This window comes from Tachypleus tridentatus, chromosome 13 (genome assembly GCF_004210375.1).
Source record: "Tachypleus tridentatus isolate NWPU-2018 chromosome 13, ASM421037v1, whole genome shotgun sequence".
In the NCBI taxonomy this organism is placed as follows: domain Eukaryota; kingdom Metazoa; phylum Arthropoda; class Merostomata; order Xiphosura; family Limulidae; genus Tachypleus; species Tachypleus tridentatus.
In genome coordinates, this window is record NC_134837.1 from 175186913 (window position 1) to 175440702 (window position 253790).

The following is a 253790-nucleotide window of genomic DNA, read 5'->3' on the forward strand; positions in this document are numbered from 1 at the left end:
TTACTTTATTACAGAAGGGATATTAAACAACTTACATTATTTATTACAGATATATTTTTAAACTAGTTACTTTATTTGTTACAAAATGATTTTAAACTATAACTTTGTTTGTTAGAAAGGGATTTTAAACTACTTACTTGATTTATTAGATAATGATTGTAAATTACTTATTTATTGCATAATGATATTAAACTACTCACTTCGTTTATTATATAATGATTGTCAACTACTTATTTTATTTATTGCATAATGATTTTAAACAACTTACTTTATTTATTACAGAAGGGATTTTAAATTATTTACTTTATTTATTACTTAATGGTTTTAAACTACTTACATTATTTACTGAAGAAGGGAGTTTAAACTATTTATTTTATTTTACAAAAAGGATTTTCAACAACTTACTTTATTTATTACAGAAGAATTTTAAACTACTTACTTTATTACAGAAGGGATATTAAACAACTTACATTATTTATTACAGATATATTTTTAAACTAGTTACTTTATTTGTTACAAAATGATTTTAAACTATAACTTTGTTTGTTAGAAAGGGATTTTAAACTACTTACTTGATTTATTAGATAATGATTGTAAATTACTTATTTTATTTATTGCATAATGACTTTAAACTACTTACTTCATTTATTACATAATCATTTTAAACTACTTACTTTATTTATTACAAAAAATAATAATTTTAGACTACTTACTTAATTTTTTACAGAAGGAATTTTAAAATAGCTACTTCATTTATTACAAAGTATTTTAAACTACTTTATTTATTATAAAGGGATTTTAAACTACTTACTTTATTTATTACAGAGGGATTTAAAACTACTTACTTTATTTATTACAGAGGGATTTAAAACTACTTACTTTATTTCTGAAGGAATATTAAGCTACTTACTTTATTTATTACAGAAATAATTTTCAACTAATTACTTTATTTGTGACATAATGATTTTAACTACTTTATTTATTACGAAATTTATAATTGTAAATTTCTCACTTTATTTAGTAAATCATGATTTGAAACTACTTACTTTATATATTACATAATGACTGTAAATTACCTATTTTATTTTTTGCATAATGATTTTAAACTACTTTATTCATTACAGAAATAATTTTAGACTATTTACTTTATTTATTTTAAAAGGGATTTTAAACTACTTTATTTATTTATCACAGAGAGATTTTAAACTCCCTACTTTATTACAGAAGGGATATTAAACCGCTTATTTTATTTAATACAGAAGTTATTTTAAACTAATTAATTTATTTGTTACATAATGATTTTAACTACTTTATTTATTACAAAATTAATAATTTGAAACTTCTCACTTTATTTATTGCATAATGATTTTAAACTACTTACTTTATATATTTCATAATAATTTAAAAACGCATATTTTATTTATTGCATAATGATTTTGAACTATTTACATTATTTATTACAGAAAGAAATTTAAACCACTTACTTTATTACTTACTGATTTTAAACTGCTTACTTTATTTACTAAAAAGTGATTTTAAACTACTTTATATTTTTATTACAGAGGCATTTTAAATTACTTACGTTATTTATTACAGAGGGATATAAACTACTTATTTTATTTATTGCAGATATAATTTAGACTAATTAATTTATTTGTTACGTAATGATTTTACACTACTTACTTTATTTATTACAATTTTAATATCGTTTGCAACCCTAAGCTTTCTATATCTCATTCTTTTTCTTTGATTCCACAGCCAACTGTAACTGGTTTACTTTTGCACGTTCAGTTTGAAGAGCTTGTACTAAAAGTTCAGAGTAAAATTTATTTCTTTCACAAACTTCTCTGTTGGTAAGACAAAGACTGAAGATTACTTTTTGATATTATTAGAATGCTTTACTGGTTTGCAACAAAGGTTAAACAGCCTTTCAACTAATTTAAACATTTAAAAGTCTCTTACAGAAAGCCCTTAATAATAATACTAAAAAGATATAAAATATATATATCATACAAAAATAAAAATAATTAAGTAATAACAGATACAAATTATTATTTCAATAATAAAGGAATTCATTTTCATTTATTTATATGTTTATTATCATAGATTTAACTTCTTGTATTTATTATTAATATTTCAATCTTCTATTTGCTCTACTACCATTAAATTCTTTTATTTATAAATCTTCCAATATTGTTAGTGTAAGTTATTCTTTTTCTGTTTTCAATCATTTACACAAATACATACACAATGTTATTTCACAATTTGTATCATATTCTTAGAAAAGTGTACCAATTCACTTCTTGTATACTGGATTATAGTCTATATGTAGAACAGACACGGTAGTGATAGCAGAAGAGCAGACAGACTTATCTGCGGTGTCAGTGAGTTCATTCCAGTAAATACCAACATGGCCTGATATCCAGAAAAACTGGATAGAAATGGAAGATGAAGAGAAATGGGCCAGTCAGGTTTGAATATTGATGAAAACATGGTGAGAACTAACATGAAGTGATTCCAGCACCAGTAGAGAGCTAAGAGAGTCAGTATAAATAGTACTGTGTGGCTTTAAAAAAAAACAAAACAACTCAGAGCTGTTCTCCGAGCCGCTATGCCTTATAAATGGAATGGAAAGATTGTTCCAAAGATGTTCAGCAAACAGAAGACAGAACTTCCAGTCAGGAGTAACTACTTTCCTCAGATGGCTCAAAGAAAGGTCACAGATGAGGATGGTGATAAGCCATGGTGGGACTAACTGACCAGTGGAGACAGCAATGTTTTCTAAGGACAGGCTCAATTCAGCCAGCTGTGCTTGGACAGGAAGACCAAAAGGAAGAATGGCAAACCATCTATTCTGAAAAAAACCCTGCACACCAAGGAAGAAAGACACACCCCCAGAGAGGATACTGTGGTGTGGATCAAAGTTTTGAAGTAAAGAAAGTTGAAAACAACAGAGATGAAGAGGAGGTGTGTGAGACTCAGTGTACAAACTCTGGACTGGAGAAGTGTGGAAAATCTCCCTGCAGAGCTGAAGCCACAGATGGTGAATGGGGTCCAATAATTTTAAAGCTAAGGACCTGGCAGAACCTTAGACCACTATGTAATGAATGAGGGATAGCTTCAAAAACAAACCACCTCCAAGATCTGTGATAGCCAGCCCTTATGATGGGGAAAAAAAACAAAGAAAGGTTTAACATTTTCCTTACTTGAAAATGTATTTCCAACAGATATACCTCTACACATACAATAGTTATTTCCCATGCACCCACTGTTGGGAACTTGCACACACAATTAATCTTGAACTATGTTCCACCTAAATCACATTATTAAAGTTGCTTGAGGATCATAGACAAAACCTGGAGAGAAGTGTCTTTGAGGACCATGAACTCAGCCTGGAAAAAATTGTGGCCAGACTCAGTAGCAAATAGAGACTTTGAAGGCTTTGAGGCTGAGCCTGTTGTCGAGGATATTGTCTCACTAGGCAAGTGTATGGGCTTGAATGTGAGTGGTGATGATGTGGAGAAGTTGGTGGAAGACCACAACACAGCTCACCACTGAAGAACTCCAAGACCTTCAGAAGGAGCAGCAACAGAAGGCAACTGAGGAAGTGTCTTCAGATGAGGAGGAGGGAAGGGAGGATGTTCCTAGTTCACTAATCAAGGAAATGTGTGGAAATATGGGAGAGTTACAAAGTTTTGTGGAAAAATTTCACCCTGACAAAGCTGTGGGAAACCGCAGCATAAACCTTTTCAATGACAATGCCATGTCTTACTTCAGAAACATTTTAAAATGCAGGCAGAAACAAACCTCATTAGACAAGATTTTAGTCAGAAATAGGTCCAGTAAGTCTCAAGCAGGTTGCAGCTGTGCAAAGAGACTGAAAAGAGAAAGAACCCCATAAGGTGAGTTACCTGACGTTTTTATGGAAGGTGACTCCCCTTCCAAACAATAATAACCCTCTTACTCTCTACGTTCCTCACTACCTTTCACTTACGCCATCAGCTCTCCTCAGCACAGGTAAAGTGCAGTTAAATTTTATTGTTTATAGTTTTTGTGGTTGACTTTATACATGTAAGTATTATTATACAGGCATAAATAAGCAATATTTTTATTTAAAATGCTTCATAATGCGTAATTTTTGGAGGTCTGTAACGGATTAATTTAATTTACAGTATTTCTTATGAGAAAAAATGATTCGGTTTTCGAACAGCCTTCTGGAACGGATTATGTTCGAGAACCGAGGTGCCAATGTATATCACATATCAAGAATACCTTAGTGTATCAAATATCAAGAATACCTTAGTGTATCAGAAAAGGTAAAAATACACTATTCTCTGAGTTAGTGCGATGAGGTGTTATCCTCAAATACTTCACTGGTACAGTTCCAGATTCTTGAGTGTTTCTCATGTATTAGGTTTACTCACTATTTTCTAAATAAAAATTTGTTTCCATTACACAGAAAGTATTCTCTAATGAAGTACAAACACGAGTCTAATAAATTATATTCACAAATTATCAGTGGTTTCCACTGAACTATCTCAGATAAGTGCTTCAAGCTGAAAAATTTTGCGAACTTTTTTTTTTCTCACCTCCTGCTCCGATTATTAACGTAAGAAAAAGAAAATAAATCCTTCTGCAGCTTCGCTTTAACAGATGCTACACAGAAAATCGACGATGCTGTTTTTAGTAAGTAGTTTGTGAATGTAATTCAGAAACCTCATGATTGGGGGAACTGGTTGTGTAAACGTTATACAAAGAAAAGAAACGGATGTTTAGATCTTCCTGTCTTCCTCGGTGAACAAATTATCCGGAGATCGCTGAACATTTGTCAGGTGAAAGTTGTTATTAATAACTGAAAAAGGCTTAGCTGAGGTTTAATATAGAACGCCGAGTCGCGCCAAACATGCTCGCCCTCCTAGCCGTGGGGGCGTTATTATGTTACGGTCAATCCCACTATTCATTGGTAAAAGAGTAGCCCAAGAGTTGGCGGTGGGTGGTGATGACTAGCTGCCTTCCCTCTACCCTTACACTGCTAAATTAGGGACGGCTAGCACAGATAGCCCTCGAGCAGCTTTGTGCGAAATTCCAAAACAAACAAACAAGCAATAATATAGAACGAAGTAAATATATGTACAGGTCACAAAACAAGCAACATTTCCATATCAATGTATAAATGTACAAAATAAAATTTAAAAAACAACATGGCACAAACCAGTAAAGTTCCTGGAATAAAATTATTCAAAGTAGTTAACTTTCAGTGACGTACAAGCCACATAAATTATGTTTGTCTCTACAATTTAAAACTTTTTTTTAACAAAAACATTAGTTATACGTTCATATAACAACAACAACACTGTCGGATTGATGGAAATATTGGATTCTGTCCCTTGAAAACAACCCCAGCTCTGTACTAAGATATAATAAACTAATAAAAATTAACTCGGATAAAAGGCGTCTATTCATATATATATATATCAACTACACATAATTTTAGAAGACGTATGTAATACAGTTTAACGACAGCAAACAGTACAGCCAAATTAATTAATTAGTTCTTTTTCCTTTTTTTGAACCATAATTCATCGTATAACATAAAGTTCATGCTATTTCTAGTATCTCTACCATAACACTATTGGTTTAAATTTCAAGGTCTGTTATTATAAAAACACAAGAAATTAAGGATCGCTACGAGTTTTAACTAAAGTAACTTAAAAAATTTCTTGATAATCAGATCTAACTCATAAAAATGTTATATAAAACTGTCTGTATTCTAACTACACATAATTGTCGCATATTATTTTTATAAAGGAAGGAAGCTTGTTTCACGAAAATTGGTAATGATAGAGAACTTGACTCACGAAAGTTGGTATTAAAGAAAAAATTCCGATATTTGAAGAAACTAGTTTTAAAAAATTTCACAGGACGTAATATCTACTAAAAAATTGGTTTAAGGGTTTTTGTCGTCATATTGCAGTACATACACGTGTGATCACATATTTTCAGCTTCATTATCCATATAAAAATAACGTTCTAACAAACATAGAAGTTAATTAAAAGTCATTTACAAATGTCACGTTTCTTTTTGTGCATGTGATTTAAGTCTTAGTGAATTCTACAGCTTCTGAGTAGATGATATTATCTGAATAGTTCGTATCTGGAATACTGAAAGTTCTATTTTCTGAACATGACTCCACAAAGTCATCTTTTTCACAAGAAGTATGTTGAATATTTGACATATGATCAGAAATTTCCATGTTTATGCTATTATTTGAAATCGTTTTTTCATTTATAAATATTTAATGAATTAATTCTTTCTGTTTGTCCAAACTATGAAAGGTGGAGATCCTTCTATAAAAATCAAATATTTTACACAAAAAACCTTGAAAGTCGTTGAGTGTATACCTTAATATCTGTATAATACTTCGTGTGGTAATTTCTTCATGAACTTGTAACATAAGCACCAAATAATACAAGATTGTTTTTTCTCCCTGTAAATAATAAAAAACGCAACGGTTAATACATTTTATTTTTAATTTTACTAGATACATAAATTATTTATATACATTCGCATGAACGAGGTTTATGTGAACTTGTATGAAGTAACACTCTCGTAAAGTTAATTTTAAACGGCAAATTATTTTGTTCCAACAGTCTGAACATATTATAAAATTTATTTCATTTCTAAATTATTTCATGTTATATCTCTGAAATCATTATCGACATTAAAAACTACGGAATTTTAACACTAACTTTCCGAAAAATAGGCTACTCTAATGTCTGTAATACAATGGAATATTTACGATTGAAGTTAATACAGATACCGAAACATATGTGAAATCTCTTTTTATGGCTAGTCCTATTTTTAATAACTATTTATTGTCCGTGATAACGAAAACCCCACTTGAAGTAAAAAATGTATTATCAAGATGGCTGGTATGGGTATTGAAACTTTAAGTAAATTAAAGTGAAGAACGACATTTCGACATTCTTATGTTATTTTCATGTCAACAAAGAGAAGTTGCAATGATTTTAATGTTGTATTCTTTTTATTGTAAATAAATGCTTATACAAAAATGACGCTTTTAGATTATTTAAAGGTAGGGTAATATTGCAGGTATCATTCTCGAACTGACAACTCATTTTCAAGGTTATAACTGCAATGAAAAGCCTGTTCTACAACTTACACTCAGAGTTATAACTGCAAACAAAGGCCTATTCTAAAATATTCTAATAATTAGCTCTCCAAAGTGGTATCTAATGGTCAGTGATACCATGAAATATATTCTGAAATTATTGTAGGTTTTTCTAGTAATGGCAAAAGATAAATATTATGAAGGCAAGAACCCTCTGTGATGCCCCCAGTAGCACAGTGGTATGTTGGCGAACTTATACCACAAGAAACCGGGTTTTGATACCCATGGTGGGCACAACACAGATAGCCCTTTGTGAATTTTTGTGTTTAATAACAAACAACAATGGCAACCCTTTGTAATAACCCAACATTTATTTTCGAATTGATGAACTGGAAATTGTAGGAGAAGCAGGAATCCGTTTCCAGAAATACAGTATTAACCTAGTACGCTACTAATAACTTACTGCGTTATTGAACTGCTCCGAAACTTTTAAAATTAAAGGTTACTAAAATAAATAAGAAGGAATCCTTAATATCCACAACACTTAGAACACTTTTAGGCAGGGATAATCTACTAGTCTATTTATTAGCTATATTTTTCTGTATAGGCAATACCAAGCATACAACCCGATTCAACTTTATTACTTAGCACGTTATCTACCAGCCTACCCTCAAATAGAAATTCTTTTAGGCACGATTAGAGTAGATCCATCTATGAGACTTTGGACGTGACCAAATACGTCAGTCGAAAGGGTTTGACCTTCTGAGTTAAATCTCAAATACATCAAGAAATGACGGAGCTGTGAGCTAAACGTGTGGCTTTAAAAAAACAACAACAACTCAGAGCTGTTCTCCGAGCCGCTATGCCACGGCTAAAAATAACAGTAAGAGCTAGTTAGTATTGACCCTACAATACTGATAAACAGTATGTTTTCAAGGTGATATCGGTACAAAGATATAAGAAAATAGTATTACGATTTTAAACTTAAATACCTTGATTATATGACATTCGAATTTACAGCTCCCAGCCAAGTTTACAAAATTCTCTCGAAGATGTATATTACATTACGTGAATAGTTAGTTGCACGTGGTGAAGGCTTATATTAGCATCAGTCTTCAAGTTCTTACACTGTCCACTAGAATGGGGGGCTCTCGCTAACATAGAAGTAATCTTACAGGCTCATCAAGATAAAAATCAGAGTTCGATGAGCGGTGGGCACAGTCAAATATAGTCCGTTATATAGCTTTGCATTTAACAAGAGACAAGTGAGCACAACCGTTAGTCCAACTAATTTTATCATATTGAGCAATTATATATTTCTGCCTAAAACCAGCGAGTAAAATCAGTTACTTTTCATGTTTATTATAGTGTCGTTAAACAAACCGTTTGTACAACGATGAACTGACGAGCAAACGAAATTCACCTACGGCAATCACATAACCTGGATCGACCTGGAAATAACGGCTTTGAAGACCTACGGGGCTGTGGAAGTATTTTGGATTTCTTTTAAAGGACCCTTCACGCGAAGCATCAAGTTTAATAGTGTAACCAGCTTTCTTTAGCATTGGCTGTTTTATCAATTTCAGCCCTTATAGATGCCATCTTTAAAACTTTACTGACAGGAGCTACGTGTAAGATTTTTAACCCAAGATAACAAAAAGTAGTACCTGAAAAGTACAGTTAACACATTTAACACCTAATCGCTGCTTCAACTTATTTTGTACAACCTCACACATGCCATTCTTTAGAAACTGTACTGGCAGGAGCTAGGTGTAAGAATGTTTAACCAAGATAACAAAAAGTAGTACCTGAAAAGTACAGTTAAGACCTAATCGCTGCCTATATTTACTTTGTACAACCTCTCGACTGGCCTGAACGAATCCGAAACACTTAGACTCTTAGAGAGACCAAAGTACGACGAAAATAAAAAGAAATTCAACGAATGAAGACATGCTTGATTGATTTTAATCCATTAATTTTAAACAATTATGTTATAACTTTTTTACGGTTTGTTTTACGTAATCAATTCCAGGGTAAAAATATTTCTTCCAATCTCAAAAATCCTGACTACTGTTAACACGCTACTAATAACCTACAATGTAAAATAAGACTTGTAACCATATAATAACAAAGTAATATTTGATTGGTGTTCCATGTAAACAGCTATACTGGAGAAACTTGTTACTAAAGGAATTTGAACTTAAAACAAATAAAAAAGTCTCATAAAAGTAAAAACTATTATGAAATATATGTCGCCAAGAGACAACAGTTAAACTGTACTAGTTTTGTCTCAGTAATCTTGGTAATAGAAATATTTCGTGCATACTTGTTCAAACAGACGCTATTGAAAACTATATAAACAATTTGACACGTGAAGACTGCTTTTATGAAAGTCTTTTAAAACCCGACAAGTACAAGCGATTTATCTCCCATCAAGACTTAACCCAAGGGCATAGGGATCAGTGAAATCTCATAGTCAAAAGGCGACGGGGTCTCAGCTCAGTGAGGGTCAAAGCTCATAATCCATTCCACAACCAGACAGCCACTAAAAGAAATAATTTTGTTTGTTTCGGATATTTACAAGGGCTATCTGGGTTAGTAGTCCCAAATTTTAAAGTGGCTACAACAGCGCTGACATCCAGGCCTTTAACCACTCTAATAATGTAATTTTAATGTCGCTCTTTTAACACAGACCCAAAGTGCGAAGCGCGATTTTAAGGCAACATGCCGCGAATCATAAGACCTCCGATTCACAGTCCAGAATGCTGACCACTGTCCAGTCAAGTCACGTGATAAAGTACTTTTGTTTTTTTCACATATTACATCTAAAGATTTAATTGCTTGCTTGTTTGAAATTAAACACAAAGCTACACAATGGGTATCGAAACCCGGTTTGTAGCGGTGCGAGTCCGCAGACATACCTGTGTTACACTGGGAGGGACGTGTAAAGAGAAACAAAACTAAGACAGCACGTTTTCAGCAAAAGCTCGTTTCTCAAACACAACAAAAGTAACCAACTTAAGTAGAATGTATCTTTTATTGATTTCAATGCTGCAAGTGATAACAATTCTGATAGCACATATAAGGTAACATTCGAATTTTAAAAACTTTCGACAGCATACAAATAGCCCTTCACGAAACATCGCGTTTAACAACAAACAAACAACTGACTCCATTCACTTTATAAAAAGATCCACAATGGGACAGAGATAAGTGTACCGACTTTCAACACGGTGGACACCCACGCTGAATATGCTCTACAATAAACATATAAATCATAATAAACAAACACTTCATAATATCGAAGATGTAAAACACTCCTTAATAAGTGGCCTTGACGTTCAGCTTTAACCTTTAGGTAGAAAAATAGAAAACTTCAACGAAATATTGGTTTTTGTTTTCTTTTTCGAATTTCGCGCACAGCTACACGAGAGCTAACTGTTCTAGCCGTCAGTAATTTAGCAGTGTAAGAATAGAAGGAAGGCAGCTTGTTATCACCAGTGACCGTCAACTCTTGGGCTACTCTTTTACCAACGAATAGTGGGATTGCTCGGAACACTATAATGCCTCCACGGCTGAAAGGGCGAGCTTGTTTGATGAGACGGAAATTCGAACCCACGACCCTCGCATTACGAGTCGAGTGCCTTCACCACCTGGCCATGCAGCGCCAGAAGAATAGTAAACTTCAAGAAAATATTGTTTTTTTAATTTCATACACAGCTACACGAGGGCTATTTGTTCTAGCCGTCCCTAATTTAATAGTGTAAGACTAAAAGGAAGACAGCTAGTCATCACCACCCACCACCAATTCTTGGGCTACTCTTTTAACAACAAATAGTCTGATTGACCGTCACATTATAACGCTCCCACGACTAAAAGGGCGAGCATGTTTGGTGCGACGGGTATTCGAACCCGCAAGTCTCAGATTACGATTCGAGCGCTTTAACCACCTGGCCATGCTGGGTCCGAAACATTGGACAATGTGAAAACCTTTAACAACAAGATCAAAATGTGATTGTTTTATTAGTTTCTGAAACCGAATGTTAGCAACAGATTTGAACTTCGATTAGCATCATTTCTCTTTACTGACGAGTTTATTTTATTTGTTTGAAGTTAAGGACAAATCTACATAACGGGCTACCTGTGCCCCCCCACACACACATACATACAAACAGATTTGTCGCTGTGCCGCTGAGGAACGGAAACTTTTGACGAGAGAAAATAAATCTGAAGAATTCTGTGTTGATAGTAACGCATATGTAGGCTTAACGGTAAATTGTTGTGGTGATATATCAGTATACTTTGTTATTCATTATGTTCACTGATAGGTACTCTATTTTATTTTCACATGGTAAAATAAAATACCAGTTTCTTGACATCTCTTTAATATTCTTGCTTAGATAGCACTTGGGGGTTTAGGCACAACCGTTCCTGATTTTAAGCTACAGACAAACATTTAAAACCAGCCAGCCAATCAATTTACGGTACTCTTCGTCACAAGGGTGTTGTCCGTTTTTGTTTTCAAACGAAATAACAAGATTGACTATCAACTTTATAACTCACCTATATCTCAAAGCTCAAAGCATATTCAGTGGAATCACGTCTCGAACCCTGGCTCCTACGATACGCAACCCAATATGTTAATCACTGTGCCACGCCTGACACATATTCTTTAATATTTAATTAATAGCTTCAAGTTAAAGAAAAAGACATAAAAAGGTTAATCATAGATAACTATTCATGTATAACTTATGAATAATTTTCATTATTTCTTGTGATGGTTTTATATTATTCAGAAATAATCCAAACTAATTTAACATTTTACGTACATAAACCCGCGAATATGCTTATTTTATAGATTCATTTGTTTCTTGTAATTTCTGATTTATTTTTAACTAAATAGTTTTGTATTAAACAAATATTTTCAACAGCTACTTCCTTTGTTTTCATTTTAAAAACATGTTTGGTTAAATAGTGAATTTAATTTAAATAGTTGAACCAAACACGTCAGAAAACCGGAACTTTATCAGAAAATAGCGACACAAGTAGAATGACAGTAGAAAATGAAATATATTTTCTTTCGATTGTTTGTGTTGAAGTTCGCGAAAAGCTACACGAGGGCTATCTGCGCTAACCGTCCCTAATTTAGCAGTGTAAGACTAGAGGTGAAGGAAGCTAGTCATCACCACCCACCATCAACTCTTGAGCTACTCTTTTGCCAACGAATAGTGGGATTGACCGTCACATTATAACGCTCCCACGGCTGAAAGGGCGAGCATGTTTGGTGTGAAGGAGATTCGAACCTGCTACCTGCAGACTGGGAGCCGAGCGACCCTAATCACCAGACTACGGACGATAAACATATAAAACGAGGAAGTGAAAACAAATTAAAAATTAAAGTAAAAGAAATCGTTGGTTTATGATCTGAGGTGTAAATGAATCATGGATATAAAAACATACGTGCACCAGACACGAGAAATTATTGAAGACTTGACAAAAATATTAAACAAAAATGGGAAAAAAAGAATGTTTTCCACAAGAATATTGAATGATCATAATGTGTAGAATTCTTAAAAACAATAATAATAGCAGAATTAAGGTGGAATATATTTGCTGAGTATGAGTTACGAGATGTATGCTTCAGTATTAGAATAAATGATTCAGAATTACATGTTAAGTATTATTCTGGTGAGATTAAAGATATATCAAACAATAAGAAAATCCACCATGATGTATGGGGTGTTTTAAACAGGAGTGAGGTGATAAATTACAGATCAAATATATGTAATGATATTAAGGTTAAACAAAATAGCATCTATTTATACATAACATGAAGAAACAGGAAGAGAACATATATGAAAAGAAATGTGGAAATGATCATACAAAAATAGAGAGAACGCGGAAAAGATTAACAAAGCGGGAAAGAAATTGTTAAGACTATTTTTGAATTATTCTAAGACTGTTCTCGGGTATAATTCTAGAATACGAAATAGGTGTTTGGACAGTAGCTAGTGAAATACCAGAGTAACTACAAATGCAGCAAATAGAAAATAAGATAAAAGATTACAATTACAATGGAGTTTATGAAGACATTCGAAAGTAAGAGGTAAATCCATTTTATCTAAACCAGTTACATTATAAAAGATTTAATAGGGTTGCAGTATTAAAATATAATATTAAAAACCTCAAAGGAATTAAATACTGATTAAGTGAATAAGTTAAGATTTGTAGTTTATATCAAGATAATTTATAAACAATGAAAGAGTCGACTAGAAAAGGTGGAATAGAAAACACAGTGAGATAAGAGAAAAATAAACACTGAAGATCATATTCCAAGAAACAACTGAGTTGTTAAAGATTTGTGTGTTTTTATTACGTCGCATGAAAACTAAAGAATAAATATTAAAAAAATATTAAACTTTATGTTGAAATTCTTCATTTTCCCCAAATCTCAAAATAAGGAAAGACGAAACCTGTAAACGTACGGCCTGGTACCAATACAGAGGTTGGATTTTTCCAATACTTGCGTTAGCTCGTCGAGTGTTGTTGAGTTGGAATATTTTCACCTTTATTCTGTTCCTGCAAAGGTGTAGGAGCCAAAACAAAGGTTTATTGGACCGAGTGAAGGTGCCACAAACTCACCCTTTACACCTTAGAATCCTGGAAGCTCTTGGCTTGTGGATTAAATATTATACACTCTTCTGTTTCTACAGACAATGATTTTCTTAATTTTGATACATTTTTACTGGGATAAATGGAGTAGCTCGTGCTTCGCGCTTCCTACGTCACTACTGTGATAATTTAAATCTCAGTGTAAAAATTTTATTTGCGTCGTTTACATAGAAATTAAGGCTTGTTTCTTTTATATCATAGCCATAGTGGACTACTTTCTGCTGTGCTCACCGCGGGAAATGAACCTCCGGATTTGAGTGTGTTGTAATCCTTAAACTTACCATTGTCCCATCAGAAAATGAAATGATAAAATATCTTCGTGGTAGGTTGGGGTTATTTAACAACAACAACAAAAAAAACTTTTAGAATGTTTTATTTAATTAAAATAATGAACATTAAATGTGGTCTCTTAAACCACACAGTTATCACATTATGTTTAGCAACATACAGTTATCGCATTATGTTTAGCAACCTAAAGGTGTCTTGATTAGAATGAAAAATATCTAATAGACAACATGAACAAATGAAATTAATTTTGTATTCACAAAAATGAAGGAAAGAAAAAAGTAAAGCTTAGATCGCTGACCTGGCAATCCGAGTTCGAATCTGTGTAATACTATGAAAAAACATCCCCCGAACTCTAAGCTGTGAATATGTTATAAGTTTGACGGTAAATAAACGGTGAATGATAAGGTGCTATGATTGGTTGTTTCGTCTCTGGTCGAGTCGATATTTCCAAATTTGGTACAACGTAAAATAGCCTTGCTATAACTTCGTAATTATAAATATAAATTATTCACAACGACAACAAAAACGAAAGTTAACAAAAATGATATCCTACAGATCGTGTTAGCTGTTTTATCAATATATTGTTTATTACCAGCATTTTCCATGTTTATTATTTAACAAATTGGAGCTTCAACAAAAAAACGTACATGTATTTACTTTATATGACTTACATATTATCATTAACTTCATTAATCTGGCACTCCATATTCAGATTTATCTTCTCAAATACCGTGGTTTTGGTGGAATTTTGTTTAAAGAATCATGCTTTTTATTGCATATGTATATTATGCAAATTATGATAATAAACTGCATTTTTCTTGTTCTACAAACGTTAACCGCATAATTATAAGAACAGTTTTGATTCACTCTATTCATATATTGCATTTATGTAGAAACAATAACTTACTTCTGCATTTTTCCACCACATTTATTGATGTACAAGAATAATCTTAAAAATGTTAGTACATCCACTTTCAACAGTTTGAGTGCAGCCCAGTAGATGGCACTCTCATATAGATTTCTGCATTTTGTCAAGTCTAATGCGTTATAAGAGTGGAAGTCAAACACACTATTCGGAGTGATAAGAGTAGCCTATTGGTGAGTGGTGTTGACTAGCTGCCTTCCCTCTATTATTTCAAAATTAATGACATTAGTGCAGGTAACACTCGTGTAACATTGCGTGAAATTTAAGACACAAAAACTGTTAACGTGATATAATATTAAATTTTGTTTTTCACAGTTTTCATACCAGTTTTTTCGCGACAGTTCTGTGTTACATAACGACCGTAACGTAACTGATAACTATCAAACACTCTGTTCTGGCATGGCCAGATGGTCAGGGCACTCAACTTGCAATCTGCGGGACGAGGACTCGAATCACTTCCCACTGAACATGCTCCCCCTTTCAACAGTGGGGGAAATATGATGTAACGGTCAATTCCATTATTCATTATCGGTAAAAAAAGTTGCACAACAGTTGGCGGTGGGCACTGATAACTACTTACCTTCTATCTAACCCTACACTGCTAAATTAGGAACAGCTAGTGCATAGCTAGTGCAAGCCCTCGTGTAGCTTGGCACGAAATTCCAAGACAACTAAACCAAACATTGTACGGTTTTCCTTCCTAAGCGACATCTGCCGACAATACAAATTTTCCTACTGTCTTAATTGTTATTTTCTCGGACTCTTACTAAACAGAACCTTTACCGACAAAATTAACATTTTATAAACTATACGAAAGTCATACTGATAACAACTACTGAGGACACGTTCGCCATAAAATAATTAATACAAAAAAAAAAGATTGTGTGTTTTTCTCTAGGGTTCAATTGTAGTCGAAAGATACGTAAATAACAAATCTTAAGATTTAATGCAAAATCATATTTGTCATCTTTAAAATTAATTTAAAATCTTTTGTTTTTCTTCTCACGCATTATTGACATGAGACTTCTTATTTATTTATAGCGTTGCTAAGCTCAACGACAGTAAAATTATAAAATATTTATTTTTACCTAGAACTAGAGATTTTTAATTAGTCAACAGATAGCGACACTCTAAAATTATCTGATAACCTCATAACAATGTGAGGGTCTGATTTTTACTAGTGTAAAGCCTAATTTTTAGTTGTAGATGAATATAATTTGGGTTTACGTTGTTCGATTCTGGAATGGATTTGTTTGATTTTTTTGTGTATTAATTACGAAGCTTCACTGCCCTTGACGTTGCATGCATCCTGTTGGATTCTCGTTATTTAAAGGGTTAGAATGGTTCGATGAGGGATGGTAACGTTAAAGGTGATTCAGCTAATGACAGAATATTTACGAGTTTTATTGAGACCCCTTTAACTTCATCACTTATTAACCTAAATAAATTTAGCTGCGTGGGAAATATTATTATTATTCGACATTATGCTGCGGATCTACTAGTTAACGATTATATTATAAATTATTTTAGGCCTGGCGTGTCCAGGTAGTTAGGGAGTTTGACTCGTAATCTGAAGAGTCGCGGGTTCAAATCCCCTTTCCGTCAAATATGCTTGCCGTTTCAACCGTGGGGGCGTTATAATGTTACGATCAATCCCATTATTGGTTGGTAAAAGAGTAGCCCATGAGTAGACGGTGAGAATGGATTACTAGTTGTCTTCCCTTTAGTCTTACACTGCTAAATGGATGGCTGGCGCTGAAAGCCCTCGTGTGGCTTTGTGCGGAATAAAAAACAACAAAAACTAATTACTTTTCATTTTCACTAAAGGTAAAATGAGAAATACAATTTGTCCCGTTCATATCCACATATAGTCAGCTTTGTTAACAGCGCTTCCCATAATGTTGTCAATAACCTTGCCACACTCTTAAAACTTTGACTCAACGACAGCAACTGCAATATAAAATCATTAAAGTTTGTAAAAAAAAAAGGATAAGAACTAGCACCGGGTCTTATTAGTTTCTGGATTTTATATAATACATAACCATCATATATATATACTGATTTTACATAATACCATAACCATCATATATATATATACTGATTTTATATAATACATAATCATCATATATATATACTGATTTTATATAATACATAATCATATATATATATATACTGATTTTATATAATACATAATCATCATATATATATACTGATTTTATATAATACATAATCATCATATATATATATACTGATTTTATATAATACATAATCATCATATATATATACTGATTTTATATAATACATAATCATCATATATATATACTGATTTTATATAATACATAATCATCATATATATATACTGATTTTATATACATAATCATCATATATATATATATACTGATTTTATATAATACATAATCATCATATATATATATACTGATTTTATATAATACATAATCATATATATATATACTGATTTTATATAATACATAATCATCATATATATATATACTGATTTTATATAATACATAATCATCATATATATATACTGATTTTATATATACATATCATCATATATATATCATCATATATATATATATATATATGATTTTATATAATACATAATCATCATATATATATACTGATTTTATATAATACATAATCATCATACTGATATATATATACTGATTTTATATAATACATACATATCATCATATATATATATATATACTGATTTTATATATATACATAATCATCATATATATATATACTGATTTTATATAATACATAATATATATATATATACTGATAATTATATATATATACTGATTTTATATAATACATAATCATATATATATATACTGATTTTATATAATACATAATCATCATATATATATACTGATTTTATATAATACATAATCATATATATATATACTGATTTTATATAATACATAATCATCATATATATATACTGATTTTATATAATACATAATCATCATATATATATACTGATTTTATATAATACATAATCATCATATATATATACTGATTTTATATAATATATATATACTGATTTTATATAATACATAATCATCATATATATATATATATATATACTGATTTTATATAATACATAATCATATTTTATATATATACATATCATATATATGATTTTATATATACATAATCATAATCATCATATATCTATGCTGATTTTATATAATACATGATCATCATATATATATACTGATTTTATATAATACATAATCATCATATATATATACTGATTTTATATAATACATAATCATATATATATATATATATATACATACATAATATATATGATTTTTTATATACATATAATATATATATACTGATTTTATATAATCATCATCATATATATATATACTGATTTTATATAATACATAATCATATCATATATATATATACTGATTTTATATAATACATAATCATATATATATATATACTGATTTTATATAATACATAATCATCATATATATATATATACTGATTTTATATAATACATAATCATCATATATATATACATACAATCATATATATATATACTGATTTTATATAATACATAATCATCATATATATATACTGATTTTATATAATACATAATCATCATATATATATACTGATATATATATATAATGATTTTATATAATACATAATCATATATATATATACTGATTTTATATAATACATAATACATCATATATATATATATATACTGATTTTATATAATACATAATCATATATATATATATACTGATTTTATATAATACATAATCATCATATATATATACTGATTTTATATAATACATTAATCATATATATATATATACTGATTTTATATAATACATATATATATATATATATACTGATTTTATATAATACATAATCATCATATATATATACTGATTTTATATAATACATAATCATTATATATATATATATATATATACTGATTTTATATAATACATAACCATCATATATATATATACTGATTTTATATATTTTATATATATATAATCATCATATATATATACTGATTTTATATAATCATTATATATATATATATACTGATTTTATATAATACATAATCATCATATATATATACTGATTTTATATAACACATAATCATATATATATATACTGATTTTATATAATACATAATCATCATATATATATACTGATTTTATATAATACATAATCATATATATATATATATATATATATACTGATTTTATATAATACATAATCATCATATATATATACTGATTTTATATAATACATAATCATCATATATATATACTGATTTTATATATATATATATATCATATATATATATACTGATTTTATATAATACATAATCATCATATATATATATACTGATTTTATATAATACATAATCATCATATATATATACTGATTTTATATTACATAATATATATATACTGATTTTATATAATCACATAATATATATATATACTGATTTTATATAATACATAATCATATATATATACTGATTTTATATAATACATAATCATATATATATATACTGATTTTATATAATACATAATCATATATATATATACTGATTTTATATAATACATAATCATCATATATATATACTGATTTTATATAATACATAATCATATATATATATACTGATTTTATATAATATATAATCATCATATATATATATACTGATTTTATATAATACATAATCATCATATATATACTGATTTTATATAATACATAATCATATATATATATACTGATTTTTTATATAATACATAATCATATATATATATATATGATATATAATACATATCATGATATATATATATACTGATTTTTATAATACATAATCATCATATATATATATACTGATTTTATATAATATAATCATCATATATATATATACTGATTTTATATAATACATAATCATCATATATATATACTGATTTTATATAATACATAATCATATATATATATATACTGATTTTATATAATACATAATCATCATATATATATATATACTGATTTTATATAATACATAATATCATATATATATATATACTGATTTTATATAATACATAATCATCATATATATATACTGATTTTATATAATACATAATCATCATATATATATATATATACTGATTTTATATAATACATAATCATCATATATATATACTGATTTTATATAATACATCATCATTTTTATATATATATATACTGATTTTTTATATAATAATAATCATATATATATATACTGATTTTTATAATATTCATCATATATATATATATAATCATATATATATACTGATTTTATATAATACATAATCATCATATATATATACTGATTTTATATAATACATAATCATCATATATATATACTGATTTTTATATATAATCACATATATATATACTGATTTTATATAATACATAATATATATATATACTGATATTTACTGATTTTATATAATACATAATCATCATATATATATACTGATTTTATATAATACATAATCATCATATATATATATATACTGATTTTATATAATACATAATCATCATATATATATACTGATTTTATATAATACATAATCATCATATATATATATATACTGATTTTATATAATACATAATCATCATATATATATACTGATTTTATATAATACATAATCATCATATATATATACTGATTTTATATAATACATAATCATTTATATATATATACTGATTTTATATTTTAATACATAATCATATATATATATACTGATTTTATATAATACATAACATCATATATATATACTGATTTTATATAATACATCATATATATATACTGATTTTATATAATACATAATCATATATATATACTATATATATATATACATACATAATCATCATATATATATATATACTGATTTTATATATATAATACATCATATATATATATACTGATTTTATATAATACATAATCATCATATATATATATACTGATTTTATATAATACATAATCATCATATATATATACTGATTTTATATAATACATAATCATATATATATATACTGATTTTATATAATACATAATCATATATATATATATATATGATTTTATATGATTTTATATAATACATATAATCATAATCATCATATATATATATACTGATTTTATATAATACATAATCATCATATATATATACTGATTTTATATAATACATAATCATCATATATATATATATATATATATACTGATTTTATATAATACATAATCATCATATATATATATATATATATACTGATAATACATAATCATATATATACTGATTTTATATAATACATAATCATCATATATATATACTGATTTTATATAATACATAATCATCATATATATATACTGATTTTATATAATACATAATCATATATATATATATACTGATTTTATATATATACATAATCATATATATATACTGATTTATATATATATACTGATTTTTATATAATACATAATCATATATATATATAATACATCATATATATATATACTGATTTTATATAATACATAATCATCATATATATATATATATACATAATCATATATATATATATACTGATTTTATATAATACATAATCATCATATATATATATATATATACTGATTTTATATAATACATAATCATCATATATATATATATACTGATATAATACATAATCATCATATATATATACTGATTTTATATAATACATATCATCATATATATATACTGATTTTATATAATACATAATCATATATATATATATACTGATTTTTATATACATACATAATACATCATATATATACTGATTTTTTAATATATATCATATATATATATACTGATTTTATATAATCATCATCATATATATATTACATAATCATATATATTATTATATAATACATAATCATCATATATATATACTGACTGATTTTTATATACATAATCATCATATATATATATACTGATTTTATATAATATAATCATCATATATATATATATGATTTTATATATATACTGATTTTTTATATAATACATCATATATATATACTGATTTTATATAATACATAATCATCATATATATATATACTGATTTATATATATATACTGATTTTATATGATATATATTATATACATAATATATATATATAATACATAAATCATATATATATATACTGATTTTATATAATACATAATCATCATATATATATACTGATTTTATATAATACATAATATATATACTGATATATACATCATATATATATATATACTGATTTTATATAATACATAATCATCATATATACTGATTTTATATAATACATAATCATCATATATATATACTGATTTTATATATATAATACATCATATATATATACTGATTTTATATAATACATACACATATATATATATACTGATTTTATATAATACATAATCATCATATATATATACTGATTTTATATAATACATAATATATATATATATGATAATCATTTATATATATACTGATTTTATATAATACATAATCATATATATATACTGATTTTATATAATACATAATCATATATATATATACTGATTTTATATAATACATTATCATCACATATTTATACTGATTTTATATAATACATAATCATCATATATATATATACTGATTTTATATAATACATAATCATATATATATATATATACTGATTTTATATAATACATAATCATTATATATATATACTGATTTTATATAATACATAATCATATATATATATACTGATTTTATATAATACATAATCATCATATATATATATACTGATTTTATATAATACATAATCATCATATATATATACTGATTTTATATAATACATAATCATATATATATATATACTGATTTTATATATATAATCATCATATATATATACTGATTTTATATAATACATAATCATCATATATATATACTGATTTTATATAATACATAATCATATATATATATACTGATTTTATATAATACATAATCATCATATATATATACTGATTTTATATAATACATAATCATCATATATATATACTGATTTTATATAATACATAATCAATCATATATATATATACTGATTTTATATATTTTATATAATACATAATCATCATATATATACTGATTTTATATAATACATAATCATCATATATATATATATACTGATTTTTATAATATAATACATATATACTGATTTTATATAATACATAATCATATATATATATATATACTGACTTTATATAATCTTTTTTTTCTCATTTTTTATTTATACTTTGCTTGATACTGCGTGATTTTTTAATTATATATTTTACTGTTATTGACAAACCAGCTAGGGCATTATTTTGTAACAGTGACCAAGCTGTGCATCCAAGAGTTCGTGACTCGCGAAGTGCCTAAAATAAACAAATGGTTCACAACTACAAGGCCCGGCATGGGTATGTGGTTGGGGCATTTAACTCATAATACGAGGGTAGCGGGTTCGAATCTCCCTCACACCACATATGCTCGCCCTGTCAGCCGTGAAGGCGTTATAATGTCACCGTCAGTCCCATCATTCGTTAGTGAAAGAGTAGCCCAAGAATTGGAAGTGAGTAGTGATGACTAGTTGACTTACAATGCTGAATTAGAGAGAGCTATCGCAAATAGCTGTCGTGTAGCTTCGCGTGAAATTCAAAAACAAACAAACACAACTGCACTTTCACATGAGATAACGACAGACATATGGTTGTGTTAAGAATCACTATACAAATGTTTCATCTACTCTTTCTCACAAGCTAAACTTTCGCTTTAAAATAAACACGTGCTTCGACTAAGTTTTGTTAGGAGCTAAGGTAGAGACTTGTGGGTGTGTCTGTTTGTTTTAATTTTGCGCAAAGCTACACGAGGGCTATCTGCGCTAGCCTTCCCTAATTTTGCAGAGTAAGTCTAGAGGGAAGGTAGCTTGTCATCACTACCCACCGCCAACTCTTGAGCTACTCTTTTTACCAAAAAATAGTGGGATGGACCGTCACATTGTAACGCTCCCAAAGGGCGTGTTGCAAAACATTAGTTGAGAAACATTAACGAAAGGCGAATGTTGAACACACGTGTCAGGAACAACTTATATTATAATAAGCATCGTCTGTATATCAGTGAGAAGTGAGGAAATCGTCACGTAAAGTTATTCAAACTAGACAGTTGTGAAAGTCTGAACAAGCGTGTTCAGTGATGTGAAACTCTCCATAAAGTACAAACAATGTAACAACAAACTTCATCTGTCGGAAAGATGTTCACACAACTCAGAACAGAGAGAATGAGAAAATGTATACATAGGTAACCTTTCAGGTCATTTGACATCTAGTCCAGGGTCACTTGCCCCCATCACTAAAATAAGAAACGAGTCCTCTCTAATTGCTGGACCATTCTTCTCAAAGTCTGCCCTAGTGAGTTTGAATGGATTACACTGCAACATCACATAGAAATTAATTTATCTGTACCATAACTAGGTGTGTATCCCTGACATTACCACGGCCAGGTGGTTAAGGCAATTGACTCGTAATCCGAGGGTTGCGAGTTCGAATCCCCGTCACACCAAACATGCTCGCTCTTTCAGCCGTGGGGGCTTTAGAATGTGACGCTCAATCCCACTATTCGTTGGTAAAAGAGTAGCCCAAGAGTTGGCGGTGGGTTGTGATGAATAGCTGCCATCCCTCTAGTCTTACACCCCTAAATTAGCGACGGATAGTGCAGATAGCCCTCGTGTAACGTGTAGCTTTGCGCGAAATTCAAAGCAAACCAAAACCAAACCTTGACATCAAAGTGGCTCAGCCTCGAAGTTGCTCCAGAGGGTTTTAGGTTTTCCTGTTGCTCCAATTCATTTAGCTAAGTTTCCAAAAAAAAAAAAAATATATACAGAAAATGACATCCTATCTTTACATACCAGACTTGTACCACACTAACTCCAAGTAAGTTATAATTGCTACTCACCTTTCACTATTAATATTGCCAGGTGGAAATAAAATGTGTAATGCAAAAGTTCTTAAAGTAATATAATAATAATAATTAACGCTGATAAGGTTAGAAACACAATAGATATAATATAATTTACCGATAGTGTAAACATTTATATAATGGATGTTATTGTTTTTCATTCATTATAAAGCGGCCTGGCATGGCCAAGCGCGTAAGGCGTGCGACTCGTAATCCGAGGGTCGCGGGTTCGCGCCTGCGTCGCGCTAAACATGCTCGCCCTAGCCGTGGGGTGCATAATGTGACGGTCAATCCCACTATTTGTTGGTAAAAGAGTAGCCCAAGAGTTGGCGGTGGGTGGTGATGACTAGCTGCCTTCCCTCTAGTCTTACACTACTAAATTAGGGACGGCTAGCACAGATAGCCCTCGAGTAGCTTTGTGCGAAATTCCAAAAACACACACATTATAAAGCTTCATATGTTAGTCATTGTTAATAAAGTGTATATCTTCTGGAGTTGAGTTGGACTCGGTAGCATTTCTTTATTGCTCTAATTATAAATTTCCTCCAACTGGTTGACTTATGTTATCGCTCGCAACTGCAATCCTGGGGTCTTAAACACAAATTTTGTAATTTGTGTCTTGTTGTTCCACATAACACTCTCTATACATACAGCTGCTTATTACATTTAAAACGCATTGCTGTAGATCAGCGCTTCATACTGTTGAATGTCTGGCATGGCCACGTGATTAGGGCGCTTGACTCGTAGTCTGAGGGTGATGACTAGCTGTCTTCCCTTTAGTCATACACTGCTAAATTAGGGGCGAATAGAACATATAGCCCTCGTGTAGCTTTGCGTGAAATTAAAACAAACAAACCATACTTTGGGGCTGTGGATACACTATAAAAGTGATAACAAAATCCCACTATCAACAAAGGAGATTGTTAGTGGTGCTGTTTACCAGATATGTTTTCCCTGTCATTTATCAATTCTGAATTCGGGGGAAGGGGGGAGCTATACGTAGGTTCCCATTGTTTAATTTGGTATACAATTCTGAAACAAAAAACTTAATACGGAATAATATCCTTTGATATTAATAGTCTGCGTGTTCGAAGTTAAACACAAAGGTACACAACGGGCTACCTGCCTGCCCACCAATGGTATCGAAACCCGGTTTCTAACGTTGGAAGTCCGTTGTGCCATTGCGGAGCAGTTCATAGTCGGGTCCCCTCTAGTACAGGGGTATGTCTACGGAGTTACAACGCTAAAATAACGGGTTAAATCCCCTAGGTGGGCTCAGCAAATAGCCCGATGTGGCTTTGCTATAAGAAAACGCACAAACGCAAACGTAACGCTCATAGTCGGACGTTATCAGTGTTAAAATAAATAGGGTCGTGACTAAAATGTATGAGGTTATTTTATTACTTATATCACTAAATGAAACAGACGTCAGTAGTGTTATCATGTGTAGCTTACATCATATACGTACGTATTATACATAATTGCGCGTATGCGCAATCATGAATACAAACTATAAAACACTGAAATTGTTGTAAAAACACATCAAATGAAATTTTATGTCGTGGTGGCGGTTCTTAGTTCAGAAGAAATTATTTCTTGTAATAAACCCTTATTTTACATGGTGAAAGTGTTTTATTACTCCAAGCGTCTCGTTTTCCATCTTCTAAAACTGGAATGAGTTCATAAAAATAAAGACAAACTTGTAAACATGTCTGGAGTTAATTATTAGTAACCAACTACATTATGCACAAGAACAGTATAATGTTTCTTCATTGGTTTAGGTGGGATGCAAGTAAAGTTATATGTTTGCTATTTTATCTGCTTCAAGTTTCCTTATTTGTACTCAGTTTTCAAACGGAACACTTTGAAACAAGAAACAAAACAACAATAAATTATAACATTAATTCCATAATTTAAACTTGCGTGAAGTTATTGATTTTAAACATTTACTTAAAATGTGTTTAAATATTAAGGAACTAGGCTATTAATTATGAAGAAAAGTACTAATAGATGAAGGCATAGTCTATTTGAAACTGTTCTAAAACTCGGTCTGCTAACAACTAGTATATATTCTCTAGAACATCCAGTTTATTTAACGTTTAGCTATTTCTCTGTTTACAAAGTACACCATTCAAGTATACCGCAAGCTATGTATATTTAATGTTTTTCACTGATGACCAGAATGATAAAAGCGGTTTTCTTATTAGCACGATTACATTTTTAATGTAGATTCGAGAGAATATGAGTTTCTCGATTATCTTGTTGGACATCTGAAATATTTTAGAATGTCTACAGTGTACACCAGTCTATAAATAGTTAAAGCCTGCGTTGTACAAAAAACGATAGTAATCTATAAATTCTGTTCCTCACGTTTTGAATATTTCTAAATATGGAAGGAAAATTGCTCTTACTTGAACCGAAAAATATTTTATCTCATCGATACGTAGCAAGATCAATCTAATTTGTTTTACGAAGACTCTTATGAGATACAATACGAGAAAACCGCAGCACTATAGGCAGAAAGAACAGATCAATAAGAAAAGCACAGAACTATAAGCAGAAAAAACAGATATATGAGCTTAAAATCATTACGTACTAAATAAAGTAAGTAGTTTAAAATTCTTTTTGTAATAAATAAAGTAGTTTAAAATCATTACGTCAAAAATCAAATAAGTGATTTAAAAATCCCTTCTGTAATAAATAAAGTAAGTAGTTTAAAATTATTTCTGTAATAAATAAAGTAAGTCGTTTAATATCCCTACTGTGATAAATAAATTAAGTGATTTAAAATTCTTCCTGTAATAAAAAAGTAAGTAGTTTAAATTTTTTTTCTAACAAATAAAGTAAACAGTTTAAAATCATTTTTTAATAAAGTGAGTAGTTTAAAATTATTAGGCCTGGTATGGCCAAGCGCGTAAGGCGTGCGACTCGTAATCCGAGGGTCGCGGGTTCCCGCCCGCGTCGCGCTAAACATGCTCGCCCTCTCAGCTGTGGGGGTGTATAATGTGACGGTCAATCCCACTATTCGTTGGTAAAAGAGTAGCCCAAGAGTTGGCGGTGGGTGGTGATGACTAGCTGCCTTCTCTCTAGTCTTACACTGCTAAATTAGGGACGGCTAGCACAGATAGCCCTCGAGTAGCTTTGTGCGAAATTCCAAAACAAATTAAAATTATTAATTTTAAAATTAACAAAATAGTTTAAAATATTTTGTAATAAATAAAGTAAGTTCTTTAATATCATTATGTAACAAAAAGTAATTAGTTTAAAAATATTTCTGCAATAAATAAAATAAGTAGTTTAATATCCCTTCTATAATAAAATAAGTAGTTTAAAATCCCTTTTTAATAAATAAAGTAGATAGTTTAAAATTTCTTCTTTAATAAATAAAGCAAGTAGTTTAAAATCCCTACTGTAATAAATAAAGTAAGTAATTTAAAGTTATTTCTATAATAAATAAAAAAATTGAAAATCCTCTTTTAATAAATAAAGTAAGTACTTTAAAATCATTACTTAATAAATAAAGAAATTTAAAATTATTTGTAATAAATAAAGTAGTTTAAAATCCCTTTCTAATAAATAAATTAAGAAGTTTAAAATCATTATGTAACAAATAAAGTAACTAGTTTAAAATTCCTCTCTAATAAATAAAGTAGTTAAAAATCCCTTTGTAATAAATCAAGTAAGTAGTTTAAAATACCTCTCTAATAAACAAAGTAAATAGTTTAAATCCCTTCTGCAATAAATAAAGTAAATAGTTTAAAATCATTATTTAATAATTAAAGTGAGTAGTTTAAAATTATTAATTTTGTAATAAATAAAGTAGTTAATATCCCTTTCTAATAAATAAAGTAAGAAGTTTAAAATTTCTTCTCTAATAAATAAAGTAAGTGGTTTAAAATAATTCCTGTAATAAATAAAGTAAATAGTTTAAAATCTTTTCTGTAATAAATAAAGTGAGTAGTTTAAAATTATTATGTAAAAAAATAAAGTAATTAGTTTTAAATTACTCGTGTAATAAATAAAATAAGTAGTTAATATCCCTTCTGGAATAAAATAAGTAGTTTCAAAACCCTCTGTAATAAATAAAGTAAGTAGTTTAAAATCTCTTTGTAATAAATAAAGTAGTTTGAAATCCCTCTGTAATAAATAAAGTAAATAGTTTAAAATCCCTCTGTAATAAATAAAGAAGTAGTTTAAAATCCCTTTGTAATAAATAAAGTAAGTAGTTTAAAATAATTACTTAAATAATAAAGTAAGAAGTTTATAAAATTATTTGTTACAAATAAAGTAACTTAAAATCCCTTTGTAATAAATAAAATAGTTTAAAATAAAATTATTTCTGTAAAAATAAAGTAAGTAGTTTGAAATACCTCTGTAATAAATAAAGTAAGTAGTTTAAAATACCTTCCAATAAATAAAGTAAGTAATTCAAAATCCCTTTCTATTAAGTAAAGTAAATAGTTTAAAATCCCTTCTGCAATAAATAAATTAAGTAATTTAAAATTATTACGTAATAAATAAAGTAAATAGTTTAAAATCCCTTCTGTAATAAATCAAATAAGTAGTTTAAAAATATTAACTAATAAATAAAGTTAGTGTTTTAAAATTCTTTCTGTAATAAATAAAGTAAGTAGTTTAAAATCATTATTTAATAAATAAAGTGAATTGTTTAAAATTATTAATTTTGTAATAAATAAAGTAATTTAGAATTCCTTTTTAATGAATAAAGTAAGTAGTTTTAAATCCCTTTGTAATAAATAATGTAAGTAATTTAAAATACCTCTGAGTTAAATAAGGTAAATACTTTAGAATTCCTTCTGTAATAAATAATGTAAGTAGTTTAAAATTATTTCTGTTATAAATAAAGTAAGTAGTTTGAAATTCCTCTGTAAAAAGTAAAGTAAGTAGTTTAAAATCATTATGTAACAAATGAAGTAACTAGTTTAAAAATATATCTGTAATAAATAAAGTAAGTTGTTTAAAATCCCTGTGTAATAAATACAAGAAGCCTCTCACTGCAGTTATTTCAGCCAAAGAGGGTAACACTAGCTATTAGGGGGTAGGGTGCCCTAACTTTTTCCTCAGTTAGAATATGCATTTTTGTAGAATTACATTTACAGAAGATCTTGAAAAGTCCTTTCTTCAGTTTTAATTGTTTAGTTATATTCCTATGTTCTCTCAGTATTGTTTAAATTGAGATTAAATATCTATATATCCAAAAATGTTCAAAAATACACAGGCTTCCATAGGGTGTCCTAACTTTTTCAAATGACTGTATATGTATATATATATATATATATATATATGCATAATTTTTGTTTTCATTCTCTAAAATGTATTAGGAAACAAAATTATTACATTTACATATAAAATGTTGCACTTACTGATATTTTTAGAAATAAGAATGAAAGTACATTTATACAACTGTCATTTTCTTAGTGAATTGACAGTGTATTTTATTTACTTTATAGAACTGTAGAAGGTGCAATTCACTTGAAATTGAAATGGCTAGTTTGGTCAAAGAGCAATCCAATATCCTGAAATCCCTTCATCAATCTGAGAGTGAAGTCATCAGACTCAAAAAGCTACTTCAGACCACAGAAAATAAAAATAATGAAATTGTTGTAGTTAATAAAAACAAGAAGGTATATTGTATCACATATGTATTTTCTTTTACAATATAATAACTTTGTATTTACATCCCTGAGAATGTCAAAAATGATTATCTCTTTAATGATTTGTGGGGAAGATTTTTGGAAACTGTTCAGAATAACTTTCTTCACCAATTAGTCAAGGAACTGACCAGAAAAAATGTTATTTTAGATTTATTGTTGACTTCAAATATAGAAATAATTGAAAGGGTAGAAACTGGGGAATATCTGAATACAAGTGATTATTTCTCTTGTTAATTTTAATGTTTTGTTGCATATGGAGATAAGAAATAATGTTATTTTAGTTACAAATTTCAAAAAAATCAAAATTCGAAGGCATGCAACAAGAATTATTTGTTGTGAATTAAGCAACTGAGTTGTATGAGTTATGTGGAAAATTTTTAAAGATAAGTTTTAAATATTCAAGGTAAATATTTCTTATAAAAAGAAAAGGGTAGTTGCAAGTAAAAAAACAGGTTAGCTCAAATGAGTTAAAATTAAAGAATAACATCATGAATATAAGAAATTTAAATTGACTAGCATGACAGGAAACTTGGAAGATCATAGAATATCAAGAAAGTTAGTATAACAGGATTTTAGGACATCAAAAAGATGTATGAGAAAATATAAAAATTAATAGTTAAGATTTCTTTAAATACATTAAAGGTAAGCAAAATGTCAGAATGAAGGGAGAACCCTTGAGGGATGGTAAAGGAAGGCTAGTATCTGATAATTGTGAGATGGCTGGGTTATTAAATTTTCCTTTTTCTTTAGTTTTTACTAATGGAAGTTTAAACAGTATTCCACATCTCAAACAGTTGATGAGTTGAAATGAAATCAAACAAGATGACTGTATTAAATCTGAGCTGGTTAATTAAAAATTGATATGTTTAGAAAAATGATGAGGCTCCTTGGCCAGATAATATTTCCCCAAAGATATTAAAGGTTAGATATGTGAGCCAATTTCTACTATTTTTGTTAGTTCTTGAATAGTGAGCAGGTTCCAAAGGATTAGAAGTTGGCTAACGTAAACTCCTCTTTTCAGGGAAGGTGATAAAAATGATTCCAGTAATTGTAGACCAAAGAGTCTTACATCAGTTTTGGGAAAGATTTTGGAAAGTCTGTTAAAAGATGCTTTACAAAGTCATTTAACAAGTTTAGAATTTTATTGGATAGTCTACATGATTTCATTAAAGCAAATTCTTGCCTTACATATCTTTTGTAGAATTTGTAGAAGATTCTTGAGAGTAAGAATCAACAATATCTGTATTATGAAAATATTGTTGTATTTGAACTTTGTGAAATTCTCTATTATGTAGTGTGATTCATTTTAAAACAACTATCTGAGAGACAGTAATAGAATATTATTAGTTAGCTACAGTCAGCGTGCTATAGGCCTCAGAAGCTATAATTGTGATTAACACCTATTAATTGGAAAACTACAGAATTGGATCACAAACATTCATAGATTTCAAACATTACAAACTATTCAACTTCAGTGAATTAACTTCAAACGTTAGTATTTCTAAAAGGACATTAAATATCTTCCTGAGTAAAGTCAGAGGGATAAAGCCAATCTAGCTAGCTAGCTTAAGCAAGGTGTGACAGTACCAATTCAGAATTAATTTGCTCATTATTTTCCTGAATCACTAATAAAATATTCAGTTCTAGACTAAGTACAAGACTCAGTAGTGTCTGTAAGTTTGTAAAACTGTTGTATGTAAGCCATAATTTGTAATAACTATGAGTAACAACCATGATTATAAGTTGTATTGTTATATTCATTTTTTTATTTTAAAATATATTTGTGTTAAGAAAGAAAATTTTGTATCAATCTTGTTAGCAAATATCATAAATGTAATATGTATTAACACTTAACTTCAATTTAGATCTAAGTGACATTTTTTGTGTATTACTGATCATGTATCTGTGCTTTCTAACTGAAGAACTGTAAATTGTATATGTAGAAGCATATTAGTTAATTTACAATTGTTACAGTGTCACTGTAACATTATGTAAGAAAACTTCAAAATATTTACATGATATAATTTGATAAATTAGTTTTTTTCTGAATAAACCTTTACTTGTTTTTTGTTATGTAACTTGAATCTTTTAATGTTAAAAACTGTTTTAGTCCATTATCCTACATCTTTTCTTCAAGTATCTTAGAAAACTGATATTTTTGCTTCTACAATTTATGTTGATATTATAAGAACTTTTCCCTGGGCTTTCTACCTAGCAAATATATATGCAAAATGTGCATGAAAATTAGAAAATGTTACCCGAATATGTCTGAATAAAGATATATTCTACTCTAGTTGGGAAAGGGTGAAATTTTCACTTATTCTAGCTATTACATTTATTAAAGTACAGGTATGTAAAATTTTGTATATGCAATGTAAAGGCTCAACCACACGTTTTACTGAAATTTTTATTCCTGTAGTTATCCAATCATTCTTAATATATATATTTTCTTGTTTTCCTTTTATTATGGTATAATGTAAAGTCCTGTTAGTTTAGTTTATTTTTATTGAACTTTCTTAATTAAGAAAAATGGGTTATTGTACAACATACTGATACATTTATACTTACATGTATTCTTTTATAAAATCACTTCAAAATGAATTTGAACTTTTTCTAATGGCAAATGCCGTTTTATTTCATAACTGCCCAAGCTCACTTTTATGTACTTACCTTCACCCTGAATAGTAACACAGATTATATTAATATCCACTTTAAAATACTACTATTACACGTAATTATAATGTGATATTGCAACTATCAAGTAAAAGCTTTATTCATGTGGTTAATGCATGATAGAGTAAGTTCAGTACAGTAAGTCCATACCACGTTTTTTTTTATTCACGTGTATGTACAGTGAAATACAAAACTGACAATACAGTGAAATATAAAACTAACAGTACAGTGAAATATAAAACTAACAGTACAGTGAAATATAAAACTAACAATACAGTGAAATACAAAACTAACAGTACAGTGAAATATAAAACTACCAGAATTTGTCAACAAATGTTTCATTCAATGAAAATCTAAGGGGAGAAAATAATAAGCTTAAAAGAAACAAATCATTAGTAAAACAGAAATTTAGATATTTAATAAACCTTTGAAACAACATTACAACATTAATAAATAACTTATTTTTAATTAATATGTATGTTACAGCAGTAGTTGTGTAGTGTGAAAATGCATCATATCTAACTCTTCCATAGTGTGTTTGTGTGTTTATATATCTTACTTTAGAAAAATTCTTCCAAGTACTGATTTTGGAAAACTTCATATATTAACTGGTAAAGAAACTTGCCCACTCTTTCATAAGGTTGTTGAATTCTAAACTTCTTGCCCTTGTGTTAGGGGGATACCTAGCAGCTGTCATGTGTAGCAAAGAAATTTCAACACCCCAGTTCCCTTTTCTCATTGTTCATCTGCAACTAAAATGAGTATTGTGAATGTAATTTGGTCCCTTTAAAGGAAATTGAGCTCTCATCCTAATGGAGTCGAAATGTGCTGTTATAGTTTTGTTTTAATACATAAAACACTTTAGACTACTGATTCTGTATGTTTCATCATCTTAGGTGTACTTGTGACTCACTTTTCCATTCTACTTGTGTTTAAGTGAGTGAAGAATTTTTATTTTATTTTGACTCCAATATCATATTTTGTCTTTTATTCCAATTGTCAAAAATTGCTGTACGTTAGATTATCAAACCCCTCATTTTGTGTAGATTAGGTGTGTACATGTATAATGTTGAATTAGCACAGTTACAATTAAAATTGTTAAACTTTTTCTTTCTACATTTGAAAATATTATCAACAAAATAACTGTGTATAATAACCACCTGACATTTCTTTTTATATTAGTTTTTATATATTTTACATAAACTGTATTACTAGGTTTGTTTTAGCAAGTATTTAGTTCCAAAACATTAAATATTTCAGGCTTATAGAATAATGCTTTAAAAGTAGTATGAAAATGATTTTTAACTAGCTTGCAATTTCCAAGTACTGAATGTGTTTTTAAATATGAAAATGTTATGTTTGCCTAAGTGAGAAGAAACCAAAGAAATCAGAACTTCAATTATTAAAGAATAAATGTTTAGATTTTTTTTTCTACCTAAGAATATGTGTTTCAATGATATTTCACTTCCTTCATTTCAACAGTTTTGCAAGGCTAATTTCAAATACCTACGTGCTGACAATTACAGGCAGTCATTGGTCTTCCAGAAGAAGTATTTGTTAAAACTAATAAATGGATATCACACTACAGATGTTATGACTATAACCACGCTTGCTAAAATTACTGATGAACCCATTGATTACCACCAAACTAGTTTGTCTCCCTTGTCATTACTTTGGTCTGTGACATATGCTATTATAGCACTTCGTCGTATGCTATATCTGGTGAACCAATGGAAAAAAGCTGTACATAGCTATTCATGTAACTCTATTCAACCAGCGACAGAGAATGTGCAACAGAAAAGACCACCATATTCTGTCACTGAACAAAGGGTAATTTGTATTATTTGTATGTCCTTGTTCCATATATCTTTTTATATTTGTGTTTTAAGAAATAAAAGGAACAGTATACATACATTTATATTGTATTATCTCTAATCATTGAGGAATTTATTTCTGTACACTAGCCAAAACCCTGATTGTATCATCTAATTGATTGTTTGTAACTTTTCATGTTACTATTTCATTTAGACAATTTATCATGAATTTCAATTAATTCTAAGCCCTCTAAATGCTTTAAATTTTGCTCTAACACACATAACATAATGACAAAATTATATGCAAATAACATATTTACCCAAAACAAGTAAAGGATTTTTTAAAAAAAGAGTGTTTTAGTTTACAATTCTTTCAGATGTGCCACAAAATGTAGAGGCAGGCATGGCATAGTGGCTAGTATATCATTCCTTGAATCTGTTGATTTACAATTCATATCCTGCTCCACACTTTGGAGCTGTGAGTGTATTGTAAGAATGATGGATAGATCCTACTATTTGATTAGAATAGCCCTAAACTTGGCTATGAGTGCTGTTCACTGGCAACCTTCTCTCCAGTTAACCATTTCCAAATTAGGTACAACTAACATTTAGTGTAGATAACCCTTAGGTAACTTTGTGTAACTTTAGACAAACAAAATGAAAAAGTAATAAATATGACAGAATGCCTTATAATTAAATAATATTTAATCCATTTTCTATTAATAATAAGAAAATTTAATGTTAAATGTTTAAACAAGGACAGTGATTTCTAAATGTGAACTGATCTATGAACAAGCTTCTGAATATTCACACACAGCTGGAGATCATTGCAGTCAAGAGAATAACTCTTATGACCACTTTATTAAGCATGTACATAATGTGTATACAAAGTAGAATACCAGACTGGGGTTAGTTATTTTATAGTAAAAACAAAATAGGTCAACTGGTGGGCCAAGTTTTAACAAACGCTTTTTAAAGCATAAAGTCTTACGTAAAATAGTTACAAGTTAGAAAATAATGATAACACTACAGTAGATATTAAACTAGAAAATGATTTATTTAACAAACGTTCAGCCTGAGCACTTAATAAGATAATACAACATTTGATAATGAATGCACTTTCATTAGTGACTGTTTAAATATCAATTAATGAAAGTTTTTTTTCAGTTTTGTCAAACATTGTCAACTGCAGTATAACAATTTCTATTGCACCTAAAATTATTTACATTTTTTTATGAAGTTTGTGAGGGATTTTATAGCCATCTTTCTGTGATTACAATATGTTATTTAAAAACAGAATATAACTATCTTTTTTTTATCATACTTTCAAGTTCAGTTGCAAGCACAGTAAAACTATATGTCTGTATTTTTTCTTTAAATATTCTAATTAGATCCATGGTCACTACAGGTCCTTGAGTCAGGATTAGTCGTTCATATAACATCTTCACCACCACTGTCCACTCAACCTGTATTGTTTCTGTCTCCCACAGATCCATAGATTTCAAGACTTAGATTTAGGGCTATCAAAGTTTTTTTTTTTTTTTTGATCTGGGGTTAGAGAGAGAGAGAGAGAGTCATACCAATTATTTTCAGGTTTTTTGTCCCCTTGGATTTTTGGGTCTGAAAAGACAGGACTCTGGCATCTAGGAATCAATATAGATGAAAAAGATAGATGATCTTCACAAATGAATCATTTCTAAATCTTAGTTGCCATTTTTAATAAGATTGAATATGTCCAGTTTCAATTTTGTCAGCTTCTTTCTGCACATCCCACCAGTATCAGTGTTTTTGTGCACAAGGGTCTGGTACAGTTTAGGGTTCTTACCTTCAAACTATCATTGGTATTACATGGGTTTTGATGAATTGTACCTTTTTGTTTATCACTTTCACTCTTTAGCCCTCTGAACACATTATTCCCTAGATGACTGGTTACTGTTGAAGCAATCTCATCAATTGATTCAGAACATCAGCCCAGATTCTACTTTCAGAAACAACCAAGGCAGGCTTCATTTTTAGAGTTCAGACATCTGTTTTTGTTCCAATGCAAAATGTTGCAGTTTGGGTATTTTTATCATTATGTTTACCAGTCTGGCTCAGCTGACTCCCAACTGGCTCCATACTATGGAACAAGAAGCCTGTCTCTTTCTCACCTGTCCTTCTCTCACTGCCTGGATGGTTCTTTTGCTTTTGGCAATATTAGCATCATTTGAATTCCTCATGCCTTTGGGACAACTATACAAGAGATCTTTTCAATGGCCATTGTGCAACCACTGGATCATGAGCAACAACTCATTGGATTCCCCAGTTTCCTTATTCAGGATCATTCTCTTTTATCTTGAGAAGCATTTAGATTGGAACAATACCAAGATATAGATTCCTTTGCTGCCACCTTGTCCAATGATATATGTCTTCACAAATGCCTTTCTTTAGTAATGAGGTGCATATCTCAACAGGCAGAAATTTTGTGGTCTACGAATGGACGGTGAGGCTTCCCTACACAACATTTTGGGTCTTCTTGATTTCTAAAAGGCATTATCTCATGATTTGGGCTTCATAAGGGAAAATGTTTTAGGATTCACTCTAACATTTAAGTGGCTATCAGAGTAGCATCACTTTATTATATAACTTAAGTAACTTCTCTGGGACTTACTGTTGCTTAAGTACTCAAAAAGTATTTTATTTGTTGATAAAACTTTGCAGAATGAACAGCAACAAAGTTATCAAATATTTTATTTTGTACTTTTAGATAAGTAAAATCAAGAAAAAATTATCTACTTTTACATTACATTTCTTTTATAAGACTGTCATTACATTTTTACAAACATTGGATATAATTACACTGGTTGCCACGGTTATAGTTTTTATTTACATCAATCAAAGCATGCCTATTCTTTCAAATAAGACAGTCACAAGCAATGCTGCTGAGCAGGAAAAAAATTATATCTACTATTGACTGTAATACCTTCATCCCTCTGTGACCATATGACACAGATATTCATACAAGGCCTTATTTGACTGACATACTTTCACAGAAAATTTACTGAAGTTGCAGCATACAGGTATTTGCTTAATTCAGCAGGGCTCTTGTTCACATTGAGACGAACTAATTTGTCTACTAGGTGTGTTAAAAATCAGATACTGCTGAAGGTAAATAATAAGTAGAGTGTGTGAGAAGAACTATACCATAGACAGTAATACTGATTGTTTTAATAAAAGTAAAGTTTGTTGAGTTAATATTGGGTAGTGCTTTTTATGTGGGAATTTAAGTTGAACATAGACTGTTTTCAATAATGTATTTATTCCTTATTTTTCCTAATACTTTTCACTATATTGTTACTTGAGTACTGTATATATTCTGTACTTTTACTTTTTTACTTGAGTAAATATTTTCTAAAATAATAGAACTTTTACTGTTGTAAATATTATCAGTGCTTTACCCACTTCCTAGGTGGTGTCTTGCATTTCCATTCAAAGGGGCACTTGGTTTAGGGTTCTTTGTCTTTTAACCTTGGATCTCCTTTCTCAGGACTACTACTGTCATGTCACCCTACTAGCTTGTCATGTTCCATGGGTGAGGACTTCAGTAGCAGATCAAATTATTTCAACCCAAACAGATTTTCTCAACAAAATAGATTCTGCATTACAAGTTTGTTCTCTTGGACAGACACTCTAGCCCTTCCCTGCAATTTGTATGTTACCCATGGTCTTTGCTATTATTCATTACAATCCATAGTTGGGTACTTTTAATAGCACCAGATACACAACTAAACCCTGGTTTCTGTTTGTGCAGTACTTTCATGAGTACCCACCTCGTATACTTCCTCTTTGGCCATCACTCTGAAGGCAACCATCATCTGATGTTGTACACCTAACTATCCGTAAGCTCAAGCTTCAGGCATGTAGCTTATGCACTCCTTTACACATTACAGTGTTTAATTTCTAAGATTGCTATATATCTGGATCAACCTTTGCTTAGTCCCTCAATGATGGACATGCATCAATGGAAATGTCATACATGTTACCATTGATGTATTGAGACGAGGTTGAATCTGCTTTAATCAGAAGTGCCAATCATAACTCATTTTTAGCCTGGCTTTATGTCAAGAATTTTACATCTTTCAAAGTTTCCCTTCATAAGGCAGCCTTATTTAACACCTTTCAGTTACAGAGACAAAATATTCTTTGAGTCCCTAGAACTCTCTGGACTGCCTGTTATTTTGGGTTCTCTCTCCCAAATGACCATTGCATTTACCTAACTGGTATGTAAAAGTGGCATTACATTCCATTTATCAACATCCATTTGAGCCCTTGGCCTTGCATGCCATGTATTACTTGTCCCTAAAGGTTTATTTTTTGTTGCTGCTGACCTACAGACATTGCCAGTTGGAGTAGTTTGCACTGATTATGCACAAGATGCTTTATCTTTCTACCCACATTCTCTGACCAATTCTTCTTACCCAGTACACTGTCAGCAGGAAGGGAGATAATTCCTTTTCACCAGTTTATCTGACCAATATTTCTTACTTCATGATCAATCAAATCTTGATATGTTATATCCAGTGATGGTCTTGAAGATTTTGTTGCCTGCATTAATACCTTTAGATATACTAGACAACAGCTTTTTATAAATTGGAAGCATTCAGTTTTCCAGGATTTATACCCAGTTATGTTGACTAGGTGGGTATGAAATTGAGCCATATTGCTTATTCTGGGCTCCCTTTGAAAGTGAGGAAACTTCTGTGAGTCATGTATAATCAGTACTATGCTACATATTACAATTGTAAATAGCATAAAACTTAATTAAATTGCAATTTAAATTTAGAAGTTACATAAATGTTGATGTTTATCCAATTTATGATACTTACCAACAAGGTTGATACACAAACTTTATTTTTACAAATATATTTTAATATACAAATAGTAACACAATTCATAATAATGGTTATTATAAATGATGATCTGTACAAAAAAGTTTTACAAACTTACAAACAATATTTAGTCTTCCATCTTCTCTGGAACTTCCTTGATACTTTATCAAGGGTTCAAACTGAGTAAGTTAATTTCGAGTTACTGTAGATACAAATAATTTAACAGGGAGCCAGCTAACTCTGTATTCTTCTTTTTTGTTTTTACTGGCAACATGCCAAACTTTCTCCCTCAGAAATCTTCATAAAAATACTAATGTCCAATGTGAATCTACTAATCATAAATGATTTGTAATGTTCAAAATCTATTGACATTCCTGGTCAAACATCTTAAGTTTACCAGTTAATAAGCATTAATCCCAATTATAGCTTCCAAAGCTTATAGTACCCCAACTATAATAAATGAATAATATATACTGTCTCTTTGTACATCTTGTTGGTTACATTTATAGATATGAGGAGAATTTCTAGAATTTTCAGCCTGTACAACAATATTGGCAATACATTGGTGTTTAAGTACACATATATTTTGGTTAAAAAATCTGCAATTTTAGTGAATAAGTGAATTTCACAATACAGATTTAACAGTAGAACTTATGTAAATTTCTAAATATAAGTTTAATTTAAACAAACATTGATATTAAAGTAGATGTTATAAATTAATGCATGTCGTCAGATTCCTCACTGTTTATGTCCTTAGTAACCTAGTTGAATTGTCTGCTTGTGCATATTTTGCAGACTTGTATATAGACCTCCCTCAATACTTATATCTCACATTATTTGTATAATCTAACATTATTTTCATCTGAGGGTTTTAGACTACCCCTGTAGCTGTCTCAACCACTTCTGGTAGATCACACAGTGGGGTGAGTATTTTTATTACTATGCTTATCTCTTCTTTATTTTTCAGGATCCCACTCTGTGGTTAGTGTTGCCAAGCAGATATGCTCTTGTCAAACTGATTCTGCATTAGCAACTACTATTTGAATATATATTCTATCTAAGTTGGAACAGGCTTTGCATAAATTAGGTGTTATATAAGACCACCTAGAGGCTGACCAGATAGTATTACTGTACTATGCTGGACCACTCATAGACTACTGTTATGTGTAAAGCATAAAGGGATCCTGCCCATCCCTGCTGATCATCAGTTGAATAAATTAGGATTGGCTTACTTTTAAAAATATAGGGATTTAATTCACCTCTTGCACTGTTCCTCAGGACATTCCAGTGTGCATTACCCACCAGATTCTGCTAGCGGGACTAGGGAGTCCTTGCCACACCATGTCTGCAGTCAATGGGATAGTGGACAGAGGCTTTTCCTCCAGAGTATTAGATTGAAAAATCCTTCACCCTTGAAGAAGAGGGCAATAGTGGTGGGCCCTTTTACTCTGGTCCCTGGATGATTTTTGCCCCAAACATCAATATGAGGCACCAGCCTACATGGGGCTTACTCGTGATACCAGTTCAGGTTTTACACTCAGCTATCTAGAATTGGTTCAGTACATTGTTCATGGGAAAGGGTCCATTGTCTCCTTGAAGCAGAGTGGTTCCATCTTGGGTCTGTGGTTGAGCACAGTTTTTCCACATCCTTCCCATAATTCCAGAGACAAGATGAATTTTCCTTCCCTTTCAGTTGGGAATTGAAGATAGGTGTTCATAATTCCAGTTTAATGTTAAATATCATGATGGCTGCCATCAGTGTTACAATTGACAATATAAATATTTTTACAAGTGTAGTGGCTGATTATGATTACAATCTAACTGAACTCCCTCTATAGAATAATTCTTTATAAATTTAATTATAGGAACTTGAAATAAATCTCTCATAGATTGAGTTTATGTATATACATATTTGGTAATTATGGCTACTTGCTTCTTAAGTGGTTTTAACATAAAGCTTTTTTAGACAGACATAAAGGAATTCTTAAATTGTGACTGGCATTGGATTTGTAGTTAAGTGTAAATATAATTTTTGTTTTTTACAGGGTATCACAAATGCTTATTCTCCTTTTTTTAATTTATTAGCTTCAATTGGAATCTACCAATTTTCTCCTCTTCAAATTTATCAGATATATCTCAAGCTAACACTTCTGTAGAAATATTATATATTTATACCATTCAAGAATTCAGTTGATTTTTTATTTCTGTGTGCAGAGGTTATCATTTCCAAAAACCATAATCTTCACAAAAAAAAAAAGAAACAGGAGAACCTGTCCAGATAGACAAAAGCAAGCCAGGAGGTTATCTTTCACAATCTCAAGTTGAAAAAAAATCTAGAACTTGACACAAATATCAATTGAAAGTATGAATATGGTATGTTATACATATGTCAGAGAGAGAGTTGACTTTGTAAAACAATATCTTCATTTATTCTAATGTAGGGTGAATAAACCCTCATCAAACAAAATTTTAAATCGTTTTATTTAAAAAACAATTAACCCTGCTTTATGGCTACGTTTTATACCTTCGAATTTATGGGGCATATTCGTGGCTGAAATTAGATGTTTTTCACCAAAATTTGAAAGAATTATTAAGTAATTTAAAATTTTTAGATTTGTGGCGCCCTCTCGTAGCATTGTTACTTTTTTTTTCTAAACCGTGTTTCACCAATTTATGTATTTTAGTAAAATTAATAAAAATGCACATTCATTTTTTTCTGTTAAAAACGTATTCTGTTAAAAAGTTTGGAACTTATAGTATTCTGTCAAAATGTTACATTTTTATTTCAAACTAGTACTATAGTGAACATTACTAAATACAGCAACAACGAGAACGGCTGTGGACTATACATGTCTGATGATTTGTCATTATTTAGAAATAATACATTAATTACTTTATAGATAGCGTTGATTATTCTCCTTAGTAACTTCCCAGTAAAATGGAGTAATGCGTTACCTTTTCCTTTGACGAATATTTTGAATTTGTATCTGGAGAAGCATAAAACTTATCGCATCTGTATACAACTTAATCAGAGGGAAGATAAATATATTTCTGGTTTTCTCATAAGAATAATAACTGCTATAACAAAAGCTTCAGCTGAGACTGAATCAGAAAATTTAAAGTAAATTCTGACCTGGCTGAATAGAAATAAAGTCCAGCAGTAAAACAAAACACTTTCGTCAGTTTCGTAAATAATGTTCATTTCATTAAGGCTCGGTCCCAAGAATCGACCTCGTAACCATTTTGTGCTTGTTATGATTTTTGTACAATGTGAATATCTTCACGATATTTGTTAGATTACTGTTAAACATAAGGCTTTTGTACACAAGATACGAGTTTTTTAATTGAAGGTTTCTCGTACATTTTCTTTATTTTCGTACGTTAACTGTCCCACGTGCAAAGTAATTTTGATTTTAAGATTTAAAAATACCTTTTTATGCATTTTATGTTTTCAAATTTAATTTGTGAAAACTTCATAATTTAATTAAAAATTCAGATAATTGTCAAACATTTTTATAGAAAACTTTATATTTTGTCTGTTATTTTCTTTACTTTATTTCTTTACGAATTAGGTCGAATTGACTGACCTCATAATATCATAAATATATTAGAAAATAAGATTTAACTTACGCTTTTTCGTTCTAGACCACTTAAGACCGTAACATGAAAACATATATGTTTATTCTAAACAGCTTAAATGTTTTTATTAATTATTTTTAGTTTATTTGACCTTTCAGCTGAGCCTGACTCTGATTACAGAGGTTGGAATCACAGTGTACGTACATTTCATGTTACTTTATCCAATATCATAATATCGGCATTTACAAAATGATCTGTCTTGACATTGTTCTGTTGGCCCAGTAATTTATGAAAAACAGTCAAATTTCGGTTATAATACATTACATATTTTTAATATTTCGAAATAAATTTTAAAATTTCAGTTACTTTTTATAAAACGTAGAACAGCGAATAAAGATATAGAAAACAATGGTTTCTACTATTTACGATCGTAAAGAAGTTTGTACCCGCTTGCTGTACCTTGTATGCTAAGCCTTTCTGAATTTTGCACATGGAGAGTTTAAGGCAAAGTAACGTTTTAGGTTTTATATATGCATTTTGAAATAAGAAAGATTATAAATTATTCTACCAATATAACAGCATCCCACTGTAATTTATTAGAGTTACTAACTGAACTTTATTTTAGTCTAAAGAGTATTATTTTTCGAACACCATTTTATCTCACTCTGTCGTTCCGAGATTGGATACAAAAAGATTAATCTTGGGAAATAAACACTTTGAATAGGCTGATAATGGGGAAGGGAGGATTCTAAGTTTTTGCTTGGTTGTCAACATATGATAGAGTGAAACAGAAGTATGCAAGCAATCATTTCGAAAAATGGAAGTTCTGATCGGGACCACTGTGTTTGATTCACTGAATATGGTCATATCTCAGTTTACAGAGAATACTTATTTCATACAGACTCTTATTTCATATTCTACTTTATCAATGCAGTACTTTTTGTTTCTAATTTGTAATTATCTTTAAACATTTTATTTTAATGTAACAAATACGTCCTGTTATATCTAAAACTTGACGCGGTTAATTATTGTTTCAGATCTTTTTAAACCTCTAACAAATGATCTGATTATACAGCTCATTATTACAAGGCTAAAAAAATTCTCAAGTGACACATTCACTGGGAAAATCCCGAAATACAAAGATGAAATTACCCCTCACAATGTGTGGCCAGCATGTTAATAATATCAAAGCTATCTAAAGTCAGTTATCTACGTGGTGTATGTTAACGTAAGGACCAACGCTTGTATGCGCTATTTAAAAGATATTTTACCTTTCCAAACTAAAGAAAAAACAACGTTTGATTGTTTCACATAACACACTTATTAAAGAAAACATGGTTACTATACAGAAGTTATGTACGTTATACTAAAACTATTTTGGAGCCTCACCACATCATTACAGACCATGTCACTACGTCTAGTCATGATCTATCTGATAAGTGTATAAATTTACTATATGTTGCTAAAGGCTCCATCTTATGGATGTCTAATGGAAAATACATTACACCTTCCTGAATGCTTTTACTGCTCCATCTAATGTGGAAGGACAATAATTTCTTATGACGAACTTCAACAACTCGATCTCACAGAAATCACTAGGTGTTATGTCCAGCAACTTGACCACTATTTCTTCATATGGAATAGTATGAATACTTATTTCACTCTCGAACTGTTTGAGGTTGAACGTTTATTTCACGCAGGCAGTTTGTTTCACACATGACCTATATTACTTTCTGAGGCAGAGATACCTTTTATTTAAGTACAATCATGGTTTTGCCATTGAATTTTGTGTTTATGGATTTATCACTTTATTTTTATCTACAACTTGTTGCAGGTCTCTTTCTCAATGTTCCTGGTGCCCCAAATTGATCCATATTCCGTTGTTTTCCAGAGTTAAGTATAAGAACTAGCTCCTTAAATAATTTAAATTCATGATCTGAACGTATCATTATGGTCTGAGTGTAAGAATATTTTGCTTTGGAAAGTTACACATCTTTCTGAAAAGCGATCGGATTTTGGTGGCATCACGTTATATAAATGTTAGACAATGTTAGAATGTTACACAACGACTTTATACAGGCTGTGCTTGTTACGTAAATTTCCAATGTTCATATTAAAATTTTTAATATAATGAAGTCAGTACTCCATAGCTATTGTAAACACAGTCATTGGACCTGAAATGACGTTTAAATTAATAGGTGCTGTTTTACTGAAGTAATATACGTGTCCAATCATTGACAGGTCCATAAACATATTAAAGTTGTTTAGTTGTAATCAGAGGGTCGAGGGTTCGAATTCCCGTTAAACCAAACATGCTCGGCTCTTCAGCCGTAGGGGCGTTATAATGTAATAGTCAATCCCACTATTCGTTGGTAAGAGTTACCCAAGAGTTGGCGGTTGGTGGTGATGACTAACTACTTTCCCTCTAGTCTTTCACTGCTAAATTAGGGACGGCTAGCGCAAATAGCCCTCGTTTGGCTCTGTGCGAAATTCAAAAACAAACAAAAAACAGCATGCAAAAAAAAATTAGAGCATTGAAAATCAATATGTTAAATGCCGTATGAAAACCAGTATAAAATTACTAAGTAAAAGTGAAAATTAATTAAACTATATTTGCAGTTAGTAACACGTAGATACATTCAATTGTTATCAGATAAAATACGAAATCACTTTTTCATTGCTTTAGTCTGTAATTTGCATCTTAGTAAATCTAAACCTTTCCATGACTTTTCGCTTAAGCATTTCTTCAGTAGTTGCCATGCCCGCACTGTGAGCCCGAGGATTCATGGTTCGTGATACGCTAAAAACATTCTAATCTCTGGGCTGTGTGTGATAGGAGTGGTAGTAAAATTTTACTTTTCGATCGCACAAGAGTAACCAAAGTGTTGCCGGTTATGTCTGCTGTTGACTAGCTGCTTTCCTCTTATTATATCAGCTAAAAACTGGAATGGATATGTGTCGATAATCATATGTGTAGCTTTGCTTGAGATTGTGAAACAAAAACATTAAAATTCCCCACACATCTTCTCTGTTACAAATTCATTGCAGAAGGTTCCTTCAGAAAATGATTGCTTTTTCTTTCACCATCATTCACGCACAACTTTGATTAGGAATGTCTTTACCGTATTATTTCGGTATCCGTATTATTCCTGAAAAAGTATGCATTGGAAGTAAGCGGCTGCGGAGTGGGTTTTTAGCACGTGTGGATTTTCGAAAAAGTGAAATTAGCGTTTCAGCGGAGTATTCGTGGGAACCAGCTAAAACTAGATGCAGCGGTTCTCTTAAAGATCAAACTTGAGGGGAAATGAGAAATATTTTGATGCCCCTCTTCCCAGTGGACTCTTCACACGAAAAGTCAAAATAATAAATAATGCCCATAACCACTTCTTGTTCCTGTCGCTACCCCTTAAGGTACAATTTAACGACGAAATGTCTTTAATCTTTATTTGGCAGGAAAATGGTCGTCTTCAGCTAAAACAGTTTTATTTTTACAAGATGATTGGCTTTTGGAATGGGTTACCTTAAGATATGGTGGATAAAGTTAAGAGAAAACATAATAAATATTTGAATGATAAGAATTAGCTTTAAGTGGATTTTTAACTTTCAACTAAAAGTGTAATTTAGTGGATAGATTGGTCTTTCAGGTCCCTTGTTGCCCTTAACTTTTATGTATAGTTCTCCCACCTTCCAATTCACTTATTGCTGTTGTATAAGGAGGGTGTATAGAATTTTCGCTCTCTTGTATATTTCAAATTTTCTTGATGAAAGTCCTGCTAGTATTTTCACACAATGAACTTGGAAGTCAACATTAATTCTGATGCAAATACTTACAACAACAACATAACTTCTACAAGATCATTAGAAGCCTTACTCACATAGTATGCCTACAGCATGCAGCTTATCCCATGGCTGCACTATCAGCTCTTACGGATCAATATACTTAGGCCTTTTAATGTTTAATTATCTACTAGTGTCCCTAATGGATTTCACAACTATGTGGATGGTCAAGTCATGCAACACTGACTATTTTCTCATGATTTTGAACAAAATTGATCTTTTGTTAAGGCCTATTCACCTTCAACATCTGTAGAACAGGAGTTGTCATTCACTCTGTATCTCAGGATGGCTAGTATGGGTATTAAAACTTTTATTAAAATAAAGTAGAGAACAAGAAGGTTGAAATGGTGGCCTATTTTATTTTAATAAATGTTTTAACACCTATACCAGCCGTACTGAGATACATTTTTTACTTCAAATGGGTTTCTCATCATTACAAATGTCTTCCACTCTCTTTAAGTTACTGCTACAGACATCCTTTCTGCTTTGGGGACAATGGCCTTGCTTCATAAAGTTCAGAGATGTTGTAGAGAATCACCCTGGTGTTGATCACATAAATTATTTGTTAATTAAAGTTGTCCTCAGTGCCAATAGTTGTGCAATTTAGGAAATTTGTAAGAAGGAAGATTTTGGTTATAAGTGATTGGTATTTGCATTATTCTTTATAGATCATTTATTTTTAAGTAGTATGAAGATATATTGATATTCTACAGAAAGTTACAACTGTTATAAAAGTATGATTTCAAGAAATGCAGAGAAATATTTTGAACACTGATAACAAATGAAATATAAATGCTGATGTACAGTCAGAACAAAATTCTTTGTTTTTACACAGTGTGGTTGTTTGCTTTATTAACACTACTACTTGTTGCTAGGGCAAGAGTAGTAGTTAGGAATTTAAATGTCTACACAATAATAAGGCATGGACAAGAATAATGAAATGGCATGTTATCAAATCTGACCAAGGACTTATTGCAGTGACCCAAAATCCTTATATTATTTACTACAAAGATAATTTCTCTTACACATTTAAAGGAGTTAAACTCAAATAATCAGTACAAATATCTGTACAAGTCCTAATCAGCTTATTCACATTTGAGAAAGGCATGTACAAAAATAGGGCCAAGTGTCTGTAAGTTATGAAATAATCAGAGTAGTATGTAATCCACATTCAAGCAAGACATGTAATTCAAGTTTATAACTTTCCTACATCTGGTTTACCAGGATTCCACTTACTATTTGCATAACATCTACATGAAATTTTAAAGAATTATCTGATTGGAACTGACAGGGAAAATATTATGATATTTCCAGTCAAAGTACCCCCTTTCCTTACTTTATGGCCCTCCTAGTCCTAAAAGCTTGACATTAAATGTTAAAAGTTTGATATTCTCATAATTGTCTCCTTAGATGACAAAAGTTATGGACACAAAAAAAGGATAACCAAACATAAGATAAACACACCAACAACCAGTTCTAAATCAAAAGCTCAGTATGAACTAAAGTTAAAGGCTAAACCATAATAAAATAAAATATAATGCTAGCCAGACTATTGAACCTAATGTACATAGCAATGTTTAAATGAACTACCTGGTAACACCTAAAATACATAACATAATAAAATATAGTGTAAACCAATACAGTCAAACCAAAATATGAAATAACTAAAGGAGAGAGAGATGCATCAAACTGAAATTGTATAGATGTTTACAGCTTGATCTTGCAGTATGTTTGACATGTTGAAATGCTAGGATGCCTTGTTTGGAAGTGTTCTTTATCCAGAATTTAATTATTATTTGTTATTGTCCATAATGACCAGGATAGGTGCATCAAAACCCATCAGTAGTTGGGAAGATTAATACTTGAAAGATGCATCAATGATTGCTTTGGCTGCTAGAATATTGCCATTGACCATCATGCTGATTGTCAAGTGCAACACAACACACCAGGCAATAGTTTTTTGACCTATTGGCATATGCAGTAAGCCTCCTAATCACAACACAGTAGTCCAATCACCTACAGAATCAGCTAATTTTAAGATTATTCTTTAATAAAAGATATCTGTGGCCTGTTGATTAGCATACCAGACTGTGAATCCAAAGGTCCATAGTTCATGTCCTGTTGCTGCAAAATTACAATTTAATTACCATAATATTTTTATGGTACTCAGAATTGCATAAAATTTATAATCATTAGTCCCAGATGAATGACAGAAAGAAAAGCAACTGCATGGTAAGGCTTTCACCTCTATTATACACTAGGTCATACAGACATAAACCTAATTGAAGAAGGGACAAGTTTACAAGAAAAGCCCTTTTATCAAATCCAGCACCAGCTCCATTGGCAGGACACCTACTTATCTACTAGTGAGCTGAAAGTTGTAACCATGGAATATCTTCCTGACATTCAGAGAGGTGACCCAGCATGGCCAGGTGGTTAAGGCACTCAACTCGTAATCAGGTGGTCACAGGTTTCAATCCACTTCATATGCTCACACTTTCAGCTGTGAGGGCATTATGATGTGATGGACAATACCACTATTCATTGATAAAAGAGTAGCCCAAGAGTTGGCAGCAGGTGGTAATGACTAGCTGCCTTCCCTCTAGTCTTATATTGCTGAATTAGGGATGGCTAGCACAGATAGGCCTTGTGTAGCTTTGCACAAAATTCAAACCAAACAGATTTAGAGAGGATGGGACTGCTGAAAAAAATAATATGATATAGAAAGTAAAAGCAAAAGAAAGGTAATCAATAAGACAGTATGCTGTCAAAATGTCATTAGTAACAATAGTAAAGGAACATTTCTATCTTCAGAAAGACAGCTTGTCTCCATATGAGGAGTCAGCGCATGTTCGTACAAACCTAGGAATTGTTAACTCAGTAAACTACAGTTATGCTGAGATCATCTACAATAGTTTTGTGGTAGGTTATTTATATTTGCATCTAGCTTCTTAAAAGTAGTTGAAAACAAGCTGTGGTGGGCAGGCAGTGTTTGTTAACCCAACCATTCTCATTTCACAATCACTCTCCATATGTGGTAAACTACACTGGATCAACCAATATCGTTCTTGTGAAAAGTGAAAATGCTAATACAATGCATTCCTCAAGTTAACACAAGGAGTTTGACACTTGGTAAAATTCTCACATCAGTAGTTCTTTTCAAATTGGACAATACCTCTGTTTTGGGGTATTCATTGCCTTGTGATAATAACCAGTTATATGATATATTTTGTACTGTACTTGTGATAAAACTGTTACCCTGTATAATCAATGGTATGTGTATCTAAAATGATGAGATCTTCCCGAGTTTGGTATGCTAATACAGGAGTAGTGGTTCTGTTCTTCAGTTTGTTGACTGCTTGTTTACAATCAACAAACCTTATTTGACTTTTCAAATAAATTGTGTAGAGGATGAACTATGTCAGACAGTTATTTGTCCTCTTTTAATCTATTTGTAAATTTTCTTGATGTTTTTCAAAATTTGTGTCTAATTTCTATTTTTTCCTTGATCTTCTTCTAATAATTTCATCATTTCCAGTAATGCTAGGACTACATTTCTTAATAATGTGGTCACTATCTTAGTTACGTTTAACTGCAAGTGTACTTAAAGTTGAATATTTAATACTCATCAAAATAATCCTACTTCTGAAATTCAAAGGCCAGTCCACGCAATAATAACAAAATTAGTTTAGTCCTTCCTCAACGTTTAGCCCCCCTAAGTGGCACAGCTGTATATTTGCAGACTTACTGCTAAAAACCGGGTTTCGATACCTTTGGTGGGCAGAGCACAGATAACATGTGCAGTCTTGTGCTTAATAACAACAACATAACGTTTATTTAATTACCAACTGGAATTTACTTCTGCTCTTTGGCAGTGGACCCTCGACGTCCAGGAACCAAATCTCTGCTTGTTTCTTCACTGACGATCGCCTCTCTACCTTCGCTTTGCCAACCTTACCTCAACCTACTAGACTCTCTTGTATCTCAAAAGTGGACTACAATAATTTTAATTAATACCTTTGAGCTTTAAAAAAAAAAAACAAACAAATCGCGAGCAGGGTGAAAGGAAATATTCCTGAACACTCCAGTTGTGAAGTATCTGCATATTTCATTTTGGAATTCTATTGACCTTTTATTCAAACTGAACTCTTCTTATAGTTTAAACAAATAAGATAAAGCCTGTATGCTGTTGTAAATCATACTAGGTTTTAGTCTTAACATTACAAACTAGTTTCAAATGGAAATACCCTGCTAACAACACCACAATTATTGTAAAAATAAAATGAAAGGCAATCGATAAAGTAACTGAATACATAATAATCAACACTGATCCAAATAGTTCAATCAAACTAAATACTCCCTGGCGCTCTATAACTAAAAATTAAACAATAACTTACTGATAAATTACTAACTGACTGGTCCACAAATATTAAAAATTTGATGTCCATTTTTAGATATTTATCAAAGTACTAGAATTCTATGACGTCATTTATAATATTCTAGGTATACTTTTATGAACTTATTTGATCCAATTGGTAAAAAGTTATTTTTAATCTATGATGTATTTTTGAAATCAAAAACAAAGATAAATGCCTTGTTTCATAAAATGGAAAACTTTAGATAAAAATGTTAGAAGAATGTAAGAAGGCACAAAAACAATTAAAATCTGTAATAAATGTAAACGTCTTAATTGTTTCTTCAGAACCAAATATCACAATGAAATATTTTCGAAGTTGTAAAGCTGCAAATCCATAAAAATATCACGTAAAAAAATTTGATTAATAGAAGCTACATTACTGAATAAATCTCACATGAAAATCTCATCCAGTAGTTTAGTTCTTGCAATAAAAACAAACATATAATAAGTGCTTACGAAAGTGCCCAGGTATCTGAGAAATATTGTCCCCCTTCATCTTTCATTAATGAAATAATAGAAAACTATGAACTTGGAGACGACAGCCTATGTCAATTATCATGGTAGCTGGAAGTGCACTTGCAACAAGAAACGTAATAGCTTCACAATTGCTATGACAATAAGCCTAGAATATACTTGAAAATTAAATTTAACCTTAAAATTTTAGAGCAAAAAGTGAAAACAATGTTGTAGTTTTTGGTCAAGCAAGAATGGTTAATTTGACCATTTTCTGTTTCTAAGTTCAATAGGTAAGAGAAATGAGCTTGGCATTGGTCAATTTATTCTGAGATCGGTAAACAGTTCACGTTGTTGTTATTTTCAAAATGTAGCAGAAAATAAGATGATTTCTATTCCGGGACATTTAGCAGACATCTGTTCAATTTAGAATATCTATATGTAGAGCACAATGTTGTGACTACTTACAGTTACGACAGAAAGTGTTCGTACCCCTGCGTCGTGAGTAGTTTTCCCTCATAACATAAAAAGTGTCACGATTAGGATAATGAAAGTACAGTATATTATAAATATTATAATAACACACATCTACATAATTTTTTATGTAAGTTGAACGACAAATAAACTGTTTATAAACAAATAACCAAACATAGGAAGGGCAGAAAGTGTTCGTGCGTCTACTTTAATGATCAGTTGTGTAGCCTTTCAGGTGAATTACTTGGCGCATAACCTCCTCATAGCCCTACATGATCGTTTGGTAGTACTCAACTGGTATTTTCTTCTATTCTTCTTTGCAGAAGGCCTCCAACTCTTGCAAGTTTTTCGGATAACGCTGGTGAACCATGGTCTTCAATTCATGCCAAACGTTTTTAATTGGGTTGAGATCGGGTGACTGCGATGGCGACTACAGAACGCTTATGTGGTTCCTCTGCAACCAGGAATGCACATATTTCGATGTGTGCTTATGGTCATTGTCGTGCTGGAAGATCCAACGACGCCCAAGACGCAAGTTCCGAGCATCATTCTTGATATAAGTGCCTCATATATCAACGTACTCTTCTTTTTTAAGGATTCCGTTGACGCGATTAAGGCTGCCTACACCAGAAGAGCTGAAGGAACCCCATAGCATGATCAAACCACCTTCGTGTTTAACTGTAGGGACGGGGCTTTTTGGAAGATTTCGTTCCCCCTTCTTACGGAAAATATAGCGAACATCATTGTGGTCGAAAAGCTCGATTTTAGTCTCGTCTGACCAAAGAATACTCTTCCAATAGGTAAAAAGTTTATCTACATGCTTTCTTGCATACCTCAATCGTGCTTCTAAATGAACAGGTTTTAAATATGGAGTTTTACGAGGACGGCATGCTTTGAACCCAGAAAAGCGTAACATATTCGTAACTGTAGAGGTGCTTACTTCAACCCCAGTTTCTCTTACCGGTTACTGTATGTCATCACGTGTTAAACGAGGGTTCCTACTAACTTCTCTGAGAACCTTCCTCTTGGTTCTCTCTGGAATTTTGATGGTGCGTCCGGAACGAGGGAAGTTAGCAGTTGATCCTGTAAACTTAAACTTGACAATAATAGTTTGAACAGTAGATTTTGGCACATTTAAGTTGTGTAGCAAACAAGAAAGAGACACACGAGACTTGTATTTTACAATAATTCGGTTTTTTAAATCATTGAACAGTTGTTTCCTGTTCGCCATGATGACCAAGCAGATAATGAAGGAGACGGCGCTAAATTGCCAGAAGTACAAGTTTTGCTGGATAAATTCCAATAATTATGAACCCAGTGTCTAGTTCTGGAATGGTGTAATGTAGTTTATTCGCCAAGTTAAACAAATTTTTTACGGGAATACAGTTTTTTCACACATTCTGGACTGTACGAACACTTTCTTCTCCTCCTAATTTTGGTTATTTGTTTATAAACAGTTTATTTGTCGTTTAATTTACATAAAAATTCATGTAGATGTTTGTTAGCATGATATTTAAAATACACCGTACGTCTATTAGCCTAATCGTGATACTTTTTAAGTTATGAGCAAAAAACAACTCGGAACGCAGGGGTATGAACACTTTCTGTCGTAACTGTAGTTCTCAGGTTTTGGTGAAAAATATCATTCCATATGAAACTATTGGGTCGTTCGAAAAATAATGGTGTGTTTTAAATTTTAACTTTAATCAAAAGAAAAAATTCAAAAGCAACTTTAGTAGTTAAAATAGAAACCTAGTAAATCTACACATTTTGTCAAAAAGAAACAAGATTATTTATTACGTGATGATAAAACTATAAAGTCCTAGATCTAAAAAAAGTATTTAAAGCCATTCTCTGTTACTGCTCTTTTGTTCTGTTAGTCCTGGATTAACCATTAAGCAAAATAGGCACGTGCTTAGGGAACCAAAGGAAGGGGGCACCACAGAGTTTTCCCCCTAGCTATCATTCCCTTAACTTTTTCACTGCTACACTAACTTTAGTCGATTTTTTTGTAATTGTTCTTATCTACCGTGTTTGACTTTACTCTGCATTGTTAATTTTTTCTTTGGCTCTGTGAGTGACAAAACTTTCGAGAAACTACTAAACTATGTATCTAAAGTAAGAAGTCATTGATTTGCGAAATATTACTGTAAATAGCAGTACAAAATGATAAAACGTCAGGTAAAAGATGATCGTATGTTATGATGTCTGATCTTGAAAATGAATTTTTTTCTCAATCATTCATTTTGTTGTGACTATTTGTAATAGATTACACAGCACAACAATGTTTTGAAAAGTCTTGCTTCCTGAAAAGTTTTTCCTGATTGTGACAGGTACCTGGTGGGTACGCATATATATAGTTTTGTTTTTGCTTCATCACATAGGAACTCTGATAAATAGACAGTTAACTCTTTGACGGCAATAACGTATTTAATTGCGTTTACACCCTTGTGCAAACTAATTGAAACAAGACGGAAAATTACGATTTTTGTCAATTTTTTTTGCGTTTTATTTCTGAGTATCCAAAAATTACTCACAAATTAATACATGATATGATCGCCTTTATTTTCAGAAGATCATTAATCCGCATTGGCATCGAGTCTGCGAGTTGACTGCAATCTTTACTAATTTTTGAATCGCGGTACCACACCTCAATTATGGCCTCAATTAGCTTATTTTTCGTAGTACAGTCTTTTCCCCGAAGTCTTTCTTTACAAATTGCCCAAAGATTTTCAATAGGATTTAGGTCCGGAAAGTTTCCAGGCTAGTCCAGCACCTTTATTCGCGTTGTAGTCATAAAATTCTTCACAAGTTTCGCTGTGTGGCACAGAGCCAAATCTTGCTGAAAAATGCCAGATCCACCTGGAAATCTTTTTCAATTCTGGAACGACTCTTCTCTGCAAAACTTCGATGTACTGTGGTTCTGCATTATACCTTCTATGATATATAAGCCTCCGACACCATAGTAGCTTAAAAGTCCCAAAACATCTTTTTCAAGGGATGTTTTACGAACTGATTGATGTGAGATTCTCAAAGTTTCTCACCTGGAGAACTGCAAACATGCAGACTTCTTTGACTTTGTACGAAGAAATGAGTCTCGTCATTGAATAACACCTTCCTCCATTGTTCTTGTGTCCAGTTCTTGTATTTCAAACCACATTGATACCGTTTTTCTTCATTGAGTTAGTAAGAAGTTGTTGTTTTGACTGGTCCCCTTGCCCTTCTAACGCAATTTCGAATGACGTAATATTCCTCAAAATTTCGTCATGTATCCACAAAATAGATCGACCGTACTGCAAAACACAGCTATTGACGCTGTCTGTGTGAAAAAATGACTATTAAAGGAAATCGGGAGGTCCAGCGAGCCTACACCGGCCGCCATTCTGAAAATATTGTAAAATGACCATTTCTTTCAATTAATTTGCACAAGGGTGTATGTTTCTGATAAGCTATTAAGATCAACATAATTAAAAGTGTTTTGCTCTTGATTTTCGTTTGTATTCAATGTCCGGTGCACCACGTTGAAGTGTCCAACAGTAATCAGCAAGCATTGATGGATTCCAGTTGCCCTGATATCGTTTTTCATTGTTGCAATGTCCTAGTGAAACTGAAGATTTCGATGAAACGGTACGTGATGGGCAAATTTGGAAGTGATTTTCATGATCAACAGCCAAAAATCTATAAGGAACACCCAACAGTGTTCAAGAAGCAAAAATAAGCTTTATGTTTTGTTTTACCTTTTACTGCTTTACTCGGTCACATCTACAGAAAAATAAGAGTATAATACCACAGAAACACAAGTCAGACAAAATTATAACAGATGTGTACAGAGACGTGGCTAGTTTTATGTTTTTTCGGCTTCTGTTTTCGTACATTATATTTTGGTTATTGTCTCGTTTGTTTTAGTTTTATTTGCGTTAGTATTGCATTATTCATATGTTTTGTAATATTTTTATAAGTGAAGCTTTTCTGAGCGGTAATTTTTTTGGCTTCAAACAATTTGCTGTAAAAAAAAAAAAAACTGCTTTGTGTGTTAGTACATGTTTTGAAATTTGTGATTCCAAGAAAACATTTAAAAGGAATGCCACCGTTCATAGATTACATGCAGCCAACAAGAGTATTTGGGCACTTACGTATTTCCTTGTGATTACGTAATAATATAAAGAAATCTGAAGCTAAAATTTACTTAGGGGATAAATACAAGGGTGCCCGGTCTTAAATGTGATTTAATTCGTAAATAGCCAACAACATTTTATCAAATATGCCATTTCTAGACCCAAAAATGGAGATCACAATTATATTCTCCTTACTTCTTCCTTGATCCTATCCTGACATCATAATGTTCCGACCCGGCCTTCTGGTGATATTTTTTATGAGACTAACGAACAATCCGAGACAGAAACGCAGAGACAATGACAATAAACTTTTGGGTGTAATTCGACTATTTTGCGACTATAAATTTAGATCAGTATATGTTCTATCACATTTCTGAAAAGCTGGGAAAACAGCTGACTGATCGGAGCAGTCTAAAAGCGATAATTCGACGTTTCAGGTGAAATTGCGTAAGACTTCGACATGTACGACAACATGATTTTTAACGTTGTGTATACACTATACTACTAGTAGTAGTACAGTATTGTGGCACCGTTGTCATAAAAAGATAGTGTGAAGAATCGACAAATCAACAAAATTAGTTTAGGATTGTCTGAAAAGTGTATGAATTGAAGAAGTTCATGTGAGCAAGGTTAGTACCGAGTACTAGGCTTAACGTTAGTGGCCTCAGTTGCAATGTGTTAGCATTAGGCCTAACGTTAGTGTTGTTACCTGAAAACTGAGTGACAATAACGTTAGGCCTAAATACCGTAACTAGTTTAGTGCATGTACACTGGAAATGCTACTGTAGCCTGGAGTAATGAAGTAGACTATTCCTAATTTAAGGCCATAGTTTTGAATTTGCCTTTGCATCCAGGCATGCAGATAAAGTTTCAGACATATGCCTATTTTGTTGATGTATGGTTTGTTGGCAAATCTAAAGTCCTCATGTCAAAACTAAGCTCAAAGTGGAGGTTACAACTCATTCTTCAGATATTTGATAAAGTTTAAGGTACACTAGCCTAGGCCTAACCCAGTATTTAGTAGTTGAATATGCAGTACAGTTTACAATTGATTATATGTTATGTATGTGTACCAGTACAGAATGATCATTGTGTATATAGGCTACTACAGTATGTGTTGTTGATCATAAATTGTTTTGGAATACCTTTTGGCTCACAATGGATTTGCATATTACCATTGATATTGCTTCTTGCATACAGCTACCATAGCAACAACCTAAGTGAAACTTTTGCAATGACTAATAACTAATTCTCCTAAAATGGATTGAGGCCAGTCTCGAATGGCTTTCAACCAATCAGAATGCAGAAAATCAGTAAAGGTATTTATGAATTCATATTTATGTGTTGATGGGCCTAGGTCCAAGGATAACTTTCTAACAATCTTTGTCTAAATGTAGACTTAGAGTTTAGTATGGTTGACTGTCTTACCAACATTTTTCTTTATGGATTTTAGTGTTTTTTCTAATCATTATCACTATGTATGATCCATATTCTTTTGTGTTTTATTATTTTTGTTTCTGTATTTTTCAGACTGCAAGATGAAACATGTTCTATTAAGTGGTACACAAAAGAGAAAACTGGCAAAAAAGAACCTTTGGATTTAGTGACCAAGACTGGAAAGCTGACTGATTTTTCACTCAACTTACACATCATCATCTTCCAAATCAAAACCCCTTTCCGCCATCAGAACTCACTTGTACTGCATCTGACTCTGAGAAGATTGAAGTTGAACCAAGCTCCACACCTACAAGTACCACTTTGTCCACTTCTAGATCAGAACATCATGATGACGTTGAGGTGTCACAGGCTAGCTGAACTGGCACATGTCTCACAACTGATCTCACGTTGCCTGTAAATTCTCCTGATATCACTAGTGTTAATGTTAATGCATGTTGCTCTACAAGACAGTCTGAAGTTGAAATAATTGTTGAAAATAAAAATATATTGGATAAAATGCTTCAGTCTACAAAAGATGAAAAAATAAACAAAAGATCCATGGTTTTGGCTCGATTTCTCTGCTGCTGATGATGGACCCACTGACTGTCAACACCACATTTGGCAAATCTTGCCGAACTTTCAGTAGTGACAAATCAACGAGATACTGTTCGCAAAAAGTTTTCTTTGGGGTAAAACCAATGGTGAGCAATACAAGAGAGAGTGATTATTGTATTTACCATCAACAGGGTCAGTTTACTGATTTGTTTGTAAACTTTTTGCTCCTAAATTTTCCTCGCTTTTTGTTGAAAGAGAAGGATTCAGTGACTGGTGAAATACTATTGTAATTGATCATCATGAAAGAAGCACAACTTACCGAGACTCTATGATAACATACTTTACTTGCAGACAAGGTTCAGGCTTGCGACAAGAGTTGGAAAAACAAATTAAAGAAGAGTGCAGTTACTGGGAACATGTTTTTGAGCGTGTAATAGCTGTTATTCTTATGTTAGCTGAAAGTGACCTGGCTTTTCGAGGAACAGATGAAAAAAAAATTAACTGCAGAATGGGAAAGTTTTACGGCTGCTTAAGCTCATAATTCAGTTTGATCCATTTTTAGCAGGGCACATTTCGAAATATGGAAATCCTGGAAAAGAAATCATTCTTACTTGTCCAAAACCACCTGAGACAAGAAAATAAAAGACAATTATAAGCAATAACTAATAGTTTACGACGTAATTACTACTGCAAAAGCCTTACTAAAGTGACCGTACATGGAATATATCATTACTTATTCTATTAATTGACTTGCTAGTGTTTGTATTTTTTAGAAGTTTTATGTCAATAAAGCAAGGACTGTTTGTGCATAACCTACCCTAATTTTGAACTGGTAAACAAAAGGGCTAATCTGTGAACTCTGGGGCTACTATTGTCTGATCGAATAATAGGACTTGACAATTACTGTTATAGCATATCAATAATGCTAAAGTGTAGATCATAGTTTTGCAACAATGGACAATGAACCTCATTAGCCCTCGTGTAGCTTTGCGCGAAATTCAAAACAAACCAATACACTGCTAAATTAGGGACGACAAGCGCAGATAGCCCTCGTATAGTTTTGTGCTAAATTCAAAACAAATAAGTTATTAGACTCTTCAATCTCTTATCTACTATATTAGTTTTAATGTGATTTTTATCCGTTTTAGCTTACTGAAGCTGCTTTCACTGCCGGATGTGGTCACTAGGTGAGTCATTGCTATCTTTATAACCTTGTAAAGTTCAGTAAAAGCTATAAACAAGGTTTGAGATGTTCTGCAAAGTCCTTGACTGCTCCAAATGTCATACGTGAACGCTCATTAATTTTCTTAGCTTGCCTCATTTATGTTTCAATGTCTTCAAGGTTCTGCCTATAATGGACTGCAGGAGGTTTAATAGTCTCAAAATCGAGGCAGTTTCTTTTTAAATGTGGGGACAATTGCCAACAAAGAGTGGAACATTTGGAGATTTTCCCCACTAAATTATTTGTTTAGTTCTTCAAAAACTATCAATGGTTAGAAACAATGTGAGTCATTTTATATGAGAAAAATCTCGTATGGCGCTCCTCTTCCTGTATAGGCTACCACAAAGTCGTCCATATTTGAGGGCTTTGAGTTCTGTCACTGACACCAATGGCAACATTTCAAGTCATTTCTGGTAGCAATGTCATAATAATATTGAAAATAATGTGCAGTTTTCTCTTCACATTTCTAGGTTTGTAACTCTGCTAGAAGACGCTTAATGAGAGCTACTACTTTCAAGTAATTTAAATTGGAACTTTCTATCATAACTTACGCTTCGTTTGTTTTATGTAAGATGTCATTCAGAAACAGCATACAGTTTGTGAATGTGTGGTGAAGTTTTACCAAAATGGATTAAGTATTTAATTCACAGTCTCGTTTGCTGTCACTTATGTCAACATGCTGCAGACATTTAATAAAACAGTCAAACCTTGCGTTGATTACTTACAGCATGCACCTGACAAACACATCGTGTTTTCAACATTGTTTTAAATTTTATATGTTTTTTTATATGGGTGTATGTCTTTTCTTCGTTGGAAATCAATCCATGCTGTGTGAATATTAAAACTGCTTCAAAACTTGTGGCAAATCTAAAGCATCGAGTAACGGTCTTCCACAATGGAAAAAGATTTTACACTTTTTAAGATGATCAACTTAAGAATATAAGAAAAATAATATAGGTGACTTGATGTACCTTTTGTCTTATTTTCTGTTGAACCCCCAGAGAATTTGTCGCTCCTGGCAACGGTGCTATCATATCCTTGACCAATCAGATTTGTAACAGGTCCGTTGTTCTTTAACTCCTCCAGAATACTTGGCAACGATTCTGCGTCGACCTCATCAGGTATTTTAAAACCAATAAATTCTTCAGGAACTTTGGAATCATTAAACTACCAAAGTACCAAACTCATCTGCTATGTTTTGCATATATTTTTAGTTTCATCGATTAAGAGTGAAAAGTACTGAGCTTTTCTTATTTCGTCCAAAATATTGGTCTCTAAGGGTATCCGATCTTGTATACCATTTCGTATATAGTTTTTGGCATTTTAGCTTTTTTACAGAGTTGTTCATTTAGAATCTAGGAATAAGAAATTTAATATTTCCAAAACGTTTCCTTTATTTTCAGCTGTCTCTCTTTCACGATTAGCCCTCTGATCCATGTTTTGAACAGATAGTTCTGGGTCTCAACATATCTGCAAGTATTTTACGTATTTCCTGTTTTTCCCACAATCAGTCATTGAGCTTCACTGACATAGTCAAGTGCCGTTTCCTCAAAGCTTTGATTCTAACTAAGCATTTTACTTGCATGCGATTTACAAACGTGCATCGGGCTGTTTATGTTTGAAAGGTTTATTGTTTTTTGGAGGTTTACCTCTTTACTTTCTCCATGTATGGAATCCTTCAGACGAAAGAATGTTAAACTTGGTATTTAGAATTTGTACTAAAATGACGACAAAAACAAAAACAAAACAGTAAACTTTGCCAGTAGATAAAGAATATCTGAACGAAGAATATGCTTTACATCATTCAAGTATGAATATTCGTCCCTGAGTCTTTGGAAGCAGAAGAATTCATTAAAAATAGGTCGAACTGTTCCATTGCCAGATGTTTGGGATATTTCATCGGGACTACGTATTCCAACAGTCAGCCTATGCAGAGTTGAATCTGGTTCATCCATTATATCTTCATTTTCTAGGTCAGAAGTATCAACACTGCCTCTTTGGTTCAATAATCTATCCTCTGTCAGTCTTCAGGTATGAATATTTCTTCTCCAGTCCTTCAACACTTCTCGCTTGATCCATCTGTGTCTTTGGTAGATTCATTTTTCAGTGATTTACACAGGATTTTGCAACATTCTCTGATGCACATTTTCTCAATAGTAAGGATTGATGTGTATACACATATATCCAGAACGCCAATTTCATGTAACAATTAACAACAGTAAAATATATTGTTTAAAGGCCCCGCAATCTCTTGACCTAAAAACTTGAAGAACAACTTCTGAACAAGTACTGAAGAGCAAAGTAAAAGGGCCGAAGATAGCTTGGTAGGTAATAAGCACTTGCTTATCACAACTGCTTATCGTAAAACCGACTTGAAGACCTTATTTCTCAACCTTTTCAAGAAAGACAAGCCTAGGGCTATTTTTAATTCTTTTGCGGGTTTAGTATGATATTGTCATCACTCAGGTAAAGCGTATTTATGCCCTTGAATGTTAACTAGTTACAGATTTCTCAAACAGAAAATGAGCCTCCTCTTGCCACACCCACTTGTCAATTCTCCCTTTCAAAACTTTTCAGTTGTTTTTTTCTGACTTTTAATCCTATATTATGTATAGTCAACTGATAATGAAAGGTTTCAACTCTGAAATGGCATATTATTCTACTTTCTTTGTTTCTGAATAGACAATGTGTAGCTTCGGTTTCAATTTTACGTTTGTTCCCACGGGAGACGTACCGACCAGCTTTGCTCACTTTCTAACGACGTTTGTGACATAGTTAGAAATCCATAAAAACTGTAATTATTATGTAACATATTATGCTTTTTGCGTGACATTATTCTGTGTTCTTTCGAGCATTGTATAATTAAATAAATAATTAGTTAGTGCAACAGTTTCATTAGATTGTTTGTCTACATTTCGCGCAAAGCTACACGAGGGATATCTGCGCTAGCTGTTCCTAATTTAGCAGTGTAAGACTAGATGGAAGGCAGCTAGTCATCACCACCAACCGCCAACTCTTGGGCTACTCTTTTACCAACGAATAGTGGGATTGATCGTACCATTATAACGCCACTACGGCTGAAAGGACGAGCATGTTTAGTGTGACAGGGATTGGAATCCGTGACTCTGAGATTACGAGCCGAGTGCCTTAACCATTTGGCCCTACTAGGCAGTACCATTAGTATAAAAAGTAGAGTTAAAGGGAATAGTTATTATTGTAGGATATATCTGGTTGGCTTCTAGCGTACAAGGAAAAAATATACCGTAAAATGGAAGTATGCGTGCAAACGTGTTTCTTATTAAACACATTATGTTTTCTCTATGTATGTAGAATTAAATTAGGGTGGGTGGGGGAAGCTAAGTGTTTCGTTCGGCATATGCCTCCCTGTAGCGCCACCACTTCTCGTATTTTTAATTCAATAAACAACTATCGTAGTTTTTTGTGCACACGTGAAACATTCACTGATCTGCTGCGGTTACACTTTATTTTGCGGCACAACAAGTAACATCAAGCTGCACTTGAATCATATACCTGTTCTTCTCACAACTTCTCATTCATCATATAGGTATCCATTCATCACTGGAACTTTTAATATTTCCATGGTTCATCATCACAGCTGAGATTTTATAAAAATATAACGGCATTAAATTAAGACTACATGCGCTGTACAAGCTTTCACCTGCTAGCGGAAAGTCCGTCTGTGGCCCGGCATAGCCAGGTGGTTAAGGCAATCGACTCGTAATCCGAAGGTCGCGGTTTCGAATCCCCATCACATCAAATATGCTCACCTTTTCAGCCGTGGGGGCGTTATAATTTGACGATCAATCCCACTATTCTTTGGTAAAAGAGTAGCCCACGAGTTGGCGGTGGTTGGTGATGACTAGCTGCCTTCCCTCTAGTCTTACACTGATAAATTAGGGACGACTAGCGAAGATAGCCTTCGTTTAGCTCTGCGCGAATGTCAAAAACCAACCAACAAACAAAACCCTATCTGTTAATAATCACGTTTAGTCCCAGCTATATTGATTAGGATGTGGTTAGCGGTAGTTTAGCTGACAGTTGAAGTTGTTAGTCTCCTCTGTCTCTGGCATTTCTTCATCTACCTCGTTGCAAACAGCCAGATAAGTATTTTCAACCTTCTATCCTCATTCCTATGGTTTGAGAGAGATAAAAGTACTCTCGTCCTCCTCTACCTCTTTGGTTCCTTCCTCTACTCTTTGGTCAATCCACTGCACTAGAAGTTCCTCGATAATATGCAGACACAGCTGAATAACATGTTTTAGACACTTTTTGGTGTACTCGACTGCTTATTGAAGCACAATAAAACGTCCTGTCCAGCGAAAACTGAGCTGTTTATTTATTGTTGGCATATGCCAAAGCTACACCCAGTCTCCGTACTGAAAAGTCTTTCACTGTTTTATCAAAGTACCTTTTATTGTATGTGATAGCCTTGACTAGCTGTTGACACTTATACCCATGCACTTCAACTAGTACAGACCTTAATCACTTAACAAATTATTGCAAACAACGTAGGACATGCACTTAAGGAAGAGAACCTTACATCACAAGCCATGTAAAGAAATAGGAGTTCCCACCCTAACGTGAGTATTTTCACTGAATTGTCAGTTAATCTCAGTTTATCTGCCTTGCTCATCCTAAACACTTTGATTTGAATTAACAAACTTTGCGAACATATACCTTAAAAATCTGTATGATACATCCTGCCAAACCTTTAGACTGGTTGAAATGCATTTCTTCACTACACCCAACACATTGACAGGTAAGACTATATACTGATTACCTCATTCTGTATCCAGAATATCCTCGAAGTGCGAAATTTCTAAAGTTTTAGCAACCTGCTACATGCAGCGATCGAGTAAAAACATCGTAACCAGAAAAGGTAAATTGTTTGCTTTAACTGTATATTTATTGTTCTACATTTTAAGAAAAATAAATTTAAAATTGATTTGTAAATAGTAACTATATATATATATACATATATACACACACACACATATATAATGTCTTATAATTGGAGTATGACTGTACTTTAGAAAATACTAGTCCACTAAAACATCGCCAAGACAGGTCACTTTGCAAAGATCAGTTTTATAATATTGTATACGGTAATATGAGTGAACGTGCGCCGTGTCATTAAAGCTTCTGCGACGCTAGTCAGTGATTGCTGATAGATCAATATAAGAAAAATAATAATTATGTATAAATGCATGATATCATGATATTTAAGCTATTTAGTTGTTGTTTGTTTTTTGGAATTTCGCACAAAGCTACTCGAGGGCTATCTGTGCTAGCCGTCCCTAATTTAGCAGTGTAAGACTAGAGGGAAGGCAGCTAGTCATCACCACCCACCGCCAACTCTTGGGCTACTCTTTTACTAACGAATAGTGGGATTGACCGTCACATTATACGCCCCCACGGCTGGGAGGGCGAGCATGTTTAGCGCGACGCGGGCGCGAACCCGCGACCCTCGGATTACAAGTCGCACGCCTTACGCGCTTGGCCATGCCAGGCCCAAGCTATTTAGACTAAATAGACTAAATTGTGTTTTCGAGGTATAATTACATTACTTCTGGGAAAAGTTTTTGAAAATCTGATAAAAGATGCTCTACAAAGTCATTTAACAAAACTTAAATTTATTTTTGAATAGTCAGGATGATTCCACTAGGGAAACTTCTGCCTCACTAATCTTCTGACATCCTTTTAAGAGGTTATTGCTTATGTATATCAGGGTAAGGTGATAGATTTGGTGTATCTGGATTTTCAAAAAGTACTTGACGAGATGCTACATAAAATAATAGTTGAAACCTTATTTCTTTAGGTGCGTGGAATGGTTTTGCTCATTGGGAAGAAAACTGATAAGATGGAAGAAAGCAGAGAATTGTTCTAAATGGAGTTCAGTCAAACTGGGCTAATGTTACGAATGAGGTAGCTCAGGATATGATGTTAGGACCTTTGCTCATTTTGATTTAAATCAGTGACAGAGACGAAGGAGTGGCCAATAAACCAATTAAAGTTGCCAAGGACATTAACGTTTTAAGAGTTGCTGTCTGTGAGAAAAATGCTACTGCCTTAAAAAAAAGGATTTGGATTATTTGATGAATTGAATAAATAAATGGCAGAATAGTTTTAATTATAATAAAAGTAATATAATACATTTGTGTTAGCATAATTTGAATCATGAGAAAACATTTGATAGACATAGCTTTAACAGTGTTATTAAAGAAAAAGATCTTGATATCCTAGCTGATCAGCTTCTAAAACCATCCAGTTTATGTTGCATTTGCAAAAATCTGAATACAAGTCTAAAGTAATAATAATATCATTTTACAGGTCATTGGTTAAGACACACATGAAGCATTATGTTCATTTTTGGGCACTGTGCTTTAAAAAGGACAATAAATTGTTGGAAGGGTTCAGGAGAACGGCATTAGGATGATACTTATGATGAAAAAATTATCATATGAGGACATGCTCAAATTTCTTAGCTTGTTTTAACTTGAAAAATAATAGTTTAAGGGGATCTGATTTAGGTGTTTATGACTGTTAATGGAATTAATAACGTTGATACATCGTTTTTCTTTGTTTTTAACAGTAAGATGCGAAGACTAGAGAACACAAATATAAATTATATCAGGAAAGAAGTCATCGTCAGGTAATACAGTTTTATTTTTTTGACAGGGTGTTTAGCCTCTGGAACAGAATGCCTTCAGATGTGGTTGATGCAGTTAGTTTAAGGGAGTTTGAGAAAAAGCTAACTGCTTAAAGGATTTCCTTAACTTTAATGGATAGGACAAACTAAATTGACCAAAAGGTCATCCTCTATCCTTTAAAGTTGTGTCAATAATATATTGCTCTCAACATCTTGTCAATTGGTCCTATCAACCACAGTTTGTTTGTTTTGGAATTTCGCATAAAGTTACTCGAGGGCTATCTGTGCTAGCCGTCCCTAATTTAGCAGTGTAAGACTAGAGGGAAGGCAGCTAGTCATCACCACCCACCGCCAACTCTTGGGCTACTCTTTTACCAACGAATAGTGGGATTGACCGTCACATTATAACGCCCCCACGGCTGGGAAGGCGAGCATGTTTTGGCGCGAACCCGCGACCCTCAGATTACGAAGCGCACGCCTTAACGCGCTAGGCCATGCCAGGCCCTATCAACCACAGGCTTTTCTATGATCCACGATTTTGTAGCAGAACTCCGAGCTCGGAGAACTCACAACTGCCTCATGGATCACCTTTTTTTTTTCTCTAGCATTTTCCATCTTGTCTACAAGTTAGGTATTTTCTGTTGGTGTACTGTGTCTTCAACTTCACTTACAATCAATTGTTTCTCAACTATACTATCATGGCTTCGAATAAAACTGGAGGTGGAGTTACTTTTGTTGGCAAAGACCTGGGAGCTCTATTAAAGACACGTTATTCAGTCTCAGATTGGCCAGGCACTATACTATCACAATGACTCTCACCTATTCATAATTCCTCACATTTATGTCAGTCTTCAGGATGAGAGCTTAAGTGAGTGATTTTGATGCATCAAATATTTTCACATCTCTTTTCTGGATCATTGATCACATTAAGGAAACAGTAACGGACCTTTGCCACATCAGAAAATGTACTATATGCGAAATAATTTTTTCTCCAAACAACAATCTCTATTCAGGCATCACCACAAATTTTTTAAATCTAAGTATACAAAATTTTAAATGATGGTGACACACACGCCAGAAACAAACACGGAAAACTGTGCAGTAGGATATCGTGTGGCTACAACACTAAAACTTTCTTCTGCTTATACATTCTATAGTGTTTTCAGCCAAAACAGCTTCTCTTATGAGTTACAAGACAAGCCTGAAAAATAACAGGAGATTCGTCGAGAAATCTATCGCAGCATCCTCTTTGCAGCTAGTAACACCCAGGACTTTAATATCATACAGGGTGTTCAGAAAGCACTGTGCACTTATATATTTATTAACAGACAAAACTGCACAGTGACTTTCCGAACACCCTGTACTTGCAAATTTCAAAAATTACTATATTAATATAAAGAAGTAAAAAACAAACTACATTTATATACCACAGGACAGATAAAAGTTAAATTTTCTTCAAGTATTTTGAATAAAGCAAATTTCGATGAAATACTGCAGAAATATTGAGTTACAAGCACTATATACTGAAGTGCTATAATACTATTCCAAGGAAAAACCTATCTGATAGTTTTGCCTAAACTTCGTATTAATTGAAAGTTCGTAGACTTACTATGACGGACAGGAGTAGCGAGCTATTTATGCGATAAATTTTCGTTGGCAGAAGTGAAAGCCATAATTTTTGAAGAGTTTAAGAGGATAACTGAAGGTCTCCTGGAAAGTAAAGGATAGATTTAATTTTTTTACTTGTCCCAAGAGTAGATGTGAAAGAACAGTCTGAAAGTACAAAATGGTTTGTAGTTGTCATAGGTTATGCTAAGTACCGATATTCTAGATTTATCATTGAAACACCACTGCAATCGACTGAACCCCTATTTCCCTAAAACCTAGCTTTCCATACAGTGTTACAAGAGGATGATGATTTGTTGACTTTTCATCGGATGTTTGTGGATTTTATGTGAAGAGCCATGAAATTCTTTAAAATATATTTCATGTCAAATTCCTTCTAGATTTAATCCCACAGGTTTGTTTGTTTGTTTTTTGAATTTCGCGCAAAGCTGTACGAGGGCTATCTGCGCTAGTCGTCCCTAATTTAGCAGTGTAAGACTAGAGGGAAGGCAGCTAGTCACACCACCCACCGTCAACTCATGGGCTACTGTTTTACCAACGAATAGTAGGATTGACCGTCACATTATAACGCCCCACAGCTGAAAGGGTAAACATGTTTGGTGCTACGGAGATTCGAACCCACGACTCTCAAATTACGAGTCGTGCGCCTTAACCACCTGGCCGTGCCGGGCCTAATCTCATATTACCTATTTTTTACAATTGTTCTGGGGGCACTCTCCAAGACTCCCATCGCATTAGCGTGCTTTGTAATAGTTTTTGATTTCAGATATTAGAACATCTTTCAAATATTCTGCGTACGGTCCTGATAAGTTCATCAAATTTTATCTTTATTTATATTATAAGAAAAATTGACTTTTATTCGTTGAATAATTTAATTTATCACTATGGGTTTTGAACTTAATACTCCATGATGGGCAGAGCACAGATAGTCCATTGTGTAGTTTTGTGCTTGATTCAAAACAACAATAACAACTTAAGGCTAAAAGTATTAAATGAAAAGGGCAATAGTTTGCTAAAAGGTTTTGGTTTGAATTTCGCGCAAAGCAACGCGAGGGCTGTTTGCAGTAGCCGTTCCTAGTTTAGCAGTGTAAGACTAGAGAGAAGGCAGCTAGTCATCACCACCCACCGCCAACTCTTTTACCAACGAATAGTAGGATTTACCGTACAATTATAACGCCCCTACGGCTGAAGGAGCGAGCTGTTTGGTGTGACGGGGATTTGAACCCGCAACCCTCGGTCATGCCGGGCGTGATAACAGGTAATATATTCAGTATAATGACAATGATTTTTTAATAATAGATTTTTTTCTAATACAGCTGTATCACAATAACAAATTAAGTAAGTTAACTTTCTCTTAGAATTTAAATTATTTAAATAATTTCTTAGTTTAAAAGAAAAAGAGAATAAGATAGATAATAAAGAGCAGGAAATACAGTGGTTTTCAACAGCTGGAGGACCTCGTTATTTACGATAATATTCGAGAAGTCAGCGTGAAGGGGCATTGAAAGAACAGCCGGTATGTTTCAGGTAAAGCTGAAGTTAGTTTAGGGTTCTTTTCTTAAACGTAAAAAATATTGCATTGTAATTGTTACATTTTAAATGTTATTTAAGTATTTTAAAACATATTTATTTATCTATTGCCCCACCTTCGGTTCTCTGTAACTTATAAGCCCCTCATTTCATGTGTCGCCAAACATTGTGTGGGTCAGTAGCTTGTTTGAGTACACGAGTGCTGCCTGAAAGGCATATGAACAGAACTAGGTGTCGCTACTGAAGTGGTATAGGGAAAGAATTTTCACTTGCGATGGTAAGCTTATTTACCAGGCCAACACCGCAATTATTTAAATATTAGACAAAATTTTTGTCATTGCCTAAGAGCTATTACCAAGTTATTATAAAAAAGTGAATTTCGGTTGTTAAATACGTATTAGTAGTTTTCATTGTAGTAGTGTTGCTTAAGGTTGGGTTTAACTTGAACTTAATTAGGCTATATTTAAGCCTTGTTGTTAAAGCCAAATTTGTAATAGTATTAGCGTTTAAAATGAGTGATACTAATGTAAAACAAACAAACAAAAAAAAAAAAACATATTGTTACGTTTGAATTGAATGTTTTTATTCTGTACTGAAATATTACAGGTGTATATTAGAATGGCCTTAGAAGTATTTAAATGAGAACGAACGTGATGTTTTATCTGTGACTGATAATATGATAATAATTTGTGTGAGTGTAAAGAAAGACACAAACTTAAACTTAAGAGAAAGTTAAAATATGTGGATTTCCTTTCTTAGTTTTCTAATAAGTTTAAGTTTGTTAACAAAGTAAAAAGTAATTATTAGTTGTAATTTTAGGGACTAAATTTACTTAATGTTTTGGGACAAAAAGGGAATTGTTGGTACATTTCACCTACCTGTTTTGTAAACTAAAACTATTAAAGAAAATTTTTTTAAAATCTTAGTCAGCCCTTATCAGTCATATAGTTATCAAACATTCTCTTAAATTTGCTTAAATATACTACCTCCACAATGTCCAAAGGCAACTCATTCTAAAGGCCAGCTACTCTGTTAAAAAAATAATGCTGTCTTTGCTAAAGATTGCTTCTTCCCTGACAAAATTTATATTTGTGTCCCCTACTCCTATTAATTGTAAGTATGAAAAAGGTGATACATCAAGACTATCAATTCCATTTACAGTCTTAAATACTTCCATCAGATTTCCTCTAATTCTTTGTGGCCTCCCCTTTTATGACAATTCCTCCATTCCAGGCACCTTTTTAGTAACTCTGCTCTAAACCTTTTCCAACAATTCAGTGCCTTTCATTAGGTAAGGAGTCCAACACTGAACATAATTGGCCTCACCAATGACCTATACAAATGAAATAACCTCTTTAGACTTGTATCTAATATTTCTGTAGGAACAATCTAAAATTCTCTTGGGCTTACTGTTAGCAACATTGCACTGCTTGGATGGCTTAAAAGATTGATCAACTATTACACCAAGACCCATTTCTTATATGACACTTTTAAGGTTATTCCCATCTAAATTATAATTCAAATTATGGTAACTCTTATGCACCATTGTTTGGTTTTTATGGGGGCCAAATTCTTTACAGTATATATCTGTGACTTATTAGCAATACATTTGGACAATAAACAAATAACACACAATTCACTTGTTTTAGAAATAAAATAAAACAAGTCAAATGTTTGCTCAAAAATTTGTTACACTATTAGTTATCACAGTTGTATCGAGAACTTTGAATAACTGTCTTTTTTCTTTTTTGTCAAAGTTCACAAAAATGGTTTCAATTAACTTAAATACCCTTTGACAAGACAGGTTATTCTCTTTCACTCTGTTACCACAATATATAATTAGTGAAAAATTCACTCACTTTACCCTATGGATTACTAAAGTTGCATACAGGGCTTTAAATATTTCTTTTACATCAAAAGATCACATGAACTAGTTCAGTAAGTGTAGAATCTAATTGAAAAAAACAAATTCTCCTGTACTTTGTTTATTACAGTACATTCTGTAATTATAACCCTTTAGAAGCTGCCACTGTATACTCTATATAGCTAACATTATAAATACAGACCAGACTTATCTCTTTCCCAAACTTTGCCTTACTTTCACTAACTTGTGAGAATGTGGTTGCCTGTATATACAGTTTTTGGTCTGTTTATTCAAGAAAGGATATTGACTGTTGACTTAGTGGAGAGGGTTCAGAGAAGGACTACTGTGATGATTCTGAGAGGGTGGAAGGTTATTTCATAGGGATAGGTTAAGATCTTAACTTCCTTTGATATTAAAGTTTACTACATTCTCTAAGGAACGGATAGGGTACAAGTAAGTCTGATTTCAGAGTACTGTAAACTGAAGATAGTAGGAGAAGAAGTAACAAGTTTAAGATTTGTAAAAGATGAGTTGGTTGCAGTTTAGACCATTTTATTTTATTTAACAGGTTTATTGGCTTATGAAATAAGTTTTCAGCAGTATTGGAGTCCAACACTGAACATGAGTTTGAGAGATAAATTGACAAGTTCCTGCAAGATAAAGGGTGGGTTTAAAGTTTCACTAAAGGACAAATGTGCAAAAAATACTTTGAAGGACCAAACAGCTTATTGCTGCTGTTATGTTATTGATAATGAGCATCTATAGTTCTATATTAACAGTGTGCAAAAACTCAAGCATTTAAACAGTAGGAATATTTACAGGCCTTTTTCTGTAAAAAATTACTGCATTCATGCAAGTTGTATTCAATGAGCTAGGCAAGTGTTAAGTATTTTGAGTTGAAGTTTTTAAAAATGTTTTTTAAAAAGAAACCTAAAAATTAGTTTTATAGGAACATTTTAATTTCAGATCACCTTTTGTAGGCCTCTATGTGTGTGTGTGAATGATAAAACATAATCCTGTATGCAAATTGTATAAGAATTTCAAAATGTTAACAAATCTGAAAATATTGGAATCATTCCTGAATGTTAACTGACACATGTAGAAAAGAATTTTACTCAAATTTAATCAGTTAGAATAACCACTGGCTGAATTTTTAATTTGCAGAAATCATAAGATTTACTAGAGGCAGTGAAATAAAGATAAATGATTAATTTTGGATATTGCCACTTTTAGTAAATTTTAAGCATTAATAAGGTGTGAAGATATATTATTGTACTGTTCATTGCTGTTAGTGTGAAGTTTTAAGGTATAATAAATATATATCATTCATTATTTTCTGATATTCAACATGGTTTCACTGAGGAAAATTTTGCCTTAAAAATATTTTGACATTCTTTGAAAAGGTTACTGTCTATGTAGCTGAGGGTAGGGTTGTAGATTTGGTATATCTGGATTTTCAGAAAGCTGTTGACAAGGTGCCACTAAAGAGGCTTGTTAAAATATGATCTCCATAGGTGTAGGGGATAAGTTAATTAATCAGATATAAGAATGGATGGATGGAACAAAGCAGAATAAAGGGTTGTTATGGAGTTCAGTCAAACTGGATTAATGTTACAAGTGGGGCATCTCAGTCTTAGGACCTATTCTCTTTTTAGTTTACATCAATGACACAGATGAAGGAATAGTCAATAAATTATTTAAATTTGTAGATATTAAGGTCTTGGGTGTTTCTAGCTGTGAAGAGGATGCTGCTGATTTACAAAAGGATTTAGATCATTTACTGAGTTGAGCATGGATAGTAGATGGGTTTTAATTATGTAAATGCAAGGTAAATGTTAGATATGTAGGAGCATTCATTTTAAGTTTAATGCAAGTTTTTGAGTGAGGCCTAATTAGTGGCTTATATAGAATTACCTCTTTTTGATTGTGCTGCATACATCTAAATATACTCTTAAAAGTATAATCATTTTATTACTAGCAAGATAGCACTGTTTTAATAGTTTGAATGACTTATCCATCATTATTCAAAAACATTTTTCTTCATTATGTTGTTGAATAAGTTTCTATCTGTATTTAAATGTGTAGCACTGGATTTGACATTTGGATTATTGGAAACCTCAACAATAAAATCTAGGTATTGTGTTTCAATATCACCATAAAAAATACCAATTCTTTCTTTGCAGCTCTTGTAACTGTCTGTTGTGCATGTGGTAAAGTATGTTTGTAGTTTGGTAATTTAAAAACTAAAGATTTATGTGGAGATAGGTTCCACATTGTTTTTAACTTTTGTTAGTGAATACAATTTTCCAAAAATTACAAGATTGCATTTAATACCAAAAGTAAAAATTTTAAGAGTAATAGCAAAATTTGATACTATAATGACAAAATGTGAATTATCTGTAAAATGAATAATAATTTTAAAAGAAAGTATTAACCATTTGTTCAGGATATGCATTGTAAAGTCTCAATATAGTAATGCAGTAAAACCTGTCTAGGCCAGAAACTGCATAGGGCAGAAACCTGTAGAAGCTGGAAATATCAATATTTTGCAGCATTATCTTAAGATTTCTCTTATAAAAGGCCCTCTATATGGCAGAACCTGTGTAAAGCACATGGAAAACTATCTTTCACCTACCTTATCTATCAACATGGAGGATTAGAACTTGAGTAAGGTGGAAAAAACGTTTTTGATTAAATATTAATTTTTTATGCAATTAATTTCTTTAAATATTAATAAATTCTTGTTTATATATTAATAAATTCTCAAACATTTTGTTACAGTAAGTTTTGGTTAAATATATTCTGTTCTTTTCTTTGTCATTGTTGTTCCAGAGGTGGCTATTCAAAAGAATGATTGACTGTACTTTTGGTTGCATTTGCTGATGGAAAAACTAGAGAAACCATGGGTAACAGGTAAAAGTGGAAATCTGCACTGTTTCAAAAATTTAAGAAGGAATCAACTTCCTGTGGAATGGAAATCAAATAATAAAGTGTGGATGACAGGTGCTATATTTGAGGAATTTTTGAACAAATTAAACAAAAGAATGGAACATGAATATAGGAATATTCTACTTTTCCTAGATAATGCAACTTGTCACCCAAAAGCTCAACTTTCAAATGTTTGTTTAGTCTTTCTACCTCCATGTACAACATTAGTTCTACAACTACTAGGTAAAATGGAATTATACAGTGTATAAAATTGAAATAGAGAAAACTGATGCTTCAGCCTGTTATTACAAATATGGATGACTGTAAGAGAGCATCTGAAGTAACCATGAAAATTGATGTATCGGATGCAATTGCATTTTTAAGTCATTCAATCAAATACGTAATAAAGTGCTTTCGAAACTGTGGATTTATTCTTGATAATGGCAGAGATTGTGGAGAAGTTGTTTGTTATGACGATTCTAGTGAAGTCCAAACTCTGATTGAGAAAATTGATGCAGATGATTCTTTGAACGTGGAAAGTATTGCAAATGTTGACAAAAATGTTTTAATAGAAACAGGTGAAATTGATTTAAAATCTATAATAGAAACAAGATGGTAACAGTGTGAGAAATTCAGAAGATGAACAAAATGGAAAAGATAGTGAGGAAATAGAAATTCTTACTTCCTTGCAAGTGTTAAGTTGTATCAATGCTCTACAATTGTATGCAAAAATGAAGGGGTAAAATGAACTTCATGAAAAGGCTGTTGAATTGGCATTCTATTTTAACTGCATGAGAAAGCCCATTAGAAAAAAAGAAACAATTGAAATTGGACACTTTCTTCAAATAAATTTGAATGTCTCACTTCCCTTGAGTCAAGCAAGTATAACATTTTGCTCAAAAAGTATATATAATTAAGGAAATGCATGTTTTTTACTCAGTCCTGTGTGATTCTGCCTTAGACAGGTTTTACTGTATTAGGTTTGAGCCCATTATTTATAAATAATGGAATTAGAAATTCCATTCAATTCAAGTGCAGGTACAGATGCTCAAACTGACAGCTTTTCACTTCTTAACAGAACAGTATATATTTAGTTGGACAAAGTGTCTTGGTGATCTACCTTTTCACATATATTTTACTTTTTGAACACTTACTGTTTATAGTCTAGTTTTATTTTGGCTGTAGGTGTTTTAGTTCTCTTTTTCCCTGTTGTTGTGTGAATGAAATACATTAAATATATATTCTCCAAATAGTTAATAATTCAGTGCATTTAGCTTCAATTAAAACAGCTACTTTTGGACATCTTTTCTAAGCAGCTTAACATTATAAATAAATATAAAATAATTTATGCCTATGCCACATGTGTGTTTAATTATTTAATTGGTGCATGAATTACTAGTGGCTAAGTTTTAAAGCATCAGTTTCATGTGATTTGGATGAACCAGATATACATGTACAAGTTTTGGTCTGTTCCAGAGTCTGAAGCATGTACTCAGGTCAAAACTGAGCATTCTGTATATTTTTGATAATTTGTGGAATTGTTTAAAAGATAATGCAAATAATTATATAACTTTTAAAATCTAAAGTTTATATTGCTAAGTAATTACATTTATACATACATGTGTGTGTGTGTGTGTGTATATATATATATATATATATATATATATATATATATATATATATATATATATACATATATACATGCATCTGTAACTGTATATCACATTTCATTCTTGCTGTTCAAAGTATTCAAAACTTTTAATACAAATGAAGTTTGTGATATGTAATAAATTACATATTAATTATAAGATAGCACAGGACAACTTTTTGAGTATTTAACTTTGTGAAAAGAAAAGTAATTAGGTGGTTCTGAAGAAATAGTAAATTTTCCATTTTGTTCATTAGGAATTTATCCTTTCTATCAAAAGGAACACCATAAGGTTTTTTAAGCACCTGTAGGAAACCACAAAGCAATTTCTGTTACATTGTAATTACAGAATATTTAAACCAATGTATGATAGTTAATTTAATTGAACCATTATGTAATGAATATGGGTGTTATGGTATGAATTTATTTCTCAGAAACCCATTCTTTATTATTGTCTTTGTTTGTGTTCTCGAGGATGTTCTGTTGTTGTTAGACACATTTGGCTCTCAGTTACCAGTCTGGATTAAGAGTGTGAAAGGTTTCATAAAAAAATTGTTCTCCATTTGGAAAGTTTATCCATGCAAATGCTAAATTAGTGCTAATAGCCTTGTTAGATTTGTTTTACCATTACATTTTCTGAAAGTAGACTGATTACAGATTTAATATATGTGGTGTTTGAGAGAGATTGACTGTAGTGCCTCCATTAACATTTTTTCATTGCTGAAGTTAGGTTCTATAAATTCTTCAGTCTAGGTTTCTCTGGAGGGATATATTCAGTTTAAGTGTTACTGTCTTACTGATAAATGTATGTTTTTATAAATCATGCTACTTTTATTGCATGCTGACAAATATGCTGTGATAAGACTGTACACAACTGGACAGAGGAGAGCATGGGCTAAAAACACCCTTGGAGTGAAATCATAACCTTAATTATTAGTTTTAAACTTTAACTTTGAAGCCAAATCCTTTGTTCATTGTTCTATGATCTTTATATTTACATATATGCATAATTTTTATTCAGCTTCGATAAAATAGTTTTTTTTTTATTCCCCTAAGAATTAAAGCAGAAATGCTTTTATTATACAAGCTTTTTAAAACAAAAAGCTATGATAATAAATCAAACATGTTTTGTAATGGATTACATTCTTAGATGTTTTTGTGAGATCCTAGTTTATGAAAAGTTAACTGAGAAACAGGATATTTTGCTTAATATATGTGAACAACATAAAGCAAATGTTATTCATAAATTGTAATATGAGATGTGAATAAGTGTAAAAATTCCATATTATTTTACGTAAAATACAGAACTTGTCCTGCACACTCATATGTAGAAACACAATACTTTAGAGGTATATCTTGATATAGATTAATTTTGTTCGCTTTAAACAAACTGTCTAGAATGTAAACACAGAAGTTAATATTGTAGGCTAAATAAATACAGTGGTAAGAGTTTATTTACATTTTTGCAGGGGATAAGTGAGGTAATGAAACTGGTGCAGAATGAACTGGCATTTCATAAAAAATTCTTTAAATGCTTGTGTTAACTAGTAACCTTATTTGTTTGTTGCTTAGATCATTACACGTACAAGAAATAAATTCATTATGTATTATTAATACTGTGTAATAAGTAATTTTATATAAATATTTGTTATATGTATGCTGAACCTATCTTGAAACCCAAAACCCAAAATGTGTTTGTTTATTTTTAGCCTCATCTGTCTTTATTGAAAGTAGTGCTATTTCTTGGATCTTTTGTACATGTTTCACATTCAACTGCCTGAATTTCTTCTCTGACAACAACTTATAAATTTGCCTAAATTATAAATTAGCATGACCCTAGTCATGAAAGAGGACCAAGGAGGTTGGGGAGATTCTCCTCAAGATAATAATCCCATTCAGTTACCCCAGACTACTGCAGAATCCAATTCCAATCCAGTGAGTATTTTCAATATGTGATGTAATGTTTTTTTCACTTATACATAAGAATGCATGAACCTTGACTGCATACTTTGCTAATGCTAAAAAATAAAATGTTGGTATTTAGTTACAATGTGCATGAATACTGGTTCCAATGAAGATAAGTTTATTACTTTATGGTTTAAAACTTGCTTAAATAAGATACGTTAATAAAAATAGGTTATTAACAACACAGGTTTTTAATATTTAATTTTTTTAAAAAATACACATGAGCTAATCAAGTAAAATGTATATATCAATATTACTGTTTTGGAAGACAAAAGATATTGATAGTGTGTATTTTAATCAAGTACTTGCACAACCTCTAAATGAAAAGTTTGGAAAAGTACATGTAAGTGATAAAAATCATGAAAATTTGTTTTTGTTAACTCTTTGTTTGGTTTAAGTTAGATCTATATTGCAAGTTTTTTTAAATGTTTCTTTTAAAATATCACAAATAGGTTTTAAAATCTTTGAAATGTGTGTGTGGGAATACTATGCAACACTTTATAAAGTAGAATCATAATTACAAGAAAAATGAAAATATGTGAAGTTTTTGTAAGCTTATTAGAAATGTGAAATATTAATTTTGCAAATAGTTTTCTGTGCTATCTTATGAAATTTTCTAAATTTATTTCTAAACAGTATCAACAAGACTAGATAAAACAATGACCAAAGTCACATTTAGAGGACATCTATTTTATTCTGTTTAATCTGTCTGTAGCCACCAGATGAAAATGAATTGAATAAAGAACGAGATGTAGACAACCAAAAACAGTCTGAAGGTCAGGAACCAGATTTTCCCCATGCTGAGTTAGCTAGACTGGATGAGATGATAAATAGGCCTCGATGGGTTGTTCCTGTGTTACCAAAAGGAGAATTAGAAATACTTTTAGATGCTTCAATTGAACTCTGTAAAAAAGGTAAGTAAACAAGAAACATGTAACAAGTTTTGTTAAAAGTATATTTTTATTGCAATTAAATATTTAATTGTACTTAAAACATTTACCACAGGAATCAATGTGAAATAAGATTTTTGGTGAACCCAGTGGTTGGATTGTACATTTTTAAAAATAATATCCATATTTATCTCAAGTCTTCATATCATATGTATCTTTAAAAAATTGCAGTTTAAGTGAGCATATACCATAAAGCTGGGAGTGTGTGTGTGTGTTATAGTCTGTTTATACATTACTATGACATGTGCAAATTAATTAGCATTAATTTGCACTGACTAGTAACTTTATTAGGATCTTCACTTAATGAGTTGGACCAGTGTTTCCATTGATAATAACTTGGCATACAGCATGTCATAGAATGTGTAAGATGTACCTAAATTACATTCAGTTTTGTAATCGGTGACTTTAGGTAGCATCAGTATGCACATATACAAATGCACATGTATTCTGCTCTTGAAAAAACTTCATAACATTGTATGATGAATGTAATTACTAAAGCTTCAAAAAACAATTGTAAAAATAATTATACCAAAGATATTTTGGCTAAGCCAGCAGTTTGAGAAACTATTAATACTAGTAGGCTTATGAAGAAAAATAACAGATTTAATATTTAAATTTACACAGATGTTGACAAAGAATCAAACCAACATAAAAGTGCAATTCTTCAGAATGTACATAAGCAGATCTCAGCAATTAATTTTTATCAATATAATTAATTATCCATCAGCATAAATTACCGTGATCATTGCTACATGAAATACTGATTAATTAGATTTACAACTAAATATTTTAATGTATTGTAACTAATAAACTGATTGAAATTAGTATTTCTGATTATTACTGTTTTTGACCATTTAAACTGTACAATTCTTGTGTGATGATAATCAATTAATTAAATGTAATAAGCCTGACAATTAATCAATTATTAAATTTCAGTGATAGGCCAACTTTATACTTCAACCACTGTAATTGTGGTATTATGTAACTATTATTGGATGCATACAAATGTTGTGTGTGGAAAGAAGGGCTCAAACTTTGAATTTCTGATAATTTTCAATAATTTTATTAAAGTTATTTTGCAGTTTAAGTTTTGGTGGAAAAAATTACACATGACAAATGAAAATCGAAGTTTTAAAGGGTTTAAAAATTGAGGCTGTTTATGTAGGGTAAGAAAATAGTACATAAACCTAAAACATTAATGTAAAGCCTAATCTATTTGATTTACCACGTGTTACTAAGTTGTATTGATTTTGAGAATTCCACTCCTCTTCAGTAACCCTGCACAAGGACAAAGTGAATAAGATAAGGCTTCATATAATGGTGGAGTGTATATGTTTTAAAATGTCTTTTACATTGTTACTTGACACATGCAAGTTGTTTGATGGTATGATAACATTGCATTTATACATTTACACTTACTGTTGTTTTGTTAATTCTGCTTCAGTTTAAGTGGGATCTGTATTGCAAACTGGTTTCAGTATAATTCTAATAATGTTTTGAATATGTGAATTCTGAAATTCTGAAGAAATTGTGGCAATACAAACACAAGAGTTCAGTGTGATAATGAAATTAATATTAGTGTACAAAATAATTTTTAATAAGAACTTAGCTTTAAATACATCTGAAAAAGCAAGTGGCCTCTTTTGATTTTACAGTAGAACTTTGATTAGTGGGCACTGTGCATTAAGGGCAGATCTTTTCAGTCTGCCTTTTTTTTTTCTACTATTTGTAACCAAAACAAGTATTGCAATAAGTTATGTTGATATTCTGAATTAAGGGCAGTGTCTTTAGTCCTGTTCTTTTTACAGGCATTTGATAAATTATGTTTATACAGTATACTGCCAAACTTCAAACATTCCAGAAAGATAACCAATACTCAAACATGCTCTGAACCATATATTGTAATAAATGTTTTCACAGATTCGGAGTGCAGTCTTATTACTCTCATTGTAAACATTATAGGATACATAAGCTGATACATTTCACATTGTGTTCTTGGAGCAGAAGCCAGCATGTTTCTGTGCATGTGCTTTGTTACCCTCAACAGTATTATATTACAGTATCACATAAACAGTCATGACACAAGCAGTGATTTGTTGCTTTATCTTTACTAGATTTCTACTTCAGTCATTAACAGTAAAATAAACACAGAAAATAAATATGAAATGTTTAACAGTGTAAACTCTGAAGAGAAGTACTTTGAAATTTAATGACCAATGAAAGAGAACAAAATGAGCACAACTAATCCACCTTCTGAGTCTTCCTGTTGACAATGCTGCATATTGTTGCAATGTGCAATTCGCAAACATCCATGTCTTGCATGCACAGAAAACAAAAAGGTTTCATGGAATTCTGCATTATTTTGTAGTGGGCTTTAGCACCATATATTTTCTGGTTTGTATTATGAGCCTTAACCTACATCTTAATCCCTGGGGATTTGTGCTTTCACTTTGGCACAGGTGACTGGCTTTTTCTCACTACTGCCAAATAGTAGTTGGCTTGCCTTACCTGCCAGGTCCTTCTTGAAGCTGCTTGAGTTGACTGGTTGTTTATGTCAGAGAAGTCCTTCCTTCATTTTACCCAGTACCTCATATGTTTGGGTGTTTTCTTCCGATACCAATCTCAGTATGGTCTAACCTTTTTCTCTCCTGCTCTGTTCTGTTGTACTCTTTACTTTTTGCTAATGAGGTTCTATCACTTTTGTGGATGTGGTTTCCAATGATTTCTCTCATACTCCTCAGTTGGGCTCATGATCCCTTCAATGAGTTTCCATGACAAACAGACCCTTGCTCAGATCCTATGGTTTTTCCCATCACCCTGGCTTGCTTTCTTTAGGATTTCCCATTACCATCTATTTATTCCCTGGCATCCCTCTTCTCCCAGGGATTCTGCTCCCTTTGCACTTATCAGTTGAGCTCATCATTTAATTTAGTAGGCTTATTCCCCTTTGTTACCTTCCCAACATATGTTATTTCATGTTACCTCTCATCCAATCCACCATCTCATCTTTTGTCTTGATCAGAGTTTGGAGGAGATTCTGCAGTTGGGCAGGTGGACAATCACTCAAATGTTCATTTTCATCATGCCACTGTTTTTGCATCATCTACCACCTGTGGCTGTACATCACACATTGGTGTGGCCCATGACACTAGGTAAGGCTTTATTGATACTTTCTTTTCTTTCCTGGGGCATTTGTGTTGAGTTTAGTCTCTTGGATCCCATTCTAAGCATGTGGTGTCTTACAAAGTATTCTCTCTTATATGCTGTATTGATTTATGTTCTTTTCATACCTATAAAAGCTTTCCTTTTGATAGGGGTTTCACAAGGTCACTGAAGGGTCAATAACCTTGTGATTTCTACTTCATAAATAAATGGATGACATGGGTAAAGCAGAAGAGGGTAACTGCCCATCCCTTCCTTGGCTTTATTGAAAAAATATGTATTGTTTGCTCTTCAAAATAGGGATTTGTGATCACCCATTGCATTGTTTTAGGTGTATCAATTTCTCCAGATTATATGCTGTGTGTGGTAATATGTGAAGGGGGGGAAAGAATCCTGGTGGTTAAAGGGTCCAACTCCAACACATCACTTTGGCCTTGAATTCCTGTAAACGGGTGGTCTTGGGGTGACCCCCCCCCCCCAAGGATCAATTGATTAGTCCATTTGGGCCAGGGTCAACTGAGTACCAGCGTAGGACGTCCACAACGGGTGTTGTGGATATTGTGTCTGACACTGGTTTTCGGGTATATTGCTCACGAAACCCTGGTGTTGCTGCAGTACCCTTAAGGCACTATAGTGCATCCCCTTGTAGGGCTCCATGGTGGGTGTGGTCTGTGGGCACCGAAAAGTTTTCTATTTATTATGATTACTCCTAAAACAAAAATATAACACAACTTGAAACCATCAAGAAAAACCCGACTACTGGAAAATGATCATGCATTGATGAATCTGTACAGCCTAACTCACCACTTGAATTTGTCCCGTGATTCCTAATTTTGCATTCCTTAAATGACAAACCTCTAGGGCAGATGTCCCCATTTTTTATTCAAAAGGGCTTAGAAGGGCTTGCTGGCTACCCTAAATTGGTAAAAAAGCTAAGTTTGGGTGACATCTTAGTGGAAACATCTTCATCACAGCATTCCAAACTACTCCTGGCATCAAAGGCCTTGGGGGACATACCATTGAAGTTACTCCTCATTCCACTTTGAATACTTCCAGAGGAGTCATAGTTGAAAGTTATTTAAGAACTCTTCCTGAATCAGAGATCCTTGCAGGTGTTGCCAGCCAAGGTGTCACAGCAGTATGCGGAATCTTCACTTGAAAAGATGGAATTCTGGAACCAACAAATGTTCTAATACTAACATTTACTGTATCATGTCCTCCCACCACAATAAAAGCAGGTTATCTGAATTGTAAGGTGCAACCTTATATTCCAGATCCTGTACAATGTTTCCATTGTCAATGGTTTGGTCATTCAAAACAATCTTGCCTTGGTTCCTTGACCTGTGACTGTTGTGGTGGTGAAGACCATAATGCCACCAAATGCCAACTTGAACCACATTGTATAAACTGTTATGGTATGCATCCTTCTTATTTTACCTCTTGCCCTAAATGGGTAGAAGAAAAAGAAGTACAACGTCTCAAGACAGTTAACAATCTCACTTACACAGAGGCTTGAAAATTATTATTACCAATTCTGACCATAACTTATACTGCTGTAACCCATTCTACTACTACAGTAGGAGTCCAAACAGACCTTACCCTATCCCCTACATAATCTTCACCAGCAAATCTTAATGAAACACTTCCCAAAATCAACACAGTTCATGAATAGTGTCTACTTCCATCTCTGTCCTGACAGCACCTTCCAGTCATTGCTGAACTTCACCTACTTCAAGTCAAAATGTTTCCATGGGGTTTCCTCCTCTTGATACCCCAAAACTTAAACAACTCGTCTGTACCCTCAATCATTAGCACATGTCGTTGACCACACTCTTGGAGGCTGTAGCCATCCGTGTCTCTTTGAGTCGTACCATCACTATTTGCTCTCTATACCTTACACCTGAAATGAATTATAATCATTCAGAACTCGATACCATAATTGAGCAATTGCCTACCCCCATTTTAATCTTGGGAGATTTCTATGGGCATAATCCCCTCTGGGGTGGCTCCCGTATTGATATGAGAGGGCGCGTCATAGAGCATTTGCTCCTGAACCACAACCTGGTTGTATTCAATACTGGCTCTTACACATATTTTCATGCACCTAGTCAGTCATTTACAGCTACAGATCTTTCTGTTCCCCTTTGCTACTCACTCACTTTTCCTGGGAGGTTGATATTAATACGCAAGGTAGTGATCATTTTCCCATAATCTTACGAGAGATTGGCCATGATCAGTACCACCCAACCCATAAACCTTGGTGGAAGTTGGTTCAGGCCAACTGGCCTTCTTTCACTACTCTCTCAGAACTTGATCCTGCCATCTTATGTAAATCATCCACAGATGGTTGTATAGCAGCAGTAACCAACAGTATTATACAAGCTGCTACTCAATGCATCCCCAAAACCTTGACATGTTCCCTACTGCATCCCTGCCCTTGGTAGAATTCTGCCTGTTCTATAACACGGAAAACTCAGAAGTGTGCTTGGGATAAATTTCGAAGATACCCCGTGCCCTCAAACTGCATTGCATTTCAGCAAGCCCGTGCACACGCGCTCGGCAAGTTAGATGTCAAAGCCAGAAGGAATCTTGGATTAAATACACCTCCAACATTTCTTCAACTACCAGCACAAAAGTTATATGAGATAAGATCCAGAGGGTGAGTGGAAGATGTACTTCTGCCCCCCTGTCTATCTTAATATCTGATAGCCATGAAGTTGCAGATGCACAGAGCATTGTCAATACTCTTTGGGACTTCTTCTCTCATGTATCTAGTCTTTCAAACTTATCCCATTCCTTTTTAGCCATTAAAACACAGGTGGAGCATCTGCCTCTTGCCTTTTCAACTAACCATTCCTATGACTACAATCACCCTCTTACACTGATGGAACTCAAACTTGCTATTCATTGGTCTGGCAATACATCAGTCGGACCTGATGATATACATTATGAGATGTTACGCCACCTCTCCCAGAACTCTTACTATTCTCCTAGCTGTCTTTAATCGGATATAGCAGGAAAATGTCTATCCAAATGCTTGGCAACAAGCTATCGTTCTCCCTATTCTGAAACCTGGGAAGGATCCAACGATTCCTTCAAATTACTATCCCATTGCTTTGACAAGTTGTCTCAGTAAGATCTTAGAGAGGATGATCAATGCCCGCCTCATTTGGTTTCTTGAATCTAATAACCTCCTCTCACCTATTTGGTGTGGGTTCTGAAGAGAACACTCTACGATAGACCACTTAATTTGCCTTGAAACATCAGTCAGAGACGTCTTTTTAAGGCGACAACATCTTGTTACTGTTTTTTGTTTTTTGTTTAAAGAAAGCTTACGATACAACATGGAGATATGGCATCTTACGAGACCTTCACTCGTATGGATTGAGTGGAAACTTAACTCTTTTCATCCAGCAAATCTTAATGAAGTGCCGATTTCAAGTCGGTGTGGGCTCAACACTTTCTCATTTTTTCCCACAGGAACTTGGAGTCCCTCAGGGCTGTATTCTAAGTGTCACTCTTTTCATTATAAAGATTAATGCCATCAGTGAACAGCTACCCCCTACAGTTGCAAATGGTCTTTTTTGTTGATGACTTTCACATCTCATGTCAGTCATCAAACATGAGGTTTACTGAATGGCAGCTACAAACTGCAATCAATCAAATACTGAAGTGGACCCATGGCAAATGGTTTTAAACTTTCTCTCTCTAAAACCATGTGTATACATTCCTGCTGCAAACGGGGAATCCACTCAGATCCAGAACTCCGTCTTGATGATGTTGTACTTCCTGTCATCCCTGAGGCAAAATTCTTAGGTCTTATATTTGATTGTAAATTAAATTTTATATCGCACATCAAGCAACTTCGTATCAAATGTCTAAAATTATTGAACATTCTCTGTGTCCTCTCTTCTATTTTGGGAGCAGATCGATACTCCATGCTCAAAATGTATCGTGCCCTCGTCCGATCCAAACTCGACTATGGGTCTGTGGTTTATGGTTCTTCCAGAACCTTAGCACTAAAAATGTTGGATCCTGTCCATCACCAGGGGCATTGGCTTTGCATTGGAGCTTTTCATACTTCTCCCGTGCAAATTCTGTATGTGGAATCTCATGAAACCCTCTATGTATTTGTCATTTGCAACTGTCTCTAATGTATGCTTCCAAACTTCGATCCTTACCACAGCATCCTGCCTGGAGTAGTGTTTTCCAACCACAATAGACCACACTTTCTAAAAACAGAAAATCTGCCATTGTTCTTTTATATCTCCGCATCTAGGCACAATTAGAAGATTTGGATTTATCCTTGAATAACATTGCAGTTTTTTCAAATCAACCTATTCCACTATGGCAAATTACTGTCCCCAATTGTAACCTATCTTTGAGTCATCTGAGGAAAGCAGATACACCCAATTGGAAATATTGCTCTTTCTTTGCTAAACATCTTTCATATGATCCATCCATTCCTATATATACAGATGGTTCCCAATCGGGTGACTCGGTTGGCTCAGCCATGGTCTGTGACAGTTTGATTGTGGTACACAGACTCTGCCCTACATTTTCTGTTTTTACTGGCGAATTGTATGCCATCTCTCTTGCCCCAAAACATATTGAAATAATTCAATATACAAATTGTACAATATATACGGACTCACTCAACTGTCTATTAGCCCTGGAATCATTCCATGTTAGTCACCACCCTCTTCTCATCAATATCGAAAACAAACTGGCCCATTTTTCTCTCTCATCTGTCTCTGTCCAATTCTTTTGGTGATTTTGGTGACTCAGGTGATGTTGGTATTTGTGGGAATGAGCTGGCCGACAGAGCAGCAAAGTCTGTCTGCTCTGAATCTATCATCCCTGTACCCATTCCATACTGGGACTGTGGTCCAGTTTTCAAATCCAGACTGTACATCAGATGGTAGGGAAGCTGGAATGAGCAACACAATAACAAGCTTTTTCAAATCAAACCTTCTCTTGGTCTTTGGCCCTCTTGCTTCTGTAAGGATCAAGAGAGATTTTTTTGTCAAGGCTACTCATTAGTCACAGTTTTTTAACCCACCACTATCTTTTATCTGGAACTGCTGCATCAATATGTGGTATTCAGATCACAATCATTTACATCTTATTATCATGTCGTCGTTACAACCTAGAATGATGACACCATTTTAAAGATATTTGTAAGGTGGGTTTATCCTTGACTTTGGCCTATGTTATAGGTGATACTGCCCATCTCACTCATGTTTTTACATTTTTAAGGGCTATTGGCCTTTACACTTAATTTAAGGTTTTTTATCGGACTATATAGTGTTTTAGCATGATTTATTTTCCACATTTTAATGTTTTAACATGATTTCTTTTACACATTTCAGTTGTTATTTTGACTTGAACCCAGGACTGGAAAGGCCAACTTCAGGTGACTGACTGCAATTTCGATCTTCATGCTTCAGTCTTCCTGGCAAGTCTTAATTTTACACATTTTAGTTTTCATTTTTCTTTTGAACTGTACCCAGGGCTGGAAAGGCTAGCTTCAGGTGACTGTCAGCAAGGGTACACTTCTTGCTTCAGTCTTCCTGGCAGTTCCTAATTTTACATATTTTACTTTTTGTCTTAATTGCCCTGTACCTATACTGTACCACATCTTGTCTGGCACAGATAGCCTTGTAGCTTTGTGCTAATAAACATTGAATACCTACTTTCCTTCAGATTATTATGCCCCCTATCTTTCTTCCAGTGGAGTATGAGAGTCCTTACCACTTCCCAGTTACAAGTTGCTGGGGTTTTTGACAATGAATGCATTCTGTTGGATGGCTATAATAATTCAGTTCAGAGTATGGCAATGGTGTTCTGCTGGTAAAGATGTACTATCTTCTGAACTTGATGATGCATACAACAGAGTGAGATGTCTCAATGTAATTCACCTCTTCAATTGGGTATCTTCATCCTACCTTCATTTATATGTTGGTACCCCATGAGTTTGTTTTTGGATATTGAGTGAATCAATCAACATAAGTCCTCACAAAATTTTGGGGATCATCCATCATATTCTCTCAGTTCTTTCCTCTGTGTCATGGGTCAGGGAGGGTATAAGTGTGTTGTTTCTATCTCTGTCTTGGACACTCCCTTGTTTTCTCTGGCAATAAGTGATATTTTTTACCTTTTGGATGTTTTGGACCAGTCCCATAATCATGTTGGTTAACTGCATGATATGAACATCCCTTGGATACCAGATGCCACATTCTTGGATCTCTGGCTCAATGCCACTCCTGTACCATGCCTTGGAGTTAGCTGTTTCCTCGTGTCAATGATTTTAGGGCTACTCTTACACAGATGCTGGTACAAACAAAGCAAGGAAGTTTTGGATGTAGTTGATGTACCGAGAATGGTCCACTGTGCCCTCACTATTGGATGCATCCTTCTTTACCCACTTTTTTTCTGTGGGATTGAGTTATTTATTTAGCTGATTGGGATCACTTTCCTGACTTATCTCTCACTTGGATGTGTTCCCTTCCTTTTCCACAATGTTTGTTTATAACTCTTTATGGTGAGAAGATATCTGGTTCAGAAGTGGTGCAGTGTCCCTCCTAAGGTCATCTTTTGGGAAGTACATCTGTTTTTCCCTCACATCATTTCCTCTTTTTCAGTATGGGATTTTAGCTAGTCTTGTGAGTGGAAGCTATAATTTTTTTATACTGAAAATGTATTTCTAATAGGTAATATCTTCTCACACTTTCTACCCTCCTTCCCTCAATGTTTTGGTGCCTATGTCTTTTGCCAAACTTTGATGTGATGGTTTTTGGTAGTGGAGCATAGAGGGAATCACATATTGCTCTCCTCTTGGTGGAGAGATGATGCAATGTAATTTGCATGAGAGACATGTTGGAATCTTTGATCCCAGTAGAGTGCGGGGGGGGGATGCTTGTGTCATGCATTTTAAAAAGTTCACATATCGGGGCAGCCCAAAACAGGAAAAGCTAATCTTGTGAGTGAAGTAGCTATCAGAAATACATTTTTAGTGTAGGAAAATTATAAATTTGCCTTATTTATTGTAATTTTGTTATTTTTTAATCTTCTTTGGAATTTTATGGAATGCTGCTATTTATGCTCTTTGTGCAAAGTTAAGAAAAATGAAGAAGCATGATTGAGTTCCATAAAAATGATGTTCTGTATTTTGCGTATCATACCAACAGAAGGGATGTGCATCGGTTACATTAAAATGATGTTCTGTATTTAACGTATTATACTAATGGAAAGGATATCCATCAGTTCCATAAAAATGATGTTCTGTATCTAATGGAAAGGATGTGCATCAGTTGTATTGATTATTCTCCATAAGAAAGGTTAAATGGAAATCTTTAAACCATAAATGCAGGATTTGATAATATATCAGGTCATCCCTTAAGTAATGTCTGATTTTAGGTTCAGAAAAAGTATTTCAAACACTTTTAAAAATATTTAATCAGTAAAGTATGTTCCATTATTATTAATTACTTCCTGCCAACAATTCACAAGTTTCTTAATGTCACTTCTATAAAATTCTTGGGGTTTGGAGGAAAAGAATGTAGAGAGGGTAGTTTTGACATCTTCATATGTTCCAAGCTCTTTTCCATCAAGATAGTTCTGCAAATTTTGGAATAGGTAATAATCAGATGGGGCAAGGTCTGGAGAATAAGGAGGATGTGGAAGTTTTTCCCAGTCTAGCTCTTCAGTCTTTGTGGATGTGATCCTTGCTGTATGGGGCCGTGCATTATCCTAGTGTAACAGAACACCTTTATGATTTGATCAAAGCAGGCCTCTTTTCTTTCAGTGTAACATTCAGGCACTCTAACTGTTGACAGTAGATGTCTGATGTAATCATTGCATTGAGTGGCAGCAAGTCATAGTGGATCACACCAACAATATTCCACCAAATGTTTAACATGACTTTCCTAGAGTGGAGGTCTGTTTTTGGCCCTGCTTTAGCCAGTTTACCTGCACTGAGCCATTATCTGCAGCATTTAACATTTTTATAATATATCCATTTTTCACCTCCATTTGCTAACCTGTCCAAAAAAGGTGAGTTATGTTCATGAGAATGCAGAGAAGTGCAAATGTCCACTTGTGCTCTAAGGTTGGTTTCTGTCAAATCATGGGGGACTTATTTTTCAAGTTTTGACACCTTTCCAAGCTGTTGCAGATAACGGTGAACTGTTGAATGGGTCAAATTAAGCTTCTGTGCTAGTTCTTCAACTGCTACAGCACAATTTTCATCAAGTGCAGCCAGCAGCAATTTATAATTAAACTCAACAGGACAACCTGAACATGATGCATCACTTAGGCTGTAGTCACCTGATCTGAACTTGTGAAACTAAATTCAATATTTTCTTTCATTGAGAGACTGCACACCATAAACACCTTGAATGTTTTGTGTAGTTTCTGCTATACTGTTGCCTTTTTAAACTCATAAAGCATTATATGTTTAATGTGCTCCTCAAACACATCCATCTTCATAAGGGTTTATTTGATTAATGATCTAAAAAGGGGAGTTGGATTAGTTTCTTTTCTTTCTCTGAACATTTTTATATATGGCTCACTGCATATTTTAGTCTTTAAAGCCTTCTACAATGACAGAAATGATGATGCACTTTTTGTATTAAATTTTCAGACATTAATTATGGGATGACCTGATAGTTGATCAACTATCATTCTACAACTATAGTGTTCTATGAACTTTTAAGAGTTCAGTCATTACTGAATCAGTTAATAGCTGATGAATAGATGCTTAATTTTGCAAGTTCTATGCATTTTTATTTGTAATTTTTGGTCACGTTTATTAAGATTTTATTATTAATTAATATTTCATAACATTTTCAAATAGTAAATTATTAAAACAAGGAATGAGGTGGGCAAACATTTCTTGACACATGTAGTTTCAGTGTTTTGTCACAAAAACGTATATCAGAGATTAAAACAAATAATTAATTTTCTCATTAGCTCTTGCCTTTTAGAAATATTTGAATTTAGTCTTTGTTGTCAAAGAGAAGGTTTATTGTAATAATTTTACTTAAAAAATTTACAGGTTTAGATACAAGGAGTGAATCATGTCAGAGATTCTTCAGGGATGGTCTTACGATATCTTTCACAAAAATACTAACGGATGAAGCAATGAGTGGATGGAAATTTGAGATTCATGTGAGTTTCACTGTTGTTTTTCACCAGTATAAAAACATTAAACAAATGCTGACTGTATATTACCCACAATGGTAAAGTTTTAATAAAATCTAGGAAGTATTTCATATATTTTAACACATACATGCAAAATAGCAACTAGACTTCAATTCTCACCTATCTTTATTTTTTCCCTACTCTGTTCTTTGTCAGTCACCATTGTAACATATTCATGTTAAAATATATGATGTCTTGTATGATAAGTGAATGAACCTAGAAGCAAATGATACTGTTTTGACCTTTCTGTTGGTCATTCTATGCCTTTAGTGAATTGATTTTCCAATTTCAATGCCAGCTTTTTTGAAGATATTCCTAAATACATGCTTTGTTGTAATCCTTTCTCAGAACAGAGTTGATGGTAGTTATTCAAGTTTTCCAAAAGATGTGCTCCTAGAGAGGGTTTGTTCACACATCTAAAAAATAATGTGAATAACGGATACTGGGCTTGTACTGCAAATTCATACACACACACTCGTGTGTGTGTAATCATAACATCTTTTTTTCTGCATGCACTTCAAAGCTTTGCAGATTTACTTAGAACTGAGTGGAATGTTTTTCAGTTTAATAATATCAAGAAATGTGTTATTAAATGTATATATATTACATTATTCTCTTTCTGCTTACTTAAATGAATTTCTCTTTTGAAACAGGTAATTTAGTATGTTTAGTATGTTGCTTCTATCCAGCATCCAGAAAAATAATTGTCATGGGTAAATATGCAGTTATGAGAAAAGAGTAAAATGTTTTTCTTATTATAAAGCATTATGGAAGGGCTGAGAAGAGTAGATTTGTATTTAATAAAAAAGTATGATTCAATTTATACGTGTACAACTATCATGTTTCTAAGATCTTTCTGTTTCTTCTTTCCCTTGCCAATAGCTGTTTGGAAAGGTACAGTTGATGACCAACACTTACTAAATGGATTTGGGATTTTGTAGTTAGAATGATATAAGGTGATTTAATTGACTTGTCATGTAGAAGTGATAATGTTCCATTACATGTACATAAAAATGTGAAAAACATAAACAGGTGGAAGTGGCTTGGAAGCACATGAAATCTTTGTATATGTCAGTAAATGTTTGTATAAAGGAAGTATGTAAGATAGTTATTCCAGAAGCAAGTACCATTTTAAAAAATGTTTGCAGAAGAAAATACATCACTACTTATGATTTAAGTTTTATTCAGTTTATTTTCTCTCTCTTTTTGAACACTACTACATTGTTAACATAATTTTCTGATTTATATCTAACACTTGTTTAGGGTTTTTTACCAACTGATTTTTAATAACATTGCACATATTCTGTTGTTTTATTATTTTTGAAATTACCTAATTATTAAATTGTATAGTCAGAAAGCAGATTTTAACTCATGCCAGCCTAGGAGCAAGATTTCTACTATACTTTAATATTTTAAAAATCACATCAAATGAGATGAAGTGTTTAAAAAGTGCTTAAACAAAATTTAAAATGTTGGTAAAACTATTTAACATGAGATGTGTATTGATTGGGAGGGGAGGGAGAAACAAATTAAACTGTCATGATATTGGTTAGTTATAGTGAATGATTTTTTTATGTATATTACAATCTCTTTTCTTTTGAAAAAATATAATTTCTTATTGTGTCTCTAAGAAGTTGTAAGGAAAACTAAAATAAATTAGATACTTGTTTTTAACACACTAGAAAAGTTACTTCAGTTAAAATATTTTGTAAAATTGAACTGTTTGGAAAGAAATTTTATACTTGGAAAACCATGTGTAAAATCATTCTTTTTTTATTTGACTTTGTGTTTTATACAAATAAAGCTAAAATTAATCAATTTTAAGTTGTGTATCTTTTTTAAAACTATAAATTTATCTTTAAAAGCTAAACAGTTTCCCAGACAATCCACAACTAATTCAGTAGAATATAATTTTATAATATTGCTTTAATTATGAAAACACGAATCATGAAAATCCTTTAGTAACTTGTTGACATACTAAATTTTTTTAAAAATTGACTACAGTCTCGAGGGGAAAGCAGCAATACGATAGAGAGAGAATTGTTTGTGTAAACAGTTATTGGCTTTTCAGCTTTTTACACTGTGGTATCTTTATTGGGAATTACCTTCTGGTTGTGTTTCTAGTGTATGTAATGTAAGTTGTCATTTTCAAGGTAAGGAACCAGGCTGACCTACTAAAGTAATGTTCTAATTCTTCAACTTTTTATTACATCACTCTCATCAGCATTAATAACAGAAGTTGATGTGATATTATTTAGGATAGGTTTTTTTGTTTTCCTGTGGCATTTCACAAGACTGAATGAACATTTAGACATTTACATCTGTTGAGCTTTTAACCTACTTGTTATGCAGTTATTGCTGTTTTTATCAGTTATTTTGAGTCACAAGCCTATAGTAAAATTTCTTACTAGTTTTCTGCTGATATAACTGATGCTTATTGATGTTTACTTGGTCTGTTTTGTGTGTATTGAACAAAAAAAATATGTTGGATTGGTTGTAGCTTGTATCCTGAAAATATTAATTAACATAGTAGAAAAATTTGTTTTTTTCTACTATTTATATTCAGTTTTCTTTCAATATTTATTACTGTCTAAGCAACAAATGTTTAAATCTTTTGAATTTGTAATTGATATCTAAAGTCATGTAAGAACAAAAATCAAAGTTTAACTTGATAAAGTTCTTTTAGTATGTAATTTATACTCAGTTGTGAATTTCAAACTTTTTATGGTTTACTCTTGGAAAAGGCACATTTATTGTAACTGAATTTAATTAACTGGTTTCTTTGGAACACTTGTGTTTGTGTTGCATATTTGAATGTTACAGGTGTGTGTGTGTGTGTGTTTATATACAGTGTAAAAGGATAAATTAGAGAAAAGCCTCTTTGCCTTGTAACAAAAAATACTTAAAATATTGAAAAGCTATAATTTACCAAAGTATCGGGTTTGAGTTTTAATAAAATTCGTTCCTGAGGAAATGTGTGCAGCATTCTTTCTTCTAGATGCCACAAATTGGTGTAAATTATAAAAGAAGATATAATTTTTCTGTAATTTTTTCCCCTTTTAACAGAGGTGCATAATGAAAAACACAGAGAGACTGATAGAACTTTGTGTCACCAAGCTAAACCAGGACTGGTTTCCACTTTTAGATATGTTAGCAGTAGCTCTCAGTCCAAACAGCAAGTAGGTGGTATACATGAAGATCAGTATCTATTTTCAGTAGTATTGATGTGCTGTCTGATGTGCTCGTGTTTGACATCTTTTTTATGTTGTTTCTAATTTGTGTATTGTAACATTTAGAGATTATTCTGAAACATATGGATGATTTTATTTTGATAACATGTACACAAATATTAACAAAAAAGTAATTTGAGCAAATGATATTATTCAGAGAAATGAAGGTGTTAAAATACATAAGATATAAATTACAAAAACTAATGATGAATAAAGAAGTAAGGGGAAACTGTGAAATTTTCTAATGTTGAAGTTGGATATTTGGAACAACTTAGTCAAGACTTGTAGTTCTTTTGTTAGTAAATGTCTTTAACACCAAAAGTTAGAAGAGGCTCCAATAAAAAGTTTAACTTATCATCCAGGTGGTGTTTTTTTTTCTTTATTATTGTATGTGATTTGTTGAGCTTCAGTATGGAACATTATTTGTATAATGTAGTAACTTTTAAGGAAAAAACTTAAAAATCCTGTGTTATTTATAATCTTGTTACTGAACAGGATTTCACATAGAAGATGTTTCTGAGTTTAATAACTCTACTAAAGATTTCTTTCACTTTGCATCTGATAATCAGGTTCCACACATTTAATGCTACCAGACCATCAGAGTCCGTTCCTCCTGGGTCACTACTGCCAGACACAGAGTTATATGCTCGGCCTCCAGATGTACGAACTCCAAGGGTAAGTCCATTCTGATGTTGTTCATTTGTTCATTTTTTTTGTTATGAGAGGTGTAAATTCCTTTAAGTTAGAGAGCGTTAAATTCAAAGTTTTACGTGGAGAGCACAGGTGGTCCCTTCAGTATAGCTCAATATTTTAAAGTAGGTAAGCCAGTTTACGTAGGTGCAATACTGTAGAATATTTTCTGCACTTTAAGCTGCAAGTGCATTATAAGAGTTAGTCATTCCTTTAGCATGTTTAGTATGGTGCTGTTGACTGGCTGCCTTCTTTATGGTCAGTAGTTCAAAACAAGAGATGGCAGTAAATAGCCTTATTAGCTTTGCTACAAATATTAGATGTTTTGTATCAAATTACATTTTTAAGGTTTATGTTATTTGGTTTTATTGTTTAAGCTTGTATTTATTATTATACAAGTCTGTAAGTTATTAGCTCTATTAGACACTACTTCAGTAAAAGAAACAGAATTGGAAGGCAAAGTATGATAAGCCATCTAAGACAACCATTTTTTTTTTCACTGCTTTGAGTAAGTGAGCTTGATGTACTCAGTTAAACAGCATTTCTTTGAAAATGTGTTAAGTGAAAATTATTTTCTCAGAATGATAGCCTTCCCATTAATCCTGTATTAGTGTGAAATCAATTAATTTTAAAGTTGTTCCTACAAAATCTATATTTTGACATCAAATAGCTGATTTTTATAAATCCAGTACTTGTCAGTTCTTATGCTACATTCTCACCAAACATATTTTAATATTAAATGATAGTTGGTGGAAATATTTCAACTAAATTTCCCAATTTCAGCTATGAGATATTTTAACTCTTCATTCCAAAAACATATATTTCCCTTCAGAAAGCTTTTTAATGTTTGTTGAAGCATTAAAGATTTAAGCTTGACTCCAGAGCTACAGGCATGAAGTTAATGTGCTGGTAGAGCATGTAGAAAGCAAATGTTTGCTTGTCTTGGGGTAACAGTTGAGTTGACGTCCACGTACAAGATGAATATGGTTACTCCAAACGTAGGTAAATTTCTAATGTCCACGTTATATCAGTGTAAAACCGAGTAGGAGCATGCAAAAGAGATCTTTTCAGTTATGAAAGTTCTTAAATTCATGGTTTTAGTTTCAAATAACTTTGAAACAAAAAAATTGATTGAGATCTAAAGTGATTTTTGTGCAACTTGGTTAATATTTTTGTGGTGAGAAAGTAAACATAAGGGAATGTTAGTGTTATCAGTTTAAAATAACATTTCTGTGATTGTGATATAAAAAGAACTGGATTTATTATATTATTATATATGTGTGTCAAGGTTCACTCGCATATGTAATTACAGTATAAATCTTATTTATTGCATATATAAATACATAAATAAGAAGCTTTGACTACCATATTAACTTTTTGTTTCCAACTGTGTAGGGTTGGTTAGTTGATCTTATCAACAGATTTGGAACTTTAAATGGATTCAACATTCTCTTAGAAAGGTTTCAGAGTGGGCCAGTACTTTCTATTCCTGTTATTGCAGCACTAATAAAGTAAGTGTTATTTAGTTCTTTCTTTGTTTCACTTTATAAACTATGGAACACCTTTGACTTGTATCTGGACTTGATTTTTGATGCACTAAAAGTATCTTGTATCAAACATTTCTTATTTAATGCAGTTATGTATTTTTTTTTAATTTAAAAACTTGTTTTCACTTATTGGTTACTATAGCAAAATTTGCAACATGTTTTTTCGTACCATTTTCTTTTACGAGTTTTATAACTTTTTTGATTACCTTTTTAGAATTAATTGATCAATAAAATTATCCTTACATAGATTTTTGTAGACTCACCTAATCCTCTTTAAATAGTCGTAGAATACATATATTTAATATGATTATAATTACAGTTCTATCCACAATTTTATAATGTGCCAAAACAGAATTTGCATAATTTTCCTAGTATTTTTTTTTCTTTTACCACTTTCATAACTCCTTTTGATTACTCTTTAGAATTAATTGATTAATAAAATTAAAAACCTTTTATAAAATTTTATAGATTTATTTAGAACTCTAAAATAATTGACTTTGTTGTTAGGGTTCTCAACTTGCAATCTGTTGGTCATGGGTTTTGAATGCTTGTCATCAAACATACTTGCCTTTTCAGCCAAGGAGGCAATACAATCTGATAGTCAATGTAACTAACTGTTGGTAAAAGAGTAGCCCAAAATATGGTTGCAAGTAATGTTGAGGAGCTGATTTCCTTCTATTCTGTTTGCTGTTAAACTAGAATGGCTAGTGCAGATAGCCGTAGAGTAGTTTTGGGCAAAATTAAAAAAATTATGAACATAATTGATTACTGGTATGATACATACATCAGATTTAATATGATTAGAAGGAAAACTCATCTACCATGTGTTTGGTTTTGTAATTAAACAAGTTTCAAAGTAATAAACGGTGTGTGTGAATGTATTTATATGTTAATGTTGCTTAACTAATTTTTTCTTTTTTTTTTTCCAGGCCTTTTGGATTGTGTTTTGAAATGCTAACAGTCTTCACCATTGAAAAGTACTTTATGCCCATTGTTGAAGTAATTCCTGCTTTCTTGGACAACCTAACTGATGAAGAACTTAAAAAGGAAGCTAAAAATGAATCAAAAAATGATGCTCTGTCAGGAATAGTTAAATCATTGAAGTGTTTAGCATCTAGGGTTCCTAATCAGGAGGAAACTGTAAAAAATTTAGAAATATTTCGCCTAAAAATGATATTAAAGTAAGTGCTGTTCTGTCTTGGACTCTAGTTGGAAAATGTTTTTAAGTTCTATTGAAAATTCTGTAATTTTGATTTTCTTACAGAAGTTCATTAAATAATAATTTAATCAGTGATGGCAAGAAAACCCACTTGTAGAGAAAAATATATATGTTAAAATGGTTCATTTGGGTTGAGAAAATGTTTTACGTAGAGAAGCAAACAATGTTTCAACCGTCTTCGTTCATCGTCAGGTTCACAAAGAAAGGAAGAGGTAACTGACCAGAAGCTGACCACATGTTTGAAAGGGGTTGTGTAACTGAGTGTTGGAATGTAGAGGGCATGGTCAGATGTTTGAATATGTAATTTTATATTAATGTTATTATTATTATTTACTATATTAATACAGGTATAAAGGTGTTCCTTTGTATTGGTTTATTTTGGGCTTGAGTTGTTATATAAGTAAGGCTTCTTTAATTTTGGGTTTGTTTATGTTTGTTTCTTTATTTAGTATTTGAGTGTTTTCTGTGGTTATGTTGTGTTTATTTGACTTGCAGTGTTCGAAAATGTGTGAAGGTGACTTTTTATGTTCTTTGAATCTGGTTTCCATTTTTCTACTTGTTTTTCCAATATAGAAGTCGTGGCAGTTATCACATTGTATTTTATAAATAATGTTGGTGGGGTGTTTGCCAGTATAGACCTCAGTTTTATGCCTGGGTTTTGAATAAATTTGGTATTAACTGGAATGTCATATTTTGTTACTAGGTTTTGCCAAATGTTGCTTATTTTGCTGATGTCGGGAATATATGGTATGCAGCAGCATATGGTTTTGTTATTTTTTTATTCATGAGATATATTTACTTTTGTTGCTTGATTTTTCTTTCTGTCTAGGTGTGTGCGTATAATGTTTTCTACGGTTTGTGGAGGAAACTTATTGATGATGATGAAGTATTGTTTTATTTTGCCTAATTCATCATTAATTTTATCTGGTGAGCATAGTTCTGTGACTGTGTTTATTTGGTTTCTTAGTATGTTGAGTTTTGTTTTGTTTTGTTTCATGTGCTGAGTCCCAAGGAATGTATAGTCCAGTATGGGTGATTTTTCGGTGGATTTCTGTTTTAAATTGTGTGTCGGTTCTTGTAATTTTGAGGTTAAGAAATGATATTTGATTGCTTTCTTCTTGTTTACATGTGAAGTTGATGTTGGGATGTATAGCATTAATGTGATTGAAAAAATTAAGTGTGTGTTCTGTAGATGTGAATCTGCAACTGTGTCATCTAAATATCTATACCAGTATAGTGCTAGATGTAATGCTGTGTTAATTGCTTGTGTTTCAACTTGTGTCATAAAAATATTGGCTAGAACTGGTGATACTGGGTTGCCCATGCTTAGGCCATTTGCTTGTATATAGTTGTGGTGGTTGAACGTGAAGTTTGTCTTCATCATGGTGAATTCTATGAGGGTTGCTAATTGGTTGCTGGGAATATCTATAGATGGGTTAGGGTCTCGGATATAGAGTTCCATGGCTATCTTGCAGGCTTCAGCAGTTGGAAATTCTGTAAAGAGGGATATAACATTGAAACTGTCCATTAAGGCTTTATGATTAAGTTGATAAAGATTAGACTTGAAATTAAAAGTCTTTGATAAATGAGCTGGCTGATGTTACATATTTGGAGAATGCCCGTGCCCGTGTATTTACCAAGATTGTAATTAAACGATTCATATGTGAACATTGTTGGTTGTAATGGACAATCTGGTTTATGAGGTTTGGGGATGCTGTATATTTGTGGTGTGAGTGAGTCGGTTTTGCATAGGTAGGAATAAAGTGTTTGTGAAATTGTGTTGGCTTTTTTCAAACATCTAAGCATGCCCTCTACATTCTAACACTCAGTTACACAATTCCTTTCAAACATGTGGTTAGCTTCCGGTCAGTTACCTATTCCTTTCTTTGTGAATCTGACGATGACTGAAGAAGGTCAAAACGCTGTTCGCTCCTCTACATAAAAAATTTTCTCAATCCAATTGAGCCGTTTTTACATAATAATAATTTATGAGATTAAATAACTGAGAAACAAAACCTTTCTAAATTTATGTATTAGGAAACATATATAAATATAACATTTTTCATAGCTGTATAATGTTTAATAATTCTGGGGCCATGCATGGCCTACTGGTTAGAAATATGAACTGTGAATTCTGAAGTTAATGGTATGTGTCATGTAATTGTAAGGTTACAGTATGCTTTGGGGTCATGGATGCATTATAAGAGTCAAATTACTGTTCATACAGACAAGAGTAGCCTAACAATTGACAGGTGGTACTGTTGACTAAGTGTCTTCGCTGTACTTCATTGGCTTAAAATTAAGGACACTAATGCATGTATAGTCTATCTTTTTTCTGATACGGTACTTTCCTCCACTCACAACATGATTTTCCCATTTTATGCTGCTCTCTGTAGATAGGTAAAATGTTTTTATTATGCATGCCATAAGCCTTCCACATAACCCCATTGGTATCCATTGTCAAAGAGGATTTAAGAGGATGTAGTTGACTTACTGAGCATGGTTCACCACTCGCTGACCATTTTAAACCAGGGGATGCATCCTACTTTATCCAATGTCTTTCTCTGGAATTGAGTTATTTATCTGATTGGGACCACTTTTCTGACTTCTCTTTCACTTGGATGTGCTCACTTTTTTTTCAGCCATGTTTGTTCATAACTGTTCGTGGCAAAAATATACTTGGTTCAAAAGTGATGCCATGTCCCTCATCAAATTGTCCAATATGCTTCCCTCATTTACAGACATATACTTTTGATGTTCTTATGGCTTGCATCTGTTCTTCCCTCAAACTGGTCTCTCCTCCTTATCACTGTAGGGTTCAAGCTAATTTTGTAAAGAGAGGAAAGTATTGTATTTTCCTGAACATAAAATGTACTTCTGATAACTACTTCACTTTTCTCATGCTTCCCACCCTTGTCCTTGCAATCTTCAAATGATTACATTTTTCTGACAGACTTTAAAGTGATCATTTGATTGTTGCACATAGTCATATCCATCACGTGATAGTAGTGTTCTCCTATTGGTGAAGCACAGATTGCCCTCGAATAGCTTTGTGCGAAATTCAAAAACAAACAAACTGTTGGTGGAGAGATGACTCATGTTGATTTGCACAAGAGAGATATTGGAAACTTTAATTCCAATGAGGGGGTGGGTGAATGTTCAGGCAGGTAGCATGCATTATGAAAAAGGCTGCACATAAGGGGTATCAAAAAGTAGAAAATCTAATTTTGTGAGTGGAGAGAGGCACATATCAGAAATACATTTTCATTTTAGGGAAATTATAACTTTTATTTTTGAATGCAGCTCCTGAAGTGATTAAGCCCATGTGGACAATGTGAGAGATGCTGAAGTAAAATTTGAAAGAGAAACTTGGTTTGATCATAAGTAATTTAAAATGTATAGTGATGGATTCTATTTAAACCAGGATTTACATATTTTACCAAAAAAAATGAAAGAGAAGTTTACTTTTGCTGTATATAAGTCATTACTTAAGAATATGTAAATTATGGGCATATGCTAATACTTCAATAGAACAAAAGTAGGTAGTTAAAAACACCTAATACACAGCAAGATGTTTTGAAAAGATTTAAATATTTGAGGTAATGGAAGAGAGAGATTCATCACCTAATAAGGATTACTGAATTTCATATCCTGTTTATGTATTAAAGAGAAGAAAATAGTGTGTTTCAATATTGTCATTTGTTTTGATGATGTACTGATTTACTGCAGACTGTCCAATATCTTACACTGTAAAATCACAAGAAAATATTATTACAGTACAATAATTTAAGATAGCATATAAGCATTTTACCTTTTTATGGTACATAAATACTTTAACAGGATGAAAAGTAATATTTTTTATTAAAATAAACTAAATTGGCTGTTAAGATAAGAATTTCATAATAAATGTCATAAATTATTTTTATTGTTAGACTAGGATAAAACTGAATCTGTAGTTAAGTTTATATCATAACATTCTGAAGCAAATAAGGCTGAGATTTATTACAAGAATATATCTAACAGTTACATTCACTTCTGATCTTCTATCCTTCCCCTCCACTGACTTTTGCAGTAAACTAGTAGGGTATAATGCTAAAATCTTGTTCTATCCTTTAGGTGGTCATAGTTCAGATAGACCATTGTGTAGTTTTGTGCTTAACCACAAAAAACTAACATTATTAAAATGTTAAAACATTTTTCATTTTTAGTTTTTTTCATGTTATGCCTGTTAATGATTTATTTTTTCTATAGATTGTTGCAAATTTCCTCCTTCAATGGAAAAATGAATGCTCTTAATGAGGTCAACAAAGTGATAGCTAGTGTGTCTTACTATTCTCATCGCCATACAGGCATTGAAGAAGAAGAGTGGCTTACAGCAGAAAGAATGGCTGTAAGTTAGAAGATTGAGTGTTTTATATATAACCTGTAACACCAAAATATTTCAAGTTTTTGTTCGTATGTAATTAACATTTCCTGAAAAAACTTGCATTTTTTTCATGAAATAATTATAACGTTTTCTTAATGTTAAGTCAGATGCTTATCAAGCAAGTTTTAAGTGCACACTTACAGGCAACCAGAACCATAACTTGTACAAATCATTTGGCTATATGACTTTCTAATGTGGAAACTGCTTCTGACCTGTGTGGTTCCATCTGTATGTTGAATTAAAATCTTCCTTCTGAGCTCAGACCTAGATGTTGTTTTTTTGGTGTTTTTTTTATATGCTTTATTTTTTTGTAGGAGTGGATAAAAGAAAACAAAGTCCTTCAGATTGTTCTTAGAGATAGCTTACATCAACCTCAGGTGAGTAATTAATAATCCTAATGAATTAGGTTTCTGTAACATAGATGTTTAGATTCTAGGACTGATTGTATCTGTAACTAAAGGTAACTGTTATGTTAGTTTCTGCTTGACAAACATTAAGTAATAACTAATGAATTCCATCACAACAGCAGTTGTTGGTACGTGTACTGTAAGTAGTAGTAATATAGGATATCAAGAACTACAGTAACTTTGTAAGAATTTTACAGTAAATTTCCAAGTTATTTCATTAGTAAAGCACTTTATTATTCTAAAAATTTAGTTAAATCTTTGCAAAGTAAATTATGTTCATTATATCTATAAAAAATAATGAAATATATAGTTATTGCTAAAAATTATGGTCTTGTATAAAATAACTCATAGTATCTGTTGCAAACTGGTATTGTCTATTAATTTGAATTCTCAGATCCATAACTACTATTTTTGATTTCTTTATTTTCAAACAAAGAAAGGTAATTCCAGTTATCACAAACAAAATATATTCTCTAGGCCTGTGACAATCAATGAGAAGTGTGATTTGTTTGTTATTTTGTTATTTTTATTATTTTAAAAGTGTGATTAATTATTATGGTTCTTAACATGTATGCCACAAGACAGTAACATTTATGAACTGGGTGTTTGTAGTGAATGAAAGGCACATGTATACAGTTTTTGTAACACGCCATTTTTCATCAATACTCATCTATATATCTTCCATATGTAGCCCTCAATATATTGAGTTGATATGTAATTTCGGTTTGTGCATTGGGTAACATGCTGAATCACAGCTATTGCATCAATGACCTATTCACATTGTGTCCTCATGTCAGTCACATTTTACTAATAGATGGTGTCTTTTACAGGGTCTAGAGGAATGATATCTGGCAACCAGTCAGGAGACTGGCCTATGGTAGTGCTTTTTTGTGTGTAACATACACACTGTGATTCTTAAAATTGCTGGTGTACTTTTTGAAATAATTCTTAAATGGTAGATATTTATCCATACATAGTGATATTGTCTGTCCATCTCTGTAACAATATGAAGCACCTAGCCTTCTCTATCACCATGTTTACTATTAATCACATAATTGTTGACTTTGAATGCATTATACATTATTACACTTTTTTTAGGGTAAAAACTGTGTATGTGTGCTCTTCAACTACTACAAACTGTCATCTCAGTTATTACTATTTTGACATTGTTTAAATTTTGCAATATGTTAGTTTCATTTTGTGGACACTGTATTACATTCCAAAATAGTGTTTTGTATATATTAAGCTTTATTTACCTGTGGCATATTTATAGAATTCACTTATATCATGGTTGCTTGACTACAAAAATAATCAACTTGTGAACATTATTCTATGCATGTTGTTTCTAGATGGGTATCTCTTAATTCTCTCAACATGGGCTTAGTCAGTTTGATCAACAACATGACCTTTTTGTACTTGTACCTCTTTATACATTTGATACTACTAATTTTTAATATGTATATCTTTATGAAATTTAGCAGTCTTTCAGTATACATTACAAATCTCTCACATACAAAAAAATCATACTTATGAAATATTTTAAATAAGCAAAAAAAATATTTGTTTAATATATTATGTTTTGTATGATCCATGTGCAAAGTGATTTTCATGTTAAGATTTAAAATATTTTTATTCATCTCAAAAAATCTGAGATTTGATTTGCACAATCTCTAAAGTATCCTAAATATATTTCAAATGTTTGTTTCCAATAAAACTTTGTATTTCATCTGTTTTTTCTACCCTAACTGTAGACAATGCTTGTTTGTTTGTTTGACTGAGCTTGTCAGCACCAAAACAAAAAATTGAAATAAATCTAGATTACCCTATTTTCTTTCTAGAATAACTTCAAATTGTATCATGAAATCACATTTGTTTATCCTAAATAGCTTTTAAACTTGTAACAGTACACATCTATTTACAATTAAATTTTACTGTTTTATTGCTCTTTGAACCATGTCTAACTACTGTTCATGCCATTATAAGTTGTAAATCACTTGGGGAATTTGAGGTCACGTTACATTGTCAAATCAGATTTACAACACTAAAATTAGGAGTTTGATTCCCCATGGTGGACTCGGAATATAGCCATCATCAAATTATGTCAACCATAAGCTGCTTACATGTGTGCTCATACCCTAATCTAACCTTAACTACCCTATAGAGATCCACATTTTTACATTTGTGTTAGTTTTATGATATAATAAGTAAATAATAAACATTAAAAACAAGAGATGAAGTACTTAACCAATTCTTTTTTTTTGCTCAATTGTTGATGACACTTAAGCCTACTCTTTTACACCAATGGTAGTAATGCACTAAATAATTTTCATTTAATTAAATAATGCACCAAAGAACATAGGGTAGTAACATGCAAGAAGTAGACAATTTGCACTAACTGTCATAATTTTCTGGCTTTTTAACTGTGACAGGAACTATCATACAGTCATCCAAGCTTGCCATTATCTTTTCCACAGGAACATAGCTTGTATGGAATTAACAATTATCTGTCCTTAAAATAATGTTATACATCATTTGATAGATTTAGATCAATAGAAGATATTCTTGGACCTGTGTTTTATAAATGACATCAAAACAGAATTAATATGATCACAGTCAATATTTTGTTTGAATCAGAAATACTTTAAGATATTTTCTTAAATTTCATTACACACAAGTATAAAAACCTTTTGAATGGGTAACTTACTGAACTGTAGCTCATAATGCTATGTTACAGAATTGCCTCCACACACACACACACACACACACACACACACACACTTTTCAAGGTTATAGATACATTATGACATTGATGGTCTGCATTCCCTGTAGTTTATCTATTTAACCAGTATAGATAGGCTTATGCTTCTCTGTACCAGTATCCAAAGCAAAAACGTGTATCAGCTAATTGAAACTCGTATAAAATAAAATGTTATGCTCGTTTGCTTGAATTGGTTTTGTTTTTGTGAACTAATTAATTTTTTCAAAGCCATATGAGAACCATTGTGAAAAAAACATCACACCTTGTTTTTAATATGTGTGGTATACAAGATGCATTATTTTTTATAGTATGTAGAGAAGTTAGAAAAAATTATAAGGTTCATCATAAAAGAAAAGGCACTGACTCTGGAAGACTTGGATGACATCTGGGCTGCTCAAGCAGGAAAACATGAAGCTATAGTAAAGAATGTTCATGACCTTCTAGCTAAACTTGCTTGGGATTTTACCTTGGAACAACTAGATCATTTGTTTGAATGTTTCAGAGTAAGAAGATATTTACTGTTTTTGGGGGAGGGGGTTTAACAATGTATGATTTTATTGAATGTTCAATTACATGTTGATAAATCCACAAATCCTTCAAGTAAGTAATTTTTCCCTTTTTAGACTTGCCAAGAAATGTGTCTCCTAAGTAAAGTCTTAAAAACTTAGTGCAAAGAGTATAGCACATTTGATTTCTAAGTAAGAACAGTTGTATTAAATTTTTGGAACGTTCCTCTTTTTTTTTTTGTTGTTGTTGGTTGTACACTGAAAGCTTCATTTATTGCAGAACACTAAAGATGTTGCTATAATTACTTTAAAACTTAATTTAGAAGACTGGTTATTGTTATAAAAGCTTATAAATACAAAACTCAAGGTCAGGAAGTAAATATGAAGCTCTGATCAATTACTGTAATATTGTGAAAGGGGCTTATGAAGGTTTTAAAGATAGGACTTACACGTCAAGATTATTTTTTGTCTTTAGAAAATTTTAAATAACTTCTTAAAGTTGAGAAAAAATGTTACGCAATCTGTTCCAGCCATTTTTGTCTTACTTTTGTGTCATTAATTGTAAAAAACTGAAATAAAATGTATTAGGCTTCTATTAATGCAATTTTGAGTAATACATGTTTATATAGAAGATTTGATCTTTGTTCTTTAATATTTTTGTATCTTGATTTAAGATATAATGCTAATAACGGAAGGGTATGGTACATTACTATTAAAAGAGGGTAAACCATAAATACAAAAGACAAAATATTTTCTTGTATCAAAAATATTTACATTGATATCCTTATCAATTATTTTAAATTCTAAATCTAAATAATGTACTTCTGCATTAGATATTGAAGTATATTCAGTTTCTAATTCTGCTGGATAAATAACATTAATAACATTATTTATTTCAAGATTATTTATACTAATTAAATCATCTATGTATCTGTAATTAAAAATATCTGGATTTGTATAGGTTTTGATAAATATATTATCATAATAGTAAGGATATAAACTTGCCATACAAGTAGAGAAGTTAGCTTCCATTGGAACTTCTATTATTTGTTTAAAAACCTGTTTATTCAAAAATATATATAATTATTGTAAATACAGAAACTTGATGTATCTTTTGTTTTTCGAGCTAAATTTTCTTTCTTTCAGTTCTATAAAAGGATAACATAACTGTTCTGTTAATGAATTTAAAATGAAGATTAAATCTTTTAATAGAATTGTGATGTACAATGTAAAATAAAATGTTTGAATAATATTTATTTGTTCACAATTTTTAGATATTTTAAACTAGGTAGATTATTTTTTATTTCCCCAAAAATATTTTTTTTCATTATTAAAAACTACATTTTTAATTTAATCAAGTAAAAATATTAAGTAACTTATTTAACAATAGAACAAGTTGTTTGATAATTCTTATTGAATTATAAATATATCAAAATTTAATTGGAGATCTGTGTAGTTAGGGAACAGCATAAAGAAGTGGTAAATGTACGTAGTGATTTTGCTTAAAACAAAGTTTATTGTAAGCTTTAATAAAATTATTAATTACTGTATCTTTTAGAATGGTTAACAAATTTGAATGTCTGTGTACTATTGATTTCTTTTATCATAATTAGTGCATAAAATGTTTTGCAAATTATACCAATGTTAAAGTTAGCTTTATTAGTGGGAACTACAACATATTTTTTTTGCAATTCCTTAACCTTATTTTTTAACTGATGAAACGATAAATCCGTATGATATTTAAATTTCATATGGGATAATTTTTATTTTTTTTAAGTACATACAGCTTCCATTTAGGTGGATAAGATGTAATATAGTTAGGTCTTAAAATATATTCATTAATATTGTTTTCGATAGATTTTAGAATATTATTTTAAAATTTCTATTTCTATTATTCTTATTACATTTTATGGCTATTGTATTCAGATTCTGTTTTGAGTAATTCATGTAATATTTTATCTTTTATAATTTTTAAGATACTTGTAACAATATGTTTATGAAAAGTATCAATAAATAAACTATTTTCACACTCACGAGGTAAGTAATTAATTCCATCTAATTTAGGTTAGTTAAAAAAATTTGTTATAATTATGTGGGAATGGACCAATTAGAACTTTGTATTTATAACTGATGGTAAGTTTTAAGTTTTTACAAAGAAAAATATTATTTTTGAGAGATTGATGAATAATTTTAGAAATTTGCAAATCAATAAATATTTTGTCTAAAATTAATTACCAAATATGAAGGTTTGAATTGCAGTTTCTCTAAACTTGATAAATCATTGACTTCTATATTAACCGATATTTTATATCTATAAATAAATGTTTTGCATGATCATTTTCAAAATCATAATTTTAATTACATTAATTAATACTCTTATTTTGGGAAGATTAAGTTGATAATAATAAGTTCTAGTAATAGAATAAAAACTATTATCTAAATAACTACAAAATTTTAAAAAACCCATTTTAATTTATTTCCTTTAACTTTAGTTTTCCTATTTTTATGAAAAAGTTTTCTGTAAAGAAAAAATTAGCAATACAGTAATCATTACTCAAACTCAAAGCAGTAGAATTATTAAAATCTTGAGTTAATCTATAAGGATAGAATGTTCTTAGTTTCAAAATATAGAAGTCTTCTCGTTCAAGTCTATTAACAATAGTCTTCATTAACTATTTCTGATATAATTACGTTAACACAGGTAAAAGGGTGAATCCTGAAATGTTGTAATTCTATAAATTCATTATATTGTTTTAACTTGAAACCTATGCAAATTTATACACATGCAGTGGGTTTGAAGTTTGACCCATGTATTCCATGTTACATATAGTACATGTTAATAGATAAATTACGTTTTTATTTTATAAAATGAATTTGTTTAAGTAATAGAGTGAAAAGTATTTATGGTAGGACACACGAGAATTCTTTTGCTATTACATTTTATAACATTTGCGGCAGTATAACAACCATAATCAGCTTGCGAGGCTTAGTTATAGTTTCACAATATGTCATTAGTTAAGACTGTTACACTTAACTTTATAAAGATTGAACATTGGATATATTTTAGTGTAAATTAATACATTTTGATAAAGTAAACAAAATCACAAGGAGTGACTTTGTTAAAAACAGCAAATCCAAACTTCTGATTAATTATATTAGTTTGTTATAACTTAATAAACAAGCCAAAACAGAAATAAATTAAACAAGAAATGCTGCACGCATTGAAAAGATGCCAGTTTACAAATTATAATGTGGGATTATAAGTTGTACCTTAGGTTGTGGGAAGAATGGTAGTAATAGTAAACCAACTGATTTATTACTGTTCAAATACAGTTTACATGTTAAGTTATTAAAGATAACATGATTAACTTTTAAACATGAGAACTTTATTCTTGCTTCTGAATACTAAAAAACTAACCTTTGTCATGAGCCATGTATGCAGTCACTACCTCATTGAGACTTAGCTGGACGTTTTTAGGAAAATCTATAGGATTCTGAATACAGTATTTTGAATTTATAGTCCATTGAACAAGAAAATAAATTTTTAACAATAAATTTGTATTACTTGATTTCAAACTATAGAACCATAAGCAAACTTAACATATTAACTTCCTAATGGCTTACCATTTTTACATAGAGTTGGATTTTGTACATGCTGTTTTGGGATATTTTCAAGTTGCTTGTTCATGGATAGTTACATCCTGAACCCTTAAAGTTGATTTGCTAATCTGGCAGAAGATTAAATTATTCTTAAACACTGTGTAGAATAAGCAGTTTAACTGAAATTAAGCAATTTTAATTTTCAATAAAATTGTAAAATCATTTTTGCCTATTCTATTTAGAAATAGTTCCTAATTCTTTTATTGAAGCTTCCTATATTTATGTGTCTTGTTCTCATCTGTATCTAATTTTATTCTTCCATAAGAACATCAAATACAATTATATCTTAGGGGAGTGAGAGAAAGTAACATTATTATTCCTAAATAGCAAGAAAAAGTTTCTGTTATGACTTCTTATAGATAGAAAGATATGACAGTTTTCACTTGTAAAATATTAGTTCGGAATATTCAGGAAAGGTAGTAAGAAGTTGAAAAGAAACCTTTGTGTACAGATAAGTCACAAAAATACTTCACGATACACTGAGTATGTTATGTGCTGACTTGTTTGATTTGATGTCTTATTTCTTATTCTCCAACCCAATTTATAACATCAGATATTAAAATTTAATACAAATATTAGAAAATGCATCTCAGAATGGCTGGTATGGGTATTAACACTTTTATTGATAAAGAGAGAACAACATTTTGCCCTTTCTCGGTCACATTCAGGTCAAGAAAGAAAGAGTGGGAAGTGACCATTGCTGGACACATTTTTAGGGATGAAAGTATAAACAGGTACGAGATTATAGGGGGCGTTGCAAGTGGATGTTAGGTTATTAATTGGTATAGGTATTAACACTCTTACGAAAAGTGGGGCCTAATAGGCCCCAGAGCAACTTGAAAGGTTATTAATATTAGGCTAATAATTTTGTATTTAAATGAAATTGCCATTTAAGTCCATTAATGAATGGATTAACGAGATTCTCACTGTCCCTATCTGCTATCTAGCGAAACCACAGCCAGGGGAACGGACTTGGAGAAATCAGGACTAGAAACGTCTTTTCGTAGGAGTGTTAAGGTGTTCCTTTATATTAGTTTAATTTTGGTTTTAGTTGCTGTATAAATAGGGCTTTTTTGATTTTGCATTTGTTTATATTTGTTTCCCTACTTAATATCCGGGTGTTTTCTATGGTTATGTTGTGTTTATTTGATTTGCAGTGTTAGAAAACGTGTGGTGTTTTTTTTGTTTTTTTTTCTTAGTTTCCATTTTTCTGCTTGTTTCTTCGATGTAGAAGTCATGGCAGTTGCATTGTATTTTATAAATTATGTTGGAGTTGTGTTTGTCATTGTCTTCCTTACAAATTTTCTTGTACATGTGAAAGAGCTTTTGTATCAAAAGGTTCACTGTGAAAATTTGTATCTCACTAGCTTAGAGTGATAAACTGTTTATAAATATTCTTTTTCTTCTTCTAGGCAAGCTGGGCCAATGCCACAAAGAAACAAAGAGAAAAACCTTTGGAATTAATCCGAAGGTTGGCTGAAGATGACAAAGATGGGCTTATGGCTCACAAGGTATAGCATGCCATTACCTGTATATGTTTAAAATCCTAGTGGTGGAACATTTAGTAACCATACATTAAGTGAATTCAGTTTTATTTCAACTCATCTGGTGATTATTATTTTTATAATTATGGTATTTTGAGCATTTGTTTATGGCTATTGCATTATGGATGTTTCTTAAAAACCAAAAGTATTTGCTTATAAGTAGTATTTATGCACACACAGATAATATTTCCCTCCATTGAAATAATTGTTAGTTAAGTATCTTATAACTGTACTTTTATTTTCACATTTTCAGCTTTATTTGTCTTAATGTATAATAGGAAAATTGAAGATTTAAAAAAGTAATTTTATTTTTTTCTGTCTGTCTATAAATATATTTGTTTAAAGACTCCCATTCATAATATAAATAAAGTGTAATAAAATGATCTGTACCAGAAGTTTTCTTAACTTCTACTTGTAATTAATCAGTCATTACTGCAAGTGGTGTGTTGCATTGTAATGCAATTCTGAGATTAATTTGGTAAAGAAATAGTTAAGAAATAGAAGTATTTTGTTCATGTTTTGTATCAAGGTAAGGTACAAAGGTTAAGTTTATTGAATTAAACCCTCTGTGTGGAATCCTGTACATGGTGAGGGAGGTCCTACCAGAGAAGGTTCTGTGTTTTCAGTTTACCTCCTCTGGGATTTAAACATCCACCCACGTGTTTGCTGTGTGTTGTGACCTGTGAAGGGGAGGAGAGGATCATGGTAGTTAAGGGGTCCAAACTTAACACACAACTTTGGCCCTGAATTCCTGTAGAAGGGTGGCCTTAAGATGGCCCCATTAGATCAATTGGCTGGTCTACTTTGGTGAGGGTCAGCCAAGTACCAGTGTTGGATGTTTTCAGCAGGTGTTGTGGACATTGTATCTTATGCTGGTGTTTGGGTATAGTGTCCATGAAACCCTAGCATTGCTGCAGTGTCCTCGTTTGGCATTGTAGTGCATCCACTCTTAGGGCTCCTTTGTGGGTGGGGTCAGTGGGTGCTGAAATTTTTTTTTTATTATTATTATGAATCCTCCAAAAAAAACTCAAATAAAATAGTGAAAAAACAGTCCAAAGGTAAGCCACCACGTCTTGAAGATTCTGAGCAGCAATCTGTAACATCTGTACCTCATTTTCTTATACTCCATTCTCTTTCAGACAAATCTTTATGGAAAATGTATCCCTTTCTAATTCAGAAGGGACTAGAGGGACTTGTTGGCTTTCCAAAGTCAGTCAAAAAGCTTTGCTCTGGTGACATATTTGTGGAAACATCCACATCTCAACACAGTGAACTCTTCTTACATTCAAAGGTGATTGGGGATGTACCTATTGAGTTTGTGCCTCATGCTACTTTGAATTCATCACAAGGAGGTATTGTTAAGAGGGATTTGAAAAATATCCCAGAGTCGGAGATTCTCGCTGGTTTCTCCACCCAAGGAGTTTTTGCAGTGAGGCAGATCTCCACTTGCACAGATGGAATTGCGACGCAAACCAGTGTCTTCATTTTAACTTTTACATCACAGTGTCCATCACGACAGGTTATCTTAACTACAAGGGGTACGGCCATACATTCCAAACCCTCTCAGATGTTTCCAGTGTCAGCAGTTCGGTTACTCAAAGACATTATGGAGTGGTTCCTTGACATGCACTCATTGCGGTGGCAAGGATCACAATGCCTATGACTATGAAACAGACCTTCATCACATCAATTGCAATAGCTCTTGCTCTAAATGGTTGGAAGAAAAAGAGGTGCAGCATTTGAAGATGATTCAAAACATTACTTACCCTGAGGCTTGTAAGTTGCTGTCCACCACTTCATCTAGGATGTATACTGCTGCACTACAATGGGAGTACAGACAGATCTCTCTGTGCCTCCAAAAGAATCGTTCTCAAACCACATGAAAAGTCTTATGATCTCCACGATTAAAAAAGTTGATGAATAATCTTTAACACCCATCTCTGTCCCTAATTCATCCCAACAAATTCCAACATCCACTTTTTTGGTTCGGAATTTGTCTCCTTCTCCAACCCCAAGATACTAAACGATCATCCATTCATGTCCTCAGTCACTGGAATCCTCTTCGAACAATAAACACCTGTCTAGGAAAGGATCCATAGAAGTTGACAGACCTCCATTGAATAAAGACAATAAAGAAAAAAGACGTGGTCATAAACAGAAGGGCTCTCCACTCAATTTGCTTACGCATAAATAAAAATGGCCACCTTGATACAATGGAACTGTCAAGGTTTACGTTCTTATCTGGATGATATCAAAGCACTGATTGCTTCCTACCATCCTGTATGTCTTTCCTTACAGGAAACATTTCTGGAACCTGCCAATACAGTCACCTTTTAGCAGTTTTCTTTGTACAGAAATGACATGCTTTGTGATGGACAAGTGAATGGAGGTTTGGCACTGTTGGTTGATTAGCATGTGCTCACCCTGTCTTTGTCACTCAACATAGCCATCCATGTTTCCTTGGGCCATACCATCACTATTTGTTCTCTCTACCTGCCACCTTGGAGAGACCTGTGATCAATCAGCCCTTGATGCTCTCATTGAACAGTTGCTGTCTCCCTTTTTTAATCCTGGGGGACTTTAATGGACATCATCCCCTCTAAGGAAGTGCTTATATTGATGGGAGGGGTCTCTCCATTGAGAGTATGCTCTCTGATCACAACCTTTCCCTTTTCAATACTGGTTCTTATACTTATTTTCATGCACCTTTTCAGTCCTTTTCTGCTACTGATATCTCAGTTTGCTCCCCTTTACTCTTCTTGTACTTTTCATGGAGAGTTGACAATAACCTAGAAGGCAGTGATAATTTTCCTACAATTTTGAGAGAGACTGGCCTGGACGATGTCAGCAGACCCACATATCCTGATGGAAGTTGGATCAAGCAAACTGGCCCTCTTTTATTGCTTTTGCAGAACTTGATCATGCCATTGTCTGTAAGCCATTAGTAGACAACTTCCTGGCAGGAGTGACTGACTATATTGTACAAGCAGCTGCTCAATGTATTCCTAAAACCTCAACATGTTTTCCACGATATTCTTGTCCGTGGTGGAATCCTGCCTGCCACATGGCATGGAAGGCTCAAAAATGGGCCCTGGATACGTTTTGTAGGTATTTCACACTCTTGAACCACATCACTTTCCAACAAGCCAGGGTGGGTAAGACATCAAAGCCAGAAGGACTCTTGGATTAATTTCACAACCAGCATATCTTCTATCACCAGTTCCAAAGTCATATGGGACAAGAATCAAAAGGTCAGTGGGCAATATAAGCCTGTCGCCCTCTTGATCTTGCTCTCTGATGGCTGGGAAGTAACTGATATCTGGAGCATTGCCAATATTCTAGGTGAAAGCTTTTGCTAGGTATCTCGCACTTCTGCTTCATCATCAACCTTTTTAGCCATGAAGACTTGAGAAGAGCAATCACCTCTTTCCTTTTGAGCTGATTGTTTCTACGACTATAATTGTCTCTCTACACAGGTGCAACTCAAAATATCCCTTCATTGGTCTGGCAGTACATTGGTCAGACTGGATGATGTACACTATGAAATGTTGTGCCATCTATTTTCTGCTTCTCTTGCTATTTTTATGATTGTTATTAACTGGATCTGGCAGGAGAATGTTTTTACTGATGCCTGGTGCCAGGCTGTTGTCCTACCTTTCTCTAAGCCTGGGAAGGATCCTAAGATTCCTTCAAACTACCATCCAATTACTTTGACGAGCTGTGTCTGTAAGACCTCAAAGAAGATTATTAATGCTCGTTTTGTTTGGTTCCTTGAATCAAACAACCTATTCTTGCCTACCCAGTGTGGGTTCCGACGATAGCACTCCACCATGGACCACCTGATTCGACTTGAAACATTAATCAGTTAAGCCTTTCTCGGTATTCTTTGACATGAGTATTCTTGTGATATAACAAGAAAGTACAGCATTTTGCAAGATCTCCATTTATATGGGTTATGTGGCTATTTGCCCATGTATATTAAAAATGTTTTAATGGACAGGTGTTTCCAAGTTCATGTGGATTTGACATTTTTCCTGTTCTTTTATACAGACACTTGGAGAGACCCTCAGGGCTGTGTTTTGAGTGTCAGAATTTTCATTATAAAGAAATGTCATCACTGAACAACTCCTTCTTACTGTTGCAAACGGGCTCTATGATGACTTTCACATCTCATGTCAGTTGTCGAACATAAGGTATATTGAGGGGCATTTACAGACTGTCCTTAGTCATTTATTGAAGTGGACTGCAGCAAATGGTTATAGCTTTTCTCTCTCTCTCTAAAACTGTTTGCATGCACTTTTGCTTCCAATGGGGTATTTACCTTGATCCTGAACTTATCTTTGACCCTAAGCTGGCCTTTATCCTACACATCAAGTAGCTACTGGTCAAATGTACAAGAGTGCTGAAAGTCATCTGTGCCCTCTCTTCCACCACTTGGTGACTGGGTCGATGTTCTATGCTAAAGATTGAAACTAAATTATGGATCACTGGTCTGTGGCTCTGCCAGGACCTTGGCCTTGAAGATGCTGGACCCTGTTCATCACCAGGGACTTCGGCTCTGTACTGGGGCTTTCTGCACTTCCCCAGTTCAGAGCTTATACACAGAGTCTCATGAACCTCCTCTACACCTCCGTTGTTTGCAACTGTGTTTACTGTATGCTTTGAATCCTTACCACAGCAACCCACCTGGAGTTGTGTTTTCCTTCCTCAGTGGGCCTCCTTTTTCACAGAAGATCTGTTATTTCTCTTTTTGGTCTTTGTATTCAGTCACAGTTGGATGAATTGGATCTGTCCTAGGATAACATTACTGTATCCACTAGTCAGCCCATCCCACCATGGCTTATTACAGTCTGCAAATGTGACTTTTTTTGAGTCATTTGAAGAAGGGGGATACTTCTGATTGGAAATACTGTCTTGTGTTTGCCAAACATCTTTCGAACTGTCTTCCATTCCCATTTATATGGATTGTTCGAAATCAACTGACTCTGTGGGCTCTGTCATGGTTTGTTGTAATTCAGTGGTTGCATGCAGAATCCCCTCTACAGTTTCTGTGTTCACTGCTGAACTGTATGCTCTTTCTCTTGCCCTGGATTACATAGAAGTTAAACAGTATTCAAATTGTACTATTTATACTGACACACTTATTTCTCTGTTGGAATCACTTCACAGTAGTTATCACCCTGTTCTCGCCAATATTCAAAACTGACTGGCCCATTTTTCTTTAACATCTACTTCTATCCAGTTTTTCTGGATACCAGGTCACATTGGTATTTGCAGGAACAGGCTCATTGACACTGCAGCTAAATCTGTCTGCTCTGGCACTATCCCTGCTGTGCCTTTTCCATACATGGACTATGGTCCTGTATTCAAGGCTCTGCTCTGTGCCAGTTGGCAGTCAACTTGGAGTGAGCAATGTGAGAACAAGCTTTTCCAAATAAAACCCTCTATTGGACTTTGGCAATCTTGCTTCCATAAGGATCGGAAAGAGGAAGTTGTCCTAACTAGACTACGCATTGGTCACAGTTTTTTAACTCATCATTTTCTTATATCTGGAACTGATGCACCATTGTGTTGTCTGTGTAACACTCTGGTCACAATAAGCCACATTTTCTGTCTTGCTGTTGTTAAAACTCTCTCTCATTTTTGAACTTACCCATTAGTCATCCTGGAAAGTTATGATAATTACAATTATGCTACAGAAAGTCCTTTGCAACTTATACTAATATATTTTTTCTCTAATTGCTGTAGACTAGATATAAAAATTGTATTTAATGCTATTTATGTTTTTAATTCAGAAATTAAACTTTGTTTTGTTTTACCTTAATAATTGTACTTTAACTTTTTACTGGATGTTTGGCATAGATAGCCGAGTTGTTTTGTGCCAAAAAACACCAAACCAACCAAACGACCATTTAATGAATAGTTTGTATTCAACCATGTTGTTTCACTGAATTTTGCCTTAATCTGCTATGTACACATAGCTCACAACTTAAGTTCAAGTATCTGTTGCTATATCTCAATCGTGTCAGATCTACTTTTCTTTCTTTTTTTCTTTCTTTTTCTTTCAAACATCATGGGTTTTTTCTCCCTACTTTTTCAGAATTTTCATTATGCAAAAAGTTACTGAATATGTGTCATAAAAAGCTATTGCGTATCATATTCATATCGTGAAAATTAAATGCTATTGTACAGTTGGTTATTGTTCTTGAAATGCCACAGTCTGTGAATGACAGATACATGACTTAAGTATTTTCATGTTTAATATCTCACATTGAATGTAATAAACAAAACAGACTGCAACAGTATTTGTTATAAAAGAGAGTAGAGACCTTGTATTGATTAATACACTGAATAATGTGGTGTGATACCCTGCTCTAAAACCTACTTTCCCTATTTTTTGATCAAATTGTTTGACACCCTGAAATTACGAATCTTCTAAGTTATACAGTAAGCTGGTTAAAAAGACTTATTCCTGTACTGTCACCAACAGGACAACCAAAATACAGTTGAGTTACTTGTGAATATGTAAGCCATTGGTGATAGTTGTAAAGACTCCTAATAAAATACTGTTCCAGGGAGGAAGTTAAAAATAGTTAATTCCAAGATGCTAATTTTAAAATTAGTCCATTTTTGTGTGCTTAATAATTTTAAAATTATAATGTAAAAAAATAAATCTTGCGCCAGTGATTTGAACAAGCCTATACATAGAAAATCTGCATAGTTGCAGAAAGACCCTGTAATAGCCAGCAACATCCTATTTTTATAATGCTTCAGTATTTTAAAACATGTATATGTACAGAAATACACAATTTGTTCTTCTGTGTTTGGGATGTAAAATTCAGTTCTGAGTTGTAGTGTATCATGCTCTGAGCTAGGAACTTAACGTGCTCAATGACATATGAATACTCTCAGCTACAGTGACTGTTAAGTAGAAGCTGGAAAACAACTGTGTGAAATATGTAACCATACTTTATTTCTGTAAGGCTTAGTTGATTATGGTATAGCAGCTCCCCTAGAGAGGTTGTGCTAAAACTTGCTTGTATTTCAGTGTCAGTCAGGCTTTTATTTTATTAGTTGCTTGCAGCATATACACTAGTTGAAGGCCTATTTTATGATAATGTTATTTCCTGTGAAGGGAATATAAATATATATTTTATGATCTTAAATATTATTTCCTTTCATTAAAAATATACACGTATATACTCACAAAACAAACCAGTGTGCATATCAATGTTGGTTTCTTTTCAGGTCCTCAATCTCCTGTGGAACCTTGCCCATAGTGATGATGTACCCACTGATATCATGGATCAAGCACTAACTGCCCATGTGAAAATCCTCGATTATAGTTGTTCGCAGGTAATTATTACATGTGTTATAATCATTAATTTGAGCTGTTCTGGAGATTTTGGTTGTTCAGTGTTGTGACAAATGCAGTTTAGATATATTTTTTTAATTTTTATGGAAGGAAAAATGACTTGAAATTTAAAGTTTTGTTGTAAATGTAAAGTAAATTGAAGGGTACTGATGGATCATATACGTGAAAACATATGTGTTTGTGTCATGAAGAGTGCACTTTTAGTTTGTGTTTTAGGAAGTCATAGGTTTTGAAAATTAATTTATTAATTTTGTTCTAAATCAGTGTATTTGAAAAATATGGTGGTACCATAAACAGTTTACAAGAGTAATACATGTGTGTTGCTAGAATAATACATTTCCTTTTCAACAACTACCTTGGGTAGTTTCATACTATATGTGTATTGAAGTGATTAATTGGAATGCACAGAATAAGTTGAGGAAATTTATCAAATAATGAAATGCAAAAGCTTGTTTAAAAATTGTTTTTTAGCTGTGCAAATATGACTTCATAAATATAAGTGTAACAAACTTTTGGTACTTATCCAAAGTTAAATTAAAAAAAACACACCTAAACATGTACTTTAAAGTCTGTTTTGTTGTTAGAGAATAGAAAGATTGTTTTTTTTATCATGATTGTTGGTGAGCTCATTTTCTACTCTTGCATATCACAAGTTTTAAATATTTAAAAATATGTTTGCTTTTCATATGCTGAATATGCAAAACTGAAGAGCAACTTTTTAACAAAAGAATATTGTCATTATTGTAAGTAGCAAGAGATTAAAAAAGATTCAGAATGTACACAAATGTTATAATAATGTTGAAATAGGTATAAATTTAAAATAATCAAGAACTGAACTTGAATATTAAAATACAAGAATTTTGTTTGAGAACTAGATGATATTTCTTGATAATAAAAAAAAAAGTTTTTTACAGCCACTTAACACTTATCAGCTTTATTTTTATTAAATTTATGACTGAAAAAAAAAGATGGATGTAAGTGGTTTAGAGAGAGATTTATCTGTTCATGTGTGTCTATGAGTTACAGTTTGAAAATAAATGTCGTGGCAAAAAAAAAATCATGAGATTTGTGTCCATAGTAAGTATAACTAATCAGTTGATCTGAATTTGCAGGAAGTTTATTATTTTACACATGTCATCAAATTTCAATTTGTTTGTGCTACTGGTTACATTTTCCTAGTGTGAAATAAAAAAATCTGAAACATCACTGAAATACACTGTTTGCTTGGTATTTTAGACTAAATCTTGTTAATTTCAGTTAAATATACAAGAATGATGCAAAACAAATTACCAAAAAGAATTATCAATTGATTATTGAAGTATGGGCATGCTTGAAGCCAGCTCCTTTTATTAGAAATATTTTTATTCATTGAATTGGTCTGGATATTCATAATTGTGCTTGTTATATCAATTTGTAAAATAAATAAATACAGTGTATCTTCCTAATCTCCTGCTAAACATCAGAGCTGTTGCTAATTTTGAGTTCTTAGGCATTTAGAAAAAAAAACAAATATATTTCCTGTACAGGTTATTTTACAGACATTTCAGATGTACCAGCAGGTAGACTTTGAATAATAGTTTGTAAAGAAAATTTATATTTACTGTTATATTAGTTGGGTGGAAAAGTCTGAGAATTCTGTAAATTTCATCTTTGTGAAACGTTTTGGTTAAAAGTTTGAAATTGCAATTTTCCATCGGCACAAATAAATATGTATCCAGCTGTTATTTTAATTTTTAAAGTTTGTGTCTAACTTTAATGGAAGAAATGAAGTGGCCATAAAAGTGTGAGAGGAAATGAGTCAAGTACCTACTCACACTTTGTTTATTCATTACGCAGTTGAATAAAAACTGTGATAAAGACTAACAAAAATGTATAATACCAGCATATATATATATATATATTGTCTATTAATGTATAGAACAATGGTCAAAGCTTTAAGTAACAAATTATTTAACAAGAGTGCAAAGCTAGATTGTAGACATGAAACATCATTTTTTTGGAGTTTAGTATGTCCATATCCAGCTGTTATCCTGAGAGCAAGCACTTGGTTTAGTACCTCATAACTGTATGCTAGTACAGCCATTGCATGCAGTCAGACATCATCTTCCTCTTACTTTACATTCCCAAGTTTTGATTTCAAGTCTGCTATGTGGAATTACATTTATTTTTTTTTTATCATTGGTAGCATTAAATGATTTTCTCCATTGATTATCTGTAAAAAAAGTAGAGATTATTTTGCTATAAGCTTAATGCTGGTTCCATTTAAAATGTGGAAGTTCCAATTGTAAAACTTGTGTGGCTTTAATTGGAGGAAGAAAATCCACATTTTGGTTTTAATCTTCAGAAACATTGAACAAAGCACTATTACTGGTATATTGGTTGCTGATGATCAAGGATTATACAGTTAACCCATGATTCTTACAGTTACGAAATTATGATCATCAGGAAACTGTTGGTTGCAGGATCATACAGTTGACTGGTGAGTTCCTACACAATTCGTATAGTATAATCTTCAAAATACTGATGTTTGCCAAAGCCACATACCGGGTGTAAATATATTAGATATTTCTTCCATGTAAACCTTTTTGTGATACAAGCAATATCATTTAAATCAGCTTGTTATTGACTGAAGTACTAAAGGACTGTTGTATACATGGTTCAAATGTAACAAAACAATAAAATTAGATGTAAACAGATGTAGACTGTTACAAACTATAATCCATTTAAGAATAAACAGTTGTAGTTTCCTGTTAGAATCAGTAGTCATTCTAGAAAAAAAAAGACTAATATAGATTAATATTTTTATGATGGATACAAGTCCATGTAGAGTTAGGATAGCAAAAGAACCATATCAAATAAGATTTTACTTTAAAAATATTTTCATATTTATTTAGGAGAATTTAGAGATTATGCAAGTTGAAGTTTTCAAATGAGGAAAAGTATTTTTAATCTTAACATGAAAGTAACTTTGCACTCAGAGCAGTCGACACTAACTACATATTCATGCACAAATCTCTTGTAAAAGTACTAAATTAAAAAATCTCTCCTTTTGCTGTTTTTATGTACAAAGGTCTTGTAATGTTAAGTGAAAGCTTGCCAGATTTTGCAAAAATATAGAAAACATGTTAAAAGTTATAACATGGAAGCTGATGGTTATTTTGTGGTTGCAAGTCAATCATGTTAACCAGCCTTTTATGGAAAGAAGTAAAAGAGATGTGACATTTAAATCTGTTATAAAGGTATTATACTGTTGAACAAGCTGAAGTGAACCAAATGCCTAGGTACTTAGGGTGTTACCTGCAGTGCCATCACTCATGACAACACTGCATTAGCATTTTCTCATCAAACATGTTTTTCATTTTAACAGCATCTTTTAACACCAGTAATAGTTTTATGTAAGAGCCGTTGTAAGTTTGTTTTGTTTGGAATCAAACAGTTTATTTTATTTTTTAGAAATCTTACACTTATTATTTGAGCATTACTTTTTAATACAAGTTACAAAATATCAGAGTGAACTTCTGGATGTGAAACAGATTTGGTTTTTCTTTCTAAATCCCAGGAACGAGATGCTCAAAAGACATACTGGCTGGACCGGTGTGTGGAAGAATTAAGAGCAGATCGATGGGTTATACCAGCACTGAAACAGATAAGAGAAATTTGTTGCTTGTATTGTGAAGCTCCTCCAAATTGTAACCATGCTCAGCGCCTACCTCACATGTTTTATCGACATGAAGTTATCAACAGACTACAACAACATCATTCCCTAGTCATTTTAGTGGCTGATAACCTTACTACATATATGAACAAGGCTCGAGCACTGGTTAAAGGTTTGTCTGATTTTAAATGATCTGTTTTTCATCTGGGCAGTAGCTGTAAGAAAATAGTGTGTTGGTGTAATGTTTTCCATTATATGTGCAGAACCTAAGTACTTCAGTTTCATTTTGCAATAAATTTTACAAGAAGATATGAATTGAAGCTTTATCAGAGATGAATATATTTGTTTTTGTTGTTTTTTAATTTTAACATGTTTTTGAAATATAAACATTAAGAAATGTAAGTTGTTTTTAGGCCATTTGTTGAAATTGGACTTCTTTTATGAAAATAAAGATGGTTTCATTTGAAGAACAAGGTTGGTTCATGAATCTTTACTGTGATTGGATTGAATGCTAATTTGGCAAACACTGAATAATTAAATATTTTCTTGTTCTTTGAAAATGTCCATATAAATAGCCAACTCTATAGACCATTTTAAAAAATTTATGCATTGATTTGGTAGTTTTAACAGTTTGACATATGATTAGGGATGAATTTATGTGTAAGTATTAGAGTAACTTGTAGTGTTGCATATTTTTGGAATTTTTTATTTTTCAGTCTTAGCTCTAAAATGACAAAAGTTATTTTTATCAATGTAATATCTTTTGTCTATATTATGAGATAAGATATAGTTTTTAATTTTTAAAAAACATACAAAATACTGTTTGAACCCAAAATATGAGAAGGAATAGTAAGGTAATGTTTGTCATTGAAATTATGTTAAAGATTACACTGACACAAATTATAACTAAAGACTGACCTCTTTCTTCTTCTTCTTCTTCTTTTTTTTTTTTATATATATATAGAAAAGTTTTTGCCCAATATAAAAACTAATAGCAAATAATTAAATTCAAAGAGAAATTAATTCAAAAGCTTATGGGTAGTTTTAGAACTGGAAACCTTCAATTTCAGAACATCCAGAGATTGATCCCAATGCACTTTCTTCAGACAGTAGATATATACATGCCCAACAAGTCCAAGAACGGCTTAACTTTCTCAGGTAAGATTTATTTGTAAAAGAGAAAAGTTTATAATTAAATTTCTTATCTATGGACACAAAATATAACTTAATCTTCCAGTCCTAATATATAAACATTGACTAAGAAGTTAATGCACAAGATCACATACAAAAGTTGCAACAGTTTTGTATATGTACATAAACGTTAGTTTGTCTGTGTGAAGAAAAAATTATAAACCAATAGGTGATGCTAAAATACACAAGTTTTTCAAATATTTAGTTAAAATTTTCATAAACATGTTTTGTAAGATGTTATACCTTTATTGATTTGCCCATGTCCTTCCTGTTCTTTGTGTTTGTCATCACAGTTAATAAATTGCAAGGTCAGACATTTTACCATGTAGGAATATTTCTGCTGGAACCAGTTTTTTTACATTGTGAACTGTATATGTCTTTAACAAGAAGCAGGTTTGAACATTGCATGAAAATACATACAAGTTCAAATTCTAATCAATGACCAACTTGCAGGTGATGATAAAATACATACAAAGTTTTTTTGTGAAATTCTGTAAAACATTAAACACTTTCTGGATATATGTCCTTATTGTAATGTAAGTAATTTTTAGAAATTGTTAATATTATTCAGAACGTTTTTTTATATCATAATAAAAATGTATCACATGATAGTCACTTGTCTAGTATGTTACAAATTCTAATCTTATTGTTGCTTCTTGTGTTCAGTAGATGTCAGGACTGTCATTTAAAGCTAGAGAAGAAGATTTCATTAACATTTGAAACCATCAGCAAAGGCTACAAACAGTTGTAAAGAATTTGACTGAAAACTTATGATTTTGTTTCTCATTACATTAAGTGTATCACTTAGTAGACATCATACCCTTTTGATCAACAGAATATATTTAGGCTATTTTTGGTTGACTCATTTTATATATCAAATATGTTTGCTATTTATTTTATCACATTGATATAATTATTAAGCTTCTATGATTTTTAAGTTAAAATTAAACTGTTTAATTATAATTTTTGTGTGAAGGTATTTTCCCTGCATTATCCATTTAAAAAACAGTGTCATAATATAAGACCTTGTTCAACAATATATTTTTTTAGAAATCCTACTTCAGCTGGTTATATTTTCTGAATATAAAGGGAAGAAAGAGAATCCTTTGTTAGACTCAGATTTCATTGTATTATTATTTTTTGTGATAGGTTCTTGTTGAAAGATGGACAGCTGTGGCTATGTGCACCTCAGGCAAAGCAGGTATGTGATGAATTTTTTTTATTTTCATTTACTGTACTTGTGTGACTTAGTTATCTATGCTTTCTCAAAAATTTTTATTATTTTTGGTCCTCACTATCTCAATCTTGTTTTGGATAGATATAGATGTTTAATCATGTTCTTTGAATTATTTTAATGGATCACATTCAGAATTAGTAAGAACTAGTTAGCATTAGCCTAAAAAATAAGGAAGAACAAAAAAGAGATTGAGAACATCTCAGTGTAAATTTACGGAATGGTACTAAGTATTATAATTGTTTTTATCAAGTACTGCCTGAGCCTAAACACTTAACAGTGTCTGATTGAATACACATCTATTTCTGGCACAAAGATACCTATGTTTATAAACCAAATAAAAACTATTTGTGTTGCAACCCCACTTTTTCTTTCACTGCTGTAATTTTAGCTCACTTGTAATGTACAGAGTTTTTTCAGAACATTTTGATAGTTCTGTTAAATGCACATGTTCAAAATCTGATTCAGTACATTTGTTTGACATTACGATAAACAATTGTGTGTATGGGAGGAGTCAACTGTACACAATCATGGTTTGCAAAAAAACAAGGTATTAGATGCTTCATTTTGCTTTATTAATTAATTTTGAGGAGCTATACTAATTACAAGCATTTTTATCTTGTGAGTAAATTCATTTATTTAATTTATTTATTGAAAAGTGGACAGTGGAACACTTAACATTAATTCACAGATTAAATTCTGAAATGACACTTTCCTCTGTTCACAAGATTAGCTTTTTCCTGTTTTGTGCTGCCCTGTACATACAAACTTTTTTTTTTTTAAATAATTCATGCCACAAGTTTTCCACAGCCCTCACTGTTCAAATCAAAGATTCTAATGTCTCATGCAAATCAACATGTCATCTCTCTGCTGTTAGGAAAGCACCACCATCATGTGATACATGTGACTCCCTCTATATGCCACTACAGAACCGTTATATCTTGTTTGACAGTGCTTGAGTTCAGAAATCTTTCTTTTATTTTATTTCTGCTTCAGAGTTGTTTACCTTAGTTTAATTGTTTAGGGGCTAGTCTCAAATCTCCCATTCGTTGGGACCTCATTGGTAAAGATGCCATTTTGTTATGGACCTATCTCCCAGCTCCTTATCTATGGGACCTTCTTATGGACCTGTTTTTGAGATGTTATGTGTTTGACACAATTCCTAGAGTCTTTGAAGTTCAGGGTCACTTCAGTCCAACAACAATTTACCCTTTCTCCATCTGTTGGTTAGTTTGTCCCATTTGAATCCAAGTGTGACACCACTTCCTGTTTCTCAATCCTCCTTTTACCAACCCTTACCTGTACTTTTTTTTCCCATGGTGCCACTGTTTTTTGTTTCTTGTGACAGTGCAGCACAATTTTTTCGTGCCAGCAATAGTTCTGATGACTTGATCCTTATTTTTTGTTTGTCCTTCATGGAGTGGTGTGCCATTTTTGCACTCAACCATTTTGGCTGGATTTAGTGCTGGAAGTATATTTGTCAGGTGGTGCAAACCTTTGCTCAACATTTCTATATACTTAGATTGTATTTTCACTTCTATATGAATGTCTGGATTCTTCTTGCTCATTTTGAACAGGAATTAGAATGACATAATTGTCAATACCTTGAAACTGCTCAGATGGGCTAGTTAATAAAATTGGAGAAGTCCTTCCATCATCAAACCCTGTACTTCATTATTTTGGGAATTTTCTTCAACATCCATCTCAGTTAAGCCCAACCTTCTTCTCCTCAGCTTTGTTCTCAGTAACTGGCCATTCAAAATACCTTGTCTGCTCCTTTACTTTTAGGGATTTGGTCTTCAGTGACTCTTCTTATACCTCTTGGTATATGAGGTCCTTCATGCCCAGTGGAACCTTTCTTGGGATTCTTTAGGTTTTCCAATAATCCTTCCTTCCTACATTATGGATGATCTCCAAAGGTGCTTGGACAAGACTCATGCTTTGGCTGGTGTTCTGTTTCTTTCTCCATGATTTGATTTACATCTGTTGATGGATACATTCCTTTAGAACTAGGGTGGGTAGGTGAACCATCGATTGGCTTTGGGACCAGTGGTTTGTGGAGGAATGTTCTCTTTATATCTATGTCCTCAAACTTGTTGTTTGTTGCACTTTGGATAATTTTCATCCTGTCTGCAGGGATAAGTTGATTATGATTCACTCTGACAATTCAACAGTGGTGTCTCATATCTATCACCAAGAGGGCATCCAGTTGAGATCCCTCTGCTTTCTCACCTTGAATCGTGTCTTTTGGGCCTACAATCATTGCATTCATTTGATGGAGTGTCACATATCTAGGCTCTTTCAACCTTGTGGATCATCTTTCTCAACCTAACCAAATTTACCCAATGGAGTAGTGTCTTCATTCTCTTGTTTTTCAGTGGCTTATCAATAAGTGGAGTACTTCTCATATCAATGCAATTATCACCCCAATCAATCATCACTTATCTTTGTTTTGGTCCCCTGTTTCCCATCCTTGAGCTTTGACAGTAGGCGACTTCTTTCATGGTTGGTTGAACAAGTTCTTTTATGTATTCCTCATCCATACCTCTTCATGGAGAGTCCTTTTGATTGCTCCTTACTGACTCGCTCAACCATGACTTCCTCATTTACTCCACTTCCAGTTGTTCCCTCTCACCTTTTTCCCCTTATTTCTTGCCCTCCTTCATCATCCACGATTGCCAGTTCTGCATCCCACACTTCACACCTGACTTTTGTCTGTTTTCTTCAGACTATTCAATGCTCGTTTTACCTCCTTTCTTCTAATGGAGTGTAGAAGTCCTTACCACTTACCAATTCTACACTGCTCAGATAGCTGACTATGGAGGTATCTTGCTAGATTGGTTTCACACAGATGGCTATAGTGAAAGGAAGTACTGTATCAGAAGTTATAATTTTCCTAAACTGGAAATATATTTCCAATAGGTACTTACCTCTTCTCACATTTTCTTAACAGGAACATTCAACTACTTTATAAAAGACAAGCTATTTGTCATGGTGATGTATCTAATCTTACAGACTACATTAGTAGCATACTTTGTTTTTTTTTACTACATTGTGATATTTACATTGTTGATAATAAGGAATAATGACATAAAAACAATCCAAAATTAGAAGAAAAATGCCTTAATATTCATAGCAATATTACATATATCCCACTTTCTTTTTTTTTTTTTTTTTTTTTTTTTATCCCAAATCCAATATGAAGGCATTATATTTTAATCTAAGTTTGGGGAAGATGTAGGTAAAAAGTCAGCATCACTGATTTTTTTGGATTATTACATTATGATTAATTTTCTCACCTGCTATACTTTTTGATGCCTTTAAACTTTTGGCATTTTTTCCTATAATTTTTAAAGAATGGTTTGAAAAGAACATTTCTCAGTTTTAAATTTGTCAGTAATACAAATTTTATTTTCGTTAATTCTGCATTGAATAATTCTATTTTTCAATAGAATAATGAAATCAGAAAACACCAAAGTAAAAACAAAGTGACTTGAAATTATTTGAGGATTGGACTTTTTAATTTTTAATTTGTGCTGCAACAGTAATTGTTTTTATATCTTCAATCTTTGTTGGTAGTTAAAAAAATCCTAATAGAGTAGTTTTTCCTTGACATTAAGTACATTAACAGTATAAAGAATATACATATGTGACAAATAAGTCGTCTTACTATTTAGTGTTAATTATTGAGTAATTTTAAATATGATACTTCACATGTATTAAATATATCAGATTTGAGTATAGCATTTAACTTTTCAGAATGTTCTTTTATAAAGGATTTTTGCCAATTTTTAGATTTGGAACTGTTTGGCAGAAAATGCAGTATATACAAATGACAGAGAAGCTTGCTTTAAATGGTTTTCTAAGGTAAGGAGAAGAGATTGTGACTTGAAACTTCTGAATTAGATTATTTCTAATTGATAGTAGTTATTGATTGTGACAGCATGATTTATATGTAAATTACAAAAAATTTGAATCTCTTTTACTATTAAACCTAAAATGGATCTTGTTTATGCACTCAATTTTTTGCTTGAATTTTTATTCAAGAAAATCTATGGCATGAACTGGGAAAAGTTTGTTTTTTTCTTGGTGAGTTGGCATGGAATGACTCAATTTTTAATTGGCCCAATTTTAAAGGAGAAATTGGTTACATTTATATTGATAAAATAGCAGAGGATGTTTAGGGAAATATTTTAAAAAAAGTTAACTATAACCAGAATGGGTTTTGGCCAAAAGAAAGTGTAAGAAATAAAAAATCTTAAATTATCTATAACCCCAGCTGAATTAACTACTGATATAAGGTTAAAGGATTTATGTTAAAATATGTCTTAAATACTTATTTAAATTAATCTTTCTATAAATCTGTGAATTTCAGGTTTTTGAATATTAAGTGGCACTGTCAGAAAAATAAGAGTACCATATAACTAAACATGATAGTTTGAGATATGACTGACAAGTTGTGTTATTACAAATTTTATACTTTAGTATTTGGATGGTTGTGTAGAGATTTTTACTGCTGTATATCAAAGTTTATAAACTGATCTTATAAATAGTTAATTTGGAGTGTGTAATATTTGGAAAACTTTTATGTTTAGAAAACAAGGAGAAATTTAGGAGAAGGATTGATTTTTTTTTTAAAGTGGATTTTAATAACAAGTGAGATGTACAAACTGAGTTATTGTTTCACATGAGAAGAATTAACATTTCATCATTGGGAGTTATTGTAACAAGATACTGGAGTCATTGATCAGAACTAAAATATTCTAGGCAACAAAATGGAACACAGAAACATACAAATATGTTAAGTTGAATATTAAATTAATCAGTGAAATTTGTCGTTGTGAAAAATAATTTTAGGAAACATTTATTTTGAAATTATAGAAATTTTTTAATGTGGAAGTCATAGTCAAGAACTATTAAATATGAGCTTTAGGTAGTTTTCAGAGCTCATCAAGTATACTGTACTTGAAACAAGGTGATGTATAGCTTACATTGAAATAATTAAAAGTATGCTTTTGTCACTATGAAAAGGGCTTTTTATTTAGTAGTGAAAATAATGTATTTTAATGAAAATATGGATTGATATTGAGAGTAACTTGTATTTAATTGGTGTTTCCAGAGTGTAATGTTGTCATAGTTTAGTGTGTAATGATATACTAATTTTCTTTTATATTTTTATTGTTTTTCACTGTTGCTTTTTTAAATCATATGAACTGAGCATACATTATGTGTGTTTGAGAAATAAGACTGTTTTAATGGGTTTTTAGTTAATGGGAGAAGAACCAGACCTTGATCCTGAAATCAACAGAGATTTCTTTGAGAATAACATTCTTCATTTAGATCCATGTCTTTTAACTGAAAGTGGGATGAAGTAAGTTGTTTCTTTTCATTATTTAATTTTCAGTTGCTTACCTTATAGTAGTCTTTCTTTGTTTGAGCTCAGTTCCCAAATTCAAAGATTTTGGAATTCACTTAAACTGAGGATAAATCCTGCTGTTTTATTATTGAATTCTGTTCTTGGGTAAAAGATGTCTTAACCCTATTGTGACAGGTCATAGATCAAAGGTCGTGTCATCACAATATTTGTTTACTTGTATTAACCTTCTATTTTACATCAAATTGTAATTATAATTTAAATTTTATATTATTTATTAGTTAATTTCTTAATTTAAAAGTAAATATTGATTTATATGAATCATGGAATATTGAATTTAGTACTGCTTGTAAAAGACTAAAGGTCAGTTTAAAACTATTGAATATAGTAACATAAGTGCAAATGCACTTGTTACTGTATCTAATAGTAAAATGAGTGCATGTGTACATGCACCACTTTAATGCAAATTATGTAATGATAGCCAGGCACAACTGGAAGGTCAATATAATAAATATATAATATTATGAGACTTGAGCTATTTAGGTTAAACATTTGCGTTTTTGTGTTATAATTTGTAGTCATTCTAGAATAAAACAAAAAGTATAATTTATGTTTATTTCCTAATATTTTATGGTGGTTATTAGATTGGTCAAATTAACAGACCACACATTGTTAGGATAGAGAAAATAGACAGAATATAATGTTTTACTGAAAAAAGTTTGAACTATATTTAAGAGGTTTTAGATATCATACAAATAATAATTGAGATTTGGGGGACAAAGAATCGTTTTCAATCATAACATGAAAATCACTTTACACTTGGATTAGTAACAAAACAGATTCTGTTTTCACAAACAAATCTTTAGTAAAATTACCTTGTTAACAGATCTGATTTTTTTGTGTATAAAAACTAGCAATCTGTACTAAAAGTGTTCCAAAGTTTGTGAAAGTACACACATACTGCATCAAAAGTTATAGTATAAATACTTAGCATGTGCAAATGTGTATACCGAGCCCATCGTGAAAAGGTTAAAGTGCACCTTTGTTGGGAGCGTCAGAATATTTAAATGATATAAATCAGGTTAAACAAGAAATATCTTGTTGATACATTAAGGTAACTTTTATTTGTGTTCTTATTTCATGACATCCATCTTAAATAATTCTATTCAGATTTAAAGGTAATATTCATTGTATTTCAGATGTTTTGATAGATTTTTTAAAGCAGTTAATTCGAAAGAAGAAAAACTACTACCAAAGAGAAGAGCACTTCTGATGGATGACTTAGAATTGATTGGCTTAGACTACCTCTGGAAGGTAAGAGGAAAAAACTGACAGTTTGTACTGTAGTCTCCTTTATATAGGAAATTTTGTATAATCTTGTTAATTTTGATGAGTTATATTTTCTTTTATAATTAAAAGGTGTAAAAGACTTGGCAAATTTATAAACTTTCCATTCTACAATATGTAAATACTGAATCACACTTTCTTAAACTTGTTTTATTGGTGCAAAGTGGAACTGTTGTAAAAGACCTTTTGACAAGATTCCTTAATTTGTCTCCAACCAAACTTGTGTTTAGACATTCTGAAACTTTACAGTTGCATAATTAATTAATGGTACACACAGAAGCTACAAATTATGATAAAAGTAAGTATGATTTGTTATAATGTATTAATAAAAACAGTAAGTTACTTTATTTTAGCTTATTTTGAATGAAATCCTGTACTCTCTCAGATTTGAAAAACATGTTATTTCATACTACAGTTTGACTTAATTTGTTACTGAAATTCAACACAGTGTGAGCATCATGTGAAAAGTGTAGAATATTATCAGCTTGGGATTACCAACTACGTTTTTCCAAAATGAAATATAACTTTGGACATCTTTTGAGTGGCTAATTTGTATCTAAAGGTGAAACCGGTAATTTTATTTTTTGCCTGTCACAACTGTCTGTGTAAAAAATATTGACCAACAGATTTGTCAGTTTCTTCATAAAATATGTAGGAAATCCCAGCATTAATTATTGAAATTAATTGCAATAGTGATGGCATTTCTGATTTTTTTTTGTGTGACTCATTAGTTAATAGAAAATCAAAAGAAAACCTTTTTTATTTTGTAGCTTTTCCAAAAAATTTTAGAAACAGATATATGAAGCATACATTAAAGCCTTAAAAATCAGTACTAGAAATTCTAGAAAAATAGCAAATCATCCATGAAATAACTGGCTTAGTTTATATTAAATTTAGTTTTAATGTCTAGAAATCCTGTACAAATGTCTGGTTATAAATCAAGTCCTGGAAAACCTTAAATCTCAATTTTAACAACAAACCATTCATGAAATAACTAATTTGTATAAAAATAAATAAATTTAGTTATTGAAATCAAGTTTCTGTTGTGAATCTCTTACTTTATGAGATCTTAGACTGTTGCAGTTTCTCCTGTTGGGCATATTTGACGAAAGAAAATGCCAGAACAATGCAAATTTAATGCTGCATGACGGGATCTGAGAGTGTTGGAATTTCTCTTTTGTAAAGTCTATATGAACCCTGATATAGGTGTAATACCCATTAAATTAATTTTTGAGATGAAAGATACTTTGAAAGCAGTGGAACTTTCTTTCATATTAATTACTAAAATGTAAATATATTATTAATGTATATAATGGATAAAGACAAACTGATACTAAAAATATAGAATAATGCTGTGTCTTAAGACGAGGCGCATTGTACAAGTCTTTTGATTTTGGAGTAAGAGTGTTTTTTTATTTTTTGGACATTAGGTTGTTCTATGTAGTGGTGAAGAAATTGCTAACAGAGCAATAGAACTTCTCAAAGAAACTTACACAAATTTAGGTCCGAGGTTGCAGGCTAGCCAGCTTGCTATTCATGAAGATTTTATCCAGTCTTGTATGGATCGCCTGAAAGCAGCCTATGATACAGTTTCTATCCTTGAAAAAGATAAAGATAGTTTAAATAGACAACAACAAGAGACAGTACGCATGATAAGGGTGCTGAAGGTGTTGTATGAATACATAGCCCAGTGTGATGGTGATTATGATGAGGAGAGAGCCATTTTACCCATGGCCAGGTTGGATGATATTTTAATATATGATAGTAATTTCATGGGGCCTGTTGTGCATAGCATCAGTTATACTTAAACTACTTTTCTCACATATAACAAAGAATGAATTTCAGCTCTTTATGAATGTCTTAATTGTATCTTGTTGGAATATTATAATTTGGTTTTTTTTTTTTTTTTTAATATGCACAAAACAATTCGAGTTTTTGCACATTTCTGTATAATAATTTTCTGTTTTTTAGAGCACACCGTGGAAAGCATATAGTTTTGACAGTGAGATTTCCTAATCAGGGACATCACATAGATGATCTTGATGTTTGGACTCATACAAATGACACTCTTGGTTCTGTAAGACGGCAAATACTTATGAGGTTGGTTTTATTTTACAAGCAAACTAAGGTCTGATTTACTTTAATAGAGAGCAATCTTGCATAAGCCTCATTTTTCTACAACTCTAAAGTGTTAATGCTGTGATTTAGAGGTATAACTGGTGTAGTTTGATTTTGCTATAATGTTCAAAGTGATTTGTAAGTGAATATTTTTCAAAACTCCTATCAGTGGTAAAAGGAAAGTTTTTAGGTATGTTGAATTGTATTTTAGAATCCTATTTTAATTATATTTTCGAGCAATTTGGAGTTACCAACCTACTATTTCAGTGGTGGAAGATTTTATTGTAAGACAATTTGAAAGAATAAATTAAAATATTTCTTAATTTTATTTATGCACATTTAATACTAGTTTGTAGTAAGTAAGTTTCCAAATAATTGTATATAAGTGACTAAATATTACTTAGAATGTTTACAAAAGTTCTGTAGGTTATATAAATTATTGGATACTATGTCAAATTGATACTTGAAATTAAAATACATACATATACCAAGATTCATGTAAATAAATATAAAACTTCAGTTAGAAAAACTGAGTTTAAAAGGTTAGTTTTTTGTATTTTAAATTTGAGATTTAGAATTTAAAACAGGTAGTTTAAACCTTGCATGTGGAATTATGCACAGACTTTTCTCTACGTTAAAATGGTTTTATTACGAGCTTTTGGCCTTCTTACTGGAGCCTTTATTGGGCAACAGTGTATTTAAGAATCAGGGATAAACAACTAATGTCCACCATAGTCCATCAGGATACTATGAAAGACCTTCAACAGCTTATAAACACTGACCTGAAGACAAAAGTCTTTAAAAATACTGTCCTCTACACTTGTGTTTTTTCTACAACAAGCAGTTGCCACCATTTCCAGTGTATTTATTGTGAATACTTTGCTTTAAAACAAATCTATCAAAGAAAAACATTACATGTAGCTCTGCTAAGTTACCTGAGATGGATTTAGACATCTTTGTTTTTGGCCATTTTACTAAGTCTTATCCCACATTTTATTGGATTATTTCAAATTTACTTTTGTTTGTATAGTCCACAACATTAGATTTTTATTTGTGTATGGAAGGAGACACAACTGTTCTTATACTGCAACTTTGTCAGTGTTACAGAATGTTATTTTTTCTTTTATTTTTTTTCTATAATAAGGGACCATTATTTAAAATCACTTACATTCTGTTATTGCTATTTATGTTACATGGCTATGTGTCCTAGAGTGAAAGGAAATAATCCTCATGTGAAAGTTGAACTTTTCATAAATGGAGAATTACAAGACCCAGCTAATGACAAGAGACTACTATCCCAACTTCCACAGAGAGATAAATTGGTAAGGCTGTGATTATTTATTTTATTCTTTCACTTTGTAAGATTTTCTTGAGGCAATAATTTGTTTGCATGTTGAGACTTTTCGTTAACTTTTTTAAAGTTGAGTTTAAACTCAGTAAAACTGTAGAAAGTGGTTGTAATAAAACCTGTATTTTGTTGTTAGTACTCAAGGGGTACTTCATCAAATTTCTAAGAGAAAAAGATTTCTTTAAACCCTCTTATCCTTGTATATTGAAGAAACAAAAAACTTCCAAAGTGTATTGCATATTGTCATGTAATGTGCATGAAAAAATGTATACTTTGTAGCTTTCACAACAAAGAATGGCCCTTTAATCCCTATGTTGAAAAAAAAGTATCTTATCTAGTCAGTGGGACTAACATTCTTTGTTTTTAAGTACATAGATTCCAAATCTTGGATCAAAATGTATGTGAAGTGTATCATTTGAAAAACAGGTGGTGCTGAATGTGTGTTTGTACCATTTATTGACTTTTAGTTGTCTAAAATGCATTTGTTCAGTTTCAGCAGGACATCTATATGTCTCACATTAACTGTTTCTTAAGAGTGTAGGTATGTGTTGGTTGGTGTTATGAAGGGAAAAGTGTTTTAAAAGACAATATGCATGTGTTAAATATTGTTGTATTTTGTTAAATTGCAATTAAAACAGAACTGGAATGGGGTCAAAGATTTGCAAGAACAATTACACACGTACTGAGGTAGGCCTTTATTATTCCTACCAGAGACCAGTATTTTGAAGGTGTAGCTAATTAGCTTGAAACAGATTTTTGGTTTATAAGGTATGACATGAGGTATTTTGCTGGGGTTGTACATCATTGCAGAATTTCAGTGTGTTTTTGTGTTTGAGGAGAGCTGTATTTTTCATGAACTTCCATCAGATATTTAACATTTAAATAATAAATTGATAGTCTCATTTCAAAAAGTGCTAATTTTTTCTAAAATCCTTTATGAATTAGTAGATATGCTGTCTCAGTATGAAGCAAAATTTAACATGAGTTTATCCTCTAATCAATGTATTATTTCTTTACACTCCAAATCAAAGAACTTTGTTTAAGACATGAAAGAAAATTATACTGAAACATATTAACCTTCTAACTATGGGTAGGTCAAAGTGTTCATGTCATGAATTTTTAGATACATTTCAAATTTAATTAAATTGCTTTATTATTATGGTACACAAATAAAAATGTAGTTCATAAATTTAATTTAAATTATATACATTTTAAATGCTTAATTTGATTAGAAAATACTTCAAGAAATCTTCCATCTCACCCTAGTATAAGAAATGTAACATTTGCTCTTTAGATATCCACTTTCTTCTGTAATTTATTTACCATACCTTCAAGAAGTACATAATTTAATGTAAATTTCCTATTATAATGTAGTTATAGCTCATGCAAAGCAAATGTTTCATAGCTTTCAATCTTATTTGTTTATGAATCTACAAGCTATAAAATCAAAAGTGCCACTGCATTAGAAGAGTGATAAGTTTTCTGATTGACAGTGCAAAAGTCAGGTGTTAGATTCCCCTCTATGAACACAGCAGTTAGTCCGACTCAGCTTAGATATAAAAAAACACAAAGAAAAATCAAACCCACTTGCCATGCCTACTTGCAACATTCTCTCCAATATTTCTCTCTGGCATTTAATTGTATTATATTTGTATTATAAAATGAGAGTGAATTTTACAGATGAAGTAATTGCAAGATATTCTTTTTTCAGGGATGAGTTTTTGTACTATAACCTGAACCATGGTTCATTTTGATGATAGTAGATTAAAGAGAACTTGATAATCACATTTGTATACATGTTAAACAGTTTGAATTAAGGCCAAAAATTAAGCTTGATATTAAACATATTTACTTATATGCATCAACTGTTATCTATTGAGAACAGTTTGAGTCATATGTGATGAAAAAATGTTTTATTGTTGTTGAAATCAAGGATGTTTTCTTTGGGTGAGTAACATGAAATGGCCAATATTGTTACTGTTGAGTAGATACTGAGTAAAAGAGGGTAATAATCTTCATCTTTATTTCATGTTGTCTAGGGCTTTGAAAAAATGTGAAGTTGTAAGATATTCAAGAGATAGTCCTATATTATATTTATTTTAAATTTCAGTTTCAGTTCTCTAGTGAATTCCAACTATCAGCCTTATAATTGTAGGTTTATATTTGTTTAGTTCTCTGAAATTTTTCTCTGTATCATAAATTTATAACTATAGTAGACTTTAATTCTAACTTTAGAATGTGCAGAAGTAATTGTTTCCTTCTTGGTTTTCAAAATATTTTAACATTTCATCCTTCACGTGCATTTTCTAATTTCAATTCCTCTGTTGTACTAATCTCTTCCTCTCCTTTCATTGTATGGTTGAGCACAATGGTTTGGTGTGATATTTATGGAGTTTAATTTATTTAGAATAAAACAATATCATGTTTGTATGGTAAATATATTTTCCAAGAGAAATAATCAGGGTTTTATCTTATTTAATAGTTACACTTGTGACTGCCAGGATTTTTTTTTAAATAAAATTTTTTTAGATTGAACCTGCTTACAGAACAGGTTGTATCAAGCTGCTCGTTTTTTTTTCTCATCTTAATTCATTTTGTTTTTATAGTAATCTAATTGGTTAAATGTCTATATACTCTTGTAGATGTTTTAAAAACAATTGAAATGTTTTGTAACTGTTTTTAAAATTTCACTACTTTTATGTTATATTATTAATTTTTCATCCAACAAATCCACTGTTTGGCTATCATGTTAGCATGAAAGAGTTATCATAATATGTAGAAGCTTAAAAAATGTAGGTAATTAAAGAAGGTAAAAAGTAATAAAGATTAAACAGTCTGTTTGGTAGTTTTTTTAAAAATGGTATTAAAAATTATGCAATTTATTTTGCCTGTTTTTTTCTGAAACATATGTGAATTTTTTTTTTTAAATACAGATACTGTCAGCAAAACTAACTCAGGCTAACACAAACATGCCATCATCTCCTGATTCTAGCTCAGACAGCTCTGAAGGTTCTCCATCAAATCCATTTGATGGTCCAAATGTTGAGGCAGAAGGATGCCTTCCTGGTGTGGTATGTTTTCTTATCAGTTGAAACTATAAATAAAATGGAGAATTATGTGAAATTAATTTAGCTTTTTATTGAGAGTGTAATAAATAATATCAATATTTTGAAATTAGTTAGAGTTTGTTGATTTTTTTCTACAGTAAAAAGAAATAATGGAATGATTTATATCTTTTCTGTGTGTTCCAGTAAAAGCTATAAAAACTTTATTTGTTCCTATCTTTTATTTCATCTCAAAATTGACTTTAAAATATTCAAAAACCTTTGAATTTGAAGATAAATTATATTTTTGACTCAAGACAGTGGTGCATAATGTTTAATACTGTAATCATGATATTGCTATTATTATTCAACTAGTGAAGGTTCCTGGCTTTGCTGGAGTTTTAATGGAAGGTTTACAGATAGGCTTACAAATCTATATTTATTATAAACAAAATATAAATTATAGACTGCTGGCCAAAATCTTAAGGTCAATTAACATGAAGAAAAAAAAAAAGCATTGTGTATTGATAGACTCGACCACTTATTTGAGTAGAGCTTCGAAAGATGAAAATCAGAAAAGGAAAAATAAAAATAAAAAACTTTTTTAGCATTTAATAGGGAAAATGTGAACACTATGAAATTAGCCTAAATATTAGCTGGCCAAAAGTTTAAGACCATACTGAAACAAAGCGTTAATCGTTAAACACAACGAAATTTAGTCATTTATGTTCAAGCATTAGCATTGTCAACATCTCACACTGACACCTCCTGTGTTACATTGGGTAAAAACATGGCAAAGGCTAAAAAGATAAGTTTGAATTTGGCAGAATTTTCGAGCTGCAAAAGCAAGGTCTCTCTCAACATGCCATCACTGGTGAGATTGGGCATAGTAAACCTGCTGTTGCAAATTTCTTCAAAGACCCTGAGGGATATAAGGAAGAATTTCAAGTTGTCAGCCCAAGAAAATTTTGCCAGCGTTGAGCAGGAGGATTCGACGGGGTATCCGGTAAGACACCAGCCGATCATCGAACCAGATTAAGGCCCTTACGGATGCAGAATGCAGCTCAAGAACAGTAAGACGGCATCTACGAGAGAAAGGCTTTAAAAACCGTAAAGATTTTCAAAGGCCACACCTCCTTTCACACCACAAAACAGCTTGATTAAACTTTGCTGAGAAGCACCAAACATGGGAAGTAGAAAAGTGGAAGGTTTTGTTCTCTGATGAGAAAAAATTTAACTTGGATGGTCCAGATGGCTTTCAATGTTACTGGCATGATAAGGATATCCCACCAGATAAATTTTCTACACGACACAGTGGAGGAGGTTCCATCATGATCTGGGGTGCTTTCTTCTTCCATGGAACAATGGAGCTTCGGGTTATATAGGGGCATCAAACATCAGCTGACTACATTGGCATTTTGGAGAGAGCATCCTTATTGATTGAAGGTCCTTGCTTGTGTGGAAATGACTAGATCTTTCAGCTGGACAATGCTGCAGTCCACAATGCCTGCAGGACAAAGGACATTTTCATGGCGAATAATCTGATTCTATTGGACCATCCAGGGTGCTCAATTTTGTTTGGTCACAGAGCTATCAAATAGAAATTGAAACCCAACCTATTTCATCTTGTCTTTCAGAATTTGTTATTAGCTTTCTCTTGTATTTAACTCTATGGTATCTGTAACCAATAGAAAGCCAAGGCTTTCATCTATCATAAGATGCGTAATGTTTCCTGAACAGAAATTATAAATTTCACTGTTAGTACAAACATTGTTCCAACAGGAAAGATAACAACCAGCTTGGATAATTTTGTAACAGTTCTTGTCACACAGCTAGAACAGAAAAACAAAAACAATTGATAGTTATGTGAAATTGTCTACCTTTTGTCTGTTAGTATTCTGATCTTTGGTGCATTATTTAAGTAAATAAAAATTCAGTGCATTACTACAATTAGTATAAAGAGTTATTGACACTAAAAAAAAATTTGATATTTTTTTGCTTTTCATATTTTTAAAATTATTACATTGTAAGTAATTCAGATGTAAAAATATGGATCTTTTTAGGTTAGACAAAGTAAAATAATAATAATAATATGATAGAAAATGTTTCACAAGGCACACCTTCAAGCAGCTCGTGGGTAATGTAATTGATACAATAACGTGAGTTCTGTTCTTTGAGTGGTTTACAATTTACAGTGGTGCAAATAGTAGTTAATCACAATTAAATGGGTAGCAAAAGCATAAAAGTTAATTATAAATAAATGTGTACTGTTACGAGTTATAAACCATGTAGGATAAACAAATGTAGTTTCAGGTTACAGTTTGAAAACATTCTAGGAGAAAGAGGTAATTTAGATTTTTTCGTGTTTTGTTTATTCTTTTTGCGATTATGAGGCCAGTCAAATAGAGAAAATAACAGATAATGTTGCTGAGAGTAAATGTTTGAAATATATTTAGGAGGTTTTAAAGATTACACAGGAAATTTGAGATTTTTTGAGAATAAAAATTTGAATTTTAACATGAAATTCACTTTACACACAGACTCTTTGAAATGAATACTCAGTATCTTTGTGGACAAATCTTTATTTTAGTTTATTAAAAATACTTTACTAAAAAAAATCATTTTTTGTATGTGAAAGACTTGTAATGTTAATTGAAAGACTATCAATTTTTTTTGAGATATACATACTACATTAAAAGTTAGTACTAATAAATCTGTAAAGAATTTACACAAGAACAAAGAGATCACATGGTCAGTCAAATTGACCAAGCCCTTGTTGAGAGAATTAACCCTTTCGCTATGGGCTCGGTATAACGTACACGAGTTCATCAGACGTTAAGTATTTCCATTATAACTTTTGATACAGCATATGTATCTTCACAAAATTTGTAAACTTTAATAAAAAATACAAGTATTTTGTGAGCACAAAAAATCAGAATTTTAATGAAATATTTTTACTAAAGATTTATTTGTGAAAATATCGAGTCTGTTTTATTACTCGTCTCGAGTTCAAAGTTATTATACATTACGATTAAAAACTATTCTTTGTTCTAAAAAATCTCAGATATTATTTGCATAATCTCTAAAACATCCTAAATACATTTTAAACATTTGTTTTCAGTAAGACACTGTATTTTGTTTATTTTCTGTACTCTAACTATTGGTCCATCACTTGACCAACTTTGTAACCATCATAAAAAAAAAATATATATATATATATAAATTATGCTTTTTTCCTTCTGGAATGAATACATATTATAAAATACAAGTGTTTAGTCTAAGTAGCTTATGTCTCATAATGCCAAAAATCTATATACATGGATTGACAAGTTGAACGTGCTCTCATGTTACCATATACAGTGTACATGTATTCATGTTACTGAATACAATAATATAAAACTGACTATTAGTCTTCCATGTCTTAGCTACGCTTTTGTACACCAGTATTTTGTAATATATAGTCACATTTCAATTATTATACATTTATTTGTATGTATATAGATTATTACTTAAAATATAGAACAATAAATCAAGATGTAAAGCAAACAATTATCTCTTCTCATTACGACCTTTGAACTTTGTTGTTGCTGGACATAGGTTGCTAAGCCTTTTAAAAATTCACACATGGAGGAAATCCAACAATGTTTCTTTTTTAGGTTTTATATATACATTTTAATAACTAAAAAATCATAAATAACTACACTGATACTATAGAATTCCACTACAATTTATTAGGCTTAGTAACTAATCTGTGTTTATGTCTAAAAAAAAAAAAGTATGAAACTTTAAGCAGATTAAAGACACAACATACCTCTTAAAATCTTGGATGAAAAAATATGGTAGTCTTTTCACAGATTAAAATGGCTGAGAAAATCATTCTGGAGATATTCTACTCTGTCAATTGGTTATTCACATGTTGCATACTGTAGTAAGAGTATACAATGGACCATTTCAAAAAATGGAAAGAGTTGAACATTCAGCACATAAGCCATATTTCAACAAAATAAAAGATTTGAGGTTCATATATTTTTGCTTATCAATATTAGTTATTTGAGTTCCTAATTTGTACAAAACTATAGTCTTAGTATTTTGACTTCACAAGCATCTAATTTTAAACAATGCTGCATTCAACATACCTTGTGACTCACAAAAATCTATATTTATATATGTTCTTTTAATATTAACTTTCTAATTAAGAAATTAACTCGAATATAACATTAAAGTTTGAATTATAATCTAGAATTTGATTTGAAACTTATTTACATAAATTCCTAAAATGGTAGTTCAGTAAAATTTTTAATGCAAGTCGATAAACACAATGACATGGCCTTTGATCCACAACCCATTGTGAAAAGGTTAACTGGCTTATTGTTAGACTGCCAGTCAATCACAAAATGTTGTTTGAAGCCATTGGTATCCAACACACCTGAGAAATGCATAAACATAGTAAAGTATAATGGTGGCCGACAGAAAAGTATCAACATAGAGTTATGTTTTAGTTTTTCCCACCTACTGTGATGGTGTGAGCTTTTTACATGTTTGTTTAAATTTACAAACAGTAGATATTTTTCTCCCATTAGACATTACTTAATTTGTGAAATAATTTATAAATAGTCTAAATTCGACAGGTAGAGATGGTCTGATGAAAGCTGGTCAGGGAAACTGGTATATGCAAAGTCTCAATTATTGTTTTAAGTCATTAAGGAAATTTTGTTACATATGAAAATGTATTATAAATGTGCTAAATCTCGTAGATTCTGAAATTGATTTTGATTGTACATGTTTGGTCATGTTTTGCAATACAGAATATATTGTTTCTGATATTGTATTACATTAATTGTAAAACATTCATATTTAGCATGTGTTAAGTCAACAAAATGTGTTCTATGTTTGTTAGATTTATTAACATGGTATATTGTATTTGTATTTAAATGCAAGTTAGATGTTGTGTTCAACAAATTTTATAAAACATAAATTAAAAATCACAAAGCACTTTTCTGTATTGTCTGCCATTTTATTATGTCTATTAACTCTCACTTGCTGAAGAAACATGGTTGTTACAATGCATACAAATTTCAGCATACATCTGTCTGTCATCTACAAGACACTATCTGCAGATGATTAATCAGTAATTTTTTTATCGTGTGAACTGATTTGTACAAGTATTGTTTCAGCATGTAATGAAATCACTAGTAAGTACTTAACTTGTCTAATAATTGTAATTAGATAGTTTTACATAATATCTGTCTAAATATTTCATGAAATGACCAGTGTGTGTGTTAACTAGTCCTTAATTTTGATAATTGGATTCTGACTTGTGTTAATCTTTATGTTGTATTGTTCAATCATCTTTTTTGTTACCTTTTAATCTGAAACAAATATTTTCAAAAAATGCATCACACTATGAATAATTCTCATTTTACAGTACTTCATTCTGTATACAGTCAGCATTGTTAAAGGTCACTTTTTCCTCATAAACCATGCCTTAGAATTTTTTGCTTTTGTTTTCTGTAAATTAGGCAAGCATTGTTTGAATTGTTTGGCACATTCATCATGTAACATTTCTATGAAACTGTCTGTTAATCAGATACGTATTACAAATGAGGTTTCTGGGCACTAATATTTAAAGACATTTGCTGAAAGTACGTAAGATTTTAAAGTCACTTTCTTTTGAAAGTTAATGTTTAACAGCCAGAAGAAATGGAAACTGAAGTGAATATCTTTTTGTTTATAGACTGAACTTCATTCATGAGAGATTTTGCAGTACCCAGGTATTTTAGGTTAATAAAGAAATTTAAGATTTGTTTTTTTTGAAAATTCAAGTGTATTTGATTTATTAATATATAAGTGTATATACAATTTTATATAAATATCTTTGACTATTAATAAATCTGTAAAAAAAAAAACTTGTTTATAGCTCATGACTCATCAACCTGACTATGTGAAGTTCCTACTGCAGTTGGCTGATTTAGGAAGTTCTCTTAACATCCCAGCTTTGAGGGACAGAGCCAGAGCTGTGTTGAAACTCATGCCTGCAGGTGTGATGACTTGTACATTGTTGTGTGAATTTTGGAGTTACTAAATATTAGAGTATTTTATTGTAGTCTCAGTCCTATTTAGACCTGAGAGCACTTCTGAGTGTTGAGTGCACACATGCTTTTTAAAAATTTTTTACCCGTTCCAAAGTACGGACTTTTACTTGCAAAAAATTATTATTCCTTGATAATACAGTTATCCAATTCTTGTTTTACACATTTTGTTTCCATCTGATGTTTATTGGTACAGGCAACTGTTGCTATTATTTTCTGACCTCGCAGAATGGGATGTCAATAACTTGAGAACAGCTGCAGGCAGAGCTCAGATATTATTGGTTATAAACTACTTATGTTAATGTAGAGTAAGTAAAGTGGTTTAAGAAATCATTTGTGGGAAAGTGATTAGGTGTAGCTTGTGCATAGAAGAACTGGAATTTAGTAAGAACTTTGGAAGGCTTATAAACAAACCATGAAAACCTGGGAATTTTTTATAGTTTCCTTAAATCTTAGTTTCATGTTTAAATTGTATTTGTCTGAAAGATGAGGAAGTTTTCTTCAATAATAAGACATGAGATAAGCTTAGTTAGGTTTACAGAGTATGGCAGGCTCTGCCAAAATATTTTGGTCTCTAAAATGAAACTGAAATCCTTGTATATGATTAAGTTTATCATATTCAAACAAGTTAGATATTAAAGTAAAATATTTTTTTTATTTATTGAAAAAAACTTGTATAGTTCATAAATTGATCTCAGTCAAGAATATGAATAGTAAAAATATTATCTAGCTTGACTGGCATTTGGATAGGTCAGGTCATAGGTTATCTTAAGTTTTGTGAATTTTTGGCAAGCTTTTCATTATGTATAGCTAAAATAATGACTATTGCAGTCACATTGAAATTGAGAATTTTTGCTGAATATTAGTTAGAAACATTGTAGGTGTAGGATTAAACTTTCTTATCAACAGTAAAAAAAAAATTCTAAAGGAGCTGGTATGTTTGTTAATATTTTATCAAAACTGTTATTCTCAACAGACTTTAGGAAATTTCAACATAAAATTAGAAAAATCAAATAAATTTTATGATTTTTTTTTTTAAATCTGAAGCTAGATAATTGTGTTTTACTAAGATTATTGCAATTTGATTAAGTATTTCAACTTCGAAAAGAAAAAAACAAAATTGAGAGAGATCACTGACACAGACATTCAATCCAAAAAGGTTTAATTCTAAATTCAGTAAATATCTTGACGATATTCAAAGTATATTTTACTTACTGTGGTTTTGTTGTTTTCAGATAATTTTATACAGAATTTTCTAACTTGTGTCTGGTTGTTATTGGCTCCATGATCTCAGTGTATTTTATTGCATGTTCTGGTGTCAATCATGTAGATGTTTATACCTAGCAAGAATTTGTATCTTCTGACTTCATGATTTTGTCAGAAGTTTTTCAGTTCAGAAATATTATGTTTAAATATGCTGCTACTTCATCTGTGGTTTAGAAACGTGTAGTATTGCTTTATTTTGTTATTTCTATTTTTATATATAAATGTATATCTTTTTAGAATAGTTATGCAGTGTGTATCTTGTTATTTAATGTGTAACACAATATTAAAAACATTAAATTGACAGGTATACCAATTCAATTCCTTTATTTCTTGTCAACATTTTGTACCAGCATTTTACTAACTTTTTTTAAACATCAAATTGTTATCAGTTATTTGAAAACACATGTTTAGTTTTGGTTTTGAAATTGGGAGATTTATCACGCTAGTTATTTTTTTTCCCACAGGTGCCCATACAGTAGAAGGACTCCGAACTATATGTCTAAATAATGCTAAACTAGGTGATCAGTCTTTGTCACCAGTTTTAGAATCTGTATTTTTTGATCCCTCCCCTTCTCTGGTTTTATACTGTTTGGAGGTAGGTTTTTTTTTCTAATCAATTTTGAATACTTTAGAAGTAACATTTCCAGATCTTATTACTCCTGAAAACAGTAAGAATATTTAAAATATTATTAAGCTAATAATTTTTGTCATTTCAAATGATTAATGACTTGTTTCACCTTTCCACTTGTTTAAGCATTAAGAGCTTCTCTTTGTTGAGAATACTGGATATTTAAGTACACTTAATTTGTAAATTTAACATTCTTTTGATTGCATACTGTATGCATTTTTTAATACAAAAATTGTATATTCTTTCAGCTTTGATATGCTGTTGTTGTTTTTTAATTCCCACATATTTACATTTTAAATATTTTCTGAACTTTTTATGCCTGAATACGTGTATCTCAGAAACAGCATTTTAATTACTTAGAGTAATAAAGGATTGCCATTAATTATCCCCTCTTGCGACAGTGGTAAGTTTATGGACTTAAAACACTGAAATTTAGGGTTCAGTTTTTTGCAGCAGACATAGTAGATAGCCCAATGTGTCCTTTCTCTAAAATAAACATTTATCAAGAGTTGGTTTTTCATTATAGTTGAAGTGTGTGGTTTTCTAGCAGTTCTGTATTTCTTTCAGTATTTACTTGACTTTGTTTCATACATATGCTTATACTTACATTAAAATTAATCAGCTCAAATTTTTCTCTATAATCAAAAGTTTTTTATACGATTTTGAAACTTAAGTCAGCCTTTGTTTTAGTAAATGATATAAACTTTTGTTAGTGAGAAACTTATTCAAATTTTAATATATTTCTATAAGTTAACTTTTTTTGTGTGTGTGATACAGGTTGTTTATACATTATTAATGCCTGCCCATAATACATTATCTGAAGAGGCCTAACTTTTTCAATTCAATTTTTCCAAAGTGGTGGAGTTAACTGTGTTCTAGGAATGTTGGCAAAGAAGAACTTTCTTCTACATGCTGACATACCAACTAAAAGGTTAGATGTCACTTCTTTTTTATATAATGATAGTTTTAAAATGTGTATCATTGAAAAGGACAGAATTTCTGTTTATGACTTATTATATCACATGTTAATAATAATTATATATAGTAGATAATAAGTTTAATTAATTGTTTTTTTGAAACATCACAGAGCTGCTTACTTAATGGTGTTGAAGCTTGCCAAGCTTCTGTTTACTGTTGTCATCAACTGTATAGTACAAGTGGCCATTGACAACTGCCATAACCAGAAGACTACTTCAGTAATGACAGGAAAGGTAGAGATGCTGACCCAGGCCAGAATGCACTTACCTAACCCTAACTCAGAATACATGTTGCGAAGTGTTGCAATGAGGCTAAGTCATGTGTTGCATGAGCAGGCAAGTGTTATTATTTTTGTGATTGGCTTTAACTCAAATTAGTTTTTGTTTTATTTTTTATTTAAAGAATTACTTTATGACTCGTTCTTTTGTCTGTTTTTTTTTTTTCTTCAACTAACTCAAAATTTAAAGTTTGTTTCCATTATGAATTTACTACTATTTTTATTTAATTGGCTGGAAATGCAAGGATTCCATGTGGGTAATTGTGCTTTCACAATTTTCTGGCTAATATAAAGTAATCTTTTGTTCTTCATTAGTACCATATTCCCATGTTAGGCAATCTTAAACCATTGGTAACCAGTCTGGACAAGTACTTTAGTGTGTCCCTTTGCTGTTTTATTTACAACACACTGAAAATGATATAAAACAGAAAGAAAGGCATAACATTTTTTGTAGTTTAAATTATTTAGTTTTCTTGATTTTTGAATAGAACAGGTATTTCTTTTTCAGAATTGTGTGAGAAAATATCAAAATATTTTCAGAATATACGCTTTTTATGTAGGCTAGTTTGTTGAAATACAAAACCATACCACCTGTTAGGATTTAATCCTTTGTTTCAGGTTAATAAACCAAAATTGTTTATATATATATAAAAAAATATAAAATTATATGTAAAATATATAATATTTTACAAATTATTTTAGATAGTTAACTTTGCACATGTAGTTCTGTATTATGTATACTTGGCTGAAAAGATATATCATTATTAATTTTATGTTCAACTTCTCTCATTTTTTAATGTCTTATTATTATTTTTTTTGTATGCTGTTCCTGTCTCAGAAATACCAATATATAATAAAATATAATGTGATGCTATTAATTTTAAGCCTAGCATGGCCAGGTGATTAGAGTGCTCAACTTGTGATCCAAGGGTTGCGGGTTCAAATCCCCATCACACAAAACATTCTCATGGTCACCATTTCAGCCGTGAGGACGTTATAGTGTGATGGTCAATTCCACTATTTGTTAGTTAAAGAATAGCCCAAGAGTTGGCAGGTGGTGGTGATAACTAACTATCTTTCTCTCTAGTCTTACACTGCTAAATTAAGGATAGCTAGCATAAATAGCCTTTGTTTAGCTTTGCTCAAAATTACAAAAAACAAGCTGTTACTTTTAATTATAGATAAAACGAGTTCAGCTCACTTCTGCAATGTTATGGAAAACATTTAACAAAAGGTATATTGCATATAACACTTGAATAGCTAAGTATTATTTGGAAATTATTGTGGTTGAATTCTTTTAATAGATGTTTTAAATTCTTTTTTATTCAAAAGAATGTGTGAATAATTTTATGACTTAGTCTTAATTTTAGAAAATGTTGGAGGATTCATTTGTAATTTATAACATAACAAACTTTACGAAACCGAGTTAGCCCAATTTTGATTTTATGGCATGTGAAATTGGACCTTAGCTAAATCTTTTTTTTTTTTTTGTTGTTGTTGTTATTGTGGTTTTAAATTTTAAAGTGCATTTTAAGATATTTCTGTAACAGTTGTTATTTGTTCATTTTGTATATTTGTATTATGTTTATAGGCTTTGTGATGCAAAGAATTAAAATTATAGCTAGTATTATAATAGCCACCATCCAATCATTTGCAGGGCACAGGCCCTTTACCAGATCTTTGTACAGTAAAGTCCATAATTAAGTTATGCTGGGCATCATCTTGTGGCTCCCTTCATTTGCTGCAGTCTACTAATGAAGCTATACATCAACAACATGAAATGGTAACGTGCAATATTTTGTTATCGATGTTAACACTAAAGTTTTAGTCACTATAAATAATCTCAATATTTTAAAGGAAACTTACTAACTCTAACTAATAAGTTTGTTGTATGTTAATATTATAATGTGCTGGGCAGTTTTATTTTTAATTAGTTGAAAGCCTTTATTGTCTCCGTAATAAATCATATTTATAACTTACATATTAGTATAGGTTAAAGTTACATACTTAGTCGAATATAGATGATTGTGAGTTGCATCTTTTATTTTTACCATAATTTTAAAATTTCATATTTGGCTGCAAATTTGGTCAAAGCTCAAAAACTACACAATTGCTTTGGTTGATTTGCAAACCTTTTATCATGAGATTTTTATAGAGTGGCCATATTTCCAAATCAAAAACTGGGACAATCCAGCCCTTACCCTTAATTTATAAATGGTTATTACAAATATAAAATAATTTAACTTAATTTACTTTAAATTTATTGACCTGTTCCATGATATTTCCAAAATATCTCGGCATTGGCATTGTATTTTCAAGAAATCTTTAAGTATTCATTTTATCCATTTCATCTTAAACTATGCTACTTTATACCTAGAATGATGTAAGAATTCATAACATTTTCAAAAATATCACATTTAGGTTTTTAGCATTACTTTGAAATTTTTTAGATATGTTTCTGTAAAATATAGATAAAACTTAAAAGTATTTTTTTGTTTTTCATTTAATAGTAAAAGAAATTCAGCACATGACTATGTAAAGCATGTGTTGTGACAGTGAGAAGAATGCTGCTTTAACTGTCTCCACATTCTGATCCGAGTTTCTTACCACGCACAGACATAACTTTTGAAAGAGTTTGGCGACAGAAGAATACATGTTACTGCAGTGAGCACCTAGAGTTATTACATTTGTGATTCAATATAACTGACAATTTGATGTCTTTATTGTAAAACTGGGATGTTTTCCACATCCTGAAAACTTTTCTTGACACACTGGGACAAACTACTGAAAAATGTGACTGTCTTAACAAAACCAGGTTATCTTGTCATTTTAGATTTTTATTACCTCTTTCACTATTGTGAGCACACACATAGCTCATAGTATATAATCTTTGGAAGAGTGGTATCAACTACAGTTGAGCATGGAAATTTGCACCACCATTAAAAAGGGAAATCTTCAAACTTTCCAAAGATTACCAGTTTTAAGTTTTATCAAAGTAATGAAATATTTAAACGTTTTTTTTTATGTATCTACAAAACGGGAAAACTTGTCTTTGGAAGAATTATTTAGCTGTAAAGATGGCAGAGTAGAAATTAGAAAAACTATATATATTTACTTTATTTTGTAGGTTACCAAAGCAGTCGATCTAGAAGACAGTCAGCTGTGTAGAGAAGCACTCGAAGTGCTCTCACTTACTTTGGCTCTCTGTCCAGAATCTTTAGACACCCTAATGAAAGATAATCACTGGCATGTATTTATTCTGGACCTGATACTTATGTGTAGAAATAGGTAAGAGAGAGAGAGAGAGCCAAAAACAGTTATTAAAATGCCCACATTTGCAGAGTTACTTTTACATTATTATTACGGTTTTCAGTTAACCCTTTTGCAACAAGTAGGTTTAACTGCACATTATGATCTTTCAGCAAGTTATATACAAAATTCAGTTAAACTGCTTTTTGTTTGTTATACCAATTAGTGTAGCATAAAATTATAGCTAATAATCTCTATTTTAATAGTATGTAAGTTTTAAGTTCTTAATTTTATAATTCTGAATTTCCCTAGCTTGAAAAATCTGATGTTCTCTCTAGGTGTCCTCTCTTTTCATGTTTTATTCACCACACCTCCAATGAGGATGAAATTTAATGTAAATTACTCACTGTAGAAATCATCATTGCTAAGACAAACTATAATTTTTGTATCCTTCAATATTGTTTGGTTATAGAGTCATCAAATAGAAAATCAGACCCATCTTGGTACACCTGACTGTCACATCCTCTCTTTCAGGATTTGTTAATAGTTCTCTCTTACATTTAATTCTGTGTTGTGTATATCCAATAGAAAATCAGACCCATCTTGGTACACCTGACTGTCACATCCTCTCTTTCAGGATTTGTTAATAGTTCTCTCTTACATTTAATTCTGTGTTGTGTATATCCAATAGAAAATCAGACCCATCTTGGTACACCTGACTGTCACATCCTCTCTTTCAGGATTTGTTAATAGTTCTCTCTTACATTTAATTCTGTGTTGTGTATATCAATAGAAAATCAGACCCATCTTGGTACACCTGACTGTCACATCCTCTCTTTCAGGATTTGTTAATAGTTCTCTCTTACATTTAATTCTGTGTTGTGTATATCCAATAGAAAATCAGACCCATCTTGGTACACCTGACTGTCACATCCTCTCTTTCAGGATTTGTTAATAGTTCTCTCTTACATTTAATTCTGTCTTGTGTATATCCAATAGAAAATCAAGTTTTTATTTATCAAATAATGTAGTAAGTCTATTTTTTTCTAAACAGAGAATTGTCAGTTTCTCAGTACAAGCTTTGTTCCCACAGGAAAGATAACAACTAGCTTGGATGAATTTGTGATGTTTTTTGTTGCATAGTAGTTAGAATGACAGAATGATTGTGACAGATGAAATTGTTTGTTATTACTATATGTTTTTTGATACATTACTTAATTACATAAAAATTATCTAATGAATTACTACCATTATTATTAAAACAAACAAAGCAGGGTTTAGTATCACTGACAGTCAACAGCAAAAAAAATGACTCAGGTAAGTACGTTATTTCTTGTTTTTCATGTTTATTGTTTATTTATTGTTATAAAAGTGACTGAAATGTAAAAGAATTTCTTTAGGTTACTTAAGATGATATTAGGTAAAATAAATAATGTAATAATAGTGGTTCAGGAGGAATGTATATGAGCAGTTCAAACTTGGAGTAGTTTGTGGGTGACATAATTCATTAGTGTAATGTATGCTCCACGTTTTCTAAATGATTTACAACTTATAATGGGATTAACAGTTGTATTTAATTGTTCATAGGGCAAACACATAGCAATGAAACACTACAACTTATGTATTAATAGATGTATACTGCTACAAGTTTAAAGCTACTTAGTATAAATGAATATAATTTCATGTTACAATTTGAAGTCATTCTAGAAAGAAAAAAGTGGTAATTTAGAATAATATTTTTGTTACTGTTATGAGATTGGTCAAATTTACCTACCTTGTTTTGTTAGGATAGAGAAAATAAATAACTATTTGTCTTATATAAATAAATGTTTGTTATACAGAAAACAAGTATTTGAAATGTATTTAGAAAGTTTTACAGATTACATAAAAAATTTGAAATTTTTGGAACAAATAGTTTTTTAATCATAACACAAAAATCACTTTTCACTCAGACTAGTAACAAAACAGACTTAATATATTCACAGACAAAGCTTTAATAAAATAACTTCATAAAAAAATTGATTTTTTGTGTACAAAAGACTTGTAATGTTTTCTAAATGTTTACCAATTTTTTGAAGATACATATACTGTATCTAAAGTTATAGTATAAACTTATTATGCAGATGTATATAAGAACTTGTGTATTTTATACCAAGTGTATTGTGTAAATACAGGGCTTAAATTAGTAATAAAATTATGAACATGAATATTATTAAACATTTAATGTACTTATCAGTGATCTTACTGTAGTGAGATGGAGCGTGTTTATTTGCTGGTGTTTTCCTGGAGCTATGAGGCTGTGACTGAGGGCAATCCTGGGCGTTCTGGAAATAATTTAGACTTGCTTTTTCTGCATTCTTTTATTTTGTTGGCTTTTCAGGAGGCTACTTTTAGATAAGCTGCTTTATGATATTTTTTTTTCAGTTGGTCCATCAAGTGTGTGATGTTTTGGGTCTTTCCCCTGTTTTTGAGTCTGCCCTTCAAGTGATGAGTGAAAGGTATGGGAGCAAATACTTAGTTTCCCTCTATCTACTGACATTGTGGTTTATGCAGGGATGTTTGCTGCTGAGTTGTAATGAAGCAACAGTTATTCCTCAATCATCATGTTGTTGGAACTGCATGATTTAAATGGTGGAAATATATTCTGACTCTCAGAGAATACGTCTGCTTCTATAAATTATGGGTTCTATAGTGGGCCTTGGTAGCACAACAGTAACTCTACAGATTTACATTTCAAAAGTCCAAAATGTTGTTTTTGTAATACTAAACTTTGTTGGAAGACTCAGGATCAACAAGCCCATTGAAGATAAACTGGACCCTTTGTTAACATGTACATTGGTTCAGTTGTCCACTTATACATTCATCACTGTGGTTGTTAGCTCCTACAAGGGTCATAATTCCATCCCTGTTTGAAGGTCTCAACTCCCAACATCAGCTCCTTGGTACTTGGAATAAATTCTGTCCATATCTAAGGGTTCCACTGTTCAGTTGAAATGCTGCCAATAGCACTGAGGATTATTTTATGCCTCTAGGGTCTTTGAGGGCTTGTCTTTGAGAATTTCTGGACATGTGGTGAACCTTAACCATGGATCCTTAAGCCAGGATTAGTCATTTAGTTCATATTTTCACCACCATTATCCACCCAGTAGGGTTTCCATCTCCTGCAGATCATTGTATTTGGGAACTTAGTTCTAAGATTATCAGAATTTGGTTGTTCAGGGGATAGAGAGAGAGATTTGTTAGTTCTTCCAGAGCTTTATTCCTATTAGTTTGTTGGACTCGAGAAGAAAGGAGATTAGTGTCCAATCTTTTTTTTTTTTTCATTTATATCAACTACTAAATTCTCCAAGGGTCACAAGTGACTCATTCCTCACTATGAGTTGACATTTTTTATAGGATTATGGATGTTCAAGTTTGATGTAGTCAACTCCTACCTGCACATTGCCATAGTGGTGTGGTATCCCACTACTTTCAGTATTTTTGTGCACAAAAGCAGGTACCATAATTCAGGCTTTTACCTCTGGACCAGCATCAGCACCACATGAATTCTGCCAAGTCTACTAGAATTTTTTCATCACCTCCATTCTCTATCCCTGTACAAATGTCATTTTGGATGACTAGTTACTTCTGGCACAATTTCATCAATTGCATTACTTTTACACCCAGATTCTACTTTCAGAAGAATTTTAGGTAGACTTCATTCTCAGAGCTGAGACATTTCTTGCTTCAACTCAGTACGTCATCAGTCTGGGCATTTTTTTTCATCACTTATTTAAGTTGTACTTAGCTGACTCCCATCTGGCTCCACACACCTTCCCCTACTTCACAAATACTTCTTTCACTTTTAGGAAGGTGGATGTTACTCTAATTCCTCATATCTTTGGAACAAGGAAACAAAAGATCCTTTTAGTGGTCTTTATGTGGCCAAGGGATCATTAATGCTGATTCACTAAATTACTCAGTTTCCTTATTTTTAGGATCATTCTTCAATCTTGGGGGCTTTGTTAGATTTGGACAATAAAAATTTGGGTTCCTCTGCTGTCACCTCATCCAGAGATTCCTCTCTTCACAAATGCCTTGCTTCAGGTTTGGGGTGCATATCTCAACAGTCAGGATTCCAGGGTGTACGTATAGAAGATAAACTTTCTCTACACAATGCTTAGACCTTCTTGCTATTCAAGAGGTAGTGAATCATGGTTTGGGCTTGTTAAGGAAAAAGTCATCAATCTCCTCTTCCACAATTCCACAGTAGTGTCTTGCATTTCCTGTCAAGGGGGAACTTGCTCCTTGTTTTTTTTTAACTTTGGATCTCCTTTCTTGGGACCATTCATATCATATCATCCTACTAGCTTGCCATGTTTCACAAATGATGACTACAGTAGCAGATCAACTGCCTCGACCCAAACAAGCTTCTCCCAACACAGTAGATGCTGCATTGCAAGGCTTTCTGTTGGATTGACTCTCATTTTGAAACAATGATAATTGGTGGATTGGCCATTCATTGGAATACCCAACAACTGGCAATTTGGTCTCCAATATTTCACCCTTGGTTTTGGAAATAGATGCATTCTATCTGGTTTGTTTGAGATTACAACTCTAGGCCTTCCCTCAAATATATATGTTATCCAAGGAGTATACTAAAAATGATCTGTTCCAACCTATTTTCAGGTTCTGCTAATAGCACCAGATTTGCAGGTACTTCCTGATTTATGTTTCTATGGTACCTTCAGGAGAACCCACCTCTTCCACTTTTTTCTTTGGCCATCTTTGTAGAAGCAGTCATGATGTGACATGGTACATTTGGCTGTTTGGGACCTCAATCTTCAGGCATGGAGGTTATGCGGCTTTTTGCACGGTGTCAGGTTTAATTTCTTAGGTTGTTATGTATCTGTTTCAGTCTTTACTTTGTCCAATGATGGACATTTATCAATAAAAATTACACACATATCAACAATGGTGTATTGATAGGATGGTGAACCCACTTCAATCAAAAGTGCCAACAGTATCCTGTTTTTGGACCTGGCTCTTTGGCTAGGGTTTTGTATCTTTCAGAATTTTCCTGTATGAGTCTATCTTATCAACTGCCATTTGATACTTGTGACAAAAAGTCTTCGAGTCCCCAGTACTATTTGGCTTCTTCTAGGCACTTTGGGTCCTTTGTCCCATTTAACTATTCCACTTATGTAACTGCTATATTAAGGTTGTGTTACAATCTTTTTTCTTGACACACATTATGATCTTAGCCTTATGTGCTGTATATTACCTTCCACTGAATGTCTTCTTTTTTTTTTTGCGACTAACCTACAAGCATTGACAATGTTAGAGGTTTGTGCTGATTGTGCATAAGATGCTTTATCAATCTACCTTCATCCTCTGACTGGTTCTTCTTCTCTAAGACACTGTCACACAGAGAATGGAATAAATGGCTGATCAGAGTTTAATTGTTTGTTAACTACAGTGAGAGCCTTGAAGTGTTGCCTGGGTAGGTGTGCTTTTATTGAAACGATTCCACACTAGCAAACACTAATACAGTATACTTTATGTAGGTTGCATATGTAGGATATAAAAGACTGGAGCAAGCAATAAAAAATAAGACTGATGTTTAGATGGCAAAGGAAGAAACCTTAGCACTTCAGTAATATCTGTAGTGTGAGTGGATACAATAGTTATTTATTAAACTCTGGCTTGAATGTCCTGTAACTGTAAAGTAAAGAAAGGTATAAAGCATCAGACAAAAAACAATACCAACTGTGCTGTCATTACTTTCATTTCTGTAACTAGAACAACAGTTAGACAGACACAGTACATCAAGTGAACTTCATGATGAAATGGATAGCATGAGCAAAAAATTACAATTACAGTGGTACCTCGGTCCTCGAACAATTCAGTTTTTGAACATTGTTTGAGAAAAAAATGTCTCATTTGTTGAACATAAACTTGGTTCCCGAACCAAACTGTCATGGCCCGAACCCCCGAAATAACCCGACTGATGACCCAAATGACACTTCGACCATTTTCGACCTACGCCAAGCTTGCCCAAAACATTTTGCCACACGTGTCGCTCATTCCACACCCCCACTAAAATCTACTGTGAATGTTCTCGTTTTTATTTTTATTTTGTTTTTCAAAATATTCTGATTAAATAAGCCACCATGAGGTCAAAGAAGGATAATAAAAGCAGCAAACCTAAAAGAAATGTTGTTAGAGCCACAATAGAGGTGAAAAAAGATCTCATAGCGAAGTATGAGAGTGGTGTTCTCGTGTCTGATCTTGCTACACAATTTGGTATGGCTAAGTCTACAGTCTGCTCCATACTGAAAAATAAAGAGGTCATCAAAGGAGCTGATGTTGCAAAAGGAGTGTCAGTATTTATGAAACAAAGATCACAAACAATGGAATAGATAGAAAAGCTGTTGTTGATTTGGGTAAATGAGAAACAGTTAGCTGGTTATAGCATTTCTGAGACCATCATTAGTGAGAAAGCAAAGCAGTTGCATGTTGACCTCCTGAAAAGCACCCCTGGAATGAGTGCTGATATAAGTGATGCCTTTAAGGTTAGTAGGGGGTGGTTTGAAAAATTTAGGAAGAGAAGTGGCATACATAGTGTGGTGAGACATGGGGAGGGTGCCTGGCAGAAACAAACCTTATTAGACAAGTTTTTAGTGAGAAATAGGTCCAGTGAGCCTCAAGCAGGTTGTAGCAGTGCAAAGAGACAGAAAAGAGAAAGAACCTCAGAAGTAGAGTTACCTGATGTTTTTATGGAAGGTGACCCCTCTTCCAAACAATAATAACTCTCCTATTCTCCATGTTCCTCACCACCTTTCACTTACACCATCAGCTCTTCTCAGTACAGGTAAAGTGCAGTTAAATTTTCATTTATTGTTTTTTATTGTGTTTATAGTTTTTGTGGTTGACTTTATGCATGTATTATTATACAGGTATAAATAAACAATATTTTTCCTTAAAATGCTTCATAATGCATAATTTTTGGAGCTCTGTAATGGATTAATTTAATTTACAGTATTTCTTATGAGAAAAATTGATTTGGTTTTTGAACAGCCTTCTGGAATGGATTAAGTTCAAGAACCGATGTACCACTGTACTGTGTTAAATTTATTCAAGTAAATCATCAAATGTTAGAAACTTTCATCAGGATAGTGCTGCAGGATTCTGGATAGAGTTTTGCTTGATTGGCTATTTGCTCATACAATTTATGCAAGTAACACTTGCTTCATAATATTTGAAGTATCATTAAGTATTTTTTATGGGTTCCAACTAACTATGTTGTTGATATGGATAATGCCCTCAGTATGAAGGTTGCTTGGAAAATGATAATAAGTGAGAAGGCATAAATCCAGTACTATTAGTATGTACTGTGTACAATGCATTTTGTTATGTGATACAGAGAATATGAAAACAGTATAATCCTAAGTGTGCAAGAGCAAAGTTGTGAATTATCTGGAAATGGATATGTACCAGCATCTATTTTGAATCATCAATAGTTTTAGTATTTCCCTTTTGTCAACACTCGTTAAACTTTGTACAAACCAGTGAACTTTGTCTGCTAATGAACATCTCAAAGACTTTCAAACCTACAAGATGTCTTAACAATCAGCTGCTGTAGAAAATGGAGTTTCTGGTTGCTGTATGAGGAGATCTATACTGATAGCCTAAATCAAAATGTGTCTTGGATATAAAGTTCACTTGTCATCTAGCATCTTTAGCTTGAACAAGTATATTATCCATTTGGTTGAAACATTCCATGAGAAGACACTTAGTGTAGAATATTCAAGATCTCTTTCCATTAACATGTTGATGGAGGAAAAAAAACAAAACTGGAATTTGCATATATATCTTATCCACTGTAGTTGATGTTTTACATAAGAATCATTTTTTATACACTACAAAACTTGTTGAATGGAACATTTAGAAACCCATGTATTCCAAAACAAAGCAATCTGAAGATATTTGCAGTTTACATAATCAGAAAAATTGTTTTATTACTTATTTTTCAGTTGGAACAAATTGTATTCCAGGATAGGATACGGTAACAAGAAAAACTGTTCAGTGACATCCAACAACATTAAAGAGTTTAGTGTATGGTACTTGGTTTCCATGAGATTTGAAACTTTAATTTTAATAGGTTTCTGTTAAATACAATTTTAATCAGTTTTTATATATTAAGTACAACTATCTTAACTTACTAACTGACAGCATACCACATTTTTAGATAGAAAATTGTTTTTTTCATTCAAATAAGATTGATATGATGATAGGAAGTAAGAACAACTTGACTTTAAGTAATTTTTATTTCGTTTTGCTAAGTATTACATTTTTAGAAGCTGATTTTCTATAAATAGTGGCGTTGCTACTTGTTGATGTGTACTTAAATGCTTCTTCTTACTTCTGTAATATTCTATTTTTCTTCCCCTTCATGCTGTTGGTCTTGTAATTATTGCAGCTAAAAGCTGGACTGGCCAAACACATCATATTAATTAGCATAATTAATATCAAGTGACATCAAACTTGTAACATCAGTTACTTACTAAATTTTTTAATAGGTCAAAGTCGGTTAATAATACTAATAAGGGATTTTAATAGTGTCGAATAAACTTGTGTAATTATCGTAACATGGAATTTATGGTTAATGTTATATTAAAACATACTGACTTCCCAAACACAGCAGTTTGAATGATATGCTAGGTCAGTTACATTTTGACCATTTATAGAGATAAGGTTTATGGGCTACATTTTGATTTGATTATAGGTAAGTATACCCACCATGCAAAAGCAATTCATCTTATATTTCCAAATATATATTGCAGTAGTAAGATTTTTTGTTAGTATTATGATATATTGATTTGTTTTTATGAATATTTTAGATCAATAAGAGCATCGGCTACAGAGCAGTTCACTTTGATGGCTACAAAATGTTATCCAGGACATCAGCCTCTAATCTTTTATATTACTTTACTTTTACTCAATTGAAGGTGAGCTAATTCATAGAATGTTTTTTCATTAATCCATCTTGATACTGTAGTATTGTTATAGAAAAAAAATCACATTTTAACTCATGTAATTCATTTACAACATATGGAAAAATTACTCATTGTTTAGAAATAGTATATTATATTGTTTCTTTTTTGTCCTTTGACCCAGAATGTTTTTTTTTTATAATTAGTTATCTTTCAGTGAGCTACTTTCCTCCAAAGAATATGTAGATATAATGAGATGATAAATATGATGATAAAAAGTTACATTTGTAGTATAATTGTGCATGCTAAATGTAAATTTGATATAACAGAAGTAATCTAAATTCAGGATTTGAAATGTGTTCATATAGAAAGGGCATTTTCTAAAAATTTCACAGATCATCACAGAGTGTGAGTTTTATAGGAGTGTATATTAGTTTGAAATTGGTTATTTTCCATTTTTTTATTTATGTAGTAATAATTTTAAGGTATAATTTGTTTTATTTAATATTTTCTTGTGCAGATAGATAACTTGTAGGTGTCAGCCTTTTTAAGTTGCTCATTGTTGTCATCAAAATATCATTCTTTGCAAAGCTTTAATGTTTAATAGATCTTAAGATGTTGGAGTAAATGAAAAGTGGACAATGGTAATAATTGTATTTTCTTGAAATATCAGTAACTACAGTGTATACATTCCATGACTGAAGTTGCTGTTATAGAGTTTAAAACTTAGAAATAACTTGTATAACTCTGTATATATTACTGGGTTAAAAAAAATATGGAAGGGCAGTGTATCATCACATTATTATTTAAACTAGGAGTATAAAGTTACACAGACAAATAAGTTGGCACTCTTTCAGAGTTCCCCATAAAATTCCAATATTTATATTTTTAATATATTCTGCATTTTTGCATTTGATTAATTTTGTTTTGTTGTTTTTTGAGTATAATGTTCTTTTATATTTATTATAAATCTGAACTGAGATTATTAGTCATGGCTTCATCATAAGTCTATGCATCATAACTATGCAAAACTTGACATCAAACCTATTAGACACACGAAAAAGAAGAATGTACGTTTCCAGTAAAAGAAAAAGATATTGAACTTACATTTTATGTTTAGTATACTTTTCATTTGTTGTTGTCAGCTGAAGCAAGTTTATGGTCAATGTGTTGTAATTTTGTTTTAGACAACAGTGCAAGAAAATGCCAAAAATTCCCACGAGTTTTTTCAACTATTGTGTCGTCTCTTGAATTATGCCAGTGGAAGTAATTGCTTACTTCCTACAGCTCAAAATCTTCTCTATAATGAAATTGATTGGTTAAAGGAAGTGCGAGTAAGTAGTTTCCTACTTAGTTTTTGAAGAACTAATTAAAAATTAAAAATTTTCTTTTTTAATACATGTTATTTATTTGCAATTATTCCTTTAAATTCTGTACAATTTTGAAAGAACTGATTTGTAATTAGGCTAAGTAGAACTAAACACTGAAGTGCAAATAATTATGAAAGTAACCTATTGTTTATACTGTTGTTTAGACACTAAAACATAGAATTTAAGATTGTTAGTAATATTTGGTGTTGCTGTGTGTTCTGGAAAGTTTTTCTTGTCAAAAACTTATATTAACTCCTTTACTGTATAATTAATTTTCAGGCTGCTTCCATAAAAAGTATCTATTATTACACACGTAAAAACAGTTTATACTGGCAAATTTCAAAGCTTCTCTGAGATATTAGCATGTAAGAGGATATGTACTATAATTCCTGAGAGACACTGATAAGTATGACAAACGTATCATGCAACTTGCATGCATATAAAGCAATAAAATCAGCTCCAAGACTGTGAGAGTTAAAGTGCACATCACTACATGGTCAGTCAGCTGAGGTTAATAAACAACCAGATTTCATGGTCTAGAATAAAGATGGCAGCACACATGCAGGTTTGGCAGTTATTTCAAGTAAAGGGGATATTCACACATGTTACAGTAGTGGGGAACTTTTTTGGTAACCATAGGGTAAATCTAGATTTCTCAGTTGATAGGTATAAATATTTATTTGCATATACTTGAACTACACAGCAAAAAGTTTAATGTTTATCAATTGAAATATCTATATCTTAAATTGTGAATGATTTAATAACTTTTACAGAAGAAGGTAGAAATCAGAAAATTCAGGGTGTCCAAAAATTGAGATAACAAAACTCGAATATGTATACAAGTAATAGGCTTGTAAGTTTTAGTTTTAATAATTAATGGACTTTTACATGTCTTCTATCTTCCCCTATAATTAACTATAATTTGTTCAGATTCTGAGAAAACATTTTCCAACATGCAATTATAGATGGATAAGATAGTGTCTCAAATCTGAGGGTTCAGTTCTTCAAGGTATTTTGGCTTGTTGTGGTAGACTTTTGTTTTCAAAAAGCCCCAGAGATAAAAATCTAAATGGGTTAAATCAGGCAAATAAGTTGGCTACTTGATAGGTTCTTCCCTTTGAATCCAACATTTTAGAAAAGTGTGGTTTAAAAACACTAACAATTCAAGCAAAGTGGGGTGGTGCTCTATTATGTTGAAAATAGCTCTTTGTAACAAGCCAGTAGTTTCTTAAGAGTTGTGGAACAAAGAATTCTTGTAGCATGTGTAGGTAAGAATTACCAGTAAAAATTCATTCATCAAAGAAACAAGAACAAAAGAAAATTAAAGTCTAAAAACAAAACTTACAAGCCTGTTACTTGTCTTTTTATTCAGCTTTTGTCATTACCTCACATAACAAAGTTGTTAAACTTTATTTTTAGTGTGTTCATTTTTGGACAACCTGCACATACTTGCTTTCACACAAACCATATATCCTTATAAGTTAAACTTAGTTTTACTAAGGGCACATGGAAGGTTTTTTTTCCTTCATATGCCCATTTTCTGATAGGTATGTCTTGTATCTTAAACCTTTTCTTCCCATAAAGAACAGTCGTTTAACTATCATGCTTTTATATAAGATGGTACTAATATTTATTCTCAGTCCTTAAAGATACCTAAAATTAAAAAAAAAAAAAAGCATTAGTGATTTTTCTAATTGTTTAAGTAATGCAAGTAAATCCTAGCCAATTAGCTTGTAAATTCCCACTGTATCTGTTGTGTTTAGTGTTTCATTCATTATTTGCAATTCCCAGTTGATGGTCTTTTATATATTAAGAAATTTAAAAATGAAGTTGTCAAATATTTTTATTTTGGTCAAATATGTATATTAGTGACACAAGCCTCTCCAAACATAAAATATTGTAGTATTTTATTAAAAACAAATTATTCATAAAAACATTTTGAAAAAGTTTTCCAAGTGAATGATGGAAAAAAAAACCTTGTTAATTTTTTGGTCAGTTTAAATTTCACAACAGTTAGTGGAAGAACTTTATGGAAAGTTTTTTTAAGTAAAAATGTGAATGAAGAGTCTGGAATTTATAACTTTGTTTTTGGTTTTATTTGATTTTCAGTATATTTTATTCGAACTACTTATTCAAAGTGTGTATGAAGAAAGACCTAGTTAGCTACAAGAAAAGTAAAAGGGTTAAGAAATGCATGCTAGTATTTTTGGTTTAGTTTCATTAAGTAACATACTTCCAGTTTTCATTATTTGCATTATTTTGAGATAAATAATTATAAATAATACAGTGACAAGCTTATTGATATATATTTACAAATAAAAAGTCTTACATTCATAAATTTCAAATACTTTTACCTTATCCAAAAAGAACATTGGAATCCTTCCGTAACAATTACACTGTGTAACAAAATTTTTACTTTTTCTTGTTCCTGGGCAGGAAGTGTTATTTCCCAATTGCTTATGCCTAAAGTAAATGGAAAAGACCTATTTTTCTCTTCAAACTTTGCTTTTGTGACTTGGAACGTATAACAAAAACATGATGTGAGACTATATTCGGAGGTTGATACATGAAAGTGATTTACATTACAGTCACAAATTTCAAAAACTACTCACTTCTAAACATTTTTGTTCATTTTTGTATAACTTTAGTATAAATACATGTAAATCTTGATTCATATGTTGTTTTATTCAGCCCTTATATGAATGAAAATGTGCAAATTTGCCTGTTTTTACATAGAAAATAGGTTAATTTCTAAATTTCATTATCCAGATCACAAAAGCAAAGTTTGAAGGGAATAATGGCCATTTTCTGTACTTTTACAACATAAGCAATTACAAAATAAAACACACTATCCAGGAACAAAATTTGTGTTACATAGTGTTATACATGAGATCTATGGAAAATAAAGTAAAACTGTAGTTTATTTACCCCCTTACTCAATTATTACACAAATGAGTCAATTAGATATTTTTTATCATGCTTCAAATATACTTTTCCTCTTTTAATTATTTAGGAAAAACAGATTTTACACTAAATAATTTAAGGTAATAATTAACAACATTAAAAAAAATTCTATCAGACTTTTTTATCATGTTGAACTTTTACATTTTAGTTTTATCCAGACTGGAGAGCACATTTCAGATGTCAAAAACATGCCTGAATGTCAAAATTCATAATTTATTACAAATAATAATTGACTATTTCATCAGCTTTTAATTCCAAAACATTTTAAGTTGACATTTTTTCATATTTTGTGTCATTTCTTTGCTGCTCTGAGGGGTGTTACCTGTAAACAGTTCACTTGGAAATTTTTTTTTTTCTTTTAGAAGCACTTATTATATTACAAAACTACCATTTCTGGAGAATAACTTGGCTAGTGTTAATTCTTTAATGATTTTCTTATCTGTTTCATATTTAATTCTTACAAGGCTTTTTTTCCACCCTATAATGATGTAGCATGTGGTCAAAACAACTACTGTTGAAGCACATCTTTGAAAACAGATACAAGTAAAGTTTAAATATCATTGGATAGAAGTGATTGTAGATTACTTTTATCAATATAGAAGCAATGGAGCAGTGTGAGAAATAACTTATGGTGGTGTGATTAAATGGTGAAATGTATCTCATGCACAGAATAATGGTGGAATTTAAAATATTACAAACAAAGTTAGTAGGTTGGTTGTTATATCATTTAGCCTACAAGTTTTGACAATTGTAAAATAACATTGATAATATCTGCTGCTCTATATGTTATTTAATCATCATATGTATTGATTTCACTGGCTAAATAACTACAAAACAAGTTAAATCAATGTATTTTATGGACTTTTTTTCTTTCACTTGTTTTGTGGTTATTTGGACAGTACAGTCTCTAATCATCTTATGTTACTTTTCAGGAAAATATCAAGACAACAGGTAGTAGTCAGGTAGATGAAGTACTGTTGGAAGGACATCTTGGAATTACACGTGAACTTGTTTCTTTTTTGGGGCCTGATAAAAAATTTGAGGTTGGGGCAGAACCATCTTATAAACGAGGAAATTTAATTCAGGTAAAAAGATAACGTACTTTCAGTTGTTAAACCTACATCTCTTCTTTTTAACAGAAAAATATATTATCCAGACGTAATTATGCTGAATACTTCATAAAATTTAAACATTATTTGTGCTTATATGTAGTAGCTTGCTTTTATTTGTAGATGTGTGTGGGTGCACATATTAATTTTTAAGTTTGTATTGTGTAACCGTGATTATTGTAAATAAAGTACTTGTCAGTTCAGATTTGGTTAGCTACAAATGATAAAGTATATATGAAATAGTTGTTAAATGAATGGGACAGCATATACAGTATTTTATTTTAACGTCAGGAACTTATGGAGGATTTCATTTTCCCTGCTTCGAGGGTGGTTGTTCAGTTTCAGAGAAGTGGTGGAGAGCTTCCAGGAGAGCAGGCTATTCCTGTTTGTTCTACCTCTGCCTCGGCACTTGCCGCTTTTGACTTACTTGCAGCTCTTTGCACAGGCTGTGTTCCAAATCTTCGCATTCTTGCAGATATGTTAACTGAAATGTTCTATTCTGGTAGGTTTATTTATGTTGAGACAAAAAAAAACATTAATTGTGTGCTTGTACAACATGTATTTGGGAACAAAGAAGAAAATATTCATTTACTTTGTTTTCAGAGCTTGTTCAAGAGTTTATAGAGTAAACAAAAATGTATTGTTTTTGGTGTTAGGTGTTGGAACAAGCTCAGTTTTGACAACAGCTACAAGCATGGTTGAAGTATTATTATATAGAGCATGTTACAAACTATTTACTTCAGTATGAAAGCAGTAAAGTGGTGTCAGAAGTAACTTGGGGGCTTGTGAGAAAATGATGAGATGTATTTCTTGAAGAGAAGAAAGATAGAATTTAATGAGAAATTAAGAATACAAGAGAATGTTGCTATTGGCTTGAATATGGCCACTATGGTAAACCTTAACTTTATGTTAACTTATGTGGTTAATTCAAATTGAAACATACTAACTACATACCTATCTAAAAATATTTGCCTTTCTGTTGACACATAATCCATTTTTATTATTTTATTGTAGTTTAACAACCAGCTAACATCAGTTTCACAAACTACTGAGTTGAAAAACTGCTGTTCACCACAGTTTTAATGAAAATCCATTAAACTACCCTAAATCATTACTGAATATATTTTTTTGTTTTTACTGTGGTTCATTATAATCTGTATTTGTATTTTGTGTGAATGTAAATAGCACAGATTTTGTTGCAATATGGTTGCTGTTTGACCCTTTGGAAGCATCTTTCTACAGCATGTTATTAATTTAAATTTCATATTTCAGTTAGCATTTTATTTACATTGTCAGTATACAGCCTTTTGGTACCTCCAGCTTTAATGACATGATTTTGGCCCATTTCTTCACAGCATTGGCAGTGACCCCTTTCAATAACTCATGCAGTCCTGAAATGTATTGCAGTAATAATTGTAGTTACAGGCAGTGCAGGAAGACAAAAAAGTGCAAAAAGTTTAACATTTTAAGACCATTACATTATACAAAATTCAGTTACTATCATATGCAGTCAATAAATGTGATGCAGCAGCTATATTTACATTTATCCAAACACAATTTCAGTTGCTATATTTATGCCATTGCTATTGGCCATTTAGTTTAAGACATTATATTTTTGAGACTCGATCACAACCAGTTACAACTGTAATGGTGACTGCCATTTCATAGATTGTGATATTACTAATAACTAATGATGTTTGGGTCACAGCATTTTGAGCTATAGTCTAAATATATTAACTGTTACTCTTACAGATCTCTAAGTAATTAAATATTTTCAAATGTATTTTGAATTTTTTGTTTCAAATACAGCACTGAGCTGAGAACAAGGCAGGGAGTAATAAAATTGCTACCGTATTTGATGTTACTCCTCCAAAAATGTTTCTTACCAATGCACGTGTAACACTTATGGCATAAGCCATAGCTATTTAAATAGCATTATGACTGACTTAAATATAACTGCTACAATAAAACCAACTGAATGTTAACTTTTGTGGCCAATTCAAATTGAAACAGTTGTGATATCGAAAAAATACATAGGTTCAAGAAATCACTTTAGAACAAAAATACATTCTTTAACACACAGTTTTATTATATTTTCTTTAGAAATTAAATATGAATAACAAAAAAAACTAGATTTATTAAATGTAACATGTAATATAACTAGATTAGGCTTAGTGTGTGTAATGGTTTTTTAAGCTTAATTATAATTCAACTGCAGTGAGATTGTAAAACAAATTAAATACATTGTTTTATTTAATAAATACAGTCTTAAAACTAGTCAGTTGTCAAACTTAGTCTTAAGTGTTAAAAACAGGGTACTGGTATTTGATCATAATATTGAGGGTTTATTTTAATTCTACAAATAATACAATGGTTAAGACTAGTTTGAGGATTGAGCATTCCCAGTTTATTAGGTGCAATATGTGCAATGAATGGGTTTTATTTGGAATATCTGGACTACTATACAGTTTCAAGGAAGCTAGTAGTGAGGATGTTCAATGTATAGAGCTTGCAGGTTGGAGGGAAAGTTGGATGCTATCCTGATTATAGTTGAGGACATAGAGGAAGTATAAACTGTGGAAAATGACAGCAGAACTTCAAGAGGAGCTTAAGCTTTTACATGCAAGGGAGGCATTAGCTAAGATTCACAATGAAGTTAGGGTAGTATTAAGCTTAAAAGTAGTGAACTTAAACATAAAGATCCTATTCTATTGAGCAATAGATTTCAGACCTTGATTTATGTAGAAGAGGAACCATTGGAGAAAGGGAAAGCAAAACGAACAGAGTTGGATATGGATTGTGAATTTAACGAGGTTATAGTTATAGGTGATTCCTTAATATGGGTCTCCTGTTGTTATAGTAGTAAGTCTATGGATTTACAACTCTAAAATCAGGGGTTCAATTCCCCTTGGTGGACTCAGCAGATAGTCGATGTGGCTTTGCTGTAAGAAAACACACACACACACACTCCTTGATATGGCATGTGGAAAGAATAGTCTGTGAGGTAAATAGGGAGAAAAGAGATTATGCTACCCTGGGGCACTGGTGTAAGGCATAACTGACAGGGCAAGAAATATAATGAAGTATACTGGCAATGATGTAGTTTTTGTTGTACATATAGGGGCTAATAATGTAGGGAAAAGTAAGTCCGAGGAGCTAACTATTAAATAGAAGGGAGTTGTGAAAAAAAAAGTTTAAAGTTAAAGGCCATAAATTAATTGTATTGGGAATACTGCCAAGAATTGATTGTGGAGACAAAATTAGTAGTAGGTCACTGTGGTTAAATGCTAGCCTGAAATTAATATGTAAGGATGAATAAATTAGCTTGTTAGACTTGTAAGATCAGCTTAGTGAGAGGAGAGAACTTCTTGAAATGGCTGGTTTAAACTTAAGTAGGAAAAGATCTGGCATGTTTGCAAGTGCTATTAACTCAACTGTAAATGAAGTTTTAAACTAGGACTAGATAGTGGTGAGGGTAAAAATAAACTAAATGAAACAAAATTGATGTGTAAAGGAAAGTTTAATATAGGAAATTAGTATAAAAGTAGTTATAAGAATAGGTTTAATTCTTACTATTCCTATGCTAGAAGTATAAGAAACATATGTTTAGAGCATTGGTGGCAATAGGCTTTGATGTAATGGGAATAACTGAAACAGGGTTAAATGTAGATGATTTGATGATAAATTTCTTTGAAATACATGGTTATATGTTATTTAATAGGGATAGAGTAGTAAAGAGAGGGGGAGGTGTGATTCTGTATGTAAAGTGTGAGTTATTTCCTGTTGTAGTTGAGAATAGTAAGAATAATAGCAAGTGTATTGAATCCATTTGGGTTTCTGTTAGTAGATGTCAAGGAAAAAAACTTAAGGAATTTCTTACAGACACTAGATAAAACTGATGAAATTAGTGAGAAACTATTTTTAGGTTAAGATTTCAGCTCATAATGAAATCATAAGTATGGGTGATTTTAATTTCAGACATGTTGATTGAGAAATGCTAGAGTTAAACCAAGAGGGAGAAAGGTTTGTGGAAACTGTTCAAAATGGATTTCTTCCCCAAGTAGTCAAGAAACCTGCTGGAGATAATGCTATTTTAGATTTATTGTTAACATCTAATATAGAAAATGTTGAGAGGGTGGAAATTGCAGAACACACCTCAGTACAAGTGATCATTGCTCTATTAGGTTTGATGTTTTACTGCATACGAAAATCAGGAATAATGATATTTTGATTCCAACTTTCAAGAAAAGCATATTTTGAATGGATGCAACAATAATTATTTGTTGTGAATTAGGCAGGTGAGATTTTTTGGAGATACTGAGCAAATGTGGAAAATTTTAAGGGAAATTTTTCAGTATTGTAAACAAATATGTTATTTACAGAAAGAAACAAATAGCTACAAGTAATGGATTATGTTGGCTCACAAAGAGTATGAGAGATAAAATTAAAGAAAATCATTACAGATTTAAGAAATTTAAATTTAATATCAAGAAAGTTAGTAAAACAGGAAATTAGGACATCCAAAAGGATGTATGAATAAATTTGTCTGAAAGCATAAATGTTAACAGTAAGGATGTTTTCAAGTACATCATAATTTGAATTATAATTAATATTTGGGTTTTAATAACCTTAACTATCATGAAAGAAAAGAATCTTTGTGTAATGGTTGATTAGTTTCTTATGCCATCCAAGCAGTGTACTGTTTCTAGTGGTAGGGCAAATAAGATTTTAGGTTGTATCTACATAAATATTTGATAAAAATCTAAAAGATGTTCTAATTTCATGGTGTAAGTCGCTGATTAGGCCATACTTGGAGTATTGTGTTCTGTCTTGGGCTCCTTACGTTAAGAAATACATTAAATTGCTGAAAATGGTTCAGAGGAGGGTTACAAAATGATATCTGGGATGGAGATTATCATCATTAGTGGTTATCATATGAGGAGAGATTAACAGCCTTGAAATTGTTTTATCTTCAAAAAAGAAAAGGTTTGGGGGATCTGATTGAAGTGTTTAAGATTGTAAAAGGAACTGATAATGTTAATACATCAACATTTTTCCTACTTAAGAATGCTCACTCAATGTGGGTTCTGATGACAGCGCTTCACCTTGGACCATCTGATTCGACTTGAAACGTCAATCAGAGAAGCCTTTCTCAAACGACAACATTTTGTATCAATATTCTTTAACATTGAGAAGGCTTGTGACACAACATGGAGGTATGGAATTTTGCAAGACCTCCATATATATGGGTTATGTGGCCATTTGCCCATTTTTATTAAACATTTTTTGATGGACAGGAGATTCCAAGTTCTTGTGGGTTTGACACTTTCCCATTCTTTTCTACAGGAACCTGAAGTCCCTCAGGGCTGTGTTTTGAGTGTCACATGTTTCAATATAAAGATTAATGTCAACACTGAACAACTCTCTCTCACTGTTGCAAATGGGCTCTTTGTCAACGACTTTCACATCTCATGCCAGTTGTCGAACATGAGATATATTAAGCAGCAACTACAGACTGCTCTCAATCATTTACTGAGGTGGACCACAGCAAACAGTTTTAGAGAGAGAGAAGTTAAAGCCATTTGCTGTGGTCCACTTCAGTATATGATTGAGGGCAGTCTGTAGTTGCTGCTTAATATATCTTTAACTTCTCTCTCTCTAAAACTGTTTGCATGCACTTTTGCTGCCAACGGGCTATTCACCCTGATCCTGAACTCTGTATCGGTGAAATTGTGCTGCCTGTGGTCTCTGAGACTAAGTTCTTGGGGCTTATCTTTGACCATAAGCTGACCTTTATGCCACACATCAAGCAGCTATGGGTAAAATATACAAGAGCACTGAATATCCTTCCTATCCTCTCTACCACCACTTGGGAAGCAGATCGATGTTCTATGCTGAAGATATATTGTGCTCTTATTTGATCAAAACTTGACTATGGATCACTGGTCTATGGCTCTGCCAGACCCTTGGCCTTAAAGATGCTGGACCCCATTCATCATCAAGAACTTTGGCTCTGCACTGGGGCTTTCCGCACCTCCCCAGTTCAGAGCTTATACATAGTCTCATAAACCTTCTTTGCACCTTTGCCGTTTGCAACTGTCTTTACTACATGCTTCAAAACTTTGTTCCTTATCAAAGCATCCCACCTGGGGTTGTGTTTTCCTTCTTTGGTGGGCCAAACTTTTTCAGGACAGACAATCTGCCATTGCTCCTTTTGGCTTACGTATCCAGGCACAGTTGGACAAATCGAGTCTGTCCTTGGATAACATTGCTGTATCCACTAGTCAGCCCATCCCACCATGGTTAATTACAGTCCCCAAATGTGACCTTTCTTTAAGTTATCTGAGTAAAGAAGATACTCCCGATTGGAAGTACTGTCTTTTATTTACTGAACATCTTTTGAACAATTTTTCCATTCCTAATTGTACGGATGGTTCTAAATCATGTGACTCTGTGGGCTTTGCCATGGTTTGTTGCAGTTTGGTGGTTGTGCGCAGAATCCCCTCTACAGCTTCTGTGTTCACTGCTGAACTGTACAACATTTCTCTTGCCCTGGATCACATAGAGGCTAAGCAGTACTCCAACTGCACTCTTTATACTGACTCGCTTAGTTCTCTACTGGCCCTGGAATAACTTCACGTTGTTTCACACCAATTTCTTGCCAATATTCAAAACTGACCGGCCCATTTCTCTTTAACATCTACTTTTATCCAGTTTTTCTGGATACCGGGCCACGTTGGTATTCACGGGAACAAGCTCACAGACACAGCAGCTAAATCTATCTGCTCTGGCACTATCACCGCTGTGCCTATTCCATACATGGACTATGTTCTTGTATTCAAGGCTCGGCTTCGTGCCAGCTGGCAGTTGACTTGGAGTGAGCAATGCAAAAACAAGCTATTCCAAATAAAACCCTATGTTGGACTTTGGTCATCTTGCTTCCATAAGGATCGGAAGGGGAAAGTTGTTCTAACTAGACTACGCATTGGTCACAGTTTTTTAACTCATTGTTTTCTTTTATCTGGAACTGATGCACCAGTGTGTAGTCTGTATAACACTCAGATCCAATAAGCCACATTTTACTTTCTTGCTGTCATTACTACACTCAACGACGGCACCATTTTAAAGATGTTCTATCCCAAGGTTTGTCCATAACATTATGCAGTGTTATTGGTGATGGTGACACTGTACACCTTGATAAAATTTTTAGTTTTTTAAAGGCCATTCATCTTTTTAATGTAATTTAAGTTTTTTAATTTATACATTAAACCTTTTTTAAAAGTGGTTCCCTTTTAAGAATCAAAGTCCATCTTGTTTGATTTGAAATTAGAAAATGTCCATAACATTAAATAACTCAACACCAGGACTGGAAAGGCCAACTTCAGGTGACTAACGCTGCTGTTTGAACTACCCGTTAGTCATCCTGCCGAGTTATTATTCAAGTTTTGCTACACACATGCCTTTTAAAACTTTTATTACATTACTTTTTTGAAAATGGCTATAATGACACATAACTCAGAACCAGGTCTGGAAAGGCCAACTTCAGATGACTGATGGTGGTTCTTGTACTTACCTGTTAGTCTTCCTGGCAGGTTATGATAATTACCATTATGCTACAGAAAGTCCTTTACAACTTCTCTTACTGTAGTTTTACTTTAACATTGTAGACTAGATTTCAAGATTGGTTTTATGCTATTTATGTTTAGTTTTACTTTCATTTCCTTTGTGCCATAAAACACTAAATCAACCAACCAACCAACCTATTTAAGAATTATAGAACTAAGGAACACAAATATAGATTTAGGGAAGGTAGAAGCCATATTAAGCTAAGATAATCTTGTTTTTCAAATAGGACAGTTGTCGTGTAATATGTTGCCTTCAGGTGTTGTAGAGGCAGTAAATTTGAGTGAGTTTAAATGAAAGCTTTATAAATATGTGAATGATAAAGACTGGCTATAAATTATTTATTTATTTGTTTTATAGTTTCAGTTTGGCTTAGAGGACTGGACAACAGAGAATGACCAAAAAGTCTCTTTTTGTCCCTGAACATTATTATGTTAACCTGTGCACTTTGGAAAAGTGAAATTTCTCCAGGGAATTAACATGCTCAAATTGAAACAGATTAGCCATATGAATGAACATTTTCAGCTTTAGTATTAAAACATAAGCTGTGTTTGTCTGTATCTTAAACTGTACCTTTTAGTGCTATATTTTAATAGCATGCAGAGAAAACAGTGTCTGATTAGCACATAGCTAGTTCTTTAGTTGGATTAGTGGATAGTTGATTTTAAAATACTTTTTTGTGTAAGAATAAAATTTAGAAATCTTTTTAATCAATTTTCATGGATGTTATTGTATATTTTGCAAAATAATTAGTCATTTTTTGTCAGCAAGACTAGACTCATCTTCTACATTGTTATCAGTACATGAAAGTAAAACTGGTTCATAATGTTAAGGGGGTGCCATTAAAAACTTTTTTAATGGATGAATTATTCATTATTTTTCTGTTATCTGTCTAATGAATAGTACATGTACAAAAATGTATCATTATGTTTATGTATCATACTGTGAAATAAAATAATTATTGTTATTAATATCATATTTTTGTTGAATTTCTAGAAAATGAACAGCCATTAACAGAATGGGAGTACCTCCCACCAGTAGGTCCTCGTCCTCCAAGGGGATTTGTTGGGTTAAAGAATGCTGGTGCTACTTGTTACATGAACTCCGTATTACAACAGGTAAACTTATATTACTTTCCAGACTTTTGGGGAGGATTTGTATGATTGATATCCTCTGTTTTCCTTATTAAAGTGAAAATACTAAACCACATAGCATGAAACTAACTGAAACATACCAAACAGTATCTAGTGTCACTGTGAAAGAAACCTTATAATTCAATTTAGTTCTTTCATTATTTGTTATGTTGTGAAATTTTCAAGTTTGTGAAGACATTTTTGTGGAAAAACATTAAAAATACTTTTTCATTGTTGAGTTTTAAGCTTTTTTTATTTATCAGAAAGTTTATTATTAACCTTAGTGAAAATAAATTTAAAAAAAGTTAGGTTATCACACAAAAATAAAACAAGATTTGATATCTACTGAAGTTACTAGGTGCTCTTATTTAGATACATAGTTATAACAGTTCCTCTGTGTGGATGTCTTTCTAGTTTATCTCCTCTTTGTTAAAATGCAAATATTCTTTACTATTTAGTTACTAGAGTATAACCTGTCAAAAATAGTGGGGTAAGTACTACCACCCCTACCCATAGTATACCCTAACCTTCACTTTATAGTTAACTCAAATAAGTAAATAGATTTTTACAATCATGCTTGACTAACAGAGAGTCAGAGAAACACAATGGAAAGTGTCAAATATCAGTAGATTCTTGTGGAAGCTAATAGAAATTAAAATTGTTCATGAAATAAGTTTGTCTCATTCGTAAAATGATTATTGCTAAAAATTCAGTTGTATTAACGTCTGTTATATAGAAAAGCCAGTGCATTTTGGTAACATAATGGTCCAACAATAGCTTTTATGTTATTTTGCTTAACAACAAAAGTATAACCTAACATTGTTGCCATTCTGTGTACTTAAAGTATAAAATGAAATGTATAGACAACAAAACTGGAAAAATATTTGTTAGTTTCTTAATTTAGAGTTTTTGTTGATTAAAACGTGTTTTTCATGAGAAACATTGGTGATAGAAAATAGCTTAATTCAGAAATGGTTGATGTTTAAAATTAAATCAATATTTTTGTTATTCATTTTAAATATTATGTACATGGCTCTAGGCTAGGTGATCCAATACTATGTCTATACCTTAGACTATTATTTCAAAGCTCATTATAATGGTAATGGGCAGACAGTAATCAGATTACTCTATCCTGATAAATGTATTTTATTTTTCATGACTTCTATTTTGAGAAATCAATTATTGTGATGTGGCTTTTATATAGGTTAAATTGTGTTCCTAAGTTTTTAATGAATCATGACCTAATCCAAGTACTGATTGTGTTTTAAGTAATAATTGGTGTTGGTGTCTTTTTTTCAGGTTTTATATCTTATTATTTACTAATAATGACAAAAAAAACCAGATAAATTTCTAAGTAATCATTTTGAAAGAATTTTAGAAGTTGTTCTCAAAATTAACATTTGTTAATATTAAAATATCACATAGCTAATAAAGGACATATTTAAAATCTTCTGAAAGCTACAATAAATGTGTACATAAAATCATCTGATGATTTAGGAAGTAGAATATATATACTGAATACTTGTATCCATCTTTTCAGTTGTATATGATGGAAGAAGTACGAAGTGAAATTTTAGCTGTTGAAGGAGCTGCTACTGACCTCAATGAAGATTTTTCTGGAGAGGAAAGATTAGAAAATGAAGTAAAAAAGGGGTTTTTATTTTTTCTGAGACTTTATGTGGTGATTTATATGATTTGTCATCCTGAGACCATAAAATGTTTAAATGCATCTTAACACGACACTTGTTTAAATCTTAAGTTTATTTTATTTATTCAATTTCTGTTGGTGATTAGACAGGTGATGGTTCAATAAAACATGCTCTTCTATTTAAGTTATGACTTCAAAAATAATGAAATATTGTTTTTAAGTTTTGGCGAAGTCATACACATCACTTATAATGATAATAATAATGATACAATTAAACTTGTTTTATTTTATTTTTTAATTTATTGTTCCTGTGTTTTTTGTGTATGTTAGTAAAACAGATATTGTATAAGGTGAAATTTCTCCTTTCTTAGTTTCTTAAAGCTGATTTTATCTGTTAAGTCAAATAGCTATCAAGGGTTTTATATCAGCAATGTATAGTAATATATCATAGTATCAACCAAATATTATTTCAAATTAATTCTTAAAAAATTGTCCTTTACAAAAATAACTGTTAAAAGAAATTACAGTTTCAAGTAATGAAAATGAATTTGTCATTTAAGACACAAAGTAATATCGAGACCGGTGAAAATGAACAATATGATGAGAAGCATTCAGATCGAGAAAGTTCAAGAAAAGAATACAATTTAGGAGTGTTAAAGCAAGTTCAAGCTATTTTTGGTCACCTGGCCTGTAGCAAATTGCAGTATTACATACCTCGAGGCTTCTGGAAGCATTTTAAGTAAGCATTAAATATATCTTATTATTCACCTTTCACTGGTAATAACCAACGTTGTTTTTTTTCAGTTTAACAGATGTATATTGTATCATTCTCAAAAATATTTGTCTTAATATACCATATTACTTCGAAATTAAGATGCAACCCTACTTTTAAAAATGGATTTTCAGGAGAAAAAAAAAATCTGAATGGTAATTAGAAAGTAGTAAATATGTTTGAAAAGAGTATTAATGAACCACAAATGCTAATAATATATTTGAAATGAAATATATAAAATATAGAGGAAATTTTAAATTTTTATTACAGTAATGTTTCTTCCTGCTTTCTTTATTTAATCAGAATGTGACTGATGGTTCTTCTGATTCACTGTTATGTTCTGAAGTTGAAGTATCTTCATCTCTTGATTCATTATTGCTTCGAAGAATGTGATCTTACATTCTATCTTTCGCATCTTGAAAATCTGATGTCAATTTTTAACTAATTGTTGACCAACACCATAATGATAAACATTTTCATAATTTTCTCGCACCAGTCACGTCTAGCCATGAAAGAAATACCAACATTTCCTGTACATTCTTTTCATTTTAACATCAAGACTTCTCTAGTTACAGACAGTCCTTTATTTCATAACTCTCTGAAATACATTAAAACAGCAGCATCAATTTCAGGATGTCTTCCTTTTCTTGAGCCATAAAATGACTGTACTTTTCTTGCAAGAAAACAACTTGGTTTTTATACTACGCCAATGATGTACATTTGCCTTACTCATTGTATACTTTTTACTGGCTGCACAATTCTCAATCTGTTTGATGCACAAATTAACTTCTCTTTGAAATTCAGCATCATAGATAAAACACTTTTCCATGGGAAAAACAACAATATAAATAAAAAACACAATAAAATAGCATCTGAACAATGAGAAAGTCAGACAAAAGACTAAGGACAGTGATATCCAACTACACTGCTGGAGGTGATGACATTGGCAAATTTGTAGTTTTGTACATGTTTTTTAGTCTTTCTAAACTAAGTTCATTTCAAAATACAGTCTGAGCTATTTGTTAATGCAAGATTTTTTCAAGAATCTTTGTTTGAGGAAAACGGTGTTTTCAAGACTTTTGAAGAGTGAAAAATACCTTGATTTTAAGATGCCCCTTAGTTTTCAGTTCAGAAATATGTGAAAAAAGTATGTCTTAAATTCAAAGTAACATGGTATTTTATTATTTACCTTGTAATAAATATTTTTACACAAATTTAGAGCACATTTTTAGCCTATTACAGGAGCAATTCACTACATTTCTATTTATCCTCCAGCAATCAATGAAAAAACTCATTACTCTGATTCACAGTATATTTTGTCTATTTCATGACCAATTTGTTTTATATTATTGACCATCTAAGTTAACTAAGTGATCATTTTACATAAGTTTTGGAGCCACCTTATGCTTGGTATGAATGTAATTATACTAAAAATATTTTGCACAGATTTTTTTTATTTTCAGAACTAGTACAAGAACAGTCTTGTTTAATGTGGTTAATAAAACTTAAGTTATCTTTTTATACTTTCAGATTGTTTTATCGATTCACTAGTTTTTGAAACATAATACATCAACAGTTAATTACTGAATAGATGATGTTGATGTTGTATCTTTGGTAGGTCACTAGTTTTATGGAATATAGCTCAAGCGTGGTTCATGCCAAGCTTCAAAACCTGAAAAGATCATAAATGTGTTGATTAAATTTCCATACATCAAAATTGCTTTTAAAAAAAAAAGAATAAATAAACAAGAGTTCTTGAATACTAAAATGTCTTCATTGAAATGTTTTTTGTTGTTTTTTTTTCTCAGATATTTGAACTCTTTGGTCCACTATTTTAAATCTTGTAGTTTACAATCTCTCTCAGTTCACTAGAACAGGAAATTAACTTTATAAAGGCTTTTGTATTTATCAACATTGAATGTACAAGTCCTTTTCTATCTAATTTGTAATAATGATTGTACTGCTTACACTTATTTGTTGAGAACAGACTGAGCATCTGTTAATAAAACATTTAAATACAACTTGCACCATTAATTAAATGTTTAGGTTTAGAACTGATTTGTCTAATACATTCAGTATTTTTTATTATTATACTCAGTTTAATGTTTGTTGGGATGGGTACTAACAGAACTGTGTATCTGTTATTCTATGTATTAACTCTGCTGTTGTGCATGTTGGTCAGACATTAACTTTATCTTCATGTATTTATTACCTTAAGCATCTATTTTAGAATGATTGTTTAAGACTCGTAACTAGGTTAAGTTAGATTTAGAATTGCACATGGAAGTTTCTTCTATCTTAAAATATTTGCGATTAAAAATTGTTTGCGATCTTTCAGCCCTGTTTCTGGAGCCTTCATTGTTGTCCCATGAAGGCTCTGGTAGTGGGGCTGAAAGCTCACAAATAAAGGTATCTTAATGTAGAGAAAAATTGATATATAATTCTCTCATTCTACAAGCAATTTTAAAATGTTACACTACAGATTTATTGTATAGTGAATGTTTTCAAACCTCTAGGCAAGTAGTAGGTAGAGTTACCTACGCATTACTTAAGTGATTGGCTAACGTAATTTCTTTTATTCACTTCAGTTAAACTGCCATTGCATTTGTTATCAATTTTTGGATCAAACGGATTATAATGTTATTTTGAGCCTGAATAAAATTGATATCTTTGTTGCTGAGCTACAGTGATACAGTAGCATATTTTCAATTTTAACCACATCATTTATTTAGAGACTACATAAATAATACAGTGTTAAAAAAATAATAATGAATGATACAAAAATATAATTACTTAAATAAGTTAACAAAGCTCTGAGGGTGATTAACTTGAATTTAAAAAAAAATTAATTTAACATTTATTTTTGTTTATATTTTAAATTAATGAAATAGTCCTAGTCTGTGCTGAGGTATGAATAAAATATAAATTGATACAATGAAGATGAAATTATTTTACCTTTCTGAAACAGTGAGCTGTATATGAGAGTTGCTATAATTTTTATTATTTTGTCAAAAGTAACATTTCTTATTTTAAAAGCTTTAAATGTTGCAGTAGCAAATGAACTTTTTATGTACAGTGTAACTAAATTACTCATGTTACTTTCATGTAAAAATAGCTGCGTGAAGTATTTGTTTGAGTTACTTGCATATAAGGCCAGAAACCAGGTTTCAATAACCCAGAAAAAAGTTTGTTTGCAATCAAGTGCAAAGCTTTGTGCTCTGCTAGTCACATTTTATTACATTTATTTTGAATGTGATTGATGTCTGATATGAGAACTGTAAACAGTAATTAAAAATTTGCTATTAATATGCTGTCATTTCTGAGTCATCAGAATGAATTCTGTTAAAATCTTTCAAGATGTTAATGTTCTGAATTATACTTGTGAAGCTTAAGTTGTCTGATGTATATTTCTTTTTGAGTTTTTGTTTAGAGCTCTGATATATTTCTTATGTAGAGATGTTTTTGATTTTAAATGCTTGAATTTAAATGAAATTGCTAATTTGTGCAGAATTAGGATGTTTTTTGTTTTTCTTAATTATGATTTTTTGGCTTGTGTCCAGCATAATAATACTCGAGTCTCAGTTTAGCTAACTCGTAATTTAATTAAAGTTAATGATATTTATTTGAAACTGAAATAAAGGTTAAGTATTGATAGAAAAATTAAAACCTGACATCTGCATTTTGTAAAAGTATTTTTAGTATTTTTTTGTTCTATGCAGTTGTGATCTACTAAAAACAAAGTTAGCATTAAGGGAATGAAATTAAATAGTAAACAAGTATAATAAAAGAAAAATTCACATTTGTAAGATTGTAATATTTGTTTTCTTGTGTTATTAGGTTGTGGGGTGAACCTGTCAATCTTAGAGAACAGCATGATGCCTTGGAATTTTTCAATAGCCTTGTGGATAGTCTAGATGAAGCTCTGAAATCTTTGGGCCAGCCCAGTATTTTATCAAAGATTCTAGGTGGTACATTTGCTGACCAAAAGATTTGTAAAGATTGTCCACATAGGTAGATGGTCTTAACCAATTTAATGTGTTCAGTTATAACTTGTGACAAATATTAAAATGGTAAAGAATATTTACATATATCTATATGCTGTAATAATGGTACTTTACTAAAAATAGTGCAAAAGAAATTAATATTCCTGATGATAGGAACTATTAAGAGCTGAAAAGTTTGGTAATAAAAATGCCCTTTAGAGCTAGACCAGTTTATAGTGCTGTATCCACAATACATAAAGGGTTAATTGCATAAAATGCTCATACCGTTTCTGATGATGAACTTGCTACTTTCATTCCAAAGTTGTATGGCATGGCCAGGTGGTTATGGTACTCGACTTATAATCCGAGGGTCGCAGGTTCAAATCCCCATCACACCAAACATGCTCACCCTTTCAGCCATTGGTTTGTTATAATGTGATGGTCAGTCTCACTATTCTCTGTTTAAAGAATAGCCCAAGAGTTGGCAGTGGATGGTGATGACTAGCTGCCTTCCCTCTCATTTTACACTGCTAAATTAGGGATGGCTTGTGCAAATAGCCCTTGAGTAGCTTTGTGCAAAATTCAATCCAAACCAATCATTCCAAAGTACCAGAATCCTGAGGTTTTCTAGCCAACATTTATATACATTATGCCATGTAGAAAATTTAGGTAATTTTTTTTATTCCCAAAAAGTTCTCATAGTACTCTGCTGATTATGGTTAAATATTTTTAGTTTTTAGTATTTTACTAATTGTAGTATTAAAATTGATTATATGAATTGTCCTTTAATTTGTTTTTTCTAAGCCTAATTTGATAGTTTCTTTTTTTAAGAATGCTAAAATACTTATTTAAAGAAGTTTAAAGCCTTGTCATTTAATTAGTGATGTATGTAAATGAATCAACATCTCATGTCCCTGTCTACTATATAGCAAAATTACAGTCAAGAAAACAGGCTGAAAAAAATCAGATAGAAATGTGACAATTATCAGAAATTGCTTATTTTATTTAAAAAGTTCAAATTCAGATATTGTTTAATTACAGTTTCCTCATCTATCTGCTCACAGATAAGTTGTATGCGTTTTCAAACTAATATCAAGAAAACATAAGGTTCAACCTACTTATTATTGTAGAGAAATGCAAAACGTTTGTATTTTGGTAGATTACATAGTTTACAAAAAACAAAATTCACAATGGTAGTTCATCAGTGTTTTAAGTACTTGTTTCTTTAAATTTTCTCTACCTCTACTAGCCCATAGAAACTTAAACATCATAATAGATACCTCTAATGTAAAGTTAAGTGAATAAAACATGTTTTAAGTAATAGAAATAATGGTAATTAAGTGCTGCAATGCTTCTTTGTAATTTAGTTCTCTTTTTTGAAAAACATTAAATTAATGAAGTTTTATATACACAATGTAGAACATTCCAGTAAAAGTAAAAAAAATAATTTTGCTCTTAGATATTCAAGAGAAGAGTCTTTTACTACATTAAATATTGACATCCGAAACCACAGCAATTTGCAAGATTCTCTCGAACAGTATGTAAAAGGAGATCTTTTAGAAGGAGCTAATGCTTATCATTGTGAAAAATGTAATAAAAAGGTGAGGATGAGTGTTTGATTTAAACTTTTAATGTTACATTTTTACAGCCAAAAGAGAGTTATAGAATATTAAAATTTAAAATTAAATGTTATCTTTCATGGTGATGAGAAACCCACTTGAAGTAAAAATGTATTTATAATACATTTAGTATGGGTATTAAAACTTAAATACTTGAAAATGACTTAAGAAAGTCAAAACTTTGTTCAGTACTTTATTTTAAAGTTTTAATATCCATGCCAACCATCTTACGAGTACATTTTATCAACTTTATTAGAAAAAATTCTATATTGTTATTTACATACAGAATTCTTTAAAATGAAGGCAACATGGGCTAGCCCTAAAGTAGAACTATGGATTTTGGAGCTACTGAATCAAGTTTAAATGTGTTTCACCACAAAATATTATTTGCATTTTAAACTGTGTGCATCACGAAGGTGACTATTAATTCCTTAATATTGGAGTTTATGTGTTGTTGACTGGTTGCTTTCCCTTTGGTCAATAGTTCGAAATTATGGAATATGAAAGATAGCATTAATAACTTTACTATAAATACAGAAACAACCTTAAAATTGTGAAATTTAAATAATAAAATTAATATGGAAAACATGTTCAAGAACTAAATAAATAATAAAGCATTTTTGAGTGTTTTGTTGATCTCAAAGCTGTCTCTGGAGTTATGTGTTGTCCATATTTGCATTAAAACCTTTAGTGGATGTAATTTTTAAATTTTACATGCTTAAACTCACATGAAGATATAATATAATGTTCATGGAACTATGAAAATAAAGTTATTTGAAATGTTACAATATTATTTTCTGGGAGGTATATTTAACGTTTTCAAAATTCCAGTGAGTGATTGCAAAAGGACAGTTAAGTATTATGATCTCTGTGGTTTGTGATTATCTTATTCCTTCTGTTATTTAAATGGTGTATTGTTATAAGTTGGACTTCATTTGAGAAATGAAAGCAGGTTATGATTTTTATAAAGTGTCAGTATGGTTGTATAAACAAAAATAACACATCTGTGTCTCATTTAATTAATAAGTTGCATGTATAACTGTTAAACCAGTGTAACATCTCTGTGTATACTGTTTTGAAATTACACTTACCTTCTACGATAATATTTTTATAACAGGTAGATACAGTTAAAAGGCTATGTATCAAGAGATTGCCTCTTGTCCTTACTATTCAACTTAAAAGGTTTGACTATGACTGGGAACGAGAATGTGCCATCAAATTCAATGATTACTTTGAATTTCCTCGGGAACTGGACATGGAGCCATATACAGTAAGAGGGCTTGAAAAAATGGAAGGTAAATTTTGTACTTTGCACTGATGTTGTTTTTTGATGTTTTTTTCATGTTTAATATTATAGGTAGATTATAAAAGTTGAAGTTAATATCTTATTCCTTTACAACTTGTCATTCTGATTCTTAAGCCATTTAATTTTCTTGACCTAATGATGTTACTAAAGGAAATTCAGAGAAAAATATACCAAACAGAAAATATAATATAAGTTGATTATAATAAAAGCTTTACAATTCAGTGCATCATATCTCATAAGTGGTATGGCACACGAAGGTGAACATAGACATGTTTGTTAAGTTTGTCATGCAGATGTCACAGTTTCATGTATTTCCTTTAAGGAAGTTGCTGTGACTTCTTTTATATGTTTCTCATGGAAATAAATGTGTCTGGTCACAATGCCATTCAACCAATGTGAAACAGACAAGTGTATAATGAGGTATTGCTACACCAAAGAATACATCGAGACGTATCTTGTAAATTTCATAGTGTGTATAAAATCCACAAGGGGGTTTTGTTCCAGTGTTTCTACAAAATATGATAGACACTGTGGTTTTCCTTCAGGATGGTACCCCTTCACTTATTGGTAACTAAGTAAAATGTGTCTTGTGGGAGCACTTTCAGGACAAAATTATTTCACATCACTTTCCTTGCAAATGTCCATCCCATTCACTGGATCAGACAACAGCTTGTTTTTAGTTATGACAGAACCTGAAGTTGTATCATGGGAAACCCTATAAATTTCAGACCTGAAGGATGACATTTTCCAGGTGGTTGTAATGTCCATTATCAGACAAATGCAAGACATTCCAAAAGGTGGAGGAGTATGAAAGTCACAGTGGTGCAGCTGATGGCAACATGTGGAATGTGAATCCCTATTATGCTCTTACTCAATTTCATCTTCTTTATGCCATCCTGTTTGTGAGATACAACTCACTGAGGTGTAGAACTTTCTTTATGATCACTGCATATGTCATTTCTTGGGGAATATATGAAGGTGTTTGATTTCAGGAGAAATTATTGAAGACATGACTGAAGGAGAGAATAATTTTACAAAATATACATTAAATGGAATAGTTGTGCACAGTGGGCAAGCTAGTGGAGGGCATTACTACTCTTATATTCTACACAGGTACGAGTTTTGTTTTACTTATTTTATTGTTGTAAATGGTGATTTTTAAGATAACAGTAGAAAATAATTTATAATGATGTATATACAGACACACGAAGAAGTACTAAAATTTTATCAGTGCTTTTAGTACTGTAGGATAAAAGACATGTAATTGCATATACATTTATATGCATAAATGTATATATATCATATACCACAATGAGAGAAATTTCAATAAAGGAAGTATTTGAAAGTGTATTCAGAACAGTAAGATATTCACTGAGGCCTCTAAAAGTGTCTTTTTGTTTAATTATAAATATGTATTATCCTTTATTATATTTTCTGTTGATACATGTTTCAAACAGACATTATTTTACCTGCAGTTTTTGTTGCCTTGTTTTAGCAGACCAAACATGGTCTGCTAAAATTATCACCCCTTTCCTTCTCTTATTATTTCCATTAGTTACAATCAAGCACATCATAGTATATCTAGTTTTGCCTTTTAATTCTGTAAGATTTTTTTCATTACTCGTCAAAGTGTTGTTTGTTCCCATGGGTAATGTGATATTCAGGTTCTGATCACCTGTACCCAGTTTTTCCATTGTGTGATTAACTTTATTGATGCTCTAGCTAACTTGTAGAGGTATAAAGAATGTACGTCACTCCATGATAAGTCTGGGAATCAGAATTTTTTCTTTTTTTTATTGAATTCTCCTTTGAGTTTACAAAAGACATTACATTAACAACTTTTCATTTTGGACAAGTGTCCATGTATGGTGGTTTTCTGTTTCTGTTACTATCCTGAATGTGTGGTGGTTAGTTTGACACTTAGACAGTTATAGAAATAAAGAAGTTTAAAGAATGTTTTTTGCTCTTTATTACTTGTAATTATGTAACCTAATAAGTACTGAATGAGTCTTTCTATCACCCCTGCCCAAGTTGAATATTATGAGATTTATGTACATTTGTCTGTACAAAATGTATAAGATCAAAAACGTTTGGTAAGTCATATTTTTAGCTTTTAAACTTTTGGCTTCTCAGATACAACCCCTGTCTTATTTATTTTACAACTCTTATATTCTGAATTTTATGAAAAAATTTTTATGCCTTTATTTGACCATGCTGCAAATCTTATTTTTCTACAAATTTACACGTACCTATTGTTTGTAGAATAAAATATAATAATATAGAACAAAAATAAAGTACATAATATTGGCTAGTTATGTTTTTCTCATCTTTTTTTCCAATTTTCAAATTGTCCTGTATATAAGATGAGATACAAAAAGTACCCATGTAATTTATATATGACATTGTCTCACACCCAGCCAGTTAGACTTTCTTCCTGTTTTTCAGCTATTTACATATTTTATTTCACCCTTCTTTCTTTACCACCTGAAAAAGATGGATCCACCTTTGATAGATAGTTTAGGAAGAGTATTGAGGATGAAACTTTGTGGAATGGATGGCAACTGCTTTTTGTAGAGATACAAGTGTAGAGGATGATGTTGCGATAGTCTTCCGCCTTTCCAAACGTTGTCCTCTACAGTTGTCTCCACAACAGGCAGTTGCCATCCATTCTACAAAGTTTCATTATGGATCCACCTGTTTAAAAGTACTAGATTTTTTGTAGCCCTTCTCAATATTTCTTTGTGTTTTAAAGCTTGTCTAGAAAACATAGAAATAAACATTTTGCTTTGTCAGTTCCTGTTTGTCTTTCATATCATAGCTTCCAGAAACTGATGGCACTTGAGAAAAATTTGGAAATAATGTTAGTACTCAAACTAGTTATGTAAATTTGACAGTAGCAAGGTATACATGAAGTTATTTGTTGTCAAAAAATTTAATTGTTGAGCAGCAGTGAGTATGGGTATCAGAAATTTTAAAAGATGTGTAATGTAGCTTTCAACGAGCATCTGTGGGATTAGTAAAAGTCATGCTTGCTGTTGATGTTGTAATTTATTTTATTATGCTGTATTTTTATTGTTCTTATGTAAAAATAGAGAGGTTTTTGATTTTTGTTTGTTTGTATTATAAGGCATAGTGATGGAACACGACGGTGGTACAAGTTTGATGATGGTGAAGTTTCTGAGTGGAAGATGGAAGATGATGAGGTGAGAACTTTTTCTTATTGATATTTCTTTGAATCTTTATGTTTAAAACATGAAATGTTTTATTCAGTCACAGAAGAAATAGTGTTACTATCTCTGTTGCCTCAAACATTCGTCACTGTACATCACAAGGTTTTAGTGAGTTACTTTCTGTTTATGTTATGCCAATTAGTATAGCATAAAATCTTAGCTAATAGTCCATATTTTAATAGTATACAAGTTTTCAGTTCTTAATTTTTATAAGGCAGTATTTTAAAAAATCCTGAATTTTCCCTAGTGTAATACATGACGTTTTCTCTAGGCATCTCCTCATTTATATTTTATCCACCATCCCTTCAATAAATATGAAGTTTAACATAAATTACTCACTGTAAAACTGTAATTCCTTTGACAAACCATAATTTTAATAGCCTTCAGTTTTTTTGGTACAGTCATCAAACAGAAAGTCGGATCCCTCTTGCTGTTATTTGTGTGGAAAATAATGGTGGATTTTAAATTTTAACTTTGATAAGAAATAAAAAAATTGAAAAGCAACTTTATTATGATAAGAAATAAAAAATTGAAAAGCAACTGTATTAATTAAAATAAGAACTTAGTGAATCTACACTCTTTTGCCAACAAGATTATTCATGCCTTGACGATAAAACTCTGAAATACAAGAACTCAAAAATTTTCTGAAGTCATTCTCTGCTACTGTTCTATTATTGAACCTTTTGTCATGTAAAAAATTGTGCAAGTGCTTGAAAAATAGTTAGTCAGTGGGCAACAGGTTTAGGAAGTAAGGAGGATGAGGCAATATATTGTAGTCCCATTTTTTGAGCTTCTCAAACATCACTTGAGCAACATATGGCTGAGCATTATCATGAAGCAAGATTGGTCATCTTTGATTGATTAATGCCGGCATTTTTTCACACAACTTTTCATGCATTTCGTCCAATTGTTGACAGCAAATCTCCACAATGATATTCTGGCCCTGGTTGAACAAGCTGTAATAGATAATACCAGCTGCAGACCACCTGACAATGACATAATTTTCTGTTGGTGCAACTCTGGCTTTAGGAAGTGTTTTGGGGTCTTTTCACAGTTGCGCCATTACACACATTGCTTTCTGTTGTACTGAAGGATCCACTTTTTATTGCAGATGTCGGTTTAAACAAGAAATAGTTCATTTCTGTTGTGCAAAATTAGCATAGAGCACAGTTCCAAATGTCAGTTTATCCGATTTTCACCGAGTTTGTGTGGAACCCACTTGTTGAGCTTTTTCACTTTTTCAATGTGTTTGAGATGCCAAAACCCAATTCTTGTGCTATTTCTCGAACAGTTCGGCACAGGTTTCTTTCAACTAATGCTCTTAGTTGTTTGTTTTTAACAGAAGAAGGGCATCCTCCGCCACCTTATTCTCAAGACTTATTTCCATCAAGAAACTTTTGGAACCAGTGCTGTATTGTACATTCGAAGGTGGTTCCTTCACCCCATGCTTAGTTGATATTGCAAGCTGTTACATTATGAATGTATTCATAATGAATTCATGCAAAAAAAAAAAGATTCTCAAGTGTGTGTTTTTTTTTCAATTATTAATTGTAAAGGTCTGAAATAAAGGAAACAAAATTACAGAAAATAATAAAAGTACTAATGAATAGAAGAAAGCTTTAATTTTGCAGTGCTATATATAAAGTCATAAAAGAGACAGGTTTCTTGTCCCTTTTAAATGACTAAAGTTTTAATATAAAAGTCTCATTATTTTTTGAACAGTGCAATACATCTACCTTTTACATCCTCTCCCTCAGGATTTGTTAATAACTCTGTCTTACATTTAATTGTATGTTATCTATAACCAATATTCAGAGGGCCAAGGTTTTTCTTTATCAAAAGATGTATTATGTAATGTTTTCTAAATAGAGAATTGTCAATTTAACTATTAGTTCAAGCTTCATTCCCATGGGAAAGATAATAACTAATTTAGATAATTTTGTAATGGCTCATGTTGCACAGCTAGATATTTTTGCATATTATTATTCTATGTTCTTTGAATTATTTAATTAAATAAAAGTGCATTACTGTCTTTAGTGTAAATAAAATAAGGTTAGTTGTCCTCATCAATCAATGGCAAGTAAAAATGAGACTTGGGTAACTGTATCTTGTTCTTCATGTTTATTCTTTATTATTATAAAATTAACTAAAATGTAAAAAATTGTTGTTTTTTTAGGTTAGTAAGAATTGGATTAGGTAAAATTAATAATAATATAATAAAAATGTTACAAGACACTCATGATCAGCTCAGAGTAGCTTGTGGGTAATATAATTCTACAGTATAAGGTGAGCTGCATGTTCTCCGAGTAATTTATAACTTTGAACAGTAATTAGACATGGTTCAAAGGGTAACAAAACAGTTTAATTAAAAATAGATGTATACAGTTACAAATTTGAAGCCACTTAGGATAAATAATTGTAGTTTTATGTTACAATTTGAAATCATTCTAAAAGAAAAAAGATTATTTATTTTGACATTTTTGTTGGTGGTTATAAGGTCAATCAAATTGACCAATCTTGTATAGAATTAGGGTTGAAAAAATAATGTAAAGTTTTAGTGTAAACAAACATTGAAATGAATTTAGAAGGTCTTAGAGATTACACAAATCATACCTGATATTTTTGAGATGAAGAGAGATATTTTTGCTGAGAGAGTTAATAAGAGAAAGATAATTTCTGGTATGTTTTAATTAAACTGTATGCAACAATCACCACAAACCTATTTTGTTTCTATCTTATTAATGTTCTTGACATTAAAGGCAAATTTGATACAAGTATTGAAATGATGATCCAAATGAATTTTTTAATCCAAAGTCTTGCTTTGTCATGAAGTTTTTAGTGCTGAAAGATTTTAAAATCCCTATATTAAAGTGGAATGTGTTTCATAACATTCCTTGAGGTTTTTTTGTTTTTTTAATTTATTATTATATAAAATGCTGATAGAAGACATTTGCTCTAAACTTTTGTGTTTGTTTTACCAAGTGATATATATGTGTGTTTTTTCTACTTGATTGAAGGAAATGAAAAATCAGTGCTTTGGGGGCGAATACATGGGAGAAGTGTTTGACCACATGTTGAAACGCATGTCCTACAGGAGGCAGAAACGTTGGTGGAATGCATACATCCTATTTTATCGACGCCAAGATGTAGAACTTAATAGTTTAACATTCAGTTTGCATAAAATTTCTTTAGGTAGGATTTGTCAATGACTTGTAAATACTTAGGAATTATCTCTAATATATCACCATTTTTACTTGACAGAGTTTTATCATTTTTTCTAACAACAGTTTGTCACAACTAAGTATAGTACTTCATTAAAAATCTATGTGTTGTGTAAAGTAGAAAATGAAACTTGTAGATAAGAGTCATTAAATGTTTTGGTATTATTGATAAATGAAGAAAACCTGAATTGCTATTGTAAGTTGTCTATCTCCAATGTAGAGTTACCAAAAATGTGAAGGAAAACAGACTTTGTTTGGATTTACTTTTCAAGTACATATGTAGCTGTTTTTATAATAAGGGACTGTAAATATGGTTATGTAGCTTTAGCATCATATTAAAGTTTTTTTTTTTTTATTATTATTGGTTTTTGACTTGTGCTTAAATTACCTGAATTACTTTTATAACATAGTGGCAGTAATGGCTTTTGAGGTGTAAACATTATTTTAGATATTACAATGTGTAGTCTAATACCATAAATTAATTTATTCTAACAGTAATCAGGTAAGATCTGCAAGATGACAGGAGGTATGAGCATGAAATATATTTCAGAGTTAAACTGAGTTCTCTGTTGTTTTTTTGTCATTGAGTTTTGAGAAAAAAAGGAAACTAGGGAATTTGTAAAATATTGTGAAATAGTTTCTAATTGACAAGTGCACAGGACAAAAGATAGCACCTTTACTTAGTTTGTTAGCTCTCTCAAAACTCATGACTAAGAACTTGATAACAGGGTTATGAAGAACTAGTTAACCTAAATTTTAAACAAAACTTTACTTACAAGACTAAGGTCTTTGACTTGAGAATGCCCTACTTCCTATCAGGATGCATGCATTACCTGCAACACTGTTGATTGTTCCAACAGAAAAATAATGGAAAAGATCATTATATACCTTTTATCGTATTTTCTAACTTTACAGCAGTTCATGCTACAGAAAAGTGCATGTGATACTCTTGGGAATGACTCATAGCAGTAGGTAACTAGATGAAAATGTTGACAATTTTGAAGTGAAATTTCAATAAAGAAAGTTAACTTTACAAAATTAAAGAGGTGAGAAATGCCTAATATGTGTGTATTCTGCACATGAAAGGAAAAACTCGTGTTTATAAATAGTTCACTGCCCTGACTTATATGGGGAACTTAAAACATATGTGTTTTATGAATAACATTGTCATTGAATAATTCTGGTTATGAAACTGAATAATTGTAGTGGTAGTTTTGATGTTTATCTTGTCTGAAACTCATTATCAACTTTTGTATGGAGTATTTTATCTGTTAAGTATTAGATTTATGATAATGCAATTCTTAATAATAAAGCTAATGAAAATAGAGGTGGAAGAATAAACATTTTTTTAAAATGTGGACAATGATTCAAATAATCAAACAACAACAACTTTGAGATTTTTTATATAATTTCTTTATTTTTAGGAATACTTTTTCTGCATCTGTAGATCTGTTATATTAGTTGTTTAACCAGTAGATATAAATGTATTTTTGGACATTTTTACTCTATTTAAACAGATAATAAAAACCATAGTATCAGGATGCCGTTAGCTATTGAACAGAGTGTTAGACGGCAAAATACAAAATTCATGCACAACAGAAACCAGTTCAGTAGTGAGTACTTTCAGTTCATGAAGAAACTAATCAGCTGTAATGCACCATATGTTGCCCCTCAACCAGGACAAGACAAGCTGGTATGGTTTTTGAGATTGTATTCTTTGTAATTTTAAATATTTTTTCTTTTAAATCATTGCTTTATTAAGTGAAACAGTTGAGATTTCCTCTATATTTATTTCACAGGAATGCATGTGATATAATGTGACTCAGATGATGAAGTACTAGTAATATGTGTATTTAAGAGAATGAACTTGATCTCTTCTAGTCCCCAGAAGCAGAAGAACTAGCCATGATAAGTGTGCAACTAGCTGCCAAGTTTCTTTTTACTACAGGATTTCACACAAAAAAAAATTTGAGGTTTGTAAAGAGCTGTTTTTTGTTACAGCATATAAATAATCCAGTATAATTGCTGTCCAGAATTTATGTTGTTGTGTGAAGTGCATTGATTTTATGTTTTAACTGTATTGTCAATTGTCAAAGGCCATGTCACTGCACTTCACTTGCATTAAAAATTTTATTGAACTACTGTTTTATTAATTTATGTCAATTGGTTTGGTATCAAATTATAGATTATACTTCAAATGTTAGTATTATATATAAACTAATTTCTTAATTTAAAAAACATACCCAAGTATCAGTTTTTGTATCAGGTGGCTTGCTGAATGCAGTGCTGGTTCACATTAGGTATTACAATCACTTACAAAATATGTTAAGGCTTGGCAACCTAAGGTTAGCAGCAAATGAATACAAATTTTGTAATTAGAAGAGATAATTGTTTGCAATATGCCTTTGTTTACTGTTCTATGTTTTGAGAAAAATGAGTTTCAGAACTTGTTTGGAAATAATAATGTATATATATATATATATTATGTGTGAAATGTCAGTGTATGTTACTTAGTATTAGTCCACTCAAACACAGGCAAAAAGGTCACTTTGTAAAGCCTAAAGGCCAGATTTATATTCTTAGATATGATAGCATGATTGCACATGTGCTACATCAATACAAGTTCTGTAATGTTGGTCAGGTGTAGCTAGAAGGTAAATAAAGTAAAATCAACAAATGTATATAAATAATATAAATAGGTATTGTTAGGAGATTTCAGCTATTTAGATAAAACAGTTGTTTTGTGTTATGATCTGTAATCATTCTTCAACAAAAAAAAGCATAATTTATATTTATTTCATAATTTTATTTTGGTGGATACAAGATTAGTAAAATCAAGTGAACCCATAGAAAGAATTTGTTAGTGAAAATAACAGATAAAATATGAAGATTTTTTTGTAAGAAGTATTTGATTATTATCTGGATATTATGAAGACTTCACATCTGAAATTTGAAAATTATCTGATGAATAAAAATTACTTTGCATGTTGGATAGTCAACATACAAAAAAGCAGAAAGGCACAAGAAAAACATGATTTAAAAAAACTTAAAACTTTTATTTAAAATCTGATATTTTGCATATGAAAGCCTTATAATATTTACTGATAATATGCAACATTTTTAAAGATATGCTTATTAATTTAAAAGTTAAAGCTTAAACTATATTTAGTACAAAGTGGTTACTAGGTGGGGCTCCAAGGAGCCAAGCCTGTGCTGAAAGAGTTAATCTAGTATGGTTAATTTTCAAAATATAGTTAGCTCTATAATATAAATTATTGTTCCAGTCATTTGCTATCTTCATCTGTTAATGTGCATTGATCCATTAACTTTTCATTGAGGAGTTTGTTAAACATAAATGTATATTAGTTAATGATACTGTCAAAGCATGATGAACAATGGTATGAGCCACCAACCTAAACTGTATTAACTCGGTTGTTTTTGTTGATTTAGAGTAGCGAGAACTGCCACAATATTTGGTTAACAGCATAAAGTGGTTAGAGACTTGTAAAGTATTGGTTGAAAACAAGTTTTTTTGACAGTAACGAAGTTGAAGTTTTGTACATATTTATTAAATCAAAGATATCACAGTGAAATTTGATTGTGTTGAACAAAGAAATAACACATTTTGATTTAGTAGGTAAAGTACCAGATTTGTCTCCAAATGTTCAGGTTAAGTTACTTTTTGAAATCTGATACAAATGTTTCTTGATGGAGATTGAAAAAGATAGCTTAAAGAAATTAATTGGGTAAATTAGGGTGTAAAGATACAAGTGATGAAATCGTCATAGTACCAACATTTCTTTTAGTACCTTAACACAGTTCAGCTATATAAACCATGATACATCTAAATACTGTAAAATAGAAGATACAGAACAAGATTATGGATGTATGCAATTGTCTGCACCAAAGATAATATTGTTTGAGGACAAGTAAGAGTGAACTGTCAGAACTTGTTTTCAGTGATGCAGAAGAAGATTTTGAAAGTTTTCAAAATGAGTGAACAATGTTTTGATGTAAATGTATGAAACAACCATGTTTTATTTTATCGTGGACACTACTTGGGGAGTATTGTAAATAATAGTAAAAGATTATGCTGATGCTGAACCAGTTGGACTTAAGAGGGCATGTGATGGTGTTGAAACTTGTAGCCATATTCTTTAATACTGGATCTAAAGGTTCAGATGACATGATTGACTTGGACCTATTTTAAATTAAACAGAAGTACAATGGTTCATAAGATTTTACCAGAGGGTGATGTCAAAGCTTAAATGTTTTATTTTTCAGAACTGTAAAACACTGAAGTAAATTTGTCAGTTAAAGCTTACAACACTATGGTTGTTAATTTCTTCCAGAAGGTCAGTGGAAACAGATCTCTCAAAAATAAGGGATCATTTTATGTCTTTTTCCATTCAATAAATAAATATAAAGAAAATCTAAATGTGTGGTAATTTGCTTCTTCAGTAAATGTTTACTATAAATAGAAATATGATTTACTTAGATATACTTATGCTAGTTTACTATGATCTTGTTAGACAAGACTTTTAAAATTTTACTTTTCAATTTGTTCCAATTATATTTTTGCAGAGGTCCTGCCAATGAATGGTATGATGCTCTGTGTATACATCTTCGTAATAGCCGCAGTGCACGACGGTGGTTTGCAAATGCAGCTTTGTTTGCTCATCCCCAGCGATTTTGTGAATATCTCTTAGAATGTCCAAGTTCGGAGGTGTGTTTTAGAAGACTTGTGCAGTATTTCTGACAAATTCTGTATACATTACCTATTTTTTATTTCAGTGTATTTAAAAACAATTAATTTTCATGACAGTTCATGCATTTTTGTTTAAAATTAAAACCTAATAATCCACAGTATTTACTTATAGTACCAGATGAATATTTTACTTACTGTTCTTTTTACGAATTAGGTCCGTAGTGCCTTTGTGAAGATCATAGTGTTTCTAGCTCACTTTTCTCTTCAAGATGGACCTTGTCCTACACCTGTATATTTTACCTGTAAGTTAATGGGCTGCTAGGCTTACTTCCTCCATACTTGGCTATTAAAATTCTTTCTTTATTAAGCTAAAATATTATCTTAACATAAATAAATGTACACATTTAATGTCATCAGTATTTTTATGGTTGTTGCATTTTCAGTAGACTGACTTTCATGATGGATAAAGGAGGAGGTTCTGCTGTTAAAGGTGCTCAGGTTTAATGGATTTTAGTACTTTAATCTATATGTACTTCTGGTGCTACATCACTTCATAGTAGTGTTATAAGTGTTATTTCAAGTATTATCTTTACTCAGTTTTATTTCTTACATCTGTTTAATGTTGATTGTGAACACACAGATACTACTTTTTACTTTTAGCAGAGATCATTACAGTTAGACTTAAAAGTCATTCTAGAAATTTGGATTTGAATATAGAATAAAACTTTCGAGTAATAAAGAATTACAATTGTATTTGCTTTACAACTTTTTTCTCATAACTTTCTTGTTTGTTTAAAATGTTTTAACTTGTTTACTACAGCCCCTCCACCAGATCCCAGTGCATCTTTGTCTGATCACCTACTGCAAGCTGTTCTCTCCTTGCTGAGAAAAGAAGTGTCAGAGTATGGTCGACACTTGACACAGTATTTTAGCTTGTTTGTGATGTATGCTTCTTTAGGAGTGGCAGAGGTATGATATTTGACTTTCATTAGTAATTTGTAAAGATGTTTACCAGTACATAATCCATGTTCTTGGAATACCAGAGATATGTTTTACACCAATGATTGATTTGATCTTTTAACATAACTGATGGTGTATGTCAACATATGAAGTATTCTTCCATCATAGTGTCACTTTTTTGCAATGTGTGTGTTTTTTGTTGTTGTTTTTACACTGTTGAGCATTGTTTTATGAGCTGATCTGTGTGCCAAAGTAAGTAATATTCTAATCCCCATTGAACAATCTCTCTCAAGAAATTAGCAGTATAGGATCGATAATACAACTCAGCATGCTTTTAAAGTACCTTTAAGGTTGTTTGTTTGAGCAACAGTTTATACATCAGCAGTGAATATGTTGAATAGTTTGGTGTGCTGTATTATTAGAGATCTGCAGTGAACATGTTGAATAGTTTGGTGTGCTGTATTATTAGAGATCAGCAGTGAACATGTTGAATAGTTTGGTGTGTTGCTGTATTATTAGAGATCAGCAGTGAACATGTTGAATAGTTTGGTGTGTTGCTGTATTATTAGAGATCAGCAGTGAACATGTTGAATAGTTTGGTGTGTTGCTGTATTATTAGAGATCAGCAGTGAACATGTTGAATAGTTTGGTGTGTTGCTGTATTATTAGAGATCAGCAGTGAACATGTTGAATAGTTTGGTGTGTTGCTGTATTATTAGAGATCAGCAGTGAACATGTTGAATAGTTTGGTGTGTTGCTATATTATTAGAGATCATCAGTGAACATGTTGAATAGTTTGGTGTGCTGTATTATTAGAGATCAGCAGTGAACATGTTGAATAGTTTGGTGTGTTGCTGTATTATTAGAGATCAGCAGTGAACATGTTGAATAGTTTGGTGTGTTGCTGTATTATTAGAGATCAGCAGTGAACATGTTGAATAGTTTGGTGTGTTGCTGTATTATTAGAGATCAGCAGTGAACATGTTGAATAGTTTGGTGTGTTGCTATATTATTAGAGATCATCAGTGAACATGTTGAATAGTTTGGTGTGCTGTATTATTAGAGATCAGCAGTGAACATGTTGAATAGTTTGGTGTGTTGCTGTATTATTAGAGATCAGCAGTGAACATGTTGAATAGTTTGGTGTGTTGCTGTATTATTAGAGATCAGCAGTGAACATGTTGAATAGTTTGGTGTGTTGCTGTATTATTAGAGATCAGCAGTGAACATGTTGAATAGTTTGGTGTGTTGCTGTATTATTAGAGATCAGCAGTGAACATGTTGAATAGTTTGGTGTGTTGCTGTATTATTAGAGATCAGCAGTGAACATGTTGAATAGTTTGGTGTGTTGCTGTATTATTAGAGATCAGCAGTGAACATGTTGAATAGTTTGGTGTGTTGCTGTATTATTAGAGATCAGCAGTGAACATGTTGAATAGTTTGGTGTGTTGCTGTATTATTAGAGATCAGCAGTGAACATGTTGAATAGTTTGGTGTGTTGCTGTATTATTAGAGATCAGCAGTGAACATGTTGAATAGTTTGGTGTGCTGTATTATTAGAGATCAGCAGTGAACATGTTGAATAGTTTGGTGTGTTGCTGTATTATTAGAGATCAGCAGTGAACATGTTGAATAGTTTGGTGTGCTGTATTATTAGAGATCAGCAGTGAACATGTTGAATAGTTTGGTGTGTTGCTGTATTATTAGAGATCAGCAGTGAACATGTTGAATAGTTTGGTGTGCTGTATTATTAGAGATCAGCAGTGAACATGTTGAATAGTTTGGTGTGTTGCTGTATTAATAGAGATCAGCAGTGAACATGTTGAATAGTTTGGTGTGTTGCTGTATTAATAGAGATCAGCAGTGAACATGTTGAATAGTTTGGTGTGCTGTATTATTAGAGATCAGCAGTGAACATGTTGAATAGTTTGGTGTGTTGCTGTATTATTAGAGATCAGCCATGAACATGTTGAATAGTTTGGTGTGCTGTATTATTAGAGATCAGCAGTGAACATGTTGAATAGTTTGGTGTGCTGTATTATTAGAGATCAGCAGTGAACATGTTGAATAGTTTGGTGTGCTGTATTATTAGAGATCAGCAGTGAACATGTTGAATAGTTTGGTGTGTTGCTGTATTATTAGAGATCAGATCAGGAGAGGACTGAAAACCTCATTACCATTCTTTTTCTTCTAGAGGACACAATTACTGAAGTTGAATGTTCCAGCTACTTTTATGCTGGTGGCTTTAGATGAGGGTCCTGGCCCACCCATTAGATATCAATATGCCGAACTGGGTAAACTACATCAAGTAGTCAGTATTTTAGTTCGATGTTGTGATGTATCCTGTAAAACCCAGTCTTCTGTGCAGGTAAGCCTGAAGGCAGCTATATAAAGTTAGTTTCCACTTATGCCTATATAGAAAAATCTTAAAAGCTTCCTTATTAATTTGTCAAGATACTAGAATCTTTTAGTTTTTATACCAGCATCACTTTCTGTACCTGTTTTTATTTATTATTAGAAAAACCCTTGATCTAATCTTCACCATCCAGAACTGTAGAAGTAGCAGTCTCTTATGGTGTTCCCCCCTCCCTACTGATTTGTGATTTTTTCAGCCAGTATTCCTGCATTGTACAGTAAAATGTTTAATAATGCATAAAGAAGAAAAATTTACAAACAAAATTTAATCCCACTTTAAAAGACTTGGAAGGTTTGTAGGTATCACAGAAATTCCCCACATTTGTGTGAACTTTAGTGGCTTGCTTAAATTTAATACCAAGAAATAATGACTGAATTCAGTATGTAAAAAAACAGTTGAAATGTTTTTATTCTGTTGTTGATTTTTCAAGAAAATTGTTGTTAAGTAAAAATTTGCCAACAACAGGAAGGTTGTAGTATAGGCTAGTACTGCTTGTTTTTGGCTCATGTATTTTAATTTTTTAAATAACAAACTTATCATATCTTCTTTTGAAAACAAATCATAAAGACTTGTTAGTACTTAAGAATTTATCTCCAACAGACATGGTAAATCTATAGCTATATTGTTTAAAAATGCATTAGTTATTAATTAATAACTATTAATATAAATTTCATTTTTTTAATTAGACAATTATTTCTTATGGGTAAGTTTATATTTCACCAGCTGTGGCAATCAAACATGCCATTTAATAAGGTTTTATTTGGCCCAGCATGGCCAGGTGGTTAAGACACTCAACTCGTAATCTGAGGATCGTGGGTTCAAATCCCTGTCACACCAAACATGCTTGCCTTTTCAGCCATGGGGATGTTATAATGTGATGGCCAATTCCATTATTTGTTGGTGAAAGAGGAGCCCAAGAGTTGGCAGTAGGTGGTGATGACTAGCTGCCTTCTTTCTAGTCCTACACTGCTAAATTAGGGATGGCTAGTGCAGATAACCCTCATGTAGTTTTGCACAAAAATCAAAAACAAACAAACAATAATAAGGTTTTATGTATTATGCTTGATTTCATTTTGATTTTTCCATAAAAAACTGTCAGTGAGATAATAGAGCTCTTGTGAAAGTCCTTCAGTTTAGTATTATGTTGTTTTAAGTACTAGGTTAAAGTGTTAAAAAATATTAATAATTTCGTATCTAATTTTGGAAAACCGATATATCCCTCAGTAGTAGAATGAAATGTATAGCCACTCCTGTTAGAATTCATGAAAATACTATGTCTTTCTTTTCAGTATTGGTACCTTTAAGTATTTTTATGGTACTTTTAGTGTTTATTATGTTAAGAAATAAAAACAAACAATTTCCTATTCCTTAATACAAATAAGTGTTTATTTCACTCATCCAATGGGTGGGTGCTCCAGCTAATCAATTATAAAGGAATGTCAGGGTACGGATGTTCAACATCAAGATGTGCATGGTAGACATTCTTATTAAACTGTAAATTTTTCATTTCATTAGAAAGCTCAAAACTATATTTAATTGTGTAATTTAGTAGAAGTATAATTTTCCAAACACTTAGCCCCCAAACCAGCTAGTTCATGATGATGTATATCTGCATTTTAAACTATAGTTGTAGCTAAACAATCTGTATGTACCTTAGAAATTCCATGTAAAATGATGACCTTATTTTTAAACATAATTCTTGTAAAGTTAAATTATCTTTATTTTAAATTTTAAGATAATTTCATGATTTTATTTCTCTAGTATTTGTAGGAACTTTTCAAATATTCTCACATTATTAGTGAAGTAATATTTCAATGACTTTTTTTTAATATATTAAAACTCTTTGTCTTAAAATTTAACAGTATTGTTTTCTACCATTTTTATATTTTTAACCCTACTACCATAGGCATTTTTTACTGTACATAACACAATGTTTTAGTGTCTTACTTTCAAAATTTTATTGAGCTGCTTTTTGTTTATGTTATACCAATTAGTATAACATAACATCTTAGCTAATAATCCGTATTTTAATAGTATAAAAGTTTTAAGTTCTTAATTCTGTGGCTCAACATGGCCAGGTGGTCATAATCTGAGGATCACGGGTTCAAATCCCTATCACACCAAACATGCTTGACCTTTCAGCCGTGGGAGCATTATAATGTGATGGTCAGTCCCACTATTCGTTAATAAGAGTTGGTGGTGGGTGATGATGACTAGCTCTCTTCCCTCTAGTCTTACACTGCTAAATTAGGGATGCCTAGTGCAGATAGCTCTTGTGCAGCTTTGCATGAAATTCAAAAACAAACAAACTTAATTCTATGAGGTAGTATTTTAGAAAATCCTAAATTTCCCTTAGTGTGAAACACATGACACAGTTTCTTTTTAGCTACTGTCCCTTCAAAACATAAATTACTCCATATAAAATTGTCATTTCTGGTCAAACTATACTTTTTATAGCCTTCAATTTTGTTTGGTTACAGAGTTATCAAATAGAAAATCAAACTCCTCCTGCCACACCCACATGTCATGTCCTCTCTTTCAGAATTTGTTAATAGGTCTCTCTTACATTTAATTATATATTTCTTATAACCATTATTGTATAAGGATCTGTTCTGAACAGAGAAATAATAGTTTTACTTGTGATACAACTTTGGTTCCCATAGGAGTCACAACAACTATCTTGGATGAATTTGTAATGTTTTTTGTTTTTTTTTAAGTAAAAAAGCCAAAATAATTTTGAGAGTTAGGAGAAGTCTACTTCTTACATGTTATTACCTTATGTTCCTTGCTGTATTATGTAATTAAATAAACATTACTTGGTGCATTACTACCATTAGTATATGAAAAGTAGAGTTAAATGTCATTGGCTGTTAAGAGCAAGAAAAAATAAGATGGAATTAGTACTTTATTTCTTGTTCTACATATTTATATCTTTATTTAATATTATAAAAATAATTAAAATGTAAAAATGAGCATCATTTTTAGGTTTATAAATATTATATTAGGTAAAGTAAATAATAAAAATATTTCATAAAGCATGCATGTGAGCAGCTCAGAGTAACTTGCAGGTAATGGAGTTCAATAGCATAACATTACCTGCATCTTCCCAATTTGATTTACAACTTGTAATGGTGCAGACAGTAGTAAGATACAGTTTAAAGGACAGTCAAAAGGGAGATAAACAAGTGTAGTTTCATGTTAAAATCTGAAGTCATTCTAGAAAGAAAAAAGAGGTAATATAGATTTCTTTCTCTCTCCCTCTTTTTTGTGGTTACGATGTTAGTCAAATTGACTGCTCTGATACAGAGACAATGTTGAGAAGTTAAGATATAACTGTAAAATATGAAAACAAACATTTGAAATATACTTAGTTGGTTTTAGGGTTTACACAAAGGAAATTTGCAATGAAGTGTTTTTGATCTTAATATGAAATTCACTTTACAGTTGGACTATTCAGAACAAATATTTTATTTTAGTTAATGAAAAATACTTCACAGAAAAATGATTTTTTTTTTTGTGAAGGACATAACATTAACTGAAAGACTGACAAATTTTGTGAAGGTATATACTGTATTGGGTTAGAAGTATTAAATCTATAAAGACTGAGTACAAAGAGATCATGTGGTCAATCAAACTGACCAAGCCCATGTGGAGAGTAATAGTTAGTGTGTATATTTTGCTCTCTACATATGCAAGAAATTTACTTGTGAAGAATTTTTCCAGAAACATATCTTTATTTCAGGAGAACCAGCCACTCCCTAATCCCCATGCTGGTGACCAGGTCTGTACTAACTACATAATGCCAATACAGCCTCAGGTTGCTGATATTCTTTATAATAAGACTAGGTGAGTATTAATGATTGTAATAATTCAGTTGTATAGTACAGTTGTTACAAGAATATTGTATCCCTGTATCAGTCTGACCATCATTCCATACTTATTTCTTACAACATGTAGTTTTAGCCACAGTTTTTGTATACATACCATTTGTTCCTGCTGTTTTGTCAAAGTTACTGGTGCTGCTTATCTCTTTTTTTTATCTTGAAAATTGTAGTTGTCTGATTATAAATATAGAATAATGTAAGTACTTACAAAATATAACACAAGTATTTATTTGTGCAAACAACTAGTCACTGTCATTTGTTTGTGAACTTGTGATCTGCACTTAGTTGCAATTCTTTTAGTCTTTACAAATACCCTTCAGAAAAAAAATAAATCATAAAGGAATTTTAACAACAAAATATTCTCTAGAATAATGAGAAATAATCTGAAGTTGGGAAAAACAAACAACAAAACAAGTAACCCAAGCTTTAACATGACTGCAGCAGTTGGCTGAGGTTTTAGTCCCTATTTACAATTAGTTTGGTTATGTATTGGCATTTAAAGTTTTCCAAGGCTTATTTAGTGTGTATGTGTGATTTTGTGTACCAGGGTTGTCCTAGACTCCCATTTTGTGTACATTAGATTGCCCTTCTTGTGGTTCTTTTCCCTGTTTTTATACAATTTTTGTTTATTAAAGCTGCTCTAGTGTGTTTATTTTTTGAGATTTTTCATTTCCCAAAGTAACATTAGACAACTTCATTTTGTTCCTAAGGTTTCTTTAAACTTCTCATGGTTTTATGTTTTGCAAGACAACTTTAGGCTGCTCTTCTCTCTTCCAGTACTTATTTAAGCTGTATTTTATGATTCTTTGTTGTCCAAAAACTACTTTAAAGTGTGTTTCTCAAGATCCTGAAGGCTTGGCATGGCCAGGTTGGTTAAGGGTCGCGGGTTCAAATCCCTGTCGCACCAAACATGCTCGGCCTTTCAGCCATGGGAACATTATAATGTCACTGTCAATCCCATTATTCATTGGTAAAAAAGTAGCCCACAAGTTGGTGGTGGGTGGTGATGACTGTCTGCCTTCTCTCTAGTCTTACACTGCTAAATTAGGGATGGTTAGTGTAGATAGTCCTTGTATAGCTTTGTGTGAAATTCAAAACAAACAAACAATCAAATTCTGTGCTGAGCCTGCCAGTGATTAAGCAGTAACTCTCTGGATTCATGATGCTAAAAATCAGTTTTAGTGCAGCACAAATAACTCATTGTGTGGCTTTGTGCTTTACAACAAACGCAAAACTACTGATATTCTGTTGTTTTTTTTATACAGATTACCACTTTAATATATCTATTAATATCAATCTTTATGAGCTGGTTGGTGATGTTCATGGTATTAGAAAGCCCCTTTCACAGTATGCCATGGATAGAGAGTAAATGTTACAGAGATGAACTACTTTTCTTACCATTATTAGGACCTAGAACACCTTTCAGATTTAAGTGCACACTTCAGTATCTGATTTCATAATAATAGTTATAACTTTATTTCAGCAGTTTTAACTCAAAATATTTTAGAATTCATAAACAACAATAAAATGCATGTACTGATATCTTCTCCTATTTGTGGTAAGGGATACACTTCTATTTGCTAAGAAACTATCATGTCTCAAGAGTGCAACTTACAAAGTCCTGTTTCTTGTGATTTTGTGTCTGTTAGTGACTTTATGATGTCTCGTTATGTGATCTAAACAATTATTAATGAATCAAAGCTTTGAAAATAGCAACATGTGGCATTTAGATACCATTAAATAAGGCAGGTTATTTACATCAGTATAGAGTAAATAAAGTGGTATGTAGTGATTTGTGATTTTATTTTAAAAGTTAATACTGAAGCTTCTATATTGATGAACAGAGGAGTCCAATAGAAAGTTAAGAAGCCTTAGTAGCAAACTGTAGACATGAAAATTGTATTATAGTTTCTGTAGGTGTTCTTTCCTGAAAATGTTTTCATGTATTAAAGTATATTTTCCATCACACCAAACGTGCTTGCCCTTTCTTCCATGGTGGTGTTATAATGTGATGGTCAATTCCACTATTCATTGGTAAAAGAGTAGCCCAAGAGTTGTCGGTGGGTGATGAAGACTAGCTGCCTTCCCTCTAATCTTATACTGCTAAATTAGCGACGGCTAGTGCAGATAGCCCTCATGTAGCTTTGTGCAAAATTCAAAACTAAACAAAGGATGTCTTATTTGAAGACTATGGAAAATGTCTTCTATGATGGGACATCAGGTAGATTAAGATATGCTTAGTGAGTACAGTTAGGTACCTGCACAATATTTTGGTAACTTGTATCCTTATTATAGTTAAGTCTATCATAATCAAAAGATGTATAAGAAATAACTCATTTATTAAAAAGAAACTGACAGGTCATGGTGAAACTGTTTTGAAAGGTGAGGTCCTCAGTCACAGATAAATTTTTGTTATTCATGATATGATTTGTAACTGAAAGTGTTGTTATTTGATATTGACAAAATAAAATAGGAAAGGAAACATGTTAATGAATGATATTCAGGGTGAAACTAGATATACAAAGTGGAACTCTTTCTAGTACACGGAGCAGTTTTTAATTTGTCCTCACCTTTACCCACTCATCTGGGATCTTTAGGATATCTCAGCCACAATTCTTTAAAATTGGACTGAAATGAAAAGTGAGTTGTTGAACTTGTTTCATACAATAAAGATAAAAATTCTAGTCATGTTTGTTGTACATTTGATAAGACAGATTTTCTGCTATAAAAGTAGTATTAGTCTGGCTTTTTCAAATGTATTACATGTCCCATAGATTGTTCTCTCCTTGAAGAATATCTTTTGAAGTGTTATGAACAAGTATAGATGTTAAAATCTGACATGTAGATACCCATTCTACAAAAATTGTTCAAGGGTTTTAAAAGATAAATGAAGCAGCAGAAACAGTGAATGATCACCTCTCTAAGGCAAACATATCCAACCATACAGATAAATACCTCATGAGCCGATTACCCTTTCTGGAAAGGATACTTTCCCCTAAAACATTTGTCCATTATTGATGGTTAACAACAATATCCTTTTATAATATGTCAGATTTGCTTTAGTTTTTAGTGTTTAGTGAGTATCCTTTCAGTTGGACAGTCTATCATGCCATGAAAACTCATTCTGCAGTGAAAAAAGCATGGTCTGTGAACTTTCCAGCGATGTCATTAATTGAAACAACAAGGGAACTTGGGTGTTTTCTCTGAACTATAAAATGTTTACAAGTCCTTCACCCTTCACTGTTGCCCTCTCTCTGTCAGGCTGGTTATTATCTTCAGCAAGTTCCATGTCCACAGTTTTGCTTGGCTAGTTATCCAGAATTTTAGAAAGGGTAATCTGCTCATGAGGTATTTATCTGTATGGTTGAATATGTTTGCCTTAGAGAGGTGATCATTCACTGTTTTTGCTGCTTCATTTATCTTTTAAAACCCCTGAATAATTTTTGTAGAATGGGTATCTAGATGTCAGGTTTTAATATCTATACATGTTCATAACACTTTTAAAGGTATTCTTCAAGGAGAGAACAATTAATGGACCACGTAATACATTTGAAGAAGCCAGTGTGCATCTGTTGTAAACAGTAACCCTAAAGCCATGGGGGATAAATAGTACATACAATTATGTGAGCATCAGACTTCATGTGCTGTTCTACTGAGTCATTTATTTAAAAGTGATACAGTTTGAAATAGTTAACTTTCTTTATAAGTCATACAAATCATCAAAAATATTGTGTTGACCAGTGTCCTCAGTTTTGAAATGGCATGATTGTTGACAATAGTGTCATCTCATATTTTAATAATAGTTTGTTTTTGTTCATTATCATTTTATACTCATAGTTATAATTTGTTTTTTATATATATAATAAACTACTGAACTTGTGTGTCTGTTATTTGAATACACAAAGCTTAATAGTATGTATATTTATGAAAAAAAGGATTCTGTTGTCTGAATAAGTTATCATCATAAGTCTAAATCAGTGGTTGGCATCCTTTGTCCTGTGAATCACTAAGTGACCCACACCAATGAATTGACTTCACATTTGAAACCCCTAATGGCAAAATGATTGCCTAGTTCAACTTTCTCAGCTATGTGAGAAAAAGAAAGATATTAAAAAAAGGAGGATAAATGAGTCACTGCTAAAAAAAAATTAAAATCAATTTTAAATAAAAATATTCAAGCTGGTTGAACTGTGAATTTTGTTTGTTGTATGTAAATAAAAATGTGCATTGAAATACGTGTACTGATATTAAGAATGATATGACCGTCACTGACCCAAACAAATGCCAGGTTTTTCAAAAAAAATGTAATTGACCTGCTGACTGTTGGTTCAGATTATTGTTCCTGCTAATCATATCAAATTATAGATCTGTGTTTATAATAAATGTGCAGGTACGTAGTTGTTTTTGATCATTCTTGGTCTGAATATTCATAATGATTATGCCTAAATTAGCAACTGGTGGAAAGTGCTCCTTGATGGCTCTAGTTAAATACACAACATCCATTGGCATTTTGCTAGCCACCTGCTACTTATTTCAAGCCCTGTTTGTGTAGTTTCTGTATGTAATACTTGTATTGTTGCAGAAGTCCTCCTTGTATTTAAAATATGTTTCTGAGTTTTCAGAAGAACTTGGACTGGCATGGCAGGGTCATAAGGGGAGCTTGACTTGTAATCCAAGGGTCCCGGGTTCAAATCCCCTTCACACCCAACATGCTCACTCTTACAATCATGGAGATGTTATAATGTTACAATCAATTCCACTGTTCATTGGTAAAAGATGGCAGTGAGTGGTGATGAATAGCTGCCTTTCCTCTAGTTTTACACTGCTAAATTAGGTATGGCTAGTACAGATAGCCCTTGCGTAGCTTTGCACAAAATTCAAAAACGAACAAACAAAAGAACTTGAAAAATTAAATGCAGTGTAAAAATGCATACTGTATTTCACCTGTTGGAAACTCTACTTCAGCTAATATTAATCTCAGATGTTTCAGGAATGTTTGAATGACTTTCTTCTTTGGACATTTTAATTCAGCTTTTGATATGTATTTTGTGATTTATACAAAAAGCCTTTCTTTAAAATCTTTTCAGCTATGTGAAGAAACTGATTGAGGATTCAAGTGTATCAGAAGATACAGCCAAACTATTAAAGGTGAGGTTGTTCTCTAGAAAGTTATCTATAAAACTGTATAATAACTTTTCAAATTAGAAAAGATTAAAAAATGTTTTGTATCTGAGCTCTAAGTAGTCATCATTTAATAAAACTGCTGAGTTATGCATTAATAAATAGGTGTGCAAACAATGGCTTGTAAATACAAGGAAAAGTTTATGGGGAAATGTATGTACTCTATTTTAACAGAACCTTGGTTAGTTTTCTTCAGATATGATCTGTATTAAGTAGTACAAGGTTTGTATATTGATGTGAAGACAAAAGACAGAGATTAGATGTGACAGAAATGGTGTCAGCAAGTGACAAGATATAAGTAGAGGTCAAGTGTATGAACAGTGAATGGACATTGCCAAATATGGCTGATGTTGCTTGGACTATTATCATTGTTTAGTGAGAAATGATTTGCTTTGGGGATTTGAAGCAGTTTTTGTCTTTTTAAGTTTTTGTGTAGAAGATGATTTCATTCCACAGTGTTCTGTGACCTGTTTCATGTTGGTGATATGTTAAGGCAGGTGTCTGGAATTCTCCTCTATGCACATTACCTTGATGTTCTTTGCACAACTAATATCTGTGTTAACAGCCCTAGCAACATTTCCATAACATTTAATCTTTGAGTTTTTGTAATCCTTGCATTGTTTAGTACTGATCATACCTGAAGAAGACAGACAGATGTTCTGTTGAAACATGTAGTATCTTCCACCATCAGTATAACTTTAGTTTATGCTTATATATCATTGTTATTCTGTCTTTTATAATGGCTAAATTTGTTGGGAGGGTTTTACCAAAATAATTTTATAAACAACTTGGAGTTTATTTAAATATTCAGCTGACTGTTGTTGGTTTAAGTCTAGCCTTAATTAAGTAGTAAAGACACTTATCCATGATTACAGTGCACCATCTGTTGTATGTAAATAAAATCATGACAAGAATCTTCACAGTTACTTTTTGTGAACACATGCTTCACAACACTGGAAACGAAAGTGGTCTGTTTTGTGTATGTCCTTTTAACAAGCATTTAACCATCTAGCTGTAAAACTTAGACAAATACAAAAATGGTAGAATTGATAAAAGCATTCAAGCTATGGTTGGTTAAATTTTTACAAAAGTGTATCAAGCTTTGATGTATAAAACAAAAAACAATCTCTCTCACATTAATGTTTCCATACATGGTTCAAAAAAGTTACTTGGTAAATAAGAAAAGTAAACCATATTCTCAACTAGAATTAATATACATTTTTAATTCAATCTTTAAATAAAATTTAAAAAATTAAAGATAGAATTCAAAACTGAAAGGATAATTTATTATTTGTAGGTTTTTTTAGGCAGAGTGTTCATGATGAGTACACTGTAAAAAGGATGACATTTCAAAAGTCTTTTATTTTCAGAATCTGAAGACAAAAGATTTTTGAACATACCATCCTCACCACTTGTGTTTGTTTTGTTTGTTTTTTTAAAGGGCAATTGCTGCCCATTCCATGGTACTTATCAGATAACTTATTATGTATGAATTTGAAATCCTGACTTTGTTAAAAAGTATATAGGATTTTCCATCAGGTGAGACACTCTTATAAACAAAAATACAGATAAGAAATTGGTGTTTCTTCCAGTGTTATGGAACATGTCTTCTCCATATGTGACATGAAGTCTACTTTATTAAGTGGAACTAATGATAAATAACAATTTTGAATAAGTAAAGTTGAGAAATTACTTAACTGAGGCAAAATTTAAAACAAGATTTGGCTGACCTATACTACTTGCACCGTATGTTTATTTTATTTTTTATGAAATTTGCTTGTGTGTAAATTTTTAGTTCAGGATTTTTCCCATTTTTAGGAAGAAATTCCCAAAATTATTGACCTGTAACTAGACTTTGTTTTATATAAAACACAGAACTTGTAACATTTTATTTTAATTGGTGAAATTCAAATAATGTATACAATTTACCAGTGACTAATTATAAAATATGAAAACCTTCAAAGTAAATAAAAAAAGGTCACTAGAAAGTAACAGATTTGCAGAAATAAAATGTGGAACAAATAAAATGAGAAAACTGTATAAATAACACTGTGAGATTTTTTATGAACTTTTTTCATTTTAAATTTATGTTGATTTTTTAGAGTTGTATTAATTTATCTGTTTTGGAAAGAATATGTTAAATTTGTCTTTTACATTTCCCTTTATAATGTTGAATTGGTTTATCTAGTCATTAGCTGTATATATTTTGCTCAACTATTTAAATCTTATTTACATTTCAAGTAAGTCGTCCCATATTATAATTTTTATGTGAAAGGTTTTTTGTGCGAGTCAGGAAGGCAAGGTCATGATTAATGTTTTCATTGTAGGTTTGTCCGTGCTCAATGGCCTGGCATGGCTAGGTTGTTAAGGCACTCAACTCGTAATCTGAGGGTCACGGGTTCAAATCCCCATCACACCAAACATGCTCACCATTTCAGCCATTAGAGCAATATAATGTGATGGTCAGTCCCACTATTTGATGGTAAAAGATTAGCCCAAGAGTTGGCAGTGGGTGGTGATGACTAGCTGCCTTCCCTCTAGTCTTACATTGATAAGAGATGGCTAGCACAGATAGCCCTCATGTTGCTTTGCACAAAATTCAAAACAAACCAAATCATGCTTAATATTATTTGACCGTAATTTAATATAAATATGAAGGATATATAGAAAATACCAGTGTTGGATGACAACTATGAATTGCTGTAAAGATAATTATTATTACCATCATGTAGACTTGTCATAATTCCTTTTTTTAAAACATTAGTTTTTTGTGTTGTTTTTTTTGTAAACTTTATTTTCATTTAGGAATAAGTTAATTTGAATGTAATAATAGTTAAAATACACATTTTCAGAAAATATGTAGTCAGTAGTTAATTATGAGAACTTTATAAGCTTATGGTTAGTTTCTGCAATGAAAATGTTTTTTCAAATATCCCATTTCTGTTTCTTACAATTGTTTCTACTCTGTCTTAAACATTTCATGGGGAACCAGAAACTTATCTGTTTTCATAATATGTTTTTTACTACTTCTGGCATTTTGTTTTTCAGTTCTGTTCCTGGGAGAATCCTCACTTCTCCTCAGTAGTGCTAAGTGAACTATTGTGGCAGGTTGCCTATTCATACACATACGAGTTGCGACCATATCTGGACCTGCTGCTTCACATTTTATTGTTAGAGGATTCATGGCAAAATCACAGAGTTCACAATGCACTTAAAGGTTAGTTCTGTATTGTGAAAAATGTTTTCCAGTTAAGCACCTGGATGTAGTAAAACATCAACTGTATGCTTACTTTACATTTTGTTTGCTTTTCTTCTTACATAGTGTTTTAATAATAATCTGGCCATTCCCTGCCTTCTTTCTCCAGTTTACAGTATTTTTTTTCAAAAGCTTTATATTATACATTTTATTTTTTATAGACAATAATTTTCTTAATATCAGTTGATGTTGGACTTAGTTTGAAAAATTAAACTTCTTACAGGCTGCACTGTATGACCTATAAACAGTTCTTTCATGTGTATCTACTTCAGTTATTTTGTGTATACTCACTTATGTGTTAATGATTTATATGTCTTTGTATTTTAATTCTGATGGAAATGTTTGACTTACTAATCTTATACAAGTAGCAAAAATAAAATATTTTGTTTTAACAGCCAAATCAATGCTGTGCTTGGAATGACTAATTTTAAATTTTGGAAATATTAGTCAAAAATTTGAATTTTCTATTTAATATTTCTTTATATTGTCTGTTTTAGAAAATATTGAACAGTTGAAGTGTATGAGTCTGTGTTAAGAGTGACAATTTTGGGACTGTAGCTTTTAACAATGTGAAATAGGTATCCCCGATGACAGAGATGGACTGTTTGACACAATTCAAAGAAGTAAGAATCACTACCAGAAGAGGGCATACCAGTGCATCAAATGTTTGGTGACCTTGTTTACCTCTTGTCCAGCTGCTGCACACATGCTACATAGTAATGGTGACATCAAGAGGAAATGGACAACTGCTGTGGACTGGCTTAATGATGAACTGGAGAGAGTAAATAACTTTTTGGTTTAATTTATGGCAAAGCTAAGTTTTGGAAAAGTCTGTAATGAACAATTTAAAATACGAAATATGTTTATTTCTTCTTAATTTTATTTGCATTAAAGTATAATCAAAACAAAATTTTAAATATTTCTTGTACATTTTAAAATTTGTCTTTCTAGTTGTTAGGGTAAATTTTGTGTAATAAGGATTGATTTTTAAATGGTTATTAGCCTGAAATTGGAGTATTTAATAAAACAGATAAACACTATAAAAATTATTTAAGTAGTTGTTTCAAAATAAGCACAAAACTACACAATGGGCTATCTGTGCTCTGCCCACCACGGGTATCGAAACCCGGTTTTTAATGTTGTAAGTCCACAGACATACCGCTCAGCCACTGGGGGGCTATAATATTTAAGTATTGTAAAACATATTTTTAGATATTGTGTTTTTAGTTGAGTAAAACTTTTGATATTGAAATTGTGTTATTCTTCTAAACTTCTTATGGAATGGTAGCTGTTTTAATTGTAAAGGTAATAGTTCAAAGGGTTTGTTTTCTCTAAGTACTGAAATTAAAAAATTTGAGGCTTAGTCTATTCTTGGATTCTTCATTTGTCACTGAGTTAGACCAGTTTTGGGAACCTTGCCTCTTATGGTATTACTGGAAATGATTAAATGGATGAGCAAGATTGAATGTCTCTAGTTGTACCTGATTCAGCTTTTCCTGAAGTACCTGAAATATTGCATTTTGCACATGTACATCAAATTTCTGTTTAAACAAATGTCAACTAGAAGTCTGCCTTATGAAACAGTTGCTTACATCAGTTAAGTGAACTTTATGTAATGAAGACAAGAATAATACAAGGACAGTATGTGACATTTGTATTGGAATCATACTCAGTATTGATGGATACAAAAGCAGGAAGTTACTTTTCATATCTAATATGTTCCTTTTTTTTAATCATACTCAACTAACACTCATTAGTGATGGGTACAAAAAAAAAGGGAGTTGCTTTTCATTTTTAATATACAGCATTTTTTTACAGCGGCCATACCCAGCTAACACCCAGTATGGTTACAGCAGCTGGTCACCACCTGCCCAGTCAAATGAAACTTCTAATGGCTATTTTTTGGAGAGGTCCCATAGTGCACGTGTGACATTAGCTAAAGCCTATGAACTGTGTCCTGAAGAGGTAGGTACAACTCGAGTGATTTATTTTACATGCTGAGCTTATTCAGGTCAAACACAGTTTTGGATATCAGATATTGTGAAGTAAGATGTGGTGAACATGTTCTTTACATGAAATTCAAGGTCAGTTTGAGGAGTCCAAATGAGACAAGTATTTCACCTCACTAAGTTTATACTAAAAGGTAACAATGAGTGTGTGCACTAAGTGATTTAGAAGTATGACTAACCTAAACTATATCAGCTCTATTTTAAAACAGTAGATTAACTTGTATTGTATAATAGAGTTTTTGTAGAGGTCATCACAAACTTGACTTGTTAATAACTTAATGCATATTTGCATAAAAAGTATCTTCTGTCAACACACCAGTGCATACTAGATGTACATCCACAGGGTCCCCAAAAATATCCTGTTTCAAGAATAACACTAGAATTAAAAGTAACAATTTTTTTTTCTTACTGTTGAAGTTCATATTTCATACTGTGTTGTGGCCTGTAGACTGCATAATTCTTCTTGGCATGGGCACATTTTATTGTCACCACGACAGTAGAAGTTGAAACCTTAAGTGTCTCTTATGTGACGTCATTGTAGTGTGTACTGACTGACTGACAGACAGGAATTAAAGCAGGTTACCCTCCAGGTTGCCTTCAACTCCTTTGGAAAGTAAGCTAGAGTTTAAAGTGATAAAATTTTGTGGTAATGACATCTAGTTCTTCATGTACTGCTTCAATACTTCACATGGTTTTATGAATATGTACTTCACCCATCACCCCGAGTCATTTCTCATCATTGTTTGTCTCCGTCCTATCTTAATCGTAGACTATGGTACTTTTCTAACCAGATTTTGGTATATAATGTCTTTGTGGCAACCTTTAAAGATGTTTTGTAATCTAATGGTTGTTTTTGGCATTGTATGGGACCCAGATATATAGAAAACTTTAGTTTCTAATGGACACTAGTATAAAAAAGTATTAATGTACCATTGTATTTAATTCAAAATAGATTCTGGATACTACCAGTATGCTATCAGTATTGGTTAGAAATTCGTTTATAACATTTTTTTTTTAAATAAGCGTTAGCAAATTGGATTTTATGTGACTTTGAATACTATAGATGTTTTGTTGTGTGTTTTTCTCAGCTTCTTAATTTATGCTTACATTGTCCTTCTGGTGTAATGTTTCAACATTTGTGGTATTTACAGGAACAGGAAGAGCAAGAACTGTCTGAAGAAGGTGAAAGTCCTCCTCCAGAAGAGAAAGTTCCTATATGGCAGGGTGGAATACAGCATCCTAGTCCACCACCACCAGCACCACCTGCAAGCATTAACCCATATCCAGTGAACTCTGCTGTACCTCATCGTGTAGGTAACTTACTAATTGGCCCTTCTAGTGGGAGCCAGCAACAAGTGAGCAATTCTCCCTATCACCCAGTACACTCTTGTGGAACAACCCCAGGAGTAGTTACCACTTCAACTGTATGTAACCAGGGGGTCAACACAACTATGACTCCAGCTGGACCACCTGTAAGAACCTCAACTTCTGTTAATGTGACTCTGCAACCTCCCACTACCAACCAGCAACAAACGTCTTTGCAGGAAGGAAGTGGACAGAGACAGGATAGACATGACTAATTCAGTATAAATATCAGTTGGCTGTGCACATAAGGACTGTATGAAGGGCGTGTTTAACAACTTTGTTGCCGAGCGCCTGTCCTTTTTATAACAACCAAATGTGGGAAGTTTGTTCCAATTGAGTTCTTGATTAAAAATCAGATTTAAGAATTGGTTCCAGGATGACAAGAATGTTTACTACTTGAAATTGAGCAACCATTTCTCCACTTATTTAATTTATTTTGAAAGTAAAAGGTGAGCACTTTAAATTTTCCCCTACCACTTGAACTATGTGGACTTCCCCGATGATTCAGTGATATCAGCTCACAGGACTAGTTGTTCAACTTAAAATTAGCTTTGCAACGTTACTACTGCTTTGTTAGTTTTTAGCTCACAGCTTGTATGGAATGTAAAAAAGTCCTTCTCCAAGAGGAAATGTGTACCTTCAAATTAAACTCAACTGTGACTTGAAATAATGAACTTTTTGATTTTCCACTGGTGCATGAAGTGAGAAGTTAGTAGTTATTACTAAAATGTGATTGTCTAATGTATTATACAGTAATTTTTGTAGCCATGTACATTCTTGTTTATTTTCAAATACCCAACAACTTAAAGGCTTACTTGCTAAGCACTTATTCTTGAAATTGACAGGGCACTTTAAAGTAAATAGTATGTAAAGCATTATAAAAGCATAATTTATACTAAGTTGTTTTGGTATGTGTGCTAAGATACATTGTATGTTCTGAACCACATCTGTACGTCTAAGAAGAAGTGTGTACCTGTTATTCTTGTGCTTTGACCCTGTGTAGACTGTTACAGCTTGGTAGCAACACATGGCTACCCTAATCATGCCTCCAACCTTATACACCAACATTTTACTATAGGCTAATGTATTTTCTAAAAACAATTCTCTTGTAAGCTGAAGCTCAGAATACGTAAGTGTAATAAACAGTTTTTTTTTTGTTCACATTGGTAGAGACATATTTGTACTTGAACGAGTTACATATACCCTGTAGATACATTCTTGTACTACTTACTGTAACCTCGTTACCTAAAGTCGTACACGTCTAACCTAAGTTTAGTTATGAAGTTGGTTTCTAAATACGTCTTGACAACTGTTGATCACAGATATGAATGACTGTTGTCATGAATCAGTGAACATTGTGCTGACCCAGAATTTCTGTTCTCATAATACTAAGGCTCATTAGAATGTTGTAATGCATGATGTTAAATATTGGTATGTCATCAGAAATATGCATACAGACATCCCTTGGTTTTCAGGGTTAGATTGACTGAAATGTGCTGACCTCTCATAGTTGATAGGAAATTCAGCAATTTTGTGAACACTTGAGTTAGAATAGGTTAAGGGGGATTTTCTTACCCCCAGGAATCAGACTGCACAGCTAGTGAAAGTTTTGAACTGTGCAAACACTTCTTCCTGGTATGTCAATAAAGTATCTATATTTGGCATATAGTGGTTTCGTGACCCGAGTGTACAACCAAATCATTTCTTTGTTCAGTAATAACCGTGTTTTCCTTTTAAGAAAAATTAATCTCGTTTATTCTTCCAAGTGGTTATTAAATATTTTTATTGTAATTTACGTTTGTTTAATTTGTAGGTCTGAAACAAACTGCTTCATGATACATATGGAAAAAAAAAAGAAAAGATATTAAATATATTAAGTTGTCGCCACCAGGTATGTTTTTATTAAAACATCCCAGACACCTGTTGCCTAGAAATGAAGCATTAGTTAGTTCTTCATAATGTGTCTTAAAACCTATATACATACAAATACGTGTCTTCTAGTAGACAGATTAAATGTGCGTGTACAAACCCTTCTTGTGGTATTGGAAACATTGCAACGTGTAACGATACCCGAACATAAATCCATAACGAAATCCAAACACACATATAGACAGGCTAATCACGATTTAATTTGTTTGAACATTTGTTTTTACCGGTGCTTCAGTTATTGTGAGAGATTCCGTTTTCTCTATAGTATTGTTTTTTAATTTTATTCTGTGTAACCTAACTAAATACTCAAATTGGAAATTACTGAATGGTTAGTTTCTACGTACCAAAATGAAAATTTTAGAAAGGTTTTAACAATACGAGACCTCTGTAAAAACATATCAGATAACAATTTTACCAATTTAAAAATAAAACGTTCTGTAATATTCCAATAGATGGAGCGCAGGTTGTTTGCTTTGAAAGGTGGTATTTAATCTAACAAGGTGGTTGTGGTTTTAGCAATACCGTTGTTATAAAGTTGAAATCATTTCTCACTTCGTTTATACGTCAGTTACATGTTAACACCAGTGTTTGGTTGTAATGGTCAGTGAAGAGTCTATGATGAACTGAACAATTAATTCACAAATACAATAACAGTAGGTAAGTTTTGGTTTTAATAATTAGTACATTTTCTTCCACAGTGTCATGTCATCATTTGGTAAGAGTTATATCATGTAGACTTGATACCATATGTCAACGTTGTAATCATTAAAATCTGAAATTGCATACGAGCATCCCCGTCACACCAAACATGCTCACCCTTTCAGCCGTGGGGTCGTTATAATGTCACGATCAATCCCACTATTCGTTGATAAAAGAGTAACCCAAGAGTTGACGGTGGGTGGTGATGACTAGTTGCCTTCCCTCTAGTCTTACACTGCTAAATTAGGGACGGCTAGCGCAGATAGCCCTTGAGTAGCTTTGCGCGAAATTCAAAACAAACTGAGACGTAGACGGTGGAGAATGTGAATCCACTTATTTCTTACTGTTCGTGAATTATCTTTAGTTACAAAACCGCATACATCGTTATAATCTTCTAAGGAAAATGTTGAGAGAAAGAAGCAAACGTTAACTTTTTCCATTTTGTAACGAGCTCCTAAAGAATTGCCTGAGGACTGTGTAAGTGTGATGACGAAGGACTGTGGCAGAGCTCAGTGGATAAGGTAATAATTCTTGTACCCAAATAAACATATTAAGTAGCCCAAAAATACTGCTTGGTTTAATTGGGTCGGTAAAGCTAATAAAAGATATGTTTGGTGTTAAGGGAATAAACGTTCTTTTGTTTGCTTCAATCGACAAAAGTTGATACATGAATGTTAAATATTTTTTTTAAAAAATGCGAGAGTGGATAGAATGATTGGTCACAAGAGAGCACTTTGGCATGCTTTGCTAATCAAAGATTACAAATATGTTGGATAATGTTAACGTAGAAAGGTGCCGAGGGAATATATATAAATTTCACGGGTTATTGCCTTCATAAATTTAAAAACAAATCGTGTCATTGTATGAAGTGGTGCAAGATTTTATTTATTGTGGTACTTAAGGGCTCAACGATGGATCCTGTGTATTTGATCGTTACAACACAGTTTGATAAAGAGGAGTTAGGTGACGGTCTTGGGTGCTGGTTAAACTACCAAGTTTCGATTATAAATCTATTAATCCGTTCTGAAAAGGACTTACTGTAAATCGTAATCGAGCAAAAACATTTGTGTAAGATTTATGGTTCGTTTGACCGATAAAGTCGCTTACAAAGATTACGTAAAACTGATTGTTTTGACAGAAACTTCTGTGTACAAGCAACCTCTGATCTGTATTTGAGTGATAAATATCGGAAATCACACTGGACGCTTGGTTTTAATGAGCTGTACGCAAATCGTATTTGAATTATTTATTACTCTTGTATAGTCTATAGAAGGTTGGCATGGCCTAGTGGTTAGTATGCCGAACTGTGGATTCGTGGTTCTCATATCCCAGAAAATTGCGCTAGATACGAACTTTGAGGCCGTTGGTTACGCTCAAATTCTACTAATCTATTAAATAAGCGAAAGAGTTAATGATGGGTACAGTTTACTAATTTCCTTCCATTAGGCTATCGGTTAAACCATGGACGACTAACAGTTTGCACGTGCAAAGCTTTGTATGAATGCTTGTATAAATGTACAGATGACAAGGTAGTTCGGGTAGCTTCCTTCGGATGTGAAGTGTGTAGTTTGTGTAGAGTCTACTATTGCTTGTGAGGCCCAGCATGGCCAGGTGGTTAAGGCACTCGACTCGTAATCTGAGGGTCACGGGTTCGAGTCCCCGTCGCATCAAACATGCTCGCTCTATCAGCCGTAAGGGTGTAATAATGTTTGTTTGTTTTTTTTCTATTGAATGACATTTCCTGTTATTTTCCGGAAAGTGAACGTGAAAAATAAGTCACGGTCTTTCACCAGATTCCCTGACCCGTGAGAACCAGGAACGGAAAATACAACAAGCAATAGTTTGTTTGTTTTTTGAATTTCACGCAAAACTACGAGGGATTTCTGCGCTAGCCATCCCAAATTTGGCAGTGTAAGACTAGCGGGAAGGCAGCTAGTCATCACCACCCACCGCCAACTCTTGGGCTATTCTTTTACCAACGAATAAGTGGGATTGAACGTCGCATCATAACGCCCTTAAGGCTGAAAGGACGATCATGTTTGGTGCGACGGGGATTCGAACCCGCGACCCTCAGATTACGAGTCGAGTGCCTTAACCACCTGGCCATGCCGGGCCTTTTTTTATCCAGTAGCTAAGTACCCACCTAAATGGTGTGTAAGGGCTCCGGACAATAGGGAGGATAGATTTGTTTAAAAGTTTTAGACATTATTATATCAATTAAAAAACACACTGAGACATCCTGGTACTTTCCTCTATACACATGTATGTATATAACACTGCATGTTTCTGTAAACTACACAAGTATATAAAGTAAATAGTGAAACAATATGAAAAATAATTGCACCTGGGATACTATAATGGTTTGTTTTGAATTTCGCGCAAACCTACATAAGGGCTATCTGTACTACTCGTCCCTAATTTAGCAGTGTAAGACTACAAAGCGAGTAGCTAGTCGCTGCCACCCATAATGGTAAGTTTTGATAAGTCGGAAGCATTAACCATATTACAGCACAAATATACTAGCGCTACTAGTATACGGTTGTATAATTGTTTGTTTGGGACCCCATCTTCCACAGTAAGCTACTGCAAAATGTTGCAGTGGTTTTAACATTGTTCTTGTACTGACCATGTAATAATACCGATGTTTGATCACGCCTTGCGCGATATATATATTCGACGCTTTTTGCGAAGGCGCCACTTACGGTACGGCCCTACCTTGCAATTGAGGGTTCCAGAGTACAACGATTTGTTCACCTTCGGGTTTTTTGGGTTTTTTTTAAGTATCAAAATATACGTAAAGAGGGTTTACTAACTTCGGGCTTCTGAAGAGGGCAATATCATAACCTGCTCTGTTTCACATCAGTTTGTTGTAACTCTCCTCCCCTCGGTGTGGATTCCTGTACGTGGTGAGGGGACCTCCCAGGGAAGGTTCTGTTCTATCTGGTTACCTTCTCTGGGATCTAAACATCCACCCACGTGTTTGCCGTGCGTGGCGACCCGTGAAGGGGAGGAGAAGATCCTGGTGGTTGAGGGGTCCAACCCTAACACACCACTTTGGCCTCGAATTCCTGTAGACGGGCGGCCTTTGGGTGGCCCCCTTGGGTCAATCGGCTGGTCCACTTGGGCTAGAGTCAACCAAGTACCAGTGTTGGAAGTTCTCAACGGGTGTTGTGGACATTGTGCCTGATGCTGGTGTTTGGGTATAGTGCTCACGAAACCCTGGCGTTTCTGCATTGTCCTTGCGTGACTTTGTAGTGCGTCCCCTTGTAGGGCTCCATGGTGGGTGGGGTCAGTGGGTACCGAAATTTTTTCCTTTTCCTATGGATCCTCAAAAAATTTAAATAAAATTGTAAAAAAACAGTCAATGGGTAAGCGACCACGTCTTGAATACTCAGAACAGCAATCTTCAACATCAGTAACACATGTACCTCATTTTCTTATATTACATTCTCTTTCGGAAAAACCTTTAGGGCAAATGTCCCCTTTTTTTATTCAAAAGGGACTAGAGGGACTTGCTGGCTCTCCAAAATCAGTAAAGAAACTTCGATCTGGTGACATATTAGTTGAAACATCCACATCCCAACACAGTGAACTCCTGTTGAAATCAAAGGCAATTGGGGATATACCTATTGAGGTTACACCCCATGCTGCCTTGAATTCTTCACGAGGAGTTATTGTTGAAAGGGATTTGAAGAACGTTCCCGAGTCAGAGATTCTCGCTGGTCTCTCCACTCAAGGAGTTTCTGCAGTGAGGCGCATCTCCACTCGCAAAGATGGAATTACACTGCCAACAAATACCCTCGTTTTAACATTTACTTCACCACGTTCACCTGCCACTATCAAGGCAGGTTATCTCATTTGCAGGGTTCGGCCATACATACCAAACCCTCTTCGATGTTTCCAATGTCAGAGATTCGGCCACTCAAAGACATCTTGTCGTGGTTCCCTGACATGTGCTCGTTGTGGAGGCAAGGACCACGATGCCTATGACTGTGACATGAACCCACATTGCGTAAACTGCAATGGTTCTCACCCTCATACTTTCATTCTTGCCCAAAATGGTTGGAGGAAAAGAGGTGCAGCGTTTGAAAACGACACATAACATTAGTTATCCTGAGGCTCGGAAATTGCTGTCCACAACTCCATCTCGGACATATGCTGCTGCACTTCATTCCACAACTACAGTGGGAGTGCAGACAGATCTCTCTGTGCCTCCAAAAGAATCGTTTTCAAAACAAATGAAAAGCCTTTTGACCTCCGTGGTTAAAAGGTTGATGAATCAACTACCACACCTATCTCTGTCCCTCCCATACCTTCCAACACACCTCAAGATCCACGTCCTTCAGTTTCAAATACAGGCATTTCTTCTGATACATCTTTTCTCCCACCACAAGAGACAACACAATTATTCGTTCGCGTCCTCAGTCACTAGATTCCCCTTCCAATAACAAAAACCTGCCCACCCGACACAGAGCAGGATCCATGGAGGTTGATAGACCTCCTCCAACTAAAGACAGTAAAGAAAAAAGACGTGGTCGTAAACCGAAGGGTTCTCCAGCCACTTCACCTACCCGTTCTTAAAATGGCCACCTTGATACAATGGAACTGTCGAGGTTTACGTTCTAATCTGGATGATATCAAAACGCTGATTGCTTCCTACCATCCTGTTTGTCTTTCTTTACAAGAAACATTTCTCAAAACTGCTGATACTGTCTCCATTCGGCAGTTTTCTCTGTACAGAAATGACAGGTTGTGTGATGGTCGAGTACATGGAGGGTGGCACTGTTGGTTGATCAACACGTGCCCACCCTGTCTTTGTCACTCAACACACCCTTGGAGGCTGTAGCCATCCGTATTTCCTTGGGTCATACCATCACTGTTTGTTCTCTGTACCTGTCCCCTGGAAAGACATATGATCAATCAGATCTGGATGCTCTCGTTGAACAATTGCCATCTCCGTTTCTAATCCTAGGGATTTTAATGGACATCATCCCCTCTGGGAAGTGCTATTATTGATGGGAGGGGCCGATCTGTAGAGCGGATGCTCTCTGATCACAATCTTTCTCTTTTCAATACTGGTTCTTCCACTTACTTTCATGCACCTAGTCAGTCCTTTACCGCTATTGATCTCTCAGTTTGCTCCCCTTCATTATTTTCCCATTTTTCATGGAGGGTTGACAGTAATCCACTAGGCAGTGATCATTTTCCAATCCTTATAAGAGACTGGCCGTGGTCGATGCCACCCTACCCGCGTGCCCCGGTGGAAGCTGGATCAGGCAGACTGGTCCACTTTCACTGCTCTCGCAGAACTTGATCCTGCCATCGTAAATCAGCCATCAATAGACGACTGTGTAGCAGCGGTAACTGACTGTATTACACATGCAGCTGCTCAGTGTATTCCTAAAACCTCGACACGTTTTCCACGATATCCTCGTCCGTGGTGGAATCCTGCTTGCCACTTAGCACGGAAGGCTCAAAAGCGGGCCTGGGATACTTTTCGTAGATATCCCACACTTTCAAACCGGGTTGCTTTCCAACGGGCCCGTGCACATGCTAGGTGGATAAGACGTCACAGCCAGAAGGAATCTTGGATTAAGTTCACAACCAGTATATCTTCTACCACCAGTTCCAAGATCATATGGGACAGGATTCGAAAGGTTAATGGACACTACAATTCTATCCCCCTCTCGATCTTACTCTCTGATGGTCAGGAGGTGACTGATGTTCGGAACATCGCTAACACTCTAGGTGAAAGCTTTTGCCGGGTATCTAGCACTTCTGCTTGTTCCTCCACCTTCCTGGCCATCAAGACTCGGGCGGAACGATCACCTCTTTCCTTTCGAACTAACTGTTTCTTTGACTATAATCGTCCTTTTACCCTGGTGGAACTAAAAATGGCCCTTCATCGGTCTGCCAGTACGTCTGTTGGACCTGATGATATTCATTATGACATGCTGCACCATTTATCTCCTGCTTCTCTTAATGTCCTTCTGATTGTTTTCAACCGGATCTGGCAGAAGAATGTTTTCCTGATGCTTGGCGCCAGGCTATTATTTTACCTTTCTCTAAGCCAGGGAAAGATCCCAAGATTCCTTCAAACTACCGTCCAATTGCTTTGACAAGCTGTCTCTGTAAGACATTAGAAAGGATGGTTAATGCTCGTCTTGTTTGGTTCCTTGAATCAAACAACCTCCTCTCGCCCACCCAGTGTGGGTTCCGTCGACAGCACTCCACCACAGACCACCTAATTCGTCTTGAAACATCTATCAGAGAAGCCTTTCTCAACCGCCAACATCTTGTATCAATATTCTTTGACATAGAGAAGGCTTACGACACAACATGGAGGTATGGCGTTTTGCGAGACCTCCATACATATGGGTTACGTGGCCATCTACCCATGTTTATTAAAAATTTTTAATGGACAGGAGATTCCAGGTTCGTGTGGGTTCGACACTTTCCCGTTCTTTTGTACAGGAACTTGGAGTCCCTCAAGGATGTGTATTGAGTGTTACACTCTTCAGTATAAAGATAAATGCCATCACTGAACAACTCCCTCTCACTGTTGCGAATGGGCTGTATGTCGATGACTTTCACATCTCATGTCAGTCGTCAAACATGAGATATATTGAGCGGCAACTACAAACCGCCCTCAATTGTGTACGGAAGTGGACTATGGCGAACGGCTTTAATTTCTCTCTCTCCAAAACTGTGTGCATGCACTTTTGCCGTCGACGGGGTATTCACCCTGATCCTGAACTTCATATCGGTGGAGTTTTGCTGCCAGTTGTCCCGGAGACCAAGTTCTTGGGGCTTATCTTTGATCGTAAACTGACCTTTATACCACACTTAAAGCAGCTTCGGGTCAAATGCACAAGAGCACTGAACATCCTCCGTGTTCTCTCTTCTACCAGTTGGGGGGCAGATCGCTGTTCAATGTTAAAGGTATATCGTGCTCTTATTAGATCGAAACTCGATTATGGATCAATGGTCTATGGCTCTGCCAGACCCTCAGCCTTAAAGATGCTGGACCCCGTTCATCACCAAGGACTTCGACTCTGCACTGGGGCTTTCCGTACCTCTCCAGTTCAAAGTATATACATTGAATCTCATGAACCTTCTCTACACTTTCGCCATTTGCAACTATCTTTACAATATACTTCGAAACTTCATTCCTTACCAAAGCATCCCACCTGGAAATGTGTTTTCCTTCCTCGGTGGGCAGTACTTTTTCAGAACAGACGATCTGTCATTGCTCCGTTTGGCCTTCGCATCCGGAAGCAATTGGATGAATGGGTCTGTCCTTGGATAACATTGCATGTTCCACAGGTCGGCCCATCCCACCATGGCTTATTACAGCCCCCAAATGTGACCTTTCTTTCAGTCACCTAAAAAAGGCAGATACTCCAGATTGGAAGTACCGTCTTTTATTCAATGAATATCTTTCAAACAATCATTCAGTTCCTATTTATACAGATGGTTCCAAATCAGGTAATTCAGTGGGCTCTGCTATGGTTTGCTATGGATCAGTAGTTGCACGCAGAATCCCTTCTACAGCTTCTGTGTTCACTGCTGAACTGTATGCCATATCTCTTGCCCTGGATCATATTGCAGCTGAGCAGTACTCCAACTGCACTATTTATACTGATTCGCTTAGTTCTATACTTGCCTTGGAATCGCTACACGTTGGCTCACATCCTATTCTCGCTGATATTCGTAACCGACTGGCCCGTTTCTCATTAGCAGCTACTTCAATCCAGTTTTTCTGGATACCAGGCCATGTTGGTATTCGCGGGAACGAGCTTGCAGACATGGCAGCTAAATATGTCTGCTTCAGCACCATCACTCCTATGCCTATTCCGTACATGGACTATGGTGTTATCTTCAAGGGTCGGCTCCGTGCCAGCTGGCAGTCCACTTGGGTGAGCAACGTGACAACAAACTTTTCAAATCAAACCCAAAATTGGACTTTGGCCATCTAGCTTCCGTAAAGTTCGGAAGGAGGAAGTTGTTCTCACTAGGCTACGCATTGGTCACAGTTTTTTAACTCATCATTTTCTTTTATCTGGAACTGATGCACCAATGTGTAATTTGTGTAACACTCAAATCACTATCAGCCACATTTTACTTTCTTGCCATCGTTACAATTCTCAACGACGGCAATATTTTAAACATATTTTTCCCAGGGTCAATCTGTAACATTGGACAGAGTTATTGGTGATGGTGACTCTGTCCACCTTGATAATGTTTTTAATTTTTTAATGGCCATTAACCTTTTAATCTCATTTAAGTGTTGCATGTTTATTCATTACACCTTTTAATTGTGGTTCCTTTTTTACAGTTTTAATCTCTCTCATTCAATTTGACATTGGACAATAGCCAGAACATTAAATAACTCGACACCAGGACTGGAAAGGCCAACTTCAGGTGACTAACGCTCCTGTTTGAACTATCCGTTTGAACTACTCGTTAGTCATCCTGGCGAGTTGTTATTATACTTTACTGCATATCATTTCACACTTTTACTAATTAACTTTTTAGTACTGGCCATATTGACTCATAACCCGGAACCAGGACTGGAAAGACCAACTTCAGGTGACTGACGGTGGTTTTTATACTTACCTGTTAGTCTTCCTGGCGGGTTACGATCATTACCATTCTGCTACAGGTAGTTCTTTACAACCTTGTTGACTGGATGTCAACATTGGTTTTTACGCCATTTTCTGTCTTAATTGCCGTTTTGCTTCTATCTTCAATTACTTCTACAAATTTTACTCCATTTACTTGACTTTATCCTTTTACTGGACATTTGGCTACTCATTATTACGATTTTGCGGAGTGTCTTTTAAAACTTTTACTTTCTTTTACATTTTGATAATAGCTGCTATGACACATAACCCAGAACCAGGACTGGAAAGGCCAACTTCAGGTGATTGACGGTGGTTCTTGAACTTACCTGTTAATCTTCCTGGCGGGTTATGATCATTACCTTTTTGCTAGAGTAAATACCTTACAACTTCTTATACTCTACCTTTTATCTTAACATTGTAGACTAGGTGTCAACATTGGTTTTATACTTTTTTGTTTTACCTTCAGTTCCATTTATATCTATTACTACATTTATTTATTTATTTTTTTTTTACATTTTTACCGAATGTCTGGCGCAGATAGCCTCGCTGCTTTGTGCCATAAAACACTAAATCAATCAATCAATCAATCAAAGTAACTCTCCTCAGCGGTAGATTACGTTGGCGATGAGTCATAAAAATATTTCCAAGCAAAAATGATTGAATTATCATTTCTGACATTAATTTCTATATTTGAAAAAACTCTGCAGTTGTTTCTAATTTAAATATACATGTGTGTACACACACACACACCGAGTCTGGGGATTGCTGTAGGGAAACGTATTTCATGGCCAGGTGGTTAGAGCGCTTGACTCGTAATATGAGACTCGCGGGTTCAAATCCCCGTTACACTAAATATATTCGCCCCTTCAACCTTGGGGGCGTTATAAGTTATGGTCAACCCCACTATTCGTTGGTAAAAGAGTAGCTCAAGAGTTGGCGTTGGGTGGTGATGACTAGCTGCCTTTCCTCTAGTCTTAAACTGCTAAATTAGGAACGGATATCGCAGATAGCCCTCATGTAGCTTTGCGCGATATTCAGAGAACAGATAAAAGCAAATAAACTGTCCTCATGTGTATTTTCAACACTAAATAATATTGGTACTTTTGGAAGACGTATTTCTTGGTCAGTTCTATTTTCCAACATAAGATAATACTAAACATGGCTGTTGGAAGACATTTCTGGTTCTTCCTTCTTCCTTGGTGTTTTCAACTTTATAGGACACCAAATGCTTAATTATATGTGTTGTATGAAATACCTCCTACTGAATTAAAACTGATTTGAACCTGTAACTACGAGTAACTAAACTAGAACTTGTACCAGCAGGTAATGATTAAGCGGCATCCTTGGTGATATTAATATTCCAGTTTTATTGAAAACTATATATCCTAATCTATGCATATCTGCCGGTGTGGCAGCTGTAACTTTACGAACTTGCAACGCTAATGTTCGGAGTTCGATTCTCCTCAGTGGACATGAAAGAGAGCCCAATGTGGCTTTGCAATCAAACAAACAACCTATACGTGCTTGTCAACTTCCGAATAGAATGTTTTGGAATTATCCTCTCCCATAGTGTTTTTCAGAAAGTGTTTATATATATATGTATGTATAAACACATGTATGCTGTCAGCTACGTCTTCTTCGGTTTATACTTCAAAGCTTGTATTTTATTAAGACATTTATCTGGTGGATTACAAATTAGCATTTAGGCCCTTAGCAGATGTAACACTGGAATAAGAAAACTGTATACAAGCATACAGTTTATCTAAAGTACGTTTAACATGCTTTATAGCAGTTTGCTCTTCAACTGTCCTTCTCTAGAACAATATCATGTAATATGTGCGGTGTTCTCTTGTGATCTATTACTCGCCAAAATGAACCTATATTCATACAAGTTGGCAACTAAATTATTCCTTTGCATCACTTTGCAGATAAGCTGTTAAAATGTGTTCGTTTATTGTTAAGCACAAAGATACACAATGAGCTACAGGTGCTCTGCCATCACGGGTAAAGTAACCCAGTATCTAGCAGTGCGAGTCCGCAGACTTACCGCTGTGCCCCTGGGTGGAAAAGATAAAACAAGATTTTTGTTTCCGTTTATATGTGACTGTGTGTTAGTGAAGTCAATTAAACTGTAACTTACACTTCAGTTTATTTGTTTGGACAGTTTTAGTTAATAAACATACGAGTGTTTCTAGTGTTGTAAGTCCATAGGCATACCACTGAGCCACTAATTACAAGTAGCCTCCCTCCCCCCAATCTCAGACCTGCATCAGAAAATCTGATTAGAGTATTTCGAACAGATCTCGAGAACAAAATATGTATACATGTATTTTGTTCTTTTCCGAAATTAGGCTTGCAACTTTTTTTTTGAAAATAATTCATTATCCAAGGTACATGTGTGTATCTGTTTTAATTAGCTTCATCCTGAAGTGTGTATAATTCTGTCTTATTTTTCCCTGAATAAATGACATTTTTTTCTAATTTAACTCTGACATGGAAAATATATTCCTCTCTCTTGATGTGTCTGTTTCTACATTATTTCTCCCTGTCTCCAAGTGTGTGTGTATGTGAATTTCTACTTTCCTTTTCTGAGATCTGTTTATTTGTACTTAATTTTCTCCATCTCTCGGTGTACTGTTTGTTTGTTTTTACTAAATACAATATTACACCATGGGCTATCTGAACTGCGCCCACTACGAGAATCGAAAGTCAGTTTTTAGCGGTGGCAACCCTGTGACTTACCGCTGGGCTACTAGTGACTCCTAGGTATATATTTTTGCTTTCTTTCACCAGGAGGACAGGTGGTGAGTGAACTCTGAAAGCAGAGCAGAAACGACACATCCACCTGGTGAAAGAAAGCAAAATTATACACCTAAGAGTCCACAGTAGCCCAGTAGTTTACAAAATGGGTCATTTGTAAACTTCCTAAGTTTATGTCAAATCAAAATTTGTGAGATTCGTGTCTTAGAACCGGTTTTGACTCATGTTAATGGTGCTAGCACTAGATTGGTAAAAGCTAGTCTCGTTATTTTAGAATTGGGACTGCTGTCACGTCGACTCGGCTGAGAAACTAAAATCGTTGATTCGCACAACAGAAAATAAAACAAACCGAATTCAAATCATGCGTATAATCTTCTAGCTCTTAATTTTCTAGCCCAGCATGGCCAGGGTGCTCGACTCGTAATCTGAGGGTCGCTGGTTCGAATTCCCGTCACACCAAACATCCTCATCCTTTCAGCCATGGGAGCATTATAACGTGACAGTCAATTCTACTTGTCGTTGGTAAAAGAGTAGCCCAAGAGTTGGCAGCGGGTGGTGACGAGTATCTGCCTTCCCTCTTGTCTTACACTGCTAATCATCACCGCCAACTCTTGGGCTACTCTTTTACGAATGAAAAGTGGGATTGAATGGCACAATATAACGCCCCCACGGCCAAAAGGGCAAGTATGTATTGTAAAACGAGTAAATAATTAAGAATATCTACAATTTTATTTACATCTTTTCGACATTTTATGTATTATCATTTATCTCGGACTAGCCTCCAATTTATTATGTTACGTATTACGATTTTAAATAGCATGAAATTGAATTAAATTTTGATTTTAATTTAGAAGATAATTAAAGGTCGAGGTGTGTCAAATTTATTATATTTACCAACAAGATCGATACATAGTTTTCATTCTTAATACAAATATATTTTAATATACAAAAACAATAGAATTTATAAAAACGATTATTACAAATAATGATTTATATACAAAAGTTTTACAAACTTACAAGCAATATTGAATATTCTATCTAGTTTGCAACTGAATATTTTATCAACGGCTCGCGATGAACGAACTAATTCTGAATTAATATAGGTACAATTCACTTAACGGAAAGTTATTTCGCTCTTCATTGATCACACGTAAGTTTTTCACCACTAAAGTTGTGTAATATCTTCGTAAAACTACCAACGTCCGATGTTAATCAGCTAAAGTTAAACGATTTGTGATGTTCTGAATCTATAAAAGTTCCTGGTCAATTGTCTGTAGTCTCCCGATTAATAAGCGTTAATCAGAGTTACAGCTTCCGGGGTTTATAGTACACTAACTGCTGCAAACCAACAATATATATTGTCTCTTGGCGGGTCAGTTTTTAAACGTTAGGTAAGGTTCTAGAAATTTTAGTCGACCCAACAATATTGACAATACGCCTGTGCTTTCGTAAAATATATATTGTTGATACTTACGCTCGAGAATCTTCCGTATACTTGGTTAATAGGCGTGTATTTTACAGTGCAGATTTAACAACATAAATTACATGCATTTCTGAATATATGTATATATTTAACTAAAGCAAACATTGACATTAAAATAAATATACAACAGTAAATCCGTCATAGACATTTTTCACATAGCAGCGATGTAGTAATACGAAAATATTTTGTTAAAGTTTTTAAATAACCGCCAGGGGACTACTAAATAAATTTTCTAACTTCGCTTATAACTTATTTATAATTAAATAATGGAAACTCCAAAACTGCATACAGAAATAAAACGTCATTTTAATTAGGCACCTCAACTCTCTGCAAATAAAATAATATATTTTATATTAATTAAATATTTTATATATGGGTATTCCATGTTGATTTAAAACATCTGTAAGTAAAAAAAAATATTTGATATGTCCAAGTATTTGTTATTGGTTTGTTGCAGTCTTCTAAATTTTCCAGCAAACCACTTACGTCATAGCTTCGTATTCTCCCACCAATAAATACTCGTTTCAGTTTCGTGTCTGATTGCAAGATTTATTTTTTGAATTATTTGTGTGCGTATTATAACAAAGTTTACAATTTACGTTTGTCGTATGTGTGTTCGTAGTTCACAATTTGTGAAAGTTGATTTGATAATCTTGCCCACATGGTCGATTAGCGGTCGAAAATACTTTGATGGATGAAGAAGAAATGTCTTGGGGAAATTAACGAGTTAATGAATGTGATAGAAAGCATTATATACAGTACATGAATTACTGGAATAAGTTATAAATGAGGCAGAAAAAGAAAGGAGCATCGGATGTAGACGAAGAAAATAAAATTAGTTTCAGGAGTTTAAATATAACGTGAATCTGGACAAAAACGATAAGAAATCCACAGGCACAATAGCATTTATCACCGACAGTGATAAGTGTGGCTAATGTGCGTGTCTAAGTGCTGAAAGTGTTCCACGAATATTGTTGAAACAATTAAACACACACACACAAACAAACGAAAAAAACCTCTTTATGATTTGTAATATTTTCTGAAGCAGATATTTTTAGATTCGAATAAAGGAGAGATTACGAGAGTTGAAACTGAAGGATGTAACAGCTGAAATGGATTAATAGGTCCAGTGTTGTTCCAAAGTGTTATGTTATGTTAAAACTAACTACCTGTTACAGACTTTATGATTCTGTAAAACATAATCACACACAATTATTGTTATAGTGTATACATCTAACCTATAGTGACATCTAAAACACAATCGACTAGGTAATTACCCCACTTTATACACAGTAATAGCTTCTACATTTATTAAACCATTTATAAGAGTGTTTTATTCTGTTTGAAAGGCTTGTTAATTCTTATATCTTTAATGGCATGTGGGGTAATTTGGTTAATCTGAACATGCTTTTAATTTGAAACGATTTTGAATGACACAGTTATGGTTGTTACTATTTAATTATCTCATTGGTTACTGTCTACAGTAATCACCAACACTGGCTCTGTCGTGTTCAGCTGAGAAACAAACAAAAAAAAAGAAATTATTATTAACATTTCAGTGAATGTTAGGTTAAACGATGGAAGGACATAATAGATGTTTAAAGATGAAACCTTGAATAATAGTGTAGGAAGAAATTGGAAACTGGGGTTTCTTGGCCAGACATAAAAATTTCAAAATGAAAGATTAAAGAACAAAAAGTTGCTGAAAAGTGCAGCTCAATGAGACATACCCCCGAGAAAACTACTATAATAATAGAATGTTATCAGTCCGTTACGTCAAACAACCAGAAATAACTGGAGGTAGCATGAATGGGCGTTAAAACAACAATAACCAGATATTCTTGAAGAGATGGACAAGCAAATAAACTTGAGAGAAAGAACAAGTTAATATTTTCAATGTGCAAAATAAACTTCGGGGGGGGGAGTTAATACCCAAAATATTCAGGTATACGTGAAGAGGGGAGGCTTAATTATACAAATATGTTTAAAGGGAAGGAAAAGCTAATAGTTTTAGTGTTTTTATCCTGTTTTAAGCTAGTTCTTTCATCGTCGACCTTGTTTATATGTAATGTGAGACAGAACAACTGAGGACATAATGCTTGGTGAAATTTGTTTTTGTTTATAAAGTGAAGTATTTGTGTTTAAATGTTGTGAAATAATTATGGTTTTATTGTGGATAATATGGACGGTAAACTTTTAGTGTAGACAATACGGATAGCTGTAGCTTTAGTGTGGGAAATACGGATGGCTGAAACTTTACTGTGGATGATACGAATAGCTCTAGCTTTACTGTGGGGATACGTATAGCTGTAGCTTTAGTGTGGTAAATATGGATAGCTGAAAATTTACTGTGGATGATATGGATAACTGTAACTTTACTGCGGAGAATACGGACAGCTGTAATTTTAGTGTGGGTAATATGAATAGTTGTAATTTTAGTATAGAGAATATAAATAGTTGAAACTTTCGTGTAGGTGATATGAATAGTTGAAACTTTAGCATAGAGAATATGGATAGGTGACACTTTAGTGTGGGGAATATGAATAGCTGAAATTTTAGTGTGGGAAATATGAATAGCTGAAACTATAGTGTGGGGAATATGGATAGCTGGAGCTGCGAATCTTTTGGCTGCACTTTTACAAGCACGTACACCAAAATTCAGTTTGTTTGTTTGTTGAATTTAATCACAAAGCTACACAACAGGCTGTACGTGCTCTGCTCTCCACGGGTATAGAAACCTGGTTTCTAGCGTTGTAATACCACTGTGCCACGGGGGCGACAAGATTAAATCAGACATATAAACACAAAATGCACCTGGTTGCAGAAGGTTGGAAATTTGTGTTTGTACCATTATCTGATGCAACTTTTATTCACCCTTCGATAAATCTCAATTGAAACTCACACACGTTTTAAAGCTTCTAGTAAAGAATCTGGTTTATTACTCTATGGAGATCAAACTGTAGGCTGCTGGCATTACTATATCTTAGTGACTATTGCTGTCATGACACTTACATATAAGTCTCAAGATCATCGATTGTATATATATTCCAGTGTCCTCCACTGTCGTAAAACTTATGATATAAATTTTAAATAACTAATTTTATAAATGTTCTAGTGTCCTCCATTGTTGTAATACTTACGACATAAAGTCTTAAATCATTAATTTTATGTGTATTCTAGTGTCTTCCACTAACGTAACACTTATAATATGTTTTAAGGTCACTGAGCTTATGTGTATTATAGTGTCCTTTACTGTCGTAACACTTATGATATATCTTAAGATTACTAACTTTATGTGTATTATAATGTTCTCCACTGACATAACGCTTATTATATAAATCTCAAGGTCAATGATTTTATACGTATTCTAGAATCCTCCACTGTCGTAACAGGTGCAAATCTCTTTGTGTTTTTAGTAAACAAAGATAATTTGAGAAGCGATTTATCAGAAACATTACGAGCTTCGTATGGCAAGTTGGTATCAAAACTCAACAAATCTAATTTCCAGACGATTCTATGCCTCATAATAAAAAAAACACTTTACACGTTTAAAAAGTATCTCATCCCTTGTGGTCTAGTCTGCTTTTGAGGCGATAGTTTTCCATTTATATCTTATATTTGTGCATCATTTAAAATAAATTAGCGATAACTTTTGTAAACTTTTCCTTATCACTGATTTTTTTGCAGTATTCACTTTTGCACCCTGTGTACTATTGGTGATAAGAGAAAGTATGTTTTCAAGTTGAAATCGAACAATTAAAACGTGATTTTAGCTCGTGTCAATACGCGCGAGTGAAATAGACATTGTTAGAAATACTGATGATATTAATCTAGCTGGGGTCCAGCATGAGCAGGTGGTTAGGGCGTTTGACTCACAATCTGAGAATCCCCGTCCCACCAAATATGCGCGTCCCTTTTAACGGTTGGGACGTTATAATGAGACGGTCAATTCCATTATTCGTCGGTAAAAGAGTAGCCCGAGAGTTAGTAGTCGGTGGTGGTGAGTAGCTGTTTTCCTTCTATCCTTTCCCTGCTAAATTAAGGATGGATAGCACAAATAGCCCTAATGAGGGTTTGTTTGAAATTCCAAAAATAAAACCAAAGATTAATATCTAATTTTCAAGCCATAGACTAGAGGGAAAGCAAGTCAACACTACTTACCACCAATTCTCAGGTTACTCTAATCAACTAGTGGAACTGATGGTCATGTTATAACGCCCACGTGGCTAAAAGTGGGAGATGATCGGTGACGGAATTCAAATCGCGGATTGCAAGTCGAGCTCCATAATCATCAAACTATGTTAAAACAACGACAACATGAGTCTTACATAATCGATCTGGATGGATCTTCCCTACTGTATGTGAATTTCAAAATAATTCGAAGGTCACAATTAAGCAGATTAACATTCGATTTCAAATTGTTGCTGGAAAGTTGCGAGCCTTTATCAACTTTGAATCCTTCTTTATTATGTTTGGTTTGGTTTGTTTTGAATTTCGTGCCAAGCTTCACAAGGGCTATCTGCGCTAGCCGTCCCTAATTTAGCAGTGTAAAACTAGAGGGAAGGCAGCTAGTCATAACCACCCACCGCCAACTCATCACTTCCCACCTCCAACTCTTGGGCTACTTTTTTACTACTGAATAGTGGTATGGACCGTAACATTATAACACCCCACGGTTGAAGGGGTAAGCATGTTTGGTGTGACGGGGATTCGAGCCCGCGACCTTCAGATTACGAGTCGAGAGTCCTAACAACTTGGCCATGCCGGGCCTGCTGCATAATAATGACGTCACACCAAACATGCTAACCCGTTAAGCCATGGGGGCGTCATAATGTGACGGTCAATTCCACTATTCGATGGTAAAAAAGTAGCCCAGGAGTTAGCGGTGAGTAATGATGATTAGCTACCTTCCTCCTAAATTCACTGCTAAGTTAGGGGCGGCTACCGTGGATAGCCCTCGTGTAGCTTTGACAAAATTAAAAAACAAACAAAAACACGTAACAGTCTAGTTAACGAAAGAAGATTTACTCATCTTTATTGAAAGAATGTATTTCATGGCCGTTGCGTGGCCCGGCATGGCCAAGCGTGTTAAGGCGTGCAACTCGTAATTTGAGGGTCGCGGGTTCGCATCCCCGTCGCGCCAAACATATTCGCCCTTTCAGCCGTGGGGGCGTTATTATGTGACGGTCAATCCCACTATTCGTTGGTAAAAGAGTATCCCAATAGTTGGCGGTGGGTGGTGATGACTAGCTGACTTCCCTCTAGTCTTACACCGCTAAATTAGGGACTGCTAACACAGATAGCCCTCGAGTAGCTTTGTGTGAAATTAAAAAACAAAAAAACATGGCCGTCGCTTTCTCTTTGTTCTGGACTGTTTGAGATATTGTTTCGAAGATCGTTGTTGTTCTAAGTATTTTCTTCCGCGACTTTTCCAGTTTAGTGGCTCCTTCTTCGAAAAGTTGTCTTTTATGACATATCGCACTATGTGTGTCCTATATTTCAGTCATGAGACTATTGTGGTGATATTACATTATCAAATGCATAAGAAAAACCCCTGTGAAACAACTACTATTAATTATTAAAATAAAGACTTTCTTGTGAAATATTCTGATGATTATTATGTAAAAAGTTCACCACTAAATCGTTAAACTTCATGAGCATTCGTTCATTTTAAAAAATATCTATGTTTTATGTCGTTTTTTCGCTTGTAAATTGAATAAGCGAAGACGAAACGAACAATGAGAATATTTCACATGTATCATTCGACGTTTAGGAAGATAGATTGGGGCTGAAATCTGATAGTGTGCGTAATGTTTTTCATTTGTTCAGCTTGAAATGAATGCAGTAAGATGGGGTTCTGCCCAACCTGATATATATATGTTGGTGGTTTAGTCTAACTAAACGTCAACTGTTTAGATTTCCTGACAAGGTTTTAGAATTCATTACATGTCGGCAAATATCCTTTTTTCTTCTTCTTCTTCCAAGTTTCTTTTCAACCGACCACCATTCTTTCTCGCCGAACTAACTTGAAACCTGATATGGTTATATTTTTGTCCAAAACGTTCTGATGTCTTTTTCTTTTTTTTTTCACTTAAGCCTTTTTACAGATTTCAAGAGATCAAGATTTAAACAGTCCAAAATATATATTTTGGGTTTCTGTGTTGTCATATTTACAGCAATCAGGATGTAAGTTAGCAAAAATATAAATTTTCCTGCGCCCATTGTATAGATGTTAAAACATAAGTTAGATTTGCCCATTTTTAGTGTTTTAGTGGGGATCAATGCTCACAAAAAATACAGTTTTGGAGTTTTCTTCAATTACTCGGCCATATTTTGCCCAATTTAGATGGAATTTGATAAAAAGATACTACTCGTATAAAACAGATACACACAATTTTGGAAATTTCTTCTCTTTTCTCAATATCTTGGCGAGGAAATCACAATATGGGGATTTTGTGAACTATTGATGTACGCATTTGGAACAAACATACTTTCTTGCATGTCCCAGGCAGACAGTTTTCGATTTTTCTGGTGTCAGAATTGGCCACCTTGGAATTGCGTGGTGGAGACATATTGCGCTCGCCCTAGAATTTTGACCTATTTAATAAGACTATACAGTTATCATCAGCTCACACCTGATACAACAACAGAACTAATGGTCTTGTGGCTTATGTTGTTAGTCAGGAGTAAACATACATATCAAATAACGGGAGAGCTGAAATAGATTACTCATCTAACAGACCATTAATCATATGAGGAACACACCGGTTACACTAGAGAACTGAAAGCATCACTCCGGTAAAACAGATTTCAGTTTATCGCATGTAACCTAGTAAATTTTCAACGTTATAAAAATCAAATTTCCTAGATAAAAAATTGCTCATTGTAAGTACGACTTTTATATACGTTGTACCGCGAATTTATGTATCTGTGTTTGAAATTAAGCACAAAGCTACACAATGAGCTATCTGTTCTCTGCATACAACGGGTATCGAAACCCAGTTTCTAGCGATGTGAGCCCGCAGATAAACCGCTGTGCTACTGGGGGCGAATTTATGTGAGCGTTTGGGTTGTTCGCCCTAAGGACTCGCTACAGGCAAATTGATCAGGTCACAGACCCTATGGTTTGGACATATCTCTTTTTAATTTCGAACTTTAGTGTTGTTTATTTCTCATTGTTTTAATGTTCCTACTATTATTAAATATATCAAAATAAATTAAAATCTATTGTTTTTGCAATAATGAAAGACTTATTAGGTACACAAAACAATTGTGTAACTTTGTGCATAACAACAAACTAGAAACCAATAAAAAACGTCAACAAAACACAGTTAATATCCTACCATACACTCTTATTAGCGAAACACCTTTTAGATCAGTAAAAAATTGTGTGATTTAAATTATTTAATTCTCGTTTACTTTACAAACATGTTTCATGCATTAATCATATTTTATATCTTCAATCTTTTTTTTTTTAATGTTTTGAACTCAACATAAAGCTTAAGCGCCACATATTGAATATTCAAGCTAATCACAAATGTTTTTCTTTTGAATAATGTGTTACATTAACTTAACATTACAGTTTTGACGTATATTTTTGTACTATTTTGTTAATTAACAGCCATTGGATTGTCCTTTCCGAATTTATTTGAAAATAAATTTTAGTAAATAGTAGACATTTTTAAAGATTTCTGAACCTAGCGGCAAATTATTACAACTACAAGATTATCGCTTATATTTCAAAAATTATAAATTTAAAAAATAAAATCACTGCTTTGTGTTTATTAATACTTAAATGGAAATCATATTAGACTCCAAACAAAGAGTGCATAAAAACGTAATAACAGAACTTTTTTCGTAACGTTTCACTTCAAAATAATATTTAATCCAGCTCGTTTAGTAATAGCGAAATGAGTGTGTGTTTACTTTTGTAAAGTCACATCGGACTGTCTGCTGTGTCCACCGAAGGGGATCGAATCCTTAAGTTTAGCGTTGTAAATTCGAATACTTTTTTCTTTATTTATTAATCCGCCCTCACAGGGAGTATGAACATAAATACGTCATATTCATAGAATAGAATATGATAATAACATTACATTACAAGAAAATACGCAACTAATTACAAGATTCATATTATAATACATTCCTGAAGACCACTGATGAGACATCCGTCCGATAACAACAAAGTAAACACTCGCATAAAATATTACTACAACTTCTCATACACTTGACCCTTACTCACCAAACATTCATGATCCTTGTAGATATAAAAGTTTGATATATTGTCTTTGAACTTGAACGGTTGGAAATCAAAAAAAGTTTATTTTTAAGGCGAGCTTTAAAGAAATTTACAAAAAATTCACGAACACCACGTGTCAAAACCTTAGCACGTGCAGAACATATCACAAATTTTATTAAACACGAACGAACAAAAGTGGAACAGCTTGCTATAGTGTAAACTCAAACCAGATAAATATCCAACCAAAGCCACTAATCGTTTCCCTTATCCAATGAAATACGACCCCAAAACTATTTCCAACACACTATAGACCAAAGCCCACAAATACATTGGGGCATTGAAAAAAACAAGTGAATTATAGCTTCTCGAGTACGACTACAGAAGGAACGTAACTCTGTCGAATGTTTAAACATATGAATTAATTAAACATTTGCAGTGAACACGTGATGCCAAAGAAGATACTCTAACGTACAGTATCAATAACCGACAAAAGAATCAAAATAGCCCTTCCAAAGAGACGACCAATCAGTATCAGGTACAATGTCTCTCCAAAACTGATGTGGTACGTGAGGATGAAAATTATTCTGCAATCCACAAAATATCCTCCTCAAGTAAAATCCAAATCATTATTATATGTAAAACACAAAACACGAGTACAAAAACACACACATCAAGATAAACCAGACGTAAATAAATATATCAAACCTGAGAGTAACGCCGAATAAAGTTGGAAAGAAACGTTTAGTAACGAACTCTGTAGGTAGCGCACTGTTGTTAGAAGGAACGAACTCAATAACAGCCGATTACAGGAAAAACGAGGTGTAACTTCATAATGTAAATGTCGGAGTCAGTGATTTCCGCAGCAACAAATTAAAAAAAAAACGTCCGTCCAAAAGATTAGAATTAATAAGCAAAGATTGTTCAAAAAGAAATCAATTGACAAATGATGAAACTTATCCGAAGAAATTCCCACCCTTTAAAGATCTCATAACATATAGAGGTAAAACCGCATGAAACGTGGAACTGACAGACCAGATAAAACATCACCCCAAGCTGCATATACTATATTGTCCAAAATAAAAGTCCAACACCGATAGTAGTATCTTATGATACTGTCTCGATAAACACTTTTGAAGTAGTTTCAATCTATAAGCTTATTTACGAAGCCTAATGTCTATAAAATTTAGCCTATCCTCGCAAAGTGGTTTAACTAACACCTCTTAAAAATGCTACTACCCCATGGAAACTTCAAAAAAATATCTGTAATAAAACTAGAGTAGACTCTTCCATATGTAGAACCTGAAGAGGACACCAAAACAGAGGCCACTAAAGCATTAACCATCATTGCCCTACCCTTCATAGATAAGTATCAGAGGTGGCAGAATGTTAAACTGAGTAACACGTCGACAAATATCATGCCTATTTATACGTTACATCACAACACTATCAGGATGAAATGGATACTAAGAACCTTTAATGTTGTGAGGACTCGGTAAACCTCCACTCCTGAAGAGACCCAATTCCCTAGCTACATACCCCTACTCTTACCTCCCTAACCACAGAACCTAACTTTTGTCATAATTAACCAGACTACACAACAATCTCCCACAAATCTGACAAATTTGTGTAACTAAAACTATAGAAGTTACATCACTGAGCGTCAAAGTTGTATGTGTTGATATACCAGGCAAGGAGCTGGCGAAAATGGAAAACCAGAAATACCATTATGTTGAATAATCATATAATGGAAAGATTTCGCACAAATAATGTATAACAAAGCCGACAGAGGACACCCCTAACGGAGATCTCGCGTAATATTAATAGAGTTAGTAAAATGTCCATTATATTTTGCAGTATAAGAAACTCTAGAATAACAGATGGTGAGCCATCTGAGGAAGATATCCTTAAACCCACATCGCTTAAGCAACGAGAACAAGAAGCTATGTTCAACATGATCAGAAGTCATCATCTGATCAATCCTGAACAGAATCCCTGTTGTGTTTGGTCGAGATATTCTATCAATAACTTCACAATGAAGGTCATCACAACTACATCTCTAACCAGAATACACCTATTATGGTCGTGTGAAATGACCTATAAGCAGAGACAGTCTAGTTCCTAACATTTAAGTCAAAATCTTACAGTCACAATACAGAAGGGTTAAAGGACGACAGTTCTCTGGTAATCTCCTATCTCCTCCTTTTGGAAACAACAGCTTTATAATATTAAGTAAGACACCTCTTAAGAAAATCTCCTGCAAAACCCGTAAAATTCTACAGTGAATCCATCTTACCCTAAAGATGTGTTTCCTTTCAAATGCATCACAGCCTTCCTAACATCATCTACACAATGATGTCAGCATCACATATAATTCAATCAGGATGGCTCTATAAAAGGTAAAATAAACGTTGTGTAGAACAATCCCAATATCTTTAGAACAACGAACTAACACAACATCTTGAGTGAAAATATACTCTATTATATGGCCTGCACCAGTTCAGAACATAGAAAGTACTTGTTGGAACGTCCACCCCTTCACACCACCTCACATGAGACATTAATATTACAACCTCTATCCTTTGCACATCTAATTTCTCCAACTCAGCCTCCATGTCATAGAATTTTTGATGGGACCTAAAATAAAAGGATGAAATTAACGTATGTTCACGCTCTATAACCTTCTTCAAATATGTCCTACAAGCGTTATTAACACGATCCCGATGAGTATCATAAACTAGAGTACATTGTTTAATGGCATCTTTGAACCTCACATACCACTGAGAAACATCCTGAAGGTAAATAGGCAAACATTTACTTTGTTGTATTAAAAGATGAACCGGTTCAACATAATTGAAATCCTTCAACAAACTACTTGCCAAAATCCAGGACCACGAGGAACACTATTAAACTGAAAACCAACCACCAATAAAGCATGATCCGTCTGGGGAAACCAAGACCTATCAAAAGGCAATACGTTAGGATTAACCAGAATTTTATCAATTCGAGATTGAACCAACGTTTCTTCAAAAAACTTGCTTCAAGTAAAACTAAGTGTATAAAGAAATCCAAACACATCTGACAAAGAGAAAGTACATAACAATGTATTGAAACTGTATTGGCTCGTATCACAATAATATTCTACCGGAGATTTTTTTTTGGGGGTGGGGGATTTCGCACAAAGCTACCCGAGGGCTATCTGTGCTAGCCGTCCCTAATTTAGCAGTGTAAGACTAGAGGGAAGGCAGCTAGTCATCACCACCCACCGCCAACTTTTGGGCTACTCTTTTACCAACGAATAGTGGGATTGACCGTAACATTATACACCCCCACGGCTGGGAGGGCGAGCATGTTTAGCGCGACGCGGGCGCGAACCCGCGACCCTCGGATTACGAGTCGCACGCCTTACGCGCTCGGCCATGCCAGGCCTACCGGAGATTTATCTAATAAAATGTCCTAACACATTTAAAATTTCCTACTACCACCAAGTTTTTATCTGTTGGAGAAAATGTAATTATAATTAAACCATTAAGGAACTCAACCTGCTAAGAGGTATTTGAAAAAGCATGCACGTTAAACACATGAAAAGTAACTGAATGTACAATTAATAGCAACAACTCCCCCAATCTGACCCGCATAACACAAACAGAAATTGAGTGATGAAAACAGACTGCCACTCGCTCTCTACCCTTACTGACAGAAAAAAAACGAACCTGACCAAAAGCTGATAACTCATTGAAAATGGTTATTTGTAAACAATATTTCTTGGAAACAAATTATAGAACAGCGCGAACTAAAATATGTTAATTATCATCTCAATTTTCCAACCCGTTAGTGTTCACCACCCCTATTTTAAACGGGAAAGGTAAAAATTCAACAGAAGAGTGTTTCAAAGTTACAGACTATTAGGAGACTTTTTCACACGAGATGAGGGAGTCCTATACCGTTAAAGTTTCAATCATCGTTTCTTACCGTTAGGTAAAAATTCCACTTCCATACCATTTCAAGGTATTTTCAACGTCTGCTTAGCATCGCGCCCAGAAACAAAGAAATCTGTTGACCTCCTGACATGGAATGTAGGAATACAATCAACACGCAATATTCCAGATTGTTCCTGAACCTCTATAGGAGGTTCTTCATCAGGTTTAGTAGACGAAACGCATGGTTGAATTAACCCAGTATCTGTGGGTGCATGTCCCTTATTATCACCACCTTCACGTTCGTTTGATCCACCCCTACACCCTCAGAATCCAATGGTGCCTCAACTACAGGTTCTTCCTTAACTCCCCATAATCGTAACCTTGTCAATGACAAGATAACAAATTATACACACGTCGCTGATGATAATGTTTTGTTTTAATAAAGACCTTTATCCAAAAGGTCCAATGCTGTGATCGCCTAAAGAAAAAACCAGAAAAAGCCACAGCACAAATTTAATACCATCATAAAATTCCCTGATTTCGTTTACACACGATAGCATTTTTATCTTCACACTTAAAGTCATATAACCTCGAAATACGGCTGTCATCAGTAACGCACTCAGATACACCAAAAACATGAAACACTCAATGTACTAGTGGCCACCCCTTGAGCCGCATAGTTTTCGCTATGAATATTCAGTCCAGAACCTACCACAAGTTCAACGCGTTAGGGTAAAATAAATACAATCTCATAACCTTCGGGACGAGGTACAATAGAAGAAACGGAATCAGCATCAACCTAAGTAATAGCATATTGTATAACCTCACCTTCATTAATACGAGACGTCTCCACAAACACGGTTTTCATCATTACATCCAGAGATTCGAATTGTCTAACTCGAATATCAGTAGAGTTTGGGACATAATTAACTTGGTCTACACGCCTCTACAGTCAAAAAAACTAAATAAAATAATAATTCTCAGTTTGCGAAAGAAACAGAAAAAAACAACACATAAAACACTATCGCAAGCCTAAACAGGAGCTAAACTAAAACACGTATTATTAATTTGAAAACTTACGGCTGCCCCACAAGGAAAACAGCGAAAGAAACTTAATCTCTTAATTTTTATCACACTGATTAAAAATCAAACAAATTCTTAACTTTTATTATAGTGATGATCGAAAATACACCAATCAAAATGTCACACAAAAGAAAAGTATTTCAGTTTCTAAACGACTAAGTTTTGTGTGTGTCTGACGAAAACTACAATCATGTGGGAGTCTAAGTAAGTATTATTTTATGAAGATTAAACAAAACGGGTCCGGCATGGCCAAGTGGTTAAGGCACTCGACTCGTAATCTGAGTGTCGAGGATTCGAACCCCTGTTGCACCAAACATGCTCGCCCTTTCAACCGTGGGAACGTTATAATGTGACAGTCAATCCCACTATTCGTTGGTAAAAGAGTAGCCCAAGAGTTGGCGATGGGTAGTGATGAGTAGTTTCCTTCCCTCTAGTCTTACGTTGCTAAAGTACGGACAGCTAGCGCATATAGCTCTCGTGTAGCTTTGCGCGAAATTTAAAAAAAACAAACAAAATTAAACCGAATTACATTATAGTCCCAATTTCACTCCGACTCGTTAATTTACACTATTTATAGATCAATAACACAACCCCAACCTTTTGTTGGTGTCTTCTTTTCTTCAATTAACCATAAGGTTATACAAGTAATACAGCCCTACCCTTTCATTAACTGATTTCTTCAATTGATCATAAAGTTATATAAGTAACATAACCCCAATGTTTTGTTAATCCATTCTTTCATTAACCATAAGATTATATTGCACATTTTGGAAGTGAGAATGGTAAAAACACAATGTTTACGTACAGAAGACAGTTTAAATATATTTCTTTATAATGTCAGACCAACTAAATCTCATTAAGGCTCACTGCTGCTAATTACAAAAGAACGGTCGGTACTGAATTTTATTTTGTTTTATCTTTGAGATGTTTTTACTTTTTTGTTTGTTAAAGATTGTTGTGGAAACATCGATCTTCCTTTTAGCAATTGTTTTATATCTTAAAGTATGGGCAACATAAATGTTTCTTTTAACTAGAAATGGTGCGTATGGGTCATAAAATTCTAATTACAATGGCGAGTTTGAGATTTTCAAAACACGCAAGGTTTTGATAAAAGATTTATTTCTTTAGTGAGCATTTAATTTCTGAACTACTAGTTTGACAACAGTAATTTTAGGTAATCGAGAAACATTTTCATATGTTCTTGTCATAAATAATCATGTTCGTACTTTAATCATAAAATTCCGATAGGTGCCACTATCATCCTGTCTGCGATAAGCAACACTGACTGGAGACAATGTCTTTGCTGGTGACATTATAGAAGAATATATTCCGTATTGTATTTCAATACCAAAAAGCATGCCAACATAATTATTAAATACGGTTTGCATATGGTTTGTATTTATACATAAAAGAATCTTCTTTTGTTGATGATCATAAAATGTTATTAAATAAACATTTGTAACTCGTTGTGGCCGTAGATTAAAAAAAAAATCATATCCTTAACAAAGGGTTTGAATTTCGCGCAAAGCTAATCGAGGGCTATCTGCGCTAGCCATCCCTAATTTTATAGTGTAAGACTATAGGGAAGGCAGCTAGTCACCACCACCCATTGCCAACTGTTGGGCTATTCTTTTACCAACGAATAGGGGGATTGACCGTACATTACAACGCCCCCATGGTTGAAAAGACGAGCATGTTTGGCGTGACGGGGATTTGAACGCGAGACCCTAGGATTACGAGTTGAGTGCCTAAACCACTTGGCCATGCCGAGCCTTCTTAACAAAGCGAACGTAGCAACATTTCTGGTTAGCAGTTTTTTTTTCTAGAAGTGTTATAGGGTTGATATAGACCTATGCATACAAACTTTGTGGATCGTAATACCACAGTAGATTGAGAGAAAAAATAATATAAATTTATGATCTGAAAAACTATCTAAATACTCTGGGGTTGTGGCGGAACAGTGTTACAATACGATTATCACATCATGAGACCATAATAGGATTGTATCAATACGTCATCCGATACGAAACGATTTATGTATCTTCACGAAATTTGGTAAACATTAAGTAAACATTACCAGTCTTTCGTACAGTAAAAATAAGAATTTCTAGTAAAGTATTTTTGTTAACAATTTATTTTTATACATGGAGTAAAAGTAGTCACTACCCCTGGTGTAATACGATTTTCATGTTAAGATTAAAAATATATTTCTTCATCTAAAAATTAACTAATTTATTTAAGTAATCTCTTAAACACCCGAAAAAATTTCCAATCCTTTTTTCGATAAATTTTCATATTTTATCTGTTGTATTCATAACCCTAATTTTATGTGAAGTCGATCAGTCTCACCAGCGTCATAACCACCATAAAAATACAAAATAAGTCAAAATTATCTTTCTTTCCTTTCCAGACTTAATTCAAGTTGGAGAAGAAAACTATATTTGATTATACTAAATAACTTAAAGCTTTTAACATAATACGTTTGATTATACTGAATAACTTAAAGCTCTTAACATTATACGTTTGATTATATTGAATAACTTAAAGCTCTTAACATAATACGTTTGATTATACTGAATAACTAAAAGCTATTAACATAATACATTTGTTTTAATTACATTTAATTAAATTTATTGCCAAGACTGTCAAACTTTATAACAAACTGTTGGTAACGTTTCTATATCTACATACGTATCGTATTAGCCTTACGACGTGGTATGGCTAGATGGTTAGGGCGCTTGACTCGTAATCTGAAGGCCGCAGGTTCACATCCCCGTCGCACCAAACATAAACATACTCGCCCTTTCTGCCGTGGGGGCGTTATAATGTGAAGGTCAATCCCACTATTCGTTAGTAAAGAGTAGCCCATGAGGTGGCGGTGAGTGATGACGACCAGCTGAATGCTCTCTGGTCTTACACTGCTAAATTAGGGACGATTAGAGCAGACAACCCTTATGTAGCTTTGCGCGAAATTCAAACCAAACAATATGTTTACTTGTATTTTTATACTGCACTGTTGCATCCATTACATTGTCCAAGTTAAAATAATCACTCATTAAGTGTTATTATCATAACGTACAACCTGCTTAGAGTAAAAATAAGGATAATAAACGTGCGGGTACAATACCAAAACTTTAAAGCCTTCTCATGAACGTTTGAATTCGAAGTTGCATTGTTAAAGAAACAAATAACAATATTTCCTTGTCTGAAAAATATTTACAAAAGTACATCAATCAGTTTTCTAGCAAACCAGTAACATGGATAGATCATTTTATGCATAGTATGTGAAATGCAAACCACTGCATTTATGAAGTATTTAGCATTTTGTTATTCGTTCCATTCTTATCCAACATATGAATTATGCATAGGTAAATAAACATAATAACGCTTTATGTTCCTAACAACTCGCGTGACGATTAAAAACAACAACTTTTTAAATACAGAAACAGCGAGGCTTGAAATTCAAGAAATTAAAGATAATTCCTACAATATGATTCTAGAAATTTTGTATATTTTGTTACAGTATGTTAGATAATTAAAAACAAACATAAAATACATTATAGGCTTGGAATTTCGTATGTGAGATCAAAGAATATCTGTGGTGGGAGTTTTTTTTTAACTATCTAACATCGCACGTTCTGATGCAAGGCTATTCTGACGCGTTTAGCAAACTCGAGCACTTCTGTTTTGCACCCATAATTATTGATTAATCGTAATTAATTATATTTGGGAATGAGCTTTGGGCTGGAATTTTGCTCGTTTTTAAAGGTCCAAGTTAAAATTCCTCAGTACCTTTTCAACGTAACAGCAAAGTAGCAGAAGAAAAAAAAAGAATGAATATCCGAACAAGATGGGAAACTTAAGAGAGTTTTAGTTTCGTAACTGCTTTATACGACTGTCATTGGAGCGGAAATTGTTGATGTCGATAACGGATACGAAATCACATTCTTAATTTAGTTTCGTAATTGAGTTGCTTAATGGAGATGTGTTCAGCGTTCAAGTGATTCAATTTGTCTCGGGACAAATTAATTCAATTAGGAACAAGTTCGTAAGTTTATTTTCGTATATATGTTCGTATCACCATTTCTGTTCTTCTTACTTTATCTGTCTATTCCAGAATTCCTAACTGCTTTTATAATCATTTTAATCGTAGCTTCAAAATTTGAATTCTCCATTTTTATCTTCGCTAATGTATTGCTTCATATCTAATTTCATAAACCTATTTCAAACATTTCCTTTTTCATTCATCAATCACGATTTTATATTTAGCTAGACATTCTTTCATTTGTACTAGATACACTTTAATTTTGTTATTCCAAAATACGCATTAATATGAAATTCAATAGACCCATTCGTATCTGTGAGGTTCACATGTGCCTTCCCACACATCTCCTTTCAACGCACCCTTAGATGTTACACGTTCACTTCTTCTCTAACCATTCATAGAAATGTACCTTTATTCATTCCTATAGAACATCAACTTTAATACTTACATTTTCACATCTCTTGAATTGTCGTCTATACCTGAATAACTTCGTTTAACTCTACACATTTAATTTCATGTAACCGTCCTGTACCATCCTTAACATAGTCTCTTTATTCTATCTATAACAAACATACCATTATCTATTCACACTTATATACCCTATGGAATCATGTTCACCAGAACTACATTCGTTTGTTCATTTTTTAAATATTTTCCACATCAATCCATCACATCTAAGAGATTGTGGACTGAGATATAGCATTCATATCAAGTGCAAGTTCCTGTGACGTAAAAACTTCCAATCAGTCTCCTGGAGATTGTCTACCTGCGATAAATTAAAAACTGAATAATGAATGATAAAGTTAAAGTAGTACCTGATTACTGAGAAACTTTATTTCGTTTATCCCTTGTCTCATCTTAAGACATTGTGAGCATGTTCTAAGTTTTTTAAAAAATTCATTACTTGTTCAAAAATAAAATATAAGATAAGAGAACGTATTTTTCCTTTGTCTTTGAATAAACAAGTTCTTTTTTGTTCTTATTACTGTGTTACCCAAACATGAGTATTGGCATATATGCTTTGCTCTACTAGTTACACTCCTGGAAATGCTACCGTATTCCAGTTTTGAGAAAAGAATACAAGTTTCCATAGATTTAACTATTTGATTAGGGTATGTAGTGCTGAGACAAATATCCTAACGTTAGAATGCAGTAAACACAAGCTACGGCTGTCATTGGTGATGTTAGGACGCTCGACAAGCAATCTGTGGGTGACAGGTTTGAATTCTTGTCACCGAACGTGTTCATCCTTTAAGTTGTGGAAAAGTTATAACGTAATGGTCAATCCCACTATTTGTTTGTAAGAAGTAGCCGAAGAAGTTTTGATGGGTAGCGTTGATTAGCTGCTTTCCTTTTAGACTATTACTGATAAACTGGGGACAGCTAGCTCAGAGAGTCCTCGTGTAACTTTGCACGAAATTCAAAATAAAACCAAAACTCGAGCGCTCGGTTAACACCTATTCAACATATGATTTCACAGTGTAATTTTACTCTGCGGTATGTTTGTGGGTGGCTCACTCGATGGCCGCAATTCCAAAAACTAGAGATTACTTAGAAAACAAATTAATTGAAAATGACTGACAAAAGAATATTCGTTAGAAAACAAGAAGTTAAAAATTAGTAGAAACAGCGCATGGATAGAAACTTCATAACATGTAATTTTCCCGAGAGGTTGGGTTGAGTTACTTACGTGATTTCTTGCATTAATAATGGCCAGGCATGGCCAAGTGTGTTAAGACGTTCGACTCGTAATTCGAGGGTCGCGGGTTCGAATCCCTGTCGCACCAAACATGCTTGCCCTTTCAGCCGTGGGGGCGTTATTATGTGACGATCAATCCCACTATTCGTTGGTAAAAGAGTAGCCCAAGAGTTGGTGGTGGGTAGTGATGACTAGCTGCTTTCCCTCTAGTCTTACACTGCTAAATTAGGGACGGCTAGCACAAATAGCCCTCGTGTAACTTTGCGCAAAATTTAAAAACCAAATCAAGTGTCAAGTATTGTGTTGCAACACAATAAATAGTTCAAAAACATCTTAAACATCAGCGTAATATATACAACGCAGCGTTTATTGTATTGTGCCCTAGAAAGTACGAAAACATGTTCACGTGTCAGTTCTTATGAATGAACAATAACGAATTTTGGCAGGAAAGCGAGGAATACTGCGTTACACAGGCTCACCGATTTTCATTAAAATCTTATCATTTGTAACTGAGTTATAGAGCAAAAATAGTTTGAAAACTCGGCCCCCGTGTTAACAGATAGGGATTTTTCGGGGGAGTTTTTTAACCTTACTGTGACCTTAAAATTTAACCTTAACCCTCCAAAGACTAATCACTTCTAAGTTGAGCTACAGTCCAAGAGTATATTAATCTTCGTCTAAGACACTCTAAGTCCATTCAGTCGTTTTAGAGAAATCTTACTGATAAACATCTGAAAGAACAAGACAGTATTTCCAACCTGACTAAACATGTTTAATCTCGAAGAAGAAACTACCCAGAAATCATCCGAAACGACGCCATGACAACTTCTAAGCCATAAAACCAAATAAATTTATTCGCTATGTAATCCATTTCTAAAGTCGAGAATGAACTTCAGATGTCTTCATAACAGTTTTAAATATTTCATTGTAAAGTCCAGAAATAGTTAACTGTCCTTTATGGCCTAACTGCATCTTTCTGGACACCGTTATCCTTTCTGAAATGTTACAATTTAGTATATACTTGTCTTTACGTAATATATATTTTACACACAAAATAGTTAGAATTTAAATACCACATTCTTGTTGACGTTACACCAAAGTTTATTAACATGTATCTCTACTTCATAAAAGGGCCTGGCATGGCCAAGCGCGTAAGGCGTGCGACTCGTAATCCGAGGGTCGCGGGTTCGCGCCCGCGTCGCGCTAAACATGCTCGCCCTCCCAGCCGTGGGGGCGTATAATGTTACGGTCAATCCCACTATTCGTTGGTAAAAGAGTAGCCCAAGAGTGGGTGATGATGACTAGCTGCCTTCCCTCTAGTCTTACACTGCTAAATTAGGGACGGCTAGCACAGATAGCCCTCGAGTAGCTTTGTGCGAAATTCCAAAAAACAAACAAAACAAACAAACAAACTTCATAAAAGATGTACATTCTTGAAACATTCCGCAGAAAGTTTCCCCTTCACACGATATACGGGTACTTCAAGACGTGCATCGAGGTTTCTTTAAAGCTTCGAAATTACCATCATTACAATTCCGTCCATGGACGACCAGTTAATGGAAACAGTAGAACATGGCAAAACCTATTTCCATTCATCAATTTCTCCCAATGGAAGTAAGGAGATAACCTCAATTTTACAAAAAAAAACATTTCATTTAACAATCACTATAATTTCAAAAGTCAACTATTCACTGCACGCAATCAGTTTTAAAACACGGATGGAATAAAGAGGTAAAGAGAACAAAAATGTATAATTCTTTGTCAATGCATTCAATAAAAAACATTTCTCATTAGGAGTGTGGTTCATTAGTATTTGAATAATAGATTACGGTACAGCCTAGAGTGAGTTTGTGTGTTTGTGTTTTTGAATTTTGCGCAAAGTTACACGAGAGCTACCTGCGCTAGCCGTCCTTAATTTTACAATGTAAGACGAGAGGGAAGGCAACTAGTCATTACCACCTACCGCCAACTCTTGGGCTACTATTTTACCAACGAATGGTGAGATTGATCGTCACATCTAACGTCCCTACGGCTGAAAGAGCGAGCATATTTGGTGCGACGGGGATTCAAACCAGCGATCCTCAGATTACGAGTCTAGTGCCTTGACCATCTGACCATGCGCCTAAAGTGAGAACCAACTTTTCCTGCACAGTTATCGTCCAAGAATTATATTCTTCAATATACACTGTTTGAAAAGAAGTGCAGATTCAACTGGACAAAATGACATATCAATCACTTTAAAATTAACTATATGACATAACAATCAGCTTTAGCAGAATCTTAGTACATAAAAAACACAATTAATGCAGCTGTAGTTCATAACAATCAGCCTTAGTATAGTCGTAGGTCATAAAAAATCTATGTTAGCAGAGATATAAGATATAAAAAACGAGTTTTAACTGAGCTCTATGACATAATACTCAGCTTTAATAAAGGTGTAGGACATAAAAGTTACTTTCAAATGTTTTTGTTGATAAATCTTTATAGACTGAAACATGTAAAAAACTGATCCTCAAAGACATATTCCTACTTGTTCAACTGTAAGGCCCTACAAAAAGCTAAATAGTAAAGGTAATGAACTATATTATGAATGCTGTGGTCTTCACTTTGGACTGTCTTCCTGGTTTTGGTTTTGTTAATCTGCTGAGCTGAAGAAGATTGCTTTAATTCGGGCATTTTAAAGATTGAAATGTGCTGCGGGTAAAACATTCGAATTATTATAGAGTTATAGCCGAGAGTTTCGATCGAACCAAATTTGATAATGATGTGTCAGTGCGTTCCTTTGACAACCAAATAAATATAATGGGAAATTTCAACGAATAATTATGACTTTGGTGCGCTAGGGATAGCACGTATGGAGCGCATATATGTCCGATTCGATTTTGTTACTCATCACGATCGCTATCAACCTACCCTCAAATCTAATTACCATCTGATATAATGAATGTCCAAAGTAGTGCATCAATCGTTTTATATAATTATGGCTGGAAATGTTTTAAAAAGACAAACGTGCTTTTAGCTGCAGAAAGCGCAGTCGTTTCGTGTAAGTTACGTGTCGATTTTTATCGCAACGGCGGAAATATAGGCGTCACAGACGAGCGGCTTTTCGTCGTTATGTAGTAGGTTGTCTGAAAGGTGTCCATGATTTTGATAAGTATTCCAGCAAGAAATATATATATAGTGTGTACTTTGAGCGAATATATAAAAACCATACAAAGAGTAGGAAAAATTAAGGAAACTAATTTCACACATAACCTAGATTTAAATTTAAACAAATTACCTTCATGATGAAAGCATAAGGTACCCAAAACGTTGTCACTGATTGCTTTTCTCGTCCAGAGGATACAGTGCTTCCACAGCTGTTGGATTCTATCATGGCTTTCCTCCTATCATAAAAACACACCTTAAATCATATGTAAAAAATTAATTTAATATTCCTATGACTAATTAAATGCCTAGAAGTATAAATAGTTTCTCTCTTTGAACATATTCACCGATCTTTACAATTTTTGGTTGAAGCGCTGAATAAATTTGTACACGTCAAAATGTAAGCATATTAGTTTCTTTGCAAATACAATACGAATATTCATAGTTTCTTTATTTCCATTTCGCTCACGAAAATTCTCGGTTTTCTTCATCTCGTATCATATCTTTTAATAGAGCATAATGTTATGAGGCACACATTTACTTGGGTAAACGGGAGTTTTCAAAACGAGAAAATTATAGTATGTACTTCTTTTTAATTTGTCATAAAGTTAAATTTTCGATTTGTATGCATTTGGTTTCTAGAGTTAGGTTAGAATAAACGTATTTCATTGTTGGTACCCGAGAAACGAACACGTGCTTAATTAAGTATTTAATACTAAGCAGCGGAAGAGAACCTCCTATTTTACCATGTGAGAGAATCGTGTAAACTTGTATTTCTATCGTAGTGAATTTGTGACAGGCTTATTTGAAATATGACTAAATTGTTTTGTGATTTTGAGTACACAGTGAATCTGCTTGGACTTATTAAGTGTGATTTTCATATATTATTTGTCCATGCGTATGCTGCAACATATAGAATTATGTAAAATATAGATTGTTAAAGAGTAGGGTCCGGGATGCCCTTGCACCCTGCCTGAGGGAATTTTCCAGTATTGGCGACACTTATTCAATAGAACTAGATCTGTGTTTGTGTTTTTCTTATAGCAAAGCCACATCGGGCTTGCTGGTGAGTCCAGCGAGGGGAATCGAACGCCTGATTTTAGAGTTTTAAATCCGTGCATTTACCACTGTACCAGCGGGGAACAACTAAATCTCACTTAGAAAGTGGACTTTGAAAAGTTAAATAATGTTTTTGCCGACATCCATCCATGTTAGTGTGAGCTTTGGATATCCAATGGAAATATTTATCATAACATTTTACGGTAAATTTTGTAAGCTGAAAATATGATGTGAGTATTACTATTATAATACTCTTTTCATAAAGGAGAGAATTTAGATTAAAATATTCTTACATCAATATAAACATATGTTTATCTGCTTATGAATAAATATTTAAAAAGTGTCTTACATTCTTTATTACTATTTTCCAATTTTCACGTGCGACAGTCATTTATGCGCACTTCCCCAGTTCCACCCTTAAAGTAGAGGTTACAGGAGATAAATATATATTATGTAATTTCAAGTCAGAACAACCTTAACAGCCGCTGTGTGCGTAAAACCTACAATAACAAAGTTTGGTTTCAGTATTCACACACAGCTATTAAGTACCAGACTGCAATAAAGTCAGCTATAGGACAGCACTTACAACTTACACTCGGGCCACAGTAATCGAATAGTGGGATCTGGCCGTTACTTTTATCGCACTCATCGACTCCAAGTGGAGAAATCGTGTAATAAATTTTATTTTTTTGAAACAGGAAGCGAACCCTGGACCTCGGATGCATAGTCCGGCAGGGTGACCGTTAGGCCACGACCAGCCTGACCTATTTAAAAAAGTAAGACCTTCAGACGAACGCTATAATAAGGTTGAATCAAGCCAGTGGGTGGTGAAAGGTTTCTCCTCATTGTCAAGCAATGACGTATAACGTCACTGGTGCTGATTCATTGTTTTATGGCGGAAGATTGTTTTCTGTTTCTCTTTTTGAATTTCGTGCAAAGCTACTCGAGGGCTATCTGCGCTAGCCGTCCCTAATTTAGCAGTGTAAGACCAGAGGGAAGGCAGCTAGTCATCACCACCCACCGCCAACTCTTGAGCTACTCTTTTACCAACGAATAGTGGGATTGATCGTCACATTATAACGTCCCCACTGCTGAAAGGGTGAGCATGTTTGGTGCGACGGGGATTCAAACCCGCGACCCTCGATTATTTAAAGTTTAAAACCACACATATTACGATGTCAGAGCGTGCAACTGGAAGTTACAAAAATAGAGAATCCAAACAAAATGAACGCCCATTCCATCGTTTATTAAACAAAGTCGAACGGACAGTTTTAATTTAGACTGTATATGTATATATATGTGTGCTTGTTTTTCGATTTCTTAGTGGAAGGCTCTAAGGTTGATGTTAAAACGAAACTAGATCAAAGGCGTAGGTACGTATGAGGATTTACAATGCTAAAATATTGGGCTCGATCACGATTTTTCTCTGTGGGCACAGAAAGTAGCCTGATGTGGCTTTGCTATAAGA

The 253790-nt window shown here is 32.5% G+C and overlaps 1 protein-coding gene across 1 annotated transcript; it reads left to right on the plus strand.

Annotated features, from left to right (window-relative positions):
* Positions 1 to 70174: 70174 nt before the first annotated feature.
* LOC143240512 (ubiquitin carboxyl-terminal hydrolase 9X-like) lies at positions 70175 to 214796 on the plus strand. Its single transcript, XM_076483046.1, is given in 56 exon segments — positions 70175 to 70299; positions 78172 to 78397; positions 79143 to 79341; positions 91598 to 91710; positions 94810 to 94922; positions 95543 to 95648; positions 97059 to 97174; positions 98140 to 98391; positions 102681 to 102819; positions 103170 to 103232; positions 106329 to 106523; positions 111599 to 111697; positions 118979 to 119086; positions 122665 to 122932; positions 123831 to 123918; positions 125101 to 125152; positions 128981 to 129052; positions 130453 to 130556; positions 131759 to 131873; positions 133337 to 133644; positions 133878 to 134006; positions 135235 to 135346; positions 138306 to 138443; positions 144334 to 144454; positions 146236 to 146366; positions 147177 to 147249; positions 147252 to 147330; positions 147487 to 147712; positions 149312 to 149437; positions 150782 to 150942; positions 159786 to 159874; positions 159877 to 159893; positions 161066 to 161212; positions 165145 to 165297; positions 165613 to 165823; positions 173941 to 174062; positions 175618 to 175719; positions 176286 to 176464; positions 180335 to 180508; positions 181940 to 182081; positions 183217 to 183394; positions 184398 to 184518; positions 186533 to 186608; positions 189653 to 189827; positions 191374 to 191549; positions 191738 to 191829; positions 194441 to 194582; positions 194779 to 194866; positions 195385 to 195533; positions 197719 to 197892; positions 201683 to 201786; positions 206912 to 206972; positions 210054 to 210222; positions 210840 to 211042; positions 212080 to 212226; positions 213422 to 214796. Coding segments are annotated over 55 exon segments (7731 nt in total). The 5' UTR covers positions 70175 to 70299; positions 78172 to 78292; the 3' UTR covers positions 213851 to 214796.
* The last annotated feature ends 38994 nt before the right edge of the window (positions 214797 to 253790 follow it).